General features: G+C 35.7%; 1 protein-coding gene across 1 annotated transcript; it reads right to left on the bottom strand.

Annotated features, from left to right (window-relative positions):
- Positions 1 to 27,901: 27,901 nt before the first annotated feature.
- Positions 27,902 to 201,925, bottom strand: pont (RuvB-like helicase pontin). Its single transcript, XM_090409723.1, has 10 exons — positions 201,721 to 201,925; positions 191,066 to 191,152; positions 152,605 to 152,821; positions 130,300 to 130,457; positions 97,414 to 97,458; positions 82,731 to 82,899; positions 70,365 to 70,563; positions 66,111 to 66,213; positions 46,753 to 46,844; positions 27,902 to 28,939 (listed from the first exon to the last, which is right to left on the bottom strand). The coding sequence occupies exons 1-10, from the start codon at positions 201,859 to 201,861 to the stop codon at positions 28,780 to 28,782; spliced, it is 1,371 nt and encodes a 456-aa protein (XP_090265849.1). The 5' UTR covers positions 201,862 to 201,925; the 3' UTR covers positions 27,902 to 28,779.
- Positions 201,926 to 208,152: the final 6,227 nt, after the last annotated feature.

Here is a 208,152-nt window from a genome sequence, read left to right as displayed (position 1 = left end):
CGGTTTCGACCTTTATTGAGGTCTCGTCAGTGGGAGCCAGACCTGACAATGCTAAGGTTGAAGTAATGCAGAGCTTATGAATTTTACCTAAACAAGGTGCTTTGACCTTATTAAATAAAATCTCAGGATGAGAGATAGATGTATACATACATAATTCTTGAATACATAATAAACCTGAGTTAAAAAAACTTTCTAATATATATGATTATTATTATTATTATATGACACTTCCACTTACAAAGACTCGTCGAGGGAGCATGTGCCAACAGCATCGAACGATTGCATCATCCCTTCCAACTACTAAATGAGCTCAAACTTGCTTAACTTTTTGTGTGGGTCATTAGTAGCAGAGGCTCGACCAACGCGCGCGCGCGCGCGTGTGTGTGTGTGTGTGTGTGTGTGTGTGTGTGTGTGTGTGTGTGTGTGTGTGTGTGTGTGTGTGTGTGTGTGTGTGTGTGTGTGTGTGTGTGTGTGTGTGTGTGTGTGTGTGTGTGTGTGTGTGTGTGTGTGTGTGTGTGTGTGTGTGTGTGTGTGTGTGTGTGTGTGTGTGTGTGTGTGTGTGTGTGGTTAAAGACTTCATGGAGGAACATGCAGGATCTACAATATGCGGGCCCAAAGAGTGGGAAGACTCAAACTTTGAAAAGTGCATGACAAAAAGTTGCGTAGATATTACTCTAATCAATATTTCAATTACTGTCTGTATATATCAGAATGGCAAAGAAGCTAGCATGAAAGATACGACCACGAGTAAGGATATTACTAGCCTGACCATATTTGCTTGAGACAAAAACGGGCATTGCGATGGCAAAAACATATAGGGGTTATGTAAGATTCCGTATTAATGAAAAAGGCGATAAAAAAGTGTTATTACATAACCATATTCAGCTTACCATTATTCTTCAGTGACAGAGCCCATACAAAAAAATTTAGGTAGACGTAAAGGGGGACTGTATTTCTCCACAATCATACAATTAATATTTCTCTGATGAAGCGATCGTACGCATCAAATTTTTGCCTTTCAACACCCTACCATAAAACTTCTCCCACTTCATGGCACAATTTTGTCTTACAACTAACCTAGCCCTCATTGTCTCAACACAATCTAGATTTCTCCTTTGACCACATCCTGTTCATAACAGAAAATATTCTCTCAACACGTGCTGTACTTTCTGGAAGACAAAGAATAAACTACAATATTACAAAAGTCTTGAAAGTTTAGGCGTTTTTCACTTATTTCAGAAAAAAAATCTGCACCCATCTATCAGATGCAGGAATGTTTTCTTTATTCCATGTATCCAACTGCTTCGCAATTTGAGATTTTATGAGGGTCCACTGATAGAATACACGAGTTTCTTCTGTTTCTGTGTGTGTAATGAGTTCCTCTTTCAGACTGTCCTGTGTTTATTTAATTCCTTAGTAGCACCTAGAGGCGTAGCTAGGGAGGGGCGGAGGGGGAGATCCGCCCCGGGCGGCACTGTGAACCTTTTTTGAACTTTTGCAGTTAATTCTAAAATACATCTCAAGAACTCATTTTCAAATATTGTAATACTACTGCGAATTTTCATTACAATTGCTGTAAGTAATGCTAGTTGTGAGAGAAGTTTTTCTAAATTAAAATTGATTATGAATTACCTACATTACTATGAAATAGACTTCGAAAATGTCATCGACGATTTTGCTAACAGAAAAGCAAGAAAAATAACATTTTAGATTGTTGAAATTAAGGTTTTACTTCAAAAATAAACATAGTGTTTTAATTTATTTCCCTATACGTGGTTTGACTTTTTGTAGTATTTTTGGTGTGTATTGAGAGGGGGGAGGTTAAAAACTCAAGGACCGCCTCGGGCGGAAAAAGCGCCAGCTACACCACTGGTGGCACCCACTTGAACTTCTCAGTGTTTCCTAAACTGCACTTCCACTTATTGACATATTCTAAGCTGGTTTCATAGAAATTCTCAACTACCCCAAAAAACTTAGCCTCATTAATTATTCTTGAATCTACTAACATTCTCAGGTGTTTTTTAACATCAGCATTTACAAACACTTCACTTTTTCTGGACTCTAAATTGTTTACAAGATTTTCAATCTTAATGGCTACTTCTGTAGCTGAAATATTATCTTTTTCAATTAAGCTAATGTATAATCTTGCGGAGGTTTCTGTGGTTAAGAAGTTCAATGGCACTTACAAGAAACTTAAATAAACAAGACTTGAAGAATGCAGTCACCCTTCCTTATATCAGAAATGTAACAGATAAATTCGCCAAACTTCTCTATAAGTACAACATAAAAGTAACTTTCCTGCCTACTACGTAGGCCAGACGGGGAGATCGGGAGAAATCCGCATGAGCGAACATCAAAAGGAGGTACAAAAAAGAGAGAAAATAAGTCTGGCTTGATTTAACACAGCTTCTACTGGTCATGATGTACTTTAGGACAAAACAAACATGTTCTGCATTGATAAAAACTGTTTCACAAGAAAATTCAAAGAGGCAGCAAATATGATTAAAATTCCTACGCAATGCAACAATAATCAAAGCTTGATTTTTTAAACGAAGTTTGGTTAGCGTTTATTAAAAATTTACTCAGTTCTGACCTCAGACAGAGTGAAAGTGAACCACAGAACGCGACATCAAATAGCATTGTTTCCAGCTAACACGTATTAACGGTTGTATAGATCTGTTATTTGGTTTTTAACAAACTTTTTTGATGTTCATAATACCAATAAATGAATTTGGTTTTTTTTTTTTTGTAATTTCTTATACTTTGTGCTTTAAACTGTTAGTTATCTTTACCCCTGAAGATATTAGTCTGACGACTAACGAAACTTGTCGGGTTTGTTTTTAAGTACTTGTTCAGTTTTAAAAAACTGTATTTTTTAATAAAAATGTGGTCACAAAACCGTAATGATTCGATTAAGCTAATGTATGTTTGGGACGTAGACACTTGATCTCTTGCAAATGACAAATTTAAATTTCAAATAGGGATCTTCAAACAATTTGCGCAACATAATAGTGCATTTTTCTTGTGAAAGAAAATAAGAATGAAGCCCATCAAACATGCTTACAATTCTGTCAATTGATGGTCCCCATGAACAAAAATCTTCTATTTCCATGCTCTAATAATTTAGCGTAATTGTTTTCTATAAAGTCATAAAAGTTTTTCAGTTCTTCAACTCTGACTTGTGTATATATTGAAGTATTTGTATACTCTTACAAGATTCAATCTCAGTTGATAAACAGTCGACAGCAGCAGAACAGATGCCTCGTCTGAGATGTGCAAGTATTCCCAACATGTATTTTTTTTATCATTATTTTCTCTGAATAAATCACTGCAGATTCGATATTTAGTATTGAACAATGCGACTCCATGGTTATACAAATTACTGATATCTATGATATTGATATACGATTAGAGATTATGAATAATAATTTATGATTGACCAATATTAAAATATATTTATAGTTTTTATTAAAAATGGGACAAAACTGACATTTTTATTAAAACGACGGGACGGCCGGAAAATATGAAAAAAGCGGTACTGTCCCGTTCAAAACGGTACGTATGGTCATCCTAGATATTACACATACTGACCACTGAATTAGAAATTTCTATTCATAAGTAATTTCCATATAGGAATGCGACTGCTGATATCGATCCTCTTCAATTCCCTGAGCATAGTTCGGTGAGATGTGGGTAGAGATAGCCTTCATTAAGTGCTTCGGTCAGTTGCTCCAAACAGGAAATTATTTGCCCGTACAAGCCTTCTCAGACAATTGCGATCTCTTTCCCGACAGACTGTCTTAGGACTACAGTTACGCCTCATAGACAAGCAATTTGAGTTATTTTTCTACTGATGAAATATCCGGGATATTTCACTTTTGAAAAATCGGTAAGCTCTACTGTTTTCAAAATCGTGGCTACAGTCAGACGATCATCCACAATAAACCCTTTATCGAAGTCCGAAAGATCTTTTGTTTTGCCCATTGTGATCAACACTATTGGCCATTACTGACAACAGTATTCTTAAATAGTTGCATAGAACACGTAGCGAATCACGTCACCAAGTATTTTGCATATAAGCTGCAAAGTGACACATATATATCTGCATAAAGATATCTAATTCAGCATGTGTAGAAAAGAATTGATAAGATTGAGGAATGAAGAGAGAAGTGTGTAGAATGAGATAGGACATTTAAAGCATGGACTGATAGTAGAAAGTGCAAAAAGTGATAGGTCAATCAAAGATGAATGATCGCAGTGGAACAGTTCAAAGCAGCATAATGCTGAATGGGAATATGGTGAAAGATGAGAAAACAAATCAGATGTCAAAAGTATGTCTGAGAGGATCAACAAGATGACTGAGGCTGTGGAGAGGAGAGGAGAGGAGACTAAATACAGAAAAGTTGACTGTGTGCTGGTAGGAACAAACGACCTCTGAGGAAATGCTAATGATGTAGCAGATATTCGAGAGTCACTGGAGGCAGTAAAAAGGAAGAGCAAGAGATATTATGAATGATCACATGGGAGGAGTAGATAGGCAGGAACAAGCGCCATGGTACAAGAGAGATTAGTGGATTTGCACAACAGGAGACTATGATATATTATGGAAACAGATTAGTGCAGTGCAGTGGCTTGATCAATTGAAGGGGAGAGAAATTAGCAGGGACTGCGACTTGGGAAGAATGAAATCAAATACTTATGGAAGATTGTATTCCTAAGTTTGGGAGTATAAATAGAGTAGGAGTAAAATGGATAAAACATGAAATTCTGCAGGAGCTTCTGAGAAAAAATATTATGGTGGAGATATAAAGAACAGAGCACCTAAGAAGCAACACATGAAAAGTTTAAGATCCAGGATAAGAAGGTAACGAGTGTATTGAGGAAAGATATACAGTATTTGTATGTCAAATGAGATTGGCTTATGTAGTAAAGCAATAACTATATGCTTCTATAGTTATATAGGTTATTGCTTTATCCCTTAAGGTAGATAAAGGGGGAGAATATTGGATGACTGACTTTAGTTGCTAGAGATCAAAGATATATTGGAAGTGTTCAATAAGTATTTTGTTAATGGGATTATATTGATCAAGTGCATATAATAAACAACTATGTTATACCAACTATTTTCTTGACAAAAAGCTCTGGAAAGGCCTTTAATGGGATTATATTGATCAAGTGCATATAATAAACAACTATGTTATACCAACTAGTTGGTATAACATATAATAAACATAGTTGTTTATTATATGCATTTGATCAATAGAATCCCATTAAAGGTCTTTCCAGAGCTTTTTGTCAAGAAAATTAAACGTTTTTTAAGTATTTTGTTAGTTTTTTTCATGTATGAGAAGTTAAGAGTAGTTTTGAATAACAATAAGGAGAGCAAAAATTTGAGAGTTCAAGCGTAGGACGTGTGAAGAATTTTATGTAACCTTGGTGGTAATATGGATATCAATGAAAGGAACATTATTATCATTATTACAAAACCAATACAGCTTTCAGAAAACAAAAAGCACCATCACTTTATTAGAAGACATCGTGGACACAATAAACAGAGCTCTTGACAAAAACAAGTACGCCGTCCTTATACTGCTTAACTTAACACTTTCATTGCCAAGCTGAAAATTGGAATTTCGTGTGGTGGCCAAATTTTTTTTATTTTTTTATTTAGTTAGCGACGTCAACGCGATAACACGTGATCGGCCGTTTGGTGAGAACTCGCATCGCGCGATATCGCGTGATTGGCAATGAACATGTTAACCAAAGCATTTGATACACTTGAACATGACATACTACTCACCAAACTATACTCAATAGGTATAAGAGAAACACTGCATACATGGTTCAGGAACTACCTCTCAAACAGAACACAAGTAACAAAAATAGGTACATGTCACAGCCGGGGTATACAAATAAAACACGGTGTTCCTCAAGGCGCCATATTATCACCCACTCTATTCAACATATACATTAACGATGTTCATAACATGGTCATAAGTAGTCAAATATTTCAGTACGCAGATGACACCGCACTACTAGCAATCCATACAGACATCAACACGGCTCTCTCCGAAGCACAAGACCTAAATGAAATCACAACATACTCCTATGCTGTGATTTCATTCATGTTGATAATACACAACCCAAGATTCACGCGCCCCGCAACACTATCGATACACTGTCACGCATACCGCTGCATTAACAATAAAAATACTTGCCAATGTCCCCAAATCAAACCTGTAACACATGCAAAATACCTTGGTCTCTGCATAGATTGCCACCTTAAATAGGCAAAACATATAGAATACCTGCATACACTGTTAGTGCCAGGTTATTTTACGCCCTAGCCAAAGTTTACAAGTGCACCCCTTATTTCAGAAGTTAGATATTTTTTTAAATGAAATTTTAAATATAAAAAAATAAAAATTATTTTGGCATGCTTTATTAATAATATACAATATGTATAATATATGAAAATCGAATTTTAATTTTTCTTGCTTTCAATTTTGCAAAATTTTCTACCATTTCCTTTAAATCCAATGTAGAAGCTATCTCGTATTCGATTGAAATTGTTCGACACTAAAATAGTGTGATGTGTGAGGGATAAGGAAAAAGAATCGATATCTAAATCATATATCACTATTTAATTTTGATATTTTAGTAAAGTATGAACAAAGCATAGCTTGAAGTTTTGCGCCCCTTCATGGCTTACGCCATAGGCGCTTGCCTAAATGATAACGCCGGCCCTGCCTACATACCCAACTCCGGATCATTGCAGAAAAACTCTTCCAAGTAAAAGACATTATTCCATCCAACATATATATATATATATAAAAACCTCCTATATCACGGTATCTGCGAATCCCTACTCAGATACGGAATAACAGTCTATGCAAACACATGAAACAGCCACCTAACAAAATTGGAAACATTACATAAGAAAATTGTGTCAACAGTGATTTGGACACCTTACACGCAACAACCAATATCCGATCAGCACATGGCGACATACAGAATCCTGAGCATTAAAAACCTGAAACACTACGTAATATTAACAAGGAATTACTTCAACATCACCTATCGAAACAACAGAGACACATATCGTATAACACGACTTACAACTCTCTACATCCCTACACCCTTCAACAACTCATGCTGTTCTTTTGTGAGATCACATCAGATACCCATGCCACTCAACAACCTACGAAGAAATTTAAAATACACAGATAGCTACAGAACATTAAAACGCGAACTCTGGAAAATATACCAAGAAAGTTAATATACCGTGAACACTAATATACACATTACAAATCACCAGCATCCAATACATAAGCAGTAACAACAGCATAAATAGTGAAGGCTAACTCCCATTCTCTTCATAAAAGCTAACCCAAGCTTCGAAGTAGCTGGGATTAATTCGTCTCACTCATCTAGACGTAATCCTCATAATCAAACAATGCAGATTATGTAACAAAACAGTCAATAACAATAATGAAGACACTGATATTAAAAAAATGTGTATATGTAAATAGGTTGTATAATAATAAGCTATGATATTATTACACTTTTTTATATAATGTTCGTCAAGTAGCTTTATTTTATTATCCTACATGTTTCGCCAATTTTTTTTTTTTTTTTCTATCGGCATCTTCAGGGAATACAAACTATTTTTACGATAGAAAAAAAAACTGGTGAAACATGTAGGATAATAAAATAAAGCTACTTGACGAACATTGTATGAAAAAGTGTAATAGTCTTATAAATAATAGTCAAGAAAAAATTGAACACAATAAGCTATGATATTGAAATTGAAAAAAAAAATTATGTACATTTATATTTTTTTTAAAAATCACTGTACTCTACATTTTGTACTGAACAGAAAATGTAATAGTATGCTTTACATTGTATATATGTATTATTATTATTATTATTATTCCTGATACCTCCAAAGAGTCCGAAGACCCATCGCGGCAGGACACCTACACCTACAACTGTCTCAACCACTACACTGAGCCTCTACTACGAATCATGTCCATCAACGCCATCTACCGCCCACCTCTACCACAACTAGTGTTTTTTGTCTGTAAATTGCGTGTGTTCTTAAGGGCCGATTTTTCTGTATGCGGGATGAAAAACCCGAGTTTCAGGGAGAAAAAAACCCTGCTACCTCCGTATGAAATCGGCTAACTCACCTTCGATTGAAATCGTCCAGATAAAGATTCCTCCCGTCGCGACGAGAATCGAACTTAGGCCTATTCCAGTCGAAAGGCGCAATGTACCGTCGTTCTTCCAATTGTGCTATGGAGGTTCATTGGCTACAGCATCACCATTTGTTAACTTCTGGAATTTTCTTAGAAACCATGGCCAAATATCCAATTGAATGATACTCATAAGTATATATACTCTGTATGATGATAAATAAAATATTACAGATTTCAGAAAAATTATTATTATTATTATTATTTGACAATTCCAGTGAGTTCAAAGACTCATCGAGGGAGGGTACCTACTCTACAACTCTTTATCTTCACCTGTTAATCCACCAACGAACCTCAACAGATATATTATATTACGCGAATGTGCAAAAGAGCTGGCAGAAATAGTAAGAGTGATTTCTTTTGATTTAGTTGTTCGACAGATGTCTCGCAACAGGAATAATCCCAGAAGAGTGGAAAGAAGGGAAAACAGTGCCACTGCATAATGGCAAATATAAGTCACTAGTGTAATAATACAGGCCAATGTGTATATCAAACGTAGCGGATTAGGTGTTAGCGAAAGAATACGAACTGCATAATGGAATTTTTTTTTTTTTTTTGTTTGATTGTTCGTTTCTTTGTTTTTGAGAGTGCAGCATGGGATTTTTAAGGGGAGGTTACACTTCATAATAGGCAGACTAGGGTGCTGGTTAGAGAATACACTTAAACAGTGATTTATACTGATATTGATAAAGCATATAATGGAACACCAGATGCTAAACTACTGTTAAAATAAAGCAAAATGGGAAATACTCATCATTTGGTAGCATATTTATAGGTACAGTTGACAGTTAGAAGCCAGTAAGTTCTGTACGGATGTGCGATATCCTGTAAAAGAAAGGTGACGAGAAGGTGGGGATTATAGAGTTCTCTTCCAGGACCACTGTCATTTAATTTATATCAATGATGTAGTTAAGGAGTGAGAGAAAATATTCAGTTATTATGAATATTTGATGTTACTAAATTAGGAACAAGAATATCAAGAGCTGCTGCTGTTGATATTCTGTTACAAGATGATATAGGTTGGTGCTTTGACAAGAAGAATGGGCCAATGCTGAATGTACAGTTATGCACTTGGGCCAGAGAAGACGGAATGATGTGTCTCGTGTAGGAGACATGAGATCAGAAGATCTTGTGCATGCATGTATCCATCTTGGTTGTGATATTGCAATGCCGGAAGTGTCACTGACTGATGGAAGAACAGAGATGAATAAAACAGAGTTGCTTGGGATATTGAAGAACATTAGCACCAACACTGCAGTAAGGTTAGATGGCATATCAGCTCATGTATTACGAGACAATCCATGAGAATTAGAACCTCTGAGCAAGTTATTTAATTTAAGCTTCACCAATAGAGTGGAAAACAATTCATTGCATAAAGGACGTTCCAAGAGAGAATTTGCAAATTATAGGACAATCGGTATATCAGGAGTGGTGGTTAAGGTTCTCGAAAAGTTGGTAAAAATCAGAATTCTGACTGGGTATAAAGAAATATACTTTATAAGAGGCAACATGGTTTGTTCTGGTCTTAGTAATGTACTTTGCACATTAAAATAACAGTGGTGTTTGCATACAGAAAATGCTAGGTGGGCCATATCAATGGATTTTACAAAGGCATTTGACAGGATTCCAAATGGAAGTGTTGGATAAATTGGAACAAATGAAAATGGATCTGAAATTGGTAATTTGGATTAGAAGGTTGCTGAGGTATAGATATCAAAGAGTGGTTTACGGAAGAGTTTAGTACATGAGAAGGAAGATTACTAGTAGTGTAATAGTGGGGGCATAGCACTTGGTCCTCGTTGTTTAATTTGAACATTAATGATATTAGAAATAATTTGGGCAAATATCTACCCGATTGCCGATGATACAAAACTGGGAAGGGTCATATTCAATGATGGTGATATACAGATCTTGCAGGATGACTTAGATATGTTTAATTTGAACATTAATGATATTAGAAATAATTTGGGCAAATATCTACCCGATTGCCGATGATACAAAACTGGGAAGGGTCATATTCAATGATGGTGATATACAGATCTTGCAGGATGACTTAGATATGTTGGCAGTGTAGGCAAAGGTTAATGGATGCTAGTTTAGCGTGGCAAAGTGTTAGGTGAAGTTGATTAAAATCAGAATTCTGGACTGGGTGTACAGAAATGTGATACTTTATTAGAGTCGGTGATGCACCTTGGGAGGATGAGATCACATGCTGTGTACTATATTGATAGAACTGAACTGCAAGAAGCTACGAGGCAAGGGACGTGGGTAATTGTGGACAGAGAACATTGACTTCAACATCGATTTACATCGTTGTTGAAGAGCACACTGACAAGCAGAAATGGGAAAGTTTTTGTTCCACTTTATAATTCATTAATAAGATCACAGTCAGACAATTTGAGTATATCTAGTATAGTATATTTCTTGGTAATGAAGAAGTAGTGGAGTGGATTCAGAGAAGGGTGACAAAGATTTTGGTTTGTCTGAAGAATACTTCCTATGAGAATACATTAAAGGTCTGTGGGACTTCAGAAACTAGCTGATATGCGTAAGAGAAGAGATATAATAGAAGCATAGAAGTTATTAAACAGGCGTTATAGGACTGATTGGTTGACACCGAGACGTTACAGAGCAGGAGGGAAGAGAACGAGGCCCCCCCCCCCCCTGGAAACTGTCGAAGAGTGTGGTTAACAAAGATGTTAGGAGTAGATTTTTTTTGTTGTTGTAGGGTGATGAATGGGTGGAACGCGTTTCCACAGGTGATTGTGAATGTTGTCTATAGGTGAAATTAACCAGAGATGTGATAGTTATGTGAATAACGGCTTGTATCTCGCGATGAGTCTTCTGATTCCACAGACACCCGAATATAATATTAATAAACTAAAGTTCACACAACTTTTGCGTTGAAATTTTCAATGCAAAAGTTAGAAATTTCCCAAATACTAAGGAAAGATTTTAAACCTTTTCTGGATTAGTCTTTTGGTTAGGAGAAAGGTTAATAAATCTGGAAACACCACATCCTTGTACGTATTCAAGGTAATTCACGCATGCATTAAGCATTGAAATTCATCTCTCACGACATTCACAAATATCCATTTCTCTCTATTAATTAGAGAAAAGTATCATCAGGCTAGCAAATTATTAGCATACTTAATTGAAGCATACAGTGAACATTATTTGCAGATGATGTGGAAAGTTATAAGCGTTGAACTAATATTATTGAAACAAATTAAATAAACTTAAAAATTCTGAAATCACTTCAGTGGAAAGGGTGCAAGTTTAAATTCCATTTACAAGCATGCAAGAGAAATATCCCAGACGTTGAATAAAAATTTCTGGAAATTAGTAGGCAGTCGATTTCTGTCACTCGTTTCATTAGCAGTTGAAGTCCTCTCATCTGACAATTTGTTGACAGACAAACTGCTTTATTTAGGTTTTCCTGACCAACAATAGTGTTATTGTGAACAGCATAACATAGCAGGTAGATTTTTTTCCGAATTATGTTTTAAAATTCAGTTTCCAGGGGAAAAAAAGCCTACCTACCTTCACTAAAAATTGTGACTCAAGAAGCTATGGAAACAGTTAGAAACATTTCCGATATTCAACTCCTTTGAGTATGTCAAATACATAAATAAATGATCAGCTAACACCTTTTACTCCCTTATAGGGATAGGCTGGGCCTTTTTAAACTTATCTCCCTTTTAGAGTCTGAGTGGGTAGTTGACTCTTCACTGGTAGCCAATCAGAGATAGCTGGCTCATGACTACACTAATTATATAAGCACCAACCGATGAAGAGACGAGGAAACAAGTGCTGCCCTCTCTTGATACAGGATACGTTACTGTCTGAAACAATGTGGGTTCTATGCCAATTTTCTTCAGTTTATAAGGCGAAAAACCCGGGTTTCCGGGGGAAAAAACTACTTGTCCGTGCCATAGACCGAATAACTCGGGAAGTGGTCGATGAAAGGCTTAGAAAAAGTTCCCCCAGTTGGTGGCTAGTCTTGAACTTAACACTTTTATTGCCAAGCTGAAAATTGGAATTTCGTGTGGTGGCCAAATTTTTTTTATTTAGTTAGCGACGTCCACGCGATAACGCGTGATCCGCCGTTTGGTGAGAACTCGCATCGCGCGATTGGCAATGAACGTGTTAACTTATATTCGGGCGGATTACCCCAGAGGTTGCAAGCATCACTTCCACTGAGTTACATGCCTTTTGAGTATATAGGAGTAAGCCCATTTTCTGTGACTTATTTAGAATTATAGTATTTACCAAAGAGGCCTACAAAGGATATTCTCCAAATATAAATAAAATGTTCTCCACTGTATTAACATAAAAATATGTTTTCCTCAATCACATGCATATATCTGGAGATTCCTAATTACTTGTGGAATGACCGCTGTTAGATCCTGAATGAAGGAATCTTGCAAAGACATCATTCATTCATTCAGGGTCTAACATACCCATCATCATCATACGTATCAAGGATTTAGGCCTAGTATGGCCTGTTCTGGCCTTAGAAGTCATCGTTGAATCGTTTAAGAGGACGTCCTGGTTTTCTTTTTCCTAATGGCTTGTACTTTAAGGCTTGTTTTGGTAATCTTTCTGTTTTCATTCTTTGAACGTGTTCCATCCATCTATGTTTATATTTTTTAATTTTTTCAATTACTGTCTAACATACTAAACTACACAAAGAGAAATACCTGCACATCAGCTGAGATTAAAGTGAAACTTCTTCACATATGTATAAAATTGTATTAATTTTATATACCAAGATCGAATTAGAGATTGTCTTAAAACAGGAATTTGTTAATATTATTTAAGCCTCACTTTAGCTGTATAGAATGGAGTCACCAGATATATTAGTAACGAATTCATAGAAGGTATACAACTACACGTGTCCAGCGTAACGCCGGAGGCAGTAGCCTACGCAGAAAATACGTCGACACGAACACAAGAGTATAACAGCAAAGGGGAGAGCAAGGGATGAACCCAAGGGGAGAAAAGATGTGTCATGTGCAAAGGGGACTCCGAAAAAGTGGGTGCTCTAACGAAAGAATATAAGGGAATGAGTGCCCATAATCGGCTCTCGTCTTATCGTTTTTCCTGGTTCGGAAGTCAGCCGGTGGTTCGAGTAAGGGGAACGAAGCGTCAGTGCTACGATGGCGGACCGCGAGCTTTCCTGAGAATGTTGTAGGATTCCATGCAGAGCTGAAGGTGAAATTTTCCAGCCCTAGCAGAATCGAGTCCTTGCTGAAGAGTCCCATCGAGAGGAATAGAGAAGTTTCTTGAGACGCAAAGAATCGAGTCAGTGATCGGCAGTAATTATGAAGATAGCATAGCCCCTATGCTGGTGTAAGGACAGCCAATAGACAAGAGGTAACCAGACGTACACGAGGTGCTGAAAGACGTCGGAAAAAGTTCGGTCAAGTATAAGTACTGTTTTGTTTAGAATTCCTTAGAAGAGAGAAAATTACTTGTGAATATAAATTACGGACATTATTCTAAAGAACTTTGTGGACAGACTCTAATTAGAATGTTAGTCTCCTTTTGAGAATAAGAATTGTTAGGAGGAGGTCTTCTGTGTTGTGATTGATTTGACATAACGAGATTAAGACTGTAGATTTATATAGGGTGTCCCAAAATTCACGCAAGATTTAAATTTAGCACCATTTGTGCGGTAAAGTGTTGCCAACGAGAAAAAAAAAGAAAGCGTGACAGCTGACAGTTCAGGGTTATTAAAAATGACCAAACACAGCGAAGAGAATTCGTTGAATGGATTATGGAACAAGTGGATGCTTATTTTTCGAACAAAATCATCTTCAGCGATGAGGTTCATTTTCATCTTGATGGCTTCGTTAATCGACAAAATTGTCGCATTTGGGGTTCAGAAAATCCATGAGTGATTGTTGAGAAGCAAATGCATCCACAAAGTGTCACTGTTTGGTGCGGATTTTGGGCTGGAGGCATCATCATCAGTCCATTCTTCTTCGAAAATGCGACTGGTAAGGCAATAACAGTTAATGGTGCTCGCTATCGCGACATGATAATCCAGTTTTTTGTGCCTAAATTGCAAGATATGGATGTGGACATGTGGTTTCAACAAGACGGTGCCACATAGCCTGAAAAACAATTCAATTACTGCACGAGTCATTTCTTGGGCGTGCAATTTTGTGATCCCCCGTTTAGCCAATTCTGATCACCCGTTTTGGTGATCAGAATTGGCTGCTCAGATCATGTGACTTAACACCATTGGACTTTTTTTCTTTGGTTTTTTTTGAAGTCGAAGGTTTATGCCAACAAGCCCACGACCACCCACACCTTGAAGAAGGAAATTGAGCGCAGTATCAACGAAATTCAGCCACATTTATGCAAAACGGTCATGGAAAATTTCGACAAGAGTGCATATGTGCCAGCAAAGCCACGGAGGCCATTTACCCAAGATATGCTATTCCATGCATAACCCTATACTGTATGCTTTATGAATCAATAAGAAATTACAATTTTTAATTAAAAACCTGTGTTTTCTATCAAAATTACTTCTTGTGTGAATTTTGGGACACCCTGTAGTAACTGAATAACATTAGAATGTTAGTTATATTATCTTATGAATAGCTTGCAGAAGGGAATTTTAGCTTAACACCATATCATTTGCTATCCCAATTATCAGTCAGTGTCTTACATGCTTTATAACCTTTAATTTAAATTTAAAGTGTGTTGATCTTTTAACTCGAGTTTCCGTATCCAGTATTGAGAAACTGAATGCATGAATTTCTTTAGTGTATTTTGCTTTGATATTCCAATAAACATGATTTATTTGCCTATACCTGTCATGCCTGATTATGATTCCAACTGTGGTCGTAGAATTTTTTCCCATAGTTCCCTAGCTTTTGGACACCAGTATATATCATTAATATATGTACTAGCAGTAGCAGCCCAAGAACTGAATGTGGCTGACGCTAGTTTCAGGCCTTCCACTGAATTTTACTGCTAAATAAAGTACTCTGATATTCATCCACCAACTTCCTCTTATTCACTTCACGAACTTTATATCCATACCCGTGTGCTGTAACTTGTTTAGAATTACATGCGTATTCTGTCAATCACTATTGCAAAGTCCAGCAGTTTGACTATAAACCCATTACCTTTATCCAACTCAGCTATCATTGTATTATAAAACTTGAGCAAGTGACTGAGGCATGAAGTACCTTTCAGAAAACAATGCTGCTCCCCCCCATGTAAGACCTTATTTATATTCCTGCAATTTGCTGTTGACCAACTTCTCTGTACCTCGACTACGACTCCTTATATATAAGCTGATCGATCGGCTACATCAGTTTTGGAGCCTCCTTTATGCAGTGGAACTATCTTGTCCTCTTTCCATCCTCTTGGGACTAACCTAGAGCCGAAAGAAGTAAACGGACACCACAGTGCAAGGGAAAAACAGCCATGACAGTAGCAATCCTACGGAACATACTTTCCACAGGTGTCAAATAGCGATCAATGGGAATTTTGGACCATTATTACTGTAGATATTGCTGTCCTTCCATGGAAACCAATGTTGTGAGTCTCAGTTCTGAATGTTTTTATGCAAATTTGTGTTTCAGTCAATGCCCAGATCTCCACATTCAACATTTCAGCAAACAAATTGCAGTTTTTATATATTATCCTTCATATCACCCTATGGTCAAGTTCGGTGAGTAGTCTATTGTGGTTCTACTTTCTGCACGACCATTTCAGTCACTGACTGACACGAGATGGCCCAATTTATCAAATAGGCCTGCAACATAGTATCCTATCACATCGCGTTATGAATTCTGCCAGTTGCAGACATTTCACCCAGAAAGAGTTGCACTTACTTGGGAATATCATATTCCTCCAATTTATACCATCTACAAGCATGTGACCTGTTACATGCAGAGTATCCATGGGGTATCCCTTTAGTTCTTTCTGAGCAGTGCATATTCACCAAAGAAATCTAACATTAGGATTGAAAGAACGGATGAAAAGACATAATATACAGTATATGCATGTATATAAGAGTGAGAACAGTTGAAAAGTAAGACTGTAAATGTCACTTCTGTTTGACTAGGCTGGGGAGATATCACAGACAATTGAAGTTTTTTCTGATTTCCCTATCTACTCATTAGAAGCGAAATTGTTTAGTACTAGGATTTTTATCTTAAGAAATTTATGAATCTTTGTCTCGAATTCACAAAAAATAAAAAATGCACTAGAATTTCATTAAGAGAAATTTACAAATCTAAAATATAAACGTGAGGAATATATATATTATAATTTTCACTTTTAGTAAAGTAAAACTAATACTGTATCATATCATACAGAATAAAGATATTTAAAATTTATTACTAATTAATGAATATATTTAATGACTGCAGTAAATGAAATCGGCGTTTTTTTCCCCTTTTTCGGATGCATATAACTCAGAAATGAAAGTTATTTCATTATTATAGTTCAATCTGACAGTGCAAATATTTTGAATTTAGGAGTGGTTCGTATACTCAGAAAATGTTCATGTGAATGTCAAAATAGAGTAGACTTATGAATTGAAGAATTTAGGATAGTTTGCACCCGAAAGTGATTATCATTGTGCAAATAGTTTTGAAACGCACAAAAATAATGAGATGTTCGATCATATTGGTTACATCAGATATAAATGGGTATGATTTTTGCCGGTCTAGTTGGCCAAGTGGCTTCAGTATCAGATCTCGGATTCCAATCCTACAGGGAGATGTTTGTAGATAGTCTTGTGATTGAACAGCTATAACCTTTTCTGTGCTTGCACCATTAAAACCATAAATCTTTTTCATAATGTAGGAATTTTCTTCAAGAAGGTAGAGGAGACAAGGAATTTGGGAGATTAACAAATTTCTGGGACCTTTTCTGTCCCTGCACCAGGGGCATAGCTGGGGAGGGGGGTCAGCCCCAGGCAGTACTTTGCATGGGGCTTTGCCATTCTGTCTATAGACAGAATGGCAAAGCCCCATGACTGTCTATAGAACAGAAACTGAGTGCTGAAATATCTAACAGAAAAGCAAGAAAAATAACATTTTTTAACGTTAGAATTAAAGTCCTACTTTAAAAATAAACAGTGTTTTAATTTATTTCCCTATATGTTGATGAGAAAAATCTGGTGATTTGGATTAGAGGGTGGCTCAGAGACAGATATCAAGGGTGGTTTATGGGGGAGTTGAGTTCAGGAAAAGGTAAGTGACCAGTGGTGTATCACAGAGCTGAGCACTTGGTGTGTACTTGTTTAATTTGTATATCAGTGATATAAGAAACGATATGACATGAAATATTCAGTTGTTTGCTGATGATGGTAAACTGGGAAGAACAATGTAAAATGAAGGTGAGGAGTCCAGATGTGGTGGAGAACATATAGAGGCAAGTGACAAAGATTGTTGCAAGTCTATGGAATGCACCCTATGAAAATAAATTGATGGTCTGTAGGCTTCAAAAATTAGGTGACAGGCAAAAAAGAGACAGAAGCATATAAGTTAAAAAAAGAGGTTTTGTAAGTTTCACACCAAAAACTTTTTTCAGCACATGGCAAGAAGGAAAAGAACAAGGGATCACCAGTGGGAGTTGTGTAAGAGTGTGGTTAGCAAGAGTCTAGGACTAGCTAATGTTTTGCTTGGAGGGAGGGTGGTGAATGGGTTGTCAGAAAGTGGCTGTGAATGCATCAGGAGAGGTATGATAGGACATTTGATATAGAGCAGCATGTAAATAATCGATTTCCCACAGTGAGTCTTCTGACCACATGGAGATACTTGTATAAATAATAATAATGTAATGCTCAGAGCTTAGCAGACATGGGGAGGAGTGATATGACAGATGTATAAGTTGGTGAGAGGAGTGCATCAAATGGATACAGGGGAATTACTGCATATGATAATGGATGATGCAATATTGAGAGGTGATCCCCAGAAACTGTACAAAGGTGATGGTGAATAAGGAAGTGAAAAGTTTTTTTTGTCAGGCAGGTGGTGAATGAGTGGAATGCATTCAAGAAATCAAAATTGTGATATGTGGGTTACCCCATGATGAGTCTTCAGACTCCATGAAGACTTGGTAGTAATAATAACATTGCTCTTAATGCTTCTATAATTGAAATACCCAATTAAGATAATAAAACACAATATACATAACACAGGTTCAGAATTTCACAAATATGTTTTGAGAAATTGTAGGATGCCAAAAAAAAAAAAACTGTTCATAATGCTAGCTATAGCTATATGATGTAAATGCGACATTATAGTGAGCAATACATAGTTTATACTTGAGTTGTAAATAAGCAGTAAGAATTGAAAAAGGTACTGTAAGACAGTTTGATGTTAAACCAGATATGAGCCAAGGGTGCACATTAACTTCACTGTTATTCATCATCAACATGGATCACATTATGAGTGACATTAAACCTAGTGTGAAAATTGGAGATGCTAATCTCAACTCTTTACTTGATGCAGATGATGTTATACTCCTAAATAAATCTGATAAGAATAATACAATGGAAAACTGACATGAAAAATCTTGATATATTATCATAAAATTTTTGCTTGTTTCAGCAATCATCATCATAAAGATGGCACAGCAATTAAATAATTAACACAAAATTATTAAAGGCACCACCACAGTAGTTAAAGTAAGACAAAAACAACAACAAAGGTCAGCATTTTACTGCCAAACTTAAAATGTAAAATTTTAAGTTTGGCAGACTGAAAAAGTATCATCTCCCATAAAGGAGATAGACCATTGGATCTATTTAAGTTCAGGAAATGGAGAAGTTGCACAAGTTTCTTTATAAACAGGATGAAAGGCCACAAAGGTGTTCAAAAATTTCTTGCACAATTAGGAAGAAGTATATGATTGATAACATCTAGAGCAAAAGAGTCAAGAATGCTATAATTGCTGGATGGTTTTTAAAAATATTTTTTTTATGAAACTATTGAAATCCTTTCATCAGCAAGTTGGACTAATATGTTGCAATTCTTTCTATAGAAGTTCATCTGAAGAACATAACGGGTATGATGTGTTAATTTCTTGACAATCCCAGTTTTTGATGGTGTAATTCTGATCGATGGTATAATTCTGCATGGATATAATGCCCTACAAGTCTTCTTTTCAAAAGATTGAAAATTGTAGGTTGCCATCAAGTTTGAATTAACAGATCTAAAAAAGACTATTTGATTGTCTTATTCTTTTTCTAAGGTGAACTGGATTCTGATATAAACTACATTTATTTTAGATTGAACCTGCTGTAAGTCAGAAGAGGCATTTGAAATTAAAAAACTTCATAGACATGTCCATACCAATGTGGAAGTTTAAGCAAAGTATTGTCAAGGTGTCTTTGAAAGTATTTCATAAAAAACTTGGAGAGAACTTCCTCCAGCTTTCTCTTCAATCAATTGCTAAAATTTGTCTAAAACTTGAAATCCAGAGTGAATAACAAAGTCAAAATTTTGAAAATATCGGATGCTAATTCTTACTGAAGGCATAATATTTGTCCTTTCTGGCTACTTCTACAGAAAGAATTTAAAAATTCTTTCTGTAGAAGTAGCTAAAAATGTAGAAGTAGTTAAAAATTCTTTCTGTAGTTTTTTAATTTCTACATTTGAAATTAAAAAACTTCATAGACATGTCCATACCAATGTGGAAGTTTAAGCAAAGTATTGTCAAGGTGTCTTTGAAAGTATTTCATAAAAAACTTGGAGAGAACTTCCTCCAGCTTTCTCTTCAATCAATTGCTAAAATTTGTCTAAAACTTGAAATCCAGAGTGAATAACAAAGTCAAAATTTTGAAAATATCGGATGCTAATTCTTACTGAAGGCATAATATTTGTCCTTTCTGGCTACTTCTACAGAAAGATCAACTTATTATTAAAAACACTTTGGATTTTAAAAATCAAGAGCAGTGATCTTCATCTAGTAATGATCAGTTTGGATCTTCTTTTTAAAATAAAAAATATTTTTCCAGTAAAGTGGGCAAATATTTTAACTCAGAGTGGGACATCTGATGCAATTATCAAAAGGCCTTAATGGAACACTATTTGTGAATCTTAGGCAAAATATGTAATTTTGGAGAATATGCATGGAAGGTCTTAAGTTTTTAATTCTTTATCTTGCCTGACAAACAGTAGGATCAGAAGAGAGGCCTATATGCAGAACAGATGCAAAGCATCAAGACTATTATTATGCATACGAGTAATATTCCAATTCTAAATCAAATTTCTCTGCTTTCTAAAGAGCCACTTAAAAAAAAAACAAAACAAGAATAGATGAATTCATTGTGTACAATCTGGTCAAAACCAGATTATACACAATGAACACATTTTTTTTTAAAACAAAAATCAAACAACGGAGGCACACCGATTCACAGAACGAGTGGCTGACTTATCTGAAAATATATATCCACGCTTGATGATATATATTATCAAGGAAAGGCTGCTATTTGCTGAAACAGTTTTTCAATCCCGCACTTTGTATTTCCTTTTAACACCTGAAAACAACATCGAAACGAACTGTACATTGTTAGGGTATTGTAATTTTATCACTTGTCCCATCAATATTTTATTCAACACAGTTCCTGACTTACAAAAGAGTTATGTTATATAAACTTGATATAATTTGATTTTACATAAGTTGGATTTAACTCCAGGGGGTGCTTAAGGGTCAAAGCTGTATAATTGAGAGGAGACCACCACATAGCCTTTAAAGGAATGCAGAGAACCGACCAGGGCTTCTGACCCAATGTCCAATACTCACCTTCTCGTGGTGCACCCTGTTGGGTATCTACTTGGATACTGAACGAACGAGGATGGGCTGGCAATTTGGGATTTACCTGACCAAATTGTATTCTTATTGGTTAAACCAAAATAAAAAATGATGGTACGACACGACAAAATTTTATGCCGGCTGGGGCGTCGCCCAGTTAAACAAGGCCCCCGTTGTTTTCGCCAGGGAACCAGGGTGAACAGTGAAAAGTCAGCTACTGGAACAAATCTGAAAACAAACCCCAACTCAAACATCACCAGAGTTAAAGATTAGTACTATCAACATAAGAATCTTGAATGGCAAAGAAATGGAGCTAGCTGAAGAATTAAATAAGTACCAGATCGACATAATACAGGTGACGGAAACAAAAAAGATAAAAACTGGTGAGATCTTTCTGAGTAATAAATACAAAATGTTATATTCAGGCAATGAAAATCAAGGAAAAGAAGGAGTAGCCATAGTATTCAACACAAAATACGAGGCTAATCTTTGAATGGCAGTCAGTCTCGAGTAGAGTAATGTGGGCAAATATGAGAATGGGGAACTGGACAATGAGACTTATTTGTGCCTATGGTCCCACAGAAGGTTCTACTAAGGTAGAAGTGGAGGAATTTTTTGAGGCTTTAGAAAAAGCAACTGACACAATGAAAAAGGAAAAGTTGGTCCTTGTTGGGAATCTGAACAGCAGAGTAGGAAATGATTGCGAGACATACAAAAATATTTTGGGAAAATTTGGAGAAAAGAGCAAAGCTAATAATAATGGCAAATATCCGTTGGATTTCTGCTCAGGACATGGAATGGTTATTACTAACACAATGTTCCAACATAAAAATGTGCACAAATTCACATGGAGAGAAGAGGCAAGGAATAAGAAAAGTCTCATTGACTATGTTATTGTTGATAGTGATATTTTCTCCCTGGTGCAGGACACCAGAGTGTACACAGGATTTGAAATTGGAAGTGATCACTATTTAGTCTTGATCAGGATAAAATTAAATTTCATATTGAAAAGAATAACATGCAAGAAAGTTTTAAAGTGAATAAAAGTTGAGCAGCTCTCAGATGTAAACTGTAGACTAAAATACACAAAGATTATTGAAGAAAAAATGAAAGAGTTTGAGAACAGGAATCAAACCTTGGAGATTCAGTGGCAAACTCTGAAGAAAACATTGATTGATTCTGCCAGAGAGGCATGTGGTGAGGTTGTCTGCAAGGATAAAAAAATCAGAACTCAATGGTGGACACAGTATGTTAAAGAGGCAGTGAAGGAAAAGAAGAAAGCATATCAAAAGTTCCTGTCAAATAAGGCAGCTTGTCCTGTTAGAGAATACAGAGAAAAATGCAAGAATACTAAACACCGTGTAAAACTAGCTAAACAAAAGTCACGGGAGGACTTTGGCAAGAATATAGAAAATAAATATCAAGAAGGTGGCAAAATATTCTGGAGGTTGTTGAAGAAGCTTAGGAATGGAGGAAAGAGTGCTGTAAAAGGAGTTAGAGATGATAAAGGCGACATGAAAACGGGAGAAAAAGATATCCTTGAAGTATGGGGTAATTACTTAGAAAAATTGCTAAATGAAACAAGCAGTGATGGCATACAAGGTTTGTATGCCATTATAATGCCATCATGGCAATGTTTGCCAGTGATGGCAAACAGGCATACAAGCAGGAATACATATCCATACATGAAGTAGAAAAAGCCATCAAAGGCTTGAAATGTGGAAAGGCAGCAGGAGTAGATGATATTTGACCAGAAATGCTGAAGTATGATCGTATAAGAGTCTTACAGCGGCTACACTGCATAGTTCAGAAAGGCTGGACAGAGGGACGAATTCCCGATGATTGGAGTAGAGCTCTCATGGTACCCATATATAAAAAGGGAAATAAAGCTGAATGTGAGAATTACAGAGGTATTTCCCTACTGAGCGTTCCTGGCAAAATCTATGCAAGTATACTTGAGAAACTGTTGAGAAGAATTGTGGAAGAAAAGCTTGGTCAAGAACAAGCTGGATTTAGGCCAAATAGAGGTTGTCAGGATCAGATCTTCACTTTACGACAAATAGTCGAGAAAGCATGGGAACATAACAGAGATCTGTATTTAAGTTTTGTTGATTTGGAAAAGGCATATGACAAGGTGCCAAGAGAGAAGCTATTCAATACGCTACAGTTATATGGTGTCAACGGGGCATTATATCAAGCAATACTTAGTCTTTATTTGAGTTGTAATTCAGCAGTTAAAATTGAAGGAAGTACAGGATGATGGTTTAATGTTAAATCTGGTGTGAGACAAGGATGTACATTATCCCCTCTGTTACTCATTATCTATATGGATCACATTATGAAGGAAAGTGGTATTAAACATGATATCAAAATTGGAGATGTTAATGTCAGCTCTTTGCTTTATGCGGATGATGTTATACTTCTAAATAAATCTGCTACAAGTCTGCAAGATTCTCTGACTAAATTGAATAGCTGTTGTAATAGATACGGTATGAAGGTTGGCAATAAAAAGACAAAGACAATGAAAATAGGAAGAATCATTGAAAAATGTCAACTGTGTTGTGAATAGAGAACCTGTGGAACAAGTAAAACATTTCAGCTACTTAGGGACAATGTTTACTGAAGATGGTAAATTAAATATAGAAATAGACAACAGAATCAGCAAAGCTGGTATGGTGGAAGTCAATTGAATAAATTCATATGGAATAAGAGAGAAATTAGTCGGAACACTAAATTAGCTGTATACAAGACAGTGTTCAAACCAGTTTTAACTTACGGATCTGAGAGCTGGGTCAGAAGTAAAACACTTGACCAAAGACTAGAGACTGCAGATATGAGAGTCCTGAGAAAGATTATATGCATGAACAGATGGCATCAATGGCAATATCATATTAAAAATGAAGATATTAGGAAAGAACTTGACATTGTCAACATCCAGGAATGCGTTAGCAGAGCTAATCTCAGGTGGTATGGTCACTTAGAATGGGCGAGGAAAGATTAGCAAAACAAGTGTTCTCTGCCAGGTTGGCAGCAAAACGACTCAGAGGAAGACCAAGATATAGGTGGATTGATACGGTACAAAGTGCCTTAGACGATAGAAATAAGATCTGATAATGTTGGAGTCTTGACAAGTAACAGACTGATTTGGAGGAAAATTGTAGATAGGAAGTTAGTAATGATGTAATTTTTTTAATATAGTACTATCATATCCTGTACATCCCTTGAGGGTATATGGCAGGAATTTGATGATGATGATGGATTTAACTCCTGCTCCCCCCCCCCCCCCCCCAACTCGCTAATACCCTATTGCTTACATGTTTACAATAGATGCATTAAAGTATTTTAAGGTTATTCTGTAACCAGCTAAAAGCATCATCTATTTCTCTTTGAAATTTTAAGACCATGCGGCATTAAGACACATCCCCTAATTGCTTTATCCACCTTCATACTGATTTTGAAAATGTCTTTACTGGCATAATCCAGAAATTTTCATCATGAAAAGCAGTACATTACAGAATCTTTACGTTACAGAAACACCACCTTTTCAAGCATGTTGAGTACACACATAGCAAAAAGGGGAATTTATGGCAAAGACATTTTTAACACTTCCTGCAACACGAAAATAAACTTTGAGAACTTCTATGCAACAGGACACATTATGTATCTGAGAGAGAATTTTTTAAATGATAATTATCAGATAAGTACGAGATAATTATTTTATCTTTATAATTTTCATATCTATATCAATTCTGGTGTATTTATGTATGAGTTCACTTTTTCAATTTCTGTTTCTGTTTTCCACTCATGACAGTACTGTACCCTACCCCTAGGAAACACACACACTAAAAATTAAAGGACAAATACACACAGTCACATTCAACAGTAAGGAAAGCATGCATATGCACCATATATATGTGGTCATCCACATGGCTGTGCATGCAAGTAACATATGTATAACAAGTAAAATTTTTAGAACTAATTTTTTTCATAGCTCTTTTAAGATAATAATTTGAATAAGTCCAAATTTACGTAAGTTGGGGATTGTGTGTAGTTCTAAATTTTGTATTTCTTCTTCTTACAAAGCACATATGATGGTAGTTTGTTGAAAAGTCCTTGATACCAGACCCTATCAATGCCTTGGAAATGCCAAGTGCAACAGCACAAGTTTCTCCAAACCTTTCTATGGCACACATCCAGAGATGGATGAAGTAGGTAAGGAGGTATCATGTAGATCTAGACAGGCAAAATCCATCCATACCAGTGGTCACTAATTAGCTGACAGTTATCTTAGTGTTGAAGTTGACAATTCATAACCTTCTCCATTACTTTGGACAAAACTGAAGTGAGAGCAATAGCTTGATGGTTGACATTTATCACAAAAAAAAAAAAAAAAAAATTAAATTAAATAAAAAAAATAAAAATAAAATAATAATAATAATGAGGAATTTATTATCCCCTTAACTTATTTATCACCTTTTTTAGGTAGTAGGAACTGTCTGTAATATGGACTTTTTTCCCATGCTGTAGGATTGATGCCAGCTGAGTATAATTAATGTATAGATGATAAAGAACAAGTGTTAGTTCAGGAGCATAACAGGCATGAGTCTATTAGAACTACCTTTTTGGTATCCAAGTTTTTCAAGATTCTTCTGATGTCTATCTGGAGAAAAGCCACAGAAAGCATGTAATGCAATATTCTAGTAGGCAAAAAAGGAGATGATTTGTCTTGGTCATCTATAGAGGAGATGGATGATACAATGCTACTATTAGGGCGAGAAAGAGGAAGAAGCACAGATGGATTAAAGTTGCAACTTGGTGAGGGACCAAAAGCCATGACTGCCATTGGTACATACAAGTTTTCTACATTTAACCCTATGAAAGTCAGACTTGGTCCTTTTAATGACAGTTTTACAAGTGTTGTGGGCAATCATGTAGGCTGAGAATGAAGTTGATAATTTTATCTCAAGCTACTTATAACAGGTTGTTTTCTTTTCTCAGACTGAAATGGCACACATATCTTGGAAAAACCATGGCTTAAGTATAGGATGGGAATTGCAAACAGAGTGAGAAATGAAAGCCTTCATTCCAATTTGGATTATGTCTGCAACAAGACCACAAGAAGTATCTGATTCTGAAAAATCAGAACAGTAATGTGACCATGCAAAGGAGAAGTACGTTGCACAGTCCTCTGACAAGGCATTGCTGTGTCAAAGTATACAAGGTGATGAATGACTGAGGGAAGGCCATTCCACTAGAGATGAAACTTGGAAATTCAGATCACGATCTTATACAAGAGGAACAGTCACCTACACAGTGTACCTGGAAGGAGGGCTAGTTAAAAAGAGATCCAGAGTGTTGGCTAAGTGAAGAGGACTATCAGGAATTCTGGTATGAATGATCTGTTTTTGGTCACTGCTTGCAGCAAAAATTTCTTCCAGCTTAGTCATTGAAATGGAAAAAGGAAGCCAATTAGAGTTGTGAACTTTAAAATTACCAAGTAAAATGAACTTCACTGTTTGGGAATTTGGACCCAATGAAATTGAGCACCAAGAATATGAAGCAAAGAGGCCAAATTGATTTTCAGAATTAGCAGAATGTTAAAATAGAGCAGATGAATAATAGAAAATATGACAATGAAATCTTAAGCCAAAGAAGGTGAAAAAGGAGATTCTAAATTAGGCGTCCTTTGGCAAGGAATGTCAGATCACACAAAGGTACAAGTACCCCCCCCTTGTGGTGGAAGGAAGCATACAAGTTGTAATTTAGGTAGTTAAAAAATGGGCTGCAATTGTCGTGGTAGAATTTGAAGTTCAATGAGAAGCAGAAAGAACAGGTTTGGATATCTGAAGGTGATGACACATCTAATTTTAGTACTAATCCCATGAATTTCGAAGTAGATGAAAATTTTTTTCTTTCCGTTATATGATTTTTTGAAGGCTTATTAAATAATATCTAATTTATTTAATTACAGTCACACTATAAGTTTTAAGTTAACTCTCAAATTTCATTGTATTATTTCAAAGATGAAGGGAAAAGAGAAGGGGGGAGGGGGAACATGCAGTGGGAGAAAATAGACTTTTGGACGTGTCAACCATATAGAGAATATTCAGTCTTTAAACCATAATGTGGCTTTGACAGACAAATATTTGTGTTTAATATATATTAATTGCAAATATTTCACTTTATGTATCGTACAACACCATATTTGTATAGTGTGAGCTGAAAAAGCAATAACAGAAATCTGAATATCATAAGAGAATAGCAAGATGTGCACATTATAATAGAATCTCGTTAAGCATGTAGTACCGAGGATAAAATTATTGATATATGTATATCTATATAAATAATAATAAAATACTTAATTTAATGAGGATAGCAATTTTCCAAACTTTTGGAAGACAAATACTGTCACATTTAAAAGTAGACATACAAATTTTGGTATCATCCCACTGGATTCCATGGTCAATTAGAACACGTGACAAATTTTTTTTTTTTAGGAAATTCCAATTCATCATCACCTTCAAAATATAAACCATCACCACTGCTACTATCTGGTGTTGACTATGTTCTTGAAACTCGTCTTCTTTTGGTCAAATGGGAAGTTCATTAAAAGTATTTCAAGCACTGCAGAAAATCCAAAATTTTGGAAAATTGTTATCCTCAAATGTTTTTCCAAGCTACATTAAGGAATGTTTAGGATTCCATTGTAACACACAATGTTTTATAATATCTGAAACAAAATATTTATGTTTACTAAACATTCATTTTTACTGTGGCATAAGTGTTTTTCTTTAAAAAAATAGTATTTCTGTTTTCTGATCAACAATATTTCCTGATCAAACTCAATATGAAATACATACTCCATTTATTTAACAAATATTAATTCTTATTAACCTATTGATTGGAGGGCTAAATGAAGTAAAAGGGAGATCACCTAGACTGTATATTTTAGAACCAATATGGTAAGAGGCATTACATTTAATTCTTCACAATAAAAATTTTTTTTACACAGAGCATTAATATATCTCACCTCATGGGCAGATAAACAGATATCAAAGAAATCTATTCTGCAGTTCTCAATCAAATTGTAAACTTAATACTTCATTTTTTTTCAAAGAATTTCCACATGAATAACACATTGGTAATTTGCACATCATAATTCACTAGTGATTGAAATTCAATTATTGTAACAAAAACCAAAACAAAAGGTTTCTATTAAACTAATTTTATTATCTAAACTTTATTTTAAGACAAACTAAAAATGATTTTTCAATACATAATATTGAACATGTTAAGGAAAATCTTTGAAATAAATAAGCAGTAATTATTATCATTACCTCCAATGAGTCAGAGATTTATCAAGGGAGGCCACTTATCACTACACTAGCTGTCATATCTTTTCATTCATACTACTTACACTCCTCACTTCTAATGCAACTAAAGAAAATTTTAAATTATGAAATATAATTAATATAAGTATTACTAATGAATATTACTAATCAGGACAAAATATGTACAATATTTTATGAGGATGGGCTTCAGTATATTTGTATCATTAGCATCAACATAATTTAGATATCAATTACGACAAGCAGCTAAATCAAAAGGTTTACTTAGCAATATTTTTGTGAGAAGTACAGCTATGCATTTTGAAAATTTCCTTCAATGGGTACATTTATTATTTTAAACTTTAACGAAACATAAAAAAAAAAAAAAAAAAAAAAAATTACTTCATAAATTTATCACATTGTTCTGCTACCAGTTTAGCAGATGATTTGGCATCATGAAAAAGTTCACTTATTTCTTTAATATCCTCCTTTTTAATTACTGTACGTCCATTAACTCTTGCTAATAGATTTGAGGGACTGAGAAGTTGCACAGCATATCTAAAAATGGAAGGGAAAAAAAGCTGAATACAATTTTTTAACATTATAAAGAATTTTTAATAAGAAATCGTTGTAATTTCAAAATATAATTTTAATAACCTGTAAATATGTTATAAAATTTTTATTATAAAACAGGTTGTATAATGAACCTCCATTGAATCTAAGGAATCATCATGGAACCTGCAACTTCTCTATCATACTAAATCTTAAATCCACTCATATTCTTAGCATTCAAAACACATTCAGGCAATGAATTCCATTCATGCACCATTTTCTAAATAAAAAATACTTTGCTCTTTTATTCATATTTTTAAATGGCCTCTACTCCTTTTCCCTTCCCCTTATTCTATAATTTGAAAAAATCTCTCAAATCTCCATTCAGAAAATACCTCTCAACAACTTAAATGTCACGATCACATCACCTCTGTATTTTCTATTCACTAAACCTTGCAGCTAACATTCCATAGTCTTCAAATCATTTGTCAACTGTCTCTGCCTTTACAATTGAGCCATAGCAGAATTCTGGAGACCAGAGACTTAGTTTGTTATAGTGAATTTAGGGTAATGATACGAAACCCCCAACACTCCCTTCTCATGAAACAACAGAAATTGTGAGAAATAAAACAATAGAAATCATGAGAAACAGAACAAAGGAAACTATGGGAAATTGTACACTGATGACAGAACACAAAGGACTGGCAGGAACCATACATAAAGTACACATAACACAAAAAAAAGTACAAATGCACACATTAATGAGAAATAATGAAAAGAACAAGAACAGTATAAAATTAAAAAAATGAAAAATCCAGAATTAATGTTTAAATTTCCAAAAGATACATTATCTTCATGTCACTTACCTGAAATCTTTATTAATAAACCAAATGTGTAGTCTACAATTATAAAAAAGATTATGAAATTAATACCGGAAAAAAAATACATAAAAAGTAAGATAATTCAGCCTGGTTGACTGAGTGGTTAGCGTATCAGCTCTCCAGCCAAAAGGCTGCGGGTTTGAATCCCACCATGGGCTTGGATGTTTGCGATTGTCTGTGAAAGCACTAGTAGTAATAGTGGTGGGCGGTAGATGGCATTGCTGTAGTTGTGGTTTGTGGAGAGAGTTGTAGAGTAGATGCCCCCCTCGATGAGTCTTTAGACTCCCTGGAGGTGTCAAGTAGTAATAATAATAATAATTCGATAAATCAATTACTAGTTTTGTATAAAAATATTGTACTTAAGAATTATATATATCCTTTATTAAATAAGAACCTGCCATTTTTGTAATTCACTGAACAAGTGACAGAAGATAGATGCAGGAATGAGAAATCATAAGCTTGGGTCATTGTTACAGGATATATAACATATTCTGTCTCATGGCCTAATTCATCCACATGGAGATCTCTTATGTATGCTGCCCAGAGATCAATTAATACCAGTCCTTGGTTTTTATTACACTGGGTCAGACATCATATCATCTCATTAGCCTCTTCAAATTTGTGTACATAAGTATTAAAAATTTTATGCATGGTATTTTGATGATTTGCCAATCACTTGATGTCTAATCTTTAAAGGTACCTGTGGAATGACAAACAACAAATGATATAATAACCACAGCAATTAACTTTAATGAAATGAAAGTACAGGTATTTTGTACTGAAAACAACAGTGCATCGTCAGTGTGTAGTAACAAGCAAATCAAAGAAACAGGAATACATGGTACATTTCTGGTATCTCTGAATCTATTGGAAGAATTTCTCATCTGTTGCCATCAACAAAAGACAAACTGTCACCTCTATCATTATCCAGTATTTACCAGTTATCTTGTGAATGTAATATGACATACTTGGAGCAAACAGGCCATTCTGTGGAAAAAAGAATTAATGAACATAAGTATCATACTGAATACATGAAAACTCAACAGTCTGGTCTGGCAAAACATAGTATTGACACTAAACACAGTACCTGGTGGGATGAAGCTTGTTTTCTCCATAGATGCAGTTTTATATTGGGTTTTATCCTTTATCCAAGTGTAAGCAAACAAAGTCTGCACCTGAAGTACTTTCAGGACTGGGGCAACTCATGGTAAAGGTGGTATAAGTTCTCTTCACTTGCCTTAGTATCTCCCATAATGAAAAGCACATCTGCTTGCCATATGTATAATGCTATGCATTAAGGGAAGGGGCCACTACTCAGACCGGTTTCGACCTTTATTGAGGTTTCATCAGTGGGAGCCAGACCCAGAGGTTGTGATACTAAGCTGGAAGTAATGGAGAAGTCATATTTATCTATACAAGTTGCCAAAGGGTGTCATACCCTATTATTAAAATTCTCTGGATTAGAGATAAGTTTATGAAAGTTTTTTCACTTGGCTATGCTACTAATTATATATTGGGTTTTATCCTCTATTCAAGTGTAAGAAAACAACCTTTATTGAAGTCTCATCAGTGGGAGTCAGACCCAGAGGTGGTGATACTAAGTTGGAAGTAATGGAGAAGTCATATTTACCTATACGAGTTGCCAAAGGGTGTCACACCACACTCCATTATTAAAATTCTCTGGATTAGAGGTAAGTTTATGGAAATGTTTTCACTTGGCTCTGCTATTAATTATATATTGGGTTTTATCCTTTATCCAAGTATAAGCAAACAAAGTGCGCTTGAAATACTTTCAGGAGTGGGACAACTCGTGGTAAAGGTGGTAAAAGTTCCCATCATTTCAGAGAATTTTAATAATAGGGTATGACACCCTTTGGCAACTCGTATAGTTAAATATGATTTCTCCATTACATCCAGCTTAGTACCACCACCTCTGGGTCTAGCTCCCACTGATGAGACCTCAATAAAGGTCGAAACCAGTCTGGGTAGTGGCCGCTTTTCTTAATGCATAGCATTATACATGTCTGCAAGGAGATGTGTTTTGCATTATGAAAGACACTAAGGCAAGTGATGAGAACTTATACCACCTTTACCACGAGTTGCACCAGTCCTGAAAGTATTTCAGGCGCAAACTTTGTTTGCTTACACTTGGATAAAGGATAAAACCCACCACATAATTAGTAGCATAGCCAAGTGAAAAAACTTCCATAAAGTAGTAGTTTTAAATATGAACACCTTTTCAAAGAAAGTTGTGAAGCCCTTTTACATCAGCCAAATCTGAATTGGAATGATTGTCTCTCTCCCCCAAAAGTTTTGAAGATTCTCATTTTATGTAACCATCAAAAATAGTTTTAATATTTATTAATATATTAATTACTAGCATGCGACAACAGTTTTTAAATGGTAAACCAATCATTGTATCTGGTTTCTTTGATTTGTTTGTTTGTTTCTACACACTGATGATGTACTGTTATTTTCAGTACGAAATATCTGTACTTTCATTTCATTAAAGTTAATTGCTGTGGTTATTGTGTAATTTATTGTTTAATTGGCTTGATGGTTTTCATTGGTGGTATGAAAGGCCAATCTAGATTTATGTGCTAATTTTTCTTCAAATTTCTGATGTGTTCTTTTTGACAGATGTCTCAGAACATCTCATCTGTCCAATGTAACAAACCCTGCAATTGCAAGAGATTTTATAAACTCCTGGTCTCTTCATAGGTCAATGTGGTTCTTCTGGTAAAGCTCAGAAGAATCTCTTTAAAACTTCGCTGACTTCTTTAACGGTTTTAAATCAAAAAATCCAATTTATATAAGCAATAGAAAAAAAGATCCATTTCCTTCATGTTCTCATCTCGGCTGATCATAATAATCTTATATTTGATGTATACAGAAAAAAACGTTTAAGGGTTGGTATCTTCATGCCAGTTCGCACCACTACTTGACACAAAAAGAGGATATCATCAAAACAATAGAAGAGAGGGTTATTTCGTTATCAAGTAAAAAAAACAAACATGAATACAACATCAAAACCATTAATAACATACTGAATAAACCAACACAGGCTCCAAGACAACAAGCAGATTGCTACAAAGGTGTGGTTTTCTTCGCCCTATATCATCATCAAATTCCTGACATGTACCCTCAAGGGGTGTACAGGATATGATAGTACTACATGAAAAATTTACATCGTTAGTAACTTTCTATCTACAATTTTCCTCCAAATCAGTCTGTTACTTGTCAAGATTCCAACATTATCTGAACTTATATTTCTATCGTCTAAGGCACTTTGTACCGTATCAATCCACCAATATCTTGGATAGTCCTCTGGGTCATTTTGCTGCCAACCTGGAAGAGAACACTTGTTTTGCTAATCTTTCCTCACCCATTCTGTTTAAGTGATCATACCCATCTGAGATTAGCTCTGCTAACGCATTCCTGGATGCTGAATGTCAAGTTCTTTCCTAATATCCTCGTTTTTAATATGATATTGCCATTGATGCATCTGTTCACACCTCTAATCTTTCTCAGGACTCTCATATCTGCAGTATCTAGTCTTTGGTCAAGTGTTTTACTTCTGACCCAGCTCTCAGAACCATAAGTTAAAACTGGTTTGAACACTGCTTGTATACAGTGTTCCGACTAATTTCTTTCTTATTCTATATGAATTTATTCAACTGACTTCCTACCATACCAGCTTTGTTGATTCTGTTGTCTATTTCCTTATTTAATTTACCATCTTCAATAAAAATCGTGCCTAAGTAGCTGAAATGTTTTACTTGTTCCACAGGTTCTCCATTCAAAACGATTCTACCTATTTTCATTGTCTTTTTCTTTTATTGCTGACCTTAATACCATATCTATTACAACAGTTATTCAGTTTAGTCAGGGAATCTTGCAAACTCGTAGAAGATTTATTTAGAAGTATAACATCATCTGAATAAAGCAAAGAGCTGACATTAACATCTCCAATTCTGATATCATGTTTAATACCACTTTCCTTCATAATGTGATCCATATGGATAATGAATAACAGAAGGGATAATGTACATCCTTGTCTCACTCCAGATTTAACATTAAACCATCTTCCTGTACTTCCTTCAATTCTAACTGCTGACTTAACTCAAATAAAGACTAAGTATTGCTTGATATAATGCCCCATTGACACCATATGGCATATGGCACCTTGTCATATGCCTTTTCCATATCGACAAAACTTAAATACAGATCTTTGTTATATTCCCATCACTTCCAACTTCAAATCCTCTGTACACTCTGTTGTCCTGTACCAGGGAGAAAACATCACTATCAACAATAACATAGTCAATGAGACTTTTCTTATTCCTTGCCTCTTCTCTCCATTTGAATTTGTTCACATTAGTAATAACCAGTCCATGTCTTGAGCAGTAATCCAACAGGTATTTGCCATTATTATTAGCTTTGATCTTTTCTCCAAATTTTCCTAAAATATTTTTGTATGTCTGACAATCATTTCCTACTCTGCTATTTAGATCTCCAACAAGGACCAACTTTTCCTTTTTCATTGTGTCAGTAGATTTCTCTAAAGCCTCAAAAAATTCCTTCACTTCTACCTTAGTAGAAACTTCTGTGGGACCATAGGCACAAATAAGTCTCATTGTTCAATTCACCATTCTGATATTTGCCCACATCACTCTACTTGAGACTGTCTGCCATTCAAGAAGATTAGCCTCACATTTTGTGTTGAATACTATGGCTGCTACTCCTTTTCTTTGATTGTCATTGCCTGAATTTTGGCTGTAGCTCATCCGCTATCATCAATAGCACACCTCCCCCCATTTTATTCTCCCTGTCTCTCCTGAACACACCTTACCCCTCACATTCAATCCCACTAGCTGTGTCATCTTCTGTCAGCCATGTTTAACTGATGCCAGTAACCTGTGGTCTGGAAGTGCCAACCAAGGCCAAAAATTCTTCCCTCGTGTTCCTAATACTTCTGGCATTTGTATACATGAACTGAAGAAGCCGATTTGTCCCATCCCGATTTTGATGCCTTATACTAACTATCCCATTCTGATTTGTGGTCTTTCCTACTCGCTTGGGCATATTACACACATTCACACTCAACTGTCTCCCTAAAATCTGCATATCTACCCCCTCTCCCAATAACTCTAGTTTCACTGGTTCTGTACATTCACTTCCACTACATTCGACAACACCTTTTCAAGTCTCCGTAGACCAAAGCCATTCAAATGTAAACCATCCATTTTACATAACTCCTTTCGCCCATCGAACTCATTCCACGCTCCACAAATTCCACACCACTCATCAAACACAATTCATGCATAAAGTCATTGGGAATTATGGCCCTCCTTCCATACTCTTCACTGTCATACTGCAGGAATAGACTCACCATCCTAACTCTCTCACCTTTTTCTTTTGCTACCTCAAGGAATTCCTTCACATCCTCACTCATAGTCTTTTTGTTTCCTTTCAAATCATTTGTACCCGCTACCACTATCAATTCCTTCACCTGCTGTTTTTGCATTCTAATTGACTCGCTTACATTCTTTACGTTTGCACCGGGTTGGTACGATTTTGTTAAACTCTCAACTAATACATCTCTTACTAAGGAATCCCATACAACACACGCTCTTTCATTTTGTTTACACTCACTTTCATACCCTTATTTTTCCTATCATACTTTTGCCGATTATTAGTCGGTACTTGTTAAAGATTTTTGCCAACGCTCCAGCTGCTGATTTACTCTATGTATAGCTCCGCGTAATAGTGCTATTCACTCATTGCGTCAGTATCATCATTTTTATTCCACGACGATTCATTCAATCGTTCTGTATGCATAACTTCATTCTCTCTTTCAACGCCACTCTCACAGCTATCAGGTACCACCTCGCAAATATCATTCATACCTCGAATATCGCTGTTATCTAGATTCTCACTTTCGACAACAATATTACTCACACGACCTGAAACACTCTTTAAATCCTCGCATTCTTTACACTTTTTGCACATATTCACTCCACTATCATTGTTTAACCAGACCCAAACCGCTCTCCACAATGCATACATTTAGCAAACAGTACACTGAATCAAGTCTTTTAAGTTAAGATTTTCACACAAATATGGTGACCTGGATGCCATCTTTGTATTCCTCATATTTCACAGATAATCATATCTATCAATTTACTATTAAGATACTCGAAAAAGACACAAAAATCACCCAGACATGTTAAAATACTAAAAGTAAACAATACTATTCAAACAATGCAAATTCATCAATGTTTACTCAAAATATCACTTATCTGGCCAGGAGCTATCCTTGTGGATGCGTGGAGTGAGTTCGATGGGCGAAAGGATCTATATAAGATGGATGGCTTGCATTTGAATGGTTATGGTGTAAGGAGACTTGAGAAAGTGTTGCTGAATGTAGTGGATATGCAAATTCAAGGAAACTAGATTTATTAACGGGGGGGGGGGGGGGGTAGATATACAGTCCTTAGGGAGGCAGTTGAATGTATGAATGAATATAATATGCCCGAGCGAATAAGGACAACAAATCAGAGTGGGATAGTTAACATAAGGCATCAAGGTACGGTTTGCGATAATGGGGGTCTTAAATTCATGTACACTAATGCTAGGAGTATCAGGAACAAGAAGGAAGAGTTTTTGGCCATGATTAGCACTTCCAGACCATAGGGTATTGGTATTAGTGAATCATGGCTGATTGTAGATGATATAGCTAATGGGATTGAATGTGATGGATATAGTGTGTTCAGGAATGACAGGGAGAATAAAATGGGGGAGGAGTATTGTTGATGATAGCTGATGAGCTACAGTCAAGGAGAATAGAAGTTGAATTGCAGGATAGAGAAAAGAGCACATTTGAGACCATTTGGTGTGAGATTGTGGCTAGCAGAACTAAATATACAATTGGGTGCTGCTATAGACTAGGTGATGGAAAAGATGGTGGTGACAGCATGCACAAGCAAATAGAAGAAATGAGTGGAAGGAGGGTAATTATTATGGGAGATTTCAACTATGGTCGCATTGATTGGAGTGAGGAGAGGACACACGGGAGGAAGGAATTGGATTTTTTGCGGTTATTAAGGGATAACTATCTGCGACAGCATGTAATGGAAAATACTAGAAGTCAGAGAGTGCTTGACCTAGTAATTACATCTGAGGATTTGGCTGTAACAAATATGACCACATTGCCACCAATTGGTGAGAGTGATCATAGGGTCTTGACTTGGGAGGTGGCTAAAGGTGTGGAATTTTCAATTAAGACAGGGTACATGTGGAATTATCGGGCTGGAAAGTATGACAAGCTTAGGAGTTTGATTGGTTCAGTGCCAGGACATGTACAACTGCAAGGACTAGAAGTTGATAGTGCATGGGAGGCAGTTACGAAGTGTTTGCATGAAGCAATGGCTGACTGTATACCTAGAGTCCGAATAATAAATCAAGTGGGGGTTAAATGGATGAATAACACCATTAAGCTTGAGCTGCAAAAAAAGAAACAACTATGGAGGGAATTTAAGGAGAAAGGTGACCAGCAGGCACATGAACAGTATAAAGTGCAGGCCAGAAGGGTAACGAGCGTGGTAAGAAAAGCAAAAAAGGATTACGAAAGAACATTGGCCATGCAGGCTAGAGAGAATCCTAAACAGTTTTTTAGATATGTAGCAAGTAAAAGGAAAAATGTACATGGCAGAATGATTTTAAAGAATGCCGATGGTAGGGAGGTAACTGAATCAATTGATATAGTTGAGTTACTTAGTGAGCACTTTGCAAATATATATCAACCAGGTAGTGACATTGCAGAAACGAATAAACCAGTAGATTATACGGGAATTGTGGTGAATGAAGTGGAGGTGAGTAGTCTATTACATGTCAATGTCAATACATCCATGGGATGGTATGGTATACCAGTTCGTGTCGTACGAGAAGCAGCTAAAGAATTGTCAGTACCCTTGACCATTTTGTTTAATTTGAGTCTCGAGTCTGGGTTAGTTCCGAGGGGGTGGAAAGAGGGGAAAATAGTTCCATTGCATAAAGGTGGTTCCAAGACTGCTGTTGTAAATTACCGACCGATTAGCATACCAGGAATCATTGTCAAGGTCTTAGAGAAATTAGTCAAGAAAAGAATACAGGATTGGATAGATGAAAATGGGATATTGTATGGGGGACAACATGGTTTTGTGAAGGTAGATCATGCCTCAGTAACTTGCTCACGTTTTATAACACAGTGACGGCTGAACTGGATAAGAGTAATGGGTTTACAGTGATTCTACTGGACCTTGCCAAGGCCTATGACAGGATACCACATGGAAACCTAATCAGTAAACTGGAGCAGATGGGGGTAGATATAGGGTTGGTGAGATGGATAGGAGGGTGGTTGAAGGACAGATACCAGAGAGTGGTTTATTCAGGAATGGAGTCTAAAAGATGGCTTGTGACTAGTGGTGTGCTGCAGGGCTCTGTTCTTGGACCACTGCTTTTCAATTTGTTCATCAATGATATAGGAAAGGATTTGAGAGGAAGTGTTCACTTGTTTGCTGATGATGCAAAGTTGGGTAGAGCAATTGTGAGTGCACAGGATGTCAAAATTTTACAGGATGATTTGGATAGTTTGGAGGACTGGGCTAGGAAAAATGGATGTCAATTTAATGTGGCAAAGTGTAAGGTTATGCACTTTGGGGTGAAAAGAATAGCAGCAGTATATCACATTGATGGAACTGTACTCCAGGAGATTGATGAGGCCAGGGATTTGGGAGTGTTGGTGGATAGGGAATTGTAGTTTAGGGGGCACATTGCAAAAGTGACTAAATCAGCTCATCAAATCACTTGGCTTCTGAAAAATACTTTAACATGCAGAGACAAACAAGTTGTTGTTCCTCTGTATCGAGCTTTGATAAGACCCCACCTGGACTACTGTGCCCAGTTATGGGCACCATGGTTTCTTCATGATGGGGAGGAAGTGGAGAGGATCCAGAGACGAGTGACCAAGATGATAGCAGGTCTGTGGAATGAACCTTATGAGAATAGGCTGAAGATTTGTGGGTTGCAGAGATTGGACGATAGGCGAAGGAGGGGTGATGTGATTGAGACATTCAAATTACTGAAGGGTTTCTATAAGATTGATCCAGAAGATATTTTTGAAAATATGACTGGTGGTGGGAGGACTAGGGGCCATGCATGGAAGCTGGGCAAGAGTGTGGTTGACAAGGGTGTTAGAGCTAGGTTTTTTACTTGGAGAGTGGTGAATGAGTGGAATAAGCTTCCAGAGTCTGTTGTGGGTGCTACGACTGTGAATGAGTTCAAGGCAAGGTATGATAGATAATGTATCAATGTCGAGTAGTTGTTCTTGACATGATGTTAGGGCCTCCCTCGATGAGTCTGTGGACTCCTTGGAGTTGCCTGAAACAATAATAATAATAATATAGCCCTCTAGTGGCTATTATCAAAAGCCTTATTAAACGATGAGTTTGTGAAAGTGTCATCGCTGCTGGGGATATTCTGTGTCCAAATAATAAGGAAATGTTTAAAAAACCCGAGTTTGTCTGAGGTAACTGTAACACAACGTGTCAAAGAACTTGCCAATGACATTGAAGGAAATTTAAAAAAATGGTCGTCCAAATTTAAGTCATATTCACTTGCTTTAGATGAGAGCACAGATGTGAAGGATACAGCACAACTGGCTATCTTTGTCCGTGGCATTGATCAGCAATTCAATGGGACAGAAGGGAATGCTGAAAGGCACTGATATTCTTGAAGCCGCCTAGAAAATGCTCCAGCGTTTCGACCTCAGCTTAACCAACCTCGAGGGCATGTGTTGGATTCTGAATGAAGAGAAATTAAAGTTATCGGTATTTCTTTCAGAATCCAACATGATCTTCCATAACATAGGCAAGACTTGTAAATATTGTTTATTGTTTGTCTCTTGCTTAAACTGTATTACTCATATAATTACTCTGTATTTTATAGTTATTAATTAATTATATAATTTTAGGATATGTCATAATAATGAAAGGATTCTGTAGTAAATGCCATTTATTTTATTACTTTATTTCTTCAATAATATTATAAGAAATTGTATGTATGTAACTTTATGAGCCTTATGTGAACTGTAATATATGTTTTTTTTTTTTTTTTTTGTTATTGTAAATGAAGGTGAAGGTAAATTTAAGTAACTATAATTTTTTTTTTTATTAATTTTCAATACCAGTATGTAAAGGTATAATGTTATGCAATATTTCTGTTTTTATTTTATTTTGTTTGTTACTATGGAGACGGGCTAGAAATAGCTAGCATATGGTATTCAACTGCAGAGAAGGAATTGACACAAGAGAGCCTGAGAAAGAATTTTGGGTGGGAAAGAAAGTGCAGGTATATAAGCGAAAAGCGAGAGTATAAAGGGGATCAGTAGACCAGAAGCATTCATGACAGAGCGGTGAAGAGAGAGAGGGGGGGGGGGGGAAGCACTCACGACAGTGCGGAGAGGCGGGAAGCAGGGAGCACTCATGGCAGCACAGAGTAAAGTAAGAGGCTGTAGTAATAGGAATTAAGTGCTGTAATTAGATTACGAAGGATCGGGATGTAAATTGGCAACTCAGAATATTGATAAGGAATTCTAAAGTTATGACGAATTCTAGAGTTTTTAAGGAAAATTAGTGAAAAGCTGATTTTATTGCAAAGTAGTAAATGAGGAACAAGTGAATTTTCTAGTGAAAGTGTGTGTACATTTGTGATGCGCAGAGATTAATGATTAAGTTATTTTAAAGAGGATTACTTTTGAAATGTGTAGCACCACTGTGATAGTTAACTAAAGTTTTAAGTGTGCCTCGGTGAATACCATGAGCAAAGGATTTATCCAGTAAGAACTGTCCAATTTTATATTACTTCAGTGCAGAGATATATGTATAATTTCTCCTCTTATTCCCCAGATTAACTATAACGTTTTTTGCTGAAATCAGCCGGAGTATGAAGTATGAAAGTGTATACTCATGAAGCAGTTGTTGCCACCATTAATGTATTGAGACTTTACTGACTGTGTGATAATAGTAAAATTTGTTACTAAGAGATTTTGTGATATTGAACTCTATTATAAGTTATTTTAATATTGTGAAAGCTATAAGTTTGATAGCAGAATGTCCATAGACTGAATCTGTAAGATGTTGTGACCAGTTAAGCTAAGACATTTATATTATCTTGTTCTCAGAATTGAATTTATATGTATAATATATAACCCTGAATTAAATGTTTTGTTTTGATGATTTTAAAATTGTGTTTGCCTGAATCTCTTTTACTGCACCATTCATGAAATTATTGGACCTAGCAGGAGCTTTAAAGATAAGAGATAAACTCGGTCTACGTAAGAAATAATGTTGATATAAAATTAGTTGATGCTTGGTTTCACTACATTTCATTAGACTAATCTAGATATAGAGTGGTGCAGTCTAAAAATATAAATTTCTCTATATTTAAATTAGTAATCAACCAGCAACTTATTACTTGTTTAAGAACAGAGTTAAAACAAAATGTCGGATCAAAAACAAGGAAGTACAATCCATCACATGCTAACTGATGGTGTCCCTGCCATTGTTTGAAAGAATGAAGGGTTTGTTGCACTGCGCTGCTATGGAAAGAACCGGAACTAGGAGGAAAAGATTTCGTCCATTACCACTGTTTAATCCACCAGGAGAATTTGTGAAAGAAAACTACTGAATTTGAGAATGTCATGAAAGTTATTGTGACAAGTTGTCTGTTGTCAACATTATTAGCGCAAGGGGATCGAATCATTGTCGATTCCAAGGGTTTTTCACCCAAGAGTGCAAAGCGGATCACGGCAATGTGGTTTATTATAGTGATGTGAGGGGAAGCCGATTGCGGAATTCAATGATCTTAAGTGGACGACAGACATCTTGTTGCATATAAATGACCTAAATACGCAGCTACAATCCAAAGATCAACAGGTGCACACTCTGTTTGATCACATCAAAGCTTTTGTGGCCAAGCTCAAACTTTGGGAGGCACAACTCGCAAAAAAAGACAACTCATTTTCAGCTTCTCCCTGAGTCCAACTGTTCATCTCTTGATGAATACACTACAAAATTAGCTGTGTTGCGAAATGAGTTTGAAGAGAGATTTAGTGATTTTCGTAACCAACAGTCTTTTTTAGATTTATTTTCAATGCCACTCAGCAGTACAAATGGAGCTGCTTGAACTCCAAAACAACTATTTTTTGAGAGAAAATTATTCAATGTGTCCTTGCTTATATTTTACAAAGACTACATTTCTGAGGATGCATTTCCTAATCTTTGTCAGCATGCTTTGAAGATGTGCGCTTTGTTAGGAAGCACATACTTATGTGAGCAGTTCTACATTCTGGAACTCAGATTACGGACCAACATCTCGAGAATAGCATAGCGACTTCCAACATTGATGCCAACATCGACAAGCTGGTCAAGGAAAAGCATTGCCAAATTTCCCATTGACATTGTAAAAAATGAATGTTTTCTTCATGAAATTATATTTTTTCAAGTATTGACTGTATTTACTTATCATGAACTCAACTCTTACCTATGCTCTTAAAGCTGAGTTTGTTTATTTTTATAGGATTTTATGTAAAGTATCAAATGCACAGAGTTCCTTGTGAATCTGGAAAGCATCTTACAATTCTAAATACTGCAGTATAGCTTAGTGGCCTGCATGCTTCATTGAAATTTTTAATGTGGTCCGCACTGTCTGAAAGGTTGAGGATCCCTGCCCTATTACATTAATGCACTCTAATAATAAGATTCACTGGCAAAAATCTGAATTATGATTTAATTTAAAAAAAAGTAGGTTAATGGAGAAAGAATGAGTAAAAAAATTCAAGGAGATTCTTATTAAAATGGAAGAATCAATCTCTCTCTCATGTACACACACAAACTTGCACAGTTAATAATAATTGTTGAAGCACCATCACTATAATGTTTTGTCATGTATACTGAAAATATGTTCTGAATACTATGGTTCAGTATAATTAAAATTATTACAAGTTTACTATCAATTTTCTTTCAAAATGGTCTGTTATTTCTGAGGTCCATCATATGGTCGGCAACTACCCTCTGTCTTCTTCTTAAGTATCCTAATAGAATCATTCGATGTAGATACTGATGGTCTTTTTTCTGCATTTTTGCTACAGAAACCAAGTTTGCACGTCTTTCATCTCCCACTCTGTTCAAGTGATTATAATAATAATCCACAATACAAATACAGGCCTTTAAGGCCCACAATCTGCCCTGATTGACTTTTGTGATGACTATAATTTCAGGATTGGTGGTTAATCTGGTTGCAGGATGAAAAAAGGTATGAAACTGGCTAACTCATTTTCAGTTGAAAAACCCTGATAAATTTTCTTCACATTCTAGAAAGGTTTTGAACCCAGATTTTTTCAGACAGTGCTTTGCTGAAATCAGCCCTGCAAACATGTTATTAAATAGTAATAAAACAGTCAACTTACAATAGCAAACATCATTATAACAAACTTGTTTGCTGTAACAAATTGTAAAAAGTCACACCCTCATCCCCATAGGCAAAGTACTACTCTAAAGGAAATTAGCTATAGCAAACTATCCACCATAAAGTATTCCAGTGGTACTTGTGAGTTTGATATAATGTAAGTTCTTTTCAAATATCTTCATTTTTAATATGATTCTGGCAATGATACTATCTGTTCATAGAACTACATGGACTGCTTACCAAGGAAGGATGTACATTTCAACTTAATTCTCTAATTTGTGGTTTCCAATCAATTACACTATTTCTAATCCAGCTGTTCGATTCATATGTTAAAGCAGGGGTCGCCAAACTTCTTTGACCGTCGACCTCTTCAAGAGTTTCTCGACCCCCTCTATTTTACTATTACGTAATTATAATAGGATAAGCAAAAAAGACGCTTGTTGGTAAATACGTCATTTTAGCCTACTTGATTGGCCTCCGTAACTATTTTCATGACCTTGCTCTATCTTACAGGTCCTATTCATGTCGCTGTTCCCACAATTCACTCTTAATTGCGTTGTCATTCAGGATGGAGATAATTCAAGTTAACCGAATTAAATATTACCCGTACAATGATGTCTTATATTTTTTCTATCGACCCCTAACGTTATATCGACCCCTGGGGGTCGATATCGACCACTTTGGCGACCACTGTGTTAAAGGTTTGAACACTATTTGAATACTGTTAAGTTTAGTGTTTTGGGTAATTTCTCTTATTTTATATAAATTTACTCAGCTAGCTCTCAACTCTGATTATTCTATTATCTGTTTTCATATTTAATTTATCTTGACTAAAATTTGTGCTTAAACAGCAGAATTTTAGTGAAGATAAATTAAATTCATTACTGAATTTAAATAAAAAAAAAAAATCGGTTGCCTCCTCATTAGTGAGGAGCAACTGATTTTTTTTTACTGTTTTTCTGCCTATTATTAAAATTAGTCCTTTTATTGCTAATTTTTATACCAAATTCATCACAGCAATTATTTAATGTAGCTCTAAAGTTTCATGAAAATTTGTGGCAAATTTATTTAAGAGAATAATTTCACCTGCATTAATATCTCTTATTTGAATATCAGTGGTTTAATACCATGTTGCATAGTTAGTAATAATTGTTGAAGAGCCATCACTAAAATTTTCTATATGTATACTCAAAGTATGTACTGGATACTATGGTTCATAGAAATTTATAGGAGATATTTAAGTATAAGCTTGTTTTAGCTCTCTAAAAAGGTTCATTTACATCACAGACATTTATTATTTTAAACTTTCTTTTTCCTCATGAATCCCCCCCCCAATATATATGTGGAAAGGTCCTGTGCAACCATACTAATTTTTTCTCGCAGTGACTTCACTTCAAAATCCTAATATGGTTGTCTTATAATACCTATCATGCAGAGGGTCCTGTTTGAGAAGTATATTACAGTCTCAAACACAAGCCAGTGTTACTGTAAATGAGGAATACAGAAGTTATGGGATTAACCTTAGAGGTGAACTATAGACAGGCACATGGAATGTACGGAGTCTACAGTGGGTACTCTTGATAGTGTCTGTAAGGAGATGGAGAGGTATACAATTGACATCATGGTATTACAGAGACCAGATGGAATGGAGAAGTCATTTCAAAAGACAAGATGGTAAGCTAGTTGTTTATTTAAAAGGTAACTCAAAGCATCATGGGGGAGTTGTGGTACTGAGGAAAGTTCAGGCAAGAGCTCTTATTAGTTATAATCCTATGAATGATAGGATACTCTGCATCAGACTTAAGGTTCATTCTGCCAATAGTGGTAGTTTACCCACTCCCCCACACGGAAGATGATGACGGTTAGACCTCACATGTGCATATTTAGTCTGGGTGAATGTGATACCCAGGTTAAAAGACTGTTGGAATTTACCCATGCTAACAGATTAGTTATTACCAATTCCAGCTTCAAAAACACCATGACAGACATATTCGACATTAACACTGATAGGTCAAGGCACTAAACTGATTACACTTTCGCACTCCCACAGTGGAAGGACATGCATCATTGACGTGCATAATTGTCCTGGAGCAGAATGTGGTACAAACCATCAATTAGTAAGAGTCAAAGTAAGATCGACACTTTGAAACCTTCCAAGTCAAGCCCATTCCACTAGATTGGATGTCAGAGTAATACCTAGTGGGTCCATAAAAGAAACATCAATATAGTTAGGAAAGAAATTCTTCTAATTCTCACATTCAATTTCTTCTGGATGATAAAGTTAGCCACTGAAGTCCACAACTATTGTAACACCAGATTTCATCATTTCAAGTTAAATATCATCTACTCTAACTACAATTCCACACTGCTACTCTCTGATAAGTGGAAACCTTTTTTTTTTTTTTTTAACATCATCAAATTCCTGTCATGTACCCTCAAGGGGTGTACAGGATATGATAGTACTACATGAAAAATTCATATCATTATTAACTTCCTATCTACAATTTTCCTCCAAATCAGTCTGTTATCTGTCAAGACTCCAACATTATCAGATCTTATATTTCTACCTTCTAAGGCACTTTATACCATATCAATCCATCGATATCTTGGTTTTCCTCTGGTTCTTTTTCCTGCCAACCTGGCAGATAATACTTGTCTTGCTAATCTTTCCTCTACCATTCTGTTTAAGTGACCATACCACCTGAGATTAGCTCTGCTAATGCATTCCTGGATACTGACAATGTCAAGTTCTTTCCTAATATCCTCATTTTTAATATGATATTGCTATTGATGTCATCTGTTCACACCTCTAATCTTTCTCAGGACTCTCATATCTGCAGTCTCTAGTCTTTGGTCAAGTGTTTTACTTCTGACCCAGCTCTCAGATCCATAAGTTAAAATTGGTTTGAACACTGTCTTGTATACATGTAATGTATACAAGGAAATGTAAAATAAAGCAGTTCACTGAAGTCAAGAGGCCCCAGAAAACATCTCTGTTAGAGTTATTCTATTCACGGATTCTTCTATTAAGGATTCAACACCAAGTAGAATAACTACATAATAAGCAGAAACCTGATGTATTTATCAATGAAAAATAATAAAAAGTATTGATAAAGAATTCATAAGGAACTGATTTGACCTATGTGGTGGTGCAGTAAATAAAATTTCATTTAATGACTAAATAGATAAAAACACATTTCCAAATTAATTAAACTCTTACTTGCACCAACACACACACACACACACACACACACACACACACACACACACACACACACACACACACACACACACACACACACACAATGAAAACTTCAAACAGAAGTATACCACTATTTATGAATTTCAATAATAATAATGCATGTTTTAAAAAACACATCATTTTAACATTATGTGGAGATTAGCAAAAGTGAAACTGGGATAAGGACTAACCTTAGAGTAGTATACGTTCCAACATCTCCAAGAGTTTGCAAAGATTCATCATCTATTTCAATACCTTCCGTCTGCGAACGAATTCGAAGAATCTTTAAAATGATAACAGAGAAAAATTACAAAGCAGTGTCACTTCTGAAATATTCTATTATGAAAATTATTACAGAGACCTGGATAAGGAACTGATAATTAACAATTATTTTAGAAAGTAATCTTATTTTTTTATTAAAATTATTCGATTATGTTATCTAGCTCTGAAATTATTTAATTTTAGAGCTAGATAACAGTGAGGAGACCCACATAACTTTTAAGAAATGAGGAGAACTGAAAGGCTTCTGACTTAATGTCCAAGGATGAACTGGCAATTTGGGACTGGGACTTAGCTGACCAAACTATATTTCTATCTGTATTGGCTTAATATCAAAATCAAACAAGATGAAATTTCAAGCCAGATGGGGCATCACCTAGTAAAACAAAGGGCAAGGAGTTTTTGCCATTGGTTAGCTCAACTTGGCCAAAACTTCAAGGCATCATCATCAAATTCCTGATAAGTACCCTAAAGGGGTGTAAAGGATAATTTTGATGGCACTACATGAAAAATTTACACCATTTTCCAATCAATAATTTTCCTCCAAATTAATTGGTTACCTGTCAAGACTCCAGCATCATCAGATCTTATATTTCTCTTTTTTAAGGCACTTTTTCTGTTACAATCCATTCACATCTTGTTCTTCCTTTTGGTATTTTTCCTACCAACGTGGCAAAGAACATTTCTTTTGCTAATCTTTCCTCTCCCATTCTGTTTAAGTGACCATATCACCTGAGATTAGCTCTACTAACACATTCCTGAATGTTAACAGTGAAGAGTTCCTTCCTAATATCCTCATTTTAAATATGATAGTGCCACTGATGTCATCTGTTCATGCCCCTAATCTTTCTCAGAACTCTCATATCAGAGATCACCAGTCTTTGATCAAATGTTTGATTTCTAACCCCGCTCTGAAATCCATTAGTCAAAATTGGTTCGATGTCTCATATAGAGATAATTTAGTGTTTTGATTAATTTCGATTAATGCAAAATCCAAGATCATTAAGAGGATGTAACCAACAAAAACTGCCAGTAATTTGGAAATCAAATAAGAAGGCTTGGGTGACCAAAACTCTTTTTGAGGAGTGGTTCAATTGTTATTTTTGTCCTATGGTTGTAGACTACTGAAAGAAAAATAATCTTACCTGAATAATACAAGCACGTAAACACAAGAAAGATATTTAATTAACCAAATATTTCGGTCTGGAAATAGCAGACCATCTTCAGTGGCACTACAAGAACAGTTTTAAAAAAAAATATACAAGGTGGAATACTAACAATAGATCATTTAAAAATAGAACAAGCCGCATGATGTTATATCACTAAGTATTAAAGGGAATATTTTTAAGTAGAGACATGATTGAAATAAAGATATTAATTAATAATATTAAATAACATAAAATTAATATGAATTAATGAGTTATCTGATTAGACTTTCCCAGATTTTTGATATAGATATACAGTCATTCCAATTTGGGTTAGGACGATGGAGTAAGGTCTCTACACTTTCTATGCATAAACGTTCAAATTTATAATGGGATCTATGTAAGAGGTGAGTTTTTGACCAAAGGATTAACAAATTATCTTCCCATTTTCCTTCTCCTAAAAACTCTTAACTATGTCTCTTCGTGGAGTTTATCAAATTCCCTGCAACTGAGATCTCTCCTATTTTGGACACACTGGACGTTCTCTTGAAAAAAGAATCCAAGAACATCAATCCTCCATTCATCACAACAAACCTGAAAAATCTGGATTGGCTCAGCACGGGATTGAAACTAACCACAACATCCTTTGGTCAAAAACTCGCCTCTTACATAGATCACGTTATAAATTTGAATGTTTATTCAAAGAAAGCGTAGAGGCCTTACTCCATCGTCCTAACCTGAATCGGAATGACTGTATATCTATATCAAAAATCTGGGAAAGTCTAATCAGGATAACTCATTAATTCATATTAATTTTATGTTATTTAATATTATTAATTAATATCTTTATTTCAATCATGTCTCTGCTTAAAAATATTCCCTTTAATACTTAGTGATATAACATCACGCGGCTTGTTCTATTTTTAAATGATCTATTGTTAGTATTCCACCTTGTATATATTTTTAAACTGTTCTTGTAGTGCCACTGAAGATGGTCTGCTATTTCCAGACCGAAATATTTGGTTAATTAAATATCTTTCTTGTGTTTGCGTGCTTATATTATTCAGTCTTTATGTCACAAGTATCCTTAAAACATCAATAATCTTACCTTTAAAACTCTTTTGTTACTGGATAATGTGCTCCTGGTCATCCTAGGGGACTTGCCAATCATAATGAAAATGCAAAGATTGTTTTTCTGTTCCAAAATATAACTCCTTTACTTCAGCCGATGGACAAGGTGTCATATCACTGTTTAAAGCATACTATCTCATAGAACCTTTGCCCAGTCCCATGAACTACGAAAAAGATGCAATTTTTTTACCCAAGTTTTGGAAAAAATACGATATCAAGCAAGCAGTAGAAAATATTCATTTAGCATGGGAAGAAGTCACTGCCAGCAATATGAGAGCCATGTGGCAGGTCTTACCTCACTGTGCAAATGATTTCATTGGTTTTAATAACCAGCTGATAACATTATTTAAGAAATCAGCACTGAAAAAGAACTTGGATTTAATGAACTGGATAATGAAGATGTGAGAAACTTGCTCGATTCCCATTCAGAACAGTTAAACTCCTTCAACTATAAGAACAGAATGCATATGAAGTAGTAGTTAAGAAGTGCAAACAAGAAGAGAATGTTACAACTAGGAAGCTAAGTGCAAAAGAACTTGAGCTAGTTTTCAATCACACTGAGCATGCTAAGGAAATTTTGTTTGATGCTGATCCTGATATGGAACGAAGTTTGAAGTCCACCAAAATCTTCATAAATCGATCGCCAGCTATCGCAAATTGCATGACAAGATGAAAAACTCAAGCACTGTTCACTTAATTACTTAATTTTTTTTGTAAAAAAAGTAAAAAAAAAAAAAAGTAGTTCAATCAAATGTTTAGACATTAAATAAAAATTTTAGCAAATGATTTTTATTAACTTTGATGATATTATCCTCTAATATAGCTTATGATTTTTTTTTCAAATTTATGCTAACTGATGGATGAATTATAATTATTCCTAATGCTTATTGTATTCGCTTAAGGTGCATTAACTGGATTAATTAATCACGTTAAGCAAGGTTTTCCTGTATACAGGTTAATGTTGATCAGACTGTGTAAATATTCCTTTTTGATTTAATTTAAATGGTTTGTGAACAACACATTTGATTGATTATGTCAATGCACTATCCTGAAAATTTTGAACCTGCATAAGATAAAGTTGACGTGATCAATAATCAAACCATGACTAATTAAAGGTAACGATTAACATAAGTGGGGAATGCTAACAATATCTGATTTGTCTTTAGTTAAAATCTTATAATCTTGCATTCAATACATAGTCTAACTGGCACAGTCATAAAACAAATAAATTTGTTAGACTATTGAGTGTGAGAACATAAGATCTAGTAGAAATAAATAAATGGTGGCAGTCAACCATTCATGACAGTTCATGAAGTTTAAGTAAAGAACAACAAAGACAAAGCAGGGTTGAGAGATACATAACAGAAAGAAATACAGAATGGTAACAATTCAATGCTTATTTATACTTGTCCCTAAGTTGATGAATGTATGTAAGGAATGTAAGCTTTCTATTATAGATGAGTCCCAAGAACTTGGCCATTCATGCTATTGGAATAATACTTTGTCCCATTCTTAAATCAGGATCTGAGTGAAAGGATACATTTTCAGCAGAAATGTACACTGACAATTTTTTCTACTGTAAACCTGAACTCATTACTAAGATCCCAAGAAGAGACACACAATCAGTTGCTTATTGATGTTGTCTTTCAATTACCCTCATATTGCAGGAGTGTAGTAAATTGTGAATTCATTGACATCTTTAATAGCAAAGAGTGTGATACTTAAGATAGAGCCTTGAGGAACACCCTGTTTTTGATGATATGGGCAAGATAACATGCTTTTCACTCGGACTTGAAAGACTCGGCTGGACAGAAAGTTTTAAATAAAAACAGGATGTCCCCTCCACAAGATTATAGAGGTTGCTTAATATGCTATATCTCAAGGCTGTGTCATAAGCTTTTTCACGAAGTGTGTGGTGACTAACTTCTTTTTGGTGCCCTGATATGATATATTTTGTATTTATTTCTCATCCTTCCACTTCTGACATGCAGGACAGTAAGCTGGATGATCTCCCTGACAGTTGGCATGTTTAGCTTTCTTTGCAGAGCAAGATTTGTCATCATGTCTTTACTATTACAGAGAACTAAGGTGACAGAGAAATGACCAGCACTTTTGACATGCCCAGATGTTGGAGGTTTAGGTGTTCCACAAGTAAGGATGATGTTTCTGATCAGAACAAAGTGACAATTCCTATCTATAAGGATGCAGTTCATACCCATCAGTATCTATCTTTAAGCTCTGAACATATCTCCTCATCTGGAACATCAAGGAGATCCCATTCTGATTTCACTCCTACAGAAGAGTTTAGTGTTTTATGAGATGACACTATAATTGGTATTCCACCCATTAATGTAGACTTTAATAATTTTTCTGAGTGTTGATGACTAGATGTTTCCACAAGGATATCACCAGAACGTGGGTTGACTGTTTTTGGGGATCCTGACAGTCCTTCTAAACTCTTTTGAATAAAGATGGGTAATTTTTTCCCTATTGTCTTTTTACATGTTGCATGAATGATCAGAAATACTGTACATTTATAATGCTATTGTGTCTTTTGTTTCTTACTTCTGTTATCAAATGATGTATCTACAGTATCAATACTTGGTCAGGACCCTGTTAGGGACACTGAAATATTTGAGGATGAAGGGTTCATGCTAAAGAAATTTTTTTGTTTGATGCACCAGAGCTCCCCACCCACCACGGAGCTACACATCAATGCCCACGCTCAGGAGTGGAATGTCGTGACTATCTTGGATGCTATAGCTGAACCACAGCAAGCCTCGAGCCTCTTCCCTGGACCATGGTGTGAAGACCTATTGCAACACTGCTGACACTTGCAAGCAAAGCCCACTAGCTGATTGATCCTGACTGGGACATCCAAGACTGTCTTGCTGAAGCAGAGGCCACAGTACTCCAAGACAACTAGGACCCTCCTTTCCAGATGTCCCTAGGGCGTACCACATTGCAAATACAGAGGCAGGGCATTGGATCCCAGTGATGGTGATGTGGAAAAGAGGATAGTAAAAAAAGACTCAGGAGAAGTATAGTGAAGAATATAGGAAGAAAAGCAAAGAAAAAGAAGAACGAAAAGGGTCAGTACCATGAACAGGTAGGTGCTCCATGTGGAGGGGTTATTAGGACTAATCATAATATAGAACAATAGTTATGCACAATGTCCTTTCTACTGCTTCTGCTCTTAATTGCTGCATATCTCCATGTGCAATGTAGCCTAAGTCTGTTGCTGTACATTACTACAACAAATTTCCAGATGAATGCTATGGTATTTAATAGATGGTTCATATTCAAATTGCGTTCAGATCATATTCAGATCAAAAAACATCACCTGATGTTTTTTGATAGATATTTTGAAGAGTTTCTGGTATTAATCAGAAGCATATGAAGAGTGTGCCCTAACTTAGTGATGTATTATTTAATGTACAGAGTTTCTTTTTTGAGTGTTCTTCCATAGGCTTCTCACAAGCACTACAAAGTTTAAATGTTTGAGCACTAGAGACAATATTTATCTCTGGAGACAATAACGAAGACCAAAGCTTTCTGATTTACATTCTATTTGTTGTGTTACACCATGTTATAACAAGCTATCTGAATTAGAAGACAGACTCAATATGTACTATTGATATACCACTGATTTTGGGACAATCTTGGTTCCAGAACCTTGCCGAATTAGCTGTTCTACCAGACCAACTGAGGTCACATATTAACAATTCATCAGTAATTCATCCTTTTATTCACTAATTATACCTCTCCCATGTCTTAAAGCACCATGGACTCATCTCATCTTCCTTTTTCTCCTCTTTTACCTTGCGGTGTCGAGGGTTTATTATTAATCATCGACCTCAAACCGTTCACAGGATAAGGTGGTCAGCCTTACGCCCCGGTTATCCTATGTCCGTAGTGTTGAGTTCTCAAGGCCGGTTTGCCTGCTTTGCAGAATGAAAAACTCCAGGATAAACTGGGGAAAAACCCTACTGTCCATGCCCAAGACCGACTAACTTGGCTATGGCTGAGGAAGATCCTTCAGCTCCTCACGTCACCAACAGGAATCGAACCTAGGACACTCCTTCCCCAGGCATATGGTTGCAAAGCACACAGCCACTAGACTAACCGCGTAGACAATTTGCTTTTCATCGTTCTTTTTTTTTTGGTCTATATTTCACTTCCATATAATAAAGTTGGCTTAGACAAACGATTGTATAGTCTGATTCTGAAATTTTTGTACCAGGGATGGCTTAAATATATTATTTATTATGCCATTTACTTTAATAAAATTTGATATTTTAATACATTCACACTGGCAGTGTTCAGTATGTGTTGCACTGACTGCCAGAACTTACTCTCTGTCATTTTCAAAGATTATGTGGCATATTAGCTGCAACGTTTTCAGCAAAATTTTATTTGTAAAATTAGCATTTGTGAACTGTCTTCATTATAAACGAAAATCTCAAATGCAATTTGAACTGATTTCAAGTTTTATATGTACAGCAGAAAGTGAATGAAATTCGAGAGTAATGGTTGACAGTAGACTGAAGTTTAGAGGGCATATTGTGAGAATTGCGAAGACTGCACATCATAACATATGTTCTAACATATAGGGATAAGGAAGTGGTTGTGCCACTGTATAAAGCCCTGGTCAGACCACACTTGGACTACTGTGCTCAGATTTAGTCACCTGGTTTTTCAATATGATGTGGAAACATTGGAGAGGGTTCAGAGATGAGTGACTAAGACAATACCAGGACTCTGGAATGTTGGCTATGGGGAGAGGTTGAAGAAATGTGGATTGCAGAGTTTGGTGGACAGACAGGTGATATGATAAAGATGTTTAAGTTAGTGAGGGGATTTTATTCGATTAATCCAGAGAGGATTATAAAAAGAGCAGACGGTGAGAAGGGAAGACCTCCCTGGCACTGGTGTAGATGATCATGATAGGTGTAGTTGGTGAATTAAGTGATGGATGGAGATTTGTAGAGTAGGTGCCCTCCCTTGATGAGTCTTTTGACATTTTGGAGATGTCAAGAAATAATAATAATAATAATAACTAGAGGCCACGGTGAAGGGGAGGGGTATGATAAGTAGATTTTTTACATGGAGAACTGTAAGTGAATGGAATGCATTACTAGAATGTGTTGTTAATGCAAGGAGTGTTAAGGATTTCAAGACTTAGTATGATAAATGTTATTTGAATGAACATCCCATGAAGTGTCTGCTGACTCCATGAAAGGTGTAATAATAATAATAATTGCAGCCTTAATTAATACTTCTGATATTTCAGCTACATTAAATTGCCATCAACAGGAATCACAGAACAATGATAGGTGCACATAAACACTGGGTAAATGAAGCTGAAGAAAGTCTACTAAAGTTGTCCTAAATGGATTCCTACTACAGGCTGAAGATATGAGGATGAATGCTTCCCAAATTTGGAGCAATTTCATGCACCCAAATTTTTTGAGGTTTCGAAAGTATATCTCAGGGCTGAGATACTTTCCAAACCTCCTGAGACAGATTGCAGGAATAGCCTCTCATATTTGTATTTGCTACAGTGCAATAGAATGGTCTTCTTCCAGATGTGGTGGGTGTCCAGAGCATGGTAAGCACGTTCAGAGTCATATGTGATGATCCATGTGTTCACTGGATGTAGTACGTGTTCAGAAATTCTGATACTGGCTGATACGAGTCCTGCCTGTTTGGCAGTATTAGAACAGTTTGCAGCTGCAAGGGACCTAACCTAATACATCTAAGGAATGTGGCTGGTCTTTGGTGGAGCAGATAAGGGGTGCTAATTTGTTATGTGGTCAGTAAGTGGTTGTAAGGTTGTTTTTCTTTAGGATTTTTGTCAATTTTTTGGATGTGCTCAGAATATATAGAATGGTGATAGATCTTGAGTAATCTCTGTTCTGAAATGGAGCAGAAGGAGTTGTGGTTACAGGGTTTTAATATTTTTTTGATTTTTTGGGAATTGTAGCCATTGGCTAAGAAAGTGTTGAGAATGTGGTCAAGTTTAACCCTGTTATATAGGGTTTGTATAATCCCATACTGTTCGGACTGAGGGGGGAGTGCGACTGGTGGTGAATATATTTACCAATATGTGAGTTTTTGTACATGGAGAATGCCAGGGATCCATCTCGCTGGCATGTAATCAGTGTCTAGGAAGAGAAGACTTGTTTTCCTTTTCTAAGGTGAACTGGATCCCGGGATGTTGATTGTTAAGAATTTTCTAAGAGTATCCAGACCATGTGACAAAGAAGAAAACACATCATTTATGTAACATAGCCAAACAGTAAATTTATGTAGGAGAGCGTTTAAGGCTTTCAACTTCAAAGGTCTCCAGAAAGTAGGGATGGAGAAAGTGCTGAAAAAATTTCCTTGCCAAATGAAATAGCCCAAGTTCATGGTGAACTGAAACAGGGTTGAGATATTAGGAGGAAGTATAGCTTAGAAAATGTCTAAGGGGTCTTGTAAGTGGGACATTAGTGCATATGTGAGAAAGAGTGTTGTCAGTATATTGTGAGATCACTTTGGCTACATGTTTGGCTAATTTGTATGTGGTGAATCAATGCCATTTATAATGGGACATAGTGGCACATTTTGTTTATAGATTTTCTACCAGAATAAGACAGAAATAATCCAAAACATTTAACTAGCAGCATAAAAGACAGTGCTGAAGGATTTGAGAGTTGGGTTAGAAAAAGGTCAGCTAATCAAAGACTACGAAACATCAGATATCACAGTTTTGAGAAAATTAGGGAGATGAACAGATGGCAGTTGACATAATCATATTCAAAAGCATGCAGGACAACCTAATCTAAAGCAATATAGTCACAATCAAAGGACGAGGAAAATTTAGCAAAATAGGTACCGAATACCAGGATATTAAGAAAAAGGCCCAGAAGAAATGAAGAACTAGAGGAACAGAAAATTTAAATGTTAGATTTCAGAATACTGGAGAATGGACAAATAATAGATCAATTTCAGAAAAATTTGATAGGAAGCTAATTTATAAAATTAATTATAGTTGTACTGTGTTAATTATAAGTGTCCTGTAGATCCCTTTAAGGAGAACTGATGATCGACATCTGCAGAAATCCAAGTTTAATATCTCCAAATTTCAATAACAGGTTTAATGCAAGTTTCCTTCATAATGTGATCATACTGTCACATACCTGATTTCACTTCAAAAATCTTTTTGTACATCCTTCAATTCTAATTATTCATTCAATTACAGACCACATTAAATATTACATAATTTAATTTCATAATTGTTTTGAACAGGTTCTTTCTTAGTACCTTATATGTTTTTTCCAAATCTACAAAACAAAAATAAAGCACTGATCCTTGTTACATGACCATGTTTTCTTGATTATTTGTCTTAAAGCAAAATTCTAATCCTGAGAGGCTCAATTTGATCTCAATACACTTGTTTTTCCTCAAGTGTCTCTTCTCTTTCATAATTTCTTAGCCTGTTCAGTTATACTTATAACTGAACAGTTATAAATTTTGCTTGAGTGCTCAGTATGAAATTTCTGCAATTTTCATATTGTTTTATTTTCCTTCATAAAGATGCATGCCATGAAATTTCTACTCTGCTCATCCAGAATTTGATCTGCAGAATTATGAATAACCAGTATACAACTTTTATACCTATGTATTTGATTTATTCCAGCTGCCTTTACACATTTCTGAAAGCTTTTCATGTATCCAATACTAAAATGTATTCAAGTGCATTGCTCTTAGATATTTCTTCCACTATCAATAATCATTTCATTTAATTTTTCAAAAAAAAAAAAAAATGCCAGACATATAGAACATTCTCATCTTCAATTTATTTATCTTTATCATCTGATCCCTATTACAGCATATCTAAGCTTTTATTCTATAGCATCTAACATTTTGTTATATTTATAATACAGGTAACCCTCGTATAACGTGGTACTTATACAATGCAGTTTTGCTATAACGCGGTCTACAAATTGTAGCAACCCTCGCATATTGTGGTACTTATACAACGCAGTTTCGATATAACATGGTCTGCAAATGAAATTTTATCTTCGTTAAATTTGTGTCTGCCCGTATCGCACATGTAGTTATAAGTAGCGAATTTTAAGGGAAATATCCTTTAGCACACGTGTAGGTCAACTGTTTACTGTGTAAAGTGTTAATTATTGTTGAAAGTTGTCTTCATTTTTTTGCCATGAAAGTGTATTAAAAATCATAAGTGCGTTAATCTTTTCAAGCTGAGCACTTTATTTTCTTCTGAGTTACATACAATATGTAATGCTTTTTTTATATAAAAAAAATTTCTATAGTAATGGCCACAGAGGGCTTTTTGCGATATGGTTGAAAATGAAATTAGTGAATTAATTGATGGGGAAATAGATTTAAATGAGGAACTGGTACAATTAATAGATAACGTCGAACCAAATGGCGGGGAAGGTTCTGTCGAAGATTCTGATTGTGATGAATCCATTAAAAAATTCAGTTTAAAGAAATTAGCAGAAGGATTGGACTTCGCAAGAAAGTTAGAAAGCTATTTTACGGATAATGACTACAGAACAGAGGGCTCCGGAAAATTCATGAGACAACTGGATATTTGTTTAGCTCCATATTATGAACTTAATAAAAAAATTGCAGCATAGTGGTAAGCAAGGTCTTATTACTGACTTCTTGATAATTAAACCAGCCTAAGTATGCAATGAGAATTATACAAATTGTATAATTCTCATTGTATAATTATACAAAATAAAATATACATTCTCATTTGTATAATTATACAAAAGTGATGACGACTTCTGGCCGCTCGTAAATAAAGAACATCTACGAAATGTTCATTTTGAAGACAGTGATGACGACTGAAATATGCATGTCATTATGTGCAATGAAGTTTATGTACAATTTGTAATTTTATAAGTTTATACTATATATTTGTTTTATAGTTTATGTTATCTTAACTTACATGAATTACAAGAATTAAATAAAAATATATTTTTGTTGGGAAAACGATTTCGGAACCTAACCCTACTTTTTCTATGTAATCCGAGTCTCGCATAACACGGCATTTCTATGGAGCCTAACGGCCACGTTATACGAGGGTTACCTGTATTTATCTTCAATATTGGGGGTCTTAAATTCATGTACACTAATACTAGGAGTATTAGGAACAAGAAGGAAGAGTTTTTGGCCATGGTTGGCACTTCCAGACCACAGGTTATAGGTATTAGTGAAACATGGCTGACTGTAGATGATATAACTAGTGGGATTGAATGTGATGGGTATAGTGTGTTCAGGAATGACAGAGAGAATAAAATGGGGGGAGGAGTATTGTTGATGATAGCTGATGAGCTCCAGCCAAGGAGAATAGAAGTTGAATTGCAGGATAGAGAAAAGAGCACATTTGAGGCCATTTGGTGTGAGATTGTGGCTAGCAGAACTAAATATACAATTGGGTGCTGCTATAGACCAGGTGATGGAAAAGATGGTGGTGACAGTATGCACAAGCAAATAGAAGAAATGGGTGGAAGGAGGGTGATTATTATGGGAGATTTCAACTATGGTCGCATTGATTGGAGTGAGGAGAGGACACACGGGAGGAAGGAACTGGATTTTATGCGGTTATTAAGGGATAACTATCTGCGACAGCATGTAATGGAAAATACTAGGGGTCAGAGAGTGCTTGACCTAGTAATTACATCTGAGGATTTGGCTGTAACAAATATGACCACATTGCCACCAATCGGTGAGAGTGATCATAGGGTCTTAACTTGGGAGGTGGCTAAAGGTGTAGAATTTTCAATTAAGACAGGGTACATGTGGAATTATCGGGCGGGAAAGTATGACAAGCTTAGGAGTTTGATTGATTCAGTGCCATGGCATGTACAACTGCAAGGACTAGAAGTTGATAGTGCATGGGAGGTAGTTAAGAAGTGCTTGCATGAAGCAATGGCTGACTGTATACCTAGAGTCCGAATAATAAATCAAGTAGGGGTTAAATGGATGAATAACACCATTAAGCTTGAGTTGCAAAAAAAGAAACAACTATGGAGGGAATTTAAGGAGAAGGGTGACCGGCAGGCACATGAACGGTATAAAGCGCAGGCCAGAAGGGTGACGAGTGTGGTAAGAAAAGCAAAAAAGGATTACAAAAGAACATTGGCCATGCAGGCTAAAGAGAATCCTAAACAGTTTTTTAGATATGTAGCAAGTAAAAGAAAAAATGTACATGGCAGATTGATTTTAAAGAATGCCGATGGTAGGGAGGTAACTGAATCAGTTGAGATAGTTGAGTTACTGAGTGAGCACTTTGCAAAAGTATATCATCCAGGTGGTGACATTGCAGAAACGAATAAACCAGTAGATTATACGGGAATTGTGGTTAATGAAGTGGAGGTGAGTAGTCTATTGCATAACCTCAATGTCAATACATCTGTGGGATTGGATGGTATACCAGCTCGTGTTGTACGAGAAGCAGCTAAAGAATTGTCAGTACCCTTGACCATTTTGTTTAATTTGAGTCTCGGGTCTGGGTTAGTCCCGAGCGGGTGGAAAGAGGGGAAAATAGTTCCACTGCATAAAGGTGGTTCCAAGACTGCTGTTGTAAATTACCGACCGATTAGCATATCAGGAATCATTGTCAAGGTCTTAGAGAAAATAGTCAAGAGGAAAATACAAGATTGGATAGAAGAAAATCGGATACTGTATCGGGGACAGCATGGTTTTGTGAAGGGTAGGTCATGCCTCAGTAACTTGCTCACGTATTATAACACAGTGACGGCTGAACTGGATAAGGGTAATGGGTTTACGGTGATTCTACTGGACCTTGCCAAGGCCTTTGACAGGATTCCACATGGAATTCTAATCAGTAAATTGCAGCATATGGGAATGGACATAGGGTTGGTGAGATGGATAGGAGGGTGGTTGACGGAGAGATATCAGAGAGTGGTTTACTCGGGAGTAGAGTCCACAAGACGGCCTGTGACTAGTGGTGTGCCACAAGGATCTGTTCTTGGACCACTGCTGTTTAATTTGTTCATAAATGATATAGGAAATGATCTGAGAGGAACAGTACATTTGTTTGCGGATGATGCGAAGTTGGGTAGGGCAATAGTGAATGCAGATGACGTCAAAATTTTGCAGGATGATTTGGATAGATTGGAGGTCTGGGCTAAGGAGAATGGATGTCAGTTTAATGTGGCAAAATGTAAGGTTATGCATTTTGGGATGAAAAGATTGGCGGCAGTTTACTGCATTGGTGGAACCCTGCTCCAGGAAATTGATGAGGCACGAGATTTAGGAGTGTTGGTGGATAAGGAATTGAAATTTAGGGGACACATTGCAAAAGTGACCAAAATAGCTCATCAAATCACTTGGTTGCTGAAGAATACGTTGACAAGCAGAGACAAGCAGGTTATTGTTCCTCTCTATCGAGCCTTGATAAGACCCCATCTAGACTACTGTGCTCAGATTTGGTCACCTAGGTTTCTTCTTGATGGGGAGGAGGTGGAGAGGATCCAGATGCGAGTGACCAAGATGATAGCAGGTCTGTGGAATGAACCGTATGAGAACAGGTTGAGGATTTGAGGGTTGCAAAAATTGGTTGATAGGCGGAGGAGGGGAGATATGATTGAGACATTCAAATTACTGAAGGATTTCTATAAAATTAATTCAGAAGATATTTTTGAGAACAGGGCTGGTTGTGGGAGGACTAGGGGACATCCATGGAAACTGGGCAAAAGTGTGGTTAGTAAAGGTGTTAGAGCTGGGTTCTTTACTCTTAGAGTAGTGAATGAGTGGAATGCGCTCCCTGAGTCAGTAGTGGATGCTGTGACAGTGAATGAGTTTAAGGCGAGGTATGATAGATACTGTATGAATGTCAGATAGTTGTGATGAATATGATTTGGGGCCTCCCTCGATGAGTCTAATGACTCCCTGGAGTTGCCCGTAATAATAGTAATAGTAATAGTAATATTCTTTTCAAAGGATTCCCATGGCTAAACCAATGTTTTCTTCAGACTGAGTCATCCAGTCTCTATGGTGCGGCTCATTTTCAAAGATACTTTTTCATTAATAATATTTGTATATTGGAGTCTACAGCTCACTTCTGAAAGCTTCTTGAATTTTTTTCTTTTAAGGAACCTTTTCCACCATGGACTCTGGAAACTTAAATATTCAATATAAATTAAATGTGAATTAAGTGATTAAATAAAAAAAAGATTATAAATGACAGTGCAAGTGGGTACGAACATAAGCTTATGCTTGACGCCACAACTGTGAACCGCTTAAAAACTCCAGCTATGGTTAAATATAAGCAAAATAAGCCAAAAATAATCCAAAATCATGATATCACCATTAAGTGCAGATATAAATAACTATGCTAGTGAATGCACATGCAGCGACATCTATGGGGTAGGCAAGTTAAGGAAATTTCACATGTGCTATCATAATTCTGTCTGGACCATCCGTTGCTGATAAATCGATAGTGTGCCTGTATTTAAACCAATAACAGATTTAAAAACCCTACTAAATTACATACTGATCTAAATACAAAACACTGTTAAAACTGCACAGTGTCTAAAGCCATTATACAATATGCATACACAGAGATAGCAGTAGCAGTAATCACAGACAAAATTCACTAGGAGATATGGAAAAGAACATGACAATTGACAGCAGAGGTGATAAATAGGATACATATAAAAATACATTCTAAAAGGAAAGATTGATTAAACATTTATCCTTCCTTGTTAAACATTTATGTCAAAATGTTTAACAAGGAAGGCTTTATCACAGTATGAACCAAATAAACAAAGCACGTTGATATGAATATGAATTTATAGGGCAACCAGTATGATTTACATGCTCAGAGCTCAAAAATTTTGCATTGGCAAGAGAGGCAAATATATGACTAGTCTGATTCTCAAGTGAGTGTACCTAATACACATTAGCCCCAAGAATTCCAGATTTAGTCAATTTATAAACTTTTGTTAACACTAATTTTTACAACATATAACTACTTATATATTAAGGAGTTTATCAGTCTGTTTTTAGAAAAAAAATCAATGCATTTTATATTAATCAATCATACTATTTTTCGATATGTTTTTACTTCTAATGCTTCTATGTCTAATCAGTTTTATGGAAAAAGATCAATTTCGTCTCTTGATAAACTTTGAAAACATTCAGTTTCACAAAAAAATCAATATAATAATATTCAAATATAGAGACTAAACGGCTTCAATTTGGTTGGATATTATGTAATGAGGATTCGTGTCACCTTAGGTTTCTACCTGGTCTCTGATGAGAACCAACAGTTTGAAGCAGCTATCAGATCAGTGAAACCTAATCAGTGCATTAATAAAAAGTGATTATATGGGATCCTAAATGGGGTTCATGTCTTTAAGGAGTGCAAAACCAATTCATATGCCAAAGGTTTATTCTCAAACAACCCTCTGGCAAAATTTGAAACTTTTATGTTTCATTTGGCTATATAATGATAACGAATGTCAAAGTCTTCATTATTCAATAAAATAAAACTCTCGGGTCTACACATTTCTAAATTTTGCTTTAACCCCAAAACACTTGTCAGATGGATGAGGCCAGTGATGTCTTATGACATAGAAACAACTCAGAAAAGATCTAAAAACATTTAGAGGTTAGACTGTATTAAAGAAATATTTTAGGAAAAGAATTATTTCATTCTTAACTTCAAACTTTTATTATCCACTATTAACAGTCAAATTCTGCATATTCCATCAATGGGTAAGAAACTAGTTACCACTGCTTGGTGTGTGTGCATGTGTCTATTTTATATTGCCATCATCATTCATTGATTACCTTGTATGAAGGAGTGCTCTCTGAAACACAAACCTTAAACTTTATTAAATCCATGGACAAATATTTCTTTTTTTGCAGAACAATTATGAAAATTTTATAAAGTCATAAAAATTGTCAGAAAGGGATTACGACAATAGGGGTGCTCAAGGGCCAAAGTTGTATAACTGAGAGGAGACCTACATGTAGCCTTTAAAGGAATGCGGAGAACTGACCAGGGCTTCTGATCTAATGTCCAATCCTCACCTTCTCGTGGTACACTCTGTTAGGTATCTACCTGGATACAGAACAAACGAGGATGTGCTAGCAATTTGGAATTTAGCTGAACAAATTGTATTCATATCGGCTTAAACCAAAACATAAATGTTGGTACAACATGACAGAATTTCATGCTGGCAGGGGTGTCGCCCAGATAAACAAGGCCCCCATTGTTTTCACTAGGGAACCAGGGCAAACAGCAAAAAGTCAGTTGCTGGAACAAATCTTAAAACATACTCCACCTCAACATCACCAGAGTTAAAGATCAGTACTATCAACACAAGAAGCCTGAATGGCAAAGAAATGGAGCTAGCTGAGGAATTAGATAAGTACCAGGGGACTAGCCTTCTAAGCAATAAATACAAAATGTTATATTCAGGCAATGACAATCAAGGAAAAGAAGGAGTAGCCATAGTATTCAACACTAAATATGAGGCTAATCTTCTTGAATGGCAGGCAGTCTCAAGCAGAGTGATGTGGGCAAATATCAGAATGGGAGAACAAGACAATGAGACTCATTTGTGCCTATGGTCCCACAGAAGGTTCTACTAAAGTAGAAGTGGAGGAATTTTTTTGAGGCTTTAGAGAAAGCAAATGACACAAGGAAAAAGGAAAAGTTAGTCCTTGTTGGGGATCTAAATAGCAGAGTAGGAAATGATTGTCAGACATACAAAAATATCTCAAGTGGTATGGCCACTTAAAACAGAATGGGAGAGGAAAGATTAGCAATACAAGTGTTCTCTGCCAAATTAGCAGGAACAGATCCAGAGGAAGACCAATGCCTTACACGATAGAAATATAAGATCTGATAATGTTGGAGTCTGTTACTTGACAAGAACAGACTGATTTGGAGGAAAATTGTAGATAGGAAATTAGTAATGATGTAAATTTTTCATGTAGTACTATCATATCCTGTACACCCTTTGAGGGCACATGGCAGGAATTTGATGATGATGATGGATTATGACAATGAACCCATTACCTGAAGAAAGCATATGATGCTAATATTATGAGGCACATCCAGACAGTGAGGTCTGATCAAGAATTTAAAAAAACTGATAGAGAAGAAAAAAAAGTTTTATTATATGCTAAAATATTTTTCCACATAGTCACCATTGACTTCAAAACATTTTTGGTATCTTGGCACCAGCTTCTTTATACATGCATAAAAAAAGGCTGCCCAGTGATTTCAACCACATCACCTTGCTGTTCTTCAGTTCTTCGTCTCCTTCAAAGCATTGAGATGGGAGCCACTGCTTCATATGCAGGAGCAAGAGGTGGTCATTGGCACAAGGTCGAGGCTGCAGGGTGGGTATCCAAAAAGTTCCCACCCAAACTTCTGAATTTGATGGACAGTTTTGCTGCAATGTGAACTCTATGTTGTTATCCAAAAACACAAACTCTGATAGCAGTATTCTTTCTTTTTGTTCTGAATTGCTCGTCTGAGTTTCTTCAGCATTAATTGTGGTTCCTCACTGAAGAAAATCACCATAATTTTTTTTTGACTGACTGTCTATTTGAAATTTTTTGCTTTTTGAAATGATGAATGGCACCACTGCATTGATTGTTGTTTTGACCATGTTTATGTATGAAATCCATGTTTTGTCACCAGTCATGATGTGAGAAAAAAGTTCTTCTTTATTTTCGTAATGCTCCAAATATTTTTTGAGCTAATTCCACTCGTTTTATTGGTCAGCATTTTTGGGACCCACCAAGCACACAATTTCTTATACCCCAAGCTGTCACAATTTCATGAATGACTGAGCATGAAACTTCCAAGACTTCAAAAGAAAGTTCCATAATTGTGAAACGACAATTCTCATGAATTTTTGTGTTCACTCTTTCCACCAAATCATGTCACCACACATTTGGCTGGTCACTGCCCTCTTCATTGTGAACATTGATATGCCCTTCTTTAAACAAACAGCACCATTGCCTAGCCTTATTGTCACTCATTCTGTTAGGCCCATAAACCTTACAGTCATTGGTGAATTTCTGCCAACAAAAACCATATCACACTACGAACCTCGCAGGATTTTTTTTTTACCAGCGCACTCATTGTAAATTATTTATAGAAGAATATAACGTTATGAAAGTAAAATGGTTAACAGCTAGCAAATTAGTCATCACTCTATGCTACCATGCATGTGCGACCTCACTCACACTCTCTCTCTCTCTCTCTCTCCCACATTTACTTGGCAGTAAATTCTGAACAGACCTTACTTTCTGGAAGTGCCTTTGTACAAATAATAAAAAAAATCAGTATTTTCCCTCTTCACTAAAGGTGTTTCTTCTTCAGAAACTAGATCTAATAAAAGTTATAAATGACCATGGTCTGGAGAATCCCTACAAGTTTATGCAAAGTCCTTGGGCCCATGGAACACAGTTTATGAAAAACTGCTATAAAGATAAATGATGCGTGCATATCCTATCCTCTCACTGGTCGTATTCCATTAAAAAAAAACCAGTAATAATTGACAAGAGAGGCATTGTAAGGGGTGGCAAACTTCAGCAGATGGAATAAGGTAAACATACAAAAAATGAAACAAACTGGAATTATGTAAATATGACTGACAATTAAACCCAAAAACTTCTGATTTTTTTACTTGTCTATTAAAAATTCTCAAAAAATTTGCAAGCATGTATAAAGCAAGAAAAATGTGCTCATCACTGATGAGCACATTTTTCTTGCCTTATACATGCTTGCAAATGCAATAACATTATGGGGGAGGGGGGGGGGGGATTTTTCTTAGTTTATTCTAAAATCATATTTTTAATTGTGATATTTCTTACTTGTTACAGTCAGGGAAAAAAAAAAAAAAGGCCTTGCTTTTTCAACATACATACTGTTTCAAGCTAATTGTTAAAAAAAAAAAAAGCTGGTTTCCTACCTGTATCATTTCCTCTTTAGAATATGGCAAAGTTCGAATAATTAGCAGACGATCCAAAAGATCAAGTGGAATACCATGAGGAGATGTTATATCTTCAGTACCCCTGAAAATATTGAGAAAATTCAATGCAATGTTAACTTAATCTAAATAAAATAATAAAAATAATGTTTTTCTTTTGCTAGTTTCAGAACAGTATGAAGTGGAAGAGTATCTTAATACAGTATAGGTCAGTGGTTTTCAACCTTTTTTTTACTACACGAGCTACTCTTCTATAAAAAGTTATTTGGCGATCTACTCTCTTATATATAAGTTATTCGGCAATCTACTCTCTTATATAGATCACGTCCCCCCCAGCATGATATCTGATTACGTACAAATAAACAACTAAAAAAAAATACACAACTAAAAACTTTATTTGTGTATTTAGAAATTTATTTATCACTTTTAATTATTTTAATACAACAAAAAAACAAATATATTGGGATAAAATATTTCTCTATTTTGGAAAACCAAAGTTAGAAAAAACAACCGATTGATTAAAAAAAAGTTAATGTGAAATTTGGCATTGTTTAAACCTCACAATATTTTCATAGTCAAGTTGATATGAAGTGGCCAATAGCAGGCAATCATCCAAATGATCATTTGTAATTTGGTTTGTTAATTGATTTTTTATGACGGTCATATTTGAAAAAGCGGATTCTGACAAGTATGTCGATCCGAAACATGACAGAATTTTTCGCACAATATCAGTTAATATTGGGAATTTTTCATGTGCATACTTTCAAATGACTTCATTGTTTATTGATTTTAAATGTAAACTATTCTGAATGTTTATTATCTCAAGTTCTACTTCAGCTTGATTTATATCAAACAGCCCACTAATTTTATTTGAAATTTGTGATGTTCAAGTTTTCTTGAAATGGATTATTGATAAAAGATACAATCATTTCAGTTTTATTAAAATCTTTAAATCTTGAATTTATTTCTTCCTCAACTAATTCTATTTCACGAAAAAATTCTTTTAAATCATAGTGATGCATTTCTTGATTTTGTTCAAAAAATTTTAATAAATATGGGAGATGTCTAAATTCGCGATCATTTATATTTTTCTTTAATAAGAGTAAGTATTGTTGGAAAGTTTTTATTGAACTTAACATGTCAATTAAATTTTTATCTCTACCTTGTAACTCTAAATTTATATTGCTTAATTTCGTACAGAAATCTACTAAAAATGATAAGTGTAACAACCATCTTTTATCACTCAATTGTGGATAAATATCTCTTTTTTCATCAACAAATATTTTTATATCGTTAATTAATACAAGAAATAAGATAAAAAGCCAAACGGCTATTTTTTTCTGGAGAAGTTAATTAAATTAAGGGAATAAAAATCCCTTATTATTTTACATCCAGTATGCGAAACTCTGAGATCAAAAACTACGATCTAAGAGTTTCATGCCAAAGAACTATTGGCGAATCCAAGTGTAAGCGAACACCTGGTAGTACAACATCAAGGCAACTCGAAGCAAAGGTGGAGCAAGCTCCCTCACTATCCTTGATATTTTCTCATAATGTAAAACACAGCTCCTAGGAGATGTAATACTGCCTTATATTATAAGGAGAGGTCACTATCCAGACCAGTTTCAACCTTTTTTGAGGTCTCATCAGTGAGTAGATAGAACTGGATGATATCAAAGTTTAAGTGAAAAGACCTTGCATACCTTCACTAAACGATTGCCAGGAAGGTGTGCCCATATATTATAACTAAGATAAAAAGCCAAACAGCTATTTTTTCTGGCAAAGTTAATTAAATTAAGGGGATAAAAATCCCTTATTATTTTACAGCCAGATTGCAAAACTCTGAGATCGAAAACTACGATATAAGAGTTTCATGGCATGAAAGGAGTTTGACTTCTGCTGAGCCAGTGAACATTATTGTACAACAGAAGTTCCCTATCATCATCTGCCTGTAATTTAAATAACCGCCGTTGCAGGGCTTTTCCTCGAACAGAATTTACAATTTTAAATGTAATATCCAAAACATCTTTTGTGTTTAATCTTTTACTACGCAATACTTGTTGGTGAATAATATAGTGGTATGTTAAAAAATCTGGATATTTGTCATTGTTTTTACATAACGAAATGAAGCCTGATTTATTACCTATCATTGCAGGAGCACCATCAGCAGTAATAGACACAAGTTTGAAAAGCAGAAGTTTGTGTTGTTTCACAAATTCATCAAATGCCGAAAAAATGTCTTCTCCCCTAGTCCTTCCCAATAATGATATAATTTTCAAAAGTTCTTCTTTACTTGAATAATCTTGAAATACCATGCGAATAAATACCATTAACTGAGCAATATCAGTGAAGTCATTTGATTCATCAAATTGTAATGAAAACGCAACACACTGATGAATGTCTGACATTAACGTGGCCTGGAAACTTTTCTCCAGCAATTTGAAACCTTGTCTGTGGCCTAGAAGTAGTCTCTCTCTAGCGACGTCTCAAACCAAGAAGCTCCTTTCTGGAAGCGGGAAACTCCTCTCTCAAGCAACGTAGATCCAGGCAGTTTCTCTGATGGTGCCTCTGGACTGGGCAGCCTCCTCTCTGACAGCAATTCTGGAACCGGGACCCCTTCTGCTTGCTTCAGTCCCTTTTTATTAGGCCTCCTCTGAGACTTCGCATGAAGTTTGGCAACCCCCAAAGAATCAGTATGAGCCTTTCATCTTAAGTTTCAAGTTCGGCACGCCTTTTGTTCTCCTCCACTTTCTTTTGATTGTAAGTTGCCGGCCATCGGAAAGTTGTTTGAACTCTTTCTGACTGACTTCGGAGATGTTTACACTTAGAGTCTGCAAGCCTTTCTCATACATACAAGTTTCAATAACAATCTTTCTAATGCCATTTAAAAACATTGCCTTTGTTTTTAACACTCTAACATATTCTTATTAAAGCAGCATATACAGTTAGCTTCAAAAGAATTATTTACAAAAGCATCTAATATATACCGATCATCATCTATACTGAGACAAACAAAGTTTATTTTTTTACAATATTCACATGGGACTTAACCTAAGTAAAAAATCGATGTAACGTGCTTTGGCATATTTAATATTTAAGCTAGAATCAAGTTTTTACACTTTGCTTATAATCGTATTCACTCGGCTCACTGTTTAACTTCCACTGATCCAAATTAATTCATTTACCCAGACTCATAAGAAAATTACTGATTTGACAATTTTAACGAAAAATAAATAAACAATAGCAATACACTTAAAGTGAATTAAAAATAATACAAAATAATGATAAATAAAATATTATGTTTTCAGTTTTAATTAAATTTGTAAGTAAGGAGGAATACACAAGAGATCGACCAAAAATCGCTCTGTGATCAACGGGTTGAACACCCCTGGTATGGGTTGATGATACAAAGATGATATAAGATGATACAAAGAGAATGAAATGATTCACAGATCATAAGGTCTAGACCTGGTATTAAAATTCATGAATCAATTTCATTTTTTTCAAGAATGAAATGGATTTTTAGATATTGGTAGTGAAATACTATAGCAAATCACTAGCTATGCTTAATATAAGAATCATAAAGACCAAAATTTGAGCTGCTCTAACTCCTCATCTAAATTGATCATTCAGTATAATCAAGGGGGGGGGCGGGTATAAGACACTGGCTGTTAAACTGGTTGAATTAAATTCAATTATTACAAAAACTAGAGCACTCTGAAATAGCAAAAAATGCTCAAACAGTATTCTTTTTCCTTCTCCTATTACACTGTAGACACCTCTACAAAGTAAGAATACACAACTGATTTAGGCAAAATTTGCCCAAACTGGAAAAAACGAATATTCTTTCTTCCCAGTTATAGTGTAAATTTATTATGGAATATGTTCATTAGACATGATCCTTCATTTATTTCTTATGATGATCAGCTGTTTTCATTTATATTCTTCAACACTGACTTCATGTTAACTGTTTATCACAAATATAGCCATACTTTGTTTAACAAAGCAAATACATTGCAGAACATCATTTTATTACCACAAACTTTGTTATGAGAATTAAAAATAACACAGAATGAATATCAACGCACATGATCTATACATGGAAATAAAATTTGTAGTAATAACTAAAAATTAACAGAATGGATTCAATAATAACTTCAGGAAAAATTACATAAGATACTAATGAAAGGTGAAAAAGGAGGCGTTTAAAATTTCAAAAATAATCATAGCTCATACCTAACAGTACATTTTCCTCTATTAGTTGCAAAAATCACAATTGGGGCAATTGATGACTCAAGAGCTCGATGAAGATATGTAAAACATTCAATGTCCAGCATATGAACCTCATCAATGAACAGCACTCCTGGTACTAATTCTGCAATTCCTTGATCAATATATTTGTTGACTACCTTGTTAATTTCTTTCCTTAGTTTGTCTAGAGAAATAAAATTATATATGTTATAATTTGAAAAGCATGTGTTCAGAAAGATTGTTATTCTTAAGAATAAATTACACAACAGGTAAGCAGACTAAGTCAAGGTTGAAATTTAATTTCCTGTTGTGAGTAACAGAAGTATAGCAAGTTTGAGCAAACTCAAGGTCATTTATTTATTTATATATATATTTTATTTTTTTGTGTGACATCCAATATCAAGTGCAACATACGTAGTCTATCTGAAATGTTGAAAGTTACACACAGCCTTTTGTCTTAATTACGGTCTGAGATAATATGCTAAGCATTGTGCATTGTGACACGAAAGCAGTTTCATACTCATCTTCATCCTTCTAAGTAATCCCATAAAAGATCAACAGCATTCAGAGTGATTAATCAGATCCTAGCAAATGATTTAAGAACAGTAACAGTATTCTTTAGTTGTCCATCTACAAATCAAGTTTTTTTTTTTTTTAAAGCACACTAGATAATCCAAATATTTTATTAGACCAGATATATATATATATATATATATATACCTCTTCAAGCAATTTTTATTTATTCTTATGGGAAAAGCAGCTACAGGTCAATGTCCAGACCAGAAAGCCAATCCAGGGCCTGCAGGACATCCACGGCATGGATGTCCTGGAGGCCACCACCATAAAATTGGCGCTTTGGGAAGTCATTCAAAATATGAGTGATTGTCAGGGTCACAAGGGGAACAGTCACAATCCAGGTTGTCTGATAGTCTCCATTTATGTAGTAGGTAGCCACAGGTGCCCTGGTTAGTTCTGATCCTGTTGATAGATGACCAATCTTAATACGAAGGGGAAAACTAAGTTGAAGATCTAATCTCAGATCATATGCTGGACATTGCTGGTGCTTCGGCACAAGAAGCCCCAGAGATGTATTGCTGGTAACATGAAACTAATGTCTCAAACCAGGCATCCAAAAGGTACCAAGCCTCCTGGACCAATTGCAGCAACAATGATTCAAGCAATGAAAATCATCTACACCAGATAATATCTCTGGCCAACAAAAACAAGTAATACTGAAGAATGGTAGTCATTTAGTAATGATACGGAATAAAATTCTAATGTTTGATTTACCTTTCTGGTTATGACAATGAAAACATCATATGCCACTTTATGAGCTCACTCTAGTTTGTTTACTGTTTGTATATAAACAGTAAATTCCTGACATGCACCCTCAAGGGGAGTACAGGATATTATGCGAGTACTTACATTATTACTAACTTCATATCAACAATTTTCCTCCAAATCAATCTGTTATTTGTCAAGACTCCAACATTATCAGATCTTATATTTCTGTCTCCTAAGGCACTTTTTACTGATGTATCCACCTATATCTTGGTCTTCCTGTGGGTCTTTTTTTTATTTGCCAAACAGACAGAGAACACTTGTTTTGCTAATCTTTCCTCTCCTATTCTGTCTAAGTGACCATATCAGCTGAGATTAGCTCTGCTAACACATTCCTGGATGCTAACAATGCCAAGTTCTTTCCTAATATCCTCGTTCTTAATATGATATTGCCATTGATGCCATCTGCTCATGCCCCTAATCTTTCTTAGGACTCTCATACCTGTGGTCTCTATTCTTTGGTCAAATGTTTTATTTCTAACCCAGCTCTTGGATCCATAAGTTAAAATTGGCTTGAGCACTGTCTTGTATACAGCTAATTTAGTGTTTTTTTGACTAATTTCTCTCTTATTCCATATAAATTTATTCAGTTGACTTCCCACCATACCAGCTTTGTTGATTCTGTTGTCTATTTCCATATTTAATTTACCATTTTCACTAAAAATCGTGCAAGTAGATGAAATGTTTTACATTTACTACATTCATGATGCAGTTGATATTTTCAATGTTTCTGCCTGTTTTGATGGTCTTTGTCTTGTTATTACTGATTTCATACCAAATTTATTACAACAGTTATTCAATTTAGACAGGGAATCTTGCAGACTTGTGCTGGATTTATTCAGAAGTATAACATCATCTGCATAAAGTAAAGAGCTCAGATTAACATCACCAATTTTGATATCAGGTTAAATGTCACTTTTCTTCATAATGTGACCCATACAGATAATGTACATCCTTGTCTGACATCAGGTTTAACACCAAGCTATCTTCCTGTACTTCATTTCTAATTGCTGACTTATAATTCAAATGAAGAGTAAGTTTTGCTTGATATAATGCCCAACTGACACCATATAACTGTAGCTTTTCTCTTGGGACCTTGTCATATGCCTTTTGAAGGTCTACTAAACTTAAATATAGATCTCTGTTATATTCAAATGATTTCTCAACTATTAGTTGTAAAGTGAAAATATGATCTTGACAGCATCTATTTGGCCTGAATCCAATGTTTTCTTCACCAAGATTCTCTTCCACAATCCTTCTCAACCGTTTCTCAAGTATACTTGCATAAATCTTACCAGGAACACTCAGTAGGGAAATATCTCTGTAATTCTCACATTCAGTTTTATTTCCCTTTTTATATATGGGTACTATGAGAGATCTACTCCAATCATCTGGAATTCATCCCTCTGTCCAGGCATTGTGAACTATGCAGTGCAGCCACTGCAAGACTTTTATACCTCCATACTTGAGCATTTCTGGTCGGACATCATCTCTCGCTGCCTTTCCACTATTATATTGTCCCTTACTTTTGCTTTTATTTCTTCTGGTATATTTTACGGTGCTAGTCTTAATCTTTAATTTCGTCTAATATATTACTTTATTCTTACTTTATTTATCTCTATTCGTCTAAGTCACTCGATATAACGTTCTTTCTCCCATTTTTCTACTATATACCCTTAAATAAAATATTTACTTATTAAATATTTGCACAGCTATCTTAATTCTCTCACACATGCAAATAAAACATTTATTTCCTACCAAGTATTCTTTCCATTAGTTCCTTGCAGTCTCATTGGCCTCTTTATATCTTATGTTTTATCTAATTACACACAACAATCTAATAGAGTTCACCCGATAAGTATTAACAAAATTTATTTTTTTCACTGCGCCAGCTAATACCTTGGATAGACGGGATTCTTACCCAGGGCGACCTTCTCAGAGTGATACATGAAAATTAGATCGAATTTAATCTTGCCCCTCCAATTTCTTATTTCTTCCCCACAGTCATGGCTCGCTTTAGGAGTTTATATACAACGGTTTAACCCGTTTAGTTCGTTAGTATTTTATGAGTGGTAGTTTTGAATTCATAAGACAAAAGCAGATCAGGCAGGTACTTGAATGAAACATTTTAATAAGCTTGAGGAATTTTGCAAATATACATTATAGACATATTATTAGGAATGTTCTCAAGGTAAATCAAGAGCTCAAATTTCAATACACTAGACACACATACAAACTTGCATTAACCACTATTATAAGTATCTTCAGCATAAATCCATAGGCTAATATCATACATCCTAATACACGTGGTCATAAATTAACACAATAAACACACTCCATACATTAAGTTTAGCTCGTTCAGAGATATTCTCGGCCTCGTAGGGCAAACAAATCTTAACACAATCTTGGCCCGTACTAAGACATAGGCTATTCTTACAGTTCCTTAATTTTAGTCTATCACAAAATACTTTCTTAGGGGATCACACTCTTCTATAGCTGGAAATAGGAATTCAAAAGTCTACCTTACCGTCTGATCTAAATTTCTTTGACCTTCTTCCAGCCTTGTCTGGTCATCAAGGCCTTCCGTTTTAGTTTCCTATGAGGAATATCTCCAGTCAGACTGTACGAGTGGAATCTCAGTGAGAAAGATTTGAGGTGGCACAGTAACGTCGCCTTACCGGACGGCATCTATTTGGTTCCCTCCGTCGCACGACAACGCACAGCTATCCTAGTCCAAGGATATAGCTTGGCCCATTCCTAACGCTGCGACAGATGAACCAAATGCCTTCCACGACTAGCCAGGAACTTCCCCGACGGCAAACTCGACCACTGTCCGCAAGATCTGGAACCAGGAATCCAAGAAAAAAGGCCCGGAATGGTGCTTGCATGGCCTCTTTGTTTAATTTTCTCCTCTCGGTATTTCTCGATCTTCACGATGCACGCCAACGCGGTCACGTGTTGTTTACGTCAATCTCCTTAGCTCCCTCTATTTAGTCGCACATGTACCCGATTTCTCTTCCTGGAAGGTGCTTTGGTTTTTCTTTCCAGTACTTCTTTCTCTCCCTTCTTATTCATAATACAGGACGGTAAAGGTGACCCTTGAACCCTGACTCACAGGCATAGCTATTTTAGTACAAGAGATGGGGTTCTTAAGTGGATTTGCCAGCTTACATTGATCTCTACATCTGGCCCTCACTTAATACAGATTATTTTTAACAGCTCTTTATACAATTTTATACTATTCCTAAATTTTTAATTGATTTGCATTTACAAACAGCTTGCACCTATTCTGTTGCCAACGTTCCATATTCTCTGCCTAAGTTGTATTAAAGTTGTGACCTGAATATTTTATAATAAACATTTCTTAGCCTTTTCAGGACACAACATAGCCCCCCCCCCATTCTTTGAGAAATTTCACACCTAAAATTTTCTTTTATACCTCCTTACTTCTTGTTTCCTAATATCCCTCTCCTGATAAGTGGTTTTCCCCCTTTTTTTTTGTTTTACGTTTTCGGAGATATTCTGTACAGCATTCTTGATCTTCACACTCTTGGATTTTTGTATAATCATGAGTTCCTTGCTCCCCATTTCCCCCCTCCTTTTTTTTTTTGTGTACTCCGTTTTCGTTTGAGGAAACTTGATGAGGATCGTTCCTTATTTTCACTGTTTACTACCCTAGACCTCATCTTTCTCTCCTCTTTACACTCTGTGGCGACCCCTCTACTGCAGTGTTCTAATTTATCTATTTGACTAGAGGATTCAGAATCCTCTGAACAGGCAGCAACAGTTGATGTAGACGCGCTGCATGCAACAGTTTTAGGGTCCTCATCTGAGTATCTCTTTTCTCTTGCTTTCCGGGATTCCCACCCTACATGGGCATTTCTTGCACTTACGTTTTGTGATCTTTTCTTATCCTTCCCATAAAACTCATTTCCTCACTACTATAATCGCATGTGAATCTATACTTTTCCAAGAAGTCATTTCCCAGTATCAACTTTGGGTATGGTGGAGAATTCCTAGGTAAGACTAGAAACTGGTGCCAGGCATACATGTTAAACTCTGGCAGCTTAGCCTTTACCCTTATAGTACTATCCACATGGACTACCAATGGAGATATCCCAACTAGCTTTATGGTTTCCTTCAGGTATCTCACCTTGCCCTGTGCAAGGGATTCCAGTTCTCTCAAAAGGCCTTCTGAGATGAAGGATGCTTGGGATCCTGTGTCCACCAATGCCTTAAACCTCTTATTACAGATTTGTCCTTCCACATAGAGACCAGGGACTATTTTCTGACCCTTTTGACTTCTTTCCCAGGTATCTCTGATGCAAATGTGAGACCTATATTCCTTCTGATATTCCTTCCTTGGATTCCTTTGCCTGACATAACAATTTCGTGCAACGTGCCCTAGTTTGCTGCACCTATAGCACCTTGGGGGCTCTGTGTGATCCTTCATGTCACGATCTCCGTCCGAGAACAAAGGAGTGTGTGAGTTTTCTCGATTGGATAGTTCTGCCAACCTTTTCACTATAAAGTCCAATTTGTCTGACAGAGGTTTCTGTAACTTTTCTACTTCTCTGTGAATTAGCTCAGCTGTTCTCTCATCTTTAGTGATGCAGTTTTCTTGATGCTTTGCAGAGTTTGTCATTAGTTGACCGATCACACTGTCGAGGCGTTCCATCGATAATGATGAAGTTTCTCCACATCATGTTTAATTATCTGGCTAACTTCGCTAAGGTTGGGATTACTAGCAGTAACCTGACAAATTGACTCTGTCTTATTTTCGTCACTTCCTTTCTGTGCCTTCTGCCTCTCTTTCTTTTCTTGACTTTCATTTCCGATTCTAGAATCCCTATTGTTATCCTTTTTCTCTTGAATCATGAGGAGGGATCCAATGCTAACTGCTGGACATATGTCTCCAATCAGTTGCTCTCTTTCCTTTACAGCTGCGTAACACTCCTTTAGATTTGTTATCCCTTTTCCAAAGGCTGTTTCTCTTAATTCCTTCTTCAGGCCCATTCTAAAATGTTGGAAGACCATCCATTCGAGGTGGTGTCTGTCTTCACCTTGGACGTTCAAGGTATTTGAGAGAGTGAGTATCCTGTCACGAAAGTCAGATACGCTCTCTCTATCTCCTTGTACCATCTTTTGAAGCTTCCATAAATTTGGCCCTACATTTTTGCTTTTTGAGAATTGTGAGATTAAGATTTCCTTAAATCTATTGTAGTCCAGTGTTTCTTTTAGGGTCGGTGATGAATAAAGATACACTTTGGCCTTCCCCACTAATTTGCTACATAGTAATATGAGTAACTGGAAACCACTCCAGCGGGTAATCTTTCTTAATTCTTCAATATATTCTAAGAAAGATATCACATCATCAGTGTTTTCCCCAGAATATTGTGGAAATACCTGTGATGGATTTATGGATCTAAAAAATTCCTTGTTCTTCATGTTGGAACTTGTAGGCAGAGACATGTTGGTATTTTGGCTCACACTAAATTGTTATTAAATATTCTAATACATTAATTCCTGCCTGATATGAATTCAAAGACCAACTCACTGTGATTGATCTATTTACTAGCTTTTGTTTTCGGGATCGAATCACATCCTGTTGGCTAACTGCACCATGCCTGCTGAGTATTTTTTACCACTGTGCTATCATTGTTTATTTCATTTAGCAATTTTTTGAAGTAATGGTGGACTGCAGGGTTTTTCTCTGCAGTTTATCTTGGGTTTTTCATCCTGCAAGCAGACAAACTGGCCTCGAGAACTTAATGCTTCTACAGACACAGGATAAACCAGGAGGCATAGGGTTAACCACCTTATCCTTGTGTACAGTTGCAGTTAAATGAATAGAAAACCCTCAACGTCTCAAGGTAAATGAGGGAAAGAAGAAGATCAAGGATATGTTTTTCTCCAGTTTTCATGTCACCTTTATCATCTCTAATTCCTTATATAGCACACTCTTTCCTCCATTTGAGCTTTTTTCAACAGCCACCAAAATATTTTGCTTTCTTCTTCTTCTGCAGCTTCTCCCACTTCTGAGAGGTAATGAGTCTAATGAATCGAGCTCTTGAGTCATCAATTGCCCCAATTGTGATTTTTGCAACTAATAGAGGAAAATGTACTGTTAGGTATGAGCTATGATTATTTTTGAAATTTTAAACACCTCTTTTTTCACCTTTCATTAGTATCTTATGTAATTTTTCCTGAACTTATGTTCATACCAAAATATTTTGCTATGAACATAGGAAATAAATATCAGGAAGTATGGAAAAACAACAAACATGAATTTTCAGTCATATGACCTATTTCTTTCAAATGCGGATTTCATTTACTTCAGTTAGCTTCATAGATTTGTTTAGTGGTCTTTTTTGATGATTCTTGAAAAACTATATTAGCATGTTAAACAGCTGTCACAAATATTCTTTCCTAGTCTCAACATGGCCAACCATTAACTTTTATGCATCTTTGAAAAGATGCAACAAATACAATTTTTTATGATCATGAATAATGGGATCATAAAAAATTTGCATCTATGGCTAAAACTAAGTATGATTTACACCAATATATATATGCTAACTAGACAATGTGGGAACAGCATATATATTGTATTATTAATTCCATGTACCATTTTAAGGAAGGATCAGCAGCATTATCCTAGCATCAGCAGAAGCCAAGTTCTTTGGACTCATCTTTGATAGAAACTTCACATTCTTCACTTATTCATCAACTAATAACAAAGTTCAAGAGCACTGGATATTCTTGATCATTGTTCCCTTCTTGGCCTGCATTCCTACATTGTGTACTTATTTCACTCAAAGCTGACTATGGGTCACAAGTCTATACTTCTGCAAGGGAGAGTAACTCACAATGGTTAGAACCTATCCACCATTATTGTCAAGGTATATGAACAGCAACAGGTGTATTTTGCACCAGCATTTGTTTGTATAACCAGATACAAGATCCCCTTCATGTCAAAGCAACTGTATCTACTCTCTCTCTTGTTTCAACAGAAGCAACTGTTACAAACCTTCCCCTAAAAATAGTCTCTGCCTAATGATTTTATGTGGACTAGTATTTTTTCCCTATGTTGTGGCATTCAATATTACACACATTAGACCACCATTTGGTATGTGTTTAATATAAGAGAGGTGGTAATTCTAGAGCAGAAAGAGGAGGGGAGGGGGGGGTATCACAAAGAAGAGATGACTTAGTGTCCAAGTTATGTAGGATCTGATTTCTATCTGTTCAAACACCTGGAATGTAGATGATGGGTAGTTCTTGCTTAAGTGTGTGTGATGGAGAGGTACTTGGCCCTGGTCATTAATGCAAGAGATAGAGATGAGTGATGACAGTAAGTCAGTCTTGTCTTTATGAGCTGTTACAATAGTACCAACTGGACTTGAGTGGTGGAAACATGGTTGGAAAAAATGTTGCACCCAATGGCCTTGGTGAGGGACCAGAAAGCTCAAAAACAAGTTGAAGAGGAAACACTGATCTTTGACTGATGCTTCTGAGATGTAGTTTATTAGACACAAATTATCAAATATCTTCTAATAAAACTGGTTTCTCCATAATGGATGCACTAGTGTTACATTGCTATCAGTGTCCAGAATTCTTAGCCAGGAACAACATCCTTGTGGTTCCCCATCTATTCTTCAGAAAATGCTTTGAAAGGGAAATTATTTCAAATATCACAGAAATACAAGTGAATACAATACTGCAGAACATTTTTTAAATAGGCCAAGAGTACTTAACAGTGGAAGAATCATTGCATTCAATTAGAAAAATCATACTTTAAAGGAGATAACTGAAATCAGCTTGAAATATGCTTTAGATGCAAAAATTCTGAACTCAGATATTTTTGATAGCCCTTATACACTCAAATATCAGCAGTTCACTGTCTTTTTTAGCACATCAAAAAACTATGAGCTATCAATACATAAATGTTTCATTCCTTTAAATGTCATAAAGTTTCTGGAAAATTTTTAGGAATTTCATTTTCAAGAACGTTTTCAAAGAGAATCCACTGAAAAACACTACTTTCTTATTTTCAGAGTATAATAATATGTTTCTTAATGATCTGAATTCTTATTCATTCAATTCATAGTCTGATTTCAGATGACTAAATCATATTTAGTCAACTAATTGAGATCCCGAATTTCATTTTGTAAGAGGTTTATGTTCACTTACTAAAACCAGCTAAAAATGAGTATAAAGCTGGTTTTGGGTGGGAATGGGGGGGGGGGGGAACAGAAACTACAGTTTATACTTATCTGCCAATACTGTCAATGGATGATGTAAGAAATTAACAATCCACACACATTTGTTCTGGACTTTTTTTTTTTTTTTAAATGTGAATCAAGAAGGTTATATACCCATCATATTTTTATTATTTACTTTCGTACATGAGTGGTCTATATGTTAGCACTTTCGTGTACTAAAATGTTTCACAAATGTCCAATCACAGTGGTATTCAAACGTACACTCTGTTGTTTGGAGAGCAAACATGCAATCTACTCAGACAGTCAGGTTGGCAAGTGTCAGTCAACCAGTCTACCATGTAGAAGTGATGACAGATTGCAAACAAACTTTATAAACCCTTATTGTAGAGATTAATGCTATACCAGAGTGGCTAACAGATGTGTTATCATGCTAAGCAAAAAGTGATAAGTTGCAATGATTGTTACATTCTGAACTGGTGAAAAGTATCACTGATCAAGTCAGTATTCTATACTATGGTATTTGATGCATTGCTGTGTCACCACAGCACGATTATTTTGTCAGATACTGGAAGCTGCAGAATTCTGTTTGGGAATAAAATACAGCCAAAGCATTCATCTCTTCTTAATTATCATCTAAAAAAAAAAAAAGAAAATTTCAATTTTAAATGAGGTACAGGTTTATGATGTTTTGTGCATGGTGATGGCAATTTATGGTTTTAATGGTACAAGGACAGCAAAGGTCATACTGTGCCATATCAAAGGTTATATCAGTACAAAGGTAAGACAATCACAAACATCCATATCTACAGTGGTATTCAAACCCACAACCTTAGTTGGAAAGCAGGTATGCTAACTACTTGGCCAACAGGCCAGCATTTCTGTGGATGGAAATGACATTAAAAAACTCAACCATGGGTAACTTTCTAAGAGAGGCATAGTGTACAATAAAATACTCTCCTATACATAGAAAACAATTTTACAAGATAAAAATAAGGTATTGTGGCCAGTAAAACTGGCCACGATACCTTAAACGCTGTTTATCATATATTACTATTCATGATGCCTTATATTCATATATAAGATGATAAAACCAGTCATTCTGAAAATGAAACAAAATCTAAGCACTTATGCTAGACAGCAAAGGATGGAAGAACACTTTGAAAATGCGAAATATAAAATCCATACACAATTATGAGAAAGAATAAATAAAACACCTAATCATCTGCATTACATAACTCCCAAAAAACTGATTTGGCAGAGTTGAAACAGTTTAAATGACCAACAAATATTTCAGATCATGGATTATTAATGAAAATGTTGAAGATGCTTTGCTGCTAAAAATTAACTTTAACATTTCCTTTCTGCAAACACCCATACTATTATACAGAAAAATCACAACTAAAGTCTGGTCAAGAACTAAGGCCTGGTCAAAAACTACTATGGCAAACCTTGAAAAGGTTTGCCATAGTAGTTTTTGACCAGGCAGAATTGACTACTACGGTAAGGAAGATAAAACACAAGCAGTACGTATCCTGCAGACAACTCAAAATTGGATTAGCACAAAATATCTTGGATAAAGGCATATTGTTGTTTTTGAAAGAAAGCACAAGTTATGCATGAATCACTTCAAATTGTGAAGACTTTCTTGAAAGTGACTCAAGTTCCACAGAACTCCAATAACTATGATAATTATAATAATAAATAAATAAAATAAAAAACTGATGGTGTGATTTTAAACAAATTTTGGTGCACTGCCTTACCTTCCTGTCAGCAATAATTACAGAAGATTTCCATCAGCAGTACATCTTTTGTCTCCAGCTTCATGCACATGACTGTATTTCTTTTCTATTTAATTCATAGATTTTTCCACAAAACCTAAATTAGAGGATTGCAACAACCATGGCATTGAGAAGCAGGTATTTTCACTCAATTAACAAGTTTGTGAACAAGTGACTTTTTAGTGAAAATTATAACTCTAACATCAAATGAAAAGTCCATGTTTTGGAGAACAAAAAGCAGGAATTCACCCTCTCCCTTTCCAACCCAGTGCCACATTCTTGTAAATTTCATGGTTATGAAATTTATATGGTGAACAAGATTGCAATTTATATTCATATTAAAAATTAACAATATTTTGAAACAAATGAACAGATGTATATAAAAGTATTTTGGCTGATGGAGAAATGAAATCCACTTTAGAGTATAAGGGATAATGAATTATATCAAATATGCCAACCTGGTTGGAAAAGTGGATAGTAATTCCACTTTTCAAACAAAGGCTGTGAGTTTGAATCTTCTACAAGCAGATGTTTGTGAACATCTTTAGGTTATCACTCCCTTACTGGAGGCATGAAGAAGTTCCATGTTTGGTTTTCTGGAGCAGGGTTTTCACATTACCTAACCTTCAGCCCACCCACAGTACTAATATATTGTGAGTTCACAAACTTTCATGGATGGTGCACAGGTGACATTAAAAAAATAAAAAATAAAATTTCAAAAAATGAATAAAACATTTTCATTTAGCTAGCATGGAACTAAGAAATGCCTTTTTTAATGCATTAATGATGTAATCTTTTCATCATACACATCAATATGTGATCCATCTGTAACATTAAATTCTTATGATTCAGAATAAAAGCATTCAAGTTTACTATAAAATTTTGAGCTTTTTTTGGTATACAATAATAGACAGAGAGAGCAAAATACCATTAAGAGTGGAACAACTTTATTCAACTATGCAAATCGAATTAATTAATCCACTGTTTCTTATAAAAATTGCATTCACCTGTAATTTCAGTTTTCCTTGGCTTCATTAACTGTCCCATCATAGAGAGAATATCCTGACCTCCTTGTGGTCTAGCATTAGCAACATCAAGGTCATGCAGAGTTACATCTTGAATGACTTCTTTCTTTTTGTGAACATCACCTTTTGGAAGAGGTACATATTCTTCAGCCTGAATACATGAAAATACCATTATAAATAAATAGAACTTTCCCAAAACAGATTTCAAGCTCTTTTCATTTATTGTTATATATTAACTTAAGTAAAAAAAATGTCAGTAACAAAATCTGCATATACTTAAACATCCCTTAACTTCAAAATTATACAGCCTATACGTTTGTTCAAACCACTAAATTAACAACCGCATGAAATTCATTCACGATATAAAAAAAGATGTGTTCACTGTGATAAGTTTCATTTAAACTGAACAAAGAATTTAACACTTACATAATTACTTGAAGAAAATATAGTGATAAGCTTCATTTCATAACTGTCTTTTAAGCTGTTGTTCACCAGCCCAGTTGGCTGAGTGGTTAGCATATCCACTCTTCGATCAAGAGGCTGGGAATTTGAATCCTGCTGTGGGCATGGATGTTCATTACACTGTAGCAATGTTAAAGTAAATAACTTTTTGCATGTTTTTATCTGGCTAAAGAAAGTGAATACAAAATCTAGCTCATATGACATGGTAAGCTTTTTCAAAATCTTAAGGTGATATTTATCACCTTATTTTGAAAAGATATGAATCACCACTTTGTGATGGGTGGTTAATATTCATTCTACAAGCAACTCACTGCGGATTCAAATTTAGGCATGGCGTGGATGAGAAATTGAAAATGACTATGAATTTCATTGTAAGACCCCCTTTTAAGGTGTGCTTAAGGGTCAAAAGCTGTAAAACTGAGGAGACCTCCACATAGCCTTTAAAGGAATGCGGAGAACCGACCAGGGCTTCTGACCTAATGTCCAATTCTCACCTTTTCGTGGTGCGCCCTGTTGGGTATCTACCTGGATACTGAACAAATGAGGATGGGCTGGCAATTTGGGATTTAGCCGACCAAATTGTATTCTTATTGGTTAAACCAAAATAAAAAATGATGGTACAACATGACAAAATTTCATGCCGGCTGGGGCACTGCCCGATTAAACAAGGCCCCCATTGTTTTTGCCAAAGAACCACAGCGAACAGTGAAAAGTCAGCTACTGGAACAAATCTGAAAACACACCCCAACACAACATCACCAGAGTTAAAGATCGGTACTATCAACATAAGAAGCCTGAATGGCAAAGAAATGGAGCTAGTGGAGGATTTAGATAACTACCAGATCAACATAATAGGGGTGACTGAAACAAAAAAGACAAAAACTGGTGAGATCTTTCTGAGCAATAAATACAATATGTTATACTCAGGCAATGGCAATCAACGAAAAGGAGTAGCCATAGTATTCAACACTAAATATGATGCTAATCTTCTGGAATGGCAGGCAGTCTCAAGTAGATTGATGTGGGCAAATATCGGAATGGGGAACTGGACAATGAGACTTATTTGTGCCTATTGTCCCACAGAAGGTTCTACTAAGGTAGAAGTAGAGGAATTTTTTGAAGCTTTAGAGAAAGCAACAGACACAATGAAAAAGGAAAAGTTGGTCCTTGTTGGGGATCTAAATAGCAGAGTAGGAAATGATTGTGAGACATACAAAAATATTTTGGGAAAATTTGGAGAAAAGAGCAAAGCTAATAATAATGGCAAATACCTTTTGGATTTTTGCTCAGGACATGGAGTGGTTATTACTAATACCATGTTCCAACATAAATATGTGCACAAATTCTCATGGAGAGAAGAGGCAAGGAATAAGAAAAGTCTCATTGACTATGTTATTGTTGATAGTGATGTTTTCTCCCTGGTGCAGGACACCAGAGTGTACAGAGGATTTGAAATTGAAAGTGATCACTATTTAGTCTTGAGCAGGATAAAATTGAAGTTCATATTGAAAAGAATAACATGTAAGAAAGTTTTAAAGTGAATAAAAGTTGAGCAGCTCTCAGATATGAACTGTAGACTAAAATACACAAAGATTATTGAAGGAAAAATGAAAGAGCTTGAGAACAGGAACCAAACCTTGGAGATTCAGTGGCAAGCCTTGAAGAAAACCCTGATGGATTCAGCTAGAGAGGCATGTGGTGAAGTTGTCTGCAAGGATAGAAAACTTAGAACTCCATGGTGGGCACAGGAAGTTAAAGAGCCAGTGAAGGAAAAGAAGAAAGCATATCAAAAGTTCCTATCAAATAAGTCAGCTTGTGTTCTTAGAGAATACAGAGACAAATGTAAGAAAGCTAAACAGTGTAAAACTAGCTAAACAAAAGTCATGGGAGGATTTTGGCAAGAACATAGAAAATAAATACCAAGAAGGTGGCAAAATATTCTGGAGGTTGTTGAAGAAGCTTAGGAATGGAGGAAAGAGTGCTGTAAAAGGAGTTAGAGATGATAAAGTGACATGAAACGTGACATGAAAATGGGAGAAAAAGATATCATTGACGTATGGAGTAATTACTTTGAAAATTTGTTAAATGAAACAAGCAGTGATGATAGCACAGTGATAAAAAACACTGACCAGGCATACAGTCAGGAATACATATCCATACTTGAAGTAGAAAAAGCCATCCAAGGCTTGAAATGTGGAAAGGTAGCAGAAGTAGATGATATTCGACCAGAAATGCTGAAGTATGGTTAAAAGTCTTACAGTGGCTGCACTGCATAGTTCAGAATGCCTGGACAGAGGGACGAATTTCAGACGATTGGAGTAGAGCTCTCATAGTACCCATATATAAAAAGGGTAATAAAACTTAATGTGAAAATTACAGAGGTATATCCCTACTGAGTGTTCCTGGTAAGATAGTTGCAAGTATACTTGAGAAACTGTTGAGAAGAATTGTGGAACAAAAGCTTGGAGAAGAACAAGCTAGATTCAGGTCAAATAGAGGCTGTCAGGATCAGATCTTCACTTTACGACAAATAGTCGAGAAAGCATGGGAATATAACAAAGATCTGTATTTAAGTTTTGTCGATTTGGAAAAGGCATATGACAAGCTGCCAAGAGAGAAGCCATTCAATACGTTACAGTTATATGGTGTCAATGGGGTATTATATCAAGCAATACTTAGTCTTTATTTGAGTTGTAAGTCAGCAGTTAGAATTGAAGGAAGTACAGGAAGATGGTTTAATGTTAAATCTGGTGTGAGACAAGGATTTACATTATCACCTCTGTTATTCATTATCTATATGGATCACATTATGAAGGAAAGTGGTATTAAACATGATATCAAAATTGGAGATGTTAATGTCAGCTCTTTGCTTTATGCGGATGATGTTATACTTCTAAATAAATCCGCTACAAGTCTGCAAGATTCTCTGACTAAATTGAATAACAGTTGTAATAGATATGGTATGAAGGTCAGCAATAAAAAGACAAAGACAATGAAAATATGCAGAATCATTGAAAATGTCAACTGTGTTGTGAATGGAGAACCTGTGGAACAAGTAAAACATTTCAGCTACTTAGGCACGATTTTTAGCAAAGATGGTAAATTAAATATGGAGATAGACAAAAGAATCAACAAAGCTGGTATTGTGGGAAGTCAGTTGAAAAACCTCATATGGAATAAGAGAGAAATTAGTCGGAACACTAAATTAGCTGTATACAAGACAGCGTTCAAACCAGTTTTAACTTATGGAGCTGAGAGCTGGGTCAGAAGTAAAACACTTGACCAAAGACTAGAAACCCGCAGATATGAGAGTCCTGAGCGAGATTAGAGGTGTGAACAGATGGCATCAATGGCAATATCATATTAAAAACAAGAATATTAGGAAAGAACTTGACATCGTCGGCATCCAGGAATGCATTAGCAGAGCTAATCTCAGGTGGTATGGTCACTTAAACAGAATGGGTGAGGAAAGATTAGCAAAACAAGTTTTCTCTGCCAAGTTGGCAGGAAAATGACCTAGAGGAAGACCAAGATATAGGTGGATTGATACGGTACAAAGTGCCTTAGACGATAGAAATATAAGATCTGGTAATGTTGGAGTCTTGACAAGTAACAGACTGATTTGGAGGAAAATTGTAGATAGGAAGTTAGTAATGATGTAAATTTTTCATGTAGCACTATCATATCCTGTACACCCCTTGAGGGTACATGGCAGGAATTTGATGATGACCCCCTTTTTAGTTATTGGAAGCCTGAAGTTGCTTAAAAAGTTTCATGTTTTGTTCTCTAGAGCAGGGATTCTGAATTATTAAAAAAATGAAAACACAAAAAAGATACAAGATTAAAAAAAATAGGGAAAAATCCATAATTCAGCCCTGGCAGCACGGTATATGTAGTATAAGTTTACGACCTTTCAGCAGGGAGTCACATAAAAAAAAAAAAAAAAAAGTTAAAGTAATGGCAATAGTGGCAAATACTGCTTCTACATAAATAACTTTATGTAATTTATGAATAAGTCCAAAGAGAAAATATCTAGTATTAAGCACTGACAGGGGAAAAAAACATTATTATTAAACTGAAAAATGTATTCAAACACTTAAAATTAAGCAAAGAAGCTAGAGAATATGAAATTTGACCAGAAATGCTTAAATACAAAGTTATAAACGTTTTGCACCATAATTCAGAGGGATTGGTCAGGTCAAATTCCAGATAATTGTAGTAGAGCGATAACAGTTCCCATCTATATTAAAAAAAAAAAAAAAAAAAAAGAAGAAAAAGAAAAAGTTGAATATGAGAATTACAAAGGAATTTCTCTACTAAGTGTTCCAGGATTTATAAATCTTGAAATTTATGAATTGATAAATTTTGAAAAATTTATGCAAGCATACTTGAAAAGAAGTTAGGAAAGATTGCAGAAGAGAAACTTGAACAACAAGCTGCATTCAGGACACATAGAGGTTGTCAAGGTCAGATTTTCACTTTACAGCAAATAGTCGAGAAATCACAGGAATGACAAGGATTTGTAATTAGGTTTTGTAGATCTGGAAAAGGAATATGACAAGGTGCCAGGGAAAAGCTATTCAAAACACTACAGTTGTGCATTTGTCCTAGATAAATGGAACATTATCCACGGAAATGCAAAGCCTATATTTAAGTTACAAGTCAGCAGTTATAACTGAAAGAAATACAGGAAGATGCTTATAATATGAAATTAGATGTAAGACGTGGATGCACATTATCTCCACTCATATCCATATATATATTGATCACATTATGAAAGAAAGTGGCATTAAGCTTGATATTAGAATTGGAGATATCAAACTTGGCTCTGTGCTTTATGCATATGATGTTGTACTCAAACACATCCAGTGCAAATCTCAAGGTTTCTCTAACTAAACTGCATAACAGCTGTAACAAATTTGGCATGAAAATCAGCAAGACCGAAGCTATGAAAATAGGCAGGAACATAGAAAACAGCTGCATTCTCAATAAAGAAGACATAGAACAAGTAAATAACTTCAGCAATTTAGGCATAGGTTTTAGTGAAGATGGCAAATTACATTTGGGAATAGACAACAGAATAAGCAAAGTTGGTATGATGGGGAGTAATTTGTATATCACAAGAGAGAAATTAGCCAAAAGCATATCAAAAATATCATCATGCTGTTTCAGGAAACTGGTGACCTACAGTATATAATTTTAAAAAATGTAATTAAAAAATTTTACATTTGACATCGGTAGATGCTGTATGGTCACTCCCGTACCTGATCAGGTTTTGGGAGTGATGCCTTCTGCTACAAGAAGTGGTAGGGTCGCAGATGTCCTTTCCACACAGACTAAGTAAAAACAACATGCCTGGCAGGATTCAAATCCACAACCTCTTGGATTGAGAGCAGATACGCTAACCACTTGGCTAACCAGGCCAGCAAAATGTAATTATTACTTCCTATATTTTGCCAAAGTTTAACTGGCATCTTCAGGGATTAATACAATGTTATCAAACAGATGCATGCAGGCACACTTCAGTAACAAAGATGGAACAGGAGATATATAGCATGACCTAAAATTGCAATTACACAACCTATTGCATTGGCTTTGGTTGGGTGTCCTTAGCCATTGGATGATGAGGTTTTCTCATGTGAAAGGCAGTTTGATACAACCAGATTTGTTTAGGTTGGAATAGCTGGTAAAAATCTCTCAAATTTAAATTTTCTTGGGTGGAGTAAAGTGGCTTATTTCCAATAGATTCTGTGCTGGGCATCCAGAGCATGGTCTGTTAATACTGAGCAGCCATAGTGGGGGAAAAAGATAGTCCTGGTGCTCTGATATATAGATGTTGGCAGTTCTGCTTGTTTGGTCATAGTATGAAGTGTTGCAGCTGCAGGGTACCTGGTACACTCCTGATAAATTCAGTGATTGTAGCTGGTCTTTGAGGCAGCAGATATGGGTTGCTAGCTTTCTGTGCAGCTGATAAGTGGTCACAAGATTGTTTTTTAAGATCTTGGGCACGTTTTCTGAGACTCCATGAATAAGGAATGGTGATGGATTGCTGTATTCTACATTTGGAAGGTGGTGAGAAGGAGTGCAAATACATGGTGATAGAATTCTTTTTATCTGGTGGGAAAGTGTAGCCATTTATCGAAAAGGTGTTTGTTATGTGGGTGAGTCTGTGGTGAGTGAAGTGTTATATGTGCAAATTAATTTAGCCAGGTAGATTAAGGTTTATATAGTTCTGTATTGCTGGGAGGAGGAGGGTGACTGTTGATGAGTGTATTTGTGTGTGTATGTGTAGATTTTCCTGAAGCAGACACCAAAACACTCAATTGTGGGTAAAATATTGCCATCATGCACAGACATGTACCATCTATAGTAATGTATCTTGAATGCTTGTAATTAGCAAATTCATCATTCAAGAATTTTTAGAGAAATAAAAACAGTTTTTATTTCTATAAAAAATATTATAGTGTCAATTTCTGCTCATAGAAGAGGCACAATTCTATATTCTAAAAATGTGTTGTTGCAAGTAAAATATTTTTAGATGTTTTCCATTGTAAAATGTTTAAAATATTTTGTGCTGAAGGTGTCACATAATAATAACAGTAGTGTAGCAGTAAAAATAGACAACTCTTTAAATGATCATCCATGTTAAAATTTATAATTAAAAAATTCTCAAAATGAAAATGTTTCTAACATCTTTTGTTAGTCTATCTACTGCTAACTAAATTATGACCCCACTCACTCACAGTTCACAACTCTCCATAGACTCCTAAAAAATGTCACTTCCTGGCCAGCAGATGTGGCCAACAAACTAAAACTTTATAATTCCAGACCCCCCCCCCCTTTTATGGACATCCAAAAAATCCTTAAAGAGAATGTATCACTATGCCCAATTGGAGATGGTATAGACTCACTCCACCTACAACCTAGCCAAACCTTTATACAAAATGCTTTCTCAAACTACTGGGAATACCTCTTTCACATATAAATAACTCAGCCCATTTGAAGTCCAGTATACAACACCTAATGCTCCTCAACACTGACTTAATGGTCAGTTCTTCTCCTAATTCACAAATGTCCCATTTAAGGACATCCTGACTCTATCCAAGCAGAATTTCCTCCAGATATCTCTGCCCTATTTCAGTTTACCATGAACTTGGGGGCTATTTTGTTTGACAAGAAACTTCTACAAACCAATAGAGAGAACAGCCATGAGCCCCCCCCCCCCTTTCTCCCCTATTGGCAAACTTTTTCATGGAGACATTTGAAAACAATGCCCTAAATTCTTCTCCTTCCCACTATTTGGCTACACTATCCAGGGATCCAATTAACAACAGTCTGCCCTTCCTAGACACCCTAGTTACAAGACAAGCAAATGGATCTCTAACCTTCACCATCTACAGAACGTTGGTTATACATGATTATTAATGAACTTAAGGAAATCACAACATACACTAGAATATAAATTAAATTAAACTTTAATATATATTTCCAATATTTCGGCAACGTCACGTTGCCATCTTCAAAGGAACTTACAATAAAGACACGTGCACGCAAGCACTACACACAGTAAATGAGGATGAAGCGAGGAAGCTAATGTTTCTCCTAAAAGTCCTGATGGTGCCTCCTAGCAGGCTATGTAGGTATTTCTTGGCCGTTCGGCTGAAGGTCTCCTGATGCACGTCTCCCAAATTTGGGGCAATTTCATGCAAGCCAAGCCTCAACAAATTTGGTTGCATGAGACTGTCCCAAATTTGGGAGACGTACATCAGGAGACCTTCAACCCAAAGGCCAAGAATACCTACATAGCCTGCTAGGGAGCACCATCAGGACTGTTAGGAGAAACAACAGCTTCCTCGCTTCGTCTTATTTACTGTGTGTAGTGCCTACATGCACGTGTCTTTATTGTAAGTTCCTTTGAAGATGGCAACGTGACGTTGCCGAAATATTGGAAATATATATTAAAGTTTAATTTATATTTTAGTGTACGTTGTGATTTCCTTAAGTTAATTAATAATCATAAAAGTTAAGTTAAGCAAAACAGTATTTACATATAAACAAATTTATAGTCAAATGTGTTTGTACAAATTAATTCTTTCTAAAAAATTAAAAACATCATGCAATTTGACTGAGTCTGCTAGCATTTCCTTGAGTGTATATGACTTGGTTAGATAGGTGAAAATTTCATTCCTCTCTCGTGTAAATTTTTTAAAATCAACCTGAATGTGATAAACAGTGAGATGTGTGTTGCATTTTTCACATATGGGAGGGTCATCAGCTCTCAGTAAATGAGAATGTGTAAGGTGACTGTGACCTATGCGGAGCCTAGCAAAAACAACCTCCTCCCTTCTCTTTGTACGTTGACTAGAATGCCAGTGTTTAATTTCAGGTTTAATGTCATATAATTTGTTTGTTAATGCTTCTTGCCATGTTGACTCCCACTGAACAATTAGCTTTGATCTTATAAGCTGTCTGTAGTCTCTATATGGAACTGTAAAATAGTACGTGGAGAAGGTATGAGCTGATTTAGCAGCTGCATCTGCAGCCTCATTTCCCTTAATTCCAATGTGGCTGGGAATCTAGCAAAACTGAACATCAAAATTAAGGATTTTTATTGGGTGAAACAGGTGTAGCACCTCATAAAGTACTGGATGTGGGTTATACATAAGAGAGGAGATAGGCTGTAAAGAGCTCAATGAGTCTGTATAAATTATACACTTTTAGTAGAAGTTTTCTTTTTTATGCACAAGTGCAAGCTGAATGGCATGTTACTGCAGTCTGGTGAGATCTGATTTGAGATAATAATGTCAGGAAACACAGCAGCACAGCCAACAGAGGTATTAATTCTTGAACCATCGGTATAGATGGGTAAGAAATTAGCGTGTGCTCCTCTGTGTGCATTAAACAATTACAGGTAGATGGATGATGGAGTATAAGATTTCTGTAGCTAACAAAGTGTGAAGTTGCAGGATGGTGTGCAAACCTGCCATGGAGGAATGCTGGTATGTTTAGTGTAGCTAATGTTGTCAACATTTATACTAACAGCTTGCATGGTTTCTTTAACACGCATACCAAAAGGATGTATAGCAGTTTGATGTGTGTGATATTGAGCTTCCCAATACAGAGAGAGATACTATTCCATCTAAGGTGATCTGGGAGAGATTTTATTTTTAGGGCGTAATTAAGAAATAACTGTTTCCATTGAAGTGATAGAGCCAGTTCATTTGCTTCAACATAGAGACTTTGATTGGGTGATGTGCGAAAGGCACCAGTAATTATCCGTATACCCTGATGATGGATGGAATCCAACCATCGTAGGTTACTCTGTCTTGCAGAACCATAGGCTTGGGATCCATAATCCAGCTTTGAACGTATAAGTGTATGATAAAGTTGGAGCAATGAAGTTCGATCAGCACCCCGCTCAGTAGAGGATAGAGTGCGAAGGAGGTTCAAAGTTCCTTTGCACTTTTCGAATGTGTTGACGAATGTGTGCCAGAAATGTAAGTTTTCTGTCAAAGATGAGTCCCAAGAACTTGTTTCTGTAGCTACTGGAATAACAGTATGTCTCATTCTTAGTTCAGGATCTGGGTCTTGAGTGCGATTTTGACAGAAGTGTACACAGACACTTTTTTCTGTTGAAAACCTAAATCCATTATTAAGAGCCCACAGAGAGACATGATCAATTGTTTGCTGAAGTTGTCTTTCAATTACCCTCATGTTATGTGAATGACAGTAAACTGTGAAGTCATCAACATATATATATATATATAGTATTGTTTATAGTGGGAGAAAGCTGTTCAATGATTGAGTTAATTTTAATAGCAAAAAGGGTCTTAAGACAGAACCTTGGGGAACACCCTGTTCTTGATGATATGATCGAGATAGCATACTTCCCACTCTGACGTGGAAAGTTTTTAATAAATATAGGGAGGTGTCCTTTGAGATCTAGGTTATAGAGGTCTTTTAATATGCCATATCTCCAGGCTGTGTCATAAGCTTTTTCCATGTCAAAAATAACTGAGACAAGATATGTTCTCGCTTCAGAAATGCATCTCTTATACAAATTTCTAAACGAACCAAATGGTCTAAAGTTGATCGATGTCTACGGAAACCACATTGTGTACTGGAGAGAAGACTGTTGCTTTTTAAATACCAGAGAAGTCTGGCATTAACCATTTTCTCTAGTATCTTACAAAGACAGCTGGTCAGAGCAATGGATCGATAATTACTTACTTGTGTTAGATCTTTTCCTGTTTTGGGATAGCAATGACAATTGACTTATGCCAAGAATTTGGAAACTCTTCCTCTGCAAGTATTCTATTGTATAATAAGAGAAGTCCCCACAGAGATGATGGTAGATGTTTTATCATTTCATAATGGATATCATCAGGCCCTACTGCACTAGGATGAGATTGTAGGAGAGCTCTTTTTAGTTCTTCCTTAACAAATGGCTGAAGAATGTTGGTAGAAAAATTAAGTCTTTGTTTCTCTTGCTGCTCTTTCAGTATTAAAAATTCAGGAGAATATGAAGCTGTTGCTGAGATTCTAGCAAAAGTTTCTCCCAAAGTATCTGAAATAGCTTTGAGATCAGCAATAACACTTCCATTATGGTCTAAGGTAGACAAACAATGTGTTCTATATCTGCCTTTCATTTTCCAGATTTTATCCCATACAATTTTTGGACTGGTCATTTGATTAACTGATGTAGTAAATTGGATCCATGATTGTTTTTGACTCTGACGTCTTACATAACGTGCTTTGGCTCGAGCACGTTTGAAAGCTATTAAGTTTGATGTGGTGGGGTATCTATGAAATATGCCCCAAGCACTGTGTTGATCTTTTTTTGGCTGTCTGACATTCTAGGTTCCACCAAGGCTTTGGATAGATTGGAAACTGAGATGATGTTTTTGGGATGGAGGCCATTGCTGCCTGAACAATGCATTCTGTTATATATTTTACCGCTTCATTGATAGGGTTTGACTGATGGCATCAGCATTAAATTTGCAGGAAGAGAGAAAGTGTTCCAGTCAGCCTGGTCATTTTCCATATAGGTATCCATGTGGGTGAACATAGTTCCCATGAAGACATTGTGCAGAGAAGAGGAAAGTGATCACTTTCCATATATGTTCTCTTCAACGTCCCACGTGAGTAGTGGAAGAATGGAAGGGAGCAGATTGTAAGATCAATTGCAGAATATGAACAGGTAGGCATATGGAAGAAAGCACCGAGGTTGCTATTTAAAAGGGAGAGGTTATTATTATCAAGAATTCTTTCAATGGTTCGACCTCGTCTATTAGTGTTGGCACTACCCCATAGCGTATTGTAAATATTAAAGTCACCCATCAAAAGTATGGGTTCAGGCAGTTGCAAGATAAGGTTATCAAGATCAATTTCATTTAACTCGGCATTTGGTGGTAAATAAATTGAGCCTACTGTAATAAGAAATCCCACGGAGAAGCGAATCGCTACTGCTTCCAGAGAAGTATTAGGTTGGACCTGATGGAAAGGAATATGACTGCCCACTAGGATAGCTACTCCTCCATGACCAGGACCACCTCCAGTTCTGTCCTAACACAACAGTGAAATTCCTAAAGGTATGGTCCTCATTGGGTCTTAAGTAAGTTTCCTGTAGACAGAAACAGAAAGGTTTGTGTTTCTGCAACAACATCTTCATATCATCAATATTCTGGCGAATCCCACGACAGTACCATTGTAAAAATTTTCCTATTATCTTGATTTTATTGACTTGTCTGGTTTTTGGGAGGTTGAGGACTTACCTTTCTCAGATTTATATTTATCCATTGTTTTAGGGAAGTATGGATGGCCAATATCCATATCTTCCTCTGGTAGAGTGTTCAAAACATCAAATGTGTTAGGGTCAGTTGGTAGGTTTAGTCTGCTTTCAGTGAGTACCGAGGTATCCATTTTTTTTGTGCGAATGTCTGGTGGTTTATCTTTGAGTGATATCTCTGCATAATTTTTTTGACAGGTGAGTTTTCATCGAATGGGACCATTTTTGAAGTTGTCTCTGGAGTAAGGTCATAGGTCTTGTGATTAATGCTCTCAACAGAGAAGCACTTGCAATCATACAGTTCAGGTATGGTGAAATTATCAGATGGTGGAATAGACATACATGTTTGAGTTGCTGTTGGCAATTTTTTAATTGTTACTTTTTCAGCATAAGAGGATCATAGAACAGGTGTAATGGTGGCCAGCTTTCTTTTTGCATCCTAACATGTTATGTTTTGTTCTGTTTTAATTTTTTGTATCTCTTTTTCATCTTTCCATTTCTGACATGCACGAGAGTAAGATGGATGATCTCCCCGACAGATGACACATTTAGCTTTTTTGTTCACAGCAAGATTTATCATGTTCTTTACTACCACATCGGGCACAGATAGTAGAACCACAATAGGCAGTTTGGGCATGTCCATATCTTTGACATTTAAAGCATCTCAGCAGGTTAGGGGTGTACATTCTAACAGGACAGCTGAGATACCCTGCTTTTACAGATCTCGGAGGCCTTGGTGTATCAAAAATAAGGATGATGTTCTTGGTTAAGATCAGACGACCATCTCTATGTATCAGGATGCACCTCACACCCGTCACTGAGTGTTCTGTGAGGTGTTACTGCAATTTGTATTCCACCCACTGTTGTTGCTGTCAGTAGTTTCTCGGAATGTTGTTTACACAGTGTTTTCCCGAGGATATCACCAGAACACAATTTCTAGAAAGTTTTGGGAGGTCTTGCCAGTCCTTCTAAACCTTTTTGGATAAAGAAGGGTGATATTTTCCCAATTGGTTTTTCACCTGTTGCATGAATGATTAAAAAAGTTGGTACGTTTATGTTAGTATCCGATATCTTTTGTTTCTTGCTTCTGTTTCCGTATGCTGTATACCAAGACTACGGTATCAGTACTTGGTTGGGACTTTGTTAGGATCCCTGAAACATTTGAGGACGAAGGATTCATATTTAAAGAATTTTAAGTTCGGTGCCAGAGCTCCCCACCCACCACGGAACCACACATGGACACCCACTACCCGGCAAGCAAAGATTGCGCTCAGGAGTGGAACGCCAGGGCTACTCTGCACGCTATACTAGCACTGCAGCAGGTCTAGGATCCCGACCCCGGACCATGGGGTGAGAGACTTACTGCAACACTGTTGTCCCTTGCAGGCAAGCCCACTAGCCGACTGATCCTGGCTGGGCCATCCAGGCCTGTCCGTCTTGCCGAAGCAGGGGCCCCCTTCACGGATGTCCACGGGTCGCACCGCATGGCACGGTGGCAGGGCATTGGATCCCAGTGATGGTGGTCTGGAAAAAGGATAGTGAAAAAGACTCAGGAGAAGTAGAGCAAAGAATACGGGAAGAAAAGCAAAGAAAAAGAGGAAGAAAGAAAAGGGCCAGTAACATCACTGGGAGGTCCCCCTCCACCACGAAGAGGTACCCCACATGGAGGGGATGTGTGCATGTAGTAGGGGTAGAATACCATTATATTTTTTTGTTCGATTGCCCATATACAGACACCAGAAAGACAGTAAACCTCTAACATATCTAGCTAACTAGACCACAGAATTAATTTGTTACAGTTGGTAGACTGTTATAATGAGTTTTCTCTAGAACAGTGCTGCACCTATGGAATTTCAAAAAATGACTTTTGAGCGAGTTAGTTATGGTATATTTCTTCTCAGTTATAAAGTATATTATACTTGACAAGAAATTATATTCTTGTTTTAATCCTATACCTGAGCATCAGTATAAGCAAGATGTAACTTCATGACTTGTCTACTAGTATACAGAGGCTGCTGACTTCACATCAGTTGCCTTCATATCCATAATGCAAAAATATTATAGAAGTGGTCACTATGCAGATCCAAGAAGAAACCAATATTTTCCATAATGAAAAATTAATGGATCCACATAATTTTTTTTAACACAAAAAAGCAGAAAAAAATACTACTGCACTTTATTTTCGTTTTCCACTTCCAATCTGCTAAGTGTAATTTATCTTTCCTTTCCAGTTACCTCAAAAGAAGCAAAATATATAGTTTTGTTAGAACAAGATTCTAATTCTTAAGTGCATCAATTTTGAGTGTTTTCTTTTATGTAAAATTCCTCCTCCAATCTAACTAATCTAATTAAGTACCATCTTATATAAATTTAAAGCAAATTAAACGCACAATACTTTGAAAAAGATTTTTTTACCTCTAAATCAAACTCTGTTGAATACACATCTGATCTTCCTTGTCTCTAAAAATAAACAGAAAAATTAATTTAAATAACATGTACTTACATATAACTTCACAACAAAGCTCTTCTTTAACACAATGTCTAGAAATTATACATCTATTACTAAAATAGTTTTTCAAACAATGGCACTGAATCAACAGTATTAAGCAAGAAATCATTTTAAATATTCTGTTTTGTCTTGGAATAACAGCAGATGAGTCTAATTTTGATGTACTGAATTCAAATATGAACTTAAAATTGCTTTATCATACTCCTGTTTTTCAGGAATCAAAACTGTGTTGACATACTAATTACATTTCTCGTGAGATTACAGCTAATGTTATCAACAATAATGTAATGAAGATAATGTTAGATTCCCAGAAAAATCCCTGCAGCAAATTTGGTATGAAAATCAGCAATAAATGGACATTCTCAACAGAGAGCCTAAAGAGCAAGTAAAACATTTCGGCTATTTAGGCACACATTTTTTTTAATGAAGATAGAAAATTAAATAATAAAATAGAAAACAGAATAAGCAAAGCTGGTGTGATAAGAACAGATGAATAAATCTATAGCAATATATGAAATAAGAGAGAAATTATTCAAAACACTAAACTAGCACTATACAAGACAGTTCAAAACTAATTTTAACTATGGATCTGAGAGCAGTTAGAAATAAAAACAGAGACTGGTCAGAGGGTATCAATGTTAAAATGATATTAAAAATGAAGGTAATAGAAAGGAAGTTGACACTGTTAGCATTAAAGAACATCTGAGTAGAACTAATCTAAAGTAGCAGGGTCACAGAAAATGACAAAGGTCAGCAAAACATGTTTGTTGCCTGGATGGCAGGAAAAGATCCCAGAAGAAGACCAAAATTTTAGCAGACTGATGTAGTTAGCAATACCCCACTAATAATCATAGTATCCTGTAGACTTCTTGAGGGATAATAATTTCCTATCAGGAATTGACAGTAAACCTACTGCATAAAATCTTTATTGAAATCTGATTTTACTGGGATCAGTGATTTTTTTTTTTTTTTTAAATTATGAATCAGCTAATATGAGCAAGCAGACCAGAGGATCTCCACTTGTAAGAGTACCATTGTTTTATACAAGAATACACTAATGAAACTGAGCACCATGTTGCATCCCCTTGCTTTGTATGCCTATGCAGAGACATGATTATATAGCAAATCTATAACAAAATCCCTGTAATTTTACTTTTAAGAAGCAGTAGCAACAGCTTTGAAAGCCTTCCATGCTGCTTTGTTAGTATCATTTAACGTCATCCAAACTGTCCTTCATAAGTATGAATTTGTAAGCCAATAAAATAACTTTCGTTTTCGCATCACTTATGCTTGGGAACTTGATCTTCAAACATCAGAAATTGTCACCATTCTTATTAAAAGCCAGGATGAACTTTTCTACCAAACTGAATTTAATATGGAGCAGTTGTAGGAGAACTTATTTAGCTTCAGAAGAAGAGAACAACATGAAACACTTTTCTCCTATGGCATTAAATGTTGTTGAAGGGACCATTTTTTAACTTCAATAATAAATAACAGCCTTTTATTTAACTATTCCACTCAAATAACAATCAGATTCTATCTGTAAATTCCTACCAGTGCAACACACATGGTCATTGCTCACAGATGAAAATAATTAAGTTTTGCTAATGGTCAAAAATTGGAGTTATTTATTGTTGTATCCTTTTCAAGAATGTTTCAACCTTGCAATATAGACCCTAAAATTTCAGCTTATGACAAAAGATCTTTGTTGTAAGTTGAAATTATTAAATTATTAGTAAATTATAATACAGTGAGCTTCTGTAGCTCAGTTGGTGTAGATGAAGCCCTTTGGTCAGAAAGACCCGGGTTCAATTCCTGTCCATGACGTGAGGAATCTTTATCTGATCTCTGGAGGTAGAGGGTTTTTTCACCAGGAAACTTGGGTTTTTCGTCCCTCATAACAGGCGAACTGGCCCCATGAAAACACACATCTACAGACATTGGACACTCCTGGAAAAAGGATTGACCGACCTATTCTGTGGAATCGGTTTTGAATGCCGATCGAATGCATGGTGAAGTATGAGTCTATACATGAGAGTAAATCAGTAAGGATAATACAGTAACCTACACTTTATCTGACTACTGTGAGAAAGCAATTTGCAGTTTATATAGTCGAAGAGTTGGTTAATTGAAGGTTTTTTTTAAAAAAATTAGTTTTAATGGAACAAGTGTATAGACTTATTTAAATAGCTTTTACAGCTAACAAAAAATATACAGAATTTTATTCAAAAACTCCAATATATTTCATTCAACGTTACATGGACATCATCAAGGAGATAGACCATTAACTACATTCAAAACATGAATCACAATAATGAGCCATAAATCATGCATATACTACTCATGTCTTGGTTATAGCTGAAGTATATGATTACCATTAGAGTTCAAGGGAACAAATATAAAATGTTGCATAGATAAAAAAAATAATTTAAGATAATTATTAACTTGGTCCGCACGGTTAGCCTAATGGCTTTGCACTTCGCAACCATATGCCCAGGGAAGGAGTGTCCTAGGTTCGATTCCTGTCGATGACATGAGGAGCTTAAGGATCTTCCTCAGCAATAGCCAAGTTAGCCGGTCTTGGGCGTGGACAGCAGAGTTTTTTCTGCAAGTTTATCTGGAGTTTTACATCCCTCAAGCAGGCAAACCGGCCCTGTAAACACAATGGATTACAGTCATAAATACTACCCTTAGGGGGAAGCAGCAAGGAATGATGAACTGACCACATTAATTTTGTCGTGAATCCCTAATTAGTGGATTACCCGTCCTAAAGGGATGGATGAGATCAATCAATCAATTATTAATTTAAAAAAAAATTATGAACACTTAATACTGATCACAAAACTTAGAGACTGGTATGCAGTATGATCAATTGAGGTTAGGCCAATTTTGTAGCATTTTCACATGTTTCAAGTAATATATGATCAAATTTCAACTTACTGGAATGAAGAAGTGTTAAAGATACCATGCTATTTTAAACCTGTTCTTCTGTAGAGGCTTAAGTGTTGTGAGGACATTATGTTGGAGGTTTAATGGATTTTTTACAACACTCAAAAAGAATTAAATTAGAATTTAATACTCCTATATTTCGTCCTAGTCACTAGGACATCTACGGGATTACAAAAACAATTAATGTAACATGCACATAAAAACTTACAATACTAAGCCCAACCACATGGGTGACACTAAAGTCCTATCTATGTTAGATTACACATCGTATAATCTAACATCTACTTATTTTGTACTTGTTCTTTTGTTCTCTAACTACTTCTTGTAGATAAGCTTATAAGTTGGTTACTGATAGCTTTTAATTTTTCAGGAAATGAAAATGTAAACTAGAATAATAATTAAACACTTTAATCAGTACCTTCTTATTATATACGAGGGTTGTCTGAAATGTTCTTGGCCTCAACCATAGATGGCAACACTATCGGCACGATTTTTTTTTTTTTTTCCAAGTTGGTACATCTGTCTGAAGCAAAAGTGTTGTCTGTATCCCTTTAAATCGATAAAATTGAGTATCGTGCAGTTATAAAATTCTTTATAAAGGAAGGTTTAACATCAAAACAAATTCATTTGAAGTTCATAAAAGTTTATGGGCACTCTTTCTCCTTCATTTTCGACAATTAAGAAATGGGCTGCCGAGTTTTAATGTGGCCGTACCAACCTTGAAGATGATCCATGTGAAGGACGTCCAAAAAGGGTAACAACACTAGAAATCATTGATCAAGTGCACAATATGGTATTGAATGACCAGCAAGTCAAAGTGTGTGAAATTGCTGAGACAACAGGCATTTCAAAAGAACGTGTAGGATATATTTTGCATGAAGAATTGCAAATGAAAAATTTTGCAAGATGGGTGTCGCGCTTGCTCACAGCAGATCAAAAATGCACTCGCATGAAAATCTCTGAACAGTGCTTGGGGCATTTTAACAAGAAAAAAAAAAAAAAAAACTGATTTTGTGCTTCAATTTATTACTATAGATGAGATTTGGATTCGCCATTACACACCAGAATCCAATCAGCAGTCAAAACAGTGGACAGAAGCCAGTTGTTCAGTGCTAAAGAAGACAAAGTCATGGCATTGGTGTTTTGGGATGCTAAAGGCATTTTGTTTATTAATTATCTTGAAAAGGGTAAGACAATAACCGGTGAATATTATTCCGATCTTTTAACCAGACTAGACAAAAAAATTCTTGAGAAAAGACCCAGTTCCCAGAAGAAAAAAAATCATCTTTCATCAGAACAATGAACATGTCCACAAAAGTGTTTTGGCAATGGGAAAATTAAGGGATCTGTGCTATGAATTGTTGGGACATCCACCCTATTCCTCAGATTTCGCTTCTTCTGACTTCTATCTCTTCCCAAAACTAAAACTCTTCCTCGCCGGTCAGCATTTTTCTTCAAATCAAGAGGTGATTGCAGCTGTACAGGGGTATTTTGCAGATCTTACTGAGAACCACTGCAGGGATGGGATAATGGCACTGGAGCATCACTGGAATAAATGTATTAGCCTTAAGGGAGATCATGTTGAAAAATAAAAATAATTTTGAAATTATATATACAGAGCTTATAAGTATTTTACCAGAACAAGTTACCATAAGGTGTTTTAACCTTATTAAATAAAAATCTCAGGAGGAGATATAAATGTAGAAAGTATTTTACCTTGGGTGTAATAAATGTTAAAGATACCAAGCTATTTTAAACCTGGTTTTACTCCATTTCCCAAGTAAGCAAACAGACAAACAAGTCAAGTTTGCATCTGCAAGTGTTGCAAGTCTAATTGACCCTGCACGTAGCAAGACCAAGGCAACTCATGGTAAAAGTAGAATAAGCTCTGATCACTAATCTTAATATTTACCCTTAATGCAAAGCGCATCTCCTGGAGGAGACGCATGATGCTTTCTAAGGTTAAAAATGGTAACTTGTTCTGGTAAAATACTGCTCTGCATTACTAATATCTTGATATTTTTAGCCTGGCTCCCACTGATGAGACCTCAATAAAGGTCAAAACCGGTGTGGGTAGTGGCCCACTACCTTTAATACAAAGCATCATACGTCTCCTCCAGGAGATGTGCTTTGCATTAAGGGTAAATATTAAGATTAGTGATCAGAGCTTATTCTACATTTACCATGAGTTGCCTTGGTCTTGCATTACGTGCAGGGTCAGTTAGACTTGCAACACTTGCAGGTGCAAACTTGACTTGTTTGTCTGTTTGCTTACTTGGGAAATGGAGTAAAACCAGGTTTAAAATATTATGTTGGAGGTTTAATGGATTTTTTACAACACTCAAAAAGAATTAAATTAGAATTTAATACTCCTATATTTCGTCCTAATCACTAGGACATCTACGGGGATTACAAAAACAATTAATGTAACATGCACACAAAAACTTACAATACTAAGCCCAACCACGTGGGTGACACTAAAGTCCTATCTAGGTGGAGCGCCCTCTAAGGGCGGTAGTAGGTGGCCTGGAATGTAAGGTGGGACCTCTGGTGATGAGTGTTTCCCAAATCTTCGGAAGCTTAATGCAACCGTGTTTGTTAAGATTTGGTTGGTTTCTGAGAGCTGCTGCTGCTTCTAAGAAAAGTCTCTCTTTCTTGAACTTGCTGTGGTGGAGCATGGTGGTTTTCTTCCATGATACTCTGTGGGTGGTGTCCAAAACATGGTCAGCCAAGCCTGAATGGCCATAGTTGTCTTTAACGATGTACGACTTGTGTTCCTCCAGGCGGATGGATGCTGATCTGCCTGTCTGTCCAAAGTACGCAAGCTTACAGGAACAGGGTACTTTGTAAACTCCAGGCAGAGAGAGAGAGAGGGGGGGGAGCTGATCTTTCGTAGAACGGATAAGGGTAGCAAGTTTGCGGTAGGGCTTATATGCTGTGTGTAGGTTATACTTTTTTAGTATCTTGGCTATTTTTTCCGAAGTGCCTCGGATGTAGGGTATGGTGATGGCATTTTTAAATTCTTGTTGACGAGAGGGACGGGGAATGGGGGAGGAATTGATTATTTTTTTGATACTGTGTTCACTGTAGCCATTGGAGAGGAAAGTTCTATGTATGTGGTTAAGCTCAGTAGTGAGGGTGGTTCCACTGGAACAAAGATTGTGGGCTCTCTTGGTAAGGGTTTTAATGATGCCATATTGTTGTGAAGGGTGGTGGTGGGAGAGTTTGTGAATGTATCTGCTTGTGTGTGTGGGTTTTCTGTATACAGTGAAGGCAAGTGTATCATTGGGCAGGCGCGTGACTAAGGTGTCTAGGAAGGGTAAACAATTGTTCTTTTCCTTTTCCATAGTAAACTGGATTCTTGGATGTAGGCTATTGAGATGACCGAGGAAGGAGTCTAACGTGTCTGGGCCATGAGGCCAAATGGAGAACACATAATCTACATATCTTAGCCAGATAGAAGGTTTGAGTGGGTCTATGGCTCGTTTTTCGAAATCTTCCATATAGAAATTGGCAAGGGGGGGTGAGAGGGGGAAACCCATGGCGGTTCCTTCTATCTGCTTGTAGATTTTGTTATTCCAAGAGAAATACCCAGAGTTGATGGCAAAGGAAAAGAGATCTAAGATGTCAGAGGGGAAAACGTTTTCTAAGAGAGATAAAGTGTCAGTTAAGGGAATATTGGTAAACAAAGAGGAGATATCAAAACTTACCAATATGTCTGTATTGTTCAAGGTTAAATTTTCTGTGAGGGCTTTAAAGTGGGTCGAGTTTTTTATATAGGAAGCTGAATTTCCGGTGAGGGGGGACAGAGAGTTGGCCAGCTGTTTCGACAGTCTGTAACAAGGTGCATTGGTGGCATCTACTATAGGTTTGAGTGGGGAATTGGGTTTGTGGATTTTTGGTAAACCGTATATTCGGGAGGGGGGGGGGGAGCAGAAAGGTTTAAGTTTTTTCGTGACGTCAGGGGGCCAGGAGGTTACTTTTTTAAGTAAGATTTTTAATTTCTTAACTTGTGTTTTTGTGGGGTCATGTTCTATCGGGATGTAGGTAGCGCGATCGTGGAGGATATTGTTCATTTTATGATTGTGTTCGCTGGTATTAAGAACAACTGTGGCATTACCCTTATCCGCTCTGGTGATGACGATACTTTTTTTCTTTGCATAGTTTCTGGAGAGCCATGCGTTGGGCATAAGATAAGTTACTTTTTGGAGGTGAAGAGTGAGCGAGGATGTTGGCTACGTCGAGTCTGATGTTGTTGGCTACCTACGACGGTAAGCAAAGAAAAAAGTATCGTCATCACCAGAACGGATAAGGGTAATGCCACAGTTGTTCTTAATACCAGCGAATACAATCGTAAAATGAACAATATCCTCCACGATTGCGCTACCTACATCCCGCTAGAACACGACCCCACAAAAACACAAGTTAAGAAATTAAAAATCTTACTTAAAAAAGTAACCTCCTGGCCCCCTGACGTCACGAAAAAACTTAAACCTTTCTGCTCCCCCCCCTCCCGAATATACGGTTTACCAAAAATCCACAAACCCAATTCCCCACTCAAACCTATAGTAGATGCCACCAATGCACCTTGTTACAGACTGTCGAAACAGCTGGGCAACTCTCTGTCCCCCCTCACCGGAAATTCAGCTTCCTATATAAAAAACTCGACCCACTTTAAAGCCCTCACAGAAAATTTAACCTTGAACAATACAGACATATTGGTAAGCTTTGATATCTCCTCTTTGTTTACCAATATTCCCTTAACTGACACTTTATCTCTCTTAGAAAACGTTTTCCCCTCTGACATCTTAGATCTCTTTTCCTTTGCCATCAACTCTGGGTATTTCTCTTGGAATAACAAAATCTACAAGCAGATAGAAGGAACCGCCATGGGTTTCCCCCTCTCACCCCCCCTTGCCAATTTCTATATGGAAGATTTCGAAAAACGAGCCATAGACCCACTCAAACCTTCTATCTGGCTAAGATATGTAGATTATGTGTTCTCCATTTGGCCTCAGGGCACAGACACGTTAGTCTCCTTCCTCGGATATCTCAATAGCCTACATCCAAGAATCCAGTTTACTATGGAAAAGGAAAAGAACAATTGTTTACCCTTCCCTAGACACCTTAGTCACGCGCCTGCCCAATGATACACTTGCTTTCACTGTATACAGAAAACCCACACACACAGGCAGATACACATTCACAAACTCTCCCACCACCACCATTCACAACAATATGGCATCATTAAAACCCTTACCAAGAGAGCCCACAATCTTTGTTCCAGTGGAACCGCCCTCACTACTGAGCTTAACCACATACACAGAACTTTCCTCTCCAATGGCTACAGTGAACACAGTATCAAAAAAATAATCAATTCCTCCCCCATTCCCCGTCCCTCTCGTCAACAAGAATTTAAAAATGCCATCACCATACCCTACATCCGAGGCACTTCGGAAAAAATAGCCAAGATACTAAAAAAGTATAACCTACACACAGCATATAAGCCCTACCGCAAACTTGCTACCCTTATCCGTTCTACGATAGATCAGCTCCCCCCTCTCTCTCTGCCTGGAGTTTACAAAGTACCCTGTTCCTGTAAGCTTGCGTACTTTGGACAGACAGGCAGATCAGCATCCATCCGCCTGGAGGAACACAAGTCGTACATCGTTAAACACAACTATGGCCATTCAGGCTTGGCTGACCATGTTTTGGACACCACCCACAGAGTATCATGGAAGAAAGCCACCATGCTCCACCACAGCAAATTCAAGAAAGAGAGACTTTTCTTAGAAGCAGCAGCAGCTCTCAGAAACCAACCAAATCTTAACAAATACGGTTGCATTAAGCTTCTGAAGATTTGGGAAACACTCATCACCAGAGGTCCCACCTTACATTCCAGGCCACCTACTACCGCCCTTAGAGGGCACTCCACCTAGATAGGACTTTAGTGTCACCCACGTGGTTGGGCTTAGTATTGTAAGTTTTTGTGTGCATGTTACATTAATTGTTTTTGTAATCCCCGTAGATGTCCTAGTGACTAGGACGAAATATAGGAGTATTAAATTCTAATTTAATTCTTTTTGAGTGTTGTAAAAAATCCATTAAACCTCCAACATAATATTTTAAACCTGGTTTTACTCCATTTCCCAAGTAAGCAAACAGACAAACAAGTCAAGTTTGCGCCTGCAAGTGTTGCAAGTCTAATTGACCCTGCACGTAGCAAGACCAAGGCAACTCATGGTAAAAGTAGAATAAGCTCTGATCACTAATCTTAATATTTACCCTTAATGCAAAGCACATCTCCTGGAGGAGACGTATGATGCTTTGTATTAAAGGTAGTGGGCCACTACCCACACCGGTTTTGACCTTTATTGAGGTCTCATCAGTGGGAGCCAGGCTAAAAAAATCAAGATTTTAGTAATGCAGAGCTTATAAGTATTTTACCAGAACAAGTTACCATGAGGTTTTAACCTTAGAAAGCATCATACGTCCCCTCCAGGAGATGCGCTTTGCATTAAGGGTAAATATTAAGATTAGTGATCAGAGCTTATTCTACTTTTACCATGAGTTGCCTTGGTCTTGCTACGTGCAGGGTCAATTAGACTTGCAACACTTGCAGATGCAAACTTGACTTGTTTGTCTGTTTGCTTACTTGGGAAATGGAGTAAAACCAGGTTTAAAATAGCTTGGTATCTTTAACATTTATTATACCCAAGGTAAAATACTTTCTACATTTATATCTCCTCCTGAGATTTTTATTTAATAAGGTTAAAACACCTTATGGTAACTTGTTCTGGTAAAACACTTATAAGCTCTGTATATATAATTTCAAAATTATTTTTATTTTTCAACATAATCTCCCTTAAGGCTAATACATTTATTCCAGTGATGCTCCAGTGCCATTATCCCGTCCCTAGTGGTTCTCAGTAAGATCTGCAAAATACCCCTCTACAGCTGCAATCACCTCTTGATTTGAAGAAAAATGCTGACCGGCGAGGAAGAGTTTTAGTTTTGGGAAGAGATAGAAGTCAGAAGAAGCGAAATCTGAGGAATAGGGTGGATGTCCCAACAATTCATAGCACAGATCCCTTAATTTTCCCATTGCCAAAACACTTTTGTGGACATGTTCATTGTTCTGATGAAAGATGATTTTTTTCCTTCTGGGAACTGGGTCTTTTCTCAAGAATTTTTTTGTCTAGTCTGGTTAAAAGATCGGAATAATATTCACCGGTTATTGTCTTACCCTTTTCAAGATAATTAATAAACAAAATGTCTTTAGCATCCCAAAACACCAATGCCATGACTTTGTCTTCTTTAGCACTGAACAACTGGCTTCTGTCCACTGTTTGGATTCTGGTGTGTAATGGCGAATCCAAATCTCATCTATAGTAATAAATTGAAGCACAAAATCAGTTTTTTTTTTTTTTCTTGTTAAAATGCTCCAAGCACTGTTCAGAGATTTTCATGCGAGTGCATTTTTGATCTGCTGTGAGCAAGAGCGACACCCATCTTGCAAAATTTTTCATTTGCAATTCTTCATGCAAAATATATCCTACAAGTTCTTTTGAAATGCCTGTTGTCTCAGCAATTTCACGCACTTTGACTTGCTGGTCATTCAATACCATGTTGTGCACTTGATCAATGATTTCTAGTGTTGTTACCCTTTTTGGACGTCCTTCACATGGATCATCTTCAAGGCTGGTACGGCCACATTAAAACTCGGCAGCCCATTTCTTAATTGTCGAAAATGAAGGAGAAAGAGTGCCCATAAACTTTTATGAACTTCAAATGAATTTCATTTGGTGTTAAACCTTCCTTTATAAAGAATTTTATAACTGCACGATACTCAATTTTATTGATTTCAAGGGATACAGACAACACTTTTGCTTCAGACAGATGTACCAACTTGGAAAAAAAAAAAAATCGTGCCGATAGTGTTGCCATCAATGGTTGAGGCCAAGAACTTTTCAGAAAACCCTCGTATATAATAAGAAGGTACTGATTAAAGTGTTTAATTTTTATTCTAGTTTACATTATCATTTCCTGAAAAATTAAAAGCTATCAGTAACCAACTTATAAGCTTATCTACAAGAAGTAGTTAGAGAACAAAAGAACAAGAACAAAATAAGATGTTAGATTATACGATGTGTAAGCATGAGAAGTCAATGTATAAAGATCAGAATCCAAGTAAAAGCAATATTTAAAAAAAAAAAAAAAAAAAAAAAAAAAAAAAAAAAAAGTGTGATAACTTCCCAAAACTGGGTAACCATTCCTATTTAAATCTGGTTGATGAATAAAAGATTCACTGTTTTCTTTATACACTCATTTTAATGAAAACAGCTCTGATGTAACACTTTTATATTTCTTTACTGAGCCCTGTATTGGGAGAAATGCTGTGACTGACAAAACCAGATTTCAGGTTTATGGAATTTAATGTAATTTTGGTGCTCTTCAAACATAAGCAAATCTACTCATCTGTCTATAATACAAAACTTCATGAGCAAGGAATTAGGAATAACAATCTCATGAGAAAAGGAGGAAGACTAGCATCTTTATTAGTGTCTTTTCTGCACACTCTCAAGAGAGTGCAGAAAAGACACCAATTTGCTAATTATCACAAGCAGCATTTTGAGAGTAGCACACCTTTTCTCCCAAGCCTTCCATACAGTTCCAATTATGTATAATATTCATTCTATTACAGTGAATATTGTTCTAATATTTCAATGAATGCTCCATTATTCTCATTAATGATATCTTGGAAGTCTAGAACTCTTCTAGACTTCAACCAGATTCTGTAATTTTATTTGTTGAAAGTTTTTTCACTTGGTTTAACCCTTTAACCTAGTGTAAGCAAACAAAGTTTGCACCTTAAGTATTTTCAGGACTGGGGCAACTCGTGGTAAAGGTGGTATGATTTCACATCACTTGCCTTAGTATCCCATAATGCAAAGCACATGTCTGCAAGGGGATGTGCTTTGCATGTATAATGCTATACTATACTAAGGCAAGTGATGTGAAATCATACCAACTTTACCACAAGTTGCCCCAGTCTTGAAAATACTTCAGGCACAAACTTTGTTTGCTTACACTTGGATAAAGGATTAAACCAAGTGAAAAAACTTTCAATAACTATCTATCTCTAATCTAGAATATAATAATAATAAGGTGTGACACCTTTTGGCAACTCGTATATAAAAATATGACTTTTGCATTACTTCAAATATCACCTCTGGGTCTGGGTCCCACTGACGAGATCGGCTTTCGGCAAGATAAGTACTTTGGTTTTTCACTTTAATTTTATTTTACTGGTGCTAGTGGTAGTTTCATCCCCACTAGCACTGGTTTCTTTTAATAAGTATTAGTACTGCTGGTAGTGCAGTTAATATCTGCATTACGGGATTACTTTTAGCAGTATCATGGCTGCCATTTATAGTCGCTCACACAAACATTTGCTGGTGGTGTAGAATTATTTCTGTATCATGGGATTATTTTATTCTCAGTCTTATGACTAAAAGTTTTTTTCTTCCAATTAAACGTAGAGGTCTTTTTCCCACTCGAGATAATGTTACCAATTCCTCAAAGGGTACGAACTCCAAGAATTGAAATTTCCAGATGTGAAGAAGCAAGACGGGTAACTAAGGTTTTAAAAGAGAAGGTCGGCGCAAACAAGATTTATTCTTTCATCCCTTACGGTGAAGGGAAATATTTAATTATAGTTAAAGATGTGGAAACAAGGGGCAAACTATTACAGGGTTTTACTTTTGAAGGCAGCACAGTCATTCATGTAATGGTCAGGAGCCAGGTAAAAACCGAAAGATTTCCGATGGAATATATAGAGAATAGTAATGAAATTCTTATACAGACATTTTCGAAATGGGTAAGATTAGTAATATATGAAAGGGTTTATCAAGTGAAGATTCATATTGGTTTTCTAGTGATGTCACCTTCAAAATGGATATGAAGATGCCCGTACCAAATTTTGCCAACATCGGTACAACCCGAGTTATAGTAAACTATCCTGAAGTACAATGTCGCTTGAATTGCCTTTCATATGATCACTTAGGTGGTAACTGCCCCAAATCTAAATGTTTCAACTGCATGGACATCGGACATATCACTAATCAGTGCCTCAAACCGTATCAGTAATGTGAAAGCTCTGAACACTGCATTAACACCTGTCCTTTTAGAACTTTCATGGAAAGAGTGAGAATCCTGTAGAGCCTATTAGAACACCATATATATCAGAGAGGCATAATGACGAGTTCCCAGATCTTCCAATTCAGTATAGTAAAGATGCTACTTTTAAGCAAACTATACTTGGTAAAATCACGAAAAGCGCGCGACCAAACCGTTAAAAATTAGCCCCAAAATTCCAGATCTGCAGGAGCAACTTTCCCAGTCAAATACTGATGGAACATCAGTTGAAATTACCAATAATGAACCTAATATAACAACTGAACAGGCATACAACGAAATACAAAAACATTCAACTGTTCTACAAGGAGAAACTGGAGAAGAAACAGAAAAGCAAGTAAGACAACTGAAAGAACTTAATATGCAGACAAGATCATCAAAAAGGAAAGACGAATTAATAAAAAAATTTGAAGATAAACAAAAAAAAATTAAAAAAAGAACTACATCCAAAAGAAAAAGAAGTAATAAAAAATGTAAAGATGGAGAAGGCCATGGATCATCAAATGAAAACTCTTCAGTCTCAGAAGAATTTATGGAGTATGAAGAACCAACTCATATTAATAAAGAGAAAGCAAAAGATACAATTAAAGAAAATATAATGAAGTTTACTGATTCAAAGTTTTCTCAGATCAAATCCAAATCAAAAATGATAGGAATGTTTTCCAGTTTTTTTTTACTGTTGTAAAAAACTGGAAAGCAGTTTACAAGAAGCAGGTTACACAACTGCTTCTTCACACATTGAAGACCTCATTGGGTTCATCCAAAATTTAGAAGTTAAAGACTTACCAATGACACTTCAATAATCATAGCATCTCCTTTCTGCATTGCTTCATTAAATGTACAAGAATTCCATAGGCAAATTAGACAAGAAACTATATAGAAACTTATGCTACACCATAATATTAGGTTTTTCTTTCTCCAAGAAACATACTTCTACAGATATAAAGACATAAAAAGTTTAACAGATAGATATCTGCTTCTTTCTTATTGGAGCTTTGGAAGATTTAACAGGGCTGGCATAGGAGTTCTTATTCTTTCCCCCCTCCTTGGGTCATTCTGTAATATCCAAAGGGATGCAGAAAGGAAAATCTTGACAATAGATTGGAAATACTATGGATGTGTAATAAGGTTTATAAATGTTTATGCTACATCCAATGGAACAGTTAGATGAAAATTCTTCCAGGAATTGGAGCCATATTTATATGGCACCCATTACATCATAGCAGTTGAAGACTGGAATTGTACTGAAAACCCCACATTAGACAACATAGGAGGACACCCCTGGAGTGGAAAAGTGGAATATGCACAGTTAAAAACATGTCTTGACAATGCTCAATTATTAGACATATGGAGGATTCTCAATCCTAATCTCCATGCATACACATACATGAATCAGGGTATTGGTACTCGTATTGATTGAATTTATATCTCTTCTTCCCTTATAAATAGAATAATTCAGATAAACCATCTTGACATCAACATGTCAAGATGTTTTATCAACAGGCTTTCCTCAAAAGGAAAAAGTTGAACGACCTGTATAAAGAGAGAAGCTGGTTTGTAACAAACAAATGCAATGGTATAGAATGTAGCAACATCATTAGAAACGTTAACATAGAGACAGAACTGGAAAGGCAGAAAGTAGAAGAAAGAAATTTTAAGATAAAGAATACAACATCACTTAGCAGATAGCCCTTTGGCTGCATTTTTCAATAGACAATTTACAAAATTTTGCAAAGAAAGGACTATCACTCAAATCTGTGTTGATGGAGAAGACATGTCCACCACTAAAGACATCCTTGACTCCTTTCAAAAACATACAAAAATCTGTTTGACGACAATAGTACTGTTGGAAATTATAACTCTTGGAACACTAATGGCTTTCCTATTCATATCCAAGATGTGTTTGACAGTCCCCATTACAGCATCTGGAGTTACCACAGCCTATAAAGAATGCCAGACAAGAAAATCCCCTGGACCTGATGGTCTAGGGATAGAACTTCATCAACTAGGCCTGGGATTTTATTCTTCCCATTCTAGTTACACTACTTAATTCCTTTCTCTCATCAGGACACAAGTCAAGTGAATTTATAGCAAGCTATACTGTCCTCATTCCTAAACCTAATAGAGATCACACCTTAATCAGCAGCTGGAGACTTATTTCTCTATCTAATACTGACTACAAGATAATTTTCCACATTATCAATAACAGACTAAAAGTGGGAATGAAATATATAATTAAAAGCACACAGGTGTATGGAGTACCAAGTCGAGCAGTAGAATTTAATATATTTCTGTAAAGTGACCTAATCTGCTTAGTTAGCAAGGAAAGCAGTCGATGCTAGTGCTATCAGTAGACCTTACTCAAGCATTCAATAATGTCTGGCATCCCTTTCTATTCCACATCCTCCAGCAAATTGGTGTAGATAAAACACTGCTATCTGTTATCAAAGGAGCCTAAGCCAATTCAACCACCTGCCTCCTAGTTAATGGGTTCCTGTCAGACCCAGTAAAAATTCAAAAAGGAGTCAAGCAAGGTTGCCGCTCAGTCCACTGCTCTTTGCATTGGTTCTTAAACCTTCCTTATAACAAGTCAACAATACACATGCTGTGCAAGGAATAACAGTTCCTTCAACTAAAAAGGAAAATAAGGTATTAGCATATGCCGGTGATGTACTCGGAACATTGAAGGATAATGATTCCATATATAAATCTTTTTTGGTATTTTGAAAAAATTCAGCAAAAGCAGTGGATTAATTATTAATGCAGAGAAGACAAAATTAAAAGTTTATGGAAAGTGGGATCTTGGAGGCATTCCTTTTGGACTAATCCCAAAGAGAGAACCCTTCATTATACTTGGAATTCCCTTCTCCACTTACCCAATTACTAGTGCTCAAAACCATAATGTTTCCTGCTCAGTTATACATAATAAATATTACAGACATCACAGAAGCTGAAGAAAAGCAATTATATAGTAAACCTCTGCAATTTTTTTTGGTCCAGCCAATACCAAGAAGTTAAAAAGGAATTTCTTCAACTATCAATGAAGCATGGAGGATTTGGACTTCCAATCTTAAAATTCTGCTATTTAAGCAATACAGCTTCAAAAATCCATAAAATATTGCAAACTAATCACACATGTGCAGACCTTCTCCGGTACAATCTGGGTTTCATCTTCCTCTGTTTGGAGTTAATGATTATAAAGGTCCAAAGGCTGAGATTGTTCCTGAATACTACAACCCTCTGTGCTTAACTCTAAGACTGCTAAAACACTCCGGAATTGACATTCTTTCCATTAAAAAAAAAAGAGTAAAATTTGGTATAAAGAAATTATTATTAAGAGAGACCTCCAGGGAGTCAGAGACTCGTCGAGGGAGGCCACATACTACACACCAGCTATCATATTTATTTTTGAATTCATTCACACTGATTGCGCTCACAACATCCAATGGCAATCCATTCCAATCACGTACCCAGGGCCGGCCATCTCGGGGGTGCAGTGGGTGCAATGCACCCAGGCCCCCACGATCGAGTGGCGCACAGTCGGTACACATTTGCGGAAACGTATTATATTTCGAATGTGTTTTTTTGTTTTCCTGTGCCAAAATCATTTGCAGGTAAGAGGTTTTACAATACGTTTATTTCGAATCCTTTAATTTTTACCTTTGAAAAATATTTTAGGGCCCCAAAAGTTTTTTTGCACCCAGGCCCCTTTATAGAGAAGGCCGGTCCTGCACATACCATGCTCTGAGAGTAAAATCTAGCCCTCACACCCTTCTCGGCAGCCTTCATTTTCAGCTTCCAAGAATGCCCTATCGTTCTTTCCTCACCCTCCATAAATTGAAAAATTCCATCAATTAAAATCTTGTATGATCCTTTAGAAGTCCCATCTTTCTCCTGTTTGAAAGTGTCTGCAGTCTACAAATTCTCAATCTGTCTTCATAATCAGTATTCCACAATCCTGATATTATTTTTAACACTTTCCAATAGATCAGAATCACAACTGAAACCAGGAGACCAGACCTGCACACAATAGTCCAAGTGAGGTCTTATCAAGGCCTTGTAAAGAGGCAAAATAACATCCTTATCTTTACAACTGCAATGCTGAACGTTTGTCTCAGCATTGCAATTATCTTTTGAGTTGTATTTGGATTCTTTGCCTCATGGTCCCTAAACTTTAACTTCCTATCTATTAACATTCCAAGATCCCTAGCCTCCTCAGTTTCTTCTAGCCTAATCCCACCAATATAATCCGACATTGGATATCTAATCATGCTGAAGTGAATGACTTTACATTTACTTACATTGAACTGACACCCATTTTCCAATGCCCACAATTCCAGCCTATTCAAATCATTCTGCAAGTACTGCACATCAGCAGCATTCCTGATTACCCTACCTATCTTTGCATCATCAGCAAATAGCTGTATGTCTCTTGTCAAATCCTTCCCAATATCATTAATGTACAGATTGAATAACAGTGGACCAAGCACTGATCCTTGTGATACACCACTTGTTACCTTAAACCTTGCAGACTCAGATCTTTAATCTCGTTTGGTGCGAAGTTCAACAGTTGGGTACTGACAATATTTTGTTTCATAACTTGAAGTTCCAAGGGTACCCTAACAGGAAGGATCTTGTTTGGAGAATTGCATATGGCCACCTTCCAGTAAATCCAATCAAATGGAGGTACTTTAACATCAGAGATCCAATTTGACATCTGTTACCAACTGGAAACAGTAGAACATGCATTCTACAGCTGCCTGCTTGTTCTGCATATTTGGAATAGATTATGTAATGTGTTGGCATTCCACTATTTACAACAGAACAGGTTATTTCTTTACAATATCCACCACCTGTCAGCAATGGGAAGAGAATTTTGATTTTTATAATTAATGAATTGTTAGAAAAAAACATGGATTTGGAAACCAGCAATATGACATCCAAATGCTTTATAATATTGTACTGTGGAAATTTCATTGTTCAGTCAGACATTTTTTGTATTTAGAAAGAAGCATTCTAGGAGATATCAAATTTATCAGTAGATGGTGTAGACCATACATATTATGCAATATTCACCATTGGGAGAAAAAATTCTGTCTATTCTTGCAATGAGAGGTTTTTTAAATAGTTCCATCCTCTTAATTCAATGTTGTCTTATAGTCAATTGCAGGGATGACTGGAGAGCCATCCCAGGAAGAGAAAGACCAACTCAAGGCAATTAACCCAGATACGGCTAACCACCTGGGTATCAGTCATCTTTGCGCTTTAGTTTCAATTGGTCTATTGGTTGTTCATCAATATGAGATTAGTGAAAAAGGAAAACTGATAGCCTTTGGCTATATGATGATATAAAAGAGCTGAGGCCTTTTATCTCTCTCTCATGTTATCTGTCTTTTTTTTCCCTCCTAATATCATCAGGCTCTCTTGCTCCTTTATAGTAACTCTAGGCCTATGATGAGCAACCCTTTGCTTTTTCACCTCAATAAAGGTTGAAACCAGTCTGGGTAGTGACCCTTCCCATAATGCAGAGCATTATACATGTCTGCAAGGAGATGTGCTTTTGCATATGGAATACTAAGGCAAGTGGTGTGAAGTCATATTTCCTTTACAAGAGTTGCCCAAGTCTTGAAAATACTTCAGGCACAAACTTTGTTTGCTTACACTTGGATCAAGGATTATACCAAGTATATCATTTCCTGGTATCTTTAATTCTGCAATTTTATAATTCTCACATTTGGTTTTGCTTACCATTTTATAGATGTGTACTATGAGAGCTGTACTCCAATAACCTGGAACATGACTTTCAAACCAAGACTTCACTGTAAAATTTGTATACCTCAATATTTCGAGTATTTTGGTCAAATGTCATTGCGTATGCTGATTTGGTCTCCTGGTTTCAGTGGTGATAGAAATATAACAGAGAGGGTACAAAGGAGAGTGTTAAAGAAGATATTGAGACCGGAATGCAGATTATGATAATAGATTCAGAATTAGTGCACTGCAAACTCTAGCAAACAGGACTAAGGGTGGCAATACGATAGACTCACAAACTTCTGAAAAGGTCATTTACAATATCCATAGACGGAATTTTTAATTTTATGGAGAGAGGGGACAACGAAAGGACATTCATGGAAGTTGAGAATGCAAACAGTCAAGAAAGGAGTGAGAGGTAGAGTTGTGCACGGTTGGATGGATTGTCTTTGGAGGTGGTGAGTGCAGGAGGTGGTGTGACTAAATTCAAGAAAAGGTATGACAGTTGGTGTGGATGATACGGAAGTACTAACATACATGCATACATGACAAAATTGTCTGATTTCATCTTATCCACGGAAGATCTTTTTTTCCTTTAAAAAATGAAAACATTTTCCAATTTCTCTCCACGTATAGTAAGCCTATTTGTTTTGAATGATTTTAGTTTTTTTGAAATGTTTAGTTTACTTGCACACTCTACACTTCATGATTTTTTTTTTCTATCAAGACAAAAAAGTTAGGACATGTTGAGTTTTTAACTGGATCTAGATCTGAACAATGCTGGAACTATATCAGAATTCTTCCAACTTGAAATCATAACATCCACTTTTATATCAACCTCATACACAAGATATCACCATGCTAGGTGTGTGTGTGTGGGTAAGTGGTCCTAACTTTTTTGTCTTGATAGAAAAAAAAAATCATGAAGTGTAGAGTGTGCAAGTAAGCTAAACATTTCAAAAAAAACTAAAATCATTCAAAACAAATAGGCTTTAGCTTACTTGCACACTCTACACTTCAGGAATTTTTTTTTCTATCAAGACAAAAAAGTTAGGACATGTTGAGTTTTTAACTGGATCTAGATCTGAACAATGTTGGAACTATATCAGAATTCTTCCAACTTGAAATCATAACATCCACTTTTATATCAACCTCATACACAAGATATCACCATGCTAGGTATGTGTGTGGGTAAGTGGTAGAGAGAAGGAAGAAGTCTGATAACATGTTTCTTGAAGTGTGTGTTTGGGGGGGGGGAATCATTGGGGAGTGAAATGAAGAAGACTGTCTAAATAAATAGAGGCAGACAGAAAGAAAGAAGAGGATATTGAGTTGGGAGATGAGCTGCATATGAATGTTGACCAGCAGCTGCCCATGTCTGCACATGATTAAACAACAATGAGGAATGGTATTGGCCAGTTTAGTGCTGCATTTCCCATAGAAATAACTATGAAAAATGGTATCTGTGAGAAGTATTTGGACGGAGTTCCTGAGAGGGGATAACTTAAGCAGATAGCTATTTTGGACAGAGTCAGGCATTCCGAGAGATGCACCACCCCAAATGTGAAACCAGTATTTTAAGGTTGGATAGATTTGGAATTTACAAAGTGCTAGGAGTTAAGGATAAGAAAAGAAATATTTAGAGCTTAAAAATTATTATTAAGTTTACTGGTGGTTGAAGAAGCTATGGATGTAATGTTTATAACAAGAAACAAGCTAGATGAAAATGCCAACCCAAGAAGAGAAAACTGATCTGGGCTGATGATTGGATTATCAAAAGTGACAGAGTAAATCAGAAGATTTTCTCATTCCAGGAATGATTTTAGTAGCACTGAAATTCACTAGCTTATCTTTGCTCCAGATGAGAATGAAGAGGTCAGGTGTTGCTAAGGAAAATGTAGCTTGAATTTATTTCAGTACTACAAGGTTCCCTGAATAATGAAGGAAAATTGGAATGCCATCAGCAAAACTATGATATGATTTGAGGTTAGTGAGAGAAACTGCAATATGGTAACCTAAATGTCTTATCGACAATAGGTTTCTCCAAAATTTTTTTTATTGCCTATGTGTAAAGGTGAGTTAGGAGATTTATATTCAGCATGGTGGAACATGATTCTGCCACACTATGGAACAAGTGCAGCAAAATACATATTGGTGATTGCATTGCTTGCAAGTGATCTAACTAGCATTGTGGGATAGTAGCACCAAATTAAATGAAACTTTACTTAGATGAGCCATTATTCTTTTCATGCATAAAATAACCATGGAAGAAGTTAAAAATAAGGAGCATCATTTGGGGTACTTGCATCTGCATGTAATTGCTCATGCCTCTCACAGAGATTCATCCCAAAAGTTTGTTTCAGGAAGGTGTCCATTAAGTGATATTTTACTGAAGTGATTTGCAAGCTGAGTACTAAAGACAGAAAATTAGGCATTTGTAACTTATTTCTTAATGTTTTGTATGCATTTCAGCTCAGATATCCTACGGAATTTTTTATGGTTTAAAGGGGGGGCGCTCAAGGGTCAAAGCTGTATAACTGAGAGCAGACCTCAACATAGCCTTTAAAGGAATGCGGAGAACCGACCAGGGCTTCTGACCTAATGCCCAATCCTCACCTTCTCGTGGTGCACCCTGTTGGGTATCTACTTGGATACTGAACGAACGAGGATGGGCTGGCAATTTGGGATTTAGCCAACCAAAATGTATTCTTATTGGTTAAACCAAAATAAAAAATGATGGTACGACATGACAAAATTTCACGCCGGCTGGGGCGTCGCCCGGTTAAACAAGGCCCCAGTTGTTTTTGCCAGGGAACCAGGGTGAACAGCGAAAAGTCAGCAACTGGAACAAATCTGAAAACAAACCCCAACTCAACATCACCAGAGTTAAAGATCGGCACTATCAACATAAGAAGTCTGAATGGCAAAGAAATGGAGCTACCTGAGGAATTAGATAAGTACCAGATTGACATAATAGGGGTGACTGAAACAAAAAAGACAAAAACTGGTGAGATCTTTCTGAGCAATAAATACAAAATGTTCTATTCAGGCAATGACAATCAAGGAAAAGAAGGAGTAGCCATAATATTCAACACAAAATACAAGGCTAATCTTCTTGAATGGCAGTCAGTCTCAAGTAGAGTAATGTGGATAAATATGAGAATGGAGAACTGGACAATGAGACTTATTTGTGCCTATGGTCCCACAAAAGATTCTACTAAGGTAGAAGTGGAGGAATTTTTTGAGACTTTAGAAAAAGCGACTGACACAATGAAAAAGGAAAAGTTGGTCCTTGTTGGGGATTTAAATAGCAGAGTAGGAAATGATTGTGAGACATACAAAAATATTTTGGGAAAATTTGGAGAAAAGAGCAAAGCTAATAATAATGGCAAATATCTGTTGGATTTCTGCTCAGGACATGAAATGGTTATTACTAACACCATGTTCCAACATAAAAATGTGCACAAATTCACATGGAGAGAAGAGGCAAGGAATAAGAAAAGTCTCATTGACTATGTTATTGTTGATAGTGATGTTTTCTCCCTGGTGCAGGACACCATAGTGTACAAAGGATTTGAAATTGGAAGTGATCACTATTTAGTCTTGAGCAGGATAAAATTGAATTTCATATTGAAAAGAATAACATTTAAGAAAGTTTTAAAGCGAATAAAAGTTGAACAGCTCTCAGATGTGAACTGTAGACTAAAATACACAAAGATTATTGAAGAAAAAATAAAAGAGTTTGAGAACAGGAATCAAACCTTGGAGATTCAGTGGCAAACTCTGAAGAAAACATTGATTGATTCTGCCAGAGAGGCATGTGGTGAGGTTGTCTGCAATGATAAAAAAATCAGAACTCCCTGGTGGACACAGGAAGTTAAAGAGGCAGTGAAGGAAAAGAAGAAAGCATATCAAAAGTTCCTGGCAAATAAGTCAGCTTGTGCTCTTAGAGAATACAGAGACAAATGCAAGAATGCTAAACACTGTGTAAAACTAGCTAAACAAAAGTCATGGGAGGACTAGCAAGAATATAGAAAATAAATATCAAGAAGGCGGGAAAATATTCTGGAGGTTGTTGAAGAAGCTTAGGAATGGAGGAAAGAGTGCTGTAAAAGGAGTTAGAAATGATAAAGGTGACATGAAAACGGGAGAAAAAGATATCCTTGAAGTATGGAGTAATTACTTTGAAAATTTGTTAAATGAAACAAGCAGTGATGATAGCACAGTGATAAAAAACACTGACCAGGCATGCAGTCAGGAATACATATCCATACTTGAAGTAGAAAAAGCTATCAAAGGCTTGAAATGTGGCAAGGCAGCAGGGGTAGATGATATTCGACAAGAAATGCTGAAGTATGGTGGATTAAGAGTCTCAGTGGCTGCACTGCATAGTTCAGAAAGCCTGGACAGAGTGACGAATTCCCGATGATTGGAGTAGAGCTCTCATAGTACCCATATATAAAAAGGGAAATAAAACTGAATGTGAGAATTACAGAGGTATTTCCCTACTGAGTGTTCCTGGCAAGATCTATGGAAGTATACTCGAGAAACGGTTGAGAAGAATTGGTGAAGAACAAGCTGGATTCAGGCCAAATAGAGGCTGTCAGGATCAGATCTTCACTTTACAACAAATAGTCGAGAAAGCATGGGAATATAACAAAGATCTGTATTTAAGTTTTGTCGATTTGGAAAAGGCATATGACAAGGTGCCAAGAGAGAAGCTATTCAATAAGCTGCAGTTATATGGTGTCAATGGGGCATTATATCAAGCAATACTTAGTCTTTATTTGAGTTGTAAGTCACCAGTTAGAATTGAAGGAAGTACAGGAAGATGGTTCAATGTTAAATCTGGTGTGAGACAAGGATGTACATTATTCCCTCTGTTATTCATTATCTATATGGATCACATTATGAAAGAAAGTGGTATTAAACATGATATCAAAATTGGAGATGTTAATGTATGCTCTTTGCTTTATGCGGATGATGTTATACTTCTAAATAAATCCGCTACAAGTCTGCAAGATTCTCTAACTAAATTGAATAGTTGTAATAGATATGCTATGAAGGTCAGCAATAAAAAGACAAACACAATGAAAATAGGCAGAAACATTGAAAATGTCAACTATGTTGTGAATGGAGAACCTGTGGAACAAGTGAAACGTTTCAGCTACTTAGGCATGATTTTTACTGAAATGGTAAATTAAATATAGAAATAGACAACAGAATCAGCAAAGCTGGTATGGTAGGAAGTCAATTGAATAAATTCATATGGAATAAGAGAGAAATTAGTCGGAACACTAAATTAGCTGTATACAAGACAGTGTTCAAACCAGTTTTAACTTATGGATCTGAGAGCTGGGTCAGAAGTAAAACACTTGACCAAAGACTAGAGACCGCAGATATGAGAGTCCTGAGAAAGATTATAGGCGTGAACTGATGGCATCAATGCAATATCATATTAAAAACAATGATATTAGGAAAGAACTTGAAATTGTCAACATCCAGGAATGTGCTAGCAGAGCTAATCTCAGGTGATATGGTCACTTAAACAGAATGGGCAAAGAAAGATTAGCAATACAAGTGTTCTCTGCCAGGTTGGCAGCAAAACGAACCAGAGGAAGACCAAGATATAGGTGGATTGATACAGTACAAAGTGCCTTGGACGATAGAAATATAAGATCTGATAATGTTGGAGTCTTGACAGGTAACAGATTGATTTGGAGGAAAATTGTAGATAGAAAGTTAGTAATGTTGTAATTATTTTCTTGTATTACTATCATATCCTGTACACCCCTTGAGGGTACATGGCAGGAATATGATGATGATGATTGTATGCATTTCAGCTCAGATATCCTAGGGAATTTTTTTATGGTTTAAAGGGTTGAAATTTGAATTGTGCCACTCTCTCCCTCCTTCAATGTCTCATTTGCAGTTCTACAAAATAGTAGTATGCAGCTAACATCACTTCCAATACCTGAAGTAAATTTACCCTAGGAAATTTTTCTAAGATTGAAAAGACTTGAAATTGTATATCAGTTTTTTCCCAGTATCTGTGAAGAAAGTTGATAAAAAATTATTTAACAGGTTATTTAACAGTTCATGTCACTTCTTGTTCTTCCTTTTCAAACTTATATATCAAAGAGTATCAACAATGCTTAACATCAGCTGGAAAGACATGGGTTTGAATTCTGTCCACGATGTAGAGCTTTCATTAAGACTTTTAAGTGATGAAGAAGAATGGAATGCAATGCAGTCAGGAAAACTACGAATATGATTTGAGGTAAACGAGAGATGGTCATTGAGGTGTAGAAGGAAAAGTATGATGAGAACGTGGGCTACTCCATAGCAGTGTCAGTTAGCTGGTCTCGCATGGAAATGGCAGGATTTTCCTCTTGGAAATTGAGGTTTCTCATCCTGCAAAACAGAAAAAACAACCAGAAGAACACATGTAATTTTGAAACATAGCAGACAATGCAGATAGGTTTAACCTCCATATCATCATAAGAAGCCAAGTTACTTGGCTGTGACAAGCCACCGAGTTACACAAAAGAGAAAATGGAGTGGGAAAATTCATCAAACTAAAATGTAACAAATGGCAGTTTATCGAAAAGCCAATTCATCAAATAAACAATTCACTGATAAACTTTGATGAGTTCCTTTCAGAATTCATCAAATAAAGTTACATTCTTGACAAATATTGTTTTTAAGTTTTCAGTAACATTACCTAAGATGCAGATAACATAAATGGGTGATCAGAGATTGTTAATAATTATTTTTGTTATACAGTCGGGTCTCTTTTTATGCAGTAGATATGTTCCACAGAAAACTGCATATAAAAAATCGCACAAAAAAGACCTAAGTTACATTGAAAAATTAGGGATACGTTCCATAATTTGGTAAAACCACATAAAACTGAAGCAATGAATTAAAATAAACCTAAAATCTCATTAAAAAAGTTTATAAAAATTCAGGAAAATAAGAATGCCTAAGTTTGTTTTAAAGCTTTATTCATTTAATTTTATTGAAAAGTAAAAAAAATTTTTTTTTTCATCAGAATTATCGTGCTATTAGACAATATTCGGTAACATTTGCGAACTGGTGCGAAATCACTTTTATCACCAGAAGAGATAGTGCATCAAATCTGTATGGTAAAGGCAATGGTTCTTCACAAACATAATTAGCTTCACCCTCGTTCTGGTTCTGTGCTGATTTTTTTCTTCTGACAATGTAATCAGTGATTAAACTTTGCGATGATGATTTTACTAATTTTTTTATACAGTTCGCAATATCCAGACATACACTTCTTTAGCTCAGGTTGGAATTTAAAGGCTCATTCAGAATTTGTGTTATGAACAAGAAAATGATTTTCCAATTTATTTCATAGGTCAAGACCTTCTCGAATTATATCTACAGTGAGGGGGGAAGGTTTTTCTTCTGCTTCACTATCGTTTTCTAGATCTTCGACGATATCTAAAGTTAATCGATATCCAATAATATCATCTTCACTTAAGGCATTATCCACAAACAATTCGTCTACATCATTCTGGCTAAATGTATCAAAATCTTCTCCACCAATCATGTGCCAAAGTAATGATTTTAGCTGATAATGTAGATGTTTGAATGGTTGCACTGTTTGCAACACATCCAGGCCAAGATGCTTTCCAGCAGACATTTAAAGTTTGTGGTCTTATTTCAGCGATAGCAGATGCAACAGGATTTAAGCAGTCCAAAATAGAATTTTTTTTCCAAATGTTAGTTACTGTTAATGATTCATTTTCTAGTTTATCCAATATAAATTGAAAACTGTGCTTAACGTAATATTTTTTAAAAGTAGCAATTATGCCTTGATCTAATGATTGAATAATGCTTGTTGTATTGGGTGGAAAAAACACCAGCTGCACATTTGGATGTTCTAAATGCTGATGACATGGTGCATTGTCAACAATTAATAAAACTTTAAAATCGAGAGTTTTTTGCTTCATATATGTTTCCACTTCTGGTACAAAGCAATTATTGAACCCTTCAGTAAATGCAGCAGTTGTTACCCAGGCCTTTGTATTAGCCATCCAATGTACTCAGATCTTTGCCTTTCAGAGCACGTGGTCTTAGAGATCGATTTACTAGAAGGGGTTTCAACATTCGATTTCCTGATGCATTGCTACAAAGTAACGTTACTCCATCTTTGCTTGCATTCAACCAACTTGCTTTTTTCTCAGACTTTGTGATGCAAGTTTGACAGGCATTTTCTTCCAAAACAATCCTGTTTCGTCAGTGTTAAACACTTGTTTGGGACAATATCCACCATCTTCAATAATTTTGGCTAACTTCTCTTGAAAATTTTTGGCTGCTTCTTCATTTGCTGCAGCAACCTTGCTTGAAATCATCATGTTATGAAGGGCATTCCTTTTTAAAAACCTGGTAAGCCATCCTTTGCTAGCTGAAAATCCTTTATCAGCTTGGGAAGCAGAAGTAGATGGCTCCAATTGCTTCAGCTGTTCATAAAACCGAAGTGCTTTTTATTTAATTAAATAACCACTTATATGAATTCTTATTTGAGTTAATTCTTCAATCCAAATTATGAGCGATCGTTCGTTTTTTCTAATAAAGCATCTCTTGAGTACGATGACAATTTGGCACTTAGTTTTGTGCCACCATCTTCAATAATTTTGGCTAACTTCTCTTGAAAATTTTTGGCTGCTTCTTCATTTGCTGCTGCAACCTTGCTTGAAATCATCACGTTATGAAGGGCATTCCTTTTTAAAAACCTGGTAAGCCATCCTTTGTTAGCTGAAAATCCTTTATCAGTTTGGGAAGCAGAAGTAGATGGCTCCAATTGCTTCAGCTGTTCATAAAACCGAAGTGCTTTTTATTTAATTAAAAAACCACTTATATGAATTCTTATTTGAGTTAATTCTTCAATCCAAATTACGAGCGATCGTTCGTTTTTTCTAATAAAGCATCTCTTGAGTACGATGACAATTTGGCACTTAGTTTTGTGCCAGAAATAACAGATTTTCTTATTGCTACTTCATTCTTTTTAATTGTAGATTATAGTAGATTCGCCTAAGTTCAAATGTTTACCAATCGCTGTAGATCCCTCTCCTTTTGCTAAGCGATCTAAAATTGCAATTTTAATTTCCAAAATAATTGCTTTTCTGTGGCGCTTTTTTTTTCTCCATTGGGCCAAATTAAATCTTTAAAATAAAAATTAGCAAAATTCAGACTTACGATAATGAAAAGACAAACACAAACTTACTCACTGCTTGTACGTTAATCACGTTACCCCAGAATGCACTGCAACACGCTGTTCATTATGTACAACGGTACATAACTTTTGAAGTTATGCAGTGCATAACTTCAAAACTGCATAAGAAGAGACCAGAGTGCATTGCAGAACATTATTCTATAATGCGTACATACTACTTCAGAGGGTAGATAGTGATTCACCATATGAAACACCAACTTGTTTATGAAATCCACATATAAAAGTTTTGCCTAATTTTTCCACAATGATGTTCTGAATGAAATAAAGTTTGACAAATTTTAATAGATTCTAACAAAAATATTTCATTCAATTCTATTCACATAGAGTGGAATTATTAATCGGCTTGAAAATTTTTGCCATTTTTTTTCTCAATAAACCTGAACTTATTGTAACCAAAACAGAATTAAATAGATACACTCTTGTCATTTCTTAAACTCTGAAGATTGAATTTTGCTAAGTCAGTGGGACAGTTATTGCAATATATATTTTCAACATGTTGTCCCACTGAAGCCAAGCCCTGAAAATAGGAATGCCTTGAGAAATAGAAGGATTTCAATTAGAAGATCCAAGTGAAATCTAATCCATAATACCTTGCATATGTCCAAAGGGTCAAAATAAGCTTAAAGCTGTTTATTTTGTGAAATATATATATAACAAATTATTGTTATTACTATTAGTTGTATATGATTCCAAGCCACAAAAGGCCCTAGTTGACATTTTCTTGCCAATGGATTAATCTGAAGGGATTAATATTAATGTGCTTACCAAACTGCAAAATGCTGATATTGGGATGTCAAGGATGAAAAAGATAAAGTTGGAAAACATACCATGATCATAATTACTCCAATTTAATAAATACGATGTTTTGGAAATATCTGGAAGGCACTAGAAAACAACAGTTTCATTATAGTGTTCTGCAGTTAAACACAGCAGCAAAAAAAGGTGTACTTTATTTTATATGCCTATTGCAGCTTCTATTATAGAGTTCAAAGTACTTTTTTTTTTGTGTTCACTTTTCTCTCTCTCTTTTTTTTTTTAGCATTATTATTATGTGCAACCTCCAAGGACTCATCATGAAAATACACTACTCCACTGCACACATCTCGCTAGCTCCCTTTACTACTTACTTCTCCAACTACATACAACAACACTACCATCAATGTCATCTACCATCCATTACGAACAATAGCATTATCTGTAAATTGCGTGTGTTCTCGTGGCCACTCTGCCTGTACTTGGGATAAAAAACCCAAGTTTTCTTGAGAAAAAACCTGTTACCTCCGTGAAAAATTGGCTAACTCGCCTTCAACTGAAAAAGACTATATTAGTATTCCTCGCATCATGACGAAAATTGAATGCAGGTCTTTTCCAATCGAAGGGGGCAATGTTTCATTGTTTTCCAATTGCACTAAGGAGGCACCCTTTTATAATTTATTTCTCACTCTCTCTTTCTGCCCTAGCAACAGAATGAAGTTAAAGTAAGATTGCCCATTGCCATTAAGAAAGTACACATTCCAGAAGCCACAGTAAGGTGTCCAAAAAGCAGTAGACCACTCTCATAAATGTATATCTGCATACTGTCACTCTACCCATAGCATATAGACATGATTATCTCATTGGATGACAATGGCATGAAGACACTTAAATATTTTTACATAATTTTGTTTATGGAAGATGTTTATTGTTAGTTTAGTTAGCCAAAATCAAATAAAAAAATGTATACAACTATTGTTATGTTGATAAAATTATTTGTCAAAATGATATTCTGTTGTAAGAAGAAGAAGAATGCCTAACTGTGTCTCATCGTTGTTGAAGTTATCAATGGAAATATTTCTTCAATTAGCAGGAACAAGAAGAATTGGCAAAATGTACATAATGGAATTAAAATGCCTATAATGTTTTTTTTATGCTGACTACATGAAAAAGAAACTAAAACTTCATTACACCATTCATATACTTATCAGGTCAGCCATTGCCAAACATCTGTTTGTGACACATGACTGGTATGACAGCATTCATAAGTTGCAAGTTATAGAGAAACAGCATATGCTATACTCTGATATGAAGTGAACAGCTGACAGACACACACAAATTGTAAAGAGGGATACATTATAAAAAAAGGAAATTAATCTAATACTAATTTCCATCCTCTTGCTGTCCAAGTATATCCTTAAGTTTATAGAAAGAATTCATTATTTTAAGGTTATTATAAACTACAAAGTCGATCATTTTTAACCATTCCTGTTTAGAGTATGTTTTCCATATATTCCTATATTATTATTAATTTTCAATTTCCAATTCTTGCATTTAAGTCTCCTGCTAATATTACAAAATCATTTTTATTTATTTTATTATATATTATGTGACACCTCCAGGGAGTCCAAAGACTCATCGAGGGAGAATGCCAACAGCATCTAACAATTGAACCCCTTCCAACTACTAACCATGCTCAAACTTACTTAACTGAGCCATTAGTAGCAGAGGCTCTAGTCAGCTTGTGCTCTTAGAGAATACAGAGACAAATGCAAGAATGCTAAACACTGTGTAAAACTAGCTAAACAAAAGTCATGGGAAGACTTTGGCAAGAAATTAGAAAATAAATATCAAGAAGGTGGTAAGATATTCTTGAGGTTGTTGACTTGTTGTTGTTGGTAAGATATTCTGGAGGAAGCTTAGAAATGGAGGAAAGAGTGCTGTAAAAGGAGTTAGAGATGATAAAGGTGACATGAAAATGGGAGAAAAAGATATCCTTGAAGTATAGAGTAATTACTTCGAAAAATTGTTAAATGAAACAAGCAGTGATAGCACAGTGGTTAAAAACACTCAACAGGCATACAGCCAGGAATACATATTCATACTTGAAGTAAAAAAAGCCATCAAAGGCTTGAAATGTGGAAAGGCAGCAAGAGTAGATGATATTCGACTAGAAATGCTGAAGTATGGTGGTATAAAAGTCTTACAGTGGCTGCACTGCATAGTTCAGCAGACCTAGACAGAGGGATGAATTCCTGATGATTGCAGTAGAGCTCTAATAGTACCCATATATAAAAGGGAAATAAACTGAATGTAAGAATTACAGAGGTATTTCCCTACTGAGTGTTCCTGGCAAGATTTATGCCAGTATACTTGAGAAACGGTTGAGAAGAATTGTGGAAGAAAAGCTTGGTGAAGAACAAGCTGGATTCAGGCCAAATAGAGGCTGTCAGGATCAGATCTTCACTTTACGACAAATAGTTGAGAAAGCATGGGAATATAACAAAGATCTGTATTTAAGTTTAGTCGATCTGGAAAAGGAATATGACAAGGTGCCAAGAGAGGAGCTATTCAATATGCTACAGTTATATGGTGTCAATGGGGCATTATATCAAGCAATACTCAGTCTTTATTTGAGTTGCAAGTCAGCAGTTAGAATTGAAGTACAGGAAGATGGTTTAATATTAAATCTGGTGTGAGGCAAGGATATACATTATCCCGTCTGTTATTCATTATCTATATGGATCACATTATGAAGGAAAGTGGTATTAAACATGATATCAGAATTGGAGATGTTAATGTATGCTCTTTGCTTTATGCAGACGATGTTACACTTCTAAATAAATCCGCTACAAGTTTGCAAGATTCCCTGACTAAATTGAATAACTGTCGTAATAGATATGGTATGAAGGTCAGCAATAAAAATAGGTAGAATCATTGAAAATGTCAACTGTGTTGTGAATGGAGAACCTGTGGAACAAGTAAAACATTTCAGCTACTTAGGCACCATTTTTAGTGAAGATGGTAAATTAAATATAGAAATAGACAACAGAATCAACAAAGCTGGTATGGTAGGAAGTCAACTGAATAAATTCATATGGAATAAGAGATAAATTAGTCAGAACACTTAATTAGCTGTATACAAGACAGTGTTCAAACCAGTTTTAACTTATGGATCTGAGAGTTGGGTCAGAAGTAAAACACTTGACTAAAGACTTGAGAAAGATTAGAGGTGTGAACAGATGGTATCAATGGCAATATCAGATTAAAAACAAGGATATTAGGAAAGAACTAGACATTGTCAGCATCCAGGAATGCATTAGCAGAGCTAATCTCAGGTGGTATGGTCACTTAAACAGAATGGGCAAGGAAAGAATAGCAAAGCAAGTGTTCTCTGCCGGGTTGGCAGGAAAATGACCCAGAGGAAGACCAAGTTATAGGTGGATTGATACGGTACAGAGTGCCTTAGACGATAGAAATATAAAATCTGATAATGTTGGATTCTTGACAAGTAACAGACTGATTTGGAGGAAAATTGTAGATAGGAAGTTAGTAATGATATAAATTTTTCATGTAGTACTAAATATCCTGTACACCCCTTGAGGGTACATATCAGGAATTTGATGATGATAATGAAGTTTATATTTAGATGAATGCAGTTTTTTAAATATACAAGAATAGCCACTTTTTAAAACACTAAATGTTTACCGAACTGGACTATTATCGAATATTTGACACACACAGCTTTTTTTAATGAAAGAAAAAAATAAAATTGAATTCATAAACTAAACTGTCCTTAATTGATTGACTAAATATTGCAGGAAGATCATAAATAATTAGTGAAAACAGTGCTATACAATAAGAAATTAGAAATAACCTTCACTGCTCCACTGTTTGCTTCAATATATATGACATCTCCAACTTCTACTTTTTCTCGTTGTAGACTCTCATAAATTATAGGGTCCAACTTCAACTGCTTTGTACCTTTGGCTGTCTTAAGTCCAATAATAACATGACTTACTGTCTTCCCGTATCCTGTATAATATAAAATTTTGCAAAAGTTAAAAGAATTCATGTCAGAAATTTTACAGGTGCAGTAAAATATTTACTGTGTACTGAGTATTTATTAGGCCCAGCAAAATTCCTTAATTCCTCAAGATTTTTGCCAAAGAGATCATTATGAAAAAGAATATTCTGAAATATGATGCAACTTTTCTGTTACAAGAGTGCACACATCATTCCTCAATTTATGAATTGATCTAATATTGTTTCATAGGCAAAAATTCATAAACAGAACATTGAAATCATGCTTTTGTGTCTGGCAAGTACACATGCAACTTTTTTTTAGTAATTACTTTATTTAATAGCTAGTCTTGTACATTTTTATTTAATTCTTCAGATTAAAAACAAACAGAAAAAAAAAGTATTCACAGAGAGATTTATGAATTAACAACTGTCATTATTCAAATTAAACTTGAACTAGATAGCGAGATGTTAGACACATGCCTCGTTGTTGCAATGTGCTATACAGGTCTTTTATATATATACTGCATATACCTGCTATACTATACTTTTTATTACATTAAGTAGTCTTATATAATATTGCTTGCTTCTTTAAATGATAACACAAAAGAAATAACATATCTTAAGGACATTCTCTTAAAAAACTGACAATTGGAGAATTATCAATAGCATCTTAAATAGACCACTTATTCCAGAAAAGCTATCACAATAAAACAACTGCAAAGGAGTGTGTTGTTTCTTTATCTTATATTAAAAATGTTACACACAAAATAGCAAAAGGTTTAAAACAATAAAACGTTTTCAACCACTACAAAAAATATCCGCAATGCTAAGATCGTTGAAACTACCTCACCCACCTCTTAAACAACCAGGAGTGTTAAAAATTTTCTGTACTTATGGCATTTGTTATGTTGGACAGACAGGTTGATCTGGAGAAATCCAACAAAAAGAACATGTGAAGGATGTGGAGAAAAAATGGGCACATAAATCAAAACTAGCATTTTACAATACCAAAGAAAAACATCAAGTAAACTAGCAACTAACAAAACTGCCATGCATAGAATTAAAAAGTTATGTAAACAGATTTAAAGAAGAAAGCAAAATTATATGATATCCTACTCAGTGTTCTACTAACAGGGGTGGGTTAAATTTGACTTAGGTAAAATGTGTAAAGTAAAGTTTGAGAAACATAACACTTACATAGGTCAGAGTTTTCCTGTATGTACAGAAGTTTTAAAATGAATGAAAGTTGAGCAGCTTTCAGAGGTGAATTGTACATTCAAATATACAAATATTGAGATTTCGAAAACAAAAATCAAACCTTAGAGATTCATTGGCAAAAGCTTCAAAAAAAGCAAGAAAACACTGGATAATTCAACAATGGAGGCCTGTGGAAGAGTTGTTTGCAAGGACAGAAAAATCTGAACTTTATATGGACTCAAGAAGTTCACAAGGCAGTTCTGAAAAAGAAGAAACATGCTGAAAGTTACTGGCAAGGTCAGCAGGCACTCATGAGAATAGAGTCAAATGAAAAAGGGCTATGTTATATGTATAAAGGCAGCTAAGCAAAAATTATGGAAAGACTTTAGTAAGAACGTGCAATCTACTCTCACTATAGAACTGATAAGGACCATAAGAATAGTTTGCTACAGTGAATTTTGTTTAGCAGAGCAAATTTGCTGTAGGAATGTTTCCTATACTGAGATTGACTGCATAAGATAACATCACAGATTGGGCAAATGTTATGGAGACTATTGGAAAAACTTAGAAATAAAGGAAAGAGTAGAGTAAAAGTGCAGATATTCTGGATATGAAGAGTAATTACTTTGAAGTATCATAAAATGATATAAGCGGTAAAAGGACTTTGGTAGAAAATATTCAAGAGGAATGCAACCAGGATTGCATATCAATACTTGAGATATAAAAAAAATAACATCAGGTGCCTGAAATGTAAAAGTCAGCTGGAGTAGATGATAACTGACCAGAAATATTCATATTATATATACAGAGGAGTAAACTTTTTACAGCGGCTACCATACATAATTCAGAAATCCTGGTCTGAAGGTCAAATTCTGGACAACTGAAGTAAAGCTCTTGAAGCTCTCATAAAAATGTGCCAATCTTTAAAAAGGGAAATAAAACTGAATTTATCTATTTATTTTGTATCCAGACACAAGTGGTACAGTATTAAGAAATTGGTACAACATTATTTACAACAAATTAGGATATATTGATAGTGAATGAATTGCAGTCAAAAAGAATAGGAGACAGTTAAAGGAGATACTGTTCATTTGAAGTAGTCTGGTGTAAGATCAAAGCCAGTAAGGCAAAATATACAGCTGATTATTGCTTTGGCCTGGGGATTCTAGGGATGATCTGGAAGGCAATTACTTTGAAGTATCATAAAACGATATAAGCAGTAAAAGGACTTTGGTAGAAAATATTCAAGAGGAATGCAACCAGGATTGCATATCAATACTTGAGATATAAAATAAATAACATCAGGTGCCTGAAATGTAAAAGTCAGCTGGAGTAGATGATAACTGACCAGAAATATTCATATTATATATACAGAGGAGTAAACTTTTTACAGCGGCTACCATACATAATTCAGAAGTCCTGGTCTGAAGGTCAAATTCTGGACAACTGAAGTAAAGCTCTTGAAGCTCTCATAAAAATGTGCCAATCTTTAAAAAGGGAAATAAAACTGAATTTATCTATTTATTTTGTATCCAGACACAAGTGGTACAGTATTAAGAAATTGGTACAACATTATTTACAACAAATTAGGATACATTGATAGTGAATGAATTGCAGTCAAAAAGAATAGGAGATAGTTAAAGGAGATACTGTTCATTTGAAGTAGTCTGGTGTAAGATCAAAGCCAGTAAGGCAAAATATACAGCTGATTATTGCTTTGGCCTAGGGATTCTAGAGATGATCTGGAAGGCATGCATTGGCAAATCAGTACAATGAGTATAGGTCAAGTAATTATGGAGGACTTCAAGTATGGAGATATACAGATATGAAGGCAAGAAGGAAATGGAATTTATACACCTACTAAGGGATGGTTACTTGAGGCAGCATATGATATGGAACTCAAGGTGTAAGAGTATTGGACCTGGTCATAAGACCAGAAGAGCTATCCATAACAAATGTTTGCCTTTGATTGGTGAAAGTGACCAGGAGGTCTTGACGTGGGAGATTGCAAAACATGAGGAATGTTCTGTCAAAAAGGGATATATGTGGAAATACAAGGCGGGTGATTATGACAAGTTTAGGAGGAAGCTTGAATCTGTGCCATGGCATAAAACTCTGCAAGGGAAGATGTTAGTAGTGCAGCTGTTTACTGATGATGCAAAATTAGGTACAGTTAATCAATGCAACATGGGAGATAGTTAAGGGCCATCTAGAGCAGCGCTTCCCAAACTGTGGGCTGCAGCCCCCTTGAGGGCCATAGGTTTTGTTGAGGGGGGGGCCGTGAAATAATGAAAACAAATTTAAAATCTTTTAAGACTAAGTAGATTTTTTTTATCTTAAAAGAAACGTATATTTAATTTCTATTATTTATTTCTTTTTTGTTATTTTTTATATTTTAATGGGAAAAAATCACACATTGGTGCGGGTTCACAAATTTTGCTTCCTGCGTATTTCAGTGCTTAATGAATATTAGTAAATATATGCTTATTCACTTAAGTATAAAGAGCTAATAAGCTTCATTTCGGCAATGAAAACATTACTTAAATTAAGGGGATATTAAATCCCGCATAGTTTTAAAACCGAATAAGAAACTCAAAGATCGGAAACAGAGAATTTCTTGCCGAATATAGTAAACTATAAAGTATCGGCGACACAAGCGTTAGCCAATGCAAGTGATCCTAGTACGTAGTACAATACCGGGCAACTTGTTGCAAAGGTGGAGGAATTCAGATCGCTATTCTTAGGTATTTTCCATAATGTAAAAACACATTTCCTAGGAAATGTATGCTGTTATTACATTATGGAGGGAGGTCACTACCCAGACCGGTTTCAGCCTTTTTTGAGGCTTCATCAGTAAGTAGCTAGACCTAATACCAAAGTGTATAGCGAAAAGAACTTATGTACTCTGCAAACGAGTTTTCCAAACAGGTGCAACCATTAAGTTACTTAAGTATAAAGAGCTAATAAGCTTCATTTCGGCAATGAAAACATTACTTAAATTAAGGGGATATTAAATCCTAAGAATAGCGATCTGAACTTCCTCCACCTTTGCAACGAGTTGCCTGGTATTGTACTACGTACTAGGATCACTTGCATTGGCTAACGCTAGTGTCGCCGATACTTTATAGTTCACTATATTCGGCAAGAAACTCTCTGATTCCGATCTTTGAGTTTCTTATTCGGTTTTAAAACTATGCGGGATTTAATATCCCCTTAATTTAAGTTATGCTTATTCATATAAGTTTCATTTCAAAGCAGAAATCTAAGAATTGCAGTTTCAAATATTTCACCTAATATTGGTGTACCAGTATTGAAACACATCCATCACATTAAATTGTTATTAAACTTCTTTTATGTTTTTAATTCTTTCTTTATTACTAATAGTTTTACGTTTCATGTGCTTGTACTGCAAATGTACAATAACAATATATCTATCTATATAAAAATATGAGATAATGTGTATGTAAGATGCTAAAAATGTAATATTTGCATTTGATTTTTGCAATATTCGCAATGTATGTTTTGTATTGAATATAAATACAATAAATATTATGTCTATATTATGATTTTTTTGAGTAGGGGCCGTGAAATATTTTAATTTTTCCAAAGGGGGCCCTGACATCCAGAAGTTTCGGAAGCACTGATCTAGAGGATACAATATTAAATTGTATACCTAAGGATAAGGAGGGTTAATCGGGTAGCAGTTAGATGGATGAGAAATATCATTAAGCATGGGCTGCAGAAGAAGAAAATGCTGTGGAAGGTATATAAGGAGAAAGATGACCAGCAAACTCATGAACAGTATAAAGATCAGGCAAGAAAGGTGACCAGCATGGTAAGGAAGGCAAAATCTGATTATAAGAAGAATCTAGCCAAAAGAAATCTCAAAAAATTCTTTCATTATGTGGCAAGTAAGACGAAGAATGAATATGGAAGAATAGACTTAATGAGTGCTGATGGTCAAGAGGTGACAGAAGCAGATTAAAACAGACAAGTGACCACTTTGAAAAGGTATATTATCCTAGTAATGTGACTGCTTTAACATGTGACAGACACTAATGCAAAAGTGGAGGTAGATGAATTGGAGGTTCTTAGGATATTGCAGAATCTCAATGTAAATATAGCTGTGGGATTAGATTGGATATCAGCTCGGGTTTTGCGAGAATGTGCAAAGGAACTGGCAATGCCTCTGACTAGGCTCTTTAATTTAAGTCTCAGCTTTGGTAGAGTTCCAAGGGAATGGAAAGAGGGCAAAATAATTCCCTTACATAAGGGTGTTCTAAGACTGCAGTAGCAAATTATAGACCAATCAGCATCTCAGGAGTGGTGGTAAAAGTACTGGAAAAATTGGTCAAAAATAATTCAGGAATGAATGAATGGTTCTGTTAAAGGTTCGTCATACCGTAGAAATTTACTAACTTTTTATAATAGAGTGACAGCTGAGTTGGATAAAGGAAATGGCTAAACAACGATTCTGCTGGATTTTGCAAAGGCATATGACAGAATAACACATGGAACTCTGTTATGCAAATGAGAACAAATGGGGATGGATATGACACTGGTTATGTGGATAAAAGGGTGACTGCTGAACAGATATATCAAAAAGTGGTATATGGAGAAGCAGAATCTAGGCGAAAGCAGGTGACTAGTGGTGTGCCACAAAGTTCAGGGCTAGGACCACTAATGTTTTGTACATAAATGATACAGGAAATAACCTGAAAGGAAATATTCAGTTGTTTGCTGCTGATGCAAAATTAGATAGAGTAATAGTTAATCAAGGCAATGTGGAAAGTTTACAGGATGATTGTCAGTATGAACAAAAGATAACAGTATAGTGTTTTATGTGGAATAATGTAATGTTACGCATTTTAGGATAAACAGATTACAAACTGTGTGCCACATTGATTGAACTGTACTCCAGTTTCAGATATAAAGGTTTTCAAGTCCTTCAGTTCATCTTAGTGTCCCATTGATATGTTCCTCCATTAGAAGCTAATATTACTCAGATCTTCTTTGGTCCTTATTCAGTGTATTTTGGTTGAGATGTTCTTTTGTTCTTTCATAGAAATATTTTACCGTCTTTAATCCAGGCAAACTGAAAACCATTTGCTATCTTGAATTATTTTACAACATAAAATAATTGTTTAGCAGACTTAATTGTATGCTCATTAACATATATTTTAATTTCTATTTTTTTTTTTTTTTAACAACAAAATACAGAACCTGGAGATTTTTCTTTTTATTAGTTATGAAAAACCATATCACGTAAATACAAAATTACAATTAAGCTCAAATAACTAATTTAATAAATTATTTCACATCTATATAAGACTTCAGTAGCAAAAGACAAAAAATAACATCTCAAAACATCTTGTTTACATGGAAGAGAGAAATTCAAAACAATAAACTAGTAGTATATAAGAAAATATTTACACAAATTTTTAATTACTGATCTGAGAGTTGGGTTAGAAATAACATAAGAAAAAAAAAAAGAATCAACAGAGATGGAGTAAAGTTAGTTGCACATCAGGAATTTAATGACAGAAATTATAATGACTACTAACTTACTAAAATTAATTATGAACTTAGCAATGAAGACAAAATAACTATTCAAGTTATAACAATGCATCACAAACAATTTTTAAAAAGTAGAAAAAATAAGAGGCAATGGGACTTATTTGTGCCTATGGTCCCAAAGAAGGCTCTACTAAGGTTGAAGTGGAGGAATTTTTTGAGGCTTTAGAGAAAGCAACTAACACAATGAAAAAGGAAAAGTTGGTGCCTGTTGGAGATCTAAATAGCAGAGTAGGAAATGATTGTCAGATATACAAAAATATTTTGGGAAAATTTGGAGAAAAGAACAATGGCTAATAATAATGGCAAATACCTGTTGGATTTCTGCTCAGGACATGCACTGGTTATTACTAACACAATGTTCCAACATAAAAATGTGCACAAATTCACAAGGAGAGAAGAGGCAAGGAATAAGAAAAGTATTGACTATGTTATTACTGATAGTGATGTTTTCTCACTAGTGCAGGATGCTAGTGTACAGAGGGTTTGAAATTGAAAGTGATCACCATTTAGTCTTGAGCAGGATAAAATTGAAGTTCATATTGAAAAGAATAACATTTAAGAAAGTTTTAAAGCAAATAAAACTTAAGCAGCTCTAGACTAAAATACACAAACAGTATTCAAGAAAAATTGAAAGAATTAGAGATCAGGACCCAAACCTTTGAGAGTCAGTGGCAAATCCTGAAGAAAACATTGATTGATTCCGCAACAGAGGCATATGGTTGTCTGCAAGGATAAAAAAATTAGAACTCCATGGTGAACACAGGAAGTTAAAGATGCAGTGAAGGAAAAGAAGAAAGCATATCAAAAGTTCCTGGCAATTAAGTAAGCTTGTGCTCTTAGAGAATACAGAGACAAATGTAAGAAAGCTAAACACTATTTTAAACAAGCTAAAGAAAAGTCATGAGAAGACTTTGGCAAGAGCATAGAAAACATCAAGGTGACAAGATATTCTGAAGGGTGTTGAAGAAACTCAGAAATGGAGGAAAGAGTGCTGTAAAAGGACTTAGAGATGATCAAGGTGACATGAAAAACTGGTGAAAAAGATATCCTTGATGTATGGAGTAATTACTTCAAAAAATTGCTAAATGAAACAAGCAGTGATAACAGCACAGTGGTAAAAAACACTGACCAGGCATGCAGTCAAGAATACATATCTGTATTTGAAGTAGAAAAAGCCTGAAATGTGGAAAGGCAGCAAGGGACATATAAGTCTTACAGTGGTGGCACTGCATAGTTCAGAGGGATGAATTCCAAATGGTTAGAGTAGAGCTCTCATAGTATGCATATACAAAAAGGAATGTGAGAATTAGAGGTATTTCCCTATTGAGTGTTCCTAGTAAGATATATGCAAGCATACTTGAGAAACGGTTGAGAAGGATAGTGGAAGGGAAGCTTGGTGAAGAACAAGCTGGATTGAAGCCAAATAGAGGCTGTCAGGATCTTTTCAAATGATCTTTTTGTAAAGATCTCCTTTAAGTTTTGTAGATCATCTAGAAAAGGCATATGACAAGGGGTGCTGAGAGAAAAGCTATTCAAAACGCTACAGTTGTATGGTGTCAATGGAGCATTATATAAAGCAATACTTAGTATTTATTTGAGTTGTAAGTCAGCAGTTAGAATTGAAGGAAGTACAGGAAGATGGTTTTATGTTGAATCTGGTGTTAGGGTGTATATTATTTCATCGGCTATTTATTATCTATTTTTTAAATTTAAATTTTTAATTTATGCTCTTTAATTTATGCAGATGATGTTATACTTCATAAATAAATAAATAAAACCAGTACAAGTCTGCAAGATTCCCCGACTAAACTGAATAACTGTTATAATAGAATTGGTACGAAGGTCAGCACTAACAAGACAAAGACAATGAAAATAGGCAAAAGCACTGAAAATATCAACTGCATTGTGAATGGAGAACCTGTAGCACAAGTAAAACATTTCAGCTACTTGGGCATGATGTTTAGTGAAGATGGTATATTAAATATGAAAACAGACAACAGAATCAACAAAGCTGGTATGGTAGGAAGTAAACTGAATAAATTTATATGGAATAAGAGAGAAATTAGCCAAAACACTAAATTAGCTGTATACAAGACAGTGTACAAACACAATTTTAATTTATGGATCTGAGAGCTGGGTTAGAAATAATACGCTTGACTAAAGACTAGAGACCACAAATATGAGAGTCTGAGAAAGATTAGAGGAGTAAATAGATGGCATCAGTAGCAATATCATATTAAAAATGAGGAAAGTAGGAAAGAATTTAACATTGTTAGCATCCAGAATGTGTCGGCTGAGCTAATCTCAGATGGTATGGTTACTTAAAAATGGAAGAGGAAAGATTAGCAAAACAAGTGTTTTCTGCCAGGTTGCAGGAAAAAGACCCAGAGGAAGACCAAGATTGCCTTATAAGATAGAAATATAAGATCTGATAATGTTGAAGTCTTGACAGGTAACAGATTGATTTAGAGGAAAATTGTAGATAGGAAGTTAGTAACGATGTAAATTTTTCATGTAGGACTATCATATCCTGTACACCCCTTGTGGGTACATATCAGGAATTTGATGATGATGAAAAAATAAGAAGTAAGAATGATGTCATAAAAAAAGTAAGGAATTTAGGAAAAAAAGAAGCACCTCGATCCTGCATCATTGCATTTTTAAGGATATATATTAAAGTTTTAAGAGTGTATACTCATCTTAATTAGTCTAATGCACTTAATTGTAGGATAACTTTGAATACTTGAATTTATCAATTAATTGTAACCAAATCTGCATGTAGTGGACAACAACAAGTTTGTTTTAAGATACTGTATATTAGAAAATAATGATGAAGGAGAATGCTATATTTGGTTGGTATATTTGAATTACTCAAAGGTATAAAATTTGGATGAGGAAGATGAAGGGCTTACCTCCTTCGACTACAATACTGTTTCCCATTGTAAATATGGGCTAAAAAAAGTTATAAATTTATGTATTAAAAACTTGTCTATATTATATATAAAAACTTGCCCACCACAGTTCATATTTCGTGCATGCAAAACAGTGAAATTCAGAAATAAAAACAGCAACTCATGACAAATAACATTCAATTGGATTGGTTGACACAATAACCAATCACAGCCTCCAGGTGCCACTGTCTCAGAGCTCACTGCCTTCTGACCAGTTTAAAACTACTAGAATACAAGAATTTGACCCAATGCACCATCAGTACATCTTTTCGAATGGCTCAAAGGGATGTTTATCGAAAAGTGTCCTCTTCATTAAGTATTAGTATATTGTGTTTACTTGTAGCTATCATGCGAAGTCTGGAAACAATTAGGGAGAGTCTTTAATGGGGATAAATACAAAAATATAATATCAGTGATACTGCTATTTGGTGCACTGCACACCCTGAATATTCACCTCTGATATATATATATATATATATATATATATATATTATTGAAATTAGGATTTACTCGGGATGTATACATTTATAAAATTAATTTAACTGACTAGAACCTGAGAAAGTATAACAAAAACCTTTAATAAATCACGACTAGTTTCATTGGTGCTCCAACTTCTTCAGGTGAGAAAGAAAAAACACAAGACTTATAACAAGGTAAAAAACATGGACTTTCCAGCTTAATAAAAAGAAGTAGAATAGTAACAGTCATATTTGAATAGGTGACCGCGTGCTACCGTTGGCATGAGTTGAATGTGTGTGACAGCTAATTTTAGAGCGTCAGTACTGGATTACTGTGCTATGAGAATCAGGCAAATTGTAGCTTAGATTGTTGTTCAAGTGTGAAGGCTCCAGAACTATTTCTTCTGTTTCGATAATTCTTCTTTCAAATTCATCCTTGCACATATATAAATTAGTAGTGCGTTCCCAATCAACTTGGTGTGGCCGTTCTTCAAGGTTAGAGTTTGCCGAGAAGAGGACATGACTGGAAAGGGCGCTCGCTTGTGTTCTACTATAAGAGATGTCACGTCTATGTTCCTCAAGACGAAGTGAAACACATTTATCTGTCTGGCTAAAATAAGGTCGACCACAGTCGCATAAAACTTTCTAAACACCAGGAAAATGCAGCTGGTTGCGTTTTGGTTGACTGAGAAAAGAACGAAGTTTTGGCAGAGTAGTATAGTCGGTCTTTATGTTGAATTTCTTCAAAATCCTAGATAGTAAGAGAGCTGATAAATGGTAACTGTAAATGAGTGATAGGGTTGGAATCATCTTCTTGTCGAGGATGTTGGCGTGGTCTCAAACGTTTAGAGATGTTACGAGACGAATATCTATTATTTAAGGTGTTTTTCAGGAAGTTAAGCTCTGTTTGAAGGTCTTCTTCTGTGGAAGTGAGACATCTTGCTCGATGGGTAAGGGTGGAGATGATGCCCAGTTTTATCTATCAGTTAGGGTGGTTTTTTGAAAAATTGAAAATTTAAGACAGTCAGGTAATCTACTGATCTTTAGATCCAAGAAGGGGAGAATGTCATTAATCTCTAGTTCTGATGTGAATTTAATGTTCTGATGTTGATTATTTAAATGGTTTAGGAAGTTTTGCAGTTCCTCTAAACTATGTCCCCAGATAAGGAAGACGTCATCAAGGTAGCATAACCACAGTTTAAGTTTTAAAGTAGCTGAAGAAATAGCTTTCTCTTCAAAATCTTCTAGAAAAATGTTAGCTAAGACTGGGGATAGAGGGCTGCCCATAGTTAACCCACTAGTTTGTTTGTATAATTTATCTTCATAGCAGAAATAGCCGGAATTGATGCAGTGAGTTAGAAGAGTAAACATTTTTTTAGAAACCTTGTCCTTAAGAAGAGTCAGAAATTCATCTGTAGGTACATTCGTAAACAGAGACATGATGTCAAAACTCACCATTCTGTCAGAGTCTATAAGATTCAAATTTTTTATTTTTGAGATGAAATCTTCAGAATTTTTGATGAAGGAGGAGGAACTGCCAACTAAATATTTTAAAGAAGCTGCAAGATATTTAGACAGATTGTACGTAGGTGAGTCAATATCTTCCACAATAGGTCTTAAAGGAGTGTCAGCCTTATGGATCTTAGGCAAGCCATACAACAGAGGAATGAGGGGATGGAGAGAGCGGAGAGATAGTCTTGTGTGTCTAGGAAGTTCAGAAGTTGATTTCAGAAGATTGTTTGTACGGTTATGAAGTTCTCTTGTGGGATCACTTTCTAGAATAGAATACGTATTAGAACTTAATAAGTTGTTAATCTTTGAACGGTAGTCAGCTTTGTCTAAGATTACAGTTGCATTCCCTTTATCAGCAGGTAAGATAATAATGTCATTGTTGTTACAAAGTTGGTGTATTGCTTTCCTTTCTGTCGGAGATAGATTATCTGTAGGACGACGACTGTTGTTTATAGTAAAGATGGCATCGATCCTAAGTAGATTCGCAGTTTGTTTTGGTAATTGCGCAGCTGCCTTTTCAACTTTTGTAAGAAAGAGTTCTTTAGGAATGGAGGTCAGAGAAGGAATGAAGTTAAGGCCCTTTGAGAGCACACTAAGTTCTGCAGGAGAAAGTGTGTGAGAGGATTTGTTAATCACATTTTTTAAATTTTGTGAACTGATATGGGGTTGATCATTGGAGAACGCAGCTGATAATTCTGATAAGAATTAATTTGTTGGAGAGTTGCGATCTAGAAGCACAGAGAGAGAGCTCATGTTTTTAATATCAATCCAGGACCTGTTAGCTAAAGATGAACTTAAGTTATTTTCAAAAGAATCTCTTTTGCAGAACAAAGAAGCTAATGTGGACTTGGTATCTGTGATAACTGTTACAGTTTTCATTAGGTAACTAGGGAAAACAGTGAAAAGTGAGATATCAAAACAAATTCCATATGAACATTAGAATTCAAAACATGCACTATGAACATAAGAATTAATGAAAAAGAGGTAGAACTACAGAAGAATTAGAGAAGAACCAAATCAACATCAATGGTGTGACCAAAACAAAGAAGACAAAAGAGGGTGAAATTTTTGTGACAAAATGTTATAATTACACAATAATGATCAGGGAAAGAAAGGAAAAAGCTATAGCATTCGACATTAAACACGGGGACAATCTTCTCAAATAGCAGGATATTTCAAGTAGAATATGAGCAGGCATCAAAATGAGGAATTGATCAATCAAACAAATTTATATGGCCCTCACAAAAGGTTCTACCAAGGAAAGAATGAAAATATTTTGATCATTGGAGAACGCAGCTGATATAAGGAAGGAAAAGTTGGACTTGTTGAAGATCTAAACAGCAAAATAGGAAATGAATACTAGTGAAAGAGTTTTCGATTAGTGTGCCATTTTTTTTCTATACCTAAATTCGATGAGTGCGCCTATATACATCTTAAAAATAAATGTTACGCATTTAAAAAATTTTCTATCTATACATTTTTATGGCTAACTATTTTAAAAAATTACTCACGATTTAAAACATTCATCATCATCAAATTCCTGACATGTACCCTCAAGGGGTATACAGGATATGATAGTACATGAAAATTTACATCATTACTAACTTCCTATCTACAATTTTCCTCCAAATCAGTATGTTAAATGTCACGACTCTGATATTAACAGGTCTTATATTTCTGTCTTCTAAGGCACTTTTCACTGTATCAATCTACCTATATCTTGGTCTTCCTCTGGGTCTTTTTTCTGACACCTTGGCAAAGAACACTTGTTTTGCTCATCTTTCCCCTCCCATTCTGTTTAAGTGACCATACCACCTGCTTTGCTAATGCATTCCTGGATGCTGACAATATCAAGTTCTTTCCTAATATCCTCGTGTTTAATATGATATTGCCATTGATGCCATCTGTTCATGTCCCTAATCTGGACTCTCATATCTGCAGTCTCCAGTCTTTGGTCAATGTTTTACTTCTAATCCAGCCTCCACAGACCCATAAGTTAAAACTGGTTTGAACACTGTCTTGTATACAGCTAATTTAGTGTTTTGGCTAATTTCTCTCTTATTCCATATAAATTTATTCAGTTGACTTCCTACCATACCAGCTTTGTTGATTCTGTTGTCTATTTCCATATTTAACTTATAATATTAAGTAAAAATCATGTCTAAGTAACTGAAATGTTCTATAAGTCCTCCATTCACAATGCAGTTGATATTTTCAATGTTTCTGCCTATTTTTTTTGTCTTTGTCTTTTTAATGCTGACCTTCATACCATATCTATTACAACAGTTATTTACATTTAGTCAGGGAATCTTGGAGATTTGTAGCAGATTTACTTAGAAGTATAACATGATCCGCATAAAGCAAAGAGCTGAGATTAACACCTGTAAATTTTGATATCAGGTTTAATACCTGATATCAAAATTTTCCTTCATAATGTAATCCATATAGATAATGAATAAGAGTGGGGATAATGTACATCCATGTCTGACACCAGATTTAACATTAAACCATCTTCCTGTACATCCTTCAATTCTAACTGCTCACTTAAAATTCAAATAAAGACTAAATATTGCTTGATATAATGTCCCATTAACACCATATAACTGTAGCATTTGGAATAGCTTCTCTCTCAGCACCTTGTTATATGCCTTTTCCAGATCTACAACTTAAATACAGATCTTTCATATTCCCATGAATTCTCAACTATCTGTTGTAAAATAAAGATCTGATCCTGACAGCCTCTATTTGGCCTGAATCCAGCTTGTTCTTCACCAAGCTGTTCTTCCACAATTCTTCTCAACCGTTTCTCAAGTATACTTGCATAGATCTTACCAGGAACACTCAGTAGGGAAATACCTCTGTAATTCTCACATTCAGTTTTATTTCCCTTTTTATATATGGGTACTATGAGCGCTCTACTCCAATCATCTGGAATTCATCCCTCTGTTCAGGCCTTCTGAACTATGCAGTGCAGCCACTCTACGACTTTTATATCTCCATACTTGAACATTTCTGGTCGAATATCATCTACTCCTACTGCCTTTCCACATTTCAGGCTTTTGATGGCTTTTCTACTTCAAGTATGGAAGTGTTTTTACCACTGTGCTGTCATCACTGCTTGTTTCATTTAGCAGTTTTTCAAAGTAATTACTCCAAACTTCAAGTATATCTTTTTCTCCTGTTTTCATATCACCTTTATCATCTCCATTTCCGTTTACAACACTCTTTTGTCCATTTCTGAGTTCTTCAACAACCTCCAGAATATATTGCCACGTTCTCGATATTTATTTTTTCTATGTTCGTGCCAAAGTCCTCCAATGACTTTTGTTCAGCCAGTTTTACAGTGTTTGAATTTCTTACATTTGTCTCTGTATTCTCTAAGAGCATAAGCTGACTTATTTGCCAGGAACTTTTGATATGCTTTCTTCTTTTCCTTCACTGCTTCTAACTTCCTGTGTCCACCAATGAGTTCTGATTTTTCTACCCTTGCACACAACCTCACCACATGGCTCTCTGGCTGAATCAATCAATGTTTTCTTCAGAGTTTGCCACTGAATCTCCAAGGTTTGATTCCTGTTCTCAGACTCTTTCATTTTTCCTTCAATAATCTTTGTGTATTTTAGTCTACAGTTCATCATCTGAGAGCTGCTCAACTTTTATTTGCTTTAAAACTTTCTTAAATGTTAATCTTTTTAATATGAACTTCAATTTTATCCTGCTCAAGACTAAATAGTGATCACTTTCAATTTCAAATCCTCTGTACACTCTGGTGTCCTGCACCAGGGAGAAAACATCACTATCAACAATAACATAGTCAATGAGACTTTTCTTATTCCTTGCCTCTTCTCTCCATGTGAATTTGTGCACATTTTTATGTTGGAACATGGTGTTAGTAATAACCATTCCATGTCCTGAGCAGAAATCCAACAGATATTTGCCATTATTATTAGCTTTGCTCTTTTCTCCAAATTTTCCCAAAATATTTTTGTATGTCTCACAATCATTTCCTACTCTGCTATTTAGATCCCCAACAAGGACCAACTTTTCCTTTTTCATTGTGTCAGTTGCTTTTTCTAAAGTCTCAAAAAATTCCTCCTCCACTTCTATCTTAGTAGAACCTTTTGTGGGACCATAGGCACAAATTAGTCTCATTGTCCAGTTCCCCATTCTAATATTTGGCCACATCACTCTACTTGAGACTGCCTGCCATTCAAGAAGATTAGCCTCGTATTTAGTGTTGAATACTATGGCTACTCCTTTTCCTTGAGTGTCATTGCCTGAATATAAAATTTTGTATTTAATGCTCAGAAAGATCTCACCTATATTTGTCTTTTTTGTTTCAGTCACCCCTATTATGGCAATCTGGTACTTATCCAATTCCTCAGCTAGCTCCGAATCTTTGCCATTCAGGATTCTTTTGTTGATAGTACTGATCGTGAACTCTGGTTATGTTGAGTTGGGGTAAGTTTTAGGATTTGTTTCAGTAGCTTACTTTTTGCTGTTTGCCCTGGTTCCTTGGGGAAAACAAGAAGGGCCTTGGTTAACCGAGCAATGCCCCAGCCGGCATGGAATTCTGTCATGTTGTACCATCATTTGAAATTTTGGTTTAAGCCAATAAGAATACAATTTGGGCAGCTAAATCCCAAATTGCCAGCCCATCCTTGTCCGTTCAGTATCCAGGTAGATACCTAACAGGGTGCACCACGAGAAGATGAGGATTGGACATTAGGTCAGAAGCCCTGATCGGTTCTCCGCATTCCTTTAAAGGCTATGTGGAGGTCTCCTCTCAGTTATACAGCTTTAACCCTTAAGCACCCCTGATTTAAAAACATTTAGCATTTCATTTAAAACATTTCACAAACTTACTTTTTAACAGCACACTACACTATTAGCATGTACACTATGTTCCAAATACACTGCCAAAATTTATCTTGTCTGCTAATTACATAGCATTTTGCTGATCATATCTCATTCTTCCATTGCAATTGTTTTCCTTACTTTTTTTATTTTAAAATATTATTTTATTCATCATCAGTAAAAGAATTAGTGAGCTAAAAAATGAAAGTGTGAAAATGATTCGAAAAGTATCATCATCAAATTCCTGACATGTACCATCAGGAGTGTACAGGATGTTATAATAGTACTATATATGAAGAGCTTACATCATTACTAACATCCTATCAACAACTTTCCTCCAAATCAGTCTGTTACCTGTTAAGACTCCAACATTATCAGAGCTTATATTTCTATCTTCTAAGGCAATTTTTACTGTATCAATATCTTGGTCTTCCTGTGGGTCTTTATCCTGCTAACCTGGCAGAGAACACTTGTTTTGCTAATCTTTCCTCTCTCCCATTCTGTTTAAGTGACCATACCACCTGAGATTAGCTCTGCTAAAGCATTCCTGGATGCTGACAATGTCGATGCGAAAAGTAATCTCATTGAAAGAAAAACTTGAAATAATAAAGAAAAATTAACAAGGCAAGTCCAGAGCAAAGATAGGACAAGAACACAAAAATGGTTGAATCAACTATAAGAGCAATTTATGCAAAGCTGCTGAATACAATGAGAAAGATAAGGCTGCTTCAAGTTCATCATGCATGCAGACTACTCAAAATCAAAGTATTATAATGATTGAATAAGAGAGAATTATTTTTATATGGATCGAAGGTTGTAACCAAAAACGGATCCCACTAAGCACTGACCTTATTAAATCGAAAACATTAAGACGCTTTGCAACTTTGAAAGAAAGAGCTATTAACGATGGAAAAGAAGAATTCCATGCTAGTGCTAGGTAGTTTGAGTATTTCAAAAAGAGAAATAGCCTACATAATGTTCTAATCACAAGCGAAGCTGCAAGTGCAGATAAGGAGGTGGCTACAAATTATCCAGAGATTTTGAAGAAAATTCTGGAAGAAGGGAGCTACTGTGACCAACAAATATTTAATGTCAGTGAAACCGGCCTTTTTTTGGAAGCGAATGCCTTCCAAGACTTTTCTGGCCAAATCAGAGAAATTTCAGCCTGGTTATAAAGTCGCAAAGTCGACTTTATAACCAGGTATAATCTGATATTCTCTAATTACTGAAATTACCGCTAGCAATATGCGAGCCATTTGGAAGCACATTCTTCCACATTGTGCCAATGATTTTAGAGGCTTTTCAACTGAAATGGATAATGTTGTTGAGGAAACTGCCAACATTGGGAACTGTGAACTGGATTTTGAGATTGGCAATGATAACGTCCAAGAGTTAATTAAGTCTCATCCTGAGAAATTGAGTGATTCCGACCTGCTAAATTTAGATGCACAGCAGGAAGATCCTGAAGAATATGAAGAAAATTTAATCACTGTAAATGTGTTGCACCAAAGAGATTTCACAGAAACAATTTGAAAATATTTTTTCGTACAATCGAAGTTTTTAAGCAGCAAAGATTAGATGACTCTGATGAAGAGCATCAGTTGTATGAAAAAAAGAAACAGAATGCCAGCCAAACTACATTAGCTAAATTTCTTTGTTAAGAAGTAGAATAATAAATTTATGTTCTGAATATGTTTTATTGTCTTTCAGCTTCACAGTTTTCCTTTAACTAGGCGCCCTGAGATATACCCTAACTCTTTTATAAAAAAAAAAAAAAAAAAAAAAAAAAAAAAAAAAAAAAAAAAAAAAAATTAAGGGTCAAAAAAGAAATTTGAGGAATGAATTATACTTTTCTCATAGGTTATTATATTCGATTAGTGCGTTTTTGATCGATGCGCCTGTTTTAAAGATGCATTAGGCTCATTAATCGAGGTATTGCTGTATAACCATATCCTATACATACACCATATGAAGGTATAGGAAGTTGAGGATGAGATAATTGTTTAATGAATGTCAGTGGGCTCTGATTTATGCATTTTCACTCAAAGAAGTTTCCCAAATGGAATGCCAAACATGGATGAGTTAATCAACATAGGTTGCTATTGTTTCCATGTTGCTAATTACAGAATACCTTTGTATGGTTATTTCCTTGTTTCAATGACAACATAGATCCAGATCTATTTCCATTAGCCAGTACTATGTTTAAGCTTTCAACGATGTAATTTTGATTAAATTCATTTTTATTAGCATTTCAAGATCATTTAATACTTCCCAAAGGCATAAAAATGCTATCATACACTGTTTTAAAATCTAAAAATGAATATGGGTAGATTGACTGTTTTCTCATTTGTTTTTCTCATAAAATTTGTCTTGATATAAAGATATGATCCACTTCGAACTTCCCTGCCACCAGAATCCTGCTTGATATTCACCTATATTTTCTTCAGCAAATTTATTCTTTTTAGTATAAATATCAGATATTCTGTAGCAATGACAAAGGAAATATTTCTTTGTACTATTTACTTTCCCCCCCCTCCCTTTATGTGTATATAAGTATATATTGGTATTACTCCTCCGATAATGTTAATTTCACTTTGGTGAAACACTGAAAATTAGTTATTTTACTTTTCATATCATATACTCTCATGAGCAGTTGAATTAGAGATACCTGCCTAGTAGCGGGTAGCACCCCCTTTCGCCTTGATGAAGGCAGCAATGCGGCATGGACTCCACAGGGCACCAGAAGCGTTGGGGAGCCAAACTGATCCACGACCACTGCACAGCCTCCCACAATGCACGGAGATTGGTCGGAGCAGGGTCCAGGGTGCGTATATCTCTCTTGACACCATCCCAGATGTGTTCAATAGGATTGAGGTCAGGGGACCTCGGGGGCCAGCCAAGCATCCTCATGTCCATGGAGTGTTCATCCATCCACTCTGCCACAATTTGGGAGTGGTGGGCAGGTGCATTGTCTTGCTGTAGGTACAGGTCTCCTGCAGGGTGCTGTAGGCACAGAAATGGGTGCACATGACCTGACAGCAGGTCCATGTATCATTCGCCAGTGAGGGATGAAGGTAGATGTACCAGGGGACCCATTTCATCCCACATAAACAGTCCCCATACGAGGATACCACCACCACCGGCCTGAACTGTACCCTGCTGGCACGAGGGATCCATCGCTTCATGTGCTTGGTGATGCACTTATACCCTGCCATCGGCGTGTACCTTGACTCATCAGTCCAGACGACCTTTTTCCATGCATTGAGGGTCCAATAGCAGTGTTCCTGCACCCATGCTAATCGTTGTGCCTTGTGATGTGCGGTGAGCAGAGGTACCCTAGTTGGGCAGTGTCTTCTGTACCCCATAGCGAGGAGATGGCTCTGGATGGTGTGGCTGCTCACGTCATTGTTGTCAAGAACTGAATTGGCAAATGACCTGTGGTACTGTGGCCCGTCTATCTGCTGTTACCATCCGAGCTAGCCGACAGTGTCCCCTGTCATCGATACGTTGTACACCATGGCAGTTTTCCCTGGTGGCAGTGGTTTTACCCGATTCCATGTACTCACGGTACGCTCTTGAAACAGTGGTCTGTGCAAAGCCAAGTGCCTGCATGACTTCGGAGATGGAGTGCCCCATATGTCTGGCTCCGACTATATGGCCGCAATTGAATTCGCTGAGATCTTGAGTTTTCCTCATTCTGTGCTTGACTATTACTCAGACTGTCAGTACAAGGTCTGATGACATCCCCGTCCTGCAACACGTGGCACTATTCCATTTGCCGGGGCGACCACAGCAGGCATCTCTAATTCAACTACTCATGAGTGTATATTATCTGCTTCTCAAAAATACCAACATTTATATATATTGATTATCATTCATGTTGGTATTTTTGAGAAGCAGATAATATATATATATATGATATGAAAAGTAAAATAAGTAATTTTCAGTGTTTCACCAAAGTGAAATTAACATTATCTGAGGAGTAATACCAATATATACTTATATACACTTAAAGGGGGGGGGAAGTAAATAGTAAAGAAATATTTCCTTTCTCATTAATACAGAATATCTGATATTTATACTAAAAGGAATAAATTTGCTGAAGAAAATATAGGTAAATATCAGCAGGATTCTGGTGGTGGGGGAGTTCGAAATGGATCATATCTTTCTTGATCATTTCTTGATAAAAATTAATTTAATCAAAATTACAGCGTTGAAAGCTTAAACATAGTACTGGCTAATGGAATTAGATTTTTTTTTTTATGATATATATAATATATGCTCCTTAATCTGATATTCCTACAAATTTTTATTTGCAGAAGGAAAACAGCAAACATTTCAATAATGAACCTAAAAAAGCAGGCCATGCATTTTCAATGCTAATTAAGTGCAATCTTTAGCAGAGACAGTAAATTAAAAAGAAACTAAATAAGTCTGCTGAATAAATAAATATATGGAATGAGAAAACAGCACAAAAAAAATCAAGTCAAGGTTGTTATTTTTTCCATGTTCTTAATTGCAAAATACCTTTGCATGAGTATTTTCTTGTTTCAATTACAACATAGTACTGTCTAATGGAATTAGATCTGGACCTATGTAAAATCACTCCTGTAATTTTCCTTACAATTCAGAGTTGAGAATTGTGAGGAAAATCACAGAAGTGTACATATGGCTCTACTGTGGAGAGAACCATATTAAAAATGTTAGAGAAGGACTTTAATGTTAGTGGAATTCACACTGAGCTAATCTCATGTGGTATGGTCAGTTCAGCATAATGGAAGATGCAAGAATATCAAAACAAGTGTTTGAACAAAAACAGCAGCAAATAGAGAAAGACCTAGACAGAGACTGGACTGATGCTATTAAGAGCATTTATAAGGGACTAGACAAATAGATAATATGGAAGAAATTTATTATATTAATGACACTGTAAATGTGTTGCACCAGAAAATAATAATGATGATGAATTAATTGCACGAGTATTTATAAGTGATAATAAAAATGCTTTTTTTTTCTTATTTACATCAGTCATAAGGTATATCCTATCCATCTGCTTTTGTAACATAAGACTAAGGGTCAAATATTTAAATGCTTAGAAATAATTTTTAATATCAATACTTTTCTACACATTTAATATCAATACTTGTTTTGCAGTATAAAATTTACAAGAATGTGCATTTAATATCTTATATTCAAAGTGCTGACTTATCAAAAGCATCTGAACTGACATAAAAAGCAGATAAAATAATAAGTATATTTTTGTCCTGCAAAACAATTAGCAACAATGCTATAGAGTGAGGAGATATTTGCATATAGTCATAAGCTTAACAAAATATATTACACCTCAGTTCAAACATGAGAGCATTAAGGCAGAATACGAAGGGCTGGTTAACATATCAGTGCATGCGTATGCATGTGTGTATGTACATTTATACTTGATGGGTGTCACTAATCATCATTAAATGCTTCACTATATTTTTACTCTTGGTGTCACCAACTGCTACTCATATAATTTCAATCCATAAAATGTTTAGAAAGAAATATAAATCTGAAAGCAAGTACTAAGCATATATAAAACAAAATAACAGGAGAAAAAAATCACACCTCCCACTGGGTTTTCTGTTTCACATGGTGTTAGTTCAGTAACTTCTCCTTCGTAAACTTCCTTATTTTCTTTAATTCTAAGTCCTATAGCTCGTCTAAAATTTTCCATCAAAACTTCAGTCTTCTTCACTTCAGAAGAATATACTTCACTACCAATCATTGGACAAAAAGGTACCTTAGTGCCAAGTTCTTGTGCAATTGCCAATGCAACAGCTGTCTAAAAAAAGTAATATCAAAATGTTACACATCACTGACTGAAAATTTCGCTGTGAATTAGAACTAAATTACACAATTGCTATCATCACAGAAAATTATTTACTAACAGAAAAAAAAATTCTAAGTTGATGCTATCTAATATTTCTTAGATAGCATCAACTTGATATTAACTATAATGATAGTGAAATTAAACAAGGAATACATTGCAAATTGCTGATAGTAAATTATCTTGTAAAAACATCTCATTTGTAAAAAACATAAGCCATGTAATGAGGAAGCAGCAAGTTGGATGAAATTTAAAGCTTACTTTACTGACACTACTTGCAATAATTAGCAATACAGAAAAAACCTCGCTTAATGCGAATTTGATATGTGCGAAAATCAGTTAGCACGATTGAGTGAAATGATACAATTTCCTGTTTTAAGTGAGTGATTAATCAGTTAACACGATTTTTTTTACGGTAAGCGAAATATTACATTAGGCAAAATTTTTTGTTGCCAATCGGCAGCACTTGTCAATGAAGCAGCCAGTGGAAGTGTTGCGAGCAGTGGCAGGCAACACTTGAGAGTTGACTCAAAACTATCTATGCAAGCACTCATGAAAACTCTGTTCTCATGCACAATCACTTTTCCTTCATTTTGCTTTAATTTAGATACCTATAAGGCTTTATTAAATTCAATCCCCTGATACAAAAAAGAGAAAGACTGATAAAAAAAAAAAAGTGGCAGTAATAAAAAGAGAAGAAAAGTAATTAAATTAGAGGAGAGCTGAAAAACTTGCTTGATTCCCATTCAGAACAGTTAAGCGAGAATGATCTCCTTCAGCTAGAAGAACAGAGTGCATATGAAGATAATGATGAGAAGTGCGAACAAGAAGAGAATGTTACGACTAAGAAGCTAACTACAAAAGAACTTGAGCTAGTTTTCAATGACATTGAGAATGCTAAGGAAATTTTGTTTGATGCTGATCGTGATATGGAACAAAGCTTCGAAGTCCACAGAAATCTTGGTAAAGCGATTGCCAGCAATCGCAAATTGCATGATAAGATGAAAGTTGAGCACTATTCAAAAATCTTTACTTTATTTTGTTGTAAAAAAGTAGCCCAAATGTTTAGACATCAAATAAAAATTTAAGCAATTGATTTTTATTCTGATGATTTTAACCTTTAATATAGCTTATAATTTTTTTTTTTTCAAATTTACTCTAACTGATGGATGAATTATAATTATTCCTATTGTTTATTGTATTCTCTTAACACGATTTCACTTAACACACTTTAATTGATGAATTAATTAATTGTGCTAAGCAAAGTTTTTCTGTACTGTTGCTGTTATGGTACTGCCAGCTTTAAAAGGGAAATTAAACTTCTCAACAATTAAAACAATGACAGCAAGTAGCTGCTTTTAAAATACTGCTAATCTCTTGCTTCTTCATACATGATTCCCTTTTTATATCTGAACATTTTTTGGGAGAATATTATTTATTTTTTAGATGAAGCAGACTGCTGTGATTATAATTTGTGCAGGAGATGGGTGCAAATCTCAATGTGTATGGCTTAGTAAAGAATTTGGTAATATATATTCCACGTACCTTCCAATTTTAACTCACTATGAAAAGTCAAGCAAAAAAAGGTTACATGGATAAAGGCAAACCTTCCAAAGCTTTCCCAAGATTCGCTATACACACAGCCCACAGTTTCAACCTTAGCAATGCAATTCCCACCTACAATCTGCAAAATAACTCGTACTTTATCTAACAAAAAGGATTAGATCTAAGGGTAAGATAATTCAGAAACTCTATTCCAGAGAATGAAAATGGACTCGAGAATTCACTTCAGGTTTCCAATAAGCAGGATGAAGGTCTCGTAGACAACAAAAATCATTTGCCACCTAATGGTAAAGATTTAATAACAGATTTACACTGAAAATAGCAATATTAAAAATAAATAAAGGCTTAGTAAATACTGTATATGTTGATGTACAAGGTGACTGGGCATATGAGACAATTCCAAATTTTCTTTTTTTTTTCAAAATATTTATTTGGCATTATACTAGGTGCATAAAATGACAAATTTTACACTTGCTACTGACCTGCTGTTACTCGTTACTTTTACTTTAATATAATCTAGGCATAAAAGTCACAGCATGTATTTACTGCAATTTATGAATGGTGTTTTCCCCTAGATGACAATGGTTTTGTATATTATAATTCACTGATTCATGAGATTGTATTGATAAGGTTCCATTAGGATTTAAATGAACAAAAACTACATGCTTACCTTACTTTACACATTTATTAAATAAAAATATTTATATATTATTATTATTATTACTACGATTCCAGCCTCGATAGAGTTAACAGACTCATCATGGGAGGCCCTTCCTAGAAAACACAAAGTATATCATACCACTCCTTGAACTCACCGACTACTGGTGCTCTCACCACTATCAGGCAATGCATTCCATGGTTCAACCACCTTCCATTCAAAAAAACTACTCCTCACTACTTCCTTTTGTAACTTCCAGGGATGGCCCTTTGTCCTCACTCCTTCCCCCTATTCCAACAGTTTAAGTCTAAATCATATCACCTCTCCTTCTATCTACCAAACTCTGCAGTCCACATTCCCTCAGCCAATCCTCATAACTAACATTGTACAGTCCTGAAACCATCTTTGTTATCTGCCCCTGTACTCTTTCCACAGTTAATTTATCCCCTTCAAATCCTGGGAACCAAATTTGAGAACAACAGTCCAAGTATGGTCTGATCAGGACTATATACAAGAATGACAACTCTTATCTCTGCAGGTCAGAGTCCTTCTCAGTATTGCAGCAATCCTCTGGGTTACCTTCACTACCTTTGCAATATGTTCCCTGAATTTCAGGTTTCTATCAATCATTACCCCCAGATCTCTTGTCTCCCATACTTCCTCCAGTACAGCTCCTCCAACAGAGTATGCAGCCTCCCATCAATGTATCCCAAACTTCAAGACTACATTTTGCTGAATTAAACTAAAATCTCCATTCATTTGCCTATCTGTCCAGTTTATTCAAATCTTCTTGCAGGGCAACCACATCTACACTATTACTAATAACCCTCCCTAGCTTCACATTATCTGCAAACTGAATATTCCCCTTGCAGTCCACTGGCAATATCATTGATATAAAGGTTGAACAATACAGGTCCCAGTATTGAGCCCTGTGGGACCTCACTTGTAACCTTCTGGAGGAAGTAGGTTACAAGTGGGACCCCACCATACACAACTTTCTGATGCCTATCAGAGAGCCAATCCTGAATCCAGATGACTAACCTAACATCTAAATCGATGTGCTGTAACTTAAATATCAGATTATTATGTGGTATACTGTCAAATGCCTTTCCAAAAATCCAAAAAATTGGAAGAATATGCCTTTCCCTCATCAACCGCTTTTGTCACGTTATTATAAAAGGAAATCATATTACTAAAGCAGAAGCACCCTTAAGAAATCCATGTTGACTCTCACAGATAATGTTACCCTCATCTGCCTAATGCTGTATATGATCCCTCACTAATTTCTTCAAGATCTTAATCCCTACTGATGAAACAAACTGGTCTCAAAGATTGCAATAATTTCCAGAGAGGCTGATGCTATCAGTACCACCAATTCATCTCCTTTATTCCAGATACTCCTGGCATTAGTATAAAGAATATACATAAAATATATTCATATGCTAAAATACCAGTATGTTGATATGCTAATTGTTTTTAACTGACACACCCACAAAAGGTTTTTTGAAAATCTATGATACATTTGTACTGTGGATGGTAAGAATTTTTTTTTCTATTTTTACTAACTTTTTTATATTTTTTATTTATTTATTTTTTTACATAGTCTGGAAACTGAAAAATATGGAACTTTATCAAGCCACTTCAGGCCTTCAGTAAGCAAGGGTGTAGTTCCACACCAGGTGATAAAGTTTATCTACCACCTGTAAAATCTTGAATGAAAGGTTTAATTTATTGTAAAAATATTTCATTCAGATTTAACAGGTAACAAAATTTCCGGAAAAATACTTTTATATGGGTATAGGTGAAATTTAATGGAAAAACGAAATAGTCTGTTAATTGTAAATTCTCCTATGTGTTATATTGTTATATGTCCTTGTAAAACCGACAAGTTGAAATTTAGTGAAAATTTTGCTAGCATGAGAAAGTTAGATCGATATATACAACGAGATAATCGGCTTATAAATATGACCCAAGGCAGTCACATACTCTAAGACTATTGCGCGCGGGAAGTCCCTGTGGAGAACTCAGCAAGGAGAGAATGGTACCAAGTGCAAGAGATTTAGGTGACAGGCGGAAAAGGTGACGTAGTAGGGAAAACAGCTCAGGAAGGATATATAGAGCTTGGCGATGCGAACTCGAAGCTTTTTGCTTTTTTTCTCCCTTGGATTCCTGTTCCAGTCGTTCCCGAAGGAGGAGCACGTGAGCGCGGTCGAGAAGAACGATGTCCAGTGGCAGCCAGATAGCGATCTAGTGCGAGCATAATCATCGGTACGGCGGAAAAGTCAGCGCAGACTGAAACAACATGCAGAACCATGTGGACCGATCCCGGCAGAGCAGCTTAGACCACATCAGAGATGGCGATTTGTGATCGTATTCGCCAGTTTGTTCTGAAGACAGCAAACCATAGGAGAAGGTAACAAGCTGTGTGAATTCAATGAAAGATTGAGAGAGAAGACCAGAGAGAAAGATCCAGTTACTCGGTAATTATTATTATTATTATGTGACACTTCCAGGGAGTCCAAAGACTTCAAGGGAGAATGTGCCAACACCATTGAACCCCTTCTAACTACTATCAATCGACCCTTCGATTGGTAGAGCCTCTGTAGGAACTTTTTAATTCCTTTGTATACTAGAAAGAGTTAGAAAGCAATAATGTGCGGATATGCTCAGTGATTGGACTTATATGAATTCAAACAGGACTTTAGAATCTAACCAACCTGTAAATTGTGTCATGTCTGAGAATGAGATATTGTATAGTGTAAAGTTAATGTATGTCATTGCCCAGTATATCTTGAAATTAAATAAGGTAAATGCTTGTATAGGATTGTCAAATGTTGTAGGAAGAAGTCAATAATTTAAATTAGTTGCAGATATTGTCTAATGTTCAGAAAGATTAGGAATATTAAGGTTATGTCTATTTAACCCATTTAACTTGTAGGAGAGATTTAGCTTAATTAAGTAACTTTTAGTAATTGTATATTGTATTAGTGTGATAGATAAACTTTTTTTTTACCTAACAAAATTACCTGATCTGAAATCGCAATGCACCACTCATTAAAATAGAACCTGAGCGAATCAATAGTTGGGGATAGCTACGACTGCAGTAAGGGAAAAATTTAGACATATAAGGTTTTGTGATTGGAAATATTAATTGCTTGATTGTCGATAAGTGTGTCATTCTGAAAATTAACTCCCTGGCAAAGAAGCTTCTCTTGTCTAAGAATTTGGATGGCACAGCTTCAACAAATAAATTTTTCCAAATTCCGATACGGAGTTAATTCCAGAATTGTAACAAAGAATTTTGGCACTGGCCTGAGGCAATTTTTTTGTCTACCGAGTTTTGCACACGCAAACAATTATAGTAGTGGCCACAAAGTATTTAGAAGTTAATTGGAATTGATAGAGATAGCAAGGTAGAAACAAGCTCGAGAAAACATATTAAGTATTAAGTATAATCACCTAACTAGTACAATAAGTAAGGTTTGGCTATCTAACAATTTACAATAACTACTATATATATAATGACATATAAAAATTTAACACACCTAAAATTAACATAATGTTAAAATAAAAGTTTATTAGAAACACAGTACATGTGTCTAATGTAACAGGCTACATCATTACAAGAGGTGGCCAATCACTTAAAAATGTTTTCTATCACAGAATTCAAATGCTTTTATATCTGAGGTATAAGATGACCAGATGACCCCTTGTTTTAGAAATTCCCTCTCCCCACATCCTAACTTTAATTATTATTTTATACGATGACATATGTGGTAATTTAAATACAAGAAGAAAATGATCATAACAATCGTAAAAAGGCATGCTTTATCTTGTATGACACATATATTTCAACCCGCTCCGACCCTCCATTAATTCAAACGTAGATCACTTGGTCATGCCACCTGTCAACAAGTAATCTGCCAGGACAACAAATCATATCTTGTATGATATGATTCAAAATCATAACAATGAAACTATTTTTGGCACATGCACTGTACACATAATTCTGTTTTTATTTTGGCTATTAAAATAGCCCAAATGAAACAAATTTTAATAGTGCCCTTAAATACCAAATCAAAGTTCATCATATCAGGGAGGAATCATTACTTTTTAATAACCCAAGAACTTTTTACCAATCATATGAAAAATAAAGTTGGTTAAACTTGCAGAATTTACTAATTTAAATTGAATGTAACTTTGACATGTTTTGTTCTTTTTCTGAGAGACTACACATGATGTGTGTAATGATATGCATGACTGTTTCTTCTAAATTTTGTCCTGAAGATTCTGCTAGCCAAAAAAATAGAGAGTGAATCACGAAATAACATTTAGTTTAATTTAGTCAATTCCATGAGTTTAACCTGCTGTGATTCCTTGTGCATGATTAGGTTTCTTCCAGCTGAAGGGTGCATGTCACATCTATCTTCCAATTGTGCTTCATAATATTGGCATTTCACCAGTTTCATCAATAAAAACAATCCAATTATAGCAGAAAAAAGAAATATACACACATATATATATAATTAATTACAATAATAATTTTTAATTTTTTTTCCCAATAAAAATAGAATTTAAAAAATACATCAACATTTTACATCAATCTTCCTGTACCTGCTTTAATTCCACATATTCTGTATAATGTCTCATTTACTCCATTTTGAACAGTTTTTCTCATGATGCCCTGCCATATGCCTTTCCCAGTTCTGTAAAGCTTAAATATAGATCCTTGTTATATTCCAATACTTCAACTATTTGCAATAAAGTGTAAATATAATCCCGACAATCCTTATTCTGTCCATGTTCAGTTAATTCTTCTCCAAGTTCTTTTATAATTTTTCTTAGCCTATTCTCACATAACTCTTATATTGTGGAAAATTCCTCTGAATTTCTCACATTCAGTTTTATTTCCCTTTTTATAAATGGGCAATATAAGAGCTTTACTCCAATCATCTGAAGTATGACTTTCTGACCAAGTCTTCTGAACTGGTATACCAAATATTGTACTGGTGTCCTCCAATTTTTTTCTTTTCAGTCAATCTGAAATATGATAATTTATAGTTACAAGGTATTTGATCAATACTAGCTAAAGATACCGAGGTGAAAGTGTGTTTTTCGTGGTTGACAAAAAATTAGAAATCATGATGACAGGAAAACATGTATGCATGAAATATAGAAAGTATTTTGCTCATAGTTGCTGTGACTATGCTTCTATTCTGTTCTGATTCCATTAAAGATGTGATTGTGACTAGAGCTTATGAAGTGAAGATGAGGAAATATGTGCTCTATTAACTCAAGTTTCAGTTAAATGAGTTATAAAAAATGACCAAAATGCCAGCACTTCCTTCTTTGTTCAGTCAGGTAGATAGTTAATAAGGTGTACCACATGAGATGAAAACTGGACAATTCGTGAAGCCCTGGTTGGATCTCTGCATTCTTTACAAGATATTTAGAGGTCTCTTCCCAGTCATCTGGCTTTGATACTTAACCAATCCCATTATTTACTTTTGTCATGGATATCGTATATTTTTTTAAATTTTAGTTTATTATTTTTTTTAGGATGCTCATTTTTAATTTTCATTCATAACTATATAAGTTCTAAGTAATAAAGATGGGAGGGGAGTGTTTAAGGGTCAAAGCTATATAACTGAGAGAAGACCTCCACATAGCCTTCAAGGGAACGCGGAGAACTGACCAGGACTTCTGACCTAATGTCCAATTCTCACCTTCTCCTGTTCCTGTTAGGAATCTACCTGGATACTGAATGGATGAGGATGGGCTGGCAATTTGAGATTTAGCCAACAAATTGTATTCTTATTGGCTTAAACCAAAATTTCAAATGATGGTACAACATGACAGAATTCCATGCCGGCTGGGGCATTGCTCGGTTAACCAAGGTCCTTGTTGTTTACCCCAGGGAACCAGGGCAAACAGCAAAAAGTCAGCTACTGGAACAAATCCTAAAACTTACCCCAACTCAACATAACCAGAGTTCATGATCAGTACTATCAACACAAGAAGCCTGAATGGCAAAGAAAAGGAGCTAGCTGAGGAATTGGATAAGTACCAGATCGACATAATAGGGGGTGACTCAAACAAAAATGATAGAAACTGCTGAGATCTTTCTGAGCAATAAATACAAAATTTTATATTCAGACAATGACAATCAAGGGAAAAAAGAGGTAGCCATAGTATTCAACACTAAATATGAGGCTAATCTTCTTGAATGGTAGACAGTCTCAAGTAGAGTGATGTGTGGGCAAATATGAGAATGGGAAACTGGACAATGAGACTTATTTGTGCCTATGGTCCCACAGAAGGTTCTACTAAGGTAGAAGTGGAGGAATTTTTTGAGGCTTTAGAGAAAGCAACTGACACAATGAAAAAAGGAAAAGATGGTACTTATTGGGGATCTAAATAGCAGAGCAGGAAATGATAGTCATACAAAAATATTTTCGGAAAATTTGGAGAAAAGAACAAAGCTAATAATAATGGCAAATACCTGTTGGATTTCTGCTCAGGACATGGACTGGTTTTTACTAACACAATGTTCCAACATAAAAATGTGCAGAAATTCACATGGAGAGAAGAGCAAGGAATAAGAAAGTCTCACTGACGATGTTATTGTTGATAACGATGTTTTCCTACTGGTGCAAGACACCAGGTTGTACAGAGAATTTGGAAGTGATCACCATTTAGTCTGAACAGGATAAAATTTAATTTCATATTAAAAAGAACATGAAAGAAAGTTTTAAAGCGAATAAAAGTTGAGCAGCTCTCAGATGTGAACTAAAGACTAAAATACACAAAGATTATTGAAGAAAAAATGAAAGAGTTTGAGAACAGGCACCAAACTTTGGAGATTCAGTGGCAAGCCCTGAAGAAAACACTGATTGATTCAGCCAGAGAGGCATGTGGTGAGATTGTCTGCAAGGATAGAAAATCAGAACTCCATAGTGGACACAGGAAGTTAAAGAGGAAAAGAAGAAGAAAAAGAGGAAGTTAAAGGCAGTGAACGAAAAGAAGAAAGTATATCAAAAGTTCCTGGCAATTAAAGCAGCTTGTGCTCTTAGAGAATACAGAGACAAATGTAAGAAAGCTAAACACTGTGTAAAACTGGCTAAACAAAAGTCATGGGAGGACTTTGGCAAGAACATAGAAAATAAATATCAAGAAGGTGGCAAGATATCCTGGAGGTTGTTGAAGAAGCTCAAAAATGGAGGAAACAGTGCTGTAAAAGGAATTAGAGGTGATAAAGATGGCATGAAAAACATGAGAAAAAGATATTCTTGAAGTATGGAGTAATTTGTTCTAAAAATTGCTAAATGAAACAAGTAGTGATGACAGCACAGTGGTAAAAAGCACTGACCAGGCCTGCAGTCAGGAATACATATAAATACTTGAAGTAGAAAAAGCCTAAAATGTGGAATGGCAGCAGGAGTAGATGATCTTCAACCAGAAATGCTTAAGTATGGAGGTATAAAAGTCTTACAGTGACTGCACTGCATAGTTCAGAAGGCCAGAGGGACGAATTCTAGATGATTGGAGTAGAGCTGTCATGGTACCCATATATAAAAAGGGAAATAAAAATGAATGTGAGAATTACAGAGGCATTTCATTCCTGAGTGTTCCTGGTAAGATATATGCAAGTATACTTGAGAAATGGTTGAGAAGGATTGTGGAAGATTAGTTTGATGAAGAACAAGCTGGATTCAAGCCAAATAGAGGCTGTGAGGTTCAGATTTTCACTTTAAGACAGATAGTTGAGAAATCATGGGAATATAACAAAGATCTGTATTAAAGTTTTATCGATCTGGAAAAGGCATATGACAAGGTGCCAAGAGAGAAGCTATTCCAAAAGCTAGTTATATGGTGTTAATGGGGAATTATATTAAGCAATACTTAGTCTTTATTTCAGTTGTAAGTCAGCAGTTAGAACTGAAAGAAGTACAGGAAGGTGGTTTAATGTTAAATCTGGTGTCAGACAAGGGTGTACATTATCCTGTCTGTTATTCATTATCTACAAGGTGGCCATAAAATAACTTTCCCTCTTTGGAGGCATCTGTAACTAAAACCAATAAACGGAATGAGACCAAATTTTATATTGAGACTTTTGAAGGCATGGGGGAGATGATTTCCACACAAAAAAAGATTTAGTACCAAAGTCGCTGAGAGGGGAAATTTTGGCGTTGGCGGAGCCAAAAACAAGCGGATAATTACATTAAAGGCAGATAAAATGGAATAATAACATTTCGACAGTGTAAGCAACAGCTGTGTGTCATTCATTCCAGCTGGATATGAGGCACATTATATAATAATATAACATGGCACATTATATAATTAATAATAATAAAAATAATAATAATTAAACTAAAACAACAACTTGCAAGAGACACAGAAATTAATGTAGTGATTGAACTCACAGGAAATAATGTTTTATTCATCAGAATCAGGATCCCCTGGAACACATACACGATTTTCAATGTCATGACCTTCCGGCTCCACCAGCTCCAAAATTTCTCCTATAGGTAACTTTTGGTACTAAATATTTTTTTGCCGAAATAATCTCCCCATGCCTTCAAAAAGTCTCAATATAAAATTTGGTCTCATTCCGTTTACTGGTTTTAGCTACAGATGCCTCCAAAGAGGAAAAGTTATTTTATGGCCACCATGTATATGGATCACATTATGAAGGAAAGTGGCATTAAACATGATATCAAAATTGGAGGTGTTAATCTCAGCTCTTTGCTTTATGAGATGATGTTATACTTTTAAATGAATCTGCTTCAAGTCTGCAAGATTCCCTGACTAAATTGAATAAATGTTGTAATAGATATGGTCTGAAGGTTGGCATTAAAAAGACAAAGACAATAGGCGGAAACATTGAAAATATCAACTGCATTGTGAATGGAGAACTTATAGAACAAGTAAAACATTTCAGCTACTTAGGCACGATTTTTAGTGAAGATGGTAAATAGACAACAGAATGAACAAAGCTGGTATGGCAGGAAGTCAACTGAATAAATTTATATGGAATAAGAGAGAAATTAGTCAAAACACTAAATTAACTGTATACAAGACAGTGTTCAAACCAGTTTTAACTTATGGATCTGAGAGCTGGGTCAGAAGTAAAACACTTGACTAAAGATTAGAAACCGCAGATATGAGAGTCCTGAGAAAGATTACGGGCATGAACAGATGGCATCAATGGCAATATCATGTTAAAAACGAGGATATTAGGAAAGAATTTGATATTGTCAGCATCCGGGAATGCATTAGCAGAGCTAATCTCAGGTGGTATGGTCATTTAAGCAGAATGGGAGAGGAAAGAGTAGCAAAACAAGTGTTCTCTGCCAGGTTGGCAGGAAAAAGACCCAGAGGAAGACCAAGATATAGATGGATTGATATAGTAAAATGTGCCTTAGAAGATAGAAATATAAGATCTGATAATACTGGAGTCTTGACAGGTAACAGACTGATTTGGAGGAAAACTGTAGATAGGAAGTTAGTAATGATGTAAATTTTTCATGTAGTACTATCATATCCTGTACACCCCTTGAGGGTATATATCAGGAATTTGATGATGATGGAAAATATTCATTTGTATATTTTTCATCAGGGAAATAAATTTCCTCTCAGTAATACTGATTTTCACACAGTGTGTGTAATACATATAATTTTCAAACATTCAATATTTGTTTAATGAAGAACCATGAATACAAATTATAAATATAATTTATATTATATAAAGTTATATTAATACATATAGAGATATTATATTAATAAAGTGCTAATAAAGCAGTTTTCAGAAGTGACTATACTCAAATATACAAACATCATTAAAGAAAAAATGAAAGAATTTGAAAACAAGAACCAAACCTTGGAGATTCAGTGGCAGGCTCTTAAGAAAACAACTGAAACAGATGCAGCTAGGGATTTAGTTTTAATTAGTGGTGGTGGTAGACAGAGTTGAAGTTTAGAGGACTGCTAAAGTAGCTCATTAGATTACTTGGCTATTGAAGATCACACACACGATAAGGAAGATGAGGAAGATGTTATTCCTCTTTATGAGGCCTTGATACGTCCACATGTGGATTAATTCACTCAGGTCTAGTCTCCTGGGTTTCTATGGGATGAGGAAATGGTGAAGAGGATTCAGATGTAAGCAACCAAGATTGTGATTGGTCTGTGTCCCTATGAGGACAAATTAAGAGTGGGTGAGCTGTAGAAATTGATTGATAGGCAAAAAAGAGGGATTATGATAAAAACATTTAAGTTAATTAAAGGGTTATATAGGATTGATACAGTGGAAACGTTTCATCACTTGCATAGAGGGCAGAACAAGAGGTCATCTCTGGAAGTTGAATAAAATTGTGGTCGGTAGCAACTAAAGGACTAGATTTTTCCCTTGGCAAGTTGTGAATGAATAGGATAGGTTGCCAGAATTGGTTGTTAGCACTTTGTCTGTTAATGGATTCTAGGAGAGGTATGACAGCTTGTGTGGATAGCTTGGGTCTTACTCAGTGAGTCTTTGGACTCCATGGATGTGCCCGTAAATAATAATAATTTCATTCTCTATCAAAGTACAATATAGATAAGTTTTGGAGATGAATTATGCATTTTTTACCTGTTCATCTCATATAATGGACAAGTTTCATTTGAAATATCTGTTGAAGCATCCAGAAGAAAATTCGCTACTGGAATCTTTGATTTCCTTAACTAAGTTTTGATTAACAACATCAGCAATAACTGACAGAAAGTATTAAAAAGGCACTTCTAGTGTTCAAATTTTAGAATCCATCTTTCTTTGGAAGGTAGCTAGAGATGTGTTTCCCAGATGATTTCTGGCCAAATCAACATCACAGCTTTTTTTTTTTTTTTTGTGACGATTGAATGTCTCATGAACCTTAAATGTCTCCACTTTGAAAGTACCTCGAGCATATTGTAGCATTCCAATTTCTGTTAGCAACCAAGGATATTTTTATACATTACACAGTGTCTTCATAGCAGAACCACTTCAATTCCTTGAGCCATTTGTCTTGGAAAGCAATTCTTTATTCTTTCTAGTTGATAACACGACAGAACTCTTTTCTCTATTGTTTTTAATGCCTTCTGATCTCTTACGTTCACCTTCAGTTTCAGAAAACTGAAAGAGTGTAGTTCGTATTACATTCTTTATTACAAAGATAATACAAAATAAAAATTTTGTATTACAAACTTTCATTTATTGCCATTATGAAAGGTAAGAACCAACTTATGTAAATCACCCATAAAAATAATTCAATAGAAAAGACAAATAACAAAATTTACAAAGACAACAGAAAATGGTGAGTACTAACAATGACAGAGTGAGACTAATTTTTCCGTCATGGCAATAACATGATCTGGTCTCTGACTTGTCTTTACAAGATAATTCATCATCATCAAATTACTGCCATGTACCCTCAAGGGGTGTACAGGATATGATAGCACTACATCAAAAAATTTACATCATTACTAAATTCCTATCTACAATTTTCCTCCAAATCAGTCTGTTACTTGTCGAGACTCCAACATTATCAGATCTTATATTTCTATCGTCTAAGGCACTTTGTACCGTATCAATCCACCTATATCTTGGTCTTACTCTGAGTCGTTTTGCTGCCAACCACGCAGAGAACACTGTTTTGCTAATCTTTACTCACCTATTCTGTTTAAGTGACCATACCACCTGAGATTAGCTCTGCTAATGCATTCCTGGATGCTGACAGTCAAGTTCTTTCCTAATATCCTCGTTTTTAATATGATATTGCCATTGATGCCATCTGTTCACGCCTATAATCTTTCTAAGGACTCTCATATCTGCGGTCTCTAGGGTTTGGTCAAGTGTTTTACTTCTGACCCAGCTCTCAGATCCATAAGTTAAAACTGGTTTGAACACTACCTTGTATACATCCAATTTAATGTTCTGATTAATTTCTCTCTTATTCCATATGAATTTATTCAATTGACTTCCTACCATACCAGCTTTGCTGATTCTGTTGTCTATTTCTATATTTAATTTACCATCTTCACTAAAAATCATGCCTGAGTAGCTGAAATGTTTTACTTGTTCCACAGGTTCTCCATTCACAACACAGTTGACATTTTCAATGATTCTGCCTATTTTCATTGTCTTTGTCTTTTTTTTGCTGACCTTCATACCATATCAATTACAACAGTTATTTAATTTAGTCAGGGAATCTTGTAGACTTGCAGCGGATTTATTTAGAAGAATAACATCATCCGCATAAAGCAAAGAGCTGACATTAACATCTCAAATTTTGATATCATGTTTAATACCACTTTCCTTCATAATGTGATCCATATAGATAATGAATAACAGAGGGGATAATGTACATCCTTGTCTCACACCAGATTTAACATTAAACCATCTTCTTGTATTTCTTTCAATTCTAATTGTTGACTTACAACTCTAATAAAAACGAAGTATTGCTTTATATAATGCCTCATTGACACCATATAACTGTAGCGTATTGAACAGCTTCTCTCTTGGCACCTTGTCATATTCCTTTTCCAAATCGACAAAACCTAAATACAGATCTTTGTTATATTCCCATGATTTCTCCACTATTTGTCGTAAAGTGAAGATCTGATCCTGACAACCTCTATTTGACCTGAATCCAACTTGTTCTTCACCAAGCTTTTCTTCCACAATTCCTCTGAACCGTTTCTCAAGTATACTTGCAACTATCTTACCAGGAACAATCAGTAGCGATACACCTCTGTAATTCTCACATTCAGTTTTATTTCCTTTTTTTATATATGGGCACTATGAGAGCTCTACTCCAATTATCGGGAACTCGTCCCTCTGTCCAGGCATTCTGAACTATGCAGTGCAGCCACTGCAAGACATTTTTACCATCATACTTCAGCATTTCCGGTCGAATATCATCTACTCCTGCTGCCTTTCCACATTTCAAGCCTTTGATGGCTTTTTCTACCTCAAGTATGGATATGTATTCCTGACTGCATGCCTGGTCAGTGTTTTTTACCACTGTGCTGTCATTACTGCTTGTTTCATTTAGCAGTTTTTCAAAGTAATTACTCCATACTTCAAGGTTATCTTTTTCTCCTGTATTCATGTCACCTTTAGCACTCTTTCCTCCATTTCTAAGCTTCTTCAACAACCTCCAGATTATTTTGCCACCTGCTTGGTATTTATTTTCTATGTTCTTGCCAAAGTCCTCCAATGGCTTTTGTTTAGCTAGTTTTACACAGTGTTTAGCTTTTTTACATTTGTCTCTGTATTCTCTAAGAGCACATGCTGACTTATTTGCCAGGAACTTTTGATATGCTTTCTTCTTTTCCTTCACTGCCTCTTTGACTTCCTGTGTTCACCGTGGAATTCTGATTTTTCTACCCTTGCACACAACCTCACCACATTCCTCTCTGGCTGAAATAATCAGTGTTTTCTTCAGGACTTGCCACTGAATCTCCAAGGTTTGGTTCATGTTCTCAAATTCTTTCATTTTTTCTTCAATAATCTTTGTGTATTTTAGTCTACAGTTCATATCTGAGAGCTGCTCAACTTTTATTTGCTTTAAAACATTTTACATGTTATTCCTTTTCAATATGAAATTGAATTTTATCCTGCTCAAGACTAAACAGTGATCACTTCCAATTTCAAATCCTCTGTACACTCTGGTGTTCTGCACCAGGGAGAAAACATCACTGTCAACAATAACATAGTCAATAAGTCAATAAGACTTTTCTTATTCCTTGCCTCTTCTCTCCATGTGAATTTGTGCACATTTTTATGTTGGAACATTGTGTTAGTAATAACCAGTCCATGTCCTGAGCAGAAATCCAACAGATATTTGCCATTATTATTAGCTTTGCTCTTTTCTCCAAATTTTCCCAAAATATTTTTGTATGTCTCACAATCATTTCCTACTCTGCTATTTAGATCCCCAACAAGGACCAACTTTTCCTTTTTCATTGTGTCAGTTGCTTTTTCTAAAGCGTCAAAAAATTCCTCCACTTCTACCTTAGTAGAACCTTCTATGGGACCATAGGCACAAATAAGTCTCATTGTCCAGTTCCCCATTCTCACATTTGCCCACATTACTCTACTTGAGACTGACTGCCATTCAAGAAGATTAGCCTCGTATTTTGTGTTGAATACTATGGCTACTCCTTTTCCTTGATTGTCATTGCCTGAATATAACATTTTGTATTTATTGCTCAGAAAGATCTCACCAGTTTTGGTCTTTTTTGTTTCGGTCACCCCTATTATGTCGATCTGGTACTTATCTAATTCCTCAGCTAGCTCCATTTCTTTGCCATTCAGGCTTCTTACATTGATAGTACCGATCTTTAACTTTGGTGATATTGAGTTGGGGTTTGTTTTCAGATTTGTTCCAGTAACTGACTTTTCGCTGTTCGCCCTGGTTCCCCGGCGAAAACAACGGGGGCCTTGTTTAACCGGGCGATGCCCCAGCCGGCATGAAATTTTGTCATGTTGTACCATCATTTTTTATTTTGGTTTAACCAATAAAAATACAATTTGGTCGGCTAAATCCCAAATTGCCAGCCCATCCTCGTTCGTTCAGTATCAAAGTAGATACCCAACAGGGTGCACCACGAGAAGGTGAGGATTGGACATTAGGTCAGAAGCCCTGGTCGGTTCTCCGCATTCCTTTAAAGGCTATGTGGAGGTCTCCTCTCAGTTATACAGCTTTGACCCTTAAGCACCCCGAAAAATTTTTCTTATAACAAAAAATTTTTGAAAGAAAGGGTGAGCCTATGTTAAATTGTGAATGAAACTATGTTGTGTAATTTATTTTTTTTCATTCACATTTAACATTGCTTATTATGTATTAATCATGATTTGTATAAAAATTATTTATTATTCCTTAATTCAGGATTACTATTTAAATATTTATTCTAAACTTAACCTACTATTAATTTATTAAACAATAATATCTGTAGAATTTATGATAACTAAAATATATATATATGATGTAACGAAAAGTATTATTATAATTAATTGTATACGTAATGAAAAAGCTGAATAAGTAGCTCAAATATTCTGTTTATTCTTATTTGTGAAAATTTAACGTTATGTAATTACTCATGTAGTAGTAGAGCATTGTATTACATTAACGAAATGTTTGCGTTCATTTGTTGTCATGGAGATGCATGAAATAAACAAGCACGAGTCGAAGAGAGCGTGACCTTCAGACTGAAAGGAGAGGAAAGAAATAATATAAGATTTTTAATTAGAGAGAAGAGAGGAAGTTTATGCGGACTGGGAAGGAAGGTAGGATACTAGCAAAGGAAGTGGAAGAAAATTATAAGTTCTCTAGGGCAGAAATTCATGAGAATAGTGTTTAGAAGTGAGCCAAAACATAGTGAATCATATACTTAGCTGCAAGTGAAGTCAGCTGTGTTGTAAAGGAAAATTAATGCCATAACCGGATAAATAAAGAACTGGACATTCAATGAAAAATTCTGATTAGTTCCAGTTAGTCTAGGATTACGTCTTAATTCTATGTTGCCCTGAGAAGAATTATATTGAAATTAACTAGTTTCAGAAAAGTAAACAAGGAAAGATATCAGTACCTTATTGATGTGTTTTTTAGAGTAGTGAAGCACGATTAACAGTAGTTCAGTTAAATCGTTGGAGAATTTTTATTAATGTGTTCCGCTAACGTAAATAAGTTAATTCATAAGTGTGCTCACAATTAATTGATGTATTGAAGATTGTATCTGGTAAGAGTAGTCATACTTGTTTGTTTATTCTAACATTAACATATCTTCGAAGTTCAAAGTCCGAAATAAGATTGCTTGGAATATTGTCTACCTTGATTAGTGCTTCCTGTGAATTTAAACATTAAGTACAGCTGATAGATATGTGGAGACTGATTAAATAAGAAGTTTCGTTTTATTAACTTGAGTTAAGAAAGCTTGTGATTTTGAAGCTGTGAATTGTATGTGAAAGTTTAGAACATTGAATTGGCATGAGTGACTTAGAAGATGTATTAAGTTGATTGTATTGTTTCATTTTAAAGCAGAATTCTTGTATTTGTTATATATATCATATATTAAATGTTTTATTTTGTTAATTTAAATATTGTGTTTGCCTGAATTCCTTTTTACTGCACCGTTCATAAATATTTGAATCTTGCAGGAACCCCAAGTGGAATAGTAAATAATTCGGCCTAAATAAATGAGGAGACTGCTAACTTAATTAAGAATTGATCCTACTATTTTATATAGACTAATCTAAAAATAGGGTGGCGCAGTATAATTATAAATTTCCCTAGTTTTGGATCGGTGATCAATTTGCAATTAGTTGTTATATTGATAAGAGTGACTTGAACCAAGATGGCGGATTTAGAACATAACATGAAAATAGAACGTCACGACAATACCTACGTCAAAGAGGATGTAGGGAGAATAAGAATATAAATTTGTCCTATTTTATATTACAGCTGGCAGTGAAACAAATGAAAACCTGTCTTGTTAGATTAATTGTTTAATAGTATTTCTGAATTTTATAAGAATGATGATGATGATGATTTGCAAGTTATGTAAAATAAAATAATTTATTAAATTAATTACATAACATATTTCCTATTTAAAATAAAACTTCATTATATTACTGGAGGCCACCTGTGATTAAATAATTTGATAGTGAATGAGATATTTCAAAATGAAAAAGAAAAAAAAAGTGAATATGTGAAGAAAATAAGGCAATATATTTTGAGCATTCAGAACAAGGCTGAAAATTCACTCGCTACTTGTCTCTGACAACTCACCTGTGGTGAGCGAATTTCTGGAGCCCTGCTTTATTTATGCCAGAGGTTTTAATCAAAAGTTTTCGTGTTACTGTATTGCTATTAATTTTTCAATGAACATTGTTTTCTTTGATGATTTGATGACTGTTCTGATGAATTGTTTTTTCAGTAAATTGTCTTTTAGCTAATTGTTGTTCAATGAAATGTCTTACTTTTTGGTGAATTTTCTGCATGCCTGTCAAAAACGAATTCGCAAGTTATCAATGCACAAATGAGTGCACTGATTGCAATTCATGGTTTTATGTGTAATTCTTGTCACACTTTGGTAATTTAATAGACCACCTATATATGCAAGTCCTCTTAATTATTAGTTACTGATATACAATCTGGGGTGCTTAAGGGTCAAAGCTGTATAACTGAGAGGAGACCTCCACATAGCCTTTAAAGGAATGCGGAGAACCGACCACGGCTTCTGACCTAATGTCCAATCATCACCTTCTCGTGGTGCACCCTGTTGGGTATCTACTTTGATACTGAACAAACGAGGATGGGCTGGCAATTTGGGATTTAGCCGACCAAATTGTATTCTTATTGGTTAAACCAAAATAAAAAATGATGGTACAACATGACAAAATTTCATGCCGGCTGGGGCGTCGCCCGGTTAAACAAGGCCCCCGTTGTTTTCGCCGGGGAACCAGGGCGAACAGCGAAAAGTCAGCTACTGGAACAAATCTGAAAACAAACCCCAACTCAACATTACCAGAGTTAAAGATCGGTACTATCAATGTAAGAAGCCTGAATGGCAAAGAAATGGAGCTAGCTGAGGAATTAGATAAGTACCAGATCGACATAATAGGGGTGACTGAAACAAAAAAGACCAAAACTGGTGAGATCTTTCTGAGCAATAAATACAAAATGTTATATTCAGGCAATGACAATCAAGGAAAAGAAGGAGTAGCCATAGTATTCAACACAAAATACGAGGCTAATCTTCTTGAATGGCAGTCAGTCTCAAGTAGAGTAATGTGGGCAAATATGAGAATGGGGAACTGGACAATGAGACTTATTTGTGCCTATGGTCCCACAGAAGGTTCTACTAAGGTAGAAGTGGAGGAATTTTTTGAGGCTTTAGAAAAAGCAACTGACACAATGAAAAAGGAAAAGTTGGTCCTTGTTGGGGATCTAAATAGTAGAGTAGGAAATGATTGTGAGACATACAAAAATATTTTGGGAAAATTTGGAGAAAAGAGCAAAGCTAATAATAATGGCAAATATCTGTTGGATTTCTGCTCAGGACATGGACTGGTTATTACTAACACCATGTTCCAACATAAAAATGTGCACAAATTCACATGGAGAGAAGAGGCTAGGAATAACAAAAGTCTCATTGACTATGTTATTGTTGATAGTGATGTTTTCTCCCTGGTGCAGGACACCAGAGTGTACAGAGGATTTGAAATTGGAAGTGATCACTATTTAGTCTTGAGCAGGATAAAATTGAATTTCATATTGAAAAGAATAACATGTAAGAAAGTTTTAAAGCGAATAAAAGTTGAGCAGCTCTCAGATGTGAACTGTAGACTAAAATACAGAAATATTATTGAAAAGAAAATGAAAGAGTTTGAGAACAGGAATCAAGCCTTGGAGATTCAGTGGCAAACTCTGAAGGAAACATTGATTGATTCTGCCAGAGAGGCATGTGGTGAGGTTGTGTGCAAGGATAAAAAAATCAGAACTCCCTGGTGGACACAGGAAGTTAAAGAGGCAGTGAAGGAAAAGAAGAAAGCATATCAAAAGTTCCTGGCAAATAAGTCAGCTTTTACTCTTACAGAATACAGAGACAAATGTAAGAAAGCTAAACAGTGTGTAAAACTAGCTAAACAAAAGTCATGGGAGGACTTTGGCAAGAATATAGAAAATAAATATCAAGAAGGTGGCAAAATATTCTGGAGGTTGTTGAAGAAGCTTAGGAATGGAGGAAAGAGTGCTGTAAAAGGAATTAGAGATGATAAAGGTGAAATGAAAACAGCAGAAAAAGATATCCTTGAAGTATGGAGTAATTACTTTGAAAAACTGCTAAATGAAACAAGTAGTGATGACAGCACAGTGATAAAAAACACTGACCAGGCATGCAGTCAGGAATACATATCCATACTTGAAGTAGAAAAAGCCATCAAAGGCTTGAAATGTGGAAAGGCAGCAGGAGTAGATGATATTCGACCAGAAATGCTGAAGTATGGTGGTATAAGAGTCTTACAGTGGCTGCACTGCATAGTTCAGAAAGCCTGGACAGAGGGACGAATTCCCGATGATTGGAGTAGAGCTCTCATAGTATCCATATATAAAAAGGGAAATAAAACTGAATGTGAGAATTACAGAGGTATTTCCCTACTGAGTGTTCCTGGCAAGATCTATGCAAGTATACTTGAGAAACGGTTGAGAAGAATTGTGGAAGAAAAGCTTGGTGAAGAACAAGCTGGATTCAGGCCAAATAGAGGCTGTCAGGATCAGATCTTCACTTTACGACAAATAGTCGAGAAAGCATGGGAATATAACAAAGATCTGTATTTAAGTTTTGTCGATTTGGAAAAGGCATATGACAAGGTGCCAAGAGAGAAGCTATTCAATACGCTGCAATTATATGGTGTCAATGGGGCATTATATCAAGCAATACTTAGTCTTTATTTGAGTTGTGAGTCAGCAGTTAGAATTGAAGGAAGTACAGGAAGATGGTTTAATGTTAAATCTGGTGTGAGACAAGGATGTACATTATCCCCTCTGTTATTCATTATCTATATGGATCACATTATGAAGGAATGTGGTATTAAACCTGATATCAAAATTGGAGATGTTAATGTCAGCTCTTTGCTTTATGCGGATGATGTTATACTTCTAAATAAATCCGCTACAAGTCTGCAAGATTCTCTGACTAAATTGAATAGCTGTTGTAATAGATATGGTATGAAGGTCAGCAATAAAAAGACAAAGACAATGAAAATAGGCAGAATCATTGAAAATGTCAACTGTGTTGTGAATGGAGAACCCGTGGAACAAGTAAAACATTTCAGCTACTTAGGCACAATTTTTACTGAAGATGGTAAACTAAATATAGAAATAGACAACAGAATCAGCAAAGCTGGTATCGTGTGAAGTCAATTGAATAAATTCATATGGAATAAGAAAGAAATTAGTCGGAACACTAAATTAGCTGTATACAAGACTGTGTTCAAACCAATTTTAACTTATGGATCTGAGAGCTGGGTCAGAAGTAAAACACTTGACCAAAGACTAGAGACCGCAGATATGAGAGTCCTGAGAAAGATTAGAGGCATGAACAGATGGCATCAATGGCAATATCATATTAAAAATGAGGATATTAGGAAAGAACTTGACATTGTCAGCATCCAGGAATGCGTTAGCAGAGCTAATCTCAGATGGTATGGTCACTTAAATAGAATGGGAGAGGAAAGATTAGCAAAACAAGTGTTCTCTGCCAGGTTGGCAGGAAAACGACCCAGAGGAAGACCAAGATATAGGTGGATTGATACGGTACAAAGTGCCTTAGACGATAGAAATATAAGATCTGATAATGTTGGAGTCTTGACAAGTAACAGACTGATTTGGAGGAAAATTGTAGATAGGAAGTTAGTGATGATGTAATTTTTTCATGTAGTACTGTCATATCCTGTACACCCCTTGAGGGTACATGGCAGGAATTTGATGATGATGATGATATACAATCTGAAAGCAAGATTATTTTACCTCTGCATAGCTTTGGTTTTGATAGAATAAACACATGGAGCTATTTATGTTACATCTAACCAATATTTAAACAAAGTACAAGATAATTTGAAAAGACTTTCTAGACTTTGAAAAGGCATTTGATAGTCTAGAAAATATTGATATTAACTCTTATGACTTGGAAATTTTAAAGAGATTATATTGGACACAAACAGCATCAGTATGTGTTAATGGAGAGGAAACAGGAGAATTCCCAGTGGAGAGAGGAGTTAGACAAGAATGCAAGTTATCACCATTATTGTTTAACCTTTATAGTGAATAAATGCTTAGAGAGGCACTTGAGGATGTAGAAGAAGGAATAAAAATAAATGGAAGAATCATTAATAACTTAAGATATGCAGATGATGTAGTGGTGATGGCAGAAAGTGAAAATGGATTACAACATTTTGTTTGAAGAATTGAAAACTCCTGTAAAGAGTACAGACTAAGGATTAACTCAAAGAATTTTCTGCCTAAGATAATGATAATGGGCAGAAAAATAGGAGATAATGTAAAGATAAGATGTGGAGGAAAGCTTTTAGAAGAAGTAGAAAGATTTCAATATTTAGGTAGCTGGATCTCTGAGAAAGGAACTTCAGAGTTGGACATTAGAAATAGAATAGGCAAAGTTAAGTTGACATTTATGGAAATGAAGAGAATTTTAATAAACAAGAATATTAAAATAGGTGTTAGAGTTGGAATAGTTAAAGCAACAGTTTGGAGTATTGCAAGTTATGGAAGTGAGTCATGGACACTCAAGAAAGAGAGATATGGAAATAATATTAATTGGAAATGTGGTGTTATAGAAAGATGGAAAAGATTAGCTATACAGAGAAAATATCAAATCAAGAAGTTTTAAGAAGAGTTGGGATGGAAAGAACACTGCTCAAGAATATTATGCAAAGAAAGACCAGATTTGCAGGACATCTTCTGAGAGGTTCTTCGGGACACCTGACAATTACAAGGGAAAGTTGAGGGGAAGAGAAGACATGGAAGTCCAACTAGAGTGGACGGGTTTAGGAATGACGGAGGCGACAGACCGAGAAAAATGGAGAAGAGCTGCTCATCTGCTGCAACCCTCTTGCTAGAGGATGCTACTGGACGACGACAACAAGAAAATCTCTCATGTCCCATCCCATGATCAAGTATGACATGAGATAATACAGGGTTAGCCTAAAAGAAATAGAAACTTTCAAAGTTTTACAGAAAGAAGAGTTTTAATAGCATGGCTGAAATACTTACATGGTTTGAAGAGTACATCCTGAAGTTTACATGGGTAAGTTACAAGTGTTCTATGTGTGACCCTTTTGTAACACAACAAATATCAATGCGATATTCCAGTTCTTCCCAAACACTTCTCAACATGTCCATGTCAACAGTCGGAGCAGCTACTGTGATGCGTTGTTTAAGATCGTCCACACTTGTAGGGAGGGGAGCAACAAAAACTCTGTCCTTTATATACCCCCATTTAACACCCTGTGTTAAATGGGGGTACATAAAGTCCGGATTTAACACCCTGTGTTAAATCTGGACTTCTTGGTGGCCAGCATGTAAGAGCCACGTTCTGGGCAGTTGAACATCCAATCCAATGCCGAGGCAACTTTTCATCCAGGTAATTTCTAACTTCAAGGTGCCAGTGCGGCGGAGCGCCATCTTGGACAAATATGAAATTGTCATTGTCTTCTTGTAGTTGAGGCATCAGCCACTCATGTAACATGTCTAGGTAAGTTATTCCACGCACTGTTTTTTCCCTGGAAAAAGAATGGTCCATATCTTTTTACAGGATACAGCGCAAAAAAAGTTCACTTTGGGTGAATCCCTCATATGCTCCACTACAGCTCTCAGGTTTTCAGTTCCCAATATATGAACATTGTGTTTGTTCACTGTACCACTAATGTGGAAAGTTGATTCGTCACCGAAAATTAGCCAGTGAAAAAAATCACTTTCTTCACTCCGTTGCTGTATGTCCATACAGAATGAGTGACTGAGGATTTTGTCATTTTCATTGAGGTTCTCCAATAACTGCAACCTGTAAGAGAACATTCGTAAATGTTTACTTAAGATATTCCACACAGTCTTTTGTGGAACTTGAAGTTGTAAACTTGCACATGTTGTCGACTTCTTCGGGCTGTGCATTTAAGTCTCACAAAAACGAGTCACTGTTTCCTCAGATACAGGTGGTCTCCCAGGACTTTTCCCCTTGCACAGACAACCAGTTTCCTTAAATTTCTTGCTCCAATCGTAGATTGACTGTCTTGCGGGTGGCTATTTACTATACCGTGTTCTAAAACAACCATGCACAACAATAACAGAATTTGTTTTTGCAAATTCAATCACGCAAAAAGCCTTCTCCACCTGGCTAGCGGCCATAATGCTCGACTTACGTCAAGGCGCTCACGTGCTGCTGACGTCACGAAGACAAACGAAAAGTGGAGGTCGTAAACTTGAGGACTTTTTCTATAAAACAGTACTAAATGCTTTCTGATGTAACAAACAAATTTCAATTTATAAAGCATTTAAACTGTCTATTTCTTTTAGGCTAACCCTGTATAACACACACATGTTAATCACATTGCAAATCCTGTGATCTAGTCTTTAATCATCTGACTTAATCCTACCTCCATGTTTTAAACTCTGAACATATATGATTTGGTGTTTTGGCTGACTTCTCTTTTATTATTATAAAATACTTATCTGAATGGCTTCCCCACAATATCAGCCATTTCATATTTAATTTGTCATCTTCACTACAAATCTACAGGACCACTAATGAGAACGGAAGTTATGTATTATAATTCCCTGCCTGTTGAAATGTTGTCTTTTTATTGCTGATTTTCATGACAAATTTATTCAAGTAGTACAGTTATTTAATATGATTAAAAAATACATTAGAACATTTACTGACATTGATTTAACGTGTACATTGTAGTTTTTTGAAAACACTACTGGAAAGAGATTACTCCACAAGACAAAGGTACAAAGAAAGAATTAATGGATGAACAAATGACAATAAGTGGTTAGTGAGGTGAGCTAGAAGTTGAAATGAAAACTGATGTCACTGAGTGTGAGTTTTGCAGATTCAAGAGTTATACAGCAGAAAACTATGTATCATGGAGTGGAATGAGTTGATGAGAGAGAGAGAGAGAGGGGGGGGGGAACATTTACAGCAGTAAATGTTCCACACTGGGAAAACTTCCAATTTGTACAGGATACATAGCTGTTGATAATGCGAAGCATCTCGAGCGAAAAATAATTTTTTTTTTTTTTTTCAGATGATATTGAAAATATAGATATGTTTATAGTAGGAAAAGCTTAAATTTATTCATATTATGAGGGGGGGGGGGGAGTCTTAACTGGCAACCTGATTGGTGTTAAAAGCAGGTGTTGTGAATTCCTCATTGTGAGAAATTAAAAGGATAATTTTTTTACAGATACAGATAAACTGTATCTGGTGCAGAGTGGAGAGATAAGAGATATTTAATCAACTGATTTCTCTTTATAGTTAAAATTTTTAAGCAGGTCTGCTTAAGCAAGTTAAGCAAGATATTTTGAGAGAGACTATCTTATCACTACTAAAAATGGAATAGAGATGAGCATTTGAAGTTGTAGATGTTTTGAGATAATATTTGTTTACATACTACAAAATTTCTAAGAGGAATGCAGAGTGCTGTGATATAAAATGCTATTAGTAGTCTTTGCAGTCAGGAAAAATATATGGCTTCAATATACAGAAGAAAATGAACAGACAAATGAACAAAGCCTTGAAGCATTCTAGCATGGGTGAGAAGTTAAGGAGGCTAGAGAAAACAATCAAACTATTGAATACAAGACTGCATAACTATTCACATAGCTTTTGTGCAGAACCTGATCAAATGTCAGATCTTTAGAACAACTGCCTGGGTTTCTTGAAACCTGTCCATAGCATTTTTCCAGAGGTAGAGAACATTCAGGTGTCACATGGGACTACTGTTATTTTCACTGACTACAAGTGGTGAGGAAGACACAAGTTGTACAGAATTTTCTTGTTGATGGACTTCATTTTGAAAAATGCTAATGCAAGGTCACTGAATATGGGTGTTGGGGGGGGGGGGGACAACAAAGTTATTAATTAGATATGACAGATTTCTCTTCATTTTGTGAGAAACATGACAAACTTTCAAGTTACACACTACCAGTGTAAGAATGAGTCATAAAGATGGCCAAGATAAAAATTTCCTCTAGATTTAGAGAATTTGTAATCAGAAGGATACTTTCAGGACTAGAGGATTTTTTTGGATTGCAAGTCCAAGCAACTGTGGTATGGAGGCAACCATCAATGTGAAGTATTTGATCAATGGCTTTTGAGTGCAAAAATAAAGAGTAGTATTTGGGTATGAAGTAAGTTTTATCCTTATAGGCCTTTTTTAAATTTAGGTTTTTGGATTAGCTGATTATATTTTCCATTACACAAAGAGGGGAAAGTGAAAACTTGGTTCTGAACTAACTGCAATATGTTTTGTTAGTTCTCCAAGTGCCATGGCAGTGCTTTAAAAGAATTCAAAGTTGAATGAAGAGTTAAAGTACTATATTAGTAAGAATATTTCTCTCTCTGTGTGTGTGTGCACGTGCAATCGTCATTTCATACGTGGGGACAGTTTCTAATAAGGTCGCAAGACTCCTCAAATCCCATAGAATAAGAGTGACTTTTAAACCTACAGAAACGATTAGGCAACTCTTAAGATCTCCAAAAGATGGCCATCCTTTCATCAAATATCGGCCAGACTTCAAGAAGCCTTGAGATTAGACAAAGGGAACACATCGAAGATGTCAACAATAACAGAAGAAAAATCAGGTCTATCTTTTCATTTCTCAAGAACTAACCATATCATAGAATAGGAAAAAAGCTTCATTCCTTACACGGAGGAGGATTTATTAAAGAAGCCACAACAGTTGCCTGTACTGTACAAAACCTCAATAGGAATGGAGGATTAATCTTGCCCGAGATCTGGAAGACCCTTATTAGATCTCTAAACATACAAGAACTAAATTATAGTGCCAATTATAGAACGTTCCTAACAACAAGTGAGATCATGCACACGCTTTGCATGTATTGTATGCGTTCTGTTTTGTCAAATATAATTGGAATCGGTTCATTTATAGTTTGTAACAGTTTTCAGCTTTAAGTGCCTTATATCAGTTATGTACCCTGAAGATGCCAACAGCCTCAGTTGGTGAAAAAACTAGTTGGTATAACACATTTGTTTCCAAAATATACTTGATCAATAAATCCCAATAGAAGTCATTTCCATAGTTTTTGTGGTCAAGAAAATACGTTTTAACATAAGTTCAGTTAATATCAGCAATGTCTTTTGGCTGGAAATACCTAGGGTTTAAATCCCATCTAGAACATGAAGATCCTTCATCAGGGCTTTTCAACTGAAGGTAAGTCAATCTCATACAGAGAAAGAAGGGTTTCACCTCCTGGAAACACTCTGGTTTTTCATTCCTCAAAACAGGCATATTGGCCAGAACATGTGCAACTTACAGACATAATACACTGGTTTCATAGCCTTAGCAGAAAATCCAAAACACACAAATAACAGGTGTTGGTTCAAATCCTGCTGCAGGCATGGATGTTTGTGAATGCCTTCAGGTAGCACACAAATTTTATCACAAAGTGTGAGACTATTCCTGCATGCTAAAGTGGCTTGAGAAATTTACATGTTCAACTTTAAGAGCAGCGTTCAGATTACCTAGGCCTTGGCCTATCCACAGTAGTATGAACCACAGGTTTATAACCTTGTATGTGGGATTCAGATAAAAAATAAAACAGAGAAATCTTGCAAGTTGCAATTAGATTTATCTATGTGCAGCAATATTCACAATATGGATGAAACAATTATTAAAGAGGAAAAGATAATGAATACTGGAGAGTGGATAGGATTATCAGAAATTCTGCTGGCTAAATACTATATGGATAAACTAATTACTGATAACAAATAGAATGGCATCTCTTTCAGCTGGATTAATGGAGAAAATGAGTGAATTACAATTACTTATTTTAAAATTACAGAGAAAAATGACTTCATTCAGCAGATGGAGTGAACGAATAAGTCTATATTTATTAGTATTACTATATTATATCTACACTGAGTCTGAGGACTCATTGCAGGAGATAACATAACTGTAGAACATCAAGTGTTTTTATAATAAATTTAGTATAATCCTTTATCCAAGTGTAAGCAAACAAAGTGTGCGCCTGCAGTATCTTCAGGAGTGAGACAACTCATGGTAAAGGTGGACTAAGCTCTCATCACTTGTCTTAGTATCTCCCATAATGCAAAGCACATCTCCTTGCAAACATTATAATGCTATGCATTAAGGGAAGGGCCAGTCCCTAGACCAGTTTCGACCTTTATTGAGGTCTTGTCAGTGGGAGCCAGATCCAGAGGTGGAGATACTAAGGTGGAAGTAATGAAGAAGTCATATTTACCTACAGGAGTTGCCAAAAGGTGTCTCACCTTATTATTAAATTACTCTGGATTAGAGAAAGATGTTGGAAGTTTTTTCCCACTTGGTTAGACTATAATAAATTTAGTTTAATCCTTTATCCAAATGTAAGCAAAGTTTGTACCTGAAGTATCTTCAGGACTGAGGCAACTCGTGGTAAAGGTGGACTAAGCTCTCATCACTTGTCTTAGTATCTCCCATAATGCAAAGCACATCTCCTTGCAGATGTGTATAATGCTATGCATTAAGGGAAGGGCCACTACCCAGACCAGTTTCGACCTTTATTGAGGTCTGTTTAGTGGGAGCCAGACCCAGAGTAAAATATGACTTCTCCATTACCACCACCTCTGGGTCTGGCTCCCACTGATGAGACCTCAATAAAGGTTGAAACCGGTCTGGGTAGTGGCCCTTCCCTTAATGCATAGTATTATACATGTCCGCAAGATGTGCTTTGCATTATGGGAGATACTAAGACTAGTGACGAGAGCTTATTCCACCTTTACCATGAGTTGCCTCAGTCCTGAATATACTTCAGCTGTAAACTTTGTTTGCTTACACTTGGATAAAGGATTAAACTAAATTTATTATAGTCTAACCAAGTGGGAAAAAACTTCCAATCAAGTGTTTTTGTTTAATAACATAAATGTAATATTTAAACATTTATGTAATATATAAATGTAATATATAAACTTTTTCCTCACAAATATATTGTGAGGAAAAAGAACAAAATAAATTGTTTTGCTTACATATTACATATATATAGTCTGCCCACAGTTGAGAACCATAGCTGGCAGAGTGACAAAAAGTCAATTCATGTTAAAGGGGAGAAAAAAAATAAGGGATGTATGAATTATCAGTAATGAAATCATGTGCTTTATACATAAAATTTTCTAACTGTTATATGAGCAAAATATTGGAGATGTGGAGGAGGTTAATGAAAATGAATTAATCTCCAAAAGAGCAAAATTAAAGCAGATTATCAGAAAGACAATGCAGGAATTACAAAAAGTTGAGAGGCATTTAAAAGCATAGGGAGAAAAGAAAATTAACTAACAAAATAAGAAACCACAAAGCATGGAAACAGGTAAGTCAGGAAGTAACGGAAATCAGGTAGGTGATGCTGTTTGTAAAAAGAAAGAAGTTATTTGGTATGGTTCTTGGAGTGAAAATTAAGAATATAAAGGAAGCAATTCAAAAACAGAAAAGAAAAGTAAATGAAATCATAATTGTAGTAGGTACTAATGACTTAACTAGTGATAAGCACATGAAAGGGTTGCTGGAAGAGGCAAGAGTGAGAAAATGAAAATCGTCAGTATTTTACCTCATATGATAAAAACGTATTAAGAAAAAGGACTATGATGGCAAATGATTCGATGTTTGTAGAAGGAATGGATGCAAGTTTCTGGATGTGTGGAGTGAGCTTTGGATTCCAAAAGAAGGGAAATGAAGCCAAGGACGTCCTAAAAGAGTGATGAATTGTCACATTTTGTTGGAAAAAAAATTGGTCAACCATTGCCAAGAACAGAGAAAGGTGGAAGGAACTAGAGGAGGCCTTTGTCCAGCAGTGGACAGAAAACGGCTGAAAAGAAGAACAAGAAAAACGATTGAGCTTGAGGGAAGACGGGATTTATATAAGAGGGATCACCTACACCTGAATGTGTTTGTTATCAGGAGTCTAGAAAAACTAATGACTGGTATGAGACCTAACACTGAGAGTCAGGGAAACTAAATTATAAAGGGAGAAATGGTGAGAATGTGAGTGTAAGAGCGACAATGTTATATAACTGTGTTAATGATTGGAATGGGCTTTGTCATGGAAATGTTGATGAGGAGAGAACGATTTCAACCTGGTGTTGGTTTGGTTCAGACCCATCAAATGTTCAAAAGCTGTCTACATGTATAAGGCACTAGAGAAGAATAGAGATCTACAACATTGTCCAACTGTAAACAAGAAACTGTAAATAAGAGTATAAAAAAGAAGATGCAGGTAGATTATTATGTCTGTATGCAAATGCTAGGAGTATCAGAAACAGAGGGGTACAGTTTGTTGCTTTAGTCAAAATGTTGGGAGCTCAGATTGTAGGCATTAAAAAGACCTGGCTATCAGAATCAGAAATACTAACTGGTATTGTGTGCAAAGGATAATATCTTTAGGAAGGATAGACAGGATAGGAGAGGAGGGGGAGTGCTGCCAATGACATCAGATGACTTGAGTACAGTTAGAGTTGAGACCTATGATTGAAGTACTACTACTAACAGTATTTCATGTGTCATTGAGTTTGAAGCCATCTGGTGTGAGGTGAAATCTAATAAGATTAATTACACAGTGGGGTGTTGTTACAGACCTGATGGATCAATTGCTAATGATGAATAAATGCATCACCCAATAGAAAAGATGAGCATGAAAAGAGTAATCATAATGGAAAACTTCAATTATCCAAATATTGATAGGGTAGCAGAAATCTCATGAGAAGAATGAAAATGAATTTCTTGAACTGTTGCAGGACAACTGCCTCAAGCAGCATGTGACAGAAGGAACTCAAGGTCAAAGAATGTTAGATTTGGTTAGCTTCAGAGGGCATTTCAGTTAAAGACGCAACTATTCTGCCTATGGTTGGTGACAGTGATCGTGCGGCACTCACTTTGGAAGTGACTAAGTTCATGAATGTTCCATTCAGAAAAGGTTGCATGCTAAAAAGCAGGAAGTTATGACCAACTGAGGAGTATACTGAGCACAGGGGAATGGGATTGGCTGCTGGATAGGAAGAATGTCGACAGTGCATGGGAAGCATTTAAACAATACTTAAATGATATGACTCAGAATGTGTCCCAAGAGTTCAAAGAATAAATAGGGTAGAAGTCAAATGGATGTGTAATCTTATTAAGCAAGAGATTCCTAAGAAAAGGATGATGTGGAAGGAATACCATATGCATAAAGATGATTTCCATTAGGAAAATTATAAGCAGCAGGCTAGAACAGTCACAGCTGTTGTATGGAAAGCAAAGTCTGAGTATGAAAAGAAACTGGCTCTGTGTGTTAAAGACAATCCACAAGAATTGTATCAATGTGCTGCAAGTAAAACAAAGAATTAATATGAAAGAATAATTCTAAGAGGTTGTTCAACTAATGAGTGCCCATTTTGTTAAAAGCTATCAACCTGGTGTATGCAACATTGAGCTCACTGTTACCTCTTCACTGGATGAAGAATCTCGGGTGTATGAGGATAAGATATTAGAGCTGTTGCACAAATGGAATAAGAATTCAGCAATAGAGACTGATGCAATATCAGCACATGCGCTAAAAGAGGGTTCAGTTGAACTGGTTATTCCTTTCACCAGGGATGTTTATTATGAGTCTCAGAACAGGTAAGATTCTGCAGGAATGTATGGTAATTCCATTGCACAACGGTGGCACAAAGACCGATGTATCCAACTATCAACCAATTAGTATCTCAGGAGTGGTGGTGACGATTTTGAAAAAATTTGTTAGGGCTTGCATTCAGAAATGGGTTGACAGTGAATCTCTACTTTGCAATGAGTAACATGGGTTTACTAAGGGAAGGTTGCTCACATTTTATAACAATGTTACCATTGAACTAGACAAGGGGAATGGATACACCATGATACTTTTTGATTTTGCTAAGGCTTTTGACAGAATACAGCATGGTAGACTGTTCCATAATATGGATGATATGGGATTGGATTATAAAATATGAATGGATAAGAGGATGGCTGACTGACATATCAAAAAGTGGTATATGGGGGATGCGAGTCTGCAAGATTTAAGGAATCTTGAATTCATATTAAATCTTTAAGATTTGGGAATCCAAAGCGTTGTTGTCTTGGCTTGCACATCCCCTGAGACACTTCGCACGTACGGCAGTAGGCAGCCTCCTAGGGTGATTCCTGGACACCTTCGGGTGACTGACTGGCCTGCTATACCATTCTTCCCTTCCAGGGTTAGCAGCCCTGGTAGGGTTAAGTTTCCTCGTTTGCAATAACTCATCAGATGAAGGTTCCGACTCTTATAGGCCAGAGCCAGGAAACTCGTCGAGTGTGAATCCAGATGTCTGTTTCTTGTTTGGAGGTGATCCAGCCACCTGTCCCAGCAACGTCCCCAGGAAGAAAGTTAAAAGAAAGCTATGCAAGGGCTGTCATCAACCCATTTATTCAAGTTCTCATCATGCTTGTTCCGGCAGTCAAGGCGTTCCCAATCTCAGGCACTTCGTATGTCAGGTCTACAATCATGCATTCTCCACCACAGTCGGCCTTGGCGTGCATTGCACCTCGAAACATCCAGCCAAAGCCAACAGCGCAATAAGAACGGAGTGTGTCAAAGCACGTTGGACTGCCGAAGAAGAAAAGATCCTTGCCGCTCATGAGATCGAGTTGACGGCTTGAGGGATAAAGAAAATCAATGAGGCTTTATTTAAGGTGTTCCCATTAAGATCCTTGGATGTCATCAAGTGTCATAGACGGAAAGCCAGTTACAAAGCCTTAGTTCAAGAATTCTCAGCCCATCCGCCACAGGCAGGAACAGGTAATATTTCCGTATCTCCTGTCCCTACCTCTCCATCTTCCAGCCACCATCCTGCTGTTGAAGAAGAGGCTCTGATTCTGAGACTGACATCATCTCTAGATGATCCTCCTCTTCCAGAATATAACCATAAAATTCTTAAATCTCTCATCCAGACTCACTTTCTGGTGGATATCACAGATCAATTGAATGACTACCTCGATGCAGAATTCTCCAAACACTTCAGCCTACATCTCATTCTATAATGACATTGTCAAATAGGAAGCAGAGGAAAAGGGCCCATGCAGCTATGCAGGCCATCTATAAAAAGAATAGAGAGCAATGTGCCCAAACCATCCTTGACGGTGCCTCCCCTCCACCTCTAGCAGACTTACATGATGATTTTGTTAAATTCTGGAGTACAGTATTTTCAGCTCCACCTCCACACTTCCCTGATGATGACCAACCTACAATACTGAGATCTATTCCTGCCCTTCAAATATACCAGCCTGTCTCCATCCAGGAGATTAAAGCATCTCTTCCATCCAATTTCTCTGCCTCCGGACCTGATGGATTTCCTGCGTCTAGGCTTCGGAAGGTGCCACTGAAGATTCTTCAAGACTTAGTGGACATTCTCCTTTCCAGTAAAGCAATACCATCATACCTACGTGCTTCAAGAATTATCTTCATTCCGAAGAAAGAAACTTGGAAGCTGTGCATCCGACTTCAGACCTATTACCATCTCCCATGTGTTAGTTAGACTATAATAAAATATTAGTTAAATGACTCAGTAACATATACAGCATGATTATAGGCAGAGAGCTTTTGTCCCTTCGGACGGCTGTGCCGAAAATATATATCTTCAATTAACTCTTATTTAGCAGTATTGGTCAAGTGTTAATAAACTATTTAATAACCAACTAGTTTCGCCGGCTATTGCTGTCGGCATCTTCAGGGTACAAATAAAGTAGGCAAAGTAAATTACAAGCTAGATGCTAACTGACAATTCTAATTCAATAACAAAATAGTACTGAGCGTGAAACAATACATGATTTACTTGTTGAGAAACATTTTGTATTTGGCACTGAAGTTCATTTCATGTGTGTTTAATGATCTGATTAAGGTCTTCCATATATCAGGTAGGATTAAACCTTGATTCCTGTTGAGGTTTTTATGTGGAACGGGTGACTGTAGCTGCTTCTTTGAAGATTCTGGAGTGGTAGTTTTCTTCTATATAAGGCATATAACTTTTATTCCATTCAATAATGTGGTTGGTTGTAGAGAAGTGGGAAGAAAGGCCAGATATATCTTGTTTGTTGTTTCTTACATAACCGATGTGTTCCTTTTATCTCATTTCGAAGCTTCTAGACGTCTGACCAATGTAACTAAGACCACAGGAACAAGAGATGTTGTAAACTCCAGCATACTATGGAAAAAAGAACCCTGCTAAACTTAAAGAATAACAAAGACATCATCATACTTAAAGCGAACAAAGGAAATAGTCATCTTAAACACAAAAGACTATGAAGATAAACTTAACAATCTGTTATCAGATAGGTCCGTCTATAATGTCCTTAATACAGATCCAATGTTAAAAAAACATAACGACACCAATGAACTATTACGTCGGATGACAAACTGGCATACAGATTTAATTAAAAAGTTAAAATCTATGCATCCTCTAACTCCTAAACTGTACGGCATTTCAAACGTGCACAAGGATGGCTCCCCATTACGCCCCATTGTAGATGGAATCAATTCTCGAACTTATTTACTGTATAAACATCTAGCCAAAATTCTACAACACATCCATAACTCAGATACTTATATCAAAAACTCTCAACATTTTATTGATAAATTAAAAAACGCCCCTATCTCTGAAGATGATACTTGCTAGCCTTGATGTTACTTCCCTGTTTACCAACATTCCAGTAGTTGAAGTCATCAACATCTTAGACAATTTGTTCTCACAAGACATCACTTCGTTGTTTAGTCACTGTTTAACTTCTATTTCGTATGGAAGAAAACCGTTTACAAACAATTAACTGGATTGGCCATGGGTAGTTCCCTCTCACCATCTTGTGTTGACCGATTTATGGAAGATCTTGAAACTAAAATCTTATCTCAGATTAACCCAAAACCTACAGCATTATTATGTTGGAGGTTTAATGGCTTTTTTACAACACTCAAAAAGAATTAAAAAAGAATTTAATACTTCCTATATTTCGTCCAAGTCACTAGGACATCTACGGGGATTACAAAGACAATTAATGTAACATGCACACAAAAACTTACAATACTAAGCCCAACTACGTGGGTGACAAAGTCCTATCTAGGTGGAGCGCCCTCTAAGGGCAGTAGTAGGTGGCCTGGAATGTAAGGTGGGACCTCTGGTGATGACTGTTTCCCAAATCTTCAGAAGCTTAATGCAACCGTATTTGTTAAGATTTGGTTGGTTTTTGAGAGCTGCTGCTGCTTCTAAGAAATGTCTCTCTTTCTTGAATTTGCTGTGGTGGAGCATGGTGGTTTTCTTCCATGATACTCTGTGGGTGGTGTCCAAAACATGGTCAGCCAAGCCTGAATGGCCATAGTTGTGTTTAACGATGTACGACTTGTGTTCCTCCAGGCGGATGGATGTTGATCTGCCTGTCTGTCCAAAGTACGCAAGCTTACAGGAACAGGGTACTTTGTAAACTCCAGGCAGAGAGAGAGGAGGGAGCTGATCTTTCGTAGAACGGATAAGGGTAGCCAGTTTGCAGTAGGGCTTATATGCTGTGTGTAGGTTATACTTTTTTAGTATCTTGGCTATTTTTTCCGAAGTGCCACGGATGTAGGGTATGGTGATGGCATTTTTAAATTCTTGTTGACGAGAGGGACGGGGAATGGGGGAGGAATTGATTATTTTTTTGATTCTGTGTTCGCTGTAGCCATTGGAGAGGAAAGTTCTGTGTATGTGGTTAAGCTCAGTAGTGAGGGCGGTTCCACTGGAACAAAGGAACTTTGTTCCTGTTGTGAACAAAGTTCCACTGGAACTTTGTTCCAGTGGAACCACCCTCACTACTGAGCTTAACCACATACACAGAACTTTCCTCTCCAATGGCTACAGCGAACACAGCATCAAAAAAAAAAAAAAAATAATCAATTCCTCCCCCATTCCCCGTCCCTCTCGTCAACAAGAATTTAAAAATGCCATCACCATACCCTGTAATGTAATGTAAAGTCTTTCATTTAGGCGTGATTAGATATCCAATGTTGTATTATATTGGTGGGATTATGCAAGGAAGTTGAAGTTCGTGGGCTATGTAGCAAAAATTGCAAATACAACTCAAAACATAATTGCAATGCTGAAATGAACGTTCACATGTAAAAATAAGGATGTCACTTTGCCTCTTTATGAGGCACTGATAAAACTTCACTTGGACTACTGTGTGCAAGTCTGGTCGCCTGGTTTCTGTTGTGATTCTGACATACTGGAGAGAGAGAGTACAAAGTAGAGTGTTAAAAATGATATTAGGATTGTGGAATACTGATTATAAAGACAGATTGAGAATTTGTAGACTGCAGACACTAGCAAACAGGAGAAAAAGGGATGATATAATTAAGGCCTACAAACTTCTGAAAGGGTCATACAGGATTTGGTTGATGGAATTTTTCAATTCATGGAGGGTGAGGAAAGGACAGGAGGGAATCCTTGGAAGCCGAGAATGAATGCCGCTAAGAAGGGGTTGAGGGTTAGATTTTCTTCCCATAGGGTGGTGCATGATTGGAATGGATTGTCACTAGATGTTGTGAGTGCAAGCAGTGTAAATGAATTCAAGAATAAGTATGACAGCTGGTGCCTGTAGTATGTGGCCTCCCTCAATAAGTCTCTGACTCCCTGGAGTTCTCTCTTAATAATAAATGAAAAGCTACTGGTTTTGATATCAGCTATTGAGATTTATGTAATTCATAGTTTTTTTAATAGTGCAAGGACAGCAAAGGTAATACTAGCACACATGTAAGACAATCGCAAACATCCATGCCCACAGCGGGATTCAAACCTGCAATATAATAACCACTCGACCAAATAGGCTGGCCAGCTTTTGAGGATACTTATTCCTAAATAATAAAATTTAATCCATTTTTGTCTAGTTAGAGTATGTTATTTCCACAGAGAAAAAATTATAATTTATACTTTACAAGAAATGTACTTGTTTTCATCCTTATTTTTAGGTAAGTGCGAACAACTAAGAGTGTGTATATCAGGTATTTCATGTGAAACTTTCGTTTACTAACACATAAAGATGAAAATAAGAATTTTTTTCTGTCAAGTTTATTTTTCCTAATAATTCCATGAGCAGAAAATAGAAATTTTAGTATGAGCTTGAAGTTAGGATGTTCAAAATTTAATGCATACAAAATGGATTTACCTTCCCTGTTCCTGGAGGCCCAGCAAGTAGAACTGCTCTCCCTGCCATCTTTTTGCTTTTGATCAGCTCCACAACAATACCAGCAGCCTTGAATAATAAAGAAATTATAAGAATGAGTATGCATAAAGATAAAGTGTAAATTAAAAATAGGATTAAAAAAAAAATGTCTTATAAAGTATATAATATTTAAAATAAAATAAAATAAATCAGCTAACATCTTTTATTCCCGTATAGGGAGTAGGCAAGGCCTTTATACCTTATCTAGCTTTTGGAGACTGAGTGGGCAGTTCAATTTCCACCGGTAGTCAATCAGAGATAGCTGGCCCATGTCTATCACTAATTATAGCAGCCACCGATGAAGAGGCTGGCAAACAAGCGCTGCCATCTCTTGGTACCTAACCCTAACAAGATATGTCACTGTCTGAAATAATGTGGGTACTACAGTGGATTTTCTTGAGTTTACGGGATGAAAAAACCGAGTTTCCGGAAGGAACAACCTGCTTGCCAGTGCCAGAGATCGACTAACTCAGGAATCGGTCGAAGAAAATTTAAGAAAGTAAATCATAATTTATGGAATGAAAACAAACACATTAAATTTAGTAGTTTTGTTACTGTTTCACTGTCAAGTACAATATGTACATAACAAAACACAAAATAAAAGGAGTCATATTAACACCCCAACTGGCCATGACGTCTATAGATGTCCAGCAAAATCTGGATACGATTCTGTAATGCCTATTGATTAACATGGATAAGAAGTGCAATTAGGTCTCACTATTTCATCCACCATGGCCCAGTAGAGAGGTTAAACCATTATTTCCCAATTGCTTTTATTTATTTTTTTTAAGGCCCTTGTTTCTTAAATCCATGTCGACTTTAAAAAAAATTTACTCTTGAGAAAATGAATTTCACTCTAGCTTGGTGTTTCTCAGCTGGGGTTCACAGAATAGTGGTTCGACACAAGTCCAATGAAGTGGTTCAACTTTTTGAAACATCATACAAAAATTGAATCCAGTGATTCCCAAACAGGTTGTAATAATTTACAACATGATGCTGTTATAGGATACTACCTAATTAAGGTTTACACCATTACTAGCAATTTTCTTACAAATTATCAATTATTAGTCAGGTCTCCAATTAGTCAGTCTCTATATATATATACAGTCTCTATAGCCCAGTTGTGAAGATAATTCATGTATAAACTTTGTTTTCTTACACTTGGATAAAGGATGTAATTTTTCAGATGTTTGTTCTTTCAAATGCATTATTACATCTACTACATCTTGACTTTCCTCTGGGTCTTTTTTCAGTCATCCTGGCATCAACACCTTTTTTCTCACATTCTGGTTAAACGGCAACATCAGTACGTTATATTATTATTCGTGACACCTCCAAGGAGTCCGAAGACTCATCGCGGGAGGACACCTCTTGTATAACTCTTTGTCTCCACCTACACCGATCGTCTACTATCAATCATCTACATCAGCGCCACCTACTGCTCACCACCACAGCTAGTATTTTTTTGTGTGTAAATTGCGTATGTTCTGAAGGGTCGATTTGTCTGTATGTGGAATGAAAAATCCTGCTACCTTCGTATGAGATTGGCTAACTCACCTTCAATTTAAAAAGTCCATATAAAGATTCCTCCCGTCATGACAAGAAGAATCGAACTTAGGCCTTTTCCAATCAAATGGCGCAACGTACCGTTGTTCTTCCAATTGCGCTTGCTCACACATTCTTGAGTTTTAATTATGTCATGTTCATTTCTAATATCTTCGTTTTGAATCTAGATTCTGCTATTGTTGCAATCTGCTCATTTCCCTAACGTTCTTGAAATTCTGATATATCTGCTAGTCTGGCTGGCTGAGTGCTTAATGTATCCACTCTCCAACTAGTAGGCTGCAGATTCAAATTGCACCATGGCATGGACGTTTATGATTGTCTTTAGGTGGAAGATGAATTTCATCATCCAGTGTGAGACCACCAACTTGCTTAGTCTGGAAGTCATTTAAAAAAGTTCCATGTTTGATCTCTAGAACAGGTTTTCCCCCCCACCACACCAGGTAGGGGGGGAAATAATAAAAATCCTTAGCTTACTCATGGTGCTAATGTACCATGAGTAAGGTTTCCAACCTTTTGTGGGTGGGAATAAAAACAAGATTTTCCAATGTAGTAAGTTCTTTCACTTGATTATAAATTTAATTAAAAATACCAAAAAATTATCTTCTTGTTTAATCTAAGTGTAAGCAAACTAAGTTTGCAAGTGAGTGAAGTTTCTTCATGACTAGGTTACTTGTATATAGAGGTTAACAGCTTCGCATTAATTGACTTAGTATCTCATAATGCAAAGCACACATCCTAGGATGTGTAAAGGATGAGACCATAATCAAGGTCAAAACCAGTCTGGGTAGTGGCCCTTCCCATAATGCATAGCATTATATGTGTGCCTTGAATTATGGGATACTAGGCAACTGATGTGAAGTCATTAGCCTCTATATACAAGTAGCCCAGATGTGAAGATACTTCATGTGCCAACTTTGTTTGCTTACACTTGGATAAAGGATTAAATCTAGAATATAATTTCTTGGCATCTTTAATTTATACCTAATTTTAGAGTTTACAAAATGCAGAAAATATATATGTTTTACTTTCAAGCCTTTACATTCTTTTCTTGTCCTTTACAGGTTGAAAAGGTGTGAAACCTTTTGGCTACTTGTATATGGAAACAGGACTTCGAATTTCATTTTAAAATTTTACAAGCTTTATAGTGTATCTACTAATCATATCACATCATTCGTTACCAGATTTATTTTCATCTTTTAACAGTATTGTATTATTTTTACACTTTTAGCTGTTTATTCATATCTGTTTTAAATTTTATAACTCATTGTAGCTTCATCATACTATTTTACTTATTACTAATATTATATTTGTTCATCATCATCTGCAATCTCCAAATCAAATCTCAACAACCGTTATTATCAAAAATACAACACAGGTAGGCAATATGTGATCACTTCATTAAATGTTTATTTTATTTTTTAATTAAAAAATAGAGTTGCAATCAAAAGACACATTCTGATCTATGGTGCTATATAATGTAAATGCTTTGATTATCTCTTTACATTAGTGCTTTTGTTTAGGATACCTGCTAATCAAATGACTGAAAAAGAAACAACACATTACTGATACATACTGCACTACTACTTGGGGCTGTTTAGTGCAAATTCTAGAGAAGTTGTTTCTTTTCTTTCTCAATAGCAGTGAGAATAATCTAAGCTTTCAGACTTTTCATCAGGCAGAGGGTTATTATCTAGTATTACTAAGACACAATTTTTTCAAAAATGGCAATCAGTAGCAGTAAAAGCCATAATATTTCAAAAAAAATAAAAAAATAAGCTAACGCCTTTTTTTTTATTCCTGTATAGGGAGTAGGTGAGGCCGTTTTAGCCCTATCTAACTTTTGGAGATTGAGTGGGCAGTTCAATCTCCACTAGTATCCAATCAGAGATAGCTGGCCCAAGGCTATCACTAATTAGCAGAATGAATTGAAGCGAGATAGCCCAACAAGTGTCGCCATCCTGTGGTACCTAACACAATATATTTAATGTCTGAAATAATGTGGGTTCTGCGGTTGAGTTTCTTGAGTTTACGGGAAGAAAAAAAAAACAAGTTTCCGGGAGAAAATACCCATTTGTCCATGCCAGAGATCGATTAACTCGGAAATCAGTCAAAAAAAGGCTTAGAAAAATTATCTCTAGTCGCTGACTAGATTTGAAAGTAAGTCTTCCTTCATGCGGTCAAGCGCTGTGGTGTGCAAATGCCACATCCACTGAGCTACACAGGCTTATTTCAATTTTTTTAATTAAAAAAAAGAAAAAAACTTACACTACTAAAATGAGAGAGAGAGAGCAGTTATTTATAATTCAGTTCCTGGAACAGAAAGAGGAGGAACAAAATTAGAATTCTTCAAAATGGACAAATTCTGAATCAATCTGTATTTTTCAACATTTTAACCTTACTCTATATTATCCAATGATTAAACAATAAATATTTTCTAGGATGCTGATTACCAGAATCAGCATCCTAGAAAATAAATAATAATAATAATCTGTTGCAATTTTAAGCTAAAGTGGAAAGCAACTGAAGTTTCTATTACTCACTTGGGCCAGATGGGAGGTTAAAGGCTATGTGGAGGTCTTCTCCCAGTTATCTGGCTTTGATCTTTAAGCAACCCCCCCCCCCAACAAGCACACAAGCAAACAAAAAAAAAATCAACTGAATGATGTCATGGTACACATCAAGTGGATGAGAATCTGTTAAGCGAGGGATTTTGCAGTCAACAGAAAGACAATCAGATACTCCAACGACTCACAATATTTTATTATTTTAGTCTCCTTTAAAATCATTATTATTATTATTGCACCATCCATGGAGTCGGTAGACTCATCGCAGGAGATTTGTTCAACTGACAACACATTTATCACACCAAATCTTAAAATCCTTAACACTCATATTAACAATATATTCTGGTAATGCATTCCATTCACTGACAATTCTCCATGTAAAAAATCTACTCCTCACACCCTTCTTCACCATACTGTTATATAACTTCCAGGGATAGCCTCTGGTTTTTCCCCTCTTGCCTTCTACTCTTTTTATAATCCCATCCGGATTAATCTGATAAAATCCTTTTGCTAACTTCAATGTCTCTATCATATCACCTCTTTTTCTTCCTATCCACCAAACTCTGCAATTCACATTTCTTCAGCCTCTCTCCATAGCCAGCATTCCAAAGTCCTGATATTGTCGTAGTCATTCATCTCTGGACCCTCTCCAATATTTCCACATCATACTGAAAACAAGGTTACCATATTTGAGCACAATAATCCTAGTGTGGTCAGATCAGTACTTTATACAGTGGCACAATTCATATTCATATTATTAGATTGCATATTCATAGTAGCACTATGATATGCAATCTTTACAACATGCCCCTCTAAACTTCAGTCTACTGTCAACCATCACTCCCAAATCTCGAACCTCATCCACTTCCTGCAGTACAGCATCAATATAGTACACAGCCTTATATTTCTGCACTCCGAAATGCAAGACCTTGCACTTATCAACATTAAAACTACAACCACACTTAATCCAAGTCAAAAGTCTATTCACAGTCTTCCTAAAGGGAATTAACATCAACAGTGTGCTACTTATAATTCTCGCCAACTATGCATCATCAGTAAACTATTAAAGATAAATGTTCAGTCCACAAGACATATCACTTACAAGTTAAACAGCAAAATTGACAATTTTTTTTCCTTCTAACTCTTTAGAAGCTAGCAGATGGGTTTCATTTTTGATAATGCAAAAGAAATGAGGTGTGATTTTTTTTTTTTTTTTTTTTTGAAAGGAGATGATTAGAATTTTCTGATTGAAAGGGAGTAAGCAATACACAGTTCAGAAATACAATGGCCTCTGTAATGAACAAAATGTGAAAGTACATATAGCAAGTGAACTAACCTATCAGTTTGTTGTGATTTATGTTCTCTCTCTTCCTGCTCAAAGATTGGTTTAATTATTACACCTTCTTTTGTTTTCTAGGAAGAAAATTATTATTAATCCAAAAACATTATTGTTAACTACTTTTTTTTTTTTTTTTATATTTGAGGAAACCAGGCAACTGATTATCATATAATTTGAACAATAATGTAAAGAGCATTCTTCAGTCCCAGGGGCAGTACTTTCATGCATTACATACAACAGTTAAAGATAACAATGTCGAAACCTGTAATCAAAAGACCAATGTGCTGACACAACTGGATAAATGGGAAATCGGTGTGATCAATGTACTGTAGGAAAGAAAGTTAGTGTAGTGCTATAGTGCATTAAATACATAATCTATCATTGGTCATCTCCAATTTAGTTTCAGTTTATTATCATTATTACCTTTTCAGTTCTTTTAGATTTTGATCATTCAACCTTTCTCGGACTCCAGAACAATCAAGGGATACCAAAATTAAGTTTTTTTTCTAATTTTCTGATTAGCTTCATTTTCTTAACTTTCTTATTCCTGCTGGCTTCCTCAAAATTATGATGTGAATATCTGATAAACTTCAGTAGATTAATATGCGCTATCAGTGCATATGGTTGATTTGAAGCATTTTGTTAAATGTTACAATCTGAATGGTCAAATGCATTTCCACAGTCTATCAAATTGACTGAATTCAAATCCTGCCAAGGTTTGTATAATGATGCAAAGGTTTATATAATGTATTAAATCTGCTGAAGCTGAATTTTGCTCCCGTTGTAATTTACTAATTACTATTTTATAAGACATTCTCATACTTTCTAATGTAATTATTATAGTTAACGTAAGATGCTGGATTTTTATGATTAATTTTAATATAATTCAAGTTAAAAGCATTATTTGAAACTACAAAGCAAGTGATTAGGATAGGCTTTTAAAGTGACAACATGGAAAGATAATACTGCATGAAAAACTACAGAAGATCAAAACAGAAAGTGAGTACTAGACATTCGGTCAGAAGCCCAAGTCAGTTCTGTGCATGTGGTTCTCCTCCTAGTTATAACTCTTAAGTGAGTCCAACATTTTTCCAAAGGACAAATATTCTTCAATATACACTCAGGTCTCTTTTTATGCATATCTTTTTTTTTTTTTTAATGTAGTTTTGAAGTTATGCGGTGCATACCTTCAAAAGTTATGTACCGTTGTACATAATGAACAGCATGTTGCAGCACATTCTGGCAACATGAGTAACACGCAGTCCGTGAAGTTTAATTTTGCATGTGAGTAAGTCTTTATCTTCATAAGTCTAAATTTTGCTGTTTATTTTAAAGATTTAATTTGGCCCAATGGAGGGGAAAAAAAAGCACCAAAGAAAAGCAATTTTGGGGAAATGAAAATTGCAACTTTATATCGCTTGACAAAGGGAGAAGGATCTATGCCGATTGGTAAACATTTTAATTTAGGCGAATCTATCAACCTACTCAAGAGATGCTTTATTAGAAAAAAATGGAACAAGCACTCATAATTTGGATTGAAGAATTAACTCAAAGAAGAATTCTATAAGTGTTTATTTAATTAAACAAAAAGCTCTTTGGTTTTATGAACAGATGAAGCAATTGGAGCCATCTACTTCTGCTTCCCAGGCTGATAAAGAATTTTTGGATGGTCTTTTTTGTGCAATTTTTTATATGCGGTTTTCTGTGGAATGTATCTACCGCATAAAAAGAGACCCGACTGTACCAGGTTCTGCTGCCTGAATGCATCACAAGATAAACAAATGTTTGAACTGACACAATAGTCCAAATAACAAATATAGTCTAGAAGGCAAAAATAAATAAAAATATCAGAGAGAAAAATAGTTCAGACTTAAGCCATTTCAGAGACCATCTCTGAAAAGTGGGGATGACTTGAATGTTAGTAAAACTACCAAAATTAAATTTTCTATACAGAGGTTTTAATTCAGTCAATATTCTTCTTCTAATGGCTCTACAGCCTAAAGCACTAAAGCCTTGGCCTTATAGATTAGATGCCTCCATCTAATCTATCCATCTTGTTCTAGGTTTTCCTTTTGGCCAATAATTCTACTATTTCTTGTCTTTTTAAGAATACTGTCATTTTTCCATATGAAATATATCCCCACTACAACTTTTTGAACCTGAAGCACTGGATATTGTGGGTTCTTTATAAAGTTGATATAACTCATGATTATATCTGATTCTTCAGAAATAGTTATTATTCACAGGACCAAATATTTTTCTAAGGATTTTCTTTTCAAAAACTGAAATCAAATTCTCCACTCTTGCTGAAAATACAGTATCTGGGTTTTACATCGACAAGTAACAACTGGACGAATTATCGATTTACATATTTTTACTTTAGACTTCCAATGAATAGATTTTGAATGAATACATATGAGAGAGAATAAAGAGCATGACTACCTCTCTATTCAATTCTGCACTTCCACCATCTTATTTGGCTGGCTAGTGATCATTACTCCTAAACATTTAAATTGTTTCACTTTTTTGATTTCCAGGTGCCCAATTTTCACAAGTGTATCAGTTAACTGATTTGGCCTGGTATTAATAATTATTTTGTTTTTTGTTGATTACTTTTTAGTCCTACCTCTTGTGTTCCAAATACATTTCTCTGCTTTCTGTTTAGTTCTTGACATGATGTTCAATGTTGCAAAGTGCAAGGTTCTGAAATTTGACAGGCAACAATGGGATGCAAAGTATATGCTTAGATAGAATAACTACGATCACATAATACATTCAAAAGCTAAGTTAAAAGGTATTGGAGCTAGACCATGACCTTCTTTAATCGGTGAGTTATTGGAAAGGGACGTGTTAAATCATTTTGCATTTCAGCCTGTGCTTCTGAATTTTCAGATAGACATCAGCAAGTTGCATGTGGAGGCACTAGCTCGAAAGAGAAAAGTCAAAAGTGGTGTGCCAAAGAGGTCAATTTAGGGGCCATTGTTATTTAATTTGCTGGGAAGAGTAATGAGGAATCAAACAGATGTGGCCTTACAGGATGACCTGAATACATTGTATGAGTGGTCAACAGTATAAATAAAACTATCAATTCAGTGTTGCAAAGTGTAAGTTTCAGATATTTGGTAGGCAATAATAGGATGCAAAGTATAAACTTGGCAGGAAAATTTTGGAAGAAGTAGAGAAGACCAGAGAACCTTATAGTTGTGGTGGTGAACAAGGATCTGAAGTTCCGAGGTCATATGCACAAGTTGGGAAGACATTACATCAAATTATGGCAATGATGCAGCGGAGTAGACCTTAACTTGTAGAAATGAAGAGATTCTGGTTCCACTGTACAAGGCCTTGATCAGGCTTTGTATGAATTATTGTGCACAGATTTGGTTCCCTAGTTTTCATGGTGATGAGGATATATATTAGAAAGGGTCCACAGAAGACAAGCCAAATGCTAATTACTGTACCAAAAAAGTATTATTAACAATCACTGCACAACAGTATTTAGAATCAAAATACAACTGTATTTTGATTCTATTTCTTTAATTGGTTTACTCTTAACCAATTCTCATAATGGTCATTTTGTTTCATTGGTTAAACAAGATTTAACCTCAGGTCAAGGTCAACAATCAAACTGGAAATAAATGCAAGATAGAAGGTATTCTGCTATTTCATGTCATCTGATATTAACACTGACAGTACGATATTAAATGCAACATAATACTACCTTATTTTTAATGATTATGGTTTTTTAAAAAAAAATATGCAGTACAATGAAGTTTCATTATGTAAAAGTTTAACTAACATAACTGGTCTTTGGGATGTAGAATATGAAGACAGACAGCAGTTTGCAGGTTGCAAAACCTTGAGAATAGCAGGAAGAGGGGGGGGGGGTTATGATTCAGACATTTAAGTTTGTAAAGAGTTGTTACCAGGTTAATGTGGAAGAAATTTTTACATAGAATGGTAGAAGGGAGTAAAACAAGGGTCATACTTGGAACCTGAATAAGGAGAGTGTGAGCAAGGGAATAAAAAGAAGGTTCTTTGCATGGGGAGAGAGAATAGATAAACAAATATGTTTGTTTATCTATTATCATCTATGGTTGGTGAGTGGATGCACTGCCTGACACTATGGTGAATGCAGATACACTGAATGAGTTTAAGGCACAATTTGATTAGCTTTATACATAACAGTGTCTGCCTCCTGCAATGAGTCTTTTGACTCCATGGAGGCCTAGTCTATTAATAATAATAATACTGTCATCTGCATATGCTACAATGAGTACTGATTTGTTCATTAGATGTCTTTAGAATCAATTAGCAACAATCAAATAGCATATTCCAAAGCTAAGTTTAAAAGTATCGGAGCTAGACCATAACCTTGTTTTAATCCTCGAGTTATTTGAAAGGGCTGTGAAATTCATTTTGTGTTTTAGCCTGTGCTTCCGAATTTTCAATGTTAACTTTGTCTTACTAGCTTATCTGGTATTCCAAAGTGTATCATAATCTCATAATGTCCTTCTGTTAGTCTGTTCTATGCTTGTTGGAAATAAACAAAAATCTGATGAATAGTTATATCAAATGTCCAAACTTCTCTGATAATTGTTTAACTATATATAGCTGATCAACTGCAAAAGTGTGTTTCCTGAAACCTCCTTGATAGAAGCCAATTATCTTCTCTATAAATGCGTTTAATCTGTTCTTCAAAATAGAGGTGAATATTTTGTATGCTGTACATAACAGTTAATATAAGTTGGATGTATTATATAAATATTATCTAACTCACTGGAATTTTGTATGTCCACTTTCACAGATTCTAAAACAATTCATTTGTGATGAACGAAATGAACTGTGAAAATAATTCGAAGTCAGACCACGTTTTTTAAAGCAATCCAGTGGATTACTAATTCAATTCAATTATGTCCATCACTAATGAAATTGGTCGATCTCCCCCGTTTACTGATTCTCCTTGTTCATTATTTAAAAAAAATTAAATGTTATTTAAATCGAAGCATTTAGATAAAAGTTTATCTAAATGCTATCATCAAAATCTGGGTTAATTCCTCATGTGAATTATTTTCTCCTTCGACTGTGTAGTAAATAAAATTCAAAATTATTACAACAGTATTATTTCATACCTCACGTGCCAATTCTTGACCGACAAGCCCTGACGCAATAGATAATGCCGTTCCATTTTCATCAAGACCTAAGCCCTTAATATGACTATGGGCAGCAATTCTTTGCGTTTTCGTTATACTCTTAACTTCTTCTATTTTCATTTTTGTTCATAAATGATCATTAAATAAAGTTCTCTCAATAACAATCGTTAATATCTAACAGACGAGCATGAAAGCGTAAATAAAAAGCGCCCTCTCGATAGAAACAGAGAACCAAAAAAAAAAAAAAAAAAGGAGAGAATATCTATAGGTAAACATTTTTTAAGAAAAACATTCTAAACATCAATTGCATTCTGAATGGAGGGGCCCATAAAAGAAGTAAAATGTTTCAGGTATTTAGGCACAGTTTTTAATGAAGATGGCAAGATAAATCTGGAAATAGAAAACACCATTAGTAAAGCCGGCATGGTGGGTAGCCAGCTGAATAAGTTCATAGAGAATAAGAGAGAAATTAGTCAAAACACCAACTAGCAGAACACAAGACAATGTCAAACCAGTTTTAAGTTATAGATCTCATGGTAAGGTTATTTCAATTTCAAAGACGTTTCATTGAAGTATACAGAAGCCTACGAGACAATAATGGGTGATTGGTAGTAAAGGTTCTGTGTAGTAGTGGAAACGGAGAGTTGTACAGTAGGTGTCCTCCCGCGATGAATTTTCGGACTCCTTGGAGGTGCACGAATAATAATAATAATAATAATAATAATAATAATAATAATAATAATAATAATAATAATAATAATAATAATAAAAGCGAAGTTAATCACCAAACACGAAATAAATTTTTCGAGTACAACGCAGCAGTGAAAAAATTTTGATCTGGTCAAGATTACTTTACTAGATATACACACTTTTGAATTCCCAGTAAGATCAATTAATTTAAAGAGAATCAGAAAAACTCGATTTACATCAATGATAATAGCAAAAAAAAAAAAAAATGAGTCCATAAATAGGGATACTATAAGGAGGGTCGGTCCTAGGAATTTTGTTGCCTCATGCAGTATCATATTTTGCTGTTCCTTCTCCTATTTTGCCGCCCTCATTGTTACTAATATCGACATTATGAGATCGCAATTAAAAGTACTTGCCACGAACTCAGAACTTTTGGTTCTGGTTCTTTCGCTTATTTATTCGTGTACTACATTAGCTGTTTCAGTTTTTAGATATTTATGCAAAGTCCCGCTTTTTTTCCGAATAGTTTTTTCTGATAGTTTCTTTCTTTTATCAGACATACTGAAACGTCAAAATTATTTTATAAGCCAAATGCTAATCACTATACCAAACGAGTATTATTAGCAATCACTGCACAACTGTATTTAGGTATTTTGATTCTATTTCTATAATTGGTTTATTCTTAACCAATTATCACATAATGATCGTTTTGTCTCATTGGTTAAATGAGATTTAGCCTCAGGTCAAGGTAAATAATGGTCACCAATGGATCGGAAATAAATGCAAGATAGAAGGCGTTCTACTATTGACACGTCGTCTGATATTAACACTGACAGTACGATATTAAACGCAATATAACACTACATTATTTTGATTGATTTTAAAAAAATATACAGTACAATGGAGTTTTATTATGTAAAAGTATAACTAATGACAACCTTAATTCAGGTTTCAACAGACAAGGAATAAATGACTTATTCTTTTGCACAGTTTACTTCAATTTTGCTTCCCATGCAAATGCAGTGTTGCACTGTCGGTAAAGCCGGTCGTGACTATAAGCCGTAATTACATTATCCAAGCATCTTGTTGAATGCTGGCAACTGTGTATATGGACAAAGTATATTGGCTTCGTAAAATAAATAAATAAATAAAAATTACTCTATTTATAATGAATTAATTCTACCCAGAATGAACAGTACTTGTAATAAGATTTATGGGATAGTAAAATCATCATTTGACAGTTCAAAGGTATTTTGAAGGCGAACAAATTTCTTACCCGGAAACTTGGGTTCTTCGGCCCGTTAATTCTAGCAAATCTTCACCTATCTTCAAAACCTATCACAAATCTTCACCACACTATTCAGAAATTAAAAAATATTGTGTTAGGGTTAGGTACCACGAGATGGCGGCACTTGCTAGCAGTCTCTTCACTGCATGCTGTTTAATTAGTGATATTCTTAGGCTAGCTATCTCAGATTGGCTACCAGTGGAGATTGAATTGCCTACTCAGTCTCCAAACGTTAGATAGGACTAAATCGGCCTCGTCTACTCCCTATATGGGGGGAAGGGGAAAGCCTACCATAATTGTTTCCTGGTTTCGCGGGTTCTTGGAATTAAACACAGTACACTAATGCATCATGAAGAGACAGTTTTCGACGCATAAACATTGCATCATAGTTGCATTAATATCCTGAGTGTGCTGTCACAAATACATATACCTTTGAGCCCATTGTACAGATGGTGCAGTACAATGGGCATATCATATAATAGACCTGTCAATTTTTTAGTATGTGAAATTGTGCTAAAAACTATTAATTCTGAATACCTTTTCCCCCCCCCCACCCAGGAATTAAAGATCATTAAAATTGATCCAAAATGAAAATAATGTATTTATGGTCTGCATCGACAAATAATTACATAAAAAAAGCTAAAAGATGTTTATTGATGTAATTATTTAAATAAATCAATAATTATAAAAATGTATTGATGTCATTATTTGTCTCCAAGCTTCCCCCTTCCTGGAAAACATGACAGCATACCCAACCGAAATGATCACGCGACCCCACTGATATATATATATATATATATATATATATATACAGGGTGTTCGGGATAAATTTGACAGTTTCGTAAGGAAAAAGAAAATCTTCTTTGTATCTATTAAATTTAATGAATTGACAAAAAAACATTACAGGCAGAGTTAATTACAATACTATCAACAAGATTTACTCAAAATAACCACCATTAGCATCGATCACAGCTTCAATTCTGCTTCGGAACCTCGAACAAGCTGATGCTACAGTCTCCCTGGGAAGGGCCGCAAAAACTGTTTTAATTTTATCCATTAACTGGGCTTTTGTATTACTGGAAGTGCGATTGGTGTCTTTTTCAACTGCGCCCCATACAAAATAATCCATGGGGTTAAGGTCTGGGGAGTTTGGAGGCCAAACATTTGGACTGGTGAAGTCGTAGAAATTTTCAGACAACCATTTTTGACTTTTCCCAGAGGTGTGGCAAGGGGTCGAATCCTGCTGCCATACATACGGCCTACCATTGGCTACCCTTGTTATCCAGGGCTTGACTACAGTTAGCAACTCCACGAACAAAGCCCGAATTCCAATGCCAGGGTTCTTCAACACCTGTTCCTGCAGATTTGCGAGGAATTCTGCTGTACGAACGCAATCAGATCGTCTGCTAGGGATCTTTCTTCTTGCTACATCCTCGTAGTCACCATTGCAAGTCTCTAGTTCATGCCTGATTGTTTTTACTGTATTCAGGGAGCATTGGGCAGCAGTCGTAATATCCTTATTTTGATGGCGGGCACAAATCATCATGATACAAGTTATTCTCTTCCATGATTCAGGTGGGTTCCAGCTATCCATCCTTTCTGACATCTTGTATATGAATGAAGAAGGGTCCAAACTTTTAAATGAAGAGAAGTGTGTGTTAATACATGTAACTTACGGAAAAATATAATTAATTATAAATATGTCAAATTTATCCCGAACACCCTGTATGTGTGTGTGTGTGTGTGTGTGTGTGTGTGTGTGTGTGTGTGTGTGTGTGTGTGTGTGTGTGTGTGTGTGTGTGTGTGTGTGTGTGTGTGTGTGTGTGTGTGTGTGTGTGTGTGTGTGTGTGTGTTAAAGATACCAAGGCAGAGGCAAGTGGGTTTTCCTCCCGGAAACGTGGGTTTTTCGTCCCGTAAACTGAAAAAAATCGACCGTAGTACTCACATTATTTTTTAGACAGTAACATATCTTGTTAGGTTTAGGTACCAAGAGATGGCAGCATTTGTTTGCCAGCCTCTTCATCGATGGCTGCTATAATGATAGACATGGGACAGCTATCTCTGATTGGAGATTGAACTGCCGATTCAGTCTCCAAAAGCTAGATGGGGTATAAAGGCCTCGCTCACTCCCTATCAGGGAATAAAAGGCATTAGCTTAGCTGAGCTGATGGTACATTTTTTTCTATCCCTTTCAAAAACGCGTTTTGGTTTCGGATAGCACTTACAGGAAGTGTTTTTTCTCTCAGAAACTCCGGTTTTTCATATCGAGAAATCTTGATGACAATGGATCACATGCACTGTCAAAACATTGTCTCGAGGCTCCTTATAAACCACTATGCTCAATACTTTCAGGATGTAGGAGTCAAAGTTTTAATTATTCTTCTTCACTATATTCATCTTGCTTACTTAAATTATGTAAACTGGAACAGTATTTACTCCTTTCATGAAAATAGCATCACTAGTTAGATCCGTTAGACCAAAATGCAATCCCTTAATGTATCCAAGCCGAATGAGATGCGACTACAGGATACCTCACTATGGACAGAGTGAGAAATCTATCGACGATAAATCCAGGATTAAGTAATAGACAAAGATACCAGAAAAGTAAATCAACAGTTCTATCATGACATTCACTGTCTTTGACTTATCAAAATGGCATAGCACTTTGCTTAATTTTTTTAAAAAATAAACTCACAATGGTGTTGGATAACGAAAATTGCTACTCCAGTAATATCGGTAGACATTATAGAAGCATTTGACATTTGATTCCAGATAGAATTGTATTGCGTAAATTGGAGCAAATGCAGAAGGATATGAATCTGGTGATTTAAATTAGAGAGTGACTGAGGTACGGATATTATAGTGGTTTATGGAGAAACTGAGTCAAAGAAATGGCACATGATCATTAGTGTACTATAGCAGTGGTTTACCTAGAGCTTTTGCAGCCAGGGCGATCCCCGAGTTTGCCGCCCCTCTCAATACACACCAAAAAAACTACAAAACGTGAAAACGATGTATAGGGAAATAAATAAAAACACTATGTTTATTTTTGAACTAAAACTTTAATTTCAACATTCTAAAATGTTATTTTTCTTGCTTTTCTGTTAGGAAAATCGTCGATGACATTAGCGAAGTCTACTTCATAGTAATTATTATTATTATTATTATTATTATTCCAGATACCTCCAAGGAGTCCGAAGACTCATCACGGGAGGACACCTACAACTGTCTCTACACCTAACCTCTACTACGAATCATCTCCATCAACGCCATCTACCGCCCACCTCCAACACCACCACAACTAGTAATTTTTGTCTGTAAATTGCGTGTGTTCTGAAGGGCCGATTTGTATGTATGCGGGATGAAAAACCCGAGTTTCCGGGAGAAAAAACCCTGCTACCTCCGTATGAGATCGGCTAACTCACCTTCGATTGAAATCGACCAGATAAAGATTCCTCCCGTCGCGACGAGAATCGAACTTAGGCCTATTCCAATCGAAGGGCGCAATGTACCGTCGTTCTTCCAATTGCGCTACGGAGGCGCTTAATGTAGGTAATTTTAATCAATTTTATTTAGAAAAACTCCTCTCACAACTAACAACACTTACAGCAATTGTGAGGAAAATTTATAATAGTATTACAATATTTGGAAATGAGTCTCGAGATTGTATTTTAGAATTAACTGCAAAAGTTCAAAAATGTTCAAAGTGCCGTCCGGGGCGAACTGCGCCCTCCGCCATCACCTAGCTATGCCTCTGTACCATAGGGTTCAGTACTTAGTCCTCTGTTATTTAATTTATATATCAGTGAAATAGGAAATGATTTGAGAGGAAATATTCAGATATTTTCTGATGATGCTGAACTCTGAAGAGAATGGTGAATGAAACTGATGCCGAAATCCTGCAGGAAGACTTGAATAGTCCATCACTATGGGCAAAGATAAATGTCTGTCAGTTTAATGCAGCCAAGTGTAATGTGATGTACTTTCGGAAGAGATCGAAAGTTGCGTACTGTATTTATGGAACTGTGCTGCAAGAAACAGGTGACAGGTCTTCTTAATCGACTTCATCAGGTGCATAACATGAAAAGAGAAATTCAAAAAAGTATACATTACAAGAGAACAACAGCTAGAAATTAACTGGCAGAGGTATTACTGACATTTGGAAGTATTCTGGATACCATAATATTGTTGGGCATATTCATGCGGGCATGATTTCGTGTATGCTAAAGTTGATACCAGAACAGCAATAATCAGATACGTTAAAGCGAAGGTTACCATAAAGATTGACTAGACTGTTGATAATTTCTGATGGCCATTTGTTGGCAAGTTAATAGCCCATTGTTGGTTCCACATGTCGTGAGTTGAAGGTACTGGGCCAGTAAAGGCTCTCGGTATGACCCAAAATGGGCACCTTGAAGTTCTATGGGAATTTA

This window comes from Typopeltis vanoorti, chromosome 20 (assembly GCF_054136105.1).
Source record: "Typopeltis vanoorti isolate ZY-2024b chromosome 20, IOZ_Tvanoo_1.0, whole genome shotgun sequence".
In the NCBI taxonomy this organism is placed as follows: Eukaryota; Metazoa; Arthropoda; class Arachnida; order Uropygi; family Thelyphonidae; genus Typopeltis; species Typopeltis vanoorti.
Note: the sequence above shows the minus strand (reverse complement) of the source record. Positions and strands in the feature narration are given on the sequence as shown.

Coding starts and splice junctions, on each gene's coding strand:
- pont (XM_090409723.1), bottom strand. CDS start 201,861: ATGAAAATAGAAGAAGTTAAGAGTATAACGAAAACGCAAAGAATTGCT. Junction 130,458..152,604: donor AACAGAAAACCCAGTGGGAG/GTGTGATTTTTT, acceptor TATATTATACAG/GATACGGGAAGACAGTAAGT. Junction 82,900..97,413: donor CAACAGAGTTTGATTTAGAG/GTAAAAAAATCT, acceptor TCATGTATTCAG/GCTGAAGAATATGTACCTCT.